The sequence below is a fragment of the Pangasianodon hypophthalmus genome, chromosome 29, assembly GCF_027358585.1.
Source record: "Pangasianodon hypophthalmus isolate fPanHyp1 chromosome 29, fPanHyp1.pri, whole genome shotgun sequence".
In the NCBI taxonomy this organism is placed as follows: domain Eukaryota; kingdom Metazoa; phylum Chordata; class Actinopteri; order Siluriformes; family Pangasiidae; genus Pangasianodon; species Pangasianodon hypophthalmus.
Genome location: NC_069738.1, coordinates 8,452,743 through 8,741,100, shown reverse-complemented (window position 1 = coordinate 8,741,100; position 288,358 = coordinate 8,452,743). Strand labels below are relative to the sequence as shown.

At 37.5% G+C, this 288,358-nt stretch overlaps 2 protein-coding genes across 2 annotated transcripts; both read right to left on the bottom strand.

The window, feature by feature from the left end:
* Positions 1-114,447: 114,447 nt before the first annotated feature.
* nxph1 (neurexophilin 1) lies at positions 114,448-153,170 on the bottom strand. The gene is made up of 2 exons (XM_026942338.3): positions 152,607-153,170; positions 114,448-117,708 (listed from the first exon to the last, which is right to left on the bottom strand). The coding sequence occupies exons 1-2, from the start codon at positions 152,658-152,660 to the stop codon at positions 116,944-116,946; spliced, it is 819 nt and encodes a 272-aa protein (XP_026798139.1). The 5' UTR covers positions 152,661-153,170; the 3' UTR covers positions 114,448-116,943.
* A 9,000-nt stretch (positions 153,171-162,170) lies between these two features.
* Positions 162,171-264,489, bottom strand: thsd7aa (thrombospondin, type I, domain containing 7Aa). The gene is made up of 28 exons (XM_026942292.3): positions 263,995-264,489; positions 225,475-226,600; positions 222,046-222,294; positions 217,281-217,462; positions 211,736-211,891; positions 208,503-208,706; positions 203,700-203,894; positions 200,149-200,401; positions 196,530-196,645; positions 194,302-194,434; positions 194,091-194,194; positions 190,953-191,147; positions 189,751-190,017; positions 186,354-186,532; positions 186,146-186,151; positions 185,914-186,047; positions 185,657-185,810; positions 184,239-184,380; positions 184,010-184,125; positions 183,806-183,923; positions 180,075-180,220; positions 178,924-179,098; positions 173,733-173,906; positions 173,256-173,351; positions 170,987-171,069; positions 168,345-168,558; positions 166,919-167,006; positions 162,171-165,087 (listed from the first exon to the last, which is right to left on the bottom strand). Exons 1-28 carry the CDS (start codon positions 264,110-264,112, stop codon positions 165,000-165,002), a joined length of 5,211 nt encoding a protein of 1,736 aa, XP_026798093.3. The 5' UTR covers positions 264,113-264,489; the 3' UTR covers positions 162,171-164,999.
* Positions 264,490-288,358: the final 23,869 nt, after the last annotated feature.

The window sequence follows — 288,358 nt, the reverse complement described above, 5'->3', positions numbered from 1 at the left end:
AGAGTCTGGCTGTGTGTGCTTGTGTGATTAATTGGCATTCATCTGCTAAAATGTGTAGACTCACACAACCCCAGTTCATGCTGCTTGATATGTGTGTGTGTGTGTGTGTGTGTTTAAGACCATATGGGTTGGCTTGCAATTGAGTGTTAAGTTCTGAATCCTATGTTTTGTGTTAAACAGACATGTAAGCAGTATAATGAGGAATGTAATCTTGTTAATCTTCTCTTCTCAGATTTGTAGTAGGTGAGTTAATTAACAGACTGCATGGATTTGCTCTATAGGGAACTACAGGAAGGAATGGGTGAATTGCTTACACATGGCAGTCTATATGCTAATGTGTCAGCAATGCAGTTTATTATACTGTATATAAAATTGGAAAAATCTGTGCTCAGGACTAGCAGATTTAGTTTCTGGGCCATTAGTTTTTTTTATTTAAAGTTGGCAGACAAGTTCTGGCAGACAAGTAGTTCCAACTCATTGACTTGCAAACAAAAGTTAATGTTTAAACACTGCTATATACCAAACATGGTGGTGTGACTCAAATCGATGCTGTAATTATAGCATGTGCTACATGGTGTGAATCCCACCACCTGCTGCACTACACACATCAACTGACGTGTGTCCTGGTTGTTGGAAGAATGTTTTTTACTAACATTGGCCAAGAAACACTGACCAAGCAAAATAGCAAACCAAGATCAGAAAACCAAGCAAAATAAAGTCTAGCGCTAATGCTGCATTCGACTTACCTTGGAAGTGGGGAGTCAGAATGACGTCACTTTTGGCCTTGTGCATTCATGCTTCGTGCATTCAAGCTACAATGCTGGAAAAAAAACATGCAAGCCTCCATGTTTGTCTTTTGCGAACTGTATAGTCAGTGTTATAGATTTAATAAACTAATATATCTGTTTGTTGATTGATCTAAAGCAAATACTTGTATATACAGTATAACTCATTTAAAGGTAAGAAGTGCTACTTTGATTACTGTTCATGCCGTGAGCAGCCATGTTGATTTGGCATCACTTGCTGAACTTGGGGTTACCATCTTGAGTTCGCAAATAGGAATTCTGAGTTGAGGGAACGTCTTCTTTGTTTTTTCTTAGTTGGAGGTATGAGCTTTAATCGAATTCAGTATAACTCTTGTGCTTGTACAGCATGGATTTATCTCTTGGTTGAACATTTTAAGAAAATAAAGATGCCAGGCATATTTTTCTTTTACATGTGATGCGAGGGCAGTACACCACAGCTCATAGCCAAAACCTTGAGGTTTGAGGTTGCTAGATTAGAAACTTTGTAAGGAGAGGATAATGAACATGTTCATATCCCTTAGTTTGTGATAAATCACTTAGCTAACTAGCTCACCATACATATACATAGTTCATATATGCATAGCTACCACTTAACGTGTGCTGCTTATGCTTTAGGTATGTGTAATATGTGTACCATAGTCATCAATTTTTTATATATATATTTAAGATTTTTCTGCTTTTGTCGCTGTGAGGTAAACAACACAGCTTCAATCCTCAGTGTGTCCATTCGTACAGCAGCCTCCAGAAACTCAGATATTGACTTTAAACCTTCTTGGAGCCTCCAAGCTGGCACTAGCACTGGCACCTGCCCAATCACACGGCTGGCAGAAGGCTGTAAGCTGCACGTTGTCACAGGACATAGGAGGGTTTAGATGCATTGTGTTGGGTTTGTGTGATGACAGCACAGGCTCTGAATCCTCAAGTTGGCGGCGCGGCAAAGCTTGGCAAGGACGAAAGCCATGCTGGACCTGATCCTCACACAAATTCAACACTGCACACCAGCGCCAGACTGAGAAAAGTCAAACTACATCTCTATGTGTGTATGGAAGCATGTGTCAGAAACCAGATTTAACCCTTATGTTCTTTTCTTATTAAAATGATCCGTTTTAAACGTGTAGGAATAGTAAATATGACCTTCCCAACATAAAGATTTATGTGCTTGAATACAGTTCTCTAATGAATGTGAAAAATTATTTTTGAAAGGTACATTTATATTAGAGAGATCATCTTTAGATCACTGGGACAATGTGGAATAAAAGTGGTAAAAATATGTTTTGCGATTTTAGTCACTTTTATTCATCTCTGATTTGCATTCTCATCTGTGTACATCCCCAATCATGTGAAGAGAATTTGACCATACATGTGGTTTTTAGACATGTTATATTGACATATGTTATATTATATTGTTATGTTTGACATCTGGTTTCATTTTACAGATGTAGTTTTGTTACACAAATAATAATTTTTTACATGATCAAATATTTTTTCTCATGATGCCACATCACTTTCCTTGAGTTTCAGTGCATAACTTTAAAATGCACCTTTACATGTTTATCAATTATTCACATAATTACATGTGAAACACTGTTATTCGCATGTGAAATGTAAGTGATCTTTCCATAATTGGAGTGCCAGTTAGGCCTAAATATGCTTTTTATTGCTAATAATTGAGATAGATAAAGATAAAACATGTTTGGTATTAATGTACAGTATAGTATATCATTAGATTGTACATGTAAAGGTAACCCTTTACATTAAGGTTCTTTAAACTAATATTATATTTAAAAAAATTGGTATGGATGAGACAATGAGCATGGACGAGACAATGAGCTTAGATCCATGAGATTGACTGTTACAGTTTTGAACCCTGATTTCAGGAAGTGGGACCCACTGGTGCATAAATATTTATTTAACCAACACTGACTCACAGCTGACTTTTATGGTTAAGGTTAAGATAGGTTGTCTTACAAATCCATTGAGATGAAATCTATGAACCATCCAAATCTTTACTCGATTGAAACTGGTGTGACATTTGAAAAAAGGAATTTTGAAAATTCTTCAGCTAAGAATAAGATTTCATATACTTTTAATAGATGTTAGCTGAGCAGCTAAATAAAGTAAGCTAGCTATAGTCCAGCTCAAGCTAGGAGAGGCAGTATTTGGCCACATTTTTCCCAACATCTGTTTGTAATTTAATGTTATTTATATTTACAAATTTTCAGTTGATATAGATGACACCACTGTTAAATGTTGCACAAATGTTTGTAGCAAAAATCTTGGTAGAATTTTTACAGCACGCTTATATTTGACCCCCATGTTAGGGTTTGTTAAAACTGCTTTTTATCAGCTCCACAACGTTGCCCAGCTTTCGACCCTTACTTACTCTGAAAATACTAAAACACTGGGTTCATGCATTCATAACCATGCTTAGATTACTGTAATTCCCTCTTCTTTGGCATGTCTAGTAAAACCCGAATTAGATTCCAACATATTCAAAATTCAGCTGCTTGTGAGTCTTCCTGGCTTCAATGTGCAGAGATCTTTTAGTGCCATAGCCCCAAAACTTTGGAATGCCATCCTCCAGAACCTCAGTGGCTGCACTTCCTTCTTCACTGTAAAACTTTCCTTTTCTCCCAACACTTGCCCTCCTTTCCTCCTAGTAGTCTGCTCCTCTTTCCATCACCATTGAGTGTTAACACCTTCTAACACCTCCTAAAGGCTTCACTGTTGGCTTCTACCTGAAAACTTTTCTGAATCCCAAACCTGATCTATTACGTCCTGTGTTTCATTCAATGATGATGAAATTATGTTCAGTATTTTAAAATAAACTCAGCTATAAAAAAAATGACGGCCTTAATGATGGATCATGTTTTGCTATGTAGTAACCAGAACATAAGAGTTTAAGGCGTCTATTTTTAAAGAAATTTGACCTACATAGCAACAGTAACCAAACACAAGTAGGGCTAGGGATGGGTCAATTCTTGCTTAAGTAACTCTGCTGAAGAAAACAGATTAAACACAATTCAAAGGGATTCGTAGAAATTTGAGGTTATGGGATCAAATTGGAAAATAGTCTTTGACAGTCTGCATACTGTTGTAATCTTGTCTCTGTCTCTGTCACTCTTGTTTTCGGTCTGTCTTTCTTGAGGGCGCAGCTCAAAATGCTATCCAGCACACCCACTGCGTAAATTAGCAAAACAGGAGTGGAAATGACCTCAAGTGCTTAAGATGGCCACTGCCACCCCTTGTGCAGAGAGAAACATGGAGAGACGGGGAAAAAACCCTCTGAGGGCATTCAAGCACTTTGCTGTGATTTATCTACACTCCTTCCTCCCTCCACTACTTCCCTCCAAATGCCTGCAGGTGGAGAAGAGATTTCAACCAAGCGCTTGTATTTGAATAATTCCTTCCACTAAAAGTCACAGGAATATTAAACTAAAAATCAGCAGAGATCAGAGAAAAGGGATTATAGCTGAGTGGTAATCATAGAGACTTTCTCTTGCTGCTGCTTTTTCGCCTCTCTCATGTACGTGAACTGAATCAGAATTGCCTTTCTACAGATGGCTTGCATGCGGCTAGTGGTATGTCGACCTTTTACTTGGGGACGTAAAGAAGGCATGTCTGTTTTAATAAAATAGACAGTACATTTTTGTATTTGAAAGAGGTTTATGACTTTTTGGTGTTTGTCACATTCCCTACATTTGTTATTCCCTAAAAGAAATGATGGTTTCCTCTGCATTTTGTTTCTATCAGTCTTGTTTATACTTCTAATAATTTAGTTAAAAATATGTTTTTTCAAAGATTGTTTTTGAATTTTTTTCAAAGAAAAATTGTATAATTGTGTTGCTTTAAAATCAAAAGAGATGGCCTGGATCAATGGCTCATGCATTGCAAGGCCTGTGTCACGTGATGAAGGCGAAGACGGATGCAAGTGCAGATTCAAGTTTAATAAAGACGAAAACAAACATAAAACAAGAGCAATGAACTGGTGGCAAAATACAAAGACTAAGAAACATAACCATGAGAAATGAAAGTGAGACAAAGAAAGACAAACGCAAGACAACCAGCGCAGTGCAAAACATGACTATGTATATATATATATATACATATATATATATATATATATATATATATATATATATATATATTGACTAGAGACTACGATTCCCATCAGCCACTGCACCAAGCCACCTGTCTGGTGTCTATATATATATATATATATATATATATATATATATATATATATATATATATATATATATCTGGAAGAATTACTAGTGCTAATTAACCAAAGATGTGAAACTGGTGAAACCAGACAGGTGGCTTGGTGCAGTGGCTGATGGGAATCGCAGTCTCTAGTCAATTCTGGCATATCCATGGCAGCCTGATGGAGTGAATCTTGAGTGAATTTGCAAGTACTCCCCTGTAGCCAGTTCTTGTAAAGTCACACAGAACACTAAAGACACATTTGACGAACATACTGTGCATGGTAGTAGGTTAATGCTAACCCTGTGAACTGGTTGTAGAAATCTAACTGGTATATGATAATCATTTAAAATAGCCCAGTCATCATTAGAAATCCACTTACTGATCATGTCAGTGTAAAACACTATGCTATAGTACCTCCAGTAGCCCAATTCTTTCTTGCCTGCAGTGGGAGGAAGTACTACCTATTGACCAAGTTTCATGTCTACATGTCTGGTCAATTAATTTTAGGGAAGAAGAAGAAAAAGAAGAAGATCCCCCCCAAAAAAAAAAAATCCTATCAAAAGCAATAGGTACCTTTGCTGCTTGGAATTAATGCAGTGATTATTCAACTGACCAGAAAGAAATATGAGATAGTTGTTGGAAGAATTAAGGGACACATGGCTAAGTCATCAGGGTTGGAGAAAGTGCTAATACTCAGGAGTGTTTCAAGCCCTAGTTGTAAAACATTTCAAACCAAAATGTTTCCAAAGAGTCATTTAAAATTTTGCGTATAAAGACAAACCACTGCTGTATTGACATACTACCTCCAGACCTCTTGTAGATGCAACATGGAGAGGTCAGAGTGATGTATACCTGTACACCGCAATGTACCTCATCCCAAATGCAGCAACTATAAACTGTGGCTAAATGGGACAATAATTTCTGTTCTTGTAGACAATACTCTTTGAGACCAGGATAATGGATACAGGCTTGTCTAAAGATCTGCCCTCCTGAGAAAATAGTTTCTGACTCTGGAGAGTAATATGGATCCATTTGCAGCTTTGCACATAACAAAAGGGAAAGCTCAGGGGGGATGAGCCAGACTCAGAGGAGAATAAATTGAGAATCTAACAGTAGGAAAACTTTGAGCAAGCTCAGAAGCAGGTTGGTCTCAGAGACAGGAGATAAACCTGGCTCTGGAAAAGGATCATACACTGAGGCAAACATGCGATCAGAGGCACTAAGAATAGTTACAGGATTAGAGAAAGGAAATGAGTTATAATGAGAAACAAGAGCACCACTGAGACATGCATGAACAAGATGTGTGAAAAGAAGTAAAGTCTAAGGACCTGATATAGTAAGCTGTTTGTGTTTCTGGTGTAATTAGACCACAGTCTGCTGGTGCAGGCTGTTTTTTATTCATTCACACAGATTTTTTTAATATTTTCTTAAAATACAAGGCTATTTTCGGACCACAGGGAAAGCTATTCAGGGAAACTATGCTCTTTAACACTACATGTCAGTTTGTTCTGCTTTTGTCAAGCAGATCTGGCAACCCTGCTCATAGCACATAGTATTTATACAGTGACTTGTAAGTGCAAAACACATTAACAAACCAAAAAACAGCAACAGCAAAACTGAAAACATAACAGCAAACAGCAAACCAAAACACAGCAACATTACCTCGAAATGGAAATGTGAGGTCTGACTGGCTACAGTGCGCATTAATCTGAGAGACCTCAGAAAATTGAGAGCTTTTATTCATTTTATTTGTGTATTTTCCTCAAAGGCGTTTATGTGATGTTATTTTAGATAGGCTGTCAACTTTGCGCAGTATTCATATGAGTATGTGAGCGCAGACAACCTGCCGAAAGGAAGCCAGGTTATTCGGAAGAAAGAATTACTCCTCACTCTAATAATAATAATAATAATAATAATAATAATAATAAGATAAGTAACTTCACATTAAATCATTTTCGCTCAGCTATCTCGAAAAAACATACTGAAAAAGTAATATACAGTAATATACTATGTTCGTTTATCCAAACATAAACGAACAAGTGATGTTCAGTAACGACCTTTCTGTTGTGTTTTTGGTTTTGCTGTTGTGTCTCTGGTTTGTTGATGTGTTTTGCATTTATGAGTCATCATACATACCGTATATCATGTAGCCTACATCAGTGTACTCATATCTAAAAAATATATATATAAAAAAAGAGATTAAACAGCAACTTGTGCCATTTCCATTTTTCCCAAATGCAGCAGTCAAACGCAAGCAAAACGGAAGAATTTTTTCTGTGTATTTTCAGCCCAAAACATGAATTTCAACTCAGAATACATTCCTTCATGTGAACTATTCCTGAGACAAGCAAGAAGCAAAGAGTAGAGGGCAGAGTTTGGGAAGACACAGTGGTAGAAACTAGGGTAGATGTACGAAGAGTAGGTACGATTTCATTAAACTGAAGTTGTAATTACATAAGGAAATTATTGTTTGCCATGCTTAAGAAGGAAGTATGGGGGTGTAATGAGTACTTTACAATTTTCTGCACTGCTCTCAATTAATTTGTTTTGATTCTTGTTGCATTCCCACAGGTCTGAGGCTCATTAGTGATGATTAATTGGCAAGGCTGGTGTGATTGGGGCAACTAGATTTTGTGAGGCTTCATTTTAGGTCGGTCCAGAGTGTACATATGAAATATATAGTATACAGTATGTAGATGGCTCTAAGTGTGCTTTGAGAACAGAGACAAAAAGCAACTAGGTCTTATGCAAGCATCAAAATAATTTAATTAGATTTCATAACAGTAGGTTTAAGGAATATCCATTTCATATAAGTCGGATCTGTATATATATATATATATATATATATATATATATTGCTATCATGAGACAGCTATAAATTTCGCAGTATCTCACCATTGACAAGCTAGCACGACATCTTCTGTAACCGTCTCTGTCTTATCCACTCTCTCTGATTTGCCAGAAATCCCTGTACATGAGCAACAATCACAAAAAGCTATCACAAAAAACACAATATCTACAAAGCATTCCCTGCTCCTCTACAAAATCTATTCACAGTGTGTGGGAAACACAGAGGAGAGGCGATTTTATTTGTTCTGTGGAGCAAACATGTGCATGCCTTTCTGATGCCGAGTTAAGTCGTGGAGGTTAATTGAAAAATGAGATAAACAGGGCCCCCTAAATGGCGAGGGGGAGATTGTGCCTGGCAGACACACACGCCGTTTACCACTGAAGCCGCTCCAGACTGCGGCACCCAGATAAAAACAACCCAGTTAATTGTCTTGCAGTTTCTTCCACTTAATTTCGGTTCAATTAAAAAAAGGCAAGGAACTGTCTCTGGCACTCATTAGTATTCACGCACCTCTATGGAAAAGTGACTTAAGCTGTGGGAAACCTTAGTAGATCAGGAAAGAATTCTTTTTTTGGCCAATCTCCTTTTCTTCTTTTGCCTCTCAGTGTTTCATTTCTGTTGTTCCATGTAATCTGCCAACAGATCAGTAGTTTCAGTAAATCAATATCCATTAATTTTACTTTGTTGCTCAAATTTTTGTTGATATTTTGATGGAAGCATGGTATATAAAATCAGAACCTGAAATGATTAGGCTGAGGCTTTTGAAACACTCTTTCATAACTAAATGAAGGTGACTGTTATTATTAATGGTGTTAAATTATAGCAAGAAAGAAAGAAAGAAAGAAAGAAAGAAAGAAGGTTTATATGTAGTGGTGAATTCAAAGAAGATTCCAAAAACAATGAAACAGGTCAGAAGCTTCAGTTATTGTTCACATCAAGCATCAGAATAGGGAAGAGAACAGCCAGACTGGTTGGAGCTGACAGGAAGGCTACGTTAACTCAAATATCCACTCTTTACAACCGTGGTGAGCAGAAAAGCATCTCAGAATGCACAGCACATTAAATCTTGACGTGGATGGGCTACAACAGCAAAAGAACAGGAATCTAAGGCTATAGTGGGCACAGGATCACCCAAACTCGACAGTTCAAGATCACATGATCAAGGTGATAAAATGAAATAATAGTAAATTAGCCTTTAGAAGCATGTTTTGATACTCATGTATCATTTTTTTTTTTTTATTTTATTTTATCATTTAAGCATTTGTCTACCATTTATTTTGACAGTTTTTGTTACTTCCAAAAATTCATCATATGGCCTGGTGACTGTAGCGTTGTCAGCAAAATGTGCAGACAATACAGCTGCCCTGCCTGATGCCCAGCATTCCCAGAACAATCTCTGGATCCATGGTGGATTGGGGACACAGCTATAGGCAACCAGAGACACTGGTGTCCCTCAAGTTCATTTGCAGTAGCCAAACTCTATATGTTTCCCCTTGAATAAAACCTTGTGATGTAGGCTTGATATATTAGTGAGGATTTCAAACTAATTAATATCCAGCTATCATACTTCTTGGATGAATGCTTCATGGAGGAGGGGTGGGAACCGGGCTAAATGCCATGACTCCCGCACGAATTTCAATTAGTTCAATCAGCTATGGTTTTCATAGTGCTGTCAATAACGTGCATACTTATGGGCTTATCTGTGTTTACTGTGCTATTTGTGATTCCATTTGCGATACCCAAAGGACATGTGCATAGTATAATCCTAGAACCAGAAAGTGCAGAAGTCAGCAGTTTGCATTGTTCTTCTACTACGCAGTGTCTCGCTCTTTGGGTGGGGTTAGTCCTGAGCCAAATATTAGCAATCCACTTTGTCTGCTTGTTTTTAAATCCATTATGAACCAAAAATAATGTCAGTTATTCATAATCAATGATATTATGGATGCCAGAAATAATTTTGTTTGAAAAGTTGCATGAGGTAATTTAAATGTTTATAATGAAACATTTGTGGTATGCTTATTGATTCTGGTACTTATTTGTTGGTCAATGGTGTATTTTTTATTCCCATGAGACAGTTACAATGGTTTTTAATAGAAGAAATATTTCTACTATTTCAAACATAAGCGATAATGGTCAGGTTTTGCTGTTAGCTCCTAAAACCTTTTTTTCCTCACTCTCCATTTTCCAGCAATGTTTGAATTCATATTAATGAAAAATCCTTTATTGAAATAGTGGAGATAGCAACCATTGGACTCAAAATTCCAGAATGCAATGCATGACACAGTTGAGCTGATTTTTGACAGAGACTCGTTTCAGCTAGTTAGTGATCTACGAGATGACAAGCACTATGACATCCAAATGAAAGTTGAAGCTTTGGAAGCTGATCTGTTTGAGCAGAGTGTACAGATGAGGAGGTAAGAGAGAGCTGGACAGACTAAAGGACTAAAGCGCCGCTGCATCATTCTTTTTACATAGAGATGATGCAAGGGCTAATTCTTAATGGCACCACTATCAGTAGGTAGTTGAATGGAATTGTGGGTTAGCTAAAGAGAAAATAGATTATTAAAGCAGTTTAAACAAAAAACTAACACAATTTGTTGATTAAAGCAGTTTAAACAAACAAACAAATAATCAAAAAATCTCAACTCAGAAATTAATTATAAAATAAATTGTTCAATTGAAGATCACATGTTCATCATAAACACTGATATGCAAGTGATTCATGGTGGATTTTCCCTTAACATTAGGATGAATGGCAGGGTTAGCTTATTCATTTGTCTAAAATCCAAAGTAATCAACGTTGTTCAGGGGTTAGAGCCACAGTTAGGTTACCTCAAGATCAGAGCCCTGAAATAAGGTGTACACATTAGGGTTAGCTAATGACAGATTTGTACAAATAATAAGTATTTCTGTATGAGGACAATCTGCACATTTCAAAGTATTTCCTAGCTGAGTATAGCAAAACTCTTGACACTAAGTGCATTGGTGCTAAACCCACTACCTTTCTTCAACAGATTTGAAAGGAGGTGTCATCCTCCCGCATGCTAGCAAAAAGTGTTTCAAACATCAGAGGAGCTTGCGATGCAGAATAAGGAGAGGCTTTAAACTTTCAAAGCATTTCTACAAAGAAAATTAAGTCTTACTTTGAGATTTTGTGTCTTCACTTTGAGACCTCCTGTCTCATGGGCAGCTAAGAGTGATTATGCTGTTTTGGGCTTATAATGAGCAGATATACATGCATAAAGCAGAGATCCATTAGCATTCCTACACATGGCTGCTAGTTCATGATTAATGTCTGGTAAGAAACATTGGTATTATGGATGGAGGCAGGTGTAGCAGGATCTTATCAGTTTTCAGGTGAGGTTACATGGAGCAAAGACTCACTGAAACATGGTGTCACAATGACAGCCATTACATGCAGATATAAGAGTCAAGAAGATGCCATTGTGATGTTTGTAATAATACAAGATGATATGGGTTTTCAGTAATGTGTAGCTCCATAAATCTAATCATAATACATTACATACACTATACACAGATACTGAGAAATGTAACTGCAAGAATTCATGGTAACACTTTAGTTGGAAAGTCTTTAGCTTGAGATATTCTACAAACCATCCATAGACTGTCATGAACCAGCCAATCAAATGAGTCTCAATAATATATCAAATAATGGTTATCGTTCAACATTTCATAAAATGTATCTGATGGTGAATCTACACTCTGGGCTAGAAAGAAATCAGCCTCAGCCTTGCTTCTTCATAGTATTCTGTGTAAATTTTTTATGGCCATTTGTAATGCTGTTGTGCTTCCTCAAAATTCCAAATAATCAGCCTTAAGACATTAAGACAGCAAATAATCTGATGTGGATGCCAGCAATGAAACTTTATTTTGACATCTTTTTATCTTTGAAAGACGGGGGGCTTAGCCCTGCTAGCCCATTTATAACAGCTACCCCTGAAATGTATTAATAAATTCAACATGAATTTGAAATTTTGATTGGACATGAGCAGTTAATACTGTAGAGATGATATTAAACATTATGAAATTTATACTGGACCATCCAAATGGAGTAGAAGAAAAAACAGACGCATTCATAGACTTTTGTGGTATTTACACATAATGTACTAAACATCATCAGCCATAAAATTTTGACATATTAGTCAATAGGCTGGTTATTAATACTCAGCTGACAGTTTTTTTTTAGAGTATCTGCAGTGGTCTATCCAATAAACTATTACCAAAAACCTCTGTCTTAATTCTTTTCTTCATATTCATTCCATACTTTATCCTGGTCAGGGTGGCAGTGGATATGAGCCTATCACAGGAACACTGGAAATAGGAATCCACTCGGGATGGGTTGCCAGGGTGGCCACACTTATTCACACCTGGGGGAATTTAGAGTCACCAATCCACCTCCTAGCATTAGAGATGGGAGGAAACTGAAGAACCTAGAGGAAACCAATGCCAAATTCTATTTCTATTTTTTAAATAACACAACTTAAAACATGGTGGTGTTCTTACTTATCAAAATAGTGCTAGTAATGTCCTCATGTAAAACTTTCAGATGAAAACATTTTAAACAATCTCAAGTCAATCATTAGATTTCACCTTTGCATACACACATCAGTGTCAGAGGTGGAGAAGGAGAGGGTGCGACAAAGAGGAAGCCAGTTTATAGAAAATAAACAGAGCTTACATACTCCCCAAAGGACAGACACACAATCTCATAAATGTCTACAGTATATGTTGTCATTCATATATAAGGGCTTAGTAGCGGGGCTTGTTTATTTATTTTGTCAAACAGAGCTCAGAGAACGCTCCACAGATTGTCAGTGCTCCTCATGCCTCCTCAAAGAGAGAGAGACAGGAGAGAGAGAGAGAGAGAGAGAGAGAGAGATTCAAATACTCTCTGAATTGGGCCCAAATATCCGAGGTTAATTTTGTGAGAAAGCTGCAGTGCCCAGATAAGACCGTCCCTGCAAATGAGTTCTGCCTGCCTGGATTACAGCTAAATTTATGCAGCTCTCCTTATCCTTCCACAAGCTCCTCTGAAGTGGCATAATTAACTTGTGCACATAAAATGTGCACATTTTCTGCTTGGTGGTAACCATTCCTCATTTCACCGCTTTGATTTTTCTGACCCTGTTCAAAAATGTACTTCTTATTTTCCTTTCTACACGAGTTTAAAGATTTAACAGGCAGATGATCATTTAACATATCCCGAGCACTGTTATGTTTGTTATCATGGCTAAGGCATATTTTTTTTATAAATATTGTATAAACAGATTGAGCTGAACCACCTGGCACTGTAACTGAACAGATTTCCTTCTGAGATTTTCTTACACTCCCCCCCAAACACACACACACACACACACACACACACACACACATACTTGTATTACTATCTTTCTGGGATTTATGATCTCCATTGAGCTTTGTATGATTGTGGCTAATTAATGTAACTAATCCCTTGCGTACATCTGGATCTTAACATCACTAACCAAAAGCAAAATTTTTAAACTTTTTTTTTTTTTTTTTGATATTTAAGGAAAGCTGCATTACCTGCAATTAATAGACTTCCTAACCAACCAAAAGATATTAATTAGTTATTATTAAATATTTGGAAAAAAATCTTCATGGGCACCAGAGAATTTCTCCACTGTGCAAACAATTTTGTTTGTTGCTATTGTCAGGACACTTTAGTCCCTACAAAGTCAATAAAACAGAGAACACATACACATACACACACACACAATTTGATGGCATGTGTAATGGCACCAGTGAGGTTGACTTTGAAGAGGAGTGTGAGAGTCATCCAGCACACTGGATGTTAAAAGCGTAAAATAATACTGATCTTCAAAGAAAACAGCTGAAAAACCGTAAGCTTCTCTCAATGATCTGCCTGACAATTACATTTTGTCCCCTATTAACACACTCCAAGCTGCCCTGTTTATCTGGCCTTGTTCCAAACGCCCTACAGAGAATACCACTAGCAGGCATTCTCCTCACTCTCTCCTTCCCTTCATAGCTCACACATATTTCAGTCACAGATTCATGCCAGTAGATATTAATTTATTGTCTCCTGCTGCAAAAGGCTTTACACATGCACATTACATATTTACAATGTGAATTATAAACTGAGGTTTGTCACCATTGCTTTTTTGCATCAGCTCAGGCATTGCCTTTTAATGACTTTTAATTTCAGCATTAAGATGAGTGACCAATGTGGTCTTGTGGTCCTCCATGTTGTAGAAAGACAGTGACAATGCTTCGTGTCTTTATGTTCTGGACCCTCAAGATGGTTTTCTTCAGAACCGTTGGAGTGGAGAAATTATACAAATCCTGATAGTACACGAAGAATAATGGGCAACTCTCAATGCTATACTGGGCAAAATATGGGCAAAACCATGCTTTACTGATAATGAGAATAACTCAAAATTCTGATATTGTTCTCTGTTGAAGATAAGAATTACTCAAAGTGCTGACATTGTTTTCTACTGAGGATGAGAATTGCACAAGCTAAAAACATGTGAGTACATGGGGTGGGATGAAGCAACATTCATGCTGTAAAATCTGGGGAAGTAGACAATCAGTTGAATAAATATTATAAAGTAATATTCTTCTAAATATTCTTATTGCTGCCCAGATGGTAGCCATATCATGCATTAAATGGAATTTAATGGAAGATGGCACCTCTTGAGACCTCTCGATCTAGTAGGGTAACCTATTTTTAAGCAGTGAAGTACCTTAATGGTCCTTTGTAAAGCCCACATACAGCTGGCAGTAAAATTCACATGGTAATAGGTTTGTTGCTATGCTTCAGGACCAATACTTATGGCAGAAAGCCTGGATTCAGACACACTGTAACTCCAGTCTTTAACACAGCCATTGGGTGCTAACTGACAGTGCATGCAATGCACCTATTCTTTGGTCCATAATGATGGCCAGCAGAAAAGCTGTCTTAAGCAAAAGCTATGTTACATCCACATCTTCCATTGTTTCATATTGCAAATTTCACAAACTAGCACCAAGTCCTCACCAGACACCTAGCACAGGGTGGTGCTGTCAGTCTACACTAATATGGGTGAAGCCCCTATGGAAAATGTTGCAGTCCTAGCGTGGATTTGATAATGTCAAGACTAATTTTTCCACCTTCCTTTGAGTCCCCCTACAAGGCTTGCTGGGAGGCATCGTTTATTTTTACTTCCTTTTTTGCAGGAAGAAGACCTAAGGGTATGCCTTGAAGGAGAAAAAGCATGCTCTTATCATGAATATTGACACATGCCTTTGCAATATGGCTGACAGACTCTTAGCATTCAACAGTCTGAGGTGGAGCATTCCCAGCATCTCTATTGCCTTGTGATTGCACTTCAGCAGTTAGTATAGTGTGCTTAGCATCCATGAATCTTATATTATCTGATATATCGACACTGTAATAATGTGATAGACAAGAGCCACTAAAGCCAGTTCAATGCTGGTGCTTTTGCTTCTGCCACTGCAGTCTGCCTGCATATTCTTTTATCAGTTAGCACCTTCAATGCATTTAATGCATTTAAGATCTCTTCAATAAAATTGCCTCATTGTCGAATTGCCCAGTCACTTGTTTGGGTAGATGTACTATGAAAGGGATTAGGCTTTCAATCAGTTTTGTTGGAGAATTCCAACTTTAGTTTTGGCAGGACAGCTTTAATAACAGCCTGCAGAAGACTCTTCTGCTTCTGAACTGTGCCAGGATATTAGGGGGCAGTCATGGCCTCGTGTTTAGAGTCTCGGATTTGTATGCCGAAGGTGAACTTGAAAGTCGTGGGTTTGAGTCTCAGGTCCGGCAGGGATTGTAGGTGGGGGGAGTGAATGACCAGCGCTTTCTCCCACCCTCAATACCACGACTGAGGTGAGACCCTTGAGCAAGGCACCGAACCCCCAACTGCTCCCCTGGCTGCCCACTGCTCCGGGTGTGTGTTCATGGTGTGTATGTGTGTTCACTACTGTGTGTGTGCACTTGGATGGGTTAAATGCAGAGCACAAATTCCGAGTATGGGTCACCATACTTGGCCACACGTCACTTCACTTTAAAGGACTCCCACCAAGGTGAGGCTCAAGCTCAAGAACCAGAGTCAGCCACTAAGACTAGCTGTCTCATCAGAATCTGTATCTGTATGCATGGCAGTTGTACTAAGCTCCTCCAAGTTCTGCACTTCATTATAAAGTCGCACTGTTGTTAACAACTTTAGCATTTGGCCCATGCATTTGGCCCCAGTCCCAACATCAGAATGATACTCTTGTCTTTGCCTGGGGCTAAGCAGCTGAGCCTTTTGCATGTTTCTGTTCCTGCCATGACAGTGCAGCAAAGAAGCTTACTTTTTTCTTCCTAGAGGGCTCTGCAGCCATACCTGCTGCTCACTTCCCACCCTATTGTCATAATACATTGTTAGAAGAGATTATGGTGGTGACTAACAAGCGGTATTCCTATATCTTGCAGTTAAAACAAGGTTCTGTAAGTTCTTGTCAAAGATGTTACAGTCCCAACAGACATTGATCCTATATATTATCCAATGCCACTGGGCCTAAAAGAACAAAGAGCTCCCCATCTGCATTTGGTTGTCTCTGTGCTCGTACTCTGACAATGACGATAAAGTTGGACCTAAACATCTGTCCTGCAGTACAAGCAAGAATTCGAGATAATCACAAATAATAAAATTATGATTTTGTAATATTATTAAAATAGTTGCTTTGCTTATGCAGGACCCACACTGTTAATGGCATCAACACACACTCCTTTGACAGTGCAGATTTAACAATGACAAAATTATTCTTAAGAAACAAAGCAGTAAAGTGCTATATCACTACGTTGGAACTTGCCTTATTTAAACACTTTCTAGATAAAGTTATTCATAGTCTTGTATTCAGCAACTGACAAGTGGTATGTGGCATGGGGCACCAGCTTACAGTCTGGCACACAAGTGATTGGATGATATGGGCATCATAATAGGCAGATATAACAATTTTATGTTTTGTCTTAGGACCTGATCTGTGGATAGGAGCAGTAAGCTTTCCTAACAACATTCAGTTGCCACAGTGCAACTGCTCTTTGGTCCAATCTAGAGATATTGTCCTGTTGTAACCTTGGGAGCTGGGAAGCAAATCACCAGAAACACGATGTCCTCATAATGCATTGGTCCTATAATGAGGAATACATTTTATGATTAATTGTATGGCCCTGGAAAACACCAGTCCTCTGTCAAGAGCCTAAACTGAGATAAGTATTGTTTTATACAGACCTGGGCTGCCAGGTCATCTTTGTTCATCTTTTCTGTTTCATGTCAAACTGTGAAACCATTTTTCCCAATATCAGACTGTATTTTGTTCAGACTGGCCACAAAGCAGCAAAACCAAGTGTCTTGTTTATTGTGTGATATGAGGCTCTAGTGGCACTTTATCCTATAATCAAGTACAGGACGATCCTGATGTGAATGTTAACAGAAGCTTAGAAAGAGCACAGTTTGTTTTAATGGCAAACCATCTTAATCTAATAAGCAAAAACTAATTATGTGGTTTTGTTATTTCCATTTAAAGCGAGGGGGTGAAGATAAATTGGTTCCACTGCATGATGCCATGTTTGATTGTTTTTTCAAAAGTGTTTCAGGAAATTGAGACTCTGGAGGAAAAGCCATTGTCAGTCTTCAACAGAAATAGTACTATACAAGAACACCTGAGATTCCCTGATGGGTTATATACTAATCAAGTATAAAAAAATAATAGAAAATAATTGAACATATGTAAGCAATATAGTACATATTATATATTACATTAATTAATTTACATATTAATTACATTTATACTGGGTATTTATTGTCTAAGTTGCAGCAGAAGAGGCACATACACCAAATCAACCATAATTCCACATATAAATAAATGTTTACTGCTGCTGTTGAATGAAGTCCATGCAGTTATATGTAACACCTGGATTCAAGTCCTTTCATTCAGAGTGTTCATAATTCCCATCCACAAGGAAGAGGTCAAAACACAAGCCGTCAGCCATTGCAGGTAAAAAAGGAAACAAACAAACAAAAAACAGCAAACTACCATAGGAAATACATTGCATTCAGATCATTCATGGATCATGTATATTCTATTGCTCTGAATGTATTTTCTGCTGTGTGCATGAGCACTTCCATTGTCTGAATATTACTTTGAGTTCAACAGCAGGCATTTTGTAAAATAAATAAAACAGATTACATTCCATTAATTATCCTCAAGATCTCATTGCATTCTCTAGATGCTGTTTGAAAAGTTTCAAGCACTTCAATCCTTTAACCACAACAATATGTTACAGAAAGAATTCTTAGGTTCTTGAAGAAGTGCACTGAGAGACTCGAGAATATAACAAGCCTCATGCTGTGCTCAAATAGAAATCAACATCACAGAAAGAGTAACGTTCTATATATGGAGATAAGACTGTTGCCGAGGAGGAATTCATTGCTAATATCAAATTCGACTTTAGAGTAGCATTTCCCACTTGATAAGATATATAACAAGGATAAAAAGCCTAAACTCAGTTAGGTTTATAAGAGGAATTTCCATAGTTAGTACCAACAAAACAGACTGAAAGTCAAAACCAGAAAATACAAGAAACAGGAAAAAAGAGACAAAGATAACTACGGCTTAGAATTCCATACATTCGCACACTTAGGACAACACAAATCAAAGGACTGCATATACACGTCATCACAACGCAACAAAACTAATCATTGGGTGCAGGCAAGAACAATGATTAGTGGGCATAGTCAGGGCTGAGCTGGAGCAGACGTGAGGGAAAACCAGGAAGCAGGAAACAGCAGGCTTCTATAGCAAACCAGTGGATCAGGATTCTTTCCAAATGTTCACCAGCAAAAATGAGAGTCTTTGCATCAGACAACCAGCTGAGAGAAATGTTCCACTGATTTAATGATTAATCATATCATCTGGGCCTTATTGTATCTTGTTTGCTCATTCAATGCACAAACCTGATGATAAAAGCTTAAAAATAAATCTTTCCCATTAGTCCAGTCCATGTGGGGAGAGGTCCAGCACATTTAGGTGATTTGACAGCTGAAAGACACCTATTAAACCTGCAAATAAAGCATGGACTCCAGCATTTTCAAGTTACAAGCAGTTTCAGTCACAGCAGTCATTTTCCTGGAGAGGTCTAAGATCTCTTGTTCTGTTACCTGTAGTGAATTGTTTGGATAAATGCTTCTCTTCTAAAGGAAGGAATTAATTGAACATTAAATGCATTAGATTTCTGAGAAATCCACTATGATGGTTTTAATTCCCTAAAATGCTACCACCATCAGCCAGTTTCAGCCATATTTCATTCTTTCAGGTCTATAAAAAGACGGCACAATATTTCAATAATTCTCCAGGCATTTACATGTGCCTATATATATATATATATATATATATATATATATATATATATATAGGCACATGTATATATATATATATATATATATATATATATATATATATATATAAATATATATATATATATATATATATATGTGTGTGTGTGTGTGTGTGTGTGTGTGTGTGTGTGTGTGCTGTCATAAAACTTTCAACCATGCCAAATTTGATGATTACTTTTGTAAGCCTTTTTTGTCTATAACCCGGATTACCATTATTTCACTCTATTTTCCTCTTTTTGTTGTATTGGTTCAGCCAAAACCATTGCAGATTGGATTTACACTATTCAGGTCAGAAATCTTCCATTGCTCCATCACTTGCTTTATGTTATTATTCTAAAAGAGACCTTCATTGCAGTACAGTGCTACAAATTCCATTTTCAGTCTTCAGTTTATTACATGATGCATCCAGATTAAATCCAGATTAACTGCATGGATTTGAACTTTTACAGTCACTAACAAGTGCTGTATTAAAAGCCGACTCAGTCCCTACTCAGTCCTTAGCTTTTCTTAGCTCTGACCGAAATCACAGCACTGATTGCAAGGACAGTGGATGTTTTTGATTGGCTGGTCTGTCTGATTAAGACACTTCATTAATGTAACTTCAATGGGCAATCAACAGGAGATAGCAGGAAATGAGGAGAGAATTGCACTGCTCTGGTTAGGTTTAATCAAAGTCCTCTCTCATGTGCATTAAGGGCACTGTGACTTAAAGTAAATGTGGAAAAAAACAATATTTCATGTTTTCAATCTGGCAAGGTCTTTCAATTTGAAGAAAGAGGGCAGTACATATAGAGGATATACTGTATGCCGATATGTATAGACAATATGCACTGAGTGGCTATTTTATTAGATACGGTTCTCAACTTAGCAGTAATGCTGATGTACCTAATACAGTCATATATACTACCATTACACTATGCCAGTGTCATTGCTTTGCTGTGGGCGAACCAGTGATGGTCCTACGGTGGGTAGAGGTTTACCTGATAAAAGGGTCAGTAAATCTGGCTTTACATACAGTATTTTTAATAGGATTAATAAAATGTGTATGAACTTACTGTATATTTCTATATGTGTAATCATTTAGTAATAATTAAACACCCAGGTCTTATTTATTAACTTAGGTTCTGATTCTTTTCTGTCAAAGATACATGATACAGTAAAGCCTGACATTGTAATTATCTTGATGTTTACAATTGTGAATTTCTCTATAAAGCTGTGGAAAACTGTATTACATCATCATAATTATTACCATTATGCTATGAATTATTGTTCTATCAAATTATAGTTCTGAAGCTCATGTGTGCTCTTATAGTTCTGAAGCTCAATGTGTGCAGTTCACATTAACTAAAATTGGGAGATCTCTTCTTTAATGCATTTTCTCCCCAAAATTTTTTTACATCTTTTTAAATATTCTTGTATGTTCTTACCAAAATATGACACAATTATACAATTATAATATATTAGTACATGTCTGAAGTAAATTATAACAGTGATTAAGTTTAATACATATATGTAACTGAGGAATAAGACATATTTATCCTAGTACTAAGGCCGGCTTTGAATTTAGAGTCCATAGTATATCTTTAATCAGTCCTGTATGTCTTAATAAATTAGATGCATAATAAGTATCTAAAAACATTCATTTGTTTTGCAAAAGGTTGAGTGCACTTTAAATACCAAATGCCAAATTAGAAAATAAAGTGCTTTGCTTGAGTCACTCTCATCTAGGAGCGGCATTTTCTATATCACCATAATTTTGATTCTCTTTGGGTTTATCTATCAGTCCCTATCAGCACCTCTCTCCCACTAGCCACAAAATACAGCAACAGCTTGTAGGTAATTGATCAGACAAGCCAACTGTAAAATATTCATTTTCTACTTCAGCGGCCAAATAAATCTCTAGGGACGGCTTGCAGGACTTTGCGGCAATATTGCTTATGCATAGGCAGGTTAGTGTAGCGCCTATTGTGCAGAAGCAGATAAGAAGGGGGCTGAGATGATGGTCAGTCAAGTAGGAACCCCTTACTCATATACACACATCTACCTCAATCCCTTCTCAAATGCGCTGCTTCGTTGTTGCATTCCGATCTGCACTGCATCCTCACACTAACACACTCCAAAAGCTCAGCATCAAAATAAAGCAGATGATGCAGAATGTAAAGGGGAAATGGTATCACACAATGATTTGTCCTTGATTTTGTTCTCTCTTGGTTTCTCTAATAAACATGAACAATCATTTGTAAAATCACATTTATATTAATTTTGAACCTTGTAAAAAGGATAACTAGATGAATTAGAAGTTATACCCCCAAGGAACCTAAACCCATAATTGCTTTCGAATTGGGTTTATGTTGGTCTTATAGTCAACAATATGATTAATTTGAAATTTTCAATGTCTACCTTTACTTCACAATAATTTCTCCCTTTTCATTTGAAGTGCACAGAGTCCTAATCTTGGTTAAGATTTATGTAAACTTTACCCTTACTAGTCACAATGATGATGTTATCAAAACTGTGCTTTGCGCAAAAGTTTTCTGTAAGTCTAAGCAGTTTAGTGAGTGAATGCAAACCTAGCAACCTAAGCTACTGTTATAATTCTATAACTTCTTAGGCTGGTAGATGTAGGGTTTGCTTGTGCTGCTCGAGTGCTGTAGCAGGCCAGGAGTCGTGGACAATGTCAATCAAGTATGCTACTTAAGGTAATAGTCACCACCCAGACAATTCAGTTCTGCTGGTGTTTTATCTTTTTTCATGTAAACTTTGCTGGTTCTATAATGTAACAGTCAAGTGTGGTCTTATTTGTTCATTAATCTTCAGTAACTGCTTCATCATGGTCAGGGTTATGGCAGATTCCGTAACAGGAACACTGGGCGATACACCCTGGATAGGAAGCCAGTCCATTGCAGGACACTATGCACACACATTCAGCTTAGTTCACCTGCTGACATGTTATCGGGACCAGGAAACCCAAAGGACACCCAACATGGTCCCCCTAGATCTGTGGAGCTTTGTGGTGGCAACGTGCCACTGTGCCACAATGCTGCCCTGAGAAGGTCACCCCACACTTGTCTATGCCTGGATACAGATTGCAGTGGCTTCTGGGGCATCTCCAGATGCCCTGAAGACAAATATGAGATACAATCTCTCCAGTGGGCTTCAGGGTCCCTGGCCCAGTAGGACATGCCTGAAACAGCTCAAGCAGGAGCCAACTAGGGGCCATTCTTGTAAGGAACCCGAACCACCTCTACTGGCTATGCTTGATTTGCAGGAGCAGTGACTCTATTCTACTTTGTTGTTTTGGAATTAACACCCAATATAGCGACCCAGTTACCCTGTACCCCTAAAGCATCTCAGACAACAAATGTTGAGGCACATGATCACAGGCTTTCAAATTCACAAAACATAGAGCTGTAACTTAGATTAGCATACTCACTTGAGCCCTCACAAAGCTGGTGAAGAGTAAAAAGCTGGTTCACAGAGCTTGTGCATGGTCTCATCTGCCACACACCAAACAGTTTCTCCATATTCTCCATGGCCTCTCTAAACTCCTTCCATGCTCAAGCTTTCACATTTGTTGCAACCACTTTGGTTGTCCTGTATTTCTCAATTGAATCAGGAAAGCCTCATGAGCATTTCTCAGAAGGCTTCTTTCTTCAACTTGACAGATTCCTCACCACTGGTGTCACTTAACATGTCCTAGGGTTACTGCCATATCAGGCACCAACAGACTTCCACCCACATCTTCTTGAAGCTACCCTTATGATTCAGGACTCTAAAATGATCCAGTCAAGCTCAATGTCCCCAAGGACAATTGGTATAAAGGTGAAGTACCAACTCTCAAATTCAGTTTCCATTGCAAGGTTCTATTCCATCTAAGACTATCTGTCACATACATACATCCCAAGTGGCATTGTACCTGAGCCCCACCCTTCAGATGTTGAGCCTACATTATGGCTCCACATCACTATTTCAGATTGAAATTACGGGGTTAGGTGGGTAACCCGATCACCAGATGCTCACCTGCAGACATCACCCACCATAGTCTGGCTCAAGGGGTGGGTCCTGGTGACCCTAATTGGGACAGGCTATATTTAGTCTTTTTGTAACTTTCATGGGGGTCTTTAGGATTGTTCTGACCTTCCCTTCTGAACTGTTCACCAAGTGTGGCACTACTGGGAACATTAAGCTCCCAGTGACATAGCCCTGAGTTTCTCCACAAGCCACTTCACCACAGCACCATCTCGATTCTCAAAGGTGGTGTTAAATGGTTAACAATGAGTAATGTAGCTCACCCTATTTCAATTGAATATATGTACAGTGTAATTTGTTGATATTTTGTAAGATTGTAATATTGTAAGAGTGTTCTAATATTAAATATTCACATATTTACACTTAAAACAACATAAAACAGCATACATGATCTTGCCCTCCTAACAGATGAAATGCTATTTTTATAGTATTATTTTTATTTTAACTAATGAACTGTCATTATATGATGCTGTTAAGGGAAGTCCAAGTGTTCTATAACCTGTCAATTACAATATTGCACATGTCCTAAATCCTAAACCAGTAGAATTACTGCATACCTACGGCATGCATCTTCTGGACATTCACGTCTGTCCTTCATGTCCTTCAACTTCTACTTATTAAAAAAATATGACCCAACTATCATCGATTTCTCCTCCTTAGACATGTCCAGCTGCACCAGAGTGTTTTTCATACACTCTGTGACATGGGGCAGAGTGGAATTAGAGCCGTGCTTCTATACATCAGTTACACTACATTCACTGCTGGCATTTCAATAAGAACTGGACATAAATCAGAGAACTTGCAGGGCTGCCTTGGCTGTGTGTGTCTGTGTGTGTGATTCAAAAGAGGATGGAGGCATCTCGCTATTCTGCACCGCTATGTTTGTAATTAAGCAATCAAAGCAATATGTGGAATGATTAATATTTAATAGCACCGACTTTTTTTTATACCCTGGGTAATTGAATACCTTATCTGTATTACGCAGATGCTTCATAAATGTAAAATATTAAATATCACCGATAGCTGCTCTTGAGAACCTCACTGAAGCATTCAGAAGTATAATTAAGTTTTGGAAGAAATAAACCAACTATTTCCTTCTTTTCCTCTTGTGTTTCTTTTTTATAGCACTTTATCTCAAATGAGGCTCTGACAACAAAATTGGCAATGCTCACTTAAAACAACTGAAGGGGAATATATTTAAATCCAATTCATTTTTACATTTCTATACACTCATACTTTTAGTTATTTTACTTATTTCTGTTTTTTTTTCTGAGATGATCAGATGTGCTTTATAAACATCAGTGCAAGTCCATGGCACGGGTTGATTAAACTAGGGATAATCTTCAGGCTGATCCGTTCAATTTTCTAATACTCAGGATGTAATCCGCTTGTACGCTGGTTGGGACTAAAAGCACTGGATTAGATCATCTATTGTTTTCTTCTTTTCTGTAGTCAGAGATATTAAAATATACAAAGCTGCATCTGGTGTAATTATTGTAATTATTGATGATGACCTGGTGACCTTTTTTAATGCTCTGCCTAATATGCTGTATTTACAGCATTCTGGATGCACTTGCTGGTTTGGAACTGATAGACTGATAGAACAATGATAGACTGATTACGTTGAAGTCTTGGACTTCTACTAGGAGTTACGGTGGCACATCAACAATCCTTTGACTTTCTATTCCTTTGTATGTTGCTCTTTTTGTATACTCAAGTGATGCAAGTGAGAGAAAACAAAATAGAAGAACATGTCTGGGCAGGCAGCCATATTCCCGTAACCCGAGGAAATCCGCTTCTCCGTGGCCTTTAGTAAGCTGCTAGCTCAGAAATGGCACCCCCTGTAGCTTTGAGAAGGACGTCCACCCACATGTCCTAATCTCAAAGGAAGTGTTTTCTTCCCCAAGGAAGCCTGACCAGCTAGTCCTTGGTTTTGTGGGAATCCCACTGATAGAGAAGGAGCACAGAGGATCAAAGAGAGCCTGTAGGCCTGTGATTATGGATGCCAGAGTTCAAAAACACTCACTCAAAGAGGCTGTATGGGATGAGACGCTTCATCAAACAAGTTCGAAACATCACAACTTCAAATCAGTTTTTATTTTTTCTCCTAGCCATATGCACACATAGACTGGCGCAAAATTTCATGAAGGGTTTCATGAAGGTGGTGTAACGTAAAAGAAAATAGACATGTTAGATAAGAACAATGAGCAAAAATTGCACACTAACAGCACAGAACAGCAAGGTTAACATCAGAATAGACTACACAGCAAGTGTGCAAAGACCAGGCAACAATTTTCCAACCTTCAACTATCCAGTTTTTGGTGAGTCTGTGCCCACTGTAGCCTCAGATTCTTGTTCTTGGCTGACAAGAGTGGAACCCGATGTGTTGAATCTGTCTCAAGATTCAACAAGATTCTCAAGATTCGACATCGAGTCGTGCATTCTGAGAAGCTTTTCTGCTCACCACGATTGTAGAATGGTTATTTGAGTTACTGTAGCCTTCCTTTCAGCTTGACCTATTCTGGCCATTCTCTTCTGACCTCTGTCATCAATAAGGCCTTTCCACCCAAAACTGCCTCTGACTGGATGGGTTTTTTTCAGCAGTTACTGAAATACTCAAACCACCCCAACTGGCACCAGCACCAATGCCATGGTTGAAGTCACTGAGATCACTGAGGTTTTTATCCCATTCTGATGTTTGATGTGACCATTAACTGAAGCTCTTGACCTGGATCTGCATGAACAAGCAGATGTACAGGTCTTCCTAAAAAAAAGTGATCGGTGAATATAGGCTACATTTATGCCACCAAAAAATTCATACTCACCTTCACACACTGCCTGATCTTCTGATACCCATCTGCTTTGTTCCTTCCTCTCGGCTCCACACCATAGGAGAAAGGCTTTTAGTGTGGTTGTCCCTAAACTGTGGAACACTCTCCATCTCCATCTCTGTGCTTGAACCTCCCTTACCCATTTTAATAGAACAACTAAAAGCCCATCTTTACCGCCTATCTTTTCCACTCACCTAATGACTCATATGCATCTGTCTTATAATACCCTCCACATTCTCATAGCACATCATGCCTTTTTATTCTTCTTTACTTTTTATTAGCATTTCTATTCCTCAAAATTATTATTATTATTATTATTATTATTATTATTACTTTGCTATGTACCGATATAGAAAGGCACTACGTACAGCATACGATTTTAAATCATCCAACATTCATCCACATTCATTTCACATTGTTTTTTGGGCATCAAATCTCTCTGCCATGAAGTGGACAGATGGGCACAAGTGCAGGTTTTCTGGTCTTATTAAAATCATTTAAAAATAAAAAATAAATAAATAATTACTAGACAAACTAAAGGATTAGGCAATACTCAGACATATGAGTGGACAAATGGTCACAAAACAAAACAACGAAACAAAGCAGATAAAGATTGAAATCATCACAGACACAATGAGCAAGACTTTGTAAAGTAAGTCTGAGTGTCTGGGGTATTTAAAGGAAGTAGTGTGATTGCTAATAAGTAAGTTTCTTTAGTAATCAGATGATTGTCAGTGGGGATAGGTGCTTGAGGATAGGTGCGGAGGTCATGTGATGATAGAGTGGGATGAGGATTATTTGCGTTATAGTCTACATCTTATCCTTGTTGCATATCTGAAGATTTATGTACTTTTATTCAAATATTTATTCACATATCTGTAGAGTGTGATTAAAAGTTCCATCACTCACACAGAAAGAAGAGAACAATATTATATTAAAACAAAAATCAATCAACTTTAATTTACTTTGGCTGCATGGCATTTTTATTACCATTGCAGAATGACAACATAGAATAACTTTAAATAAAAACATTAAATAATGTTGTTATCTGTTATTTCCCACATTGGCATGTTAGGTAGTTACTAAGCAGTTATGCCCCTTCATTATTTTAGTGTCTCTGTTTAACGTTATTCAGTTTGTGGCACAGCAATGTTAAGAGTAATTAACAACCAAAAGAAATGAGCTGATTGATTTTTCTCCGTTCATACCATTAGTTTCACCTTTTAAACATTCGTTTTCACTTCTTTCTTCTACAATCTTCCATTTATAAACTAGCAAAAAGATCTCATTCAAGCAGTAATTTGGAATTGCAGTGTGAATATAGCCAGTAATACATTATTTGAATAGTGCAATGTAGACACTCTACGAACCATGTGTGTAACCAACTGTCATGAAGCAATGAAGCAGCTCATCAACTGATTCTCAACATATTTGTCAAATATATGTCAAATATATGTCATACACACACACACACACACACACACATATATATATATATATATATATATATATATATATGTGTGTGTGTGTGTGTGTGTATGTGTGTGTGTGTGTGTGTGTGTGTCAAATGATATTTAACTGCCTTTCACAGTGTGTGGCAAAATGTATCAATAGAATCAACATGAAGGGAATTTGAAATTGTGATAGGACTAGTACTACTTCTAACAAAACAGTCATTCAGATCAACAGTCAGGGTAGTAAATAAGAATTTTGCTATTATCATTTCATAGCAAATGAAATGATAATCTTTTTATGAAATGATCATAGCTTTTGCGAAACTGACAAAGACAACTTAAAAACTAGAGAAACTGCACATTCCATCTAACAATATATCAAAGCTCAGAAAAATCTATTACAAATTAGCTTGGAATTCAATCTGTCACCTCAACATTAATGTCAAGGTATTGCTGTTGCTGACTCTGTGTTTTTTTCCTTTAACTGAAGAGTGAGAAAGTGAGAGAGAAAGAAAGAAATGTAATTAACCTCCTCTGCAGGGAGAATTCTATTACAAGCACCTATTCTGCCATGCAAAAGGTGTGACGCGCAGAGATGTCACAGGACATCAAGCAGAAAGCCAGGGCCTGTCTGCATTTTAAACCAAACTTCCAATTTTCACCCCTGTATCTTTCTTCATCCTCACCGAAGCTGGAAATTAATCGCACAATGAACGTCGGCACAGCAAGGGGGATGGTGTGGGAGAGAGAGAGAGAGAAAAAGGTAAAGTGCATATCGAAGGCTTTATGAAGTATTTGCCGGATGCAAATGAACTGCACATTTTGCTTATGCTGGAGAGGTTGCAAAAGGAGTGTGTGTGTATGTGTGTGTGTGTGTGTGTGTAAGAGAGAGAGTAAGAGAGAGAGAGATGGAAAGTGGTTTGTTCTTTACAGAACTGGAAGCTGTGATGCACTGGACTGACATTCAACCACGAAACAAGAAACGGAAAAAAAAAACCTTCCTGCGAAAATGTCACTGAGTCCTTCCTACTCCAGTAATCAATTTAGGCGCATTTCTCACTCATTACATGACAGGATGAAAAATTGTGCTCCATCCTTTGGCCGTTAAAAGGGAGCCCATTCTCTGTGAAAAGGCCGGCAGATGCAGCTTTTTCACAAGTTTCCTCTGAGAGGCCTCTCAGAGAGAAAGAAAGAGAGAGAGAGATGTGGTAGAAAGCAGCCCAAAATGGCAGGGGTTAATAAAGTCCATTTTTGTCATTGGAAATAACACACGAGTTAGAGGGATAATTACAGAAGGGGGCGTCAGTATCCCCCGGATTAAATTACACAGCACCCGGTCCCTCTCCTGCTGCTCGCCCGCCCCATGCAGCTCTGAGTGGCAGCTCCAATTTGTGCCAGCCTGAGGCCCGTGTGCCACGAGAGAACTAGCGTTAACGTCAGCGCTGAGCCAGGAGAAGTACAGGAAAGGGACAAGATAGAGATTTCTGCTTAAAAGGACAGATGTCTCATTCATCTTAGCACTTCACAAACAACTCATGAATAACTTTTAAAGATGGGATTCCGAGAACTTCTTTCAGAACGGTGACTGTATCATGTATCATTATGTCATGGTGTTAAAAAAAGTTTGTGTTTCTCCTTCTAAACCTGCTGTTCTCTTTACTACTAGCAAACTTTTTGATTTTATAGCAATACAAGTATTAACCAATACATAGGTGGACAAATCATATATTCATTAGCTAGCCCACAGGCACGTAAAAGCTCCAGTGTGCTGTCCCATGTTTTGGTTCCCTGAAACCTAAATGACTAAGATTAGTGGTAGCTGTAACTGTAATAAAATATGGAAAGCTAGATAGCTAGCTAGCTAATTAAGTGCATTCGTACAGACTAAGGGAAATTCAAATATATGACCATGTTTGCACTCTCAACAAAAAGTCAGCAAGTCGCTGGCTAATGAGATGTGTAGAGGGGTGTTCAATCCTCATATCATGCTTAGAAGATATTCGAGTCTAGCTAGCATCTTTATTTTTTCTCGCTATGTTGACTAGCTGACTAGCATATTGTCCAGCAGGAGAGTTACTGTATGTGACTGTTTTGCACTTAACTTTATTTTGCTCAGTTTTGTCAGTGATTCCACATTGTTCTTGTTTCTGAAGATTGCTTAACTCGCTAATGAATCTGCCGAGTAATAACCTAGTTTAAGTTTAAACATAGCTACATACCAAATGAAAACTTTTGTTTTGTGAAAGTAAATAAAGACAGTTTTTGGAGTTGGTTGCTGAAAATACTTGAATAAATAACTAACACCCCGGTCAAGAAATCTGCTTGTTCTAGAAACCTGGACTACTGATTAGTCCACCTCCGTAAAAATTATATTTTATCATCATTTTAGTGTTTAGTAATAAGAACAATTTTTGGAATCTGATACATAAAATTTGTAATTAAATACACAAAAAATATACAAAATAGAGATTTGGTTCATTTGACAGCCACTGTAATGCTTGAATGGTATGTGTGTGTGTGTGTTTTACTAAAATAAGTGGCTTGACTGGGTAGCATCTGCATACTTCGCCTGCTTCTATTTACATGGTTGTGCGAGCGGATGTGAATATAAAACGCATTAGACTGGCCCCCAGCTAGGAAATATACTAGGTGTCAGCTTACATTCTACTCGAGTTCGCATTGATTGGTTCTTACATTTCATTATGCTAAAAGTGGCTTTTTTACAGAAGAGAGGACACGCTTTGGAGACAGGACAGGCTGGAAACGCATCATCGGCCCAGTGGACCATAGAAGGCCAAAACACAAAGTGGCCACTGAGGACTGCTTGCTGCTCGCATCTTTTCAAATGCATTTTATTACAATGACACACACCAAATAAAATCCAGTGTGACACAAAGCTTGGGCCATTGAATTGTGATTGTGAATTGATGATTGTGATGTTGTTAATTGTTATCTGAAACACACTGTAACATGAGTTAGGAGAAGCAGAGCTAGGAGCCGTGTGCAAAAAGCATTTTAATACAGATTTCAGCAGTTGAGTTTCCAACATTGCAATCCAAAGTCAAGGTCAGTAAGCAGGCAAGGGTCAGAAACACAGTCAATAGTGCAAACAATGCCAAAGGATAATCCAAAGAGTAAATCAACAACACAGCAAGTAGAAGGTAAGGCAATCAGGAACAATCAAGGCTTGGAACTTACAAAGGCTAGGAATGGCAAGACTTCACAATGTGTCAATGCTAAAGAGCCCAAAGGCATCATAATGCAATTATATCAGTAGGAATTGTCATGACATATTCTTGTCTTGAACATGTTTGGGTTTCCTCCAGGTTCTCCAGTTTCCTCCCACCCTCCAAACATATGCCAGTAGGTGGATTGGTGACTCTGAATTGCCGCTAGGTGTGAATGAGTGTGTGCATGGTGCCTGGTGTCCTATCCAGGATGTATTCCTGCCTCACACCTGATGTTCCTGGGATACGCTCCGGATCCTGACTGATTACTGAATATGAATGAATGAATGAATATTTATAGTTGAACTACATTAAATAATGCAGAGCTGCCACCTAACAAGACCAAGTGAATTCATTGCTACTATAGAAACAACAATCTATTAAAAGCGAAGCATTAATGTAATTTACCTTGCAGCCGGATCTACTACTCAGAACACTGAGTAAATAAGCCTCGAGAATTTAACGATGCTGTGGTATAAAGCCTGATATTGATTAACTTGTATAGTCCTCTATACATTAACATCATTAATGGTTTCCTGAAACTTTTATCTTGCTTGTCAAAATGGTGTTAGTATTGGTATTTTTTCTTATAATGGAATGAAATAAAATCAGCTCTTGGAAGTGGACTCAGTCAGAGGAGTGCAGGTGTGGGTCAGAGGAGGAGGAAGTGGCATTAGTCACTCTAAGAGCCTCAGCTGCACACAGCCCTCTATTGGAATAGGAAGTAAATATCAGCAATTAGAAGCCTGGCAGCAGAACAGAGCTTGCATAAAAGCTCAGTATCTGTTATTACACCCACACTTACACACATCCACACAAGCATGCACACGCACAGCCATACGGAGATGTAAACATGTGCACATGCTTGTGCACACACACATATATGCATGTGCACAAACACACAAAGGTGAGGGACCGGGATTGTGGCTTTCCTCCTCCAGCACTTTGAGTGCTATTTTCCGCGGTTTTGTCCCTGTGCACCGAGGGCAAGGGAATTGCAAATTTTCTCCTGATTTTCCCTCACCGTTTCTGACATTTCCTATCTACGCTTTCCGGAAGGTCATAATTTGAAAGAAATCCGTCAATATGCTAAACACGCTGTGCCATTTCTCATGTCAAGCGATAAGCTCATGCCATATCATTTTATTTGCACCAAAGTATTCCCATAATACAATTGACACAATACATCAATTTCCACAAGTGAGATCACCGGGACACACGTCAAACAATAAATGATTCCTGTAGAACCCAAAACATAAAATGTGAGAATAGAATCATCTGCTTGTGAAACAACAGCAATTGGTGCTCATGTTGTTGACTTAAAAACATAAATAAATCACACTGTGGTGTACTGTATATAATTAAGAATATTGTATTATTTGGGTGAGAATTAAAAAAATTCAAATTCTTGCTCTAATCAGGTTATCTGCGTTTCCAATAAACTCAGACTCACCCAAATTACAAAACAGCTAAAACAACACATAACTTATTGGGAACAAGACAAAATTACAGAGTACGTAAGAAATAAAACACGACAGGGCATGCTTTTATAGGAAAACAGTCCATGATTGTCTAACAGCACACCATGTCATTATTTATTTCTCTTATACTGGACCACAGCGATTTGTAAACAAGTCAATTTTTCATTTATTAATAATGGGTGGCTTTTTAATTGTGTTTTTTTAAAAAAATTATTTATAGTTATATTTAATATCATGGAACATCTGCAACACATATCAGCCTGTCTTTATTGATCATTACAAAACACTGACACTGGAGACTCCTAAAGGTTATATAAACGTCTCCTTATAGGGACCTTAACCATATCAAATGATTATATGCTAATAACAATATCAACGTTTATCACAGCTGCTATTAAAATCAATCAATTCCTTCTTACCAAACACATTTGGGAATTCAACAGTGCTGTGGTATGAAGTTATATGACTGATTACTTGAGCATGGTGCCTGATAAAACATGAATTACTGATTATCAGTTTCATATTTGAAGGCTTTTTGCCTTGTCTTATATTAACCTAACCTTATTATATTGTCCTGGTGACCAGCATCATATCAGGCTGTAGCCTCAGTCCAACATCACCACATGTCCAAAATGGAGTGACCGTGTTCTTTATATGTACAGTGGCCAAAGAGAAGCACAGTTGAAGGCTATACAGTGTAAAGATTTGGGTTATAGTGATGAAATTGGATTTATCAGATGCCTACAATAACTGCCATAGTATTAGCCTTACAAACACCCATACAAAATACCCAGCAGCTGAAAATGGTCCTCATGGATTTATTTAAATTCTTCCAGGTAATGTATTCTGGAGCTGTTAGTTTCTCACATAATAACTTACCATGTTTGCAGTCCTCATCAAAATATCCTTGTAACAACCACAGCAATGCTATCGATCAGAGCAGAATATTATGCAAGTGCAAGGATCAATAGTGAATTACGTGAAACGAGGCCATTACCTTACTTGTGCTGGATATGTTGGATTCACTGGATATGTAATTGCATGGAGTGAGCTAAAATGTCACATCTAGTTTCAGTAAGAAGAGATAATCTGTTATCAATGCCTTATGGAGCAGGAGGGTGTGAGAATTAAAAAAAAAAAAAAACCTCAGTCAATACACACTTATCAGTAACCATTAAACTTAGAGCTGTACTATAAAAACAAAATGCTGGAACTGATTTTTTAGCATGTTTAAGAGGTCAAGAGCCATTTTAAGGCCATTGGGGAAGATCTTACAAGCTTATAAAGAGTAAATATAAAAACTCTTACTGTTTCACAATAATATATTCTACATTTCTCAGCATTTACTACAGGCATCTGAGGCTACAGTGAGCACAGGCTCACTGAAACTGGACAGCTGAAGATTGGAAACAGACCAGCTGATGTTTTTGTAACTGTAACTGTAACTGTCCAGTTTTGATTAACCTGTACCCACTGTAGCATTAGTTTCCTGTTCTTGCATGACAGGAGTGGGATCTGATATGGTTTTCTGCTGTTGTAGTCCATCCACCTCAAGGGCTACAATGTGTTGTGCATTCGGAGATGTTTTTCTGCTTACCACGGTTGTAAAGAGTGGTTATTTGAGTTACCATAGCCTTCCTGTCAGCTTGAACCAGTCTGGTCATTCTCCTCTGACCTCTTTCATCAACAAGCTGTTTCCACTCACAGAACTGCCACTCACTGGATGTTTTTTTGTACAATTCTGTATAAACTCTAGAGGCTGTTGTGCATAAAAATCCCAGGATATCAGCAGTTCCTGTAATACTCAAAGCAGCCTGTCTGATTATTGATCATGGATAATTGCATGCATTTTCAGGTGTTCAGGTTTCTAATAAAGTGGACCTTCAGTGTATGTACATATATTACCATATACTGCTCCTGTTATGTGTGCTGATATGAACTATGTCATTATATTTACCAGTGTCTACTTATATTTATCCACTATATTCACTTATATTTATCCACTAATTCCATATTATCTTATTTAACTTTTAATTAGATTTTTTTCTCTCAAAATGCCTCTACATCTGTGGCAAGATGAGTAGAAAAGAGAAAAAGAAAGCATGAAGGTAAAATGTATGTTATACTAAGATTAATACCAATCTTACAATTTTCACTAATGGAATTAGTAAATTAGTGAATGGAGTAACTTCCAGTCATGCTATTGAGTGGCATTTTTGTGGCCACTAATCAGCGATGGCTTCTGCTTCTACTCCATTCTGCCACACATCCTTATTCCAAATAATCTAATGCAATAGTTACTTTTTATGAGACTGCCCAGAGTAGCCACAGAAGGAGTTTGTGATTAAAGCGCCAACAACTAATCACAGTCTTTGCTGTTCATGCAACTTCCTATTAGTTCTCCGGTAATGTGAATTTGCAAAGCTTGTCATATGGCGACCACCAATTATCATAGTTGTGGTGGCAAAGATCAAAACAGTTATTTTCAGTTTCCAGAAGTTGATCACAGCCTGCTTCTTTTTAACTTTAATTAGTAAGTTAAGCAAATCTACATTTCCTTTAAATGAATTTGTTGAGGAGAAAAGGTAAAAGCTAGTCTTAGAGGAGTTGTGAGTTAATTAAACTTGGACGTTTGAGGATAATTTCTCAGTAGGTCCGGATATGTGCATTCTCTTTAACCCTATTTTTTTATATTACATTCTTTTTTACATGTCTGTCATATGCACAAATCTTATGACCGTTGTATTGTAAAGTGAGTAAAATAGTAATATTAAAACTCTGTTTGTTGTTTACTGGTGAACTTTCAATTGAATTAAATGGTTGCACAATTTCCAGTTAAAATTTATATTATATATAAAAAATAGGAAACATGGATGAAACAGCAATATTAACACTAATACAAAAGACACAAAAGAAGTAAAACATAGTTGATTAAAAGTATTGCAATATTACAACAACATTCGACACACCTGCTAGTACACCCAATAAGGTAGCTAGTATGTCTGTGTCAAACATGTCCTTTTATTTCTCAGTTGATTAATCAAGGCCAAGAAAGTACAAGAAAGGAAGACACATATTTAGAACTGATTTCATGTCGGAGCACCAATTTGCTGGTGTTGCCATTTTGGTTGCAAGCAAGCCATTTATTATTTTTCGTTTTACCCATTCGCATTCTGTTTTTGTGGTCATAAATGAATATGCTGCACTTACTGTGTGTCTTGTGTGATTTCATTCAATGCAGCATTTACATTTACTGTGCAGCACAGGCTATAACATTACATGGTTTCTGTTTATGGATAGAGAAACAAGGTAAGCTCAACGTACTATTCTTTTTTCTTCGCATAAAAACTTCACTCTTTTAAAATAAGCACTAGAAAAATAACCAAGCATGTTTGTTGTTGCCCTTCACTTTTGCGAATGAGAGAAATACAACTTCGCTAGCTAATCCAGATGAGGGATGAGCATTCTTACTAGCTATTTAGTCTTTGCTATTTACTTTTTTGTTTTTTTTCCCCTCATTTTTCTCCCCTCTGGTGATTTTTTCTTGTCCCAGTGAAGCCAACCATCTTTTCGAACTGCTGCTCATGCTGTGTCACAGGGCAGCGTAACACACTTGGAGAAAGGCCCTCTACCCTCTTCCACATACTTGGGCTCACATACACATACGATTGGCTAGTGTCCCTCTGATTGACGCATCTTCTTATATTGCATAATGATCTACAAGTACAATGGCAAAAAGTTTGAAGCTTAGATGGGGAAAAGGTTTGAAGAGTTGCCCAGGTCTCTGTATATATTGCGCTTTGTTTTTAAAAGTTCTTTATTAAGTCTTGCTCGTAGTCTTTCTCATCTTTCTGTCCTCTTAGTTTTTCATCTCAGTTTGTTCCTAGTCTTGAAATTTGTCTACCTGTTTCTAAACGATCAGGAATTTGCCAATGCTACCCATGTCATTTTAAATTAGCAAATATATTTTATTTTGATCAAATATAAATATAAATTAGGCATATAAATTATATGTATAGAACCACTTCCAATGATTTTGGGATCCACACGATTGGCTAGTGTCATTTTGATTGACAGGGGTGAGAGAGCATACCATCTTTCCCACCCACAAAGTATGGCCAGTTTTGCTCTCTTGGATTCATGGATGGCTGTGACATCTTCAGGAGATTCCAAGTTTGAATCTCGATGATGTCCGAGTTCTCAGTGGCCGGGAGTCAAGGGAGCAAAAATTTTAAGAAATGTTCAAGTATTGATTCTGCTCAGAGTGAACAGATTGATGTTTTATTGCATTTGTGAGCCCTCATTATAATGTCTTTACAAGGTCCTCATTATGTTTGCCCAGGGGTTTGCAACAAAAAGGTGAACTGTATAATGCACTTAATTAGAGCATGCAGCGAATAGTACTTAAAATAAAAGGCTGCAATCAGATTTTGTTTAAAGGAAAAGACATCTCTGTAAGATAGCAGGATCTCATTTAGCTAGTATGGAATTTGAGGGGTAATTGCATACCACCGTTATACTGTGTAGCAGTTTTTTGTCGTAACACTGTGTACGGCAGTAACAGACATAATATATAATATTACGATTGCAATGCATTATTAGCTGTATTATGGCACAATCCTGTATTGTATTATACTATGTTTACTACAGAGCTATAGATTTCTAAAAGAATGATTCGACTCTTCAGTTCTCCATTTCTATGACACTACTGTATACATATGCTCCTTAAGCTGCAAATCAGTCTTTAAGTGACTGACCTGCAGTGAGTGTGTTATTTGTGTGTGTTTTATTTACAGTACATGAGAAAGATAGAGCTCTCTCTTCAACAGCATCCATATCTGCTCCTCCTTTGGTTAAAAAATGCATTCAAATATTGCCTTTTAATGCTTTTTTCCCCATTCCTCTATGCACTGGTGCACACAAGATTAAGCATGCAGTGAATTTTTCCACAAATCCCAGGGTGGAGAGGTAAGATAAACACACTCCATTGAGTTTGCCATTGCAATTACCATATAGAGTTTTATATTAGAAAAAAAAAAACCTTTATTACATTATGGTGTCTTTGGAAAGTCCTCATTATGTTTTCAATGGCTTGCAAAAAGGTGAATTGTAGAGTATAACAGTAAAATGAGCTTTAAATGCTCAAATGCTTTAAATAAAGTTTGTCACCTTCCCAAGCATAATGGAACTGAAAAAGAAGGAAATTAAACAATTCCTGTTTTAATTTAGACAAATTTGCGCAAACATATACAATCATCAAATCTTCAAGAAGCTCTAAAACATAAGTGTAATTTTCATGCATTTATACTTTACATAGTGAGGCTTAATGTAATTTCCTTTAATTGCTTTGTAACCTTAATTATATTTTGTGATGTGTGAATAATTTGTGATAACCATGGAACTGTAGTTTGTTTTATTATCATGTGTGTTTGTCTTGCAGAGTTGAAATTTGCTGCCACTCCTCCAATTATCTGAGAAGATCTGAGCTAATTATAATATGCATAGAACCTCTTCCCGTGATTTGGGATCCATGTGATGTGCAGGTGTGAGTGCAATTGATTGAGTTAGCTATTACTAAAATCACCCTTTTTGTTTCACATTTACAAAGAACAATTATTTGTAACACTTTATTTTGTAAATCGGTATAATATACAGTAATTCCACTTTTAGTAAAAATGTAATGGGTCAGGTTCATCTGAACAGAACATACGGTACAAAACCCGAGAAGTGGCAAGTGGTAACTACTGTATATCTTGGATCACAATAGCAAAAAAAAAACTTAAAAAAAACTAAAAGACTAATTATCAAACTTTATCCTGTGTAATGTTCATAAAAAGTCTTTTAAAACTGCATAAATGTTCGACTCACGAAAATGGAATCTAGAAACTTGGTCTCTAAAATGTACCAGCCTAATGACATTGCTAATAGAAACACCAATAAAGGTGTCGCCTCATTTAAACTGTGCAGAAAAGTGGAAAATGGCTTAGAACACCTTAGTTGTTAGAAAAATAAGTAACAACTGTTCTAAACTTAGAGCTGAAAAATCATGCAGTAGCTGAGAGACACACAATCAAATCTGACAACACAAAACTAAACTCGAATACACACACCTTAACTAAACTGAACCTTAATGTCAGACACATTTCGAGTGAATTCTCGTGTACACACATCTGAGATTGCATGGGCATGACTATATACACTTGTATAAAACTACAAATTGTTCAGATGTAGTAGAAAAGGATTTAGGGTACCTTGTCTTACAACTTCATTCATGTGAAACCCAGTGAAAGCTAGTTACAACTCTTACAATTTCAGGATGTGCTCATCTTGTTTTGATTGACAGCAGCGAGACAAATATAAGAGCTACATGATCACATTTGGTAGAGATAAAGATCTGCAAAGCCAAAGGCAGTGAGCACTGGTGAGAAAAGCCAGACATGATCTCAAACGATGTGAGTGGAGCCAAAGGCCTGGGGCAGAGGACACATGTGTAACCTAAGCTGCCATGTCTTGCAGTAAGTGAACCAGTCTGATCCATGCTTAGATAAATCTACAGAAAAAAAATTGAGAAAGGCAACTTTGTCTTGAAAATTACAGAAGATAGAGAAATCTATGCAACAAGGAATCGTTACCATATTTTTAAGAGTCAATTAGGGTACAAATAGAGCTCAGATTGTGAAGAGTCAAGTGATATTGCTTATACTGTAAATATGTTCCAGTATTATGGCTATAAAGAAATGTATTCTAACATTTATAACAGCAATACTGATAGTCATACTCACAATGATTTCCTTTTTGTAAACAGCTGTAACATTTGCAAATGACTTCATCATAAAAATTTTCATAATGGATACATCACAGAACCCTGGAGAATTTTCGCTCACCACAGGGAGTCAGCGGAGAAACGAATCAAACAAGCTTGATGAGTCGGGTGAGAAATGGTCCAGTTCAACCTATTTGATGTCGATTAAACAGGAGATCAATTTCAATTGCTGTGTCAAGTGAGACCTCACAGGACGTGTGGAGAGATGAACAATGAATGTGTCAGAAAACCGCATCTCAGTCTTCCTGCTGTGCTTAGTGATGCATGGAAGAAAAAAATTATATTCAACAACAAGACATTGCTTTTCATTTTGTTCGGTTACAACATTTCAAAGTCTTTGCGGTTTTCCTTACCAAACTGCTGCTTAAGAAATACAGCCTAGTACCAAAAAGGATAGCTTGGGCAATACCATTTTGTTTCTATTTCAGTATTGAAATAAGGGAATACACATGGTCAGCAAAACACTCAGATAGACTGTAGCCCAAATGTGTGCCAGGAAAACATACCCCACACTACCAGTACCAGTCTGAAGTACCAAGTACCAGTACCATACCTGAGTTCTGACCCTGCCATGTGCATATCATAGCAGTGAAATGCTGCTTACTGGATAATTTTTTTTTTTTTTTTTGCACCATTCAGTATAAAACTGTTTTGTGTGAAAATTCCAGGAGATCAGCAATTCCTCTAATCTTGCACCAACAATCATGTCATGGTCAAAGCCACCAAGAGTACATTTTCTCACATTCTGATGTTTCATATGAACATTAACTGAAGCTCTAGACTTCTGGAGTATTATCTGCAGGATTTTATGCTTTGCACTACCGCGACACGATTGGCTGATTGGATCATTGCAGCATGAATCAGTAGGTGTTCCTAATAAAGTGGCCAGTGAGTGTATAAGTAGCACAGCATGAAAGTGAATTGATTTAAACTGATTATAAATAAAAACATAAAGAATTACAGAACAAACTGTCTTTATATGTCCCAAAGGGGAAAGAAGTGCTAATGTAATCATTTGTAATTTAGGAGCCAAAAAAAGAAAAAAGAAAAAAACTCACCCTTTACCATAAAATATATTAGTGTCAAATGTATTTGTGTGGCTTTATGTTTAGCTCCAATGTTATGTGAGATAATGATGCATACTATTTCCTATGTGAAAATATCACTGAGAAGTGCCTGAAAAACCAACCTGATTTTTATTGACATGAATAACACACCAGATGATGGCACCATTTTTCAAAAATCCTGCTCACTAACACTATAAACAGCCTGATTTTTCTCAAATTAATTAATACCTTGACAGAGCAATGACATGTGATTTGTGCTCAAGGACAAAACTGAGTAGAGTGACAGAATGTCACAGCAGTCTGAACTGCAAAAGGGCTCAATCTTAAGACTCACTTAACTGGAACTGGATGTAATGCAACACCATTACACTGAGAGATCAGGTCATAACTGTCAAAACACAGTTCAAAATAACATTCGGGCTTTTTCCCCTGTAAATGTTCACACAAATTCACAAATTCCTTTATACAACCTTCTCAGACAGGAACGGCTTAATCTCAAGTCAAAATAACATAACATTAAATTAAAATTTTTTAAAAAGCCCTAGGTTTTATATTCTGTTCAGGTGGAATTTTTTTTCCAATATGAAGCATTATCTGCTTGGAGTAACAATATTTGACCTGAGAGTATCTTTGACCATTCTTTTTAGGTATAATATGAAGGTACATCATGAACAGAGATTAAATCAGCTTCTCTTTAAAGATTACAGATTCAGGTGTCAGCACAAGTGGATACAATTTCAAATTCTGATGATGCCCACACTCTGATATCACATGTTTGCTCCACGCAGTCCAAACAATCAGCAATCAGACCACAGGGACTGTGCAATGTCAAGCAAAGGTCATCGTATCAGATATCTCCCTCCCATCCATCTCTTCTCCTTTCCTCTCTATGCCACAATGGGCTGTGACAGTGGAAGGGCAAGGTGGATTTCTCTCAATAATGAGGAGAACATGCAGGCAGTGTTAAACAGCCTCTAACGATTTTTTTTTTTTTTTTTTTTAGCTCAAGCGGGCAGGTGGTGGGCATCTGAACGCAAAGACTCTGTGATGCCTGCCCTCCCTCAAATCATTAATGAGTTTCTGTCAAGAGCCCTGCTCTGGGAAGAGTGAAGAAAGGATAGCTGTGTCAGGTTTTCCACCAGTGATGAATCCTACTTATCGAGAAGTTTATTTAGGAGTTGATTTTTATATCTTTTTTTTCCCCAGTAGGTCTATTTTAATGATATACATACATCAACAGAGTGAGTCAACAAATAGAGATATTAATGATAATAAAGCTTATGCAGTTTAGTTGTTTGGATTATTTACAGATTATATTGAGATGCTCACAGATTCTGAGCTCAGGTTACCATCTGTGTGGAGCTTTGCATGTTCTCATCATGTCCACATGGGTTTTCTTCTGGGTTCTCTGGTTTCTGCTCCTCCCAAATCATGCCAGTAGGTGGACTGAATATCCTAAATAATCCCTAGGTGTGAATGTGTGTGTGAAGCTGTGTGAATGGTGTCCCATGATGGAATAACCTCCCATCCAGGAGACATATTCCTGCTTCATACCCAGTGTTCTCAGGATAGGCTCCGGATCTGACCCTGACTAGATAGAGATAAATCAATGTTATACATAAAGTTTTCTTATGATTAGTTATTAATATTATGATTAAATATCATTAAATATTTATTATTCTGTTTAGTTACTAGTTATGAAGTTAAACATTCAGTACCATTAAATGCAATCGGAGTCATAATTTAAAAGTTTCAAAAACCTGAATCACTTTAAAATTAGACAAGAATTGGATTCATGAGCATACTAACCCTCTTGTACAGTGAAAATCACGGTAAAAGTGGCAACAAACTATAACAAACTATTTAACTGTTTAAAACTATAACGAACTGTAATCTCAACTACAGTTATATGAATTAGTTCTGAACATTGGTCATATGCCAAGACAGTCTTTCGTGGTAATATAGATGGTTCTGGATGTATGCGCAGACTGTCATCGCTCACAGTTGGTGGTACAGACAGCATGCGGAGGCAGGGGGCTATCTTCTGAAAGGCAAATTAGCCTGTCTACAGCTTTATCATGGAGATATTAATATAATCCACATTTCTCTTATGTAGAGTCGGTACTACACACCTACAGATGTGTCAAATCCTCTGAAATTTATTTTATTTTTATATGGGTTTTGCTCCCGGTCTGATTACATACATAACCAAACTACTTTATACAAGACAAATGCACTGATGGCTGGATCCACTTGAAGAGTGTGCTCATCTAGCCAATTATAGGCCATGATAAGAGAGACAGCATGCAAATGCAGGATTAAACCTTACCTCCTCATACCCTTGTCTAATTCTGGTGACCTCGTGTCAGTCGATGTGGTAAGAAGGTGGAGGTGGGGTACAGGAGGGCTAATTCAACTAAACACATGACTGGCAAGCAGGCCCCTGGAGCCCCGCAGTTCAAGGGAGCCATGCATAGGCTGCATAATTATATGTAGCCCCGAGAACTGACGTGTCAATCTTCATAGAGAGGGATGAGGAGTGTAGAAACGTTGCTCGGTGTAGGAATAAGCAGAAATGCAGGCTTCTCTCTTTCACACAGTTATATGGGTAAGTCCAATTTTGTGTGTGAATTTAAATATAATGTCCGTGTTAACATAACTAGGAGGTTGACCTACACATCAATCATTGTGTGTGTATGTGTGTGTGAGAGGCTGTGTTGAAACCACAGACAGCAGCATTCTGTGAACTGGCTAGAGGGCATTGAGTTCATCGAGGCTCCCTGCCTAGCGGCTGTCCAGGAAGAAAAATATAGGCTGCTCACCACGTCAAGAAAGATATTCTGTATCCACTGTAGAATTCAAACTTTTCACTTTTCACTAATAACTACTATATGCAAGAGAATATCGTTAATACACAGCCAGAAATCAAGTGGTCACCAATTCTCTGGAGATCTCGCTGAACCACTGGTTGTCACAATGAATGAAACGATGAGCCCCTCAACAGAGAAAGAAGAGAATGCAAAAACACAAGCCACATCTGCATCTGATTCCACACACACTTGCAATTCTCTGTTCATTTCATCCTTATAAGTAAATAAAAACCTGTCATTCATCATGCATTTTTAATTCATGTATTCTGCACCTAAGCTCATACTACACTGTGAAAAAAATAATAATAATAATGCAGAGAACATTGTGAGAGTGTGCAAAACTCCTCACAGATAGTCACCCAAATTCATAATCATACAGACTCCTCATGTGAAGTCACAGTCACGGTCATGAGGTGGCAACATTGCTATTGCTACTCAGCAAGGATTTCCATAGGGATTATTTTGTAATATGTATCCAAATGCATATCTTAGTGCGGTTGCTCATTTAGTAGATCATGCAGAGTACACATATGGTGAGAAACCATTTGTGCATTCATATCTGACAATGATGTATGAGTTTTCTAGTATGTTTGCAACTTATCAGCCTATAATGCTTATTAGCCAAGCATTATTAGCCTAGGCTGCTAAGAAATTCATTGGGGTTTCATAACATATCTTAATATCTACAATAAATTTTGAGGTAATCATATAATGTATCACTTAATCTGAAGTGATGCTAATCATACTGTGAGCATGACCTCCATTACTCCATATTTCTAGTCATTATTAAGCAGTTAGTATGATAACTATGTATGATAACTATGTGCTTTGCTTATAAAACTATATTACAGGGCAGAGACGTTATTGAGGTTATTTATCTAATTCTCACTCAGTGCTCCTGTTTTTGTTTTATTATATATGCATCCTAATCATAGAGAGGAATCTGACTAGAATCTCAACAACACTAAAATATGTAAGGTGTGTGTACTATAGGGCCAGGATTGAGGAAAACTGGCATTTCTTTTCAGACACAGCCATGAAATCTGGATTAGGAAACCCTCCAAGATGAGATATTTTAGATGTGATTTTTTATTGTTGTACACTGATTCCATTGGTTCCTCACAGCTCCAGGATCCTGAGCTTGGGTTATTTCCTGCGTGGAGTTTCTGTGTATGTATTCCCCATGTCACGATGGGTTCCCTCCTGCTTCTCCAGTTTCCTCCAAAAAAAAAATGTCGCTTGGTGGATTGAGTTCCCAGAACAGAATAGGCTCTGGATCCACCGCAAACAATTACCGATGTTTCCAGGTAAAAGATACACACTAAAATTACAAAAGGTGTACCCTTGGGAGTACCAACCCCAGCATCACCGAAAGGTCCAGTTTAGTACTGAGAGCTCTGAGAGTGATACACAATATCTTGCTATTTATTAGAACCTTTCATCAGTCACATTTTATAAAACTTGCAACACTTCTTTTCAAGTAGTGAAGTTCAAATGCAAGACCGAATATTAGTCAGTAGTATTAGTCATAAGAAAAGAGAGAAAAAGAGGAATGAACTTGGTCCCACAGGCTGTCTGAACACAGTCGGATGAGGCACGCTCGCTCTGCCTGCTGCTCCAGTGATTAGCTCCTCCATCTGGCATCACTGCATCTGGCCTGGCAGAGCAGGCACGCGGCCCGGAGCGGCCTCCGAGATGGAGCCCAGAGCTGGAAATCTTCCCTGTGTATTGGTTCTAACTGTGCATTGCTCATCAAAAACTAAGAAGTCAAGGAAAGGTGAGGTTTGCTTTGAGAATAGAAAATCAGGACAGATTTCAATATTTCACTTCATTTTTTAAATTAGCTTTCAAACACATTGCAATATCAAAGTGTGTTTAGTAGAAACAGTAGTTTTAGTAGTAGTCCTTCTTTCCTGAGCAATAATGATTACTAGATTATAAAATTTTCGCAGTGCTCACACTTTGACTTTCGAATTCTGATTGACTGGACACATATTTTGGAATTGCCTCCCATCCCTAATGTGCCGTGAGTTGCCCCACAAAGCCTGTAATTCACAGACACAGTCAATGGGTCAGATTTGATGGGGTCGGATTTTTCATACCACACGTCATTCGCTATCTCTGATACTAGACTGTACTTCATCACGATCCAAGTTTAGGAGTTTTAGTTTTGTTCCTGCTGGCCAGGTAAGGCATTTATGTTTTCTCAAATTAGGTGGCTATCTAGCAAATGATCACCAGCTAACCTATCCCTGTTGTGGAAAACGTATTGTTACAACTGTCTCAGCTGAGAACTCACAATATCTGGCTATTGGCTAACAGGGTGTGTTTGATGGCCTTTTGTGTATTTTTGCATTATAATCTCGGATATATCAAGCATGAGCAAGTCAGTCATGTCCTCTGCTCAGCCTTGGTGTGTGTAATTTTCATAGATTTGTGCTTTATCCTCTGCTCTGTTTAGCTCACTTGATAATTAGGCTGGCTAGTGACTAACAAGAGGTTTTGGCGTTTTTCCGTACTTTGTACATTACAAGATTGGTAAGTCTAGGTGAGATTGAGGTAATCCAGGCTTCTGTTTGCTTTTTGTGTGTATTTCATCCAGAGATCTTTCCTTTTATCCACTATACTTTTTGTTATCATGTTTCTATTAGCCAGCTAATGGCTAACTGTGAGTGTTTGTTGTTTCTCTGTATTGTATTCTTTTCAAATGGGCAAGTTAGCTGATAAAAACAATAAAATATAATGTAATACTGAGGGTCGACAATAATGGCAGCAGATAATCACAACCTCAGAGTCAGAAATATATTCTAATCAAACAACATTCCACCTTACTAAGTAGTGTACTAGTACACCAATGGCAACATTGCTATTTTGGCATCCTATTTTGTTTGGACTATGCTGTTTGAAACGAAGCCTTTTGTTTTTAATAAATGTTCATTTTTTTTTACCAAAGAGGGCAAAATTCCCACATCTCATATCCAGCAGCTTTGAAACAGAGAGGTCAATTTTGAACTGAGAAATTGTCATAGAAAATTGAAAAAAAATAATAATAATCATATTCAGGGAAAAATAAACTTAATATTGTGGCATATTAGTTTAATTACCCTGGTCAGGAATGCACTGTGCCTTATTATCACAAACTGAAACAAGAATAAATGATGAAATAAAAACACTTTTTGGTAGTGACCTTTTTTTTGGACTACTGTAACTACAGGGGTTTTCCAACAATGCCTCATACTTGTATATTTCTATCAATTTGTATGAAATGTTACAAAGATTAAGGTTAGGGTTAGGGTTAGAGGTGGGTTTAGCATTTTCCTTTTATATGAAATCAAACAAAATCCAACCACATCAAAGTGCTCGTTTGAGCTCATCTGAATTTCGCATGAAGCTGTTTTCTCATTATTTTAAACCATTATCTTCCATAATTTATATGCATGTTAATTGCCATTGACAAGCTAAGTAATGTAATTGATTACACAAACATCAAGCCCTTTTATGGCTAATGTAGCTTTTTGAGGCTCATCAACTTCACTAGTGGACTCTAGTACTCCTGTATTTTCCAGGTGGCATTTCTGTTTGGGGGAAGTGATGGCAGAAACTGATATATTTACCCTCTCAAAAACTAACATGACAAAATTCTCCACTATAGACCTCAAGGGAAATGTGAGTGACCTCACCATGTGCAGGACTCGGACAGCAATCAACCTCTGTGACAACAATTTCTATAAGAACTTTTAGCCTGCCATGGACTTCTGCTCTGGGATGGACATGGGAGCAGGCAATGTATCAGTACTGAGACTGTGCCATATTTTATTTTATGACATTTCTGGTTACATTTCTGAGCATTACTAGAAAAATGCTGAGTCATTGCCTTCAGTTTGGGACAAACGAAGTTATATTATATTTGAGTTAATTAGTTTAGAATATAATAGTTAATACAGTTCCCATATTCATTGCAGTTTATGTATGTATTATTTTCTAGGGTATTTGACTATGGTTGTTGGTGCCAGATGGGCTGGTTTGTGTATTTCAGAACCTGCTGATCTCCTGAGTTTACACAGAATGGTAAGAAAAACAAAAAAGCATCAGTTCTGTGGTCAGAAAGACCTTGTTGGTTAGAGAGGTCAGAGGAGCATGGCCAGAAACGTTCAAGCTGACAGGAACTATATGGGAACTCAAATAACTACTCTTTACAACCGTGGTGAGCAGAAAAGCATCTGGCTCCAAACATGTCCTAGTCAAAGTCACTGAGATCACATATTTTCCCCATTCTGATGTTTGATGAGAACTTTAACTTGACCTGTATCTGCATGATTTTATGCATTGTGTTGCTGCCACATGATTGGTTGATTGGATAATTGCATGAATGAGCAGGTGTACATGTGTTCCTATTAAAGTGTATATTCTTCTTTAATATGTATTAATATGTATTTGGTTAGATCTTCATTTCTTCCAGATCTACACCAGATCAAGTGCCAGTAGCACAAAAATAGATGATAAGTTCTGATAAAAAATTCTAAATAAATTCTGCCTCTCCTTACTTTTCACTGCAGAATTCTATTTGTCTGTGCATCTCTTGTCATTGGCTCTCTGTCTTACACACACACACACACACACACACACACACACACACACCCTGTTTCCTTTATCCAGCAGACACTCATGGGGGAAATAGCAGAAAAATGGCCAGTGAAGTTTGACCAATCATTAGCTTTGTCTGTCACTAGAAACCAACTTTCGGTTTACACGACACTGAATCTGCAAAAAGGCAAACTGCCCTGCCTCCTTTCCCCAGTACACACACCTAGTCATGTTGTCTCACATAAGGACCCACATATTTAGGGCTGTTGCATGTTAATTGTCACTACAATATTGGCTGTCTCTGATGAGAGCAAAAGGCTGCAACATAATGCATTCCATTTAGGAGTGCTTCAGGTGCATCAAAATCTAATAGTGCTACATTTGGTTTTGAATGGCAAATGGTGCTCTAATAAATAGATGTTTGTGTTGTGTGCTGTAAGGAGAGTACACACTCAGTGTTCTGACAAAGCACAAGCAGTCTGACAAATACACTATGATTTTCATTAAAATGAGAAAGCCCTATGTTTAACCAAGTCTTGTGGTTTTGTCACTCACATTTTCCTCAAGGTTTATAAACAGGAATTTTCTCATGTCAGTGATAGTGAAGATAAACACATCAGTCTTTTCTTTTACCTCCCCATACAGAAATGCAACATTTAATGTATCATAAGAGTCCTAAAAACAAACATTACTCAGTTTATTAGTGGTAATAATACATTCACTGTCTCCATTTGTAATGAGCGAAAGCATACAGACACAAACATACATTAAATGTATTCAGCTTCATTTCCTTACTTCACTTTACAATAGTCAAATATTGCATTTATGTTTTTAATTCAGTTTAGTTAAATTTTACACATATGGTTCTTTGTAGCAAGCTGATCTCACTAAATATTCACAGTGAGTCAAATGTATTCATACAAATGTATGTTTTTATTTTCAGGGTATAGTACAACTATCATTGACCTGGCTTCATGATATTTTATGCTTGTAGTCTTATTCATTATTTGGTTAACATTCAAAAGAACATCAGTTATTAAATATAGCCATGAGCAGTGAACTGTGGGGTCCAAGCACCCACTGTGAATAACGCCACAATGGACAGTTCTTACCAAGTTAAAATGAACAATAAAGTGACCTCAGCCCAAACTGTGCAGATGTCCTCAGAACCTTGTACTGAACATGCAGTTAAAGTTTCATGTAAATTCATGGAAATCGTCCTGAGCTACAGCTGTTTGAGTAAACCAAGCTCCGCCCCACTAGGATTGGTTGGCATGTGGTGGACATACTGTTGAGAAATTTCAACATGTAATGGAAAATTATGGATAATTATGGTTAATACTCAAAAAACTTGAAATAGAAGAATTAGTTACCAAAGTGTGATTTAAATGGAAATAATTAGATCTATAAGATAAACCACTGACCGATGTCAGAAATCAGTGGGAAATATTGATTGTGCTGGACAGGATGTCGAATATAAATGGTATATAACAATCCCAGTATGAGCACATGGCAGGTTTAGAGCACAGGTAAACATATAGGGTGTTTTCTGCACATGAGGCTTTTTCATGTTAAATATAGCTTAAATATTTCTGCAAGCAGTGTGGTCATGTCCATTTTCATTATTTAATATGGGATGGAACTAATGAAATATATGCATTCCAGAGTATATGAATGGCATAGAGATGAGTATAACCGTGGCATCGATAAAACATTCTAGATAGGGAAACATTCAGTTTAAGGGTTTTACATAGAACTTTTCCTATAGGGACAAGCGAAGGACTATAAGGCGACTTGCAATTGTAAAATTACCTTTTTCTAGATATGTGAATTAGCTGAACAGCTGATTTTTTTATTATTTTATTATTATTATTATTATTATTATTATTATTATTATTATTCTAGACCATCAAGAAATCATTTTATTGAATCCACATAAGATATGTAATGGCCTTCATTTGAACATGAAATCTTTTCTTTCTTCATCAAAGCTGCTTTTTTTAAGACAAGAAAAAGACAGATAGTTGCAAATTCATTTATTTGATCATTACAATTATAAAACGGTGAAGGACATTCATCCTTATTAAATTCTTATTTAAGTCTGAATGCATGAAGAAGTTTTCATTAACGCACCGAGGAGAGTTTTAATTCTAATCATAGCAACAACAATAAAGTATAGTAATCTGTAGTATTATAAAACTTGTGCAACAAAGAGAAAGGAATAATGAATTCCTTGTGTTGGACACAAAGAAACTACTTTAGTTTCCTTGTATCCTGAAGAGAAAAATTGCACCAGACTGCAACAGATTTAGAAACCCAAGATAGAGCGAACAAGACTATGGATTCCCCCCAATTCCCTTGAGATTTTCTCTCTCCTCCTGTCACTTGTTTCCACTACAGAACAGAGTGGCTAATCCAATCAGATGGTTCGATATGTCCTACCATATTGCACCTGTACCCCAGTGGATAAAGAGTGATCTTGTGGATTAAATAGGGCCAAAGAGAGCACGGAATGGGTGCAGCCAATTCAACAAGACGGTCTGTCTCATCCTGCAGACCTGAGCCCACTTTTCCCATGTCATTTAATGCACTTCCACACACACACCTGAACACTAAACAAGATGTCTGAGAATGAAAGTGGAAAAGACACACAGTTCGACCTGCTGTGGCTATGGGTACAATCTGTACGGAATGACAAAATGGACTCCACATTGACAAAATAGGTTTAGGTAAATGTGCATCTTACAAGTACTGGAATTCTACAGCCTACACCTAAAGGTGGACTGCTGAGCATCATTAGTGAAGCAATGTGTCTAGAAATATAGCTAATATGTCTACCAAAAGTACATACTGAATGAAAAATTACATTGTTTGAAGTGTTGAAAGGTATACAGTAATTAAAAGATATATCCTTATCTTTTCACTTTTTAAATTTTGATTACAACCTTACCTCATTATATTATATTATATTATATTATATTATATTATATTATATTATATTATATTATATTATATTATATTAATAAGAAAAACATACTCAGAATTTAAATAACAAACATATTTTGTAAATTTATTAAAGAGAAGAAAAAAATATCACATTTATATAAATATTCACTCAGTACTTTGTTAAAGTACCTTGGCAGTGTTTATAACCTTAAGTCTTCTTGGGTTTGCTGCTACAAGCTTGGCATACCCGGATTTGGGAATCTTCTCCCATTTCTCTCAAGTTCTCCAGAGAGGTTCAGTAAGGTTCAGGTCCAGGCTCTGGCTGGGCCACTTGAGTCCATTCAGAGACTTATCCCTGTGTTTTTCATGTCATTATTATGTTGGAAGGTGAAACTTCTACCCAATCTGAGGACCTGAGCACTGTTGAACAGGTTCAAAGATTCTCTTATCTTCTCCTGGATCACGACAAGCCTCCCAGGCTATGATGCTGAAAAATATTAACACAGCATGATGCTGCCATCACCACGCTTCATTGTAGGGATGGAATTAGTCATTTGATGGGCAGTGTCTGGGTTCCTGCTGATGTAACACCTGGCATTCAGACGAAAGAGTTTAATCTCATGGACCACAGAAACTAACTTCAGAAATCTGCAATCATGTCATTTTGGACTGTGATTTTTTGACTTACACAAGTTTGATTTGAAGAACCTGTGAGTGTCAAGTTCAAATGCAGCTGGAAGAAACATTAATTGTGACTCAGATGGACCTTAAATGCGTGACGGGGCATAGCAGTGTCCGGTTTTGGCATGTTGAAAAGGTGGTAAGCTTTGTGTTATCATACTTATTACTTTCAGCCAATAAGGACAAACATTTTACTTATTTATTTTACTGAAGCATGATGTAATCTTTTTGTGAAATATAATCTCACACCTTTTCCTAATAAAGAAAAATGTCATACATGAACTAGTGTACCTTACTGTACAATAAGGTACCACAGAACACACAAATACACCGAACCAAATCCCGCTTATCCACAACATCACTCATGTGTAACTCCACCAGTTTGCCAGACATAGTGTAGCAAAGCCCAGAGTGTAGGGACCTGAGTGTAAAAAAAGTACTGAGCACAGATGGTGAGTGTGGCTGCCAGTTCCATCACACTCACACCCACTGTTATGGCTGGGACAGGAGTGTAAGGCCTTCATGGATTTCTGCTGGGTTACTGCATGCTAAGACTCAAAAGCCACTGAATATGCCTGTGTTCCTGTATTAAAAGTTTTACGAATTTGAAGAAAATTCATGCGTACTTTGAAACAGGAGATTCCACTTGATGTGGTTTTTATCAACTCCTGTTATACAATATTTTGATAGATTTTGATGACACAAAACAAAACCACCAACCAAACACTTAGTCATGCAAAAAAAGAAAAGGAAAGTGTATTTCCACCTTTTATCACATCTGTATCAGTATGCTATTTTACAATATTTAGCACTTTTTGGGAATTCTGACATTTCCATACAGGATTTGCATCTAAATAAAAGCAGGTGGATGGAAACCCCATTACTGTGTCTATAAACCCGTTCGATTTGGAGTGCTGCCCGGCTGGGCCCTGGCAACTCCACCCTGAGGCCAGCGACTTTATTGGCTATTTTGAAAAGTGTGTTTGCAGCAATAGAAACGGTTGTGAATATCAAGATTCATTTAGGGTAAGCATGTTTACCCATGTAGGAACTCAGGGTGGGTGAAATGGCCATTACTGGAAGACATGAACAAACATAAAGTAGAAAAACAGCCAATTGGCCTGATATTGGGTAGATATTTTGGAAATTGTGAATAAAATAGTGAAAAATTTATTTGGGAGCATATCCAGAAGAGTACGAATAATTCTTAATCTCTATTTTGAAAACCGACTGATGACTCAGAATGAAAATATTAGCAGCAGGTTATTTTTGTGTTTTAATGTGTTGTGTATAAGAACTACTCTTTCTATAAAGTTCTCTTTGATTGTCTGAAGCATACAGCTGTACAAAACCCACCTTGTGGTCCTCTTGAATCTGCTTTTCAAGGACGTGCACAGTCAGTGTTCTGGGGTTTGCTGCATTGCTCACACCTCCATCTTTGCACCATGTAAGAAACCTTGAACATGAACATGAAAAGCTCTTCAAAGCACTTGATCTTCTATGGCTTCATATCGTTTCTGCATTGGACAGACTTTGCGCATTCCAGGGTTGGAAATTTGTAATCATGTAACATATAAAAGACTCTTTTCCCCGTTACTGTTTGTATTAATTTATGAAAAATAAGATGTTGTTCAAAGTAGTTTTATGTTCTGCAAAAATGCAGCATTAACCAACAAATTAACACCAAAAATATATTTCAATATAATCATATTTTATGTGTTTCAGGGTGGAGTTTTCCTTTAAACACAGTGTTGATCATTGGGAAGCACCTGAAATATATATACATATGACTCACTGGACCACAATTTATCAGCCCCTGCAAAAGATCTGTGTGGCTTCTTAAATTGGCTACACTGCTTTGAATAAGATTCTGCAGATACATCGACCTAATTTTATATATATATACATACAAATATATATCTCGGCGGTGGCTACATAGAGAATTAAAAGTTTGAGGTTTAATTTATTCAAAAAAAAAAAAAAAAACATTAATATCTTAGCAATAATCTTTGAAGAGACACCAAAGCACAGCATGCTCAATTGGATTTGTTTTGTTTAGTTTTGTAATATGCAATAATTATTACCAGAGTATCTGTAGGTTTTTAGTAAAAATCTGTTATTGTTGTTTGTGCAGACTGCACACATTTGAAAAGATTATACCTTCTATAAAACAACCAGTAGAAATAACACCATATAACAGTGTATAACGATAACACAATATAGAGTATATCCTGTGCAAATTAACATGTTGGTAAAGATTCCATTATTTGATGTGCTTTTTCTTCAGTATAAAGACACCCCAGGAAGTGCTTTGTCTTTTTTCCCATCTCCTGTTGAAACCAAAGTGAAACCAAGAATTGGCCAAGTCCAACATAGAACAATAAAATATGGACAACGTTTACAAGGACTCGTCAGAGAAGTGACACTTCGGGGGTTTTAGGTTATAGAGTTCCTAACACAGCTAAAGCCTGCATAGATGTTATGGTCATGTGACCTACTCAAGCATAATCTGCATGACCACAAGCCCTAGAACAAGTGTTTATAATAGTTTTAAAAAATCATGAGTACTAAAATGAGGTGTGTGTAGAATTCATGGAACCTTAATATGATGACCATGTATATATCATGAAGATTCTGTCATATGGTCTCATGGCTGAAACTTTCAAAGAATTTGCATGAGCTACCCCATATAAGAAGTTAGGAAGAGTATTGGTGTTAGAAATTACAATTTATATTATGTTTAAAACTTGTCTCCAAATGGACAATAGCTCATAATCAAAAGTGTTTTCTCTCTGGATCATTCCTGCACACAAAGCACAACAGGTGGTGTCACTAATGCCACTTGTACACAAGCTTCCAGCCATGCTAGTGATCTAGCTGGAAATAAGTTCATTGTTCTACTTGAATAGAAGACAAGCTCATTTCTGGACTCCCTAAAACAGGGGTCTTCAATCGTATCCACGAAGGATACTGCAGAAGTGTGACTGTAGGCTTTTGTTCCAGCCAAGCAGGAGCCACACCTTTTTCCACTTGTTTAATCAGTTCATCTTGGTCTCCAATCAACTATCAAGTGTGGCTCCAATTTTGCTGGGACAAAAGCCTGCAGCAACACCGGTTCTTTTTGGATAAGATTGAAGACCCCTGCCCTAAAATATGAACCAATCTGAGCTGTTCCATTAAAAGTGCTAATCTTTAAACGAACTTTAATTAAAGCAGTAATGGTGTGCAGCTTAAAGGAAGGAACATAGGCAAATTGGCTAATCTGTTTTAATTACCTGACTTGCAGATTATTAATTAATTGAACATTATACAATTCAGTTCATTTATTCAACACAACGACTGAATCAAATCTGCAGTCTTGAGAGAAGGGAGACATTGTGCAACTTGGAGGGGAGGGGAAGAAAGGAAATCTAATTTCATTTTTCACACCTGAATTCACAATATATCTGAATATACAAACAAACGCATTCATTGGCTCCTTCTCCGCAGAAGTTTCATCTCTGCATTTATCACATGGTTGACTCTGGCCATTCCATTTAAAATACATGCTATTTAAAACGCATTTAGAGATCACATCTGTTCAGCTGTCTGCTGCAGCAAGCTGATGATTGATTTAATTCAAAGCTGGAGTAGGACATGAAGGAACCACGGTAGGCATGTGTTCCAGATCACAGATGAAGCTCCAGGCAGCTCCGTGGGCCTTGTCCTCTTTGATTTGGCCCTTGTGAGATGACATTTGGAGTGCTGTACTGGTCTCGGTGAATACAACAGGTCACTCAGTCCAGCACAAATGACCTTTCCAACTATGAGCCCTCTAAGTGAATAAGGGTGAGATAACACAAATAGATAGCATACTGTACATATAGCAATACAAACAATATTCACAGACACCTAACGCTTTGTAATATAACTTGGGGATCCTTTTGATGTCGTATATGACACTGAAGAACTAGGCTAATGGTAACAAGATTAGTGCAAATGTGTTTATGCAAGGCTCCTTGCAATGGACCGGTGTCCCATCTGTCTGCTTCCTGCTCGGTGTTCCTGGGACACATCCTGGATCCAACACCACCCTGACCACGATAAAGTGGTTACTGAAAATGAATGAATGAATTAACCTTGTATGCTAGTGATACAACCTAATTTTCAAGCTACATTAGCTGCTGTTTATTAATATTGCTGTAAATTAGCTGCTGTTGTTAGCTGTTACACAAGCTGGTCAGAATTTTTATCTTTTGTTACAGTATGCCGTTCACTTGGCCTGGTACATGCTAAGCATTTGTCCTTAGAGTATACTTTCAAATTGAGGATGCTAGTAAGAACATTTTAGCTAGTCTGAGGTTTTCTCCATAAATATTTACTTTACTACTTTGGACTTTTTACTTTACTACTTTGGAGATGCTGTTGCATGTTGATTTTTATTCAAAAATAATATCAGCAAGCCAAAAAGATATACTGGAGGTATTTAGGTTTCCGGGTTTAAATGACAAGCTACTATGAAAAGACTTACAGTACTGACAATCACTAAAATTACTTTATTCACCATATTTTATATTGATTTTATGTTATTTAGCTATGTTCTGTAATGATCACTTAGTAACAAATGTTTTGGTTCTGGACCTGTACAGGCCATTAGAGTAAATAATAAGTATTACAATAAAATACAGTGCATTTAGAATAATAGTTGAATTAATGCTACTGTAAAATAACACAAAGGGCATTTTCTTGAATCATTATGACAGCCTTTTGCATTAAATAGAGTTGTAGCTTCTCTTTTTTATATAGTTGCTATCTGGCCACTTACTACCAATTTACTGTATACTGCTGTTAAAAAAGCAGCGAAAACAGTGTAACAAAGTCGGGGAAATGGCATAACCTTTACATTACTGAGGTCTGCATTTCCTACTAAATTGGCCACTCGGATGAGAAGCCAGAGTCAACAAGAAGCCAGCTATCACACTGTTAGAGGTGCAGAGCTCATTTTCTGAATGGAATACATTGTCCAGTTATCTACAAACCTTTAGCAGTTCAGATTTGTCTTTTTTTGAGGGGCAGTGTGGCTAGAAAAAGTCAAAGTCACTTCCCGAAACATATTAAGTCACTCCTGAAATTTGCTAGAAGCCATGTGGAAAAACGAGAACCCCATTCAAAGCTAAATTTGGTATAAACAAAATACAGCAGAAATGCAAAATTCATACTGATACACCCAACAAGTTGAATGTTGTAAATAGGAAAAGAAGATATTTCATATATTATACAAGTCTCAAGTATTAGGTTTCTATAACTATATCTTTCTATATTCATAAATGTTTTGAAATGTTTAAAGGGAGGTAAAATGCTTCAATGCAATCATTTTTCTGTTTTAACAGGAACATAATGTGCAATAAATGCAAATAAAAATGCCAAAGACAATGTTTTTACATTACTATTTAAATAAATAATTAAATAAAAAAATTTAAAAAATAAAAATAAAAATAAAATGGGGGCCATGGTGGCTTAGTGGTTAGCACGTTTGCGTCACACCTCCGGGGTTGGGGGCTGAAATCCCACCGTGGCCCTGTGTGCAGTTGTGCCCTGTGATGGGTTGGCACCCCGTCCAGGCTGTCCCCTGCCCTGTGCCCTGAGTTCCCTGGGATAGGCTCCAGGCTCCCTGCAACCCTGTGTAGGATAAGCAGTACAGAAAATGGATGGATGTAAAAAAAAAAAAAAGAATCTCCGTGGGAAGTGTATGGTGTTCTGCATAATAGTATTGATGACATACAGTATAAGCATGCTTGAGTAATAACCTGTGCATGAAAAAAAGAAACGAATCATAATTAAAATGCACAATTACATGTTCACATTTCCTTTGGGGCACTTTGTTTTACCTTGACATTTTCCTCTCTAGCAGAATATTTATGAACTATTTTATTTGTTATACACACAGCAAACACTGGCAGTATAGTAAGTTTTTAATATTGTTATTTTCACCTTAAATTTAAGCCCCAGAATACACCAAAATACAGATTTTAGTCTGCGGGAATTTTGATGACTGGCTGATCATTTAAACCAGCGCTGAAATGCATATTAGCGAGCATAAATGCATGTAGCCTATCTCTGTAATCAGCACTTCCTACACCCCACCTCCATACATTACATCATGACACATGTTTTGTGACTGCTGAAGTCATTTTTAAGGTACTGAAGAATGTGATCTTTTGCATAAAAAGACTGGAAAGAAGGGACACCACAGGAAGTTGTTGTCAAGTGCTGATTATTAACCATGATATAGCATCAGCATTTAAAAACAAATATGAAATAAAATGAAGATAATTAAAATGTTCATTACACAATCCTGATACTAGATACATGAAATGACCAGGTGCTAATATGCGTCACTGGTTTTAGCATTCTCTCTTTTCTTTGACTTCTGCTTGGACTGTAGTTTTCATCTATTTTGAGCTATTATGTAAATTTTGCACAAGACCTCACTAGCAATGCTATTGAAAAGTCGAAGGAAACAATGGAATGTGTGTTAGTCTCTATCTGTATCGCTGGCTTTTTTTTTATGTCTTCTTGTTCCTCTTCAGAATGTTCACATAACAGTAGCAGAAGGAGACACAATGATGTGCATTGACTTTTGCTTATTTTTCAGAAATTTGATTTTGTGAAACATTTAGAAGGAAACAAGCCTATTGGGGATCAACAAATGTCTATTAAATTGTCTACACACAGCTATCAGTGTTCTTCATTCTCCAAAAGCAATGGTTAGTCATATGCTAAATGGCAGTATCTGCATGTGGGGCAGCAAGTGATACACTATATGGCAAAAGATACACCTATATGTGCTTTTTGAACATCCCATTCCAGATTTATTCCCCCTTTACTGTTATAATAACCTCCTCTCTTCTGGGAAGGTTTTCCACTAGATTTTGGAGCGTGGCTGTGGGGATTTATATTCATTCAGCTACAAGAGCATTAGTGAGGTCAGGCACTGATGTTGGTGAGGAGGCCTGGGGTCGGTGTTCCAGTTCATCCCAAAGGTGTTCATTGGGGTTGAGTTCAGGGCTCTGTGCAGGACACTCAGGTTCTTCCACCCCAACCTTAACACACCATGTCTTCATGGAGCTCACTTTGTGCACAGGGGCGTTGTCATGCCAGAACAGGTTTGGGCCTCTTAGTTCCAGTGAAGGGAAATTATAATGCTACAAAGACATTCTATACAATTGTGTGCTTCTAACTTTGTGGCAACAGTCTGGGGAAGAACCACATATGGGTGTGAAGGTCAGGTGTCCACAAACTTATAGTGTGTCTTAGACTTCTGATGTCTAAGTCATAGAGTTATCATTCAAAGGGAAGAAAAAGTGGAAGAACCTGTGGGAGAAATGCCCATGGTATAATCCATCACAACACGTAATGATTAATGTTGGGAAAAATATAATTATAATTATAATACACTTGTAGAAAAATGAAAATTGAAAAGAGCACAAGAGCCTCCTGTTATTGGTGTTTGTATAGAGGATTGCTTCAGCGCCTTTCTTCTCCTAACAGCATTGAAGGAATATATTATATGGGAGATGATGCAATTCATGCATATATGCAGTGATTATTATGTGTTTGGATGATTTGATGTGTGGAAGGGAATGATTCAGAATGATATATTTTTAACAGCAAGGTGAAATAACATCTAGTTTAGATCAGAGCTGTAGATTTATTCATTTGTATTAATTGTATTACATAGATTTAATGGACAGATGGAAATGTAATTCAAAATAATTTCACTATAATAATCAATGATACATATACAGTATGTATATATTACATATATGGATATATGCATATTATTTTGCATTTCTGCTTTTAAAATTTTGTCTAATCATATTTACATAGTATATTTCACTGAAAAACATTTTACTTATGCCTGATCTTGTGTAATATTATAGTCTCTGTGGTATTCCTGTATGTTCTGCACCTAACATTCCTTAAATTCTGCAAATAATTAAATGCATTCGACTGCCTAAAATGACTTTCCTTTTTTCCAGTCATGTCTAGCTTTGAACTTGTTTTCATTCGGGCCCTTATCACCTTAAAGCCAGCAGTGTTACAGCTTCTGTGGGTTCAGACAATGCCCTGAAGCGGTGTCCTCGACCGCCAAAAACAAGATTACTATGCCAGCCGTTACATTGCTCCAATCACAAAAAATAAATTAGTGTCCACTGTGGGGAATAGCCCACTTCTGAGTGAAATGAACATGGACATGGAACTGAATCTAATGGTAGAGCTACATGGGAATAGCTTAATAAAGTACTTAAAACAACAGACATGTTGTATATTCTCATACAGTTATGGTGACCTATAAGTGCAGATCAAACAAACTAAACCAAAAGCAACTCAGAGTATACAACTACAAAACCAAAGACACAACAGCAAAGCCAAAGACACAACTGCAAAACTAGAGAAACTACAACAAAACCAAAAATACCACAACACCAAATATACCAAATATACTACAAAAACAAAAACACAAATCAAAGACATAACAACAAAACCAAAAACACAACAACAAAACTAAAAACAAACCAACAAACCCAAAAACAACAAACAGCAAAACCAAAAAACACCACAACCAAAGCAAAAACAGAACAATGACAACTGCGAAAGAACAGAAAAACATCATTCTCAAAACAGAAAGTGCTTGTTGCTTATTCCGAGAGGCCGAGGAAGACAGAAAACTGGATGAAGAGTAGGAGGAAATATGAGCTTAAATAAATCTACTGATTCCTTCGTTGATTTCATATGATGTTATTTTATATATGCATTAATATCAGCATATGAACAATGAAAATCGTCCTAAAGGAAGATGGGCTATTCAGAAGAAATAATTACTCATCACTATATTGATATGCAGTATATATGCAAAGTGACTTTACATTAAATCATTATAAAAAGTGCAATTCTTCTTCCTTGTGTGCTAGTCATACTGTATGTCCAATCAGCAACGAGCATGCGATGTTGAATAAGGACTTACCCTTTCGCTTTTGAGTTAATGTTGATGTGTTTCTGAATTTGCTGTTGTGTTTTTGGTTTGTTAATGTGTTTCACACATAAGGGCCAACGTATAACATAAACTGCAGTGTTGACACTGACTTTGGGATATTTGGATACAGAACTTTTAATTAGAATTTACTCACTACAACAATCACACACTGCAGTGAGTATTGCTGTCAAATTCGATGAAAATACTGAGCACTGGTGAAAACTTATCGGTATGAAAATGCATTATTTGGTTCAAGGGAAGGTTTTGGGTGAATGCAAGGAAAGAGCAGAATCTAGACATGAAAAAAAAAACAGGTTTGCAATTTCTCCAAAACTGTGCGGAAAACAAACAATTACATTCATGAGTGCCTTTATTTGCTCCATGATTGAGCAGTGCAGGCAGACAGAAGAAAGCAGGCTAATTAACTTGCGCTTGAAAACCTTTATTCTTAGCGTGCTGTCACATTGATGGATGGCTGATTAAAGTCAATGAGATGGCTATCAGTACATAACGGCAAAACCAGTGGAAAGATTTTGTACTTGAGAATACCACACTGCTCCTCTAATGTGGGCCTGCAATACCATGGTCCATCTACTCAGACCGGTGATATCATATGCTGCTGAAGTGAAGAAACATGATGAATAGATGGCTGGTGAAAAGAGGGAAAGGAAGGACAGCCAGCACGTAATGCCAGCCGCGGCTCTAAATTGCCTGTTTCTGCCATCGTTTGATGAGATTTCTCATTAGAGGCCTATACAGAACACAGCTCTGGAAATATTACAGGATTAATTAAAATGATAGGAATGGGGAGATTCAGCTGTCAGTGGAGAGAGCGAGAGCTGTTCCAGGGTAATCATTGTTCTGATCAGAGGGCCATTGTATTCGTATGAAAGCAAGTACTGACAGCGGCCAGTGGCTCGCATGTGTTTATCTTCAATCCCGGGCCTGTTGCGGGCTATATATTTTTTTTTCCCAGGCTCTTCGTTGATTAAGCATTCAGCCTGTTCATACCGGTTAGGTTCAAAGGCTTCATTTAGTTGCCAGCACTTTGAGCGCTCATCAGAGCATGTTTTCAGACATCACTCCAGTCCTCCTCTTTCGTGGTTCAGCAGCAGATTTGTCTCTACATATTCCAGGAACACACATGTAGGTCTGGTCTTCTAAGATAGCAAGTGTTCAAAAATGCAGACTTCTACTGAGCTACTTTAAAAAAAATCCTCCTGTCACAAGAAAGAATGTACATGGCAGTACAAACAAAACGAAAAGAACCAATTGATTGGGTTTGTATGATTTGTATGCAGTGTTCTTTGTTACACACAAACGATATCATATCAAATCTCCAAACATGTGGAAAATTCTGCCCACTCAGCTCACTCAACTGTGTTAGGATAACAGACAGGAAATTATTGTTTTTATCTATGTTAATTCAAGATCATTATTTTTAATTGGTTCTGTCACAAAATCTGAACATCATGTTTTATCTCTTACTGTAGTCTTTGGAAAACACTCATCAGCTCAGTCATGGCATTACTCAATCCTTTTACTGACTGTATACATTGATGTATACATTAGTCTGTTTTCATTAAACCGATAAAGCCTCACATTTTGTTATTTATTTTTATTTAACCTTTATTTAACCCAGGTAGTCACGTTGAGACAAAAATTACTTTTTTAAGCAAACCATGGCCAAGAAGGCAGCACGATCTCTGCTGCAGACAGCTTTCAGACACAGAACATAAGAAATAACACTTAAACACTTCATAAAACAATTAAAAACAGGCATGTTCATACTGAAACACATCCCTTTTATAAAAAGCTTAAAATATCATAATGAAGTGAATTTCACTCCTTTTAGATATTTCTGCAGGTCATTTTTTAAAACCAAATTCAGATCTCAAAGATAGAACATCAAAATAAATAACCATAAATGTGTAAATTGTATGTCATGCTTTTTTGTTCGCAAGAGCACAGATGGATAGGATGGAAGATAGATAGGATCTGTCTTCACTCTGAAATCAGAGGACAATCAGGCATTTGATAAAGATCACAATGATGAGTACTGCTTCTGGCGTTTGTTTTTTGAACCTTAAAACTGAAAAATAAACAGAATCCGGTGATTTCAAATCTGTTTTTGAAGATTGCATGTACAAAATGCACAAACTTGTCAGAAATTGACAAGTCAAAATGTCAAAATAAAATGAAATAACCGTATAATAAAATAAAATATAAATAAATTTGTAATGTAAATCACCATGACCCTGACCAGGACAAAGCGTTTACTGATGGATGAATGAAAGCAGTAAATGAATCACAGCATGCCTTTGGGATCCCAGTTCTGATGCAAACCTTTACCCAACACATTGAGCAAAATGAAGAATTGTTAAAGCCAAGACAAATGTAGATGAACCTGGAAGCAACCTGATACCTGAGGTGACAGCAAAACAAAAAAGAGAATCATTTAAAACTTGCATGTTGTCTTCACTGTTCTGACCATTTTCTTCTTTCCTGCAGTCTACAGCTATAAATAAAGGCAGCATTTTTTGGTCAGGACAATAAAAACCTCCCTCCATCTGTTCAATCACAAGAGAGATTTAACAGATTATAATTGCATTATTGGCGCCTGCTGCTCTCCACCATCGACCCACTCCAGAGACTGAGGTAAATCCCTGATACTGACTCATGAACACAAGTCAAATGCAATGACACTATCCACCAAAACTGCATTATTATTCATTTGGTATAAACCATGAAACAGTTCTCTGCGGGTCTCATCCATATCACTCATGTTGTCCATCAGGAAATTTTTTGGCAACTTGCAAAGAACAGGAAAAGGTGAATGTTTGTGCTGAGGAAAAAGAAACTATCCCATAAGGTTTTGAGCTACATGTGCAAGCAGCACAGATTCTCCAGAGCCCAGAGGACTTTTCCTTAATCCTCTCACATTCTGCCGCTCATCTAAAGAGAGGAAGAGAGAGAGAGAGAGAGAGAGAGAGAGAGAGAGAGAGAGAGAGATTGTTTTGCAAGCTGAAGTAGGCCCGCAGGTAAAGTGGAGCATTTTAAAAATCTCTCCCTCCAGTCTAAACACAGAACAAAATATCTTACAGGAAAGTATTTATCTTTATGTCCCTTTGAACTATTTATCTAACATGTCCTAAATGTTTACTGCTCTTACCTATTTTATGAAGCTGCCTTTAATCCGTACTGCAGACATCTAAACAAATAATTAGATTCCATATCTCTGATCTATTTATTTAACAATAACTACACTTATGTAGTTACACGTATGTAGTTACACTTATGTAGGAGGGCAGTCGTGGCCTAATGGTTCGAGAGTCAGACTTGTAACCCGAAGGTGACCCTGAAGGTCGTGGGCTCGAGTCTCAGGTCCGGCAGGGATTGTAGGTGGGGGGAGTGAATGACCAGCGCTCTCTCCCACCCTCAATACCATGACTGAGGTGAGACCCTTGAGCAAGGCACCGAACCCCCAACTGCGCCCCAGGTGCCGCAGCAAAACAGGCTGCCCACTGCTCCGGGTGTGTATTCACGGTGTGTGTGTGTTCACTACTGTGTGTGTGCACTTGGATGGGTTAAATGCAGAGCACAAATTCTAAGTATGGATCACCATACTTGGCTACACGTCACTTCACTTCACTTCACTTGATTGTATCTATCACATATTCACTCACTCGTCACTTTAATAGGAACACCTGTACCCTTGCTAATTCATGCAGTTATTTTACTCAATCAGCCAATCATGTGGCAGCAGTGCAATGCATACAATCATGCAGATACAGATCAAGAGCTTCAGTTAATGCTCATATCAAACATCAGAATGGGGAAAATGTGATCTCAGGGCTTTGATCATGGCATGATTTGAGTATTTGAGAAATCTGATCTCAGGGGATTTTCAAACAAAACAGTCTCTAGAGTTCACACAGAATGATATGAAAACAAAAAACATCCATTAAGCAGCAGTTCTGTGGGCAGAAACACCTTGTTGATGTGAGAGATCAGAGGAGAATGACCAGACTAGTTAGTGCTGACAGGAAGGAAATGGTAAACCAAACAACCACTCTTTACAACCGTGGCGAGCAGAAAAGCATCTCAAAATGCACAACACATCTTAAAGTGGATTATTTTTGTATGGCTACAACATGTCCATTTGAGCACTTAATAAATAATTGAGAAAAATTTCTACAATATATAATGAGACAACAAATTAAAATAATATTAATATAAAATGCTAAATATTTTATTTACTATTTTATTATATCATTTCTAATCTGTATTATAGAAATCTCTTGTAGGCTTATAGGCTTTGCAGCTTGAAGTACACTTATTAGCAAGTACTTAATTACACTTTATTCCTACATTACATATATAACATGCATCCTAAATATTATGCCAAGGAATCTTACTAAAGGACTTCTTTTTTGGTCACATGTATATCTCTGGAAATGTTTTTAATCTGAGACACAGCTGACCACTTTGTGATTCATACTGACTCATATGATTCATTCATTCATTAAAAAGAAAAAGTCTACCCATGAAACAAAATCTAATGTTCAGATCTCCTTTGAGCCATTGATCTAACTACACTTCTTTCTTTAACTGCAATTAGTCAACAAAAGGAATGACTTCAGCCACATTTATTACTAATGTTAACCATTTTACAGTACATCACCCACTCACAATCTGATCTTCCATACACTACACAGAAAGAAATGCATACACACACTGTAATATCGAGTGCTTCCAGGTCTCCACTGGAGGAATTGCTATTAAAGTTACAACTGTCCAAATCAGTGTGTAATTGTACTCAAAGCTAGAGAGGTTTTTACAGCACTGTAGGGATGCTGGCTTGGCTTTGTTGTTGTTTCACAGCATTGTGTCTCTGAAAACAGCCGAGTGTTAAATTAATTTCACCCAATGATCTGACACAATAAAGAAAATTCCAAATTGAATGTCTTGTAGGTTATTTTTTCTCTGTGAGAATTGGACATGTGTGTGTGTGTGTGTGTGCAAATACGGCAGGACAGGCAGGGAGTAGCTGTGAGTAATTGTTTTGCTCAGTAGCAGAAGCCCATCCTGGCCCTTTGGAGATAAGGTGCACTAAATCTGCTTGGATGTCCTGGGAGAGGCAGTGGCTGGAGGAAAGCAAACACAGAGCCACATCAGCCTCTTTAAGATGAGCAAACTTGAAAAGTCCTTTCTTTTTATTAAAGGCGAGAGAGAACCCTATTATCTTTGCTCTCGGCTGTGCCACTGGCCTTAACACAGAGAAGTGCCGGGCATTCATCAGGGCTGAAAAAGCACTTGTGAGCATGAGAGAGTGAAAGAGACTGAGAGAGACTCATGCTGTACCATTAGACAAATGTCTAAATAATGCCATAAATAAACCACAACTTAGACTTGACTATTATGAAATCTTTCATTAAAAATATATTAAAACTTATGTGTCCGGTTACCAAGTGGTGCAACAGAAAAACAATCGCCCTCTCGTCTGGAGATTGCAAGCTCAAATCATGATGATGTCCATGCTGTCTGAGTAGGAGGGATGGTATTACTCTCTCCCCTGTCAATCACAGCAACGCTAGCCAATTGTGGGCATCTATGAGCTCATATAAGCATAAGAAGGTGGATAGTGCTTTCCTGCCTGTGATGCGGCATGAGCAGCAGTTTGAAATGATACAGTTTGTTGGCTTCAGGTGTCTCAGAGGAAGCACATGCTAGCTTTCACCTTCCTCATCTGGTAGCTGATGTAGGATAGGAGAGCTGGCTGGTGGGAAGACCAAATTGGGGAGAATTTTTTGTTTTTTTAAATTACATTTCAAAGATTCATACCTTTGAGTCACTACCATCAGTAGTGAAATAAAATGCATTTTGTACAGTGAAATTAAATGTATTTCTAGACATCTTGAATAAAATACTGCTGTTGTTTATTTTATTGAGTTGTACACGCACTAGAGATGCAATCCAGATATCGGAGTCTGTCACCACCACTATCATCATGATCAGTAAAGTTATAGTGAGAATGCAATGACTGTTTATGTTTACAGAAAGCGATAGAAATAACCATAGAGAAATTCAGAAACCGAACGATACAATCAATAAACATTGCTTCTAACATTCTCCATCCCAAATAAAAAGCTGTTGAGAGCAGAGGTAAATTACTAGATAGCAAGTGAGAGAAGGGCAGAGTCTTGATAAAATATTTCCCTTTGATATCAGGCCTTTCCCACCTGCTAGCGATGATTGGACAAAGATGTGCAAGAGATATCAGAGGTGACTGGCAGAAGTGAGAAAGACTGTGTTTGTAGGGACACTCACAATCTGAGTGCAATACAAATGCAGCAAACTCATGGTTACAGCAATTACCTCTACTCAAGGCAAATGGAGCATGGAAGATTTAATCATTTTATTAATATTAAATATGAATACCGCTGATTCCATTTACAGACCTCTGTCTCCATTACAATTACTGTAAGACACGAGAGCCAGAGGCGCTCATATGTATGAAAGCATTTCCAGTAGTCTAAGTCATGATCACAGACAAACAGTAACTCAAGACAGTCACAGCCCTACAGAGATTTCTCCTAGAATACCAAATTCAGCCCATAAAAGCACTGGACATTAGCTGATAAGTTGAATTAGGTGTGTAAGATGGAAAGAATAAGCAAACCCAAAGCCAGAATAAAAACTGTATAACACCAGTGAATAAATACACCAACATGAGCGCTATATAGGTCATAGCTATTTTACCAATGTTTAGAGAGGACCTTATGCCCATTTTACACTTATATTTACACCTTGAAAGTTAAATGCAATGTAGTTTACACCCAGGCATAAGCCCTGTTGGTGCAATCAAAATATCTGAAGCTTGCAAACTAGAAAGCTGAGAAATGGAGTATAAACACGTTGAAGATTTCACAATAGAAAAGTCAAATAAAGGCATATGCATACAGTTTAAATAACGTGACTAAATCACAAGGAATGGGTGCAATAATCAGTGAGCACTGGTAATGATGAGGAAGAAAACAAAAAGAAGAGAGTGCTATGACAACTATCTTGTACATACAGCATAAGACAATACTCCCGCTAAGGAAAACAGACAAACTGTTGTCAGCCATACGAAAAATTTGCTAATGTACAGCAGAGAAATAGTCATTAATGCTCCTAGCACTAGGGTCTATGAATTATTCTCATTCTTGTAGCTTTAGATATCGCAGGCTGTAATCAGACAAAGGCAGAGGCCAGTGAGAGGTCAATGAGAACTATCCTACCATAAAACTCTATAAAAAATGCTTTATGTTTTGCAGTGGGTTGCTGCCCCCGAACATGTTCTGAAAGAATGAACAGCCCGTGATGACTGGGGCCATTTGCTCTCGCTCTTACTCACACCAGTGGACTTATTTACTGCCCAGCATGGGCTGCCTTCAAGACAATAAGTATCTGCTAGAGAAAAAGAGAGAGAGAGAGAGAGAGAAAAAAACACTGGCTCCGAGAGAGGTCATGCCCAAAGATTTGGTCAAGCACATCGTCTATTTATATACTTTACAACAAGACCATGACATTCCAATGCAAGTTTTAATGACATTCCAATGCAGAACGTTAATAACTTGATATCAGAATTGAGAACAACAGTTTCTGTCAGCAGACACTTGTAAGAATAAGCCTAAATGTTTATGTATGTTTGTTGCAGTAGTCATGTGGTTGTCATGCAGCCCTATGAAGATTACTCTTAAATAAAGTGTTACCCAAATACCACAGTATTTGGAAACTTAGAGAATCCAGCTACTCATTTTGCAACAATTAAATGATCATGTTTCTGATCCTATCAACAATCACAGATGATAATATAGACAATATAAACAGACAGTGGCTCTTGTATGCCAATGGGGGCATTTTGCTGGCATGGTTGGAGTCCTGTTATAGGGAAATCACTGCAAATCAATACAAAGTTCTCTGACTGATCACCTTTTTCCTATGATGAAACATTTCTATCCTGAGGGGAGTGGTCTTTTCAAGGGTGACCCATCCCCATGTAAATATGCTATGGCAATTCCAGTCCCCATATTGAACCCAAGTAAACACGTACAACAGTACTCTCCACCACCACCAAAACGTCAGCTGGTGTTCCATCCCTCCAATATAGACACTTGTAGAATTGTCATGGCAGCTCGTGGTGACCCAACAAACCTCTACAGTACCTGAATGTGACACATACTGTACGCCCATCCATGGTCCATTGTGTCATCTTTTGTATTTGTCTTCCAAATTCCAAATATTTGAATGTAATTACATTAAATTATTATTTATTTAAATAAGTAGTCATTGGTTCACTTGAATATGAAAAATATATAACATTGGCTTGACCATCACCTAATGATAGTCAAAGTACATATATCCAAATATCTAATAATAATAAAGAAGATATGAGTAAAATTGTCCCCACTTAGTCAGGATGTCTATCTTATGTTCTAATCAGGTTTCATGGCTAAAACAGTCAGTTCTACAGTGACCAGCTATGGTAAACCAAGATCATTATTTTTAATTGGCTTGTAAAATGAATAATTTTAGGACATCATTTTTTTTAATGTCGTGTTGTCTTTTGGGGACACCTCGTGAGCTCAGACATGGATTTACTCAACAACTCTCTTGACCTCTACATTAACCTTCCCACACTGTAGAACAGAGAGCCAAACACAGAACAAAATACAGATTTTTTTTTAAACAGAAAGTGACAAATGGAGATGAACCTGGCAGCATACATAGGCAAGAGGCTGACAAAAGAGTGGTGCCTCTGAATCACTGAATGATCAACCCCGATTTGGCAGCAGGCCTTTTATCCACGATGTGAAAACCTAATCAGGCAGCCTGATTGCTGCGAGTGGCCTTTTGTGGTTTTTAATCCAATGAGTGTTTTAAGGAGTACATAATTGAAATTCTGTCCAGGACAGCCACAATTTACAGCTGTGGGGATAATGAGGAGTCATCTGGCCTCCACTGTGTATGTGTGTGTGTGTGTGTGTGTGTGCGTGTGTGCGCGCACGTGCATGTGTGTGACTATCTTCACGTGCCGAATGATGAGTCTCTGATTGGCATAGCACAAAGCAAGTATTTTGACAATATGAGCCTCAGTGAAAGCCAAATCGGTTTCTTTATTTAGACTCAGCCACTGTTTCAAGCTGGACAAGGGCCTGTTAATGATGTCATTGTTATGCTAATTGGACATTCCATGTATCTTTATAAGCAAGACCTATAAAGTACTGCGGGTGCTTTATTTAATCAGCTTCAAGAGCTAATTTGTGCATACACATTGTCTTTGCATGATAACATCTTGACTGAGCACTGAATTCAGGAAATAGGTCATCCAAACAGCAAAAAAAACTGACTACCATACATGTGACTGATCAAAATGTTTGGAGTATCAATGGATAACCCTGGTTTTCACAACCAATGAGATCAGACAATTGAAACTGGACAACTCCTTCTGCTACAGGCAGCACTGAACATCCATTAAATGCGCCCACGGCAGCTGGGGAAAGCCAGTGTCAAAGCTCATTTGCAATATGAATTACTATACAGAGACTTCTATCTTCATGTTGCTATCTTCTATGATAGCTACCTTGACAGTATTGTTAAAATATGGGCCAAGATTGTCATCGTTCAAATAGGGGCTGTGCAGTTGGGTGTCTCACTGTGGAATGAGAATAGAGCAAGCTTAATAGAGAGTCACCTGGAAGTGAACTTGCAGTCATGCCAAAAAGTGCTGATGCTGCAGAACTTCACTTAAATGTACAGAGGCTTTGTGTGCCAGACACACACATACACACCACACACACACACACACACACACACCCAAGAACAGTCTAATGGAATGCCATAGCAAGATGTTACATTGGCAAAGAATGAAAGCAGTCCCTACTTTTAGATGTCTGTCATAACCATGAGTTAAATTCTAACATTCTATGAGCATTTAATTCCCTGACTTATTTTGCTGGTGCATGTTTATAGCTATGATACCTCTCAATCTGTCAATTTTCACAATCGTGCAAGTTTTCAATTCTTCTCACTGTTTTACAGTGTAATAGCTTATACATGTAGCACAATTACGACATTACCAAGGGAATTCAGGGGCATGGGCTGAATTTGGTTGGCGTTGGAACAGCAAGAAAGAAAATACAGACTTGACACTGTATTCCACAGTAGAATGACTTGTTTAATGATTGATTTGATCACTACAGTGGTTACGACTCACCGCGCTAACAAAACTCAATGCTGCTGCATTCCAACTTGTGATCCCAGAACTAAACATCAAAACAAAAATAAAAAACTCTGTTCTGTATCTTCTACAACCTTTCTCTCCATTTCAACAGAAATTAATCTCCAGCCACTCCAAACCATTTCCAAAGCAATTATTACAAATATAACAAATAATACAACTTAAATAATTAATTATATTGCTTACATATATACTCCCTAACCTGACAAGAAATGTCATCATTTCCTACATTCCTAATGTATGGGCTTGCTCAATGGATGTGGCAAGTCATGAATTTGAAATTCAACAGAAAATAGTTGATCTGCTGTGGCCACTGTGCATGAGATCTCAAAAAAAAAAACAAACAAAAAAAAACAATCCAGCATGAAGCTAGCTGGTTATGGCAATGATCTGTGTCATTTATCAAAACTAAATTACCTGTTTTGTTCGTGTGACAGTTGAGGCAATGATTATAATACTTTAGTGAGCATTCCTGAGACCAGTCCTTGACAACTGTAGCTGATTTGTATTGCCATGTATGCAGTTAGGCAGCATATGGCATTGGAGTGTTGACAACAAATGGAGGCCATGAATAACCAATTCCATTAAATGCTGAAAACTTGGAGGGTATTGGAAATGCCTACGGCCATCGTCTGGAACTGGACTTTTCTCCTTGTCTCTGAATAGTATTCGAATCTGCCATTTTTTGGCAGTGGGATCAATAGTGCTGAACTCTTGTGTCCCTGCCAGACTGTCTAGATTGTCTTCAAATCAAGGTTGTGGGTGCGAATACTTGATTGCGACCACTTTGAGATGGCAGTAATCCATGCAAAATCAATGTGCACCCTCATTTTTATGGACCAACACCACCAGAGCTGACTATGGACTATTGACTCTTCTGTTCTTCTATGCTCCAAGATTTTTCCACATCTTGTTGCAGCAAAGCCTGTGTAGCTGAAGATGTGCAGTAGAGTCATAATTTAATAGCCTGAACATCCTGTATTAATGCAACGAAAGATGAAGCTGTAAAAAAAACTCTTTAAAAAGGCTCTAAATGCTCAATTCATTCATGTATGGTTAAGCTTGTGGAAGACTTGGTATGGGGTCAATTTATTGTGTTCCAACAGCTAAAGAGCATTCCTCATTTGGGTGGACTGTGAGGGAGAACACTTTTCGTAAGGGGCACCCACCACAAAAGAAAACTGCCTGTAGGGTGGGGTTGAGTATCCCTATTAGTTCTTGTCAGTGGCCAGTGCAGAGATTGAGGGTGACTGTGGTTTAAAAACTGCCACATAAGAAGTGGAACAGACAACGTCTATTTAATTGCTAGTAACAGAGATGGTAACCACCATTTCAGACAGGGGAGGGATCATGACAGGGGAAGCAGAGATGGCCATACACTGCAGTGGGACAAGACGTTGCCTGGGACAGAAAGGCACTGTGGTGTCATATAGTTGAAAATGAGGAATAGACAAAGTGATTGTGTTCCATGACAAAACCTGATCCAAAAATCAAGGGAAGACTTGAGGTACACACAATTTGAAATATGTAGGACAGGATAACATGGCCAATAACAAATAATCCAGCCTTACAAATGTCCAGTCACAGAGGAAGCCAGGACTTATGCCTTACTAAGGCATTAAGAAGCCAGGGTTGGGATGCTTTTCTGGCATTCCTATGTGATGAGGGAAATGCCAGAACCCTTGTCTAACAAAGCACGGGGTATGCCTGAGAGTGTAAGTCATATAAATGGGGCAGACACCTGACATTTGATCCTCAGTACGAGCTAGTAGTTTCTCTGATCTTGTGTTACGGGGGGGTGGGGGGGGGGGGGGGTGGGGGGGGATTTGTCATGTCATAGAAAAGCATACCTGGAATGGGGAAGTGTCATCTGCGGGATAATCGCCAAACATGGCTGCCTCCATTATCCAGGTGATTTTCACCATCCCTGGTAGTTGTGAAGGGTGAAATAGAATGCTGGTTATGAAAGTAAATGTGGTTCTATGAACACTATAACCACCAGGGTTCCTGGTCATTTGGACCAATTTTACTGACATAGAAGGACTCAGCATTCGGTCATATATACAGAACACGGTATCCAGGTGATTCTATCCTCCCCTGGTGGTTATCCTTTGTTCTAAGAACCACATAGTATTTAACTAGTGCTGAACAATATATAGTAGGATATAATGGTAATGACAGTAATGAGATGATATACTGTGTCATACTGCTTTAATGAGAAATGCTTTAATTTCCAAATATAATATCCTTCTGTCAGGTCATTTGTTAACTGCTGTGAATGTACAGTATGTTTGCTCATTAAAGCAAAATGTTTAATAACAAATATGTGTCCTTGAGCAGATCACACGGAATCAACCACTAATGTGAATTAGATTGTTTCTATGCACTTTCATTTGTCAGCGCAAAAGGCTTGGAATATCAATGGAGAAACTTTCAACTCTTTCAGAGAGATGTCCAAATTACGCCATCTGATTTGGTTTGTCATTTACACCAAGAACTGTAGCACTGAAACCACAATTTTTTCATAATTATACTTTCTCAAAAACATGAAGAGATTGTGAAAACATTTGTGAAATGCCCTTGGTTTGTGAAATTGCCCTTAGTGATTTATGAAATATGCTTTATTTGCAGATTGCTAGAAAATAAACCTTCACATGATTGAGTGTGAGTAAGTTCAAATGCCACCCTGACATTTTTTTCTCACTGGACATTTGAGGTTAGACTCACAAAACCTGTTCTTACTTTAGAAACTTCCAAAGAGGCAGTCTATTCTGCAGAAAATCACTCTCAGGAGCAGAAAAAGAGAGCTTGGGGTGTTAATTTCATGGGGTAAGCCTTAAATTGAGCTCAATAATTTCTTCTCAACTACATTACAGAAAGGTCTCAATATCCGCAGGTGAGAGAGTCTAGCCTCCCCCTCCCTGTGGGTGGACCAATCCGGCCTGAGGATGATACCAATCACATCAGCTGAACACACACACACACACACACACACACACACACACACAAAATTGACTCAGTTATAGCTGAGTCTGCTGACCACTCACAACTGGACTTACACACTGAAAATGTGGCATCCATCCCCGGGGACAAGATAGCAGATTCAGACAAGCTAGTTTTCCAATTTTTTTATATATATATCCTAGAGTAAATATCAAAAAATCTGTAAGGTTGTGAATGAGAAAAAGAAAGAAAGCAAAAAGATGTATTCTTCTCTGTAAGAGTGAATATAAACAAATATACACACATGCCTGCAATGTGTCGTATCAGCTCTGTCAGCTCTCACCTATTATTAGCCAGGGATTATTGTGTATGGAATATTTACATTATTCATTTATTCATAGAAATGCATTCTATAAAAATGGACAAGAAAAACTGCATGTTCTTTTTAGAAAGAAGAGCTTTTTTGTGTAAAACTTCTGAATTAGGTAAACAACCTTTATCATTTATTGTAGCAACTGGTCACATTGATTATCTTGGCATCAACACTATATAAAAAGCTTCACCCTGGAACACTCTTGCTCTTCATTCATGACCATGCATTATCTGAGTTTAGCATAAGGTAAACATACCATACCAGTGGAAAATCCATACTTATGGGAGTATGCTAGTACATCGCAGAACACCAAGTACCCATATATTCACACCTAGGGCAGTTCAGCATAGTCAATCCACCTAATGCCATCTTTTAGGGAGTTGGGAGTAAACTGAAGAACCCGGAGGAAACCCACAAAGACAAAGACAACATGCCCAGAACCTGCACACAGACAGTAACCCAAGCTTAGGATTGAACCAGGGACCCTGGAGCAGTGAATTGGCAATGCTGCTCTCTGCACCAGTGTGCCGCCTGGTGACTGACGGTAACATCTAAAAATTCAAATGTAATGCTAATCTTACATCCAGAGGAATATGTGAAAAGTTAACACCCTAGTAGCAATGGGCTGCAATAGTTTGGCTAGTAAAACAATGAGGAGCCACACTTATTGCCTGCACGTTAATGATTGAAGAAAATTCTTGGAAATGAGAAAAAATCATATAACACCAATACGAACGCTTGGCTATATGCTAAATATAAGTGGCAAACCAGGAGAATACATGAGATACAAGGTCTGAGAAATCAAACTGGTTCAGATACAGACAGAGCAACAAATCCTAATACCACAATCACATTAATAATAACAGTAATAACATTTAGGAGTAGTAAACTTTACGTACAGACTAGAGCACAATCTGATATGGGACAGTTGTAGGGTATTATTCCCTGATATGAGAAAGCAAATGGTGGATAAAGAGGAACTAAGACCCAGAAAAGACTCCGTGACCTTGTTGTGGATTTTATCCTAATCTATCTGGATGATTGTGCTTCCTGTGGAAGGAGAGGAAAATGAAGTTTATGAACAATGACAAAGCAAGTGACAGTGGACCAGTCGGTATAATCGCTAGTCAGTTGAGTTGCTATGAGGCAGTTCTTCAGATCAGTAGAGGACCAGCAAGAGGATGCAGATTTTATTTTGGCTTGGATATAACACATTTACACCCCTTGTAATTGTTTTACTGGGATTTGTGTGAAGAAAAGCTTACTATTTGGCGTAGATCACCACATTTTAAATAGAAGATTTATAGAGCCCATGCTGATTGTTGTTGCTAATCCTCTTAAGCTAAGTAGTTTCTTATGGAATTTTCAAATTTAACTGAACTGTAATGTTTCCTTTTTTCTTATTTAAATATTTCAGTAATTGTGGTTTCAGTTAATGCCATTTTGGCATCATATCTGACAGATGGAGGGAGGATGACCTTTGGCCATCACTTGAAATGCCAAACTGAGCATTTTTGTCAGAGCTTGGAGGAAACAGGATAAAAGAAAAGGCTGAAAAGATTTATGTTTGGACTTAGTTAATGAATTGTTCGATATATATGATGGTATTTTGATCAGTAACTCTACCACTGTTTGTACAGTGTGCCCAATATGCATACTTACTTTCCCAAATATTAATCAGGTGGCAGTTGAACTATGGTTAATTCTGTAAGATACATGTTATTGAACATTAATGAATTTGTTAAGCCCCTTAAAAAGAAAGAAGTCCTAATCTGTATCAAATTTTGCCAAGTAACACAGGCTTTATATAAGAAAACCATCTGGTAAAATTACTGACACCGCCGAATAATATTCAAAGTAAATGCACACAAATAACAATTTTTTTTACTTAAGAAATGCTGTTGGTGCTCTTGACAATAAATCGATAGATTTAAAGTAAATAGATGTTGATCTGCACAAGACATTTATATAAAACAAATATTTCAAAATTTGCATGTTGAAATGAAAATGTAAAGAGTAAAAATTTTTTTTTCTTAATTATGTAAGAATACAAGTTTTCAACTACAATAATTATTATGTAGGAGTTTAATTAGTCAAGTATATTCCACCCCTGCTGTTGGATGGTGGCAGTGGGTTAAAAAAAAAAGTCTAAATTCACAAGCATCACTACCATTTTTTTTATAGATTACCCTTTGGTATTCTCATGCTTATGAATCTGAGGTCTGAGATATTCAATGATATTGATGGAGTAGAAGTTTACATAGATGACATATTGGTGTTTGGCAAGAGCAGAGGAATTGGATTAAATGATGAGAAATGTCTTCACAATAAAACCACCTAGAACATTGCATTGTTGCAAATGGCATCCTCACAGATGAAAAAGTTTGGTCCTTTGAAAATTACATTTTTCTAGTTACCTGCATGTAAGTAAGTCACTTCAATCTTCACACACACACACACACACGCACACACACACACACACACACCCTGATAAACAGCATGGATCTGAATCCACTAAAATACCAGAGACCTCTGAGGATGATGACTTTGCGGCAAAAGTGTTCCTTTAATGGTGTTCTCTTTGCTGAATTTTTTGTAGTGTTTGTATGGTGATATTTTGTACTATTTTTAAAAATCAGTAAAAAAAAAAAAAGGTGACGCAAACAACAGAAGCTTTACACTCATTTCCAACATTTACAGAACCATCAGTAGCATAATTCATGTTTATCTGCAAGTAATGATCTCAACTTTTTATAGTAACAATTATACAACTTTCTGATTAGAATTTAAAGGCATCTCAAGGTCACGAATTAAAACAAAGCCATGAAATACCTAAAAAAAAAAAACAGCACAAAGCACTGCTTAAAACTAAAGTGAAGAGTTTTTTGCTTCCATGCAAATTCCTCAAGGGATATCAATTCTAATAAAACTTTCTCATCTAAACCTCATTTGAAAAGGTAGCGATGAGTTCCCTACATTGTAATTTAGACAGAAATTGCCATCAACATAGCCTGTCTGTAAAAAAAAAAAAAAATGGTGTAGTTTGTTTCACATCCATTAGCAAATGTGCTGTTTTTTCATCATTATTATCATTATTAATTCCTCATGTTGGTTTCCTGCATCCTAATTAATTTGATTTTGTTTTGTCCCACTACGGAAGCCTCTGGAAATTAATGATGTGGAACCGCAATGTTGTGGCGCCACTGATGGGGCTCGTCTTCGTGGGCTGAAATTTCCGTCATTAGCCAAAACGGCTGGTGACTGGGAAGTTGGCGCTGGCGGTGTGGGGCTCCGTGCCGGGGGCTACGTTCTGTCTTCATAATTGATTAGACCACCAGAGAGTCGCAAAAGTGATAATGATAACCATAAAAAAACGTTTATTTGCATTTTTATGATTCATATTCGAGCAGAAGTGTTTTTCCGACTCCATCAACATCTATATCGCTCCAGTCATGAAGACATCTCTTGGAAATAAATATGCATAACTGCAATGATACTCAGAGCAGTGAAAGTTCATAAAGCCTTGAAGTTATCTTTTAAAAATGTTTTAGAGATCTGAACTGGGTATTGTTATTTTGGCTAATACAGAAGAATGCACAGATGACAGAAAGTGCATGTGCCTGTATACGTGTGTGTGTGTGTGTGTGTGTGTGTGTGTGATTCTACAACACTCAAGAAATGAGTCCCTGAAAGTGTGTCATATTTTTTGCACTTTAATAAGAGGCTATAGTATAGTCCCATCTGAGGTATTTGCAAGTTAATAAGGGACTCCAAAGGCTTTTCACAGTCCAATCTCTCCGCCTTTATTCTGCACACAGAGGGGATATTGGGAGATTTCCTCACCTTATAATGTGCTTCACTTGTTTTATTTGATGTGACATCAGCTCGTATCCCCCCGTCACAATTCGATTCCCCCCACTTATATTTGTGCATTCCATTTTATATTTCGGCACTGGCACACTATCTTTCTGCTTAATAAACAATGAGACTTTTTATCTCACCGTCTGTCAGGCAGAATTTTACTTGCTTCTTCCAATGGTTATGCATACAATTTCACAGAATGGATGTTCTTCATACTTCAGTACTGCAATATTGTAGGCAATTGATTGCACCAATGTTCTTTATTCATTAGCAGATGTATTGCTTTTAAATATTTTGAGACCTACAGTGCTTTGAATAAGTATTCACCCATCCTGAACTTTTCCATATTTTGCATTGCTACAACCTGGAACTGAAATGGACTTAATTGGGATCATTTGTCATGAACCTAGACAAAATAGCCCGCAGTACTGAAATGTTGGGAAAACTCAATACAGTTTGCAAAAAATTTACAAATGAAAGTTGTGATTCACTGTCATTACTGGTGTGATCATGGATCATTATCATAATTATTTGAATGGAGTTCATGTGAGTGTGATTAAAGTGTCACATGATCTCAATTTAAATACACCTGTTTCTTGTTAGAGATCATACCTAAACATACAGTAGGATGAAGACCCAAACTTGGTACTTGAAAATGGTCATACACACTGAAGAATGTAGTTTATGGTCTTCAGTGTAGCTTAAATTAAATCAAAATCCTGTGATGTCAATAAGTCATGAAATAAAACGTATGACAGTTTATCTAAAGCAGAGGATGCAAACATGCGTGCACACACACACACACACACACACACACCTAGACACTCTCTCTCTATCTCTCTCTCTCTCACACACACACAGCTAGACACTCTCTCTCTCACTTTCTCTCTCTCTCACATACACACACACGCACACACACACCCCTAGACACTCTCTCTCTCTATCTCTCTCTCTCACACACACACACAGAGCTAGACACTCTCTCTCTCTATCTCTCTCTCACACACACAAACAGCTAGACACTCTCTCTCTCACTTTCTCTCTCTCTCACATACACACACACGCACACACACCCCTAGACACTCTCTCTCTCTATCTCTCTCTCTCACACACACACACAGAGCTAGACACTCTCTCTCTCTATCTCTCTCTCACACACACACACAGCTAGACACTCTCTCTCTCACTTTCTCTCTCTCTCACATACACACACACGCACACACACCCCTAGACACTCTCTCTCTCTATCTCTCTCTCTCACACACACACAGAGCTAGACACTCTCTCTCTCTATCTCTCTCTCACACACACACACAGCTAGACACTCTCTCTCTCACTTTCTCTCTCTCTCACATACACACACACGCACACACACACCCCTAGACACTCTCTCTCTCTATCTCTCTCTCTCACACACACACAGAGCTAGACACTCTCTCTCTCTATCTCTCTCTCACACACACACACAGCTAGACACTCTCTCTCTCACTTTCTCTCTCTCTCACATACACACACACGCACACACACACCCCTAGACACTCTCTCTCTCTATCTCTCTCTCTCACACACACACACAGAGCTAGACACTCTCTCTCTCTATCTCTCTCTCTCACACACACACAGCTAGACACTCTCTCTCTCACTTTCTCTCTCTCTCACATACACACACACACGCACACACACACCCCTAGACACTCTCTCTCTCTATCTCTCTCTCTCTCACACACACACACCCCTAGACACTCTCTCTCTCTATCTCTCTCTCACACACACACACAGAGCTAGACACTCTCTCTCTCTATCTCTCTCTCACACACACACACAGCTAGACACTCTCTCTCACTTTCTCTCTCTCTCACACACACATACACACACAAACACCTGTACTCTCTCTCTCTCTCTCTCCTTCACACACATACATACACATTCAGGTTTCAGACAGAGAGCAGACCTCTTGAATGCCGGTCCTGAACTTTAATGGTGAACATTGACGGATGGGCATCATTTAATGGGATGTACCAGCGTACAGTGTGTGTGACCCAGCTGTCAGCTACTAAACCAATTAGAGAAGGAGAATTAATCTGGAGCATAGAGCACAAGTTATAGGTGAGGTCGAAAAAAAATTCAATACACAACCTCCCACAGGGAAACTCAACTTATTAAGTCACATCAAACTCCTAGCATTAAGGGGGGGGGGGGGGGGTTTATAGGGATATGGAGCTACCAAGAAAGAACGAAAGAAAGAAAGAACGAAAGAAAGAAAGAAAGAAAGAAAGAATGGATGAGGGGTTAGGAAGTGAGGAGGCAGACAGACGCAAATGAGTTATAGAGAGTGAGAGAGCTAGCCTTGGAAAGATTGACAGAGAGAGACAGACAGACGTTGGAGAGAGAGAGAGAGAGAGAGAGAGACAGAAAAAAGAGAAAAAAAAAGTAGAAACAATGATCTCACTCACAAGGGTGAATTAAGCTCTTCTCTTAAATAGCTGCAGTGATAAGTGTGAGGTATGTAAGCGTGTGTGTGTGTGTGTGTGTGTGTGTGTGTGTGTGTGTGGTAGAGCTTCTCACTCTATAAGTCATGTATCCCCATGTCCAATTTATTACATACATCTACTTTCTATGTGTTCCATATCCTGCTAACATTTACAAGTAACATTTACAAATATAGCTGAAGCATATACACATATAGCTGTGTGGACATTTTATTAGAGAGTAACCCACAGACTATTTATCAAATGCGAGCGAAGGCGATGTATATCCTGCACGGCACGGGGATATTTGAGGTGATCTTCGCCGCTGTAATATGGTTTTGCGTGAGAGAGGAAGCAGATGTGCAGCATGAGTTGTGGCACTGCTGTTCTCTTATACTCGGTACATTTGTCACTCCTACAACTCTGCAGCCCAGTGGATTAGATGTTTGGCTTGGATCATTAAGTTTGGCTCAAACCCTGACAGGGCAGACAAGCGTTTCATCCTCGTCAAAAGCACAGAGTGAGGGAGAGGGAGAGACGGAGAGAACGTACAGAGGAGATACAAACCCTGTGCTCTGAAACTGTTTATAGCTCTGAAATTCTATATAGCACTTAACTAGCTTAATAACAACAAAAATACACCAAAGTGTATCAGCAACCTCACATCAGTGGCCACTTGCAGCACAAGAGACATAATAGGGATTTTTTTCCACTTCTTTGCTTAAATAAAGCTGCCTAATGCTAATTTTTTGGGCCACGGTCTCCCAACATCATCTTGGACATTGAGGAGTCGTTCATATCACCGTAGTAATCATGCCTTATTGTAAAAATTGCACAAACAACTATTTCAATACATTCACTAGTCATCACTGTAGGGTTTGTTGATTAGTCAGGGGGTTGTGAGGCAGAGAGTGAAGAAAGCAGCTAAATGCACTTTTTTTTCAATTTGTACATACTTTATTTTCACCTAAATGACACCAGTTCTACATTTTGTATATGAGTACACTGGGAAAGGTCGCTCAAGTTTTTTTTTTTTCCTTTAATGGAACAATATCAGTTTCATATCATTGTGTATGAAGCGTAGAGACGGCACTGGACTTGGGTCTAAAATTATAGTGTATTAAAAAAAAAAAAAACCTGTAGCTTTGTGAATTCCATTCTTTCTGGACTGGAGGCTTGAGTTGAACATCGTGGCTCAATTCCTGGATCATTATCAGCTTGGAAAAACTTCTCAGACGCTGCTGTAGACATACGCTGCATTCGGCTTACCTTGCAAGTGGAACTTGGAAGTACATCACTTTTGACCTCTGTGCATTCGAGTTACATAGTGGGGAAAAAACAAGTTATTTTTTTATTTATTTTTTTTTAGCAACAAACTAGCTATTTAACTGTGAGGATTGATGGATATTTACCTCCTCAGATCAGTGAACTGTATAGTCAATATTATAGATTTAACAAGCGAATACGTCTGTATGTTCATTGATCTAAAGCAAATACTTGTATATAATACAGCATAATTCATTTAAAAGAGTGCTACTTTGTTTACTTTTCATGCTGTTAAGAGCCATGTTGATTTGAGTTCACTTGCTGAACTTGGGGTTGATGAGACTATCTGTAGTTGACAAGCATTTTAGCTGAATACAGTAATAACATCCTCCATCCAAGGAAAGTTGCTCATTTAAGCTATAAGAAGGGCTCTGTTGATGGGCATGAGCTTCCATGCTGCACACACTCAGTTCCAGAATCAACTATTTCAGCACAGTTACTGCACTGATTTATTTATTTTTGCTGTTTACAGTGTAGCCTAAAACACTGAATCTCCTAGGATTGAAGGATTGAAGTAGTCAACTTTTTTTTTTAATTATTGGTTGACTAGGAAAAATGAATAGTCCTGATATCCCTAATAAAGATAGTAGCTGTGTGGTTCATATAACTTTTTTTTTTACTTAAACCCCACACCTGCATTGGTAAACTTTAGGTAAGTTTGTCATCGTCCTCTGGCTACATTCCTCTGACTATAATATGTGAAATAGCAGTAGTATTAGCAGTAGTAATGACAGAACACATGACATAAATAGGTATTTTGTGTAGTAATATGTATGTAGCTTACCAGCTGTTAGTGTTACATATGTTTTCATGCACTTGTGCAGTGTCGATTGTAGTTATACCTTCAAGGAGAAGTAAGGAAAAAGGTTGCTCTCAGAGGACTTATGTTTCTAACTGTGTAGAGCAGGGAAGCATAGAGAGAGAGAGAGAGAGAGAGAGAGAGAGAGAGAGAGAGAGAGAGAGAGAGAGGGGGGTGGGGGGGGGGGGGGGGGCAGGGGCATCAGTGGCAATTAATGCAAGTGGTGTCTCAGACAAGGAGGCTAATGAGTTTTAATATACATGCAGGTGAGGGAGAGGCAAGGCTCCAGAGCCCTTAATGAACCCATGACAGCCTAATTAGCTGCAATTTACAATTCCTGGGTTCTAATCAGAGGCGATGAAATGCTGCCACAAATCTTTGTATGAATGAGTCTTTTTAAACGCTCCAATCTGTTGCCTTGTACTTGATTGATAATTGCGTGTTTTCTTTCATTTTTTTCTATCTCTATCTAAATGTCTTTCCATTCCGTCGCTTGCATTGTGGAGGCGAATGCCCGGAGAAGGCCATGAAATGATGGAGGATGTGTGGATATCTCAGACCTAGATGTATATTTTGAAAAGTTACAGAGGATTTAGCCCTTTTGAGTGTGTGAAAGATGTGTTGACAGGTGATCATTAAAATAACAGTAAAGGAAGTTGAAAAAGTTTTGTCTTTCAAATGGTTTCCAGTTTGAGTACTAACATAAGCTTTAAGCATTTAGAGTTATATAAGCACTGTATTACATGATTTAAGGAAACAGTAATGTAAAATGCTCCATCAGTCCAAACTCAAGGAGCATTGGCATTATTCATGCGCTCTGGCATTCAGAGACAGACAGTGAGACAGGTATGTGTTGACCCGAGGGCCTGGGAGCCACCATTCACACACACCACACCGAGCAAACACACGACCTTAAACACTCGCATCATCTTGCTATTTCCACAGGCGCACACACAAGATCCGAACACTCTGGATAACATCTGCTAAGACTCACTGGAATATCTTTTGGCATTCAGTTTGCATTTCCCTGTTGAATTTCAGGAGGTTTCTTTAAACCAATATTTGGGAGTATCAATACAGCATGTCTCCAGATAAAAAAGGTTAACTAAAATAGCTCCAGGCTTCTCAGTATGCACTTGTGTGTGCTTCATTTTCATTTTGATCCTACATCTGTTATGATTTTTGTTGCTAACTTATTGGTCTTGGCTTACAGGAAAGGCACAACCTTCATATGTGAATAAGTGCATCGTTTACATGTGAAATGTACATGTCATCTTTAGACTCATCATGTTATGTTTCACACATTCACACGTAGTTTTTATTTTTCACATGATTTTTTTTAACAAATGATTCATTTTTTATTATTATTATTATTTTTTTTTTTTACAAATGATTCATTTATTTTCGTGTGATTTTTTAAAATTAATTATTAATTTATTTTCATAAATAATAATTTATTTTTTATTTTTTTACAAACAATTAATTTTATTTTATTTTATTAATTCATGCTGACTAGATTTTTTAATTCATGTATTTTCACATTTTTATGCATAATTCCATTATTTTCACTTGACATTTACAATTGATTCATTTATTATCACGTGATTTTTCTCACATGGTTCAGTAACATGCACTTACTGTGATTTTATGTGACTAAGTTTAGTATCAGAAGCATCCCAAGGTTTATTAAACACACACACACACACATTATCCAGTTTTTAATAGTAGACAATGTTTAATAGTAGAGAACATTTAACAGTACATGTGCATATATATCTCAGCATTTTCCATATAACATTATAATTCTGATACTAGTTTGTAATTAATTGATTCACAATCTTTACATGCAGGACACACACTTCTGCTGCTCTCTGTACCGATCTGGTTCCCTTCGAGCGTGAAATTGCTCTTCAGTGTGCTCTGTAACCTCTAAAGCGGACCTGTTGTCCAGCTGAGCAGATTTGCTCTTTAGGCAGCTGCTGCAGCCTGTGGAAGATTACTTCTGAGTTTAAATGGAAGTACGACAGGGAATCATACACGCATACGAAAATTGTGTGCATGCTTTAAAGTCACATTGTTATGGGGAAACTCAAGTCCGTCCTCATCAGTCATCTATTTTCCAGTTCCTCCAAATATTCCTACTAATTTGCAGGTATATATTTGCTGGTAGCTCAAATTGATGAGAGGTACAATTTGTGATTTGAGACTGTGCTTTGAAGAGCAGGACATGGACACTAACAAGGCCATGATCAAAGCCTAAAGGACAGCCATGCGGTTGATGGAAATGAACCAGACAGACACATGCCAGACACTATAAGTAGGCCTAGAGCTTTAAATTAAAACATCCGGTAATTCTGGCATGGATACACATGAAAGACATAAATCTAAGTAAAGCAAACATTTAACAATGTTTAACTAACTTTTCTAGTTAGAAAGCATTGATTGCTTAGTGTTCATTCTGAAATGTAATGATTCCACATCAATTTAAGGACCATTAAACCAAAAACCCACTTGCCTTTTTCATGACTATCCTTTCATCCAAAGTTTGTTCTAACACCCTGATTAGTTGTAAGTTACCGATCTTAACAAGCCAAAAAAAAAAAAGAAAGGCTGCAACTTATTGAACTTGACCAATTGGATGAATAAATCCCAAGCAATATAAAAAAAACTCCATAAAAAAGTAATAAAATTCAAAACAGCTGAGCATTTTCAAATTTGAATTTAATAGGACATGAAGCTACAAAAAAATACAAAATATTTCAGACATTGAAACTGTATTTAAAAAATCCCACAAACCATAATACTTAAGTGCAAACGCATGATCAAATGACCATTGAGTTCCATAACTAGTCAAAAGGACACAACTTAACTTTCTAAAACTTCCTGTTACAATCCATACCATACTCATTCTCAAATCACATAACATTTTACCTTAGCTAATCACAGAAAAAATAATACTGAACTAACTTAATTGCAGTGTGAAGATGTTCAATTTGTGGTCAATATAACTTGGATTGAAAGTTTCATTTGACTTGCCTGATTTTTTTTTTATGCATTAGCATATGTTTATGTACATTTACAGTATGTGTACTCTATCTGGCCAAAGGTTTGTAGACACCTGACCTTCACACCCTTATATGGTTCTTCCTCACACTGTTGCCATAAAGCAACAGTATACAATTGTATAGGATGTTTTTGTATGCTGTAGCATTACAATTACCCTTCACTGGAATTAAGAGGCCCAAACCTGTTCCAGCATGACAACTCCCCTGTGCACAAAGCGAGCTCCATGAAGACATGGTTTGCCAAGGTTGGAGTGGACGAACTTGAGTGTCCTGCACAGAGCCCTGACCTCAACCCCACTAAACACCTTTGGGAAGAACTGAAACACCAAATGCACATCAGACCTCCTCACCTGACATCAGTACCTGACCTCACTAATGCTCTTGTGACTGAATGAACACAAATCCCCACAGCCACGCTCCAAAATCTAGTGGAAAGACTTGGACCCTATTATAACAGCAAAAAGAGAATAAATCTGGAATGGGATGTTCAAAAAGAACATATGCATGTGATGGTCAGGTGTCCACAACTTTTTGTCCATATATTTAGTTTTGTATTTAGTTTACACTATAAGCTCATCTGAGTATCTGAGTATGGTATGGATTGTAAAAGGAAGCTTGAAGTTATTGTTTAACTGGACTAATTTATGGAGTATTTGTGATCAAGAAAGCTGAATGATCATGTGATGCTGCTGTGGGATTTTGTCATTCACTGACAATGGTCTAATCAACTGAAAAATGTGTATGTTTGTACCTTCATATCCAATTCAGTTCTGCTACTTGCAGTGTTGGCTATTTTGGATTTTATTCAGTTTTGGAGAACGAGGATTTTTTTAGTTATCAATCTGAAACCCAACAGAGAAAATTCTGCATTGTGCAAGACTCTCATCACTTCTTTCATGAACAAGTTTGTCTACAACACAGATCAGCTTCCACACTATGTAGTATACAGATTGATGAAGTAGCTTCTACATAGCTGAGTTAACTCTTAGTGTAATGGAAACCTTCACCCTGAAACACATTAAATATGTATATACTGAAGTATTTGTGATATGTTTAGTGGTTCTGGTGCTAATTTATTGGTTGGTGCTGTATTTTCAGTTATTCCTGTGAAAAGTTAGCAGTTGTCTGCCATGCTGGCATCACATTGCTAGTGCACTTACAATGGAGTTTAATAGGAGAAAAGAAAAATTCAACAAGATCAAAAACATAAGGCATAACTTAGCTCCTAAAAACAAAGAGCAAGAGCTTCATTTCTCATTCACCAATTTCCAGCAATGTCATATTAATGAGAAATCCAGTGTAGAAGTAGTTAAGATGTTAACGCAAACATTCACCTCAATGTTTCAGAATGCACTGCAGCTATATGATGCATTTGTGCTGAGGTATGGCAGAGAATCAGCTCGGCTAGTTAGCAATCAATAAGCATGTTTGGTGTTGATGATGGTATTAGCATGTTGAAGATTTTAAAGCTGATCGGTGTGATAGACAAACATGTCCATGAAATCAAATCAGAATATCATTAGCAGTTCAATGGTGGACGCCACTGACAGTAATTCAGGGTGGATTTTTCCTTTAAAATTTACTTGCCTGAAGTAATTATAGAGTTTATGATTTACTTTTACTGTGTTAAATTAAACAGCAGCAGTGTTGAAGAAATAATGTCAGCAATGTAATTGTTTCAAATTAGCAGCTACAGTATTGACTCAGCACTCATACAGCAAATAAAGTGTACTAAATTAACACACACAGTGTTTAAGTGACATCTTCAGTGTTGACTTTAAGGATTGAAGAGACATAGATTGTAGTACATGTCAATAATATCATTTATGTGAATTAAATTAGACCGAATGAAGAGAGAGAGAGAGAGAGAGAGAGAGAGAGAGAGAGTTGCATGTAGTTGTGTATACAAATAAAATTCTATTGAATTGACTGAACTGAATTATTGTCCGTGGTAATTATCCATAGACTACAGATGTTTTAGCTTTTCTGTCTTTCAAATTACTGCCACTAAATATGTGTCTTCACTCCAGTCAGCCATTGTGCAGCAGTATAATAGCAGTCTCACATAATCATCCATTTATCTGTCCATCTGTCTGTCTGGGTCTCCGACTGAGATTCTCGTTAGAGCGATACCTCAAGAACGAGTGGCTGAATGTTTGTAAATTCCATTTATGTGTAATTATCCTTGTAACCAACAGATGAACTGATTAGAATGGAATTGGAATTGATCCAAACAGGGTCAAGGTCACAGCAAGGTCAAATCTCTGAAATGGTTTTTCTTCAACAGCTTCCATCGTGTTTTCAGTAATTGTTAAGGGTATTTCTGGCATACTAATTTGTAATAAGAAGCACTAAACTTGGTAGTGATAGAGGCAGAGTTCTACTTGTTTTATTCATTTCTTTTATTTTTCTGTCATCTGGCATTGTAATTTGGCATTACAAATACATGTAAACTTTATATCTGTTAAAACAAGGTTCTTTGATCATTTAAAGGCCAATGGCATTTCTGAATTATGTCACAAGGCAGTAGTGGACTCAACTGCAGGTACAACAGCAGCTTTATTACAGACACTGGTAAACAATTCCAAAACACGAAACAAAAGAGGAGTCAGCAAACAATGTAGACTAGGCAAGACTACAGCAAAAACATGAAACGAGACAAGATTGGGAACCAGGTAGACGATACACAATGAAAAGGCTTGATAACAACTGGAGAGAAACACTGAATGTATACTTCACATAGCAAGTGTGGTTTGGAAGTCCTTATATACTGCGAGTTGTAATTGAGAACAGGTGTGTGTGTGTGTGTGTGTGTGTGTGTGTGTGTGTGTGAGAGAGATCAGTAAGAAGGTGAACCTGAACGTGACAGTCTCTGCTGGTGCTGGGAGTTGTAGTCCAATGCCGCCATGTTTGTAGGCAGTGTTGTATTCTGGGTAGTGTAGTTGGACGCTGTTTCCGGGTGTTGACATGACAAATTACAGTACGTGTTACTCTTGTATCAACAATATGAAAAATGTATTTATTCATAATCTGAATAGTCACAAAAAGTTGATCCATGTACCTAGTTTTAAACTGGACAAAAAAATGGTTTTATCCAGTTTGCTCCAATATTGCTGAGATGCTGAGATGTTCTTTAAATATGCATATGGAAATGTAAAAAGTGTGAAAGTCCATGTGTGAAAATTAATGATAATAATAAGAGAAATCTGAAAAATTAAATCATATCCACTATATCTGAAAATACATCAGACAAGTAAATGTGAAAATAAATGATTCATGAGGAAAAATAAATTAGAAATAAAAAAATAATAAGAATGTGATAGTTTGTTTTGAGAGGACAGTGTTTGTATTTTTATATTCAGTAATATTTACGACTTACTATTTACACAGGGATTTAAATGCCCCACTGCTAATGTTTTATTTCCCTTTTGTCTTTATATCCTCATGCTGAAATCATCATCTTAAATATTAATCACCTTAAATGTTCAAGTAGCCTTTATCACTTTGATCAATTAATAAAAAAATGCTCTTTATTAGACATAAAAAATCTCTAGGTTTATTAAATACACACACAGTGGAGTGTTTATTGATCAGGCTAGCTGTTCCGCTAACCAAAACCTGGTGCTCAAGCCAGAAATATATTAGAATTTTGGATTTCAGTTATAAGCAGTCATTTTTCCCCCCAACTGTTTCAGTTCATATCACCTCACAATACTCAGCACAGATAATTACTGAGGTCTCCAACAGTTCAGACATTTAATATCATTTCATAGGTTTTCATCATTGACCTAGGTCTACCTTAAACCTAATCTCATCACAGAGATTAAACACAGCTATTAGAATCAAATCCACTCGTGTATGCTCCAGGATAATCTCGAGTTTCATCAGTGTGGGAGTTTTCTATTGTCATCCAGCTCTCAATGGGATTTCAGACCTTTAATAAGGGTATGAGAGGCTCGTTCCACCTGGTTCAGAGGAGATGAGATTAATGCAAATCTATTCCATTAGGGCTTTAATAAGTCAATCTTAGCCATATTTATACAAGGAATTGAGAAATAAAGGTCAGGGATTAGTGCAGAAACATTGAGAAGGTCAAAGCTGGGAACACACCAAATGAAACTAGAAGCGAAACTGGAATGACATACTGACAAAATGTAGAATCAAAACTAAATAAAAATGTATCCTTTTTTGCAAAAGAAAATTGTCGAATGTCATGTTTTTTTCTTTTTAAATAAAAAAAGCCTCTTCACCAATATTATTAGTGATATAATATTCTTGAAATATTTTTGAGTCTGCAGACCCCAAACAGAAACCTGATCACCTATTCTAATTTTATATTACAGTTTGCCTGTACATTCATCAGTGACCTCAGAGACCATAATGCAGAGCTGGATACGGTTGCCATAGCAACAATAACCCAGCCCGAGACTTTTGCTCAGCTTTAAAACATTTAACTCCAAATATTCCAAATTCAGCACTTTTTTATCTATATAAAATATTAGTTCTATATTAGTCAAATATTAATTAATTAATTAATATTATGTGTTTTCTCAAGTTATTTACAGTTACAGCTCTAACAAGAATGTCTGCAATTTGTCTGCTGTTTGTTTTGTTTAATAATTGTGTATACTCTGCTTTTTTGTGTTGATTTTTGTTGTTGTTTTGTTTTGTTTTTTCTAGCAAATATCAGTAAACCATAATGTGTGTTAATGATCAGATTTATATGTTTCAAATTTTTGGAAAATAATTAGAAAACAAGTAGAACTCGATGCCAGTGGCATCAACTGGGATGTCCCCACCACCAAACACTAGTTGACCTTGCTGTGACCTTGACCTTGTTTGGCTCAATTCCAATATCTAATCAGTTCATCTGCTGGTTAGAAAGAAAGAAAGAAAGAAAGAAAGAAAAAGGATTTAGAAATGAAGAGAATTGGTGTATTATTTCTCAAAGCTAATCTTTATTTATGACAATATCTATAATAATACAACACCATTTTAAACCATTGGAAGAATAATTATATTTAGGAAACCAAAAAGCATGTTTAAATATATGTTTCTTTAAAAATGTGTTGTATGAGGTTGCTTTTAAATATTGCTATACATTTTACAGTGCTAGCTCTAATTGTGACTAGCATGAAATGTATAGAGATGTTGAGTTTTGGTATTGGGCAGGGTTTTATTGCCATCATCAGTTAGAGTCTGGTCTGTTTGTGGCCTGATTCTGCAGAGAGATGTAAGTGTCTATGATTTTGAGTACAGTGAGCAGTCATTCTTCATCGCTCAATGTCTACGCTCTCAGTAATCAGAGCTCTCTTCTCAGCTAGTAAACTGAAGCTAGGTTCACATTACCAGGTTGAAGTGACACAAATCCAATCTAATCCAATTTTATACCTTAAAGGGCTGTATGGACATAAAAATCTGATCTTATGATCTTACAAATCATACTGGAGCCACTGTTGGCCCTAGATCAGGTACATATCTGGTGGCCATGATGGGAATTCATGTAGCTATTTCCCAATGGCGGTGTTGGTAACACAACAAAACAACAATGAACAGAAGCAAGAACAATGACTATATTCAGAAAAAAGATGGGGAAATTGGTGATATTTGGGGAATTGTGAAACAATTGGCCAAATACTGGATGTGTAGGGCATTTCAGAGGGCACGGGCGGTCAAAGTAAAGACAGATATGGGTCTTTTGCGATTACAAATGTAAACAGTCAAGATAGAGAGATTCAGTCTGAGAGGAAAAAATGGAATAGTGTGAATACGTTTGTAATGTGGACATAGCCTGTGATTCCAGTCTACCTCCATTTGGCCAAAGCTCTTGTTTTTTAGGTTGCAGCTCCCATCTAATTAGTGGAAGTGGGTGAATACTACAAATATGCAGAACTACAGTGTATTATAAATTGTTATGTAGTAATCTTATGCAAGTGTGACATACCTGCTACCTACTAGCTATTAGCCAGGTGGCTCTTCCAAGTTTCTTTTCAACAGGTTCTACAAAGGGCGAAGGAAAAAATTCACCCTTTGCTTGGCTAATTGTTAGTCAAATTGCTTGCTTTTTTCTACCTGTTTCTACAAAGGCTAGGGAAAAAACACCTTGTGTTCAAACTTGGTATAAACATGATATTTGTCAGTAAACACTTTACGAGAGGGAAATAATTTGGTGGAGGGAGAAGAAGGTTAAAGTTGTAAAATTGTATTTCTTGATGCATTATGCTTTTGACTCTTCACCCTTCATGGCTTCTGCACTAAAGTGAGTTGCTTGTTTATGTCCTAAAACAGACATTTACAGTGATCACTTCACACATGTTTACTTTTTTCTTGTCCTACATCCATTTTACACAGTGTTCATGTGTGGCTTAACATCTTTTCCCAGGATTCCCAGGCCTGCCAGCATATGATTAAGGAGACGAGGCCTAAATTGCCTAGCAGTCCTCTCTCCATGAAGGGCGCGGTGAACACGGCGCATACACACACTGCCATGATGTCAGACTTGTAATGTAATTACAAACCCATCTGTCTCTCATTGCTTGACAAGCACAAAATGTCCAATTATGGTTTCATTTAAATTCTAATTAGTTCGGCCCAATTTCACAGGCTCTGGAGTGTGTGTGTGTGTGTGTGTGTAGGGGTTGCTGGGGTGGTACTGGTTGTGCTAGTGGTCGGATGATACACATACAATGTAGTGCTGGAGGACCACAAAGCTTTGCACAGCTTCACTGATGGATCCTGCTTGGGGTTGACTTGAAGTGAGTCCAGGTGACTAGATCTGTGACACTTCTTTAATAATTCGTCAGTTTTAATGGATAATGGATGTTCAAACAGCAAGTGTGTTTCATATCATGTCATGGTTATGGTCTGAGGTGTGAATTGGTGTAAAGATGTTAGGATGGCATCTCCCTTTTCCAATTCCTGAATTTTTTGGGCTTTTGTAGTCTTTTGTATGGTTTTTTGAGATGTACTTGGGCTGGAAATTTTTCTTTTACTTTTGCTCTTAGGTTTTTTTATAGTGACACATGCCTCACAAGTTTACAAAAATGGTTACAACATATCATTAGCATCTTACAAGAACAGTTATAATGAATTATGAATGTGGACTTCATAGAAACACTCTCTTGTCAAGTTAAAATATCTTGAATATAGGCAAATTCAATATTAATAATATTTTTAGCTATTAGTCTCTTTATTAGATTAACAGTTTTTTTAACGAAACACTACTGTTTTGCTGGAAAATTGTTCACAAAGCTATATATTGTGATACATTTCGTGTATCGTAGAAAATCATGATATGATGTTTTAGTCATATTGCCCCCCCACTTACAAATTTAAAATTGTCTTATTCTATTAGCAGATAATTTTACTTATTTTAAGTGTTTATTTCTTGAAAGAAGCAAACTTATCTGCCAATAAAATAAGACAATTTTAAGCTTGTCATTAGTAAATATGTCTAGAAATAGAACATATGTCTAGAAAACTTAATGGTCTTATTATTTGTTTATTATTTGGATCTAATATTTGTTATATGATAGGTTAGGTTAGGTTCAACTTTATTGTCTTTGTCAGAGTACGAGTACAGAGACAACAAAATGCAGTAATAATCACATAATGAGAAATATTCCATAATTTTTTCTTTATTCAAGATATCACTTGCTAAGATATCATTTTTTTGCAATGAAGTGTTTTCTTAAGTCACTCTATAACTGAATCATAAATGAAACAGAGTGCTATAATTGTGTTTTTTTCATTTGTTTGTTTATTCTTGTTTTCACATATGTGTGTGTTCGGATGCAAATTAGAGCTCATAATCAAGTAAATATTGTCATCATTGGAACACCAGGGAAGCTCCTTAATAGATAATAGCTGTTGATTTCTTTCTTCCCCTCTTCTCTCTCTTTCTTTTTGTCTAGTTGATCACGTGTTGCTAAAAAGAGAGTAGTGGAAGTGCTGCGTGCACGTAGGCCTCACACACTGTTTGGGCCATGATTAGTCCCTAATCAGGCAAGAACAAACTGATTATTAGCTTGAAGCCACTTGATGGTCTTCAGGGAACCTGCTGTCTCTGTCTCCCTCTCTTTCTATCTCTCTCCCTCTATCCCATTCCCTCTCTTCTCTTTCGATCACTCTGTCTCTTCTCCTGTCACCTCCTCTTAATCATTGGAGCAACATTCTCTCCTGATTGCACCCTGAGTCTGATTGCTGCAGTCTGCCATCTGCACTGACTCACAAATGTCACTTCCAAACTCGCTTTACCTCAAACTCATCTGTTTCCTCATCGCTAACTAGTTCTACAGTGTCATATTTGAAGTTAAAACAAAAAAGGACTTTTATTTGTGTTTATTAAATGTCATGTTATGTTCAGGAATTAGAAATAGATTGGCCTAGATCATATCTTTTAATTTTACAGCACTACAATTGTAAAGTTATTTCAAAATACCTTTTATTTCATTTATACTACAGCACTGTTCTGTTCTGGAATCTGATTGGTCAGTAGGGGGTTAATTCACTGGTTATAACAGCAGGTCTGGCAATAGTGCCGGCTATAATTCAAATGACACATTTATATTAACCTTCATTAATCCATATTAATCATTGATATGGCGTAGTTTTCTGTAAGGGGACATTAATTTAACACTTTTGGAAAGAGTCTCTGGTGTCAGTACGTTTTGGTCCACAGAAGAATCTTCAGGATAGAGGACTTTGTGCTTTCTAGTTTCTTGGTAACATGACAAGTTGTGTTTTTTTTTTTTTTTCAGTGGAACAACAGGAACTAAGTTGTCTCCTGGAACAGTTAATGTAACTATAAACAGATAAAAAACACAACAATGTTGCTCATTAAAAAAATTAATACTTGTAAATGTAATCATTGGTTGTAATCATTGCTGTGGTGTTAGATGAATAAAACACTTCAGGGTGTGCTGTTATTGAAAAATAATCAGCTTCAGGGTGGGAAAAATAGCTTTGTTTAATGTCAGGCTGCATCATACCACCACATTGTTGATTATTTTCTAATAACAGCACATTTGAAGTGTTTTATTAGTTAAAGCCTCTAAAAATCCTTCAGCTGCTTGGGAATTGTCCTGAGACCAGGGGTGTGTGTGTGTGTGTGTGTGTGTGTGTGTGTTTGTATGCATGCAGGCACGTAAGAGGTGAGAATGATGAGAATTTAAATAAAATCGCCTTCTCTTTTCACATGATTATTTTATTCCACCTGGTTATGTTTAGGTCAAAACACAGTTAATATGATTGAAAGTCAAAATAAAAATGACAAATACAAAATCTTGTTTGATGCAGAGAAAATGAGCTAAGCACAAGTGTTTATGTCATGAACTAAACAGTTAAAATCTGTTTAATTCTCAAGAATTAATAAGTAGAAAAGAGCAGGAAAGGAAGAAAACGCTTTATTCTTAGCTCCACAGTGTGACCTATGAATGCAGCCTGAGTGTGTGTAGATGATCTACAACACAGAGCTGGAGTTGTACAAAGGCAGAGGTCGTGCAGTAGGTGAGAGAGAAGATGGATCTGCGGCCATCGATCCACTCTGCATCAGAGGCTGTATTTTGCTGAGTGCCTTACAGTACGGTTGCATGTCTTACGCAGTGCCCAGTGATTTATCAAGCCTTCGCAGGCTGCCAGTTGCTGTGGTGATTAATTACGTGCAGTGGCCATGCAGCGCACATGAAAGTGCACGGTGTGACACGAGCAAGCGATGCATGCACACAAAGGAGAATTTATCACAGGCAAATTACAGCAGGGTGCAAATGTCCAATATCAAGGGCTGCATCACGTAAGAAAAATGAGAAAGTTAATATCTTAAACACAATTACATCCTTGTTCACAAATGCATTAATAGTAATGCAGTACCAGTTTGCGACATGTTTTCTGTGTACCATTTGGGGATTCCATGATTGCGTGTTTTTTGGCTTGTGTAAAAATGAAACATTAAAACCATTAAACCATCTCAACATTAACAATTTTTACAAGTTTTTACAAGGCTTCATTTTGCTCTTAATTGAGCAACAGGATTAAGTTTGGTTTTTTTTCCACTGAATAAATGAATACAAACTAGCTGGTTAACTAAGGACATGAGGACATTAGGAACATTCTTATGATTTACTTAAAAGTTTTTTTTATTATTAATGATTTATTTCAATCTATAATTTGTGTAACAAATTTGTGTTTTCAAATCAAAGTGATCTCATCAGTCAATATCACAGCATCTTTGAAAATAAATAAGAGAAAATAGAATGACAGAATGTAATTTTCTTCTTCCCGTGATCTTCAGGAAATTCAGATAATGCAACTTTCTGAATTTGTGGCTTGTGAATAATTATTCCAAATATTTCATAGGAGTGAATGTGGTCAGGTGACAGGGTTGAGTGAATTTTGTGGAAGTAAAACATTTCATTACCTATAATGGATATAATGCATTTGTGGAAAAGGATGTTTCAGGCATAAGATGTTAAGATTCAGACATTAATGCAAAAATAAGATTTTTGTAGTATTTTAATAATTATATTTCAAGGTAAAGTGCAGATATAGTGGGCTGGGATGATTGATAGTGGATGGTAGTGGACTCTTAGAATGCTATTTTCTAAGAGTTGCAGAGGTTTTACTAATGGTTTATGTGTTATTTAACTGAAAAAGAACGAGAAGATAACAAAAACAGTTACTATGGAAATAATGCAAAGAATGCAAGAGGCTATAAAACTAGAAGACTAGAATTTGGAGATTAAAGGACACAAGACAAACAGACAGCTACATGTACATATATGCTCACAAGACACAAGGTAAGAACAATAAATATAGAAAAATGTAGCGCGGAAAAAAGTAATCGTGTGCACAGAGTATTTAGATATGTTTGAATTTGTCAAACATTTGTCTAACAGCTAAAAAATGGTTTGTCTAATGTTCTCAATCATTTAAATTGCTTCTTGTACTAGTTTTTCATAACACATCGTATTGTTATTTCATAATACTTTTTCACATCTGATGAAATAAAAACAGCACAAGGCAAAAGTTGTTTACTTTTAATCAGAAATCATTTGACTATTTTATTGAGATGTTTGACTATTTATGTACTGAAAGAGTCAGAGATCCAGACTAAAAGCTAAACCCCAGATCATTAAAATCTGCCCCATAGGAGGAGGCTCAACACTCATCTTTTTCTAATTAAAGAGGTGGATCAAGAAAATGAAATCTCATTCTTGTAAAGGTTAAATTTCACTCTTTGTTTGGCGATGAGATGAGAGGAGAGAGTAGATCCCAAAGTGCTCTTTCATTACTGAGCAGCCTGATCCACAAACGAGTCGAGTCGCAAAGTTTAATCAGAATGATTTTCCCCAAGCTAATATTCTCACTCATAATGTAATAATACCTGGATTATCATCTGAGAGATATGATCCAACCAGCTATGCTTATCTGAGTTTTGATATCACTATATATATATATATATATATATATATATATATATATATATACTACTATTGTTCATTCATATAATTTGTTATATAAAATGTATGAGGATATGTGAATCATATATGGTATAAACCAAATTAAAACAGATGATAAACACTGAAGGACTTAGTAAATAACTCTTTCAAGAAAGTTACAAAAAAAAGCACAAAATGTTCAGCATTTATTCCATCAAACATGTTTAAACCGATTAGTGTAAAAAGTAACAAATATGTATTCACAATGTTTGAATCACTGGATATTTGGATAGTTCAACATAGACACTCCATCTACAGACATCTATAAACTGTATGCAACCTGTACATTGACTGTGATTATTCAGCATATTAAGTAATTCTAAACAACATGTCAAAAGTTTATGGATGATTATGTTTAGTAGATATTATACATGCTCACCTGACAGACGGTGGTCCTGATGCAGACCCGGGTATTTCAGCAGATCGAATTGAGCGCTTGAAAAATGCTATAGAACAACCGATCAACATGCGTATGAAAACTGTCCTTACTTCAGGAAATGCTTTTGTGTAAATTATTTACCTCAAGGTACAGTATCACACTGAGAAAGGAACAAGTTTTCATAGATTTATTTCACCTACCCTGTCTGGTCTGATTAGCAAACAAACAACATGGCTTGTTCACAAAAAGTTAAAATCAAAAACCAAATTTTTAAAGATGATTGGACAGAGAAGTTTGCATTTATTCTCCTCTTCAAGTTCACAACAGACTGTTCAGAATGCATGGTTAAAAGTGACAACATGAAGAACTACTGTGAAACAAATTATAACCACTTATTTCAACTTTTATCACTTTTCAGGCTTGTTAGTTGTTTATCTGGATATTTATAAGCAAGGAATAATTAACTTGCACTTACAGCAAGCGATGTGCCTTCTGATTAGCCACAGAACTGGATAAATATCCTAATATATAAAATATAACATTCAAACAAACTTAATGAAAAAGGTGAAGACTAACAAAGACAAAATGTGCCAGGATAACAACTACTGTAACAATGCAGCACATACTATGCTAACAAATAGCATTTAGTTTAACAGAAGTTTCAGGTCAAGGACTATGCTATTGCATAATGAATGAACAGTAGTTTTTTTGATCAGGTATGAAATGGTATCTTATTGTTTAAGAGTCAGCGCTAGTGATTGCAAGATTGTGAGCTCACATTTTAGCACTGCTAAATAGCCACTGTTGGCCTCTTGAACTTGTCCCTTGATCTCTACCTACTCAGCTATTGGATTTACTACAAACCCCTATATAAAGTGAACTAAAGGCTGAATAGTTTCACTTATATCTCTCGGTTCTGATTCAGAATGCACCCCTGTATTTCTGCAGCCTGTTTCTGACTCGTCCATTGGGAAACAAAAAGATCTGAAGATTGTAGAAAGAAAAAGGGCAAGAGAGTGAGAGTGGAAGGAATAGAAAGAGATCTAAAGATTAGAATAAAAAGAGGGAGGGCTCACACACTCTCCAGAATGCCTCCCATGGTGAGGTCTCTGTGTGTAACCAGATTATTGACAGACCCTGATGCTAATAATTTCAGACATTTGCATCTGGAAAACAGATGACTCAGCACAACTGCCTCCTTGTGGATGCACTGGGTGTTTTCTTTGTGCTAAGTTGCATCTCTCTCTTTCTCTTGGAGAGGCTGGAGTACTTTCATAGAGCTTTTGGGCCACTCTGTCATGTAGGTCTTTTAAATACTTAAGTGTTTAAATGAGACCACAGGTTTTCAGTAGGGTTCAGTCTCTAGACTGAGATAGACATTGTTGAATGAACTTAACAACCTGGCAAGGGCAACAAGGTTTTGGGTTAAAATATCTTGACAACCCAAGGGGGCCAAGCACTAAAGGTGCATAAGCACCCTACTGTTATTGTATGTTTTCTTCTTCTTCTTCTTCTTCCACAATGGGAGTCTATAGCAGCCCATAGAACTCTCTGTACACTTTTTATGACATTTGATAGTCTCAGCTACCTAGATAGTATTTCCGATGTACGCCCCTCAAGAGCTCTAGCACCACTAACAGGGCAAATTTGGACATATGTTTGCAAGAATAACTCTGCAACCCAATGTCATAGAAATGTGACTCTTTTGTCTGATTCTTTGGGTAATGCTGAGTAATGCTCAACAGATACCATGATGTTAATTTCCGCAGCATCAGATTTTCCACCAAATTTAGATCACAGCATTGTGAAACCAACCCAAACCAAACTTGGTTCCATGATTTTTTTGATAGTGAGGATGGTTTATTCATAACTTGCAAAACATATTTGACAGCAAAAGTGGCTAACCGGAAGTGAGGGCATATCTTTTTAGCAGTGTGACGTTTTCAGACCTAACTTCGTATATCATGAGTGGAGAAGTAGGACCTAAGAGACTAATTTCACTTCTACTGGATGGTATAATTCACAAATTAGTAAAACTGCTTATACTGTAACCTTTGTACTGCTCAATATCAAATCATGATTCATTTTTCTGTTCCTTGGAAGATGCCCAGTGTTCATAATGTACCAATTTTGTGATTTGCCAAAGTCGGCCAAGTTGAGTTGTACCAAAACTTTTTTTTTTTTTTATTGTTTTTTTTTTTTTTTTTTTGCTTCTTCACTAGGAAACTGTATCTAATTTTTGTGAAATTTTAACTTTTTTCATTGTCAGACTATGCTGAAAAAAAATACAGAGTTTTTTTATTTTCAACACAAACAGCCTGTAATGTGTGAAAAAACTGATCGCTAAGTCTCCAAACAGGAAGCGATTCTGTATCTCAATAACTGCTTGACATATTGCCATCAAATTTAATTCATCTCCTCGGGAACAAGCACTGATAGTCCCAATAGCTTCTGGTATTCCTCCATCACTAAGGCATGATGCCAGAAAGTGTTGACTGTTGTTGCTGTATATTATTATTTCATTGAAAAATATATTTTTTAAAAAGGTAAACTCTCACAAAATATTTAGTCTGAAATTCATGTGATAACTGCAGTCATTCTACTGGATATTTATGGATCTTTTGAAGATGACCTTCTTTTTAAAAAACAATATACCAGGCACAAATCTGCATTTTTTTGACAAATTACTAAAGGCTTAGAGCGACATTCTGAGTCTGACATTTAATTTCATTCTTTGTCAAATTGGGAAACTGTAATCACATACTATAATGTACCAAAATTGATTATATTTAGTTGTATGTTTTCAACATTATTTTCACCTCAATATGAAAAAACTCTATTAATGTATGTCCTCAAACCAATCCTATGAACTCATATAAATATTTCACGAAATTATAAATAACCCAGTATGGTGAAAGGGATTATTTTTTACTAGACTGGTTGACATTAAATCTGTGCGAACACTGTTTCTCACTTCATTACTTTGAGAATTAAGTCATTGAATCGTCAGTGTCAGCCTATTAATGGAGATGCATTTACTTTGGCTGAAAATTCCCCATCATTTGATTAATTGTATTTGCGCTGCTCGGAGAGGAAATGAGGCACAGGAAGTGGGCTTATGAAGGGAGGGCCCCGGAGCATGCTGGGCTCTTAGAGATGTCAGTCGACCCTAGGCAGAGGCAGATCAGCCTGGTGCATTCGTTCAAGACACACCAGAGATTAAAACGCATTAGGCTCTAAGTAGTTGAAGAGTTCTTGCTGCAGGCAGTCCTTGCTCAATTTCTGTGCATAATTAACGCATATTGAAAAGTTCACACTGTAATGGGTTGCCTGAGAACAAAGCAAATAATGCACGCTTTGTGTAAACAGATTATAATTGCATTCTATCAAAAATAAAAAAATATATAAAAGCCAAAAGAACCTTGACCCTGTACTTCTGAAAAGCTTAAAGCTTACCAAAATTGAGTCACAATTTGAACAGAGTGTGAAAAATCTGATGAATGTTTTTCAGTTATGGCTGACAGCAAAAGCCACCTAAGAGATGTTGAGTATTCTGGTTTTCATTTATAATGGTCCAATAGTCCAATCACAAACTTTGAACCCAGAACAAAGAGTCTGGAGTTTAAAAAAAAAAAGGGAGAACAAAAAAGTGTTGAAAAATGGTGACTGTAAATACACATTCTGTATGTACGGAAGCCCTGAACTGCAAATTGCAAAAAAACTATATTGAAAAATTAATATTGCTAGTTCGTTATTTTGACTTAATATCTCATTATTCAAAATAATATAAATAACTTGTTTCAAAACAGTATGTAACTATAAGATCTCATTATTTCAAGATAGTATGTCATTATTTTCATTTAATATACTGTATAACATCCCACAATCTATTCATAAGATTAAGGTTAGCTTGATAATTACTCAAAATAACAATGTATGAACTAGAAATTGACTTATTAATTAATTTCATTAAATAAACTCATTTATAAATAATGAGAGAAACAGAAACAATGACATAATACACTATATGGCCAAAAGTTTGTGGACACCTAACCATCACACTCATATGTGTTGGTTGAACATCCCATTCCAGATTAATTCTCCCTTTGCTGTTATAAAAGCTCCACTCTTCTGGGAAGGCTTTCCATTAGATTTTGGAGTGTGGTTGTGGGGATGTGCTCATTCTGTCACAGGAGCATTAGTGAAGTCAGGTACTGATGTTGGGCAAGGAGGCCTGGTGTCCACAAAATTTTGGCCATATAATCTATCTTGATATAGTAAGTAAATAAGTCAAAATAATGAGAGAACTCAAAATATCGATATACTATCTTGAAATAATGAGTTTAGTCAAAATAATGAGTAAGTTTAACTAATGACAGCCTGTCAAACTTTTTTCACAACTTGTAGTGTCCATATACTTACTACATGTATGTCTGATAATGAAGCAACAAAATTGATTAGTGTTAAATAGATCCTCTGCCCATTTTGTTTTTAGTTTAAGGAATTATTAATAGATCTACCTGGTCAAGACTTAAATGGTCAAACCTCAATGTGTGTTGTTTCTCCTTCCTCTCCTGGAGTAGTCATTTTCTCTAATTGGGCAGTTGTGGCTTGAGTATCAAGCTACTGATTGGACACTTAGTCGTTCAAATCCCAGCACTGTTGGGCTTCTGAGCAAAGGTCCTAACCCTCAGCTGCTCCTGGGATGCCCATACCATGACTGACCCTGCACTCTGACTCTAGCGTCCTTCAAACCAGAGATATGCAAAGAAAAGCATTCTTTCATTCTATACACACGTGTATATGTATAATGCTAATGAAAGCTGTACTTCTAATTGCCATTCAATCATTCTCCAGTCAAATGCAACTTTTCTTAGTCCTGTTTCTAGCTCATTTTTCTGCTCTGAAACCATGTTCCCTAAATCCCAGTTCCACATCAGATTTGGAGGAGTAGCAGGCTTCACTACTTCAGGCAAAATGCCATGAAGTGTGTAGGCTTGTGCTAATTGAATTTTCTCACCAATGTTTATAGACTGCAGTCACTCAAGCCTGTGTGTATAAGTATATTCTATATGTTTGTCTGATGATGATAACGTCTTCCATGCAATCATTTATAGGGGATGTTAGAGAAGCCTTTCAGTGATAATCCACTTTTTAGGAACGAGTCTGCTTATCTATGCAAATTATTAATGCATACACTCATTCAGTGAGATTAGCACTATCCAGTGCTTTAAGGATCGAGTCTCTGTTTTTTTGTTTTTTTTTTGCATACTCCATATGCTAATTATGTTTCAGCTTATTATTAGAATTCAAAGAGATAGCATCAGAGATTACTGTGCTTCAGCTAGTTAAACTTAATCGAATGAATCCCATCAATTAACATTAGTTTACAGTATAAAAAGCCAATTTTACTTCTGATGGTTCTATAGTTTAGGGTACTGATTATTTTTATTATTATTATTATTATTATTATTATTAATAGAAATGTTGGCAATAAGTACAGATAGCAAACTGCATATAATGAGTAGATTATATGATTTGAAGATTTTTTTTTTTTTTTGTATTTTTGAGTAATTTTTTTTATTGTCTTAAAAATACATATATACAGCTCACATCAGGAACCTCATCCTGACTATATCTGACTTTAATGGTGCTGTTTTCCTGTCAATTGCATTCATTTTCCAGAGATGTGAATTTCCAGCAGACCGCCCTATAACCAGAGACTCCAAGAAAAGTTAATGAACCTTCGTAATTACAACTGCTTTAAACCACAAAGCCGACTCGCTGCACTGATATTACACGTAGTCGTCTCTTTCCAATGAGACTGCTTGGAGAAAAGCAAAGGAGATAAAATGCTTTCATTATGCAAACGCGTCTCCTTTGGGCGCAAATAGGTAGAAAGGCATTATATCGTTATACGCTGAAAAATGAGGAGCTAATGTCATTAGGTTGCTGAGAATGGAGAAACATTTTAATAGACTAATGTTCTCACTCCTGCATCTCATTGGATTTTAATGTCTATCAGCAGCTGCAATAATGCAATCTGCCCCTGAAGTAAAATCACTGCTATTTGCAACATCAAAACAGGAACAAATGCCATAAGTCTGGTTCATAATCATGCACAAGCGTGTATCTTTATTTTAGCAATTTTAATGGCATTCACAGGAAATCATCGAAAAACTTAACAGTTATTGAAATGATCCCACAAGCTCAAATGGATTTTCCTCACAATCTACTATAGTCTGATTAAACTATAGTGTAAAGAGTATAGCTCTGTGTGTGAAGTTTGATAAATTGTGTATTTCTGATGAGTTCAGAGATGCTCTAACGAGAAAAGCACTGTGGAAATCCTCAGTCGTGATTGTAATCTCATTTCACCAACTTACTGATTATGAAAGCTCGATCTCTCTCTGTCACAGTAATCCAGCTGAGTGTTTCTAGATGAGGGGATCGATCACTTCTTGCTGTCTAAGAGATAAATGTCTCTAGATTGTCACCTTTTTGCTTGCTTGATCCAATCCAGGAAATATTGTATGGCAGTATGTAGCCTTACAGGGTTACAGAATCCTTTTTTTCTTTAGAATACATGCTTTACTTCCTTTTAGCTGCTTTTTTGTAATATTCTCTCTTAGTATTGACTTTTCTTTGGCGCATGATAGAGGAAAGCACACACACACACAGAGAGAGAGAGAGTAAAAAAGAGAGTGAGAGAAGCTTTGACAGGATGTCATAGTACAGTGTGTCAGCTCAGCGGCTGCTCCCCTTTGACGCTAATTACAGGTGACAGGGCTAAGTACAAGGCTTTACACATGATAACGATGACTCCGGAGTAAGTTCTTCATGGCACACACACACACACACACACCCCACCCCCCCTTTCAGCCATGCTGACAGCAGCCATTATGCATTCTGGGATTTTGTCAGGAGTTTGCCACTATAGCTGGTCATACAGAGAAAAACGCAAGAAGCCTGCACTTGAGGAACAGTCAGGGGCAAGAGGATATTCCCCTAAGGGAGGGTTCTCTAAAGAAATATTACTCTGTAGCATGAATGACTGTTCAAAAATGGTACCTAAAAAGAAGCACTATAGAGAAAATCTAGTCAATTAAATTCATTATTCAAATCAAACAATTTTGTAGTCTGCATTGGCTAATTTATATCACAGCTCTGTTGAATTCTCAAATCTGATTGGTCAGAAGGTATTGATTAATTCAAATGACAGGTTTACATTAATGATCTTATTATTATTTATTAAGTTATTGTCTTATTTATTATTATTATTGTTGTTGTTGTTGTTTCTATAGTAACAACTCACTTATAGAGACTTGTAAAGTGGACACTCCACACAAACGAAATGTAATAATAAACAGATTAAATGTGCTGGTGATTAACAAAGATTAATGACTAATGAAATGACTAAGGAATCGTCAATGTCAGCTTTTTGTAACAATCAGAAATGAAGCTATTTCTTTATGTTTTATGGCACCAGACAGTCTGGATGCAAGTAGTGTTACAGCAGTCTAAAAGCAGCACAGGTACCTGCAGAGTAAAATAGACTTTAAACTTTACAGGGCTTCTTAATGATTGGTCTCTAGCTGCAGTCCATTGGCTGACTGAGATTTCTAAGTGCTCATGTTAAGTTGTTTGTAATAGTGGCAATTTGCGCAAGGTCGTCATCTTTTATTTTATAGCAGCTCTGTGTTAGGGCTCTATAATGGATGATGTCCACACTGCAATCAGTTTGATTTAAAATTGGATTCCCAAGAGCATAAAATGTACTAAAGACTCAGACTTAAACTGGTTTAAAAATGTGGCTATGAAAGGCACATGTGCAGAGGCATGTTTAGGGAGGAGCTGCAGAAATAGGAACTAGGAAGTCAGGAAACCATGAAGCTGGAACTATGAAGTAAGACAGGAGGTAACCAGAAGCCCTTTGTGACAGGACAGATGGTTTGGTGTTTATGGGATTGAATTGGACTTTACCATGCCAAAGTATGAAATAGAAAATGATGGGATGTGATGTAACAGGAAAATAGTCAAAGACTAGCTGAAGTGAGGTGACCTGACATGATGTGAAGTTGATTAATGTTCCTATAACAGCATGCATATGTTTTATTTCATTATACTGCAACAATCTGCCAAGGCTACATTTATTTATTTATTTATTTATTTATTTATTTATTTATCTATCTATCTATCTATCTGTCTATCTGTTTATCAATAATATGGTAATATACTCTTAGCAATATGTAGTCTCATAAAAAAATAAAGTTCTACACTATCAGAAAGTTACAGTACAACATGCAATTACTGTAAACAAATATTACAACATGATTGCTGTAAATTTTGCTTACATTAACTACCTGACAACTCTGCAGCCAATATTTATTTTACTTTTATTTACAGCGTATTTCCTGTCCTCTCTCTCTCTCTCTCTCTCTCTCTCTCTATATATATATATATATATATATATATATATATATATATATACATGTATATATATATATATATATATATATATATATATATATATATATATATATATATATATATATATAAATACAAAAAACATCATTATTTAGCCATATTCACTATATAGTCCAGCCAGGTATTGTGTAGTCACTAGCTACATAATTTTGACACTAAATATTGTGATAGAATAAAGAACTTAATGTGTACATTTGACAAACAAGTGACCGTGCTTTCCCACATAGAGTAGATTGCAACATAGTGCACTAAATAGTGAAAAGTGTGTGTTTCCATTAGAATCCTGGATAATGAGAATACGCATAAGTATTTCACCAAAGGGAACTGGTGGTCATACTGTTCCTGGTCACATAAAGTGGAAATTTGATTTACGATTCGATTTACCACATGCATATTTAAAGCAGCCGTTGATGGTGCACAGCTTCTATGAACATGATTCATGACTCCATCTCGTGGGTGGGATGAACGAGCAACCCTTGATGAGGAGTACCTGGTGTTGCCTCTGTGATGAGCCTGTCATGGCAGGGGTACCGAGAACATCTTTTCATTCAGCACTTGATAAATATAAGACTGCATGGTCACGCTATGCTACATTCAGTCTATCCCTTCACTCTTTGCTTATGGATGAAGGTGTTATTTCCAGATTGATTTTTGTGCCGAGCTTCCATTAGATCTATTTCCATATAGCTCCATCCTTTACCTTCTGCTCAATCTGTAGTAAATGTTATCTGTGCTTCGAATATCTTAGGCAATCCAGGCTTGGAAATCTTGGTTAGCTGTCCATTTGTTTTCCATGCTGTGTGAGCAAAAAAAAGGTCGGTATAGAGTTCAGGAACAAATTTGATGCAATGCAACTCACATTTATTCATAATGGGTAAGAAATCAACAGGCAAACATGAACCCAGTAATATCAGCCAAAAAAAACCCTGATATTATAATGAAAGTAAGATACTAAACCAAGGAACAGTGCAAAATCTGAATTGCAGAAAATCAGGAAGTAGCATAAAAAAGCCACAGCAGGTTAATAATGGCATACAGATGCAACAGTTCACATGGGGCCATATTTAGTTGAGTTAAGCATGCACATTAAGCATTTAATACCAAAATTATGCACAAAAGTATTCAGACCTCATGTCAGAGTTATGTTGGCTTATAACAGGGGCATGTCTTTGTTACGTGCAATTCTGAGCTTAGACTTACAATATAATCCCATTTTCTTGCACAATATCGGCTCAACTGAGGATCAGTATTGCGTCCAGGGACACTGCCTGACAGTTTAAGGTAACCACAATATCTTACACAGCCATTTAAGGATAAACACTAAGTACATTAATATGACACTATAAATTAATTAATATTATCGTCCCATAAGGTTCAGAATATTTTTTCCCCACAGAGGAGATATTGCTTATCTTGAGGAGTGAATTTGTTTTATTGATAAACAAAAAAAACCTTTTGATTAAAAATGTGCTGTAGGCGTAGTTGCTGAAAGTTTGGTCAGCGTATCCTTCAAATTGTGAGCACATTTTCATTATAGACAATTGCATTGAATAAACAAAAATAAATAAAAATAAAATAAAATAAAAATAAAAATTATTTTAAAAATCCAGGCACATACAATGCATGATCTTGATTTAGTATCTTGTGGTACATTAAACCGAATGTCGGCATTGGCTATAAAAATATATGTGTGTGCTGGATCAAGTGTTAATTTATAATAATGAGGCTGGGTGTCATATTGTTAAATCAAATTTGCAGTGATTGTGATCATTACAACTAGGACTAGTCCTGCAGCTAAATATTGGCCATAAACCAGACTCCTATTAGATCTTTATTCCAATACTTGTCATCTTCATTCATATAATCCATCTTTATCTTCATTTATCAGCTCTTTTGTATCTCTAATTTTTATATTAAGAAAAAAAAAATGCTATTTCCATCTTTAGTCCTCATTTTCTATCCCCTGGTTTAGTTTCACCTGTCTTCAACAAGTGCTTGTGTTTATGGGTAGTGGGCTAGATGCTATTGAAAACCAACATCTCAGCCATTTACAGAAGTGTGAACTATATGCAGATGATTTGCTTAATCTGAATGGCACAAGCAAATAATCAAGTGATGAGCAGAACATTTTGCAATATAAATGCATGCATCTTATCAACTCCATAAGTAAAACTAATGAAATCTAAGCCATAAGACATTGTGCATGTGTATTTTATCATTCCTATTCCTCAGTCAAAATGGAGAACTACACTATAGTCGTAAAAATCTGCGTCCAGAATTACAGTTGAGGGAATGGTGAACCAACACTATTTGCATTTATAGGGTTTGCACAACACCTGGCTCTAATAAGCCACTTACGCTGTCCCATTCTTTTGTTTTTATTTGCGTATGATGGAGAAATTAGTTCCCGTCCATCAAACGCAATGGAGCTGTCACAACCAATGAAGTACTCCATTTGTTTGTGGACATACTCTGCACCAATACTGAAACGGGGACCAAGGTGGACCCACAAATCAATATACATTGGACACAGTCTAGTTCCCACCTCACTAGTTGGTTTGAGTGGTGTTTGCAAAATCCACCAGAGAGAAAAAAATCGAAGCAGGGGAAAAAAGTTACATTGTATTCTACATTATAATGCAGAGGAAAGATTTAAAGCATGATTATATATGTTTGCCAATAGCTCAGTTCCACAACGTCCAATATTTATCAGAATAAATTCAACCAGTGTCTATGCACTGCACTGGTGTCTCTTGCTACCTTTAAACTGCTGACTTAAAACACTGAGCTTCTATCACCTCTGTGAGAGTTTTTTTCTTCTCCCAGTCAAAAGACATCTAATTGCTAATCTATAATCCTTTTAATATGCTCCTGCCTTTTTTCGATTGATCCTCTGCCAAGCGGAACAGCATGGCCGCAGGCTACATTAATCCTATTACAGCTGGGTTTGGAATGGTGCTGTGCAAACCTAAACATCTCTTTTACACCCACCATGTGTTCACGCTATGTAATATACGTATGTCTTAATGGAATCTTGTTGTTTAGAAATGATGACCCTGACAAAAAGCTTGCTTTTTTTTTCCACACAGAAGACAATGTTTTTAAGCATGTATGATAGCATTCTCTCTATCTATCTCTCTTTCTGTTTAATCCAGTATTTGTTTAAAATACATGCTGTGTTATTGTATGAACCATGAACTGTCCTCTTGCTCTTGTGAAATTGAGTCATTTAATGCACAGGTCAGGACACTTTTAAGGTCGTGTTGCCCCAAGAGGTGGTCTATTAATAATGAAATTGTAACCCAATATTTTCCTTTGTGTTCTCAGGTCCAATCAATATGTTATATATTTTCATTTAAACAGGTCAGATATGATGTTGTACCAATATCTGATTAGACTTTCAGTAGGTTTCTGAATCAATGTAAAACTTGCAGCCTGAGGTAATTCAAGCTTTCTGTTAAATAAAATGCTGAGAGAATTAAGAAGTTTGAAAAATACATTAAAATTTGGGATCGGAGTAGGTCCGTAGCACAATTCAGAAATACTGTTTACTTCCTTATACAGTAGCTAGGTACCAATGTAACATGTTTGCTACAAAGTGATCTTTACCTCTAACCAGTCAAGCAAAGCTAATAAAACTTCAGAATCAAGTAAATTGTATATCATTTATATTTCTTAAACAACATAATTACAGTAGTATATAACTCAAAGATTTATATTCATTACAGAAAGTGTAAAAGAGGTAATATCGGCTATCGGACACTGGAAGATGACAATAATTAATACGGTATTAACACTGAGTGGATTATATGGCACATCAAGGTATAATGTATTACAGAGCAAAAAGCACAGTGTCAAAAATATATGAACAAAGTAATATACAACAACAACAGTAACAGCACAGTGCTGTACAACAACAATAACAATGACACAGTGTTATACAACAACAGTGTTATACAAAACATCAACATAGTGTTGTACAACAACAACAATGTTAACAACAGCAGTGTAATACAAAACAACAACACAGTGACAACAACAATGTTAACAACTGCAGTGTGATACAAAACAACAGGATAGTTTTGTACAACAACACAGTGTTATACAACAACATCAACAACAGCAGTGTTATACAAAACAACAACACAATGTTTTACAACAATAACAACAACAACAGCACAGTGTTTACAACAATAACAACAACAACAACATAAACAACAACAGCACAGTGTTAAATAACAACAACAACAACAACATAAACAACAACAGCACAGTGTTATCCAACTTTACAGTAAGAGCCACAAATAAGCATATACATTACTGTGCAAAAGTCTTAGGCACATGTAAAGAAATGCAGTAAAGCAGAGATGCCTTCAAAAATAATGAAATTAAATGTTTGTACAAAATATTAAGAGAAGTAAACAGCACTAAAATAAACAGTATCAATATTTGATGTTTCACCCCTTTAGCTTTAAAATTGCATTAGTAGTTTCAGGCATGCATGGAGCACTTTTAAAAGGAAATTAGCTGGTAAGTTTTACCGAGCATCTTGGAGAATCTGCCACAGTTCTTCTACCTGATATAGCCTTAATTATATATATATATATATATATATATATATATATATATATATATATATATATATATATATATATATATATATGTATATGTTTTATTACATTATGATTTACCTTAATAATGGATAGGATTACTCATTTTAGTGATTCCAGTCATTTAAAATACTATATATATATATATATATATATATATATATATATATATATATATATATATATATATATATATATATAGTAATGTAATATAATAATGTAATAAAACATTTATATCAGGACCAATATTCGTATAAATCAATTAAAAGCTGAAACTTATGATGGACATCATCAAGGTGTGGGGTTAATTCATTACTCAACAATTGCATAGCCTAAACTAGTATACTAATTAAAAGGAAGTATATTCTATCATGTATGAACTCCCAGTATGGGCAAATTCACATGTAACCTCTAATAATTAATAATTTTGAAGAGGTCATAATTTTAAAAGGATAACAACACCTCTATGAAAAGTATAGAGTTTAGAAGCCCTCAAGGTCTCCCCGGGGAGCCTTAAGTTATTAAATATGAGTGTAACCTTTACCCACATGTATTTTCTTTCTCTCTCTCTCTCCTCAAGCAATTTATTTTAAATGGATTTTTGGAGGATGCAGAGGAGAGAGAGAGTGATCCTGATTTGTGTAGAAGTTTAATTGTTTTAAGTTACAACAATAGCCTATGGGACTGAATTCATAATGTGTAACCAGGCCAGCATACACTGATAAACCATAACATTAAAACCACTGACAGGTGAAGTGAATAACATTGATTATCTCATTACAGTGGCACCTTTTGGCCACCTATTAGGCAGCAAGTGAACAGTCAGTTCTCCAAGTTGACGTGTTGGAAGCAGGAAAAATGGCCAAGTGTAAGGATCTGAGTGACTCTCACAAGGGCCAAATTGTGATGGCTAGATGACTGGGTCAGAGCATTTCAAAAATGGCAGGTCTTGTGGGGTGTTCCTGGTAAGCAGTGGTTACTACCCACCAAAAGTGATCCAAGGAAGGACAACTTGTCAACCCGGGGACTGGGTCATGGGTGCCCAAGGCTACTTGATGCGAGTGGGGAGTGAAGGCTAGTCTGTCTGGTCTGATTCAACAGAAGAGCTACTATAGCAAAAATTGCTGAAAGAGTTTAATGCTGGCTATGATAGAAAGGTATCAGAACACATAGTGCATCGCAGCTTGCTGCTTATAGGACTGCATAGCCACAGACCGGTCAGAGTTCCTATGCGGATCCCTATCTACCACTGAAAGCACCTACAATGGGCACGTGAGCATCAGAACTGGACCATGGCACAATGGAGGAAGGTGGCCTGGTCTGATGAATTATGTTTTCTTTTATATCATATGGACGGCTGGGTGCGTGTGCACTGCTTACCTGGGGAAGAGATGGCACCAGGATGCACTATGGGAAGAATTCATACTGGCATTCATGTGGACGTTACTTTGACACGTACCACTTACCTAAATATAAGGTATTCCCTAATGGCAGTGGCCTCTTTCAGCAGGATAATGTGCCCTGCCACACTGCAAATATTGTTCAGGAATGGTTTGAGGAACATGACAAAGAGTTAAAGGTGTTTGCTTGGCCTCCAAATTCCCCCTGTCTCAATCCGATCGAGCATCTGTGGGATGCGCTGGACAAACAAATCCGATCCATGGAGGCCCCACCTCGTAACTTGCAGGACTTAAAGGATCTGCTGCTAACTTCTTGGTGCCAGATACGACAGCACACCTTCAGAGGTCTTGTGAAGTCCATGCCTCAACAGGTCAGAGCTGTTTTGGTGGCACAAGGGGGACCTACACAATATTAGGTAGGTGGTTTTAATGTTATGGCTGATATATATATTATGTATAATATATAGGCATATGTTGTAAAGATTAGCAAATAAGCTATAAAAAATATTTTGTTGTATTAGCATGGTCTAACATTGACCATATTACTTTTTCTTTGAATATCTGTTGGAAGGTGTCCAAAACTTTGAAAGAGATGAAATGTTAACATACAGTTTATACCCATCTATATTTTATCTTTTTTTAAGCACTCCTGAGGTTTTACAAATTTATAATCTATGGATAGTTTATCTACAGTTCCAGGGTCCTCAATTTCATCCTGAACTCAGGTTTCTGTATGTGAGTAGTTTTGCATGTTCGCCCCCTGTCTGAGTAGGTTTCCTCCAGGTTCTCCAGTTTCCTCTCACCTCCTAAAAACATGTTGGTAGGTGGAATGGCAACTATAAATCACCCTTAAGCATGAATGTGTGCGTGCATGTCCCTTGTAATAGTCTGGCATCCCATCCAGCATGTGACCAGCTCCGTTATCCAGCGTTCCAGGATAAAACGGTTACTGAAGATGATGATGATGTATCTATGTTGACAAAATACTCCCGTATAGTCTACATAACATTTACTTTTATAAAGTTAATTCTTTAGAGCCAGCATAGTTCCTGTCGGTTTACCTAGCCCTCACTATGTAGTTGCATATGCACGCTTTCCTGTGTGTTTAGTGCATTGTGTTTCAGTTGTTCTTGTCCTACAATATGTGTGCTGGTTTGGTATTTGCATAATACTGTTTTGTACACGCATTTACAAGGACAAAGGAATGAACGCTGTAAATGCATATTAATGAATGAGGTTTCTGTTTGTCCCCTGAGCGTCATATTTGACCACCTGCTTGCTCAAGCAAGAAAGTAAAAACTTCCCACTCAGGTGAATTTTTTGTAGTATCCCATGGGATGCCAATCATGATATGCATACCGGTAATCTTACCCAGACACACTGGCAAAAACAAACAAAAAAAATGAATAGTGCACCTCCTATTTGTGTTTGTATTTGTATCTGTTTAGAACACATTATCTGTTCATTCATGAACCATGACTAATTCATATTCAGTTGCTACTGAAAGGCTATATTCCAGTCATAGTAAGACACAACATAACATTCCTACTAGCATTTATTGACTTCTCAGTTAAAGGTGCCAAATCTTTTGGAGGGCTGTTAAGTCATGAAATAAAATCAGAATTAGATTTTGGCTATCAGATGCCTCCAACAACTGAGTATATGACCAAATAGACTGGAAAGGCTGGAGAAAAAATGATGCATTATGCCTAAAATGAGATTCTGATGCAAGATGTCTAATGTTGCGTGCTCACTTGCTCACTGGAGGAGAAAGAGCTTTATCTAGAGTGCAGGGAGAAAACTGTAATGGATGTGCTTTAGTAAAGGTTACTGTTCCTTCATCGAGCACGCCTGAGCAGCTCCCTCACCCTCCTGTGCAAAAATCAAGGGAAATGTTACATCTGAATAAGCTGCTCACAGTTCATATTAATGACTCTGAATGCGATTTGAATGCCTGCTTTGAATAGGTGGAAGGTAAGAGAAGTGATTAAGGTACAAACTTTGTCACAGGAGATCAAATGCATAAACGTAGAGATTTCCCAAGCTGAAAAAGGTCACTTATCAGATCTGAAAGGAAGAGAAACTTCAAATGTGTACAGTGCATTACAAAATGAATCAGACTTGCTCATTATGTCCTGAAACACACCTCCTTAGCCACTTAAAATTCAGATAGGCAACTGTGGAAAGCTTTCAGGAAAAGGATGAGCAGCCATTTTGAGGGAAACCATAATGGCATACCGGTGCCATTGAGAAGATCCAGGGGTGATTAATGAAAACTAATTTTTCATGGCAATTAAAATGATTAAAGCCGGAGGGCCTTTTTTCACCATTGCTCCGGATTGCTCGAGGAACAAGGCGGTAACAAAGCCGAGAAGCAAAATTGCATTAGTAGTGGAGGAGAACTGTATTAAAATGCAAATGTACAGCTGTTAATAGTTCTTCAAAAACCAATAATCCCCCACAGTCAGTCATGTGTCAGAATGGTTAATGGAAAAACATCCCAGAGGCACGCAGGGTCCTTTTTCCATTCTGCTTTTGATTAAAACAGAAATTCTGTGGTAAAAGTAGGGGCGTTGAGTTGGGATGGGATTGGCAGGGATGCTTCAACTCTGGGTCCATGCACCAAAACCCATTGCTGAGTAAGCCGCACATTTTTGAGCTCTCTCTCTCTCTCTTTCTCTGTCCATCCCAAGATAGACATGCTGAGCTAACAAGGGCAAAGCTACTGCTAAATTTGATCTAGTATTATTAAGGACATTCATTATAGTAGTGTTTAGCAGGTAATATTTATTGAGTAATATTTGAATTAAATGCATATGCTAGCCAGCTTCATAAATAAAGAAGAAACAGGCTTGGGCAAGGGAAGTGTCAGGCAGCGAAGTAAATTGAATAAATATTCGACTTGCTCAGTCTGTCACTTAATTATGATTCTGCTGCAGGGTATGTTTCAGAGAGCGAAATGTTCTGACCCAGCAGAGGGGAGAAATGCGGTTTTCTCCGACGCATTCACGGGAGGGGGGCTGTTGATGGACCAAGCAAATGTATTAAATGCATCATCATTTCTTTTTTTATTATTATTTTTATTCTTTTTCTGTGAAACTCTCAGAAATGATTTATATTCATGGCTGTGTATAATGAGGTTTGATGGTACTGATGAGATTATTCCTAAGCGATCATGGTTCATGAAAAAGCTTAACAGCCTAAGCCTGCTAAACTGATTTGCATATACTGTACCAGGCAGGATAGGACAATAGGTGAATACTGATAGCAATCAATGAGCCTTATGGCCTTGAGTTAACTATTGTATAATTAACGTGATATATATGGCATGAGAAGTGGAAGTAATGTTTACTCTCTGTACATAGTGTATATTATCAACTTGCGTAATTATACGTAACTCTACATTCCTATGGCTAATTAAAAAGTGAGCAACTGAAATGAGAAATCCTGCAAGGCCCCCTCTGAACGGCAAAACCTGGCATCCTTTTTAATTACTGATAAGTCGTGAGCCAGCTAGGCACTGTTCATGCCTCCCACCGGATGCTCTAATCACTTTAAAGGGGACTGTTGATATTAAGCGCCAAGTCTGAGGACATCTGAGCTCTCTGAGCAGACACTATTAGACCCCTGCTCTCAGTCTCTAACTTTTGCAATCCTGTTCAGTTGCTGAGAAAAAGGTAGTGTTCTCTTCTGCACAGCTAATTAAACACATTCAATACAACATTCTGTGAATTGACTCTTACACAGATACATTTCTAAACCATCTCTTTATTTTACTTTGCCATTAAGATCCTATGAAACTTAAAAGGACTCCAAAAAAAATCAACTGATAAAACTTTCAGTATTTTATTCGTATATACACATCTCCGCCCCCAGTTTGCCCTGAAAGTAACCATGATCATACAGATGGTAAGTACTTATATATATTTTAGACAGCTTTTACAGCCGCTGTACAAGAGCATGAAATTTACATCTACATCAGCAACATCATTTTCTTTGCCCAAGAAACCAGGAACAGATATGGGACGTGGCATAGAGAGAAATGAGGGAAAGGATGAAGGGAGGAGGATCTCCAGATATTAGATGAGAGCATATACAGAAGCGGCTCCATCGGGATTGACTATGTACAATACAAACCATTCATACAAATTAAGCTCTAAGATATAGAATTCAATACATTACTGTGTATTATAATGGCAATGAGCGAGCTGTCCAACCACGGCTGGATCATATTGACACTACAGGAGACAGTGTGGGCTGTATCATCCAGGATTATTACAGTAATAGGACAAAGGCTGAGGAACAACTGTTGTTAATCAGGCTCTCACATTTCTGCTTCTTTTATTTTAACATAGAAAACATGCCCCGAGTCAAGGCATCTCCAACAAAAGCCATTATTTTGTCCATAAACATACCAACAGATCTTGGGGTCATTCTTACAGTAGATCTCAAGACCGCATTCACCAGAGCTCAGGGATTCTCGTGTACCTTACGCAGACTGATGGATGAGGGAAATTTCTCTTTGTTTCTGTATGAAGAATTCACTTCAAATTTCTCTTCTGCACATCTGTTCTGGTGAACTGTTGGTAAAATATACTGTCTTAACGTCCACACATTGTTAAATGATTTAAGAAAAACAAATTAAATAAAATACTCTTGTTACATTCAAGATATTCAAGAAATTAACATTTGTACTGAAAGATATAGAAATAAAAACGACATGTGGGATGAAAATATTATTTTCCTTTGATAGTTTAAATAAATAAATACATAAATAAATAAATAAATAAATAAATAAATAAGATACACCTGGCAAATATCAACTGGCAGAAATTTCTACCCCTAAAATTGCAATCAGACATAGTAATCTATTCAACATTTCATTAATAAAACCAACAAAAACAATAACAATTACAAATAAGCTATTCTAAATTAAGAACCAGACTGACACTTTAAACCATCAGAATTACATTTTTAAAGTATGTGTGCAAAAAAAAAAAAATGGAATCCATCTGAAATATTGAATTAGTTCTGGGTCACATGTTTGGAAGGTACAAGAAACACATATTTGTTGTGGTTGGGGAGAGAGAGTCCCATCTTTGCCTGTGTCCTTCGCATCAGTGGCATCCATCAGCCCGAGGGGAAGTAGGGAGTGTCGCTGTGGTAATTATAGTCCGGGCAGACTTTCTGCACCAGCTTGTAGTCGGTGCTGTAGAAGGAGATGTAGATGCAGATGACTTTGAAGGGCTTTGAGCAGAGCCAGGAGACATGGCTCTGCGTCTGCTCCTGGAAGCACGTCTTGGATGGGTCGTAGTTGCACAGCGTGTGCTTGGAGCCCTTCTCAACTTTCTCATACTCGATGCGGCAGTTGAAGGACTTGGAGTCCTTGGCGTCAATGACTGATTGCTGCGCTGTCACATCAAACTCCACTATCTTGGTCGGCGGCACTAGGCTGACGGATACATTGCCCTGGCCTGTTGAGTTGTGGCGGAAATAAACACTGAAGGTACCATTGCCGTGGTCGACAATCTTGCCAGTGATGAGAAGGTTGAGCTTGACTGTCTTGATGTTAGAGTGGAAGTCTCCCCAGCCGAACATCTTCTTGAATTTTCCTGTCTTGACCATGGGCCGCCGTTTGGCCCTGGGCCTCGAGTCCTGGAGATCGGTGGCATTCCTCAGCCAGTCCCATAAGTCCCATTCTGAATAGGGCTCCGGCGTGTCATAGCGAAGATCCAGGGCCGTGGCGTTCTCCTTCCCATTCAGAGTCTGTGACAGCAGACGACTGATGGACAAGTCCTTGGTGCTTTCTGTCCATATGTGCTTTAATGTCGATTTGGGGCTCCCTGACTTAAGTAGCTCTGACTTCCCCGGGATGGAACCATGAACACTTGAAACCTATGATGACAACAACAAAAAAAAAAGATATGAATGACTGAGCTGGCTAAACTTCAGTAGCACCTTGGCAAACAACATTAAACAACTAAGCATTCAATATAGCATTGCAATGCCAGGAGAAATTTGAGAAGATATTAATCTTCAGTTCCAACTGCAATTCTTACTCAAGCATTGAGACCTTCCACCAAAAAGATAGAACAAATGGATTCAAAGAGAAAAAGAGATAATCGATCCTTGCTGCAAGGTTCAGTTTGGGAGAGTATTAGCTGACAGGAGTCGTCTGGGAAATAGAACAGGGGGCGCTAGGAATGAGAAAAAGAACCCAGCGATCAAAGTTGGAGTAGCATTGTTCTATACCTCCTCCTCCTCCTCATCACCGAACCTCTCCTTCTGTATTGCTATGCAATGCTGGGGATATCGCGAAGCCTGGCCTGATAATGCTAGCACCCATTCAGTGAGTAAAGAGCAGACTATTAACCAGCAAGTGCTCCTTGAATTGATGATTGATGAACCCCCGCATTCTCTCCATTTAGTGGCAGTGAGTGGAATTAGGTTCATACGGAGCATGGTGGAGTGCTGTGACATTGATTGCCCGATTTCTACTGTAAGACGTGACAGCAGATCTGTCTTTCCAAGCTTTTTACATCTTGTGCGCTAAACCCCCCTCCCCCACCCCTCCAGGATCAATAGTTAGAAAATAAGGTTTTAGAATTGCCTCACAGCATGTGTCAGCATTAAACCTAGTTTAAAGCATTGCATTACGTGGACAAATGTAGCTCACCTAAAAAAACTAGAGGCAATCAATACATGACCTTAAGACTGCTTTGACTTGCAAATTTCAAATTAATTACTCTTTTAAAAAAAAGGTTGCTGTATAAAGCGCAGGTTCAAAAATTCGACTTAAATGCGATTTGTGAACAATGTTAGAACTTCATGCTTAGCTGATTAATTTTTTTTTTTTTTATCTTAATCTTACCACTTGAACAGAGATTACCCAAGAGGCTCTTTTAAAGAAAATTTTAAATCAACACATGCTGATTAAAAGCTGCTGAATGTGAGTTAAATATTTTTTAAAAAAGAAAAAAGCAATGAAGATCAATTACTTCTCAAATTATTCTTCATTTCACCTGGAATAATGGGCCAGGGCCTTGCCCTGTGTTAAAACATTCTAATGATGTGTGTTTTATTGCCAGCAAGTACATGCTTGGAAAGGATGATTAAAGACTCGAATCAATTATTTATGGCTAATAACTGCAGGAAAAATACGCATTCACCGACTGAGCAACTTTGAAAGATCAATTTTGCATACAGTTCACTACAGATCGCATTGATGAATGAACCTTTACAAAGACGAAGCAGTGTGTGCACCAGAGCCTACTTTATTATAAATGTCAAGAGAGCAGAAATGTGTAGAATGAGTCTGCTTTTTCGGTGCTTTATTTTCTGCACCATTGTCACCGATATCTCTTTAATTCAAAAAGATGGCTAAGGGAAAAAAAGGTTCATGTTAATAATGGCTGTTTAATGGTGTTATTGATCCAGTGAACATGCTTGGAGTATGTGTTGCAGCTACAGTAGTGTCCAAACATCATGCCAATAACAGCTGATCATTTATCACCAAGTCATTTGTTAAACTACATTTATCAAACAAGATTCCACTATTCATCATTAACCTGCTGCAGTCTGCGATGTCACACGTGATCACGTTAGGGATGGATGTTATTATAAAAATATCACATCATAATTCTCAAAGACATTTCTATGATATATGACATGTATCATGATATATAGGTTTGCTAACAATTTCCCAGGTATACAGTTGTATTGAATAAAAAATGGTTTGATACTGTCTACAGTATCAACAAAAATAAGTCATTTTTATTTTTTTCTATTTAGAAAGAACATTTTTATTTATAAAAATGAAAAAATAAACTGTTTGATACTTTGATGTCCACAAAATTCATATTGAAAATAAAACTGTTTGATACTTTATCTACAAAAATGTTTTTTATTGATAAAATATAGAACAAAAATAATTTTTTTATATAAAAAAATCTGTAAAATTAACATTTTACAATTTACAATTACATTTTATTCAGGATTGCTTTCAAAAATATAAAAACTTAAAAATTTAATAAACTGATAACACAATATCTCTGAAAAGTGTACTGTGACATAATTATAACGATATCGATATTATATTGTCATATTGCCCAGCCCTAGATCATGACTTACAATAATAATTTCGGAAGTATTTAGTCTAGAGACTTTAGATTGTCTCTTGCCACAGACAGCCAAAGCTTTATCCAGACAAAATATATTTTTAACAATATAAAAGCACTGTGTGTATTTTATTTATTTGCTGGTCAATTTTCAAGTTAGTCATAGGTAGACACAACAAGCCCCCAGTTTGCAAACAAGACCTTTTGACCAATTATACTTTTTGTTGCTCAGTTTGTACACCAGGCAGAAATCTGGTCATTCAGCAACAGGTTTGTGTGCCTCTCCAAAATTTGCTAACCATGGATGGGTCAAATTTCTGTCTCAATAGTAGTAATGGGACATTTGGATATTTTGTTTCTTTTTTTTTATTTAGCTTTTAATACAGTCCCACTACTGAAATATCTGCACACATCTATATAAACCTATTTATGAAAAATGGGCATTTACCTCTAAGAATTAATACATAAGCACCAATAAAAAGGGGGAAAAAAAGATTGTTTACTGTTTGGTAGGAATGAGTCTGCCAAAAAGCTACAATAATTGAATCATTATCAGGTGCTATTTGTTACGAGACAATAATTAACACTTTGGGTCAAGAGCATCCATGTGTTACGATTTAAATTAAATAAAAAAGACATTACTGAGATCTGAAAATATGAAGCAGATGGTGTGTGAAAAAGATATTAATATATATTTCACTTTCATATAATTATTTCTCCAACACCTATAAATAGATTGGTCTCAGCTTGATAGAGTTGAGTAATTATTTGAATAATATCCATCACCTGGGTAAAATATTGCATTAGTTCTTGATAAATGATGACTCGGTCTTGGACTCGGACTTTTGGACCCTACTGTATATTAATGCGAGCTTCCCTGTGTCCACATGGCTGCGTGCCAGCGGGTCTGATGGTGCTTCGTGCTACCAGCTGCAGCGCTCACCTGAGGGGACAGGGCATCTGGTAAACACGGGTATGGGAGACCGCTGGCACTGACAGGCAGCCAGATGCAAACAGCTGGACTCCCCCGGGCACTGCATGCTGCCAGGTCAGCAAGAGCAGAATGTGGATACCTCTAAGGTTTCTTAATGGTTCATACACTGGGCTCTTGCTACAATTGTGAAACTTTTTTTTCCCCCCAGAAATTCACTCTTAAGGCAAATAGAATCACGTGCACAACTCTTATTCATCACAATATAGAGAGAGCTCATAAGAAATCATAGTAACACAGTAACACATTTTAGGAAGGCCATCACTATAATGATCTAATAATACTTCCATAACATGTTATAATACATTTGTAAGGTTCTGTGGTAACACTTTCTATGAAGGTTGTATGTACAATGAAGTATCAATTCATTCATAACCTGTAATAATGCATTCATTAGGCATTATATACAGCAATATAATTATTTGCAAAAAGACATTGCTGTTTATAGTAATGTTTATAATGCATTTATAAATGGTTAAAAAATGCATTATGAGCAGTGTTTATAAGACATTATTTCGCCATTACCAAATAAATTCTGCTCTGGTTTATTAGTGCTTTATTTTTAGTCATAGACACAAGTAAAAGTTAAAAAAAAAGTTAAAGTAAAAGAAAACATCTCATGATACACAAGTGGGCTCAGAGTCTTTGGTATTAATGATATAATGGGTTATGAACACTACTTATGATGGAGGGGTTATGTTTGGTTTACAAATGGTGTCATAAGAGAAATTCTCCTCTTGTTTATAATAGTTATTTTTACAAATTAATATTATGAAAATTACACTAACTATGAAAACAGATTTTGTGTGCTGCTTTTTTTTTAAAATGTTACTGTTAGTTAATGGTACTACATTCAAAACATGCACTACAGTAGGACTTGGACAAAATTCTCTGCCCAGCGACCACTGCTAGTTCCTCAGCAACTTCGAGTAACCCTGACTCGATGGAACAACAGAAGTCAAGATAATGAATGTGAAAATATGAAAATAATGTAAAATATTTAGAGAATATGGATTCACTAGCATGATGGTAAATAACAATGAGAAACCAAAAGGCTTGGAGAAAAAATGTCCATTTGGAGTTGTGTGCTCCCTTTTCATAATGCCTCCTGTTAATAATTCATAGTAAATAATAAAGATAGATACAAAGTGTAATGCAGTTCCACAAATAATTATAACATTGTGTATAATGCTTTATATGCCATTGTAGGTATGACAGAAAGTGTCACTTATATGTTTATTACACTTACAATATGTTTTTTTTCAGATCTTTAAGCAGGATATTCAGCTGAGTTTAAGTTTTTTATGTTTAATTTTCTTCACTAATTGAATTGCCATTAACAGCATAATGTTCAAACTAGCGTGCCAATTTAATTCAGTCCAACAGGAATTACTGAATCAAATTATTTCATAGTATAAAAGTTAGTATTTCTAGCACTCATTTGCAGAACACTTAACTTACCATGTAACAATGGCATTTAAAATATTATTGGATTTAAGAGGGTTAATCTCTAATTACTTTGAAAAAATTAGTTTACATCACACTCTTATTTGTGTCGTTGAAGAAGTGTACCCTTTGACTTGTCCATCACTTTGTTTTTAATCAGAAATTAAAAGATACTAGCGCTGCACTGAAGCAGAGCACGATTCCTGCAATAATTAAAGTTACTGAATTAAATAGAATAATTACAGAAGCTAATTTTGAAAACACAATTATGCCACTGCTACGTGTTTGTGTTTCCATCTAAGTGCAAATTTGCACTAATCAAGGTATTAATATGCATCAATAAGTAAATTAGAGATCTAGCTGGCATTTAAGCTGCCGTGTGCTTGTTATTGACTTCATGTCAGCAGCTTTTTTGGTCATTTAAAGCATAATGTTCGCATGTTTCTTCAAAAGAGCTGAACTTCAAAAGACGATATTGAAGTGTAGAAGGATGGTATTTAAAGCAGTTCTCTTGAATTGGTGGTTTTTTTCCAAGATATATTCGACATGCATTGTTCTTATTATATATTCAACAGAGCCAGAATATGAAAAAGAAAAGACCAAAGGTCTGCTAATAATGGGAATATTGAGAATTGAGAATAATGGGCATAGAAATGAGAACACCTTGAATGTGCTATGCAACCTTGAATGTGCTGACATTTATTCATCTTTACACATGAGAAAGCTGAAATACACAGCGTAGTTCAGATAAAGCATCTGTATCTAAAAGAATTCAAGCACCTGTGTCCATTTTGCATTTGAACTTAAGAAGAGGAGATAAACCAGCCAACCTTTAAAAAAAGAAAGAAAAAAAAACTCCACATGCTGCTGTTAGTCTGAGATACTGAAAATAAAAAGGAAAGGCAAAAATGAAGATGGATTCTGGTAGATCCTCTGCTGCTAACAAAGCACTGCCTCCAGTGTGTGTCGGTTAGCAGGAGTGCAATGGCGTGGAGCAGTGGCCAATTAACAGTGAAGCTCTGAGCTTTGGGATGCAAGGGGCCCAATGGAGGAGCTGGACAGCTGCTAAGCAGCGCTGTAATATCATGCCGTGTCTATGCACTAGAACTGACTAATGGCCTTGCAAGGAGGCTGTTAGACGCACCATTAAAGCAGACTCTTTGGTCCAGAGCGCATGTGTGTATGTGTGTGTGAGTGCAAAAATGACCACAGGCCTCTCTGCGACAAAATATAGGTGGAAAAATGTGCCCATAAATGTAAATCCTCCACCTCGAGTCAGACCACTAATGAATCTTTTTTAATGTGAACACCTTTTCTGCTTTTTTACAGCATGGGCTTTCATCCTGTGCATATGAAATAAGGGACAATTCTTTTCATTCATTTCTTTTTTCCTATAATCCTCATTGTTACTGGGTACTTCAGTATTCAGGGAAGATACTAAGCTCTTTTCAAGTTTTTTTTTTTTTTTAATTTTCATTTTATCTCCATTCCCTTTTATATAAAAGGCCCTCTTTTTTTCAACCCTAGGACAAGTACACAATTTCATCATGTCACAGCTTCTATGCCTTGTAATCATTTTAATGAGATGTAAAGAATATGATGTAAAGCTAAATAAATGTAGTTCGGTGTATCTGAATACAGATTTTTTTTTTCTTCTGTGAAGTCAAACCCTCAGCCGAGGTATTTCACTGGGCAGAAATCACAAGACTAATCCATTCTGAGGCACCATAAATCAAAACGGACTTCCCTTTGTCAGCATCGCAGATGGCCCGATCGCCCCAATTAAGAGGCGAGGAGGCGAAAGAGGCGAGCGCATACGCAGCAAGAGGGAAAGACAGAAACAGAGAGAAGGATAGTGGGGCACCTGTTCTTGTTCGGCTGTCATATTCGACCCTTTTGCAGATCAGCCGCTCTTCCTCTGAGCCACTCCGGGCTCAAATTAATGATGGCAAACAAAGACTCCTCTCCTCTCAGCTATTTGTAGCTGCCTTCGCTTCACTTCTTACCCTCTGAACTAATCTGCAGCGTCACACTTAATGAGATTTTTAGGATGGAATAATAAACTGGAGCTGTGCTGCTCTTCTCCAAATGAGCGCTTTCTCTTTTATATCCAGACCTGAATCCCTTAGGTATCATGACACTGGCTATACATGCAGCACAAAAAGGTAGACACAGGCTTGTCTTTCTGACTAGCAGGGTGATTTCTGTTGTTGTTGCTGTTGTATAATTTTCCCATTTATACATTTAACCCAAGAATGATGGTGAAACTCACTGATACAGTCGCAAAAAAAAGAAATGTGGAATAAACGGAGAAAAAAACCCAGCACATTATGAACACCACTTGCTTTCTATTTAACTGATATCAACCATGCACTGATTGTTCCTTTACACAAAACCTAATGTAAAGAGAATGTTATTTAAAGGCCAGTATGACTACATTATATTTATTTTTATATGTCTGTGGGTGATGAGACAAAAATATCATATTATGGATACCTGAAGAGAATTCTATGATACATGATATTTCTCACAATATATATGACTGCTAATGCAAAACGAAAACAAACAAAAATTGAATAATTCATATAAATTCTAATAATAAGTAAAAACAAATGTTAACCAATTAAAAAAATTTTGTGCAAAATATCAGATCAGCTGCTTTCAGTCAGAACCTGCAAGTGTGTAACACCACAACTTATCATGATATCGATATTATATCATCACAATGTCCAGCCCTAGTTTGTGCCTGGATGTGTGTGTTTCTACACACACACACACACAAAAAAAAAGATGGTAACAAGTAAAGACAGAAACATTTTCTATGAAGCCCATATTCATAAATCATTATGTGCTTATAATTCTTTGTAATTTGGTAATTATTCCTTGTAAGCATTTTATAAACTCTAATAACACCTCATAGAACTGTAATGTGTTATAAATCATTCCTTCATCTTATAATCATAAGTATAATCATAAGGAACTATTCATTATAACACCATCTGCTGTACTGTACAACATTTAGAACTAATTATAACCTGTCATTAATTATAAAGCAACTGTAATATTTATTAACTATTTAAATGCATTCTAAACATCGAAAATGTCATCAAAAAAGTTAAGTAGGTGCTACATATGTGCGTCTTTACCATTTTTGGATGTTTTAGAACAAAACACCTATATATTTTTTTTTTATGTGCCTATTATTTTTGACTTTATACTTTTCAAACTTTTTTAAATTAATCACATGACAAAAATAAAGTTAACAGTGCCATAGAACTTATAATGAGGAATAATTTAACCTACTAATTTTACTATGACATTTTACATGTTTATAACATTTTTAGTTGTTACAAAATATTACAATTGTGTTATATTTATTAGGAGGTCATAATTAGTTATAAAGGTTGCACAGTACACCACGTGACATTATAAGGAACAGGGACACTGTGTGTGTTACAGTATGAATAAGTAGAGATGACACAATACCACAATTTCTTGTCTGATACCGATACTGAAACTGAAACCCTGAATATAAGCTGATATTGATACTCATCTGATGTCTTTTTCTTTAAAACTACTAAGCTTTAAAATGATTCAGTAAAAAAATATATAGCTAAAAACACGACTTGCACAAAACCACAGCTTTTTTATTCAGTCAAACTCTTTCACACAATAATCACATTCCAAATATAATAAATATTTTTTAAAAAACTGCTCAAATCCATCATTTCCAATTGATTCCAATCATTTCCAATTGATACAGTCATCAAATACATTTTTTTCTCTCAAATCATTCACCATTTCTTTGCTGATATCAACCCAATATTGATCCTGAGTATCAGATTGGTGCTGTCTCTAATTATAACTATAAAAATGCTTACAAGGAGCTTAAACAGAATTATAAGCACATAATGGGTTATGAATATGGGCTTCATAGAATTTGGTGTCTTAACAGGCATAATACATCCACAATATACATGTATATAATCTGAATTAAAATATATATGGTGGGAAAAAAATCCTCTAGATAATGTCAGCCTTGTTTAGTGGAAGACTTGTGTGTTTTCAGAAAAGGTCCAAAAGTCAGGTGAAGAGCGGAGCTCTCTTTGGGGAAGCTGCGCATTCTGATGCACGCACCGCGCTCCAAATCAAATTAAGCCTGTAATCCAATAAACTGCCATTTCTGCTGTGAGTGACCCCACAGGACCTCATTTCAAATCCATGACAAGCTTTAATCAATATGATTTAGTGGTTGAGGACACAAATAACTCGGCTGGGGAGAAAAAGAGCGACGGAGTGGCACGTTGAGAATCCGTTTTATAGAGGGCCTGTGGTTTGTTACAGTGCTGCATTGATTTGTGGACATAATGTGACACTGCCAGTGGAGAGGAGAGAAAGAGAGGGGGAGAAAGAGAAAGAGGAAAAAAATGAGGGAATGTAGAGATAAAAGCTGCTATCATGTAAACCCCTTAAGACACATTTAACTGAACATCAGTGATCAATATGCTCATTTCCATTACAGGATACAGTACTGTAACAGATCTACTCCTTCCTCTGTTCACTTATCCACCTAAATGCATTCTGGTTTCATTTCGTTCTTTCTTCTCTTTGTAAACCTGCAGCAATCTACAACCGATATTGACCTTATTGGTTCGTGTAAACCTAACAACCAAAACAACCCTCAATATTTGAGCAAGATTCGTATAATTTTGCGTTTCCAGCTTGCAGGATTAAATGTGAAATGAAGAGCAAATACAGGCCTGTGAATTCAAGCTCAATGTGATTCCCTGCTAGAGTTTATTCCAGAGGCACTCATTTGTGTTTGGGACTGAGGAGTGAGAAAGTGCGTTACAAGCACAAACAGCATTCTCAGAAAACAGGGAACAATCCTTTTACCCTTTAAAAGAAGATGGAACAAGTGGAAAACACATTAAACAGGGATTTGCAGGGGAAAAAAACAGCAAGGGTGCTCTAAAAATAATTGCATGAGCTACAAAAGCACTCATGAACACAATAGCATGAACACAAATGTCACACAGGGCCTCTTTCAAAATGGGAGGGGAAAAAAAAACTACTAAATGAAATTTAAGCAATGAAACCTGAGATGCTCAACCTTATCACTTCCCTCCAATTACACTTTGCTAAATTGCTTTCCATTCAAGGCATGCAGCATGTCTAAACTACTTTAAACACACCACTCATGGGGTTTCTGGGGTTCCTGAGTAGTTCAATGACCAGGATCAAGCCTTAATGTATACAGGATATCTTGTTTATGTAGAGAGCTAAACCACAGTATTGGATATATAAAAAATACAGTATCATATTCATAAAAAATCTCAGTTTAAGCGAGTTCTGAGCCGAATCCTGAAGCTTGTCACCTAATGCAATTTCCTGCTGAAAGCCTGTTGACTCCAGCTGTGAAACACACACACACACACACACACACTTCAGGTTTACTGCAGGCCGTATTTGTGCTGCTGTTCAAAGAGTGCGTGCTAAATCGGCACAATTTGCCAAGGTCCACCAGGGACAAGCTCTACTTACTGAAAAGCAGCAGTACAAAGTGAAAACAACCTGCAGAACTTTGACAATACTGTTATTTTTTTTAATTAATTAAATGAATTCAGATTTATTACAAATATCCTTTTTTAAATATATGCAAACAGCTGATAAATTAAAGGGAAAAAAACTGTGGTTCTGTTATGCTATACTGTGTATCATCCCAAACATAATTATTCTGAACACCTTTAACTATAATGAAATGTTTCTATCCTGAAGGGAGTGGTCTTTTCCAGGATAACTCCGCCCCTAACCACAGGTCACAAGGACTCAAGAAATTGTGTGAAGAGTATAAAAATGATGTAAATCATATGCTATGGCTTTCACAGTCATCAGTCCTCAACCTAATTGAATACTCATGTGAGATTTTAGCCAGTGCTCTCCACCACCATCATCATCAAAACATTCACTGAGGGAATATCTTTTGGAAGAAGAACACAATCAAAATGTGCACATTTAAATAACTGTACAACTGAAAAATAACATAATGAAGGCACGAAAAGAGAAGAACACACATTAGGATTTCATGACTGCAACTTTTTACATATTTTGGTACATTATAATTTAAAAAAAATAAAAGAATAATTATTTTTGTGACTGGTCCAGTCACTTCTCATGCAACTCTTAACAGCAGATACAGCACATACAGGTTACTTTCTGTTACATAGAATGTGCTGTATTATTTTATAGGTTGACGAGCAGTTCATGTGGGTAAAACTAATTAATTTGCAGTGATAGTAAATTAATGTGATTTTCACAACAAGGACCCTTCCCACTTCCTGTACGTGAAAGGCCGTCTTAATATATTCTATATATTCTGTATTAGACTACATTAGACACTGTTTTTTTTAAAGTGTCTGCCTTCTATTAATATTAGTCTAAACTGTCTTTTATTGCCTCTTGCTTTTATGCTACGTTATACTGCATTTGGCAGCAAAAGGAAAAATACATTCTGTTAGGCCCCATTTTCTCTTCCCTGGGTTTTTTCCAGGCTTAAAGGAAAGTTTTTGCCTTTAAAGGCAGTGGTCTAGACACAGCTGAAAAGCTCACATCCTGAGGGTTCTACACAAAAATCTGAAAAACTCTGGCAACTGAGCGAGATTTGATAATCCGAATGGGACACGCAGATGTTCAAGTCAAGCATGTGCGTAAGTCAACTCTGAATACACAGAACTTTCCCTTGTTACTGTTTATGTAAGTTTTGAACTTATGTTGCCACATTTAAATACTGTATATGAAGTCAGTATTATATAGTCAGAGTTTGTATATAAGTATCTAACAGATTTGTCAAACTTTGAACCCTTCATTTCAGTTCATTCGTCTGTATACACAATAGTTTTATATAAAAAAAAAAAATCTCTCTTTGCTACGCATCCTCTACAATGCATTTATCTTTCAAAATGATGCCAAATATATCTGGCTCTGATTTCACAAGAGTGACATACGGAGCTGACGCGCCTCCGGGCTACACACAGACCTGTCCCTGTATCTGATGGCCCAGCAGGGGTCAGAGCCTGAAAAACACAGCCTGAAGGAGTTCCGAAGTCACACGACTGTGTTTCTCATCCATGTGCTGAGATACTATCGCTGCTTTTTCTATAAATGCTGGGATGATGTAGTGTGTTTAATCATCTCAAACAGCCTCTTTTGTACTGAATGCAGCTCTACAGCAGCGGGCTCTGCTTGTATAGTAACATAATTAAAAATCAGACGTTGTTTCTTTTTTTTTTTTTCATTTTAACAAGAGAATATTTGCAAATGTGAGTGACAGGAAGTGAATGAACTGCAAATGCAGTGAAAAAGGCAAAGTTACAAGCTCAGTAATATAAAAATTAATTTCATTTTGAAGAAAAAGGAGCTTTCAAACCTATTCTGCATGCTTATTTTTCTTTCTGCAGAGACTGAGTGTGACAGTTTACTGGTGTAATGGTATGCCATGATGAGATAATTTAAAAAAAAAAAGCAGAAAAAGGCTTAAATAAGAGAAGATGCTATTTCTACATTGCTCTGATAAACTAATAATAAACCACTGCAGTGTCATTTAATGTAAAGTAGATTTAAAGGGTTTTTAATTTTTATTAGGGTTTATAATTTTCATCTTCAGGTACTTTCTAGGTCTCATTTCTGTACTGTCTCACTGTTGCAGATGGGTCGTATCCAATTTCACGGACTTATTACACCTTAAGGAATGAGATGACCTGAAAGAGAGCAGAATACAGATATTGATCTGAATCAATATGAATGGAGCCATAATCATAAATATACACACATGAGCACCTATATTCTCACTGAAGATGTGTTCATAAAGATGTCAGTGGATTTGATGAAAGGAAATTAGTCAGAGATCTGAGTATTATTCTTTAACCACTACTGCGCAACCGATTTGTGACAAGACAGGGCATGAGTTTCCCATAATGCAACTGGGTCCCTGAGACTCAGCTTACTGGGCTGGAACAGTCAGAGACGTGTGTATCATTGGAAAATAGCCACAATGAGTGTGTGTGTGTGTGTGTGTGTGCACTGAATGTAAGAAAGTCTGAGATGCTTATGTCATTACAATATTCAGAGCGTGTGTGTATGAGTATGTATATATGTAACTAAGTCAGAGATGCTTATGTCCAACACCAAGTGTGTGTGTGTGTGTGTGTGTGTGTGTGTGTGTGTGTGGGTAAATGTATATACATATGTAAGTAAGGCAGAGTGGAGTTCACATGCTAGATTTCCTCATAAACACTTTCAGCCCTCTCTCTTTCTCTCACGCACACACACACACACACACACACACACACAGCTTTCAGCTATCACACCTGTGCATGCTGTGTCAGTTCCCAGTCTCATTCCGCTGAGAGGAAACACCAGGCTCCACACACATATTAACTTCATAAACACCACTGTAAGAGAATTTAACACATATTCCTCATCCTCTTTCTAAGGAACAGTCGAGAATAGGGAATCTGGGCTTTCTGATTTTCATTAATTGAGGATCAACAGATTATAGAGAATTAGCTTCATCTTCATCTTTACTACACAATGGCCATTTTTAATACTGTTACTCCCAGTATTGTCTAATATTAAGTTAGTTAATAAAATCCCATTAATGATATGACAGTGTTTGTTCTGTTCTTTCAAATAGCTGATGTAAAAAAATGTGCAATCAAATTAATCCAAATATATTACCTGCATTCAAACACATGCACATACACAAACACACACACACACACACACACACACACACACACACACACATACACACATGCATTCAGTGAGAAAAAGAAAAGGAGGTAACTTGAAATATCTTATTCTTAGATTATAAAGTCCATGTGAATCAAGAAGGTGATGGAGGCCAAAATTTGAGATTTAAAACAACTAACTAATTAACTAACAGCTTTTTTTAATTATAACTAACGTTATCTATTATTTTATTTATTGAATTGTTTGGTTATTATTTCACACATTACAAATAAATAAATAAATAACATTTTAAATAAATAAGTAGAGACATATTTAATTATTTATTTAATGTAATGGATTATTTGTTTATATATTTGTTTGTTTGTTTATCACATTTTATAAATATATATTTTTGCTAGAAATATTTAACTATTAATTTATCATGATGGGTAATGGATGGATGGGTGTGTGGATGGATGATTTGTTTGTTTATTTGTTTGTTTGTGAATCTGGACTTTTTTCAATCAAGGATCTGTTTGTATTCAACAGATTACAGAGAATTAGCTTCATCTCCATCTTTACATCTTTATCAATTACCCAGTGGCCATTTTTTTTATAACTGAAGGACTGTTTGAGTAACTCCATACCTGTTACATGTTAACAAATGATCCCATAATAACAACTAGCATAAAAAGCCATATTTACCCTATCATGTATCTATCATGATTTTGCATTCACACTGATTATAAAATCTTTCTCCTGATACTGCTGAGGTGCTCCCAGTCCATCTCCTAACACACTCTCAGGGTGTTATTTAACACACAATGTGTATATTTGTGTCAAGTATGGATTATAAAACTAATGTTATCTCCCCTTTACCCACCGCTCTGATCATGGAGTGTTACTCAGTGAGATGCACTGTCCCATTGCTCTAATGCACCTTCTACACACTAATAGCACATCAAAGTACGTCCTGCAGTGGCACAAGCACCACTTCCCTTTTCCTTCTCACTACTGCCACACTGTTTTCATTTACTAAAAGACATTAGAGCTTTCACTTCCATGCTACTAGAATGGAATGAGTCGTAAACAACGGAGGATGATATTGCAGTACTGAAAAAATGCTTAGTCTTTATAAACAATTCAGAAGGATTGAAACTGCATGTATGTAAAGACACGTATACTGTAAGAATGCATACATATACCGTACGTGTACACATTATAGAATCATAAATGCACTGAATTAAGTCAATAGAATGACATTTAATACTTTAAATTAAATTAAATTAAAAAAGTAAAAAAAAAAACAGCTGTGTATTTAGTGAAATATCTTACTCTCAGCATGTCATTCACGCAGATGAAACAAACGAACAAAGAAACAAACAAATATTACAGGGAGTATGTCTCCCAGCTTTATTCTCCCATTTAGCCCCTTTAGCCTTCCAAAACCCTGAAATACCTTCAAGTGTGGACGATTATAATATTGCTTATATTATTAATAACTGAGGTAAAGGTTGGATCCTACAAGACCTTTAATAGAGAGAGTAAAAAAAAAGAGGCAGAGAAAGAAAAAGTTCATCAGCAATGTTTTTAAAGCCAACGCCTGCAGCCAGCAACCAAATCATATGAAATATCAGAACATAAATTAGAATTAGTCATTTGAATACTTCCTTAAAATGGAAATGTGTCCATTGAAAGCATGGCGTATTGTTTATTAGGGCTGTCAGTAATAAATCAGAACCCAGTGGGAGACTTGTACCATGTAGAAAACTGCTGCTGTAGAAAAGAAATTGAAAAGTGCCAAGTTAAATGATGAGATCTGTGAATCTGCATGTCTACACCAGTATGATCTTAGGTAAAGCAAAGCCACGGACTTCAGTCCAGTGAACGTGACATGAGTCTGATCATTTCTGCTGTCATTAGAGCTGTGTTGTGACAGGCCAGAGAGATTGCAGTGAGCCTTCAGCATTATACAAACAGAGAGAGAGGGACATCAGATCACTCAGATTTCTTCTGACAGCCATTTCCGTAAACTAAAATTAAATTCATTTATTTGATCATGGTGATGCCTGGATATATTCTGTGGAGACAGGAAGACATTGGCGAGCAGTCTATGTTCCAATAATTAGTTTTTATGTTCACGGTTCAATACAAATGATATATTTTACACTCTTGACAGAGAGTATAAATAAACTGTTGCATTATACCAGTAGTAACACTGTAGAAATACCTTTGTCATTCAAATATATTAATAAACGAATCAATAGAAACAATTAGTCTTTTTTTAACCGATCAGCCAATTAAGAAATATATCTGAAAGCCACGAGGATCAAGAAGCATAGAATATATATATATATATATACATACACACACACACAGACACACACACACACACACATATATATATATATATATATATATATATATATATATATATATATAATATAGTAATATATATATTACTTATTTTTAACACAATATGTCATTGATAGAGTTTAAAACATTTAACATATTTCCATTATACTACTAAATTATCTTTGATTAATTGAAGCTTAGAAATTCATAAGAATTATACACAGCACACTAAAAGCCCTTGGAGAATTACACACTGCATTTAAAAACACTCTAAATAAAACAGAGCCAAATGTTTAGTATTTTAACCTTGTTAACAAAATGCCTTTGTATATGTTTAAGATAAACTTAAAATACCAAATTACATCATTAAAATACTTAAAAATATTATTTTGTGCATTAGTATGTTAATCCATTCAACACCTCATGCCTGAGACATGCTTTTCCATGAGTCATTCATTATAGGTTATGAAAAATGTGTGTATGTATTAGTTGATATTCACTCAACTCTGTCACCTGAACACATTTACCCCTATGAAACATTTGGAATATTCCATAAGTCACAAGTTTGACATTTCCTGAAGATCATGGGAAGAAGAAAAATAAGTTCCCTCATTTTTTTGTCTTTATTTTCAGTGATGTGATACTGACTCTGTTGTGATACTTTTTTTTATGTTCTTATGCCATTAGAATGAATTTTGTGTATTTGTTCATTCCATGTAAAAAACCTCAAGAGCAAAATTCAGCCATTAACATAAAAGAAACCTTATAGAAAATGAGATTGTTGCCTTAGGTTAACATATTTGCATATATTTTTAGATTCACTGTTGAAAAATTATTTTGAAAAATAATAACAAGTTGAACTTTTAAGAGTTACAAGGGTGCAACAATCATGGAATCACCACACACTTCACTTCACGCGCGGTGGGTTTCGGCGCTCTGCCTCTGGAGACTTTGTGAACGCTCGCAGTGTGAGGCGGAGAGCCCGGTGCTATGCGCCAGACTAATGTGTTAAGTAATGGCTTTTGAGAGCTGACAGATTGGCAGTGTTAAGGCCGCACTGGGAGAACCGAGCGCATCTATCACAATGCCACACTGCTCGCTACTCCCATCATCCGCCATCCATCTGATAAATTCTCACAAAAGCGCACACAGGAACACACAACCTCTAATTAAAAGAGGGACCTCAGGGAGCTTTTCTAGGGAATGGCAGGGGAACTTTATTCCTTCAACCTCGTTAAAGGAGTTAAATTCAATTTTCTTCTAGTGTAGGAGGGGGTTCGGGTACAGCACAGACTGCATATAGACATTAACTGAATCATTGTCTCATTTTTATGTATGTAATGAGGCAGTTAAAGGAGTTTCTCTTTGCTTTCACTACTGGCAAATGTCGTCTGATTTTACCAGTTGGGTTACATTAATTAAAAAGGTTGTTATTTCATAATAAACCCATTTAAATAACTGAAAGTACCATCTTTTGAGAATCTCAATCTATTACCTATTATTCAAACTTAGAAGTATTGAAGTGACCTGCACTATGACTGTGTGTTCAGTGAGCTATCAATGATCCATCAATACAATAAAGCAGGAAGCTATTTAGCAAATCTGTGATGTTGTGTATTTTCTTAAGGAACGTATCCCAGCCCTCATCTAAAAATGATATATAGCTAGAATTTTACCCTTATTTTGACAGAGCAAATAATAATAATAATAATAATAATAATAATAATAATAATATAATTGTTTACTGCTACTAAAATTTTATTTAAGCAACAGCAAGGCAGCTCAAATAGACTAAATTTGGAATAAGAAAATTAATTTTTCCCCTGATGTTAATTTAAAACAAAGCAGGCATGCCGTATTGAATTTTTAGCCATTGCCAAACAAATTTCTTTTGTCATTCTCAGAGAAAAAAAACTATAGAAAACTTTCCACAGATTGGTCTGGGAGGTTTTTGTGGTTGAGTCAATATACACCTCCAGTCACTGGCTACATCCCACACTGCATACCATTGCAATAAGAATTACCATAGGGGGCTTACTCATCTACCACACTACTTAGTACTGCAAATTGCGACACAGGCTTTAAATCACCAGCACTTACTGAAAACTATTCACTTCCATAGGCATTGTGGCATTGCTGGCTGTGTGCACGTGTAGTACTGAAGACCAAAATTGTGCTTAAAACACCACAGCGGCTAATACTGCTGGTATTATACTCCATCAGGTCTCATGTACAATGTGTTTAGCATTCAGATGGTTCTAAATATAGGATAATTTTCCCTGCAATACTGGTGTGCATGCACTCACATCCACCCACGAAGCTGGTGTATATGATTCCATATAAACTACAAAAACTGCCGATTCTAGACTGAAGTCTGACTGAAGTACATTTATTACTCCTTAATTGCACAACTCTTAGAATCTTTCTTGTTACTAAAATAAAATCACAAGCTTTCTAGCTAGAACCCTTAGAAAATTAATGAAATACATTGTACTTATGGACATAAAATATCAACTTTGTTAAAAGAGGAAACGGTGGTTTATTGTGGTTGTGGATAGGCTTGTGAGATCATGTGCAATATAACATTGATTAAATATAGCATCACTTGTGGCTTTGGGGGGGTTTAGGCTAAACCAGCAAGGTATTGCTGCAGCGATGCTGATTAGAGGGAATAGAACGGGACGTGACCAGATATGTGTATCATGTGTTGTGTACATGTTACATCAGTACAGCAAAAATATTAGAAGCAACAAGTCAGCTACTAATCACTAGCTTTAGCATTTAGTCCATTTAGTCAGTGTTTTTTTAATTAACTACCCATTAACAAGGCCGGTAATGCTTGCAAAGCTGAATCTGGACTGTAAATATATCCAACAAGTTATTAGCTGTAACTAAACTCGTTAAAAAAGTTTTATAAAATTGCATAATCTATGCATGCATGTGCTTGTTCTTGAACAGCAGCAGAGAAACACACTGTTTCAGTTTTGTAATTTAAGTCCCCATTAATGTTTTGTGAGCGAAGACATTACACGCGTGGAATGCTAGCACAGATTAGGAAAGCTAAGACGCATCAGAGAAAGAGGTTTTGTTGCCCGGCTCAAAAACATCACAACAGAGGCTATTATACAACTCACAACAGAGAAACCAGGCTATTATACAACTCACAACAGAGGCAACAGAGGCTATTATACGACTACAAAATAAGCTGAATGGAAACACGTATTACAAAATACAACACAATTAATTTTTGTCAATCTTAAAGCTGTAGACACCACGTTAGATGGAATATCAGCAATTCCTGATACGTCTTAAGGCTAGGTGTGGAGGTACTCACTATATCACCAAAATAAACATGCAAATTCCAAACATACTTCTTTATTATTTCTATTCAGACATTGGCCAACAGCCCTATAAAGTCTAACGCTACTTAGCGCTGTATACAAGCTATTACGCAAGCCCTTACTTTAGCCAGTCTAGCTATCCTAAAATGAAGGGTCCACTACTGAACTCACTGCTCTGTTGGTACTCGGCCATTGATTTAATTTTCATTTTTCTTTTTTTCTTTAGATACTCAACAAAATTAAAAAGGGAAGGCAGTGAACATCTGATTTATCTTAATATCATGCACTTCTCTTTTTATTTGAAAACTCATGCCAGTCAGTTCAAGACTAGTCTTGATGAGGCAGAAAAATATCTATGAATGTAATAAACTCAGCAAGGTCACTCTTCTCCATGGGTTTTTTTGGTCAAGATATAATCGTCATCCTAACACACACACAAACACACACACACACACAGAGAGAGAGAGAGAGAGAGAGAGAGAGAGACCAAAAGTTATGTTATTATTATTATTATTATTATTATCATTATTATTATTATTATTATTTTATCCTTTAGAATCCCAGATTAAATGGATCTCTATGGGTATCATTCTCTTTTTCTCTTTCAGGCTAGTTCATCTGAGACGTGCTCTCACAGCATGGGAATAATGCATTAGCTTGTTATGAGAAGAAATTCAGATATAATATAAATTTTCTCCACAGGAAACTAAAGCACTACAAAATGACCATCAGCTATCAAATGTCACTGCATGTTACTTTGATGAACAGTGGGGCTTCATGCAAAATCATTACTGGAAAATGGTAACGCTGAAAATCGTACAGTACTAAGATTTTTATTCCTCCGTGCTGGGATGAGCACAGGACAGTCTTTATGATCAGCAGTTCTTAGGTACAAATCTACAGTATCCAGGTAAGATCCAGGTCCACTGCAACAAGCATGAAACTTTTTTGGGAATTGTAAATATTTAGGCTATTCATGTGGGACCACAACAGCCGAAGGTGAGTCACGAATCCAGAAAGCTCCAAGCAGAAGTGCATTACAGAACTTCTTTATGAGAGGGCAGTGTTTAGTGGAGCGTTGCTGTGATAATGTGACACCGTTTTGGTTTTGGAGTACTGAGAGTGTTAGGGTGTTATCAAACTTGGTTCAGATACATGAGTCCCAAACCCAGGACCGATTTTGGGGTTGTTTTGTTGACCAGGCTCACACTTTCACATACTGTGGATCAATTGTGCAGTTCCATATGTCACATTGTGTGCACGCAGGTTTGCAACATGATAAGCATTAAGTACATCTGTTGGCACTGCTCAAGTGTCAAAGAACAGCACTTTTTTTTGGATGTATGTCATATCATTGTGCAGGAGTACTCTAAACTGACTAGCTGATCTCGTATAAAAAGTCTGGCATGAGGTGCATTTTTCATGTTGCTGCCAGTGCAAGCACGCACACCACAAAGGTGAACTAAGTACAGCGCTCCAGTGCGACGAAAGTCTGGTTTTATATATTAATAACCATAATAACCATTTCCCCAGCATCATAAAAGTAGAAACAGGAAGTATCTTTAAACATAAACAATCTTTATCTATGTTTTGAAGTTTAACACAAGAGCTTATTCACTATTTACAAAAATATATAACTAATTGACAGCATTTTCTCCCAGTATTATAGAAAACAGACTTCATTTAGATTAATAAGTCTGTAAACACGCCACAGAGAGTGGAGTCATGCACACACACACAAACATGCATGCACACACACACACACACGTGCATGCACACGCACACACACGCACACATGCATGCACACGCACACACTGTTCGTCAAAGCACAATCATTAACAATTATTTATTAACAAATATTTATTAACAGTTGAATTGAATTTTTCTCACAGTAGTATCACATGCACTCATAAAATGAAAGTTAAAAAAAGTTAACTTAATTTCCATGTAAGCTGTGTTTTATTGCTAGTTTATTATGCTTCATTAAAATTATTTTGCATACTGCTTCCTTACAAAGAATTTAATATTAAACAGGCATTCAGACATCATGCATGATTTAATTTGCTATTGTTTGCTCTATTTGCTATTGTTTTGCATTTCAAATATTTTCCATTATTTAAATATTTTCTAAATTCTCTACCGTGGTATTTTTTTCAGTAACAGTAGCACCTGTTCCTAAAGTAAGCTTTAAAAGTCCAATCCTGGAACTGAGTTTATTTCATTAGTTATCAGAAAGTAATTCAAGAATTAACTATGAGCTTGATTTCAGAAGCTGAAATATATGTGAAATAGTTACTTGCATATCCTATGTTGTCGTTTAGTTGTTCTGGTTTGTTGTTTCTTAATGTCTAATACCTGATATATGTATATGTATTATTCAATTCAAAAGTTGACTTACTAGAAAGTTACTACTGATTTAAACAGCAATACCAATGCACTCAGTGATTAATGTTAAATTTCACACAAAATGAACAGAACTGATATGTTATGTCCTATAGACTGCACTTCTTTAACACTAATTGGAGTTATATGAACATGCACTTGAGTGAAAATAGTGGTTCATTTTAATCTTCACTGAAATTAACAATGCATATTCAACTTATGAGCTGTTCCATGTATTAGGAAACTTGTGTGCATAATCAGTCAAATAAGCAGTCTATGTACATGGACGTTATTTTAAAGCTCATGATGTTCGTTCATTAAAATCTGACAGTAGGCATTATGAAGATGAAAACTGCATAGATTATTTAAAAAAAGACACTTAACCAAATGAGTGTAATTAGCTTACTATAATGTGTAAATCGCAAAAATGCACTACAGTAATTACCTTTATTTAGTAGGAGTGTAACTATACACACTATTCAATATGATACAGTGGAGTCTCTATACAACACACTTTTCAATACAGAAAAATAAGCATTGCCTGCATGTGCCTTAGGGTTTTTTTTCCTAGGTTTTTTCAATTTATTAAAATGTTCAAAAGTATATCGCCTAACAACGTTTTTTTTTTTTTTAAACCGCTCTGGCCTCTCCTGATTCGAGATAAAGAGAGAGCTCCTTTTTCAGTTTGATTAAGTTTTTATTACAACTAACCTAATATAAATCATATTTTATGATGAATACCCTACTTCATTATGCAGTCTGTTGAATGTATTTTTCGTGAGTCTCATCTCAAACAATACAATACAATAGGCTGTACGCCGCTATTGTTTAGGTGTTTTTATTGCTTCTGCTTTTTGAATTTCACACACATCCACACTGGCACACGTGTTTAGTCTTAGGGAAAAATTGGAAGTAAAGGGGGATTTCAGAGAGAGAGAGAGAGAGAGAGAGAGAGAGAGAGAGAGGTGAGAGTCAAGGGAAGCCATTCTGTTCCAAAAGCATGATTGACATCAGTCTCCACAAATTTAAAGCCTCAGTCAAGAGGGTGAAACTTATCTTGACAATGACTGGCAACTGTCAATCAAAGTCCTAAATACTCTGTGCTGGCATGAAGGAAGAAATTCTAGAAATCAATGAGAAATCTTCCAGGCTCAGCCATGAAATGCAATACTGACATCCAAGTAACTAGCAGGGATAAGAATTCTGATTGGACCATTAACAGTCATGTGTTTGCATGCAATTTTGTCCCAATTATCCAACAGAATGTAAAAGAATGTAAAAAAAAAAAAAAAACTGGAGGACTGGAAGTATGATTAATTTCAATATAAGTTCACTCTTTGACTAAAACAGAAACAAGTCCAAGTCTCTCATGAACTAAACACTTAAAGGGTAATTGGAGTTAAGTGGAGATGTAGCTGAAGCATGCTCTCTAGAATCAACATTAGCCAATAAAGATTGGCAAATCTCTTTCAAGCAATGTGGTACTTACTTTAAATATTAAATCGTAGGCCTGAGTTCAACATAATAACAACTGATGCATTAACTCAAAGCCATTTCTTTCAATTTTGAAGGACTATAGCAAATTACTTTTCATTCCAAATAGTTAAGTTATGATGCTATTGTGCTGTTCTTCTTTGTAATAAGCTCCTATGTATGCAGGAAGGCTTCAGTTATCGATGTTTACCAGAGTTATAGCTAGCTGTTTCTGTTGCAAGCATCAATAGCTGTAATTATCTAACATTGCAGAAGATATCATTTATCAAAATGGTTCAACCAAAACTACTGACATATCTGGCTAAGGGATATAACTGTATCAGTCTAATTATTTTACGTAAAATTGGACAATATCTTGTTTACTACTTGACATATCTGGGTTTAATATAGCTAACTCGGCATTCAGTCTTCACTAGCAAGAAAATCAGTTTGAAGATTTACACTTGTTTTATTTCCCCTATTTCTACCATTAGACTGTTTTTTTGCAGTATAGTATTGCAGATGCCCTGGTGATGCTGGATTAGCAGATGATTTCACCATGAGAGCTACAACAACGTGTCTACAAGAAGACTGACAGGAAGCACGTGAAAAAAACAATCACAGAGTTTGTCCCCGACCTCAGTTTTCCACAGTCATATGACACACTGGCATTGATGAAATTACAAACACTCCTGTTATCATGGGTAATTCAAAATCTCACTACCCCTACATCCCCTTCAGTGGGAGAATACCTAAGTAGACAGTATTTGCTTAGGAAGGGCAGCATTTGTTTTCCTGAGATAAAGGCTGCCTTGTGTGAGATAAGTCAGTGTTTCTGTGAGCTACTGACTCTTCCTGCTCTGCAGAGAGGAATACACAAAGACCTTACAAAAGCCCATTAACAGAATACAGAAGACAAATGTTCGAGCATTTGCAGTTTTGTACATTTTGGTTTCACAAACTCTCCACAAAACTAACCCTTAATTAATTTTTAATCAAAAAATGTAAAACATTCCGCTTGCCCCTTTGGGCAAATTCTTGAAGGCTCTTTGTAAAACTCTACAACAGATTGTTTTCATATCAGCAAGGTTTCCCAGTAGAAACTTTTTAGTAACAAAGAACCCTTGAATACTGAAAAGACCCTTACGTGTAGCAGAAATAGCATAACAATGATCCTACACTAGGTATTTTGTTTGCTGTCATTTTTGTAGGTTACTATATATGCAAAAGGAGTTCACTAACATGATACGCTATTTTTCTATAGAACGTTTTGCGGCAGCCAGTTTTAGACCTCCTCAGATGAAATGTGTGAATTTATTATCCCCTTTTGGCCTTGTATTGTGCACAGGTTGCGTATGAATCAGCAATGAATGTTCATTTTCATGCATCATATTATGTATCGTTTTCAATCAGTTTCTACCTGATATTAAAAGTATGTTATACCTACCTATAATAACGAGTAACGTTAACAATTGTTACAAAACAGCAGTGAGCACCAAAATAACAAATCTATGTAGGGCTAGTTAGATCACCAACTTTAGGTTTATTTGCATTAATTAGCTGGTAAATCCTAACTAATGAGCTAGTATAGCAATATGTTCATTTTCGTTATAGCATGTTTGTTTATGGTTCACAAAACAGTAGCAAGCTACAAACCAATGACATAAAATAAAGCTGTTGTTGGTTGATAGGTTTATTTTTGTTAGCGAATTAGCAAACTAGCATTAGGTACATATTGGGTGTGTTGATATTCGTGTCCGTGTGATAAGACAGAAATCAGAGCTTCATTTATTGTATGTACTCTAGTGTGTGTTTCATGTGCCTCATGTCTCATGTGGTCTGCAGCTCCAAGTATGCACTCCAAGGTTCCCCAACCTATAAAACAAGTCTATATAGTCCATAATTTGCCCTTATATAGACAAACCCCAAGTCTACTTACAAGCTATATATAATATAAACTATATGCAAGTGTTCCAGAAGCTTCTTTCAACTCCTTCTTCTATGTATAAGATTCAGAGAAACTATGTCTAGATAGACAATTAATGGGCCTCATTTATCATTCTTTTGAACTAAAAATTCCCACCAGGTTTACAAAAGCTCAGTAACACAAACTTTCTTCACACTTGCATGGATATGTTGTTAAATATGAATCACTCTTAAATTACCATCATGTTCATTGCACATTTACAATTAATGATACCTACAAAACTCCATAAAAGGCAAAGCACACAGCAGAAAACAACAAAATGACGATTAAAGGGAGAAAGAGCGCCTCCTGAACACGGTGTGCACTAAATGCGCTACATCTTCCAGTAATGCAGCTCAGCCATTGCAGTGCATCAGGAACAGTAGACATACACTATTTGTCCTTTTATACGGTGACATTTCTTTTGTCCTAATTGAATAGCTAGGGTTAGTTGTCTTCATTTACAGATTTGTTTTGGATATTTTTTCTATCAAGTCATTACAATTTTTATTAAATTTGTGTGGGCAATTGAAATATATACATGATTTATAGTTGATAATGTGTCCTATATATAAAATTGCTGGAACTTATTACAAAACTGAATGCAATCCTATCAATTAGGATTCACATTAGTGAGTCTATTAATGTGTAAATTTATACAACAGGGTACAAACCTTTTTACAAACTACCAATACTACACTTCTTGTGTAAATGCTCTTGCAACCAATTTTGCAAATACATTTCTTTGTATCCAGTTTGATAAATGAGACTCATTATTCTTCCAAACTATAGTGTATGGGTTGCACCGAATCCCTTGACTCTCTGATGGTCGCCATTGGTTGAACTTGGAAATTTACAACTGACGTAACCTGGAAATATGTTCTATGCCTGACTTTGTCCCTACAACATTTTAAGAGTTTGGTACATTGAACATCTAATATGTAAAAGCTTCTATTAAAACTTCTATTAAAACAAATAAAATCATAATTTGGGGCTGTAAAGTGAGGCTCTATACCAGCTGTATCTGCCATTTTAATAGCCAATTTAATCAGCTCGTGGGATTTTTCCATCTATTGGCTCCCAGTGAAACATTATGTCAGTGATGGAAACAACAAAATTAAAAATAGTATTAATCATTCTGTGATTGCAGGAGGTGGTTAATAAGCTGTCACGGTTTTAAACTTTGGTAATGGAAGCATCTTTGTCCCCAGCACTTTTTACAGCTAAAGTCCATCTTATCTCTAGGATACATCAAACATTTTCTGTTCATGCTCTTCTCAAGGATTAATGAGAAAGTGGACATAAACCTCACCATGGTTTACCTCACCACGGTTTACCATGGTCATTATTAATAATGTCTGCTTTTCAGATCAGGACTTTGGCTCTAAGTTACAGTTCCAGCTTAGTTTTGTATCTTCATTAAGATGAGACATAAATATTCATTGCCAGTGCTGTGTGATTATCTCTGCAGTCCCAGTCAAACTTTCAACTCACTTTCCAGTTGGAAATGTATAACCCTTAAGCTAATCAAACATGCTTGAGTTAAATATGTACTGAAGAATTTCAATATTGATTCGGCCCCACTCTCTCTCTCTCTCTCACCATCTTGAAGGCTACATTCACATTAGAAGCCTTATTGCTCAGTTTTAAGATTTTATCTTTCTTCCTTCATGGTTCAAAGTGACCTACTATCTTCCATTTATAAGAACAGGCCTCTTTTGTGAAATATACCACATGCATACATTTCGAAGTTGATAACATCCCTTACATAAACCACATGCGTCATGACCACAAACACAACATAACGTCATATTTGCAAGACAATCCATCACTGCAGTTGCAATAAAATAAACAAATTATCAGTAGGAACCTTGATCATAAAGATTATTTGACCTGAAGGTCAGCCGATATCTAATTAACTGTTCATGAGTTGCACATAAGGTGAAGAGGGGCCACATGTATAGCTATTGTTGTTTTGTACTGCACATTATGGGCCATATTCAGAGCTGAGTCATTTATATATCATTGTATTAGTCTTCTTTTTTGTCTTTTTAAATCATGCCATGTTTTGTTACACTATATTAAAATTGACATCAAAGAAATAAACGTATTTCCTTCTTTAGGCCGCATTTTCGGGTTTAAAGGTTTGTCAAGTGCCTGTGCTTGTGTTTAAATGTGGTGATCTAGACATTATTGAAAAACGCTATCTCGGACACTTCTACTCAAGAAAAATCTGGCACCCTCACAGGCATGAACTACAGCCAGGAGATTTGCATAATCTGAATGGGGAAGTCCAGTGACCACTGACAGTACCTGCATAACCCAACTCTGAATACCAATAACTTTCCCCACATAAATATTGACATAATTTTAAGCTTATTTCATGAACCCAGTAAGTCTAATCATGTGTAGGGAAAAAGCACAAATGTTTCATCTGAAGTGGGCTACGTTTAAAATAATTTTTTGAAAAAAGAGGTGAAATTATTTATTACATATCGATCTTATTGAAATAGATTAGTGGTAGGGGTGGGCATGGTTTAATTACGTTGGTGCAGAATGTTTGATACTTTGATAAGCTTGTGACAGAACTTTGATATACATCATATAGAAGGTGCTGCAATATGTGTGCAAATGTTTTTTTGTGTGTGTTAAAAAGGATATGTGTAGGCTAGGATATCTTGGGTGGGGGGGATTGTATGAATCCTTTACTCGAGTAGTAAAAGAATAGGCTAGGACAAGGGTCTTATTACAGTACATTCCAGAAGTAAAACTACTGTCCTAATAACAATAAAAAAATACTTGTGCTTTTTTTTTTAAAGAAAAATTTAAATATCTCCTGTTCTTACACACTTGGACAAACTTGGCATAGAAAATGAATCTTGTTCAGCCTGAATAAATGACAGCAGACATTTGTCCAAACATGGAGTAATCCATCACTGCTGTTGTCTGACTGATGTTTACGGCTCTGATATTTCGCTCTCATCTCTCCCGTTCCAGCCTCTTACACACACAAAGGGAAGCTTCGAGTCTCAGCAGTGTCTCTGGTACTGAGCGAGCTTGTGCTGATGTTCAGTTTTCCACAACAACAACAATGACAATATTGTGTTGAAAGTTACAATATATTATAGAATTGATTATATGACATGCTTCTTATTCATGATATAAAGACTGCTCTTTTCTCATGTCCTTCCTTCCTTCCTTTTTTTTTTTAAACAAGTCAGTATCCTGACGCGAACCGAAGGAGTGCTGCTATATATAGCGAGGATGGAAAAATTTGCCCATCGAGAGCTAGTCTGGGGCGGTGTGGAGTGTGATCCCCCACATCCTCCGCTGTTCACTGGTTCAAGTGCACTCATACCTCTGACCTGTGAGTGCGATTGAAATTCAGGAGAAGAGTCGAGCGGAGACTGCGGTCATTAATCAACCCGGACTTGTCTTGCCTCCGTGCCATGAAGCGTCCTGGATTTCTCCCTCTATTTATCTGTGTGTCTGTGTGTGTAGGTGTGTGTATGTGTGTGTGTGTGTGTGTGTGGTGATATTGATAGGATTGATATGAAGGAAGCACAAAAGTCAGACTCTGGTGTGTTAAACCAGGTAGAATGCTACTTTCTTCAGAGAAGAAAATGAGAATAGTCAATTTAAGAAATAATTCTTAATGCAACAGCCAATTATAATAATGTGTTTGTCCCAATATATGCATATGATGCAATATTTGCACATCTTCTGAGAAGCAAAGCAATAACGGATTCAAATATGTTTAAAATTCAAAAAACTGGTGATGCATGAGTCTTGCTGGGAAGTTCTCGTATCCACCATACAGCACTGACCTTACAACTTCAAGTTATTACACCAGATTCAGCACAATGGCCTTTTTCTTCAAAAAGGACAAAGAACTCTTCAATGCCAAACTGAAATTTCTTCAAGCATGGAATTGAAATAAATGGTGGAACGATGAAGAAGAGTGAATGAATTAATGACTGATATGCCAGATTGGTTTTATGAAACAATGTTTCAGAAGTTATTGAATGTCCCATCTATAATGACACAGCATAAATGAAGAACAATAAAAGCTTAAAATGACAGCCTAGTACACATCACTCATCACTAGTTCTTAAAGCTGAATAAAGTTTAAAGGAGTTAGCGTTTTAGAGAGCAGTGTGTGTAGGTGTCATGCTGGAGAGGTGGACGTGCACTGGTTTACTGACTGTTCAACATTACATCAGTGTCCTCTCACACACATCTGCATTGGTGTGTAAACTCTTTTTCTGTAGTTGATCCTAAAGCTATGTCTAACTTTAGCCTTAACACTAAGTCTAGACTGTATTTATTAATTACACACACACACACACACACATACATAATTCACATCTTTTACTTTTACTTTTTAATTAGTTCTGTGACCCTTCAACTAATTCTAGGGTCAGCATAACTATTTCTAGGGTCGACATCTAAACTATTTAATCTTAAACCTAAACTCTAAACCTAATCTTAATCCCTAACCTAAATCAGATTCTAAATCTAAACTTAGAGCTTTAATTTTCAGACACACACTCATTCATATGGATGATTGCATCCATTTCACATGTGACCATCACAAGTTTTTACAAGTTTTTCCACATGATTATGTAAAATGTGATCACACGTGTGAAAACGTGTGAATGTGCATTTCAGTATGCTATGCCTTGTAACTGACCTCAAGTAAATGTGACATCATGTAAATGATATGTGATCATGTGAAAAAGCATTGTAAGAAAATCAGATGTGAAAAATGAAACCACATGGCCTATATGTCAAAGTACTTGTGGGGATAATCATCTGAAAAAAGGGAAAATAAATGAATCATTTAAAAAATGTGAGAATAGATGAATCATTTGAAAAAATCCTGTGAAAATAAATGACTCATTTGTTTAAAAAAATCACGTGAAAATAGAAGAATTGTGTAAAAATTGCAAGTGAGTATAAATGACTCGTTAAAAATTGGAAAATAAGTGATTCCTTTGAAAATATAATGTGACAATAAATGGGTCATTTGACAAAATAACATGAAAATAGCTGAATCATATGAAAAAATCTATCTCAAAAAATCAAACACAGTTAGTATACACTGAGTTGCCTGATTATTAATAGATCATGTAGGCGTAAGTAAAATCTGGCAACTCAGTGTACAAATCATTAGCATTCCACACTTGTATGTATGTCACCGATCTGTTGTAGTTATGCTTGGCCTGAGTTAGACGACTGTTAAAGCTCTTTCAGTGCTACTTTGATGATGAGACAGCACCGCTGATGATGTCATTACTTTCACTGGAGGTGCGTTAACATCATGCAAATGTCCTTAAACTCAATACAGACCTCAGATCAATGGACTGTGGAATGAAGATAGTATGTGTGTGTGTGTGTGTGTGTTTGTGTGTGTGTGTATGTGTGCTCTCCAGTGTTTGAAGACAGCTTATGTCATTCTACACAGAGATTAAACATGCCTCTGCTCTTCCTTCTTCCGCCATCTTACTTGAACACACTCCTCCCTGCATCTCTGTGTCAATTCAGAGCTTAATGTCAATCAGGCTTAATGTGTGTGTGTTTGTGTGTGTGAGAGAGTGAGAGAGAGAGAGAGAGACATAAATATGAAATTCGCTGGAGGATACAAAGTCTGAAAAATACAGACTAATATTGACAACTTGCTGGTTCTGTCTTCATCATTTTGGGATAGAAATATTAAAAAGGAAAGAGTTCAGAGAGTGAAAATAAGAAAATGGACATACTGATAGTCTATAGCATATACAGTTCATACATTATCTACTAAACATCCACAACCATAAACTGCTGTCATTGTTTAGAATTAGTTGATAGGCTGGTTGATGATAGATGGTGTGTTGACTGTTTGAGTGTAGAGGTGTGCAATATGAATAAAATATCATATCACGATTCTTGAAGGCATTTCTACGATACACGATACGCATCACAATATATACTGTACTGTAGGTTTGCTCACATACTATCAGCAAAAAAGTTACAAATAATAATGCATTTGTTTATTACTATGAATAGACAGATTTATAATAAATGTATTTGTAGTTTTTGGATTTAAAAGAATGACATTAATTACAGGACAAATAAATAAATAAATAAACATAATATGCAAACTAAAATATTTCTTCAACTGAGCTCACATTAAACTCTAATGTACAAATGATATATGAATGACAAACATACGTTTAAAAATCTTTATTTCCCTCACAAATTTTCTTGGTTTTAATTTTTCATTTAAAAAATGAGAATTATTTTTCCCACTGTCATTGACGTTGACTGCTGGCTGTTTGCACATTTACTGCCAAACTAATTGCTGGCTTTTGATATTTTATTGCTGGCTTTCTAACTTTATATTAAGTTTAGGACTAAAGATTTCTATTAGCATCATGAGTCAGTCCTTTGATATTTCTCAGCATTAAAGACTTAATAGAAGTAGCTGTATAAATACTGCTGGCTGTAATTAATATACTCTTCCCTAGAGAGTGATTTGTCGTTTCTTCTTAACCCCAGCAGTGTGAGTTCTGTGAGGAAGTGTGTGATGACGGAGAAGTGCTTGAACTTTCTGAAGCACGCGACAGGTTTAATGGACAAAAGGCTGAGCGGTTTTACTTGAACAAGTCATTTCACACCTGCTTGGCCTCGCATTAGGCTCGAGTGGGTTAGCGCACAGCTCAGCCGCCGAGTTTCCGATAGAGGCTTAAGTGGAGTGGAACTAGTCAGCTAAGCGGCACCTCCAAACACCCGCAGCGCTCCGAGGAGCACGAAGCACGACTCTAGGATTTTCACTTTTCCTGGGGTAAGTAATGCAGTGTGACTCTGTCGACATGCTGTGCTCGTGTCTGGACAGATTTTATGATGCTGTTTGTGATCATGTGACCGTGTCTCGTGCCTGCTCCGTCTTGTAGGCTTCTTCAACTGATATTAATGCTGAGTTCTGATTTACAGTATTCAAAACCTGTTCAACTAAAGCTCAATCCTCTTAGCTATAAATGGAATTTCAGTGCTGTCAGATTGTCTTAATGACTTCATGTAGTTGTGTGCAGTGTGTGTCTGTGTGTGTGTGTGTGTGTGCGTGTGTGTGTGTGTGTGTGCATGTGTGTGAACATGACTCTAGATACAAGCTATGATGTAATGCACCCCCCTTTTGCTCCAAATGCCACCTTTACATTGTAGCCTGTATGCGCAACCACACACACACACACAAACACACAATGTGGAAAATGTATATATACACATACACACACATAACTCCAACATATTGCTGAATTGCATGCATTATTTCAAAGGAACCATATTTGTATCCCGTTATTCCTTCTATTCCCGCAAACATGAATTCAAACCAACAAGATTGGAGTCCAATCTTTATAAATCTGACACTTACGGTGTGTTTGGAAAAACATGCCTGTGTATTGTATGGGGCAGGGATGCTCCAGGATTCAGGGTGTGTTAATTAGTTTCTGCAGTAAAACCACTGTGGCGCGTTTATTTCCAACAATGGTGTCTGACTATGAATGGAGGAGCCCATGAAATCAATGAACGATTTAAAGGCTATGCCAGAGAACATGCACTCGTCTTCATTAGGCTATTAAATAAATTGGTACATCAACACTGTCAGCTGTCTGCGAAATGATGTTGATTGATATATATGTGTGTGTGTATATATATATATATATATATATATATATATATATATATATATACGTATGTGTATGTATATATATATGTGTCTGTGTGTGTCTGTGTGTGTGTGTGTGTGTGTATAGATAGATAGATAGACAGGAAACAACAGTGTAAATGATGAGACTTATTTACAGGGTTAGGTGTAAACTGGAGGGAAAAGAAGAAAGGAAAAGAAGAGAGGTGAGCGGCGCGGGGTTTTAACGGAGCTGTCCGTGGTGCTGAAATCCGCCTCTCGGAACTCGGAAATCTGTGTGTCTTTACCTCTAAATGCACATCTTTAATATATAATTTTAAGCATATTTTCTACATTTCTATATTTTCTCTATTTCGTACTCATTAATCAAAATATGTTCCTAATCAAAATATGGATGTAATTCATTTTTTTCCCTTTTTGTCTGCTTCATGTTACTAGAGTCAAATAAAACCTGAAAATCTGTAAACACACAAACACGTCTAAAGAGCAGCTAGTATTCTATAAAATTACACTTCTGGAAAACTGTATACAATTTAGAAGCATTTAGCAGAATACGGAAATAAAAAGTTTCTATTTTATTTAAGCTTTTATTTCTCTCCAAGAAAGAAAGAAAGAAAGAAAGAAAGAAATTTCCTCCATTATTGTTATTATTATTATTATTATTATTATTATTATTATATATATTTTTTTTTAGATTCCATTAAATGATTCATTTTACCATGTAAAAAATCCCTGAAATCTCCACTCCTGCAACCCAACACATTGTTAAAACAGGAAGTTTATATGATTATCCCTTTTCTTTTATCTCTGGACATAAAATGAGAGAAATTCCGCGAGATCCTGTAAACAGGAGCAGTTCTATAATAATAAAGCAGACCTCTGGCATGTGGTTCCCTCTCATTAGGCCACTTCAGCATGTTTTATGGAGTGAATCAAATGAACAGTTCAGTGCATTATTAACAAACAATGCTCAGGTTTATTGTAAGTTTGGGTAAAATGACTTTGCACGCTTCTTCTACTTGGACTAAAAGTGTGAATGCAGGCCTGCAGCACGCGCAACGTGTTCAGAAAAGCTCGTGCACTGCATGCCAAGCAACTTTTCCGAAACCAAAGTGTGTGTATGTGTGTGTGTGTGTGTGTGTGTGTGTGTGTGTGTGTGTGTGTAAAAGTGCACAGAACATAATGGGAAAGTTTGTTCATTTGGTCACACGTTGAATATTTTGAGAGTGGAAAGTGTGCGCGCGCGCGCGTGTGTGCATTTAAAATATCATCTCACGTCAAATATCAGCATTAAATAACATTCGAGATAAATCATTATGAATGAACCAGCCTTTGTTTAAGAAAAAAAGAGGAATCAATGCAATAAAATCATAAAGCAGCAATATCGCTCGTGTGAAAGATGAAAACTTTGGACAAGGATGGATGAAGCACATTAGAAATGTTCCTCTTTTTTCAAATTTGTATCACTTTTAAATGTGTTATAATTAACTGTGTGAAGTTTGTGTATTTGCTGTGATTCATGCAGATAATAAATCACCGAAACACTCGGCAGGCCCAAGACATGCAGCACACTGATGAGTTTCCGTTTATTGTGGCGCCCCCTTGTGGCTAAACACCGGATTCTCACACTGTTAACACTTAAGATCAGGGCACTGTAGCCTGCAAAGTCGGAATAATAATAATAATAATAATAATAATAATAATAATGACGATGATGATGTTGATATTGATTATTGATGATGATGATGATGATGATGATGATGAGAAGGGTAGCAGTTTCTGTATTCCAGTATTCTGGAAAAGTCGTTCAGGCTGCAATAAAAAGTTGTTTTAATGTGTTGTTTCAAAAGCGCTCAAATTCTGCATGATGATTTGTGTATGATGATTTGTGTATGATTATTTGTGCATGATGGTTTGTGTATGATGATTTGTGTATGATTATTTGTGCATGATTATTTGTGCATGATGGTTTGTGCATGATTATTTGTGCATGATGGTTTGTGTATGATGATTTGTGTATGATTATTTGTGCATGATTATTTGTGCATGATGGTTTGTGCATGATTATTTGTGCATGATTATTTGTGCATGATGATTTAAGGAAACACATCATAAAAGTATAAAAGTAGAAACTACAAAATCTCTCCTCTTGCATTTAGATGAAGTTGAGTTTCCTCTCAGAGGAAAAACAAAGTCTCGGTAATAAAGAGATACCGTTGGAGGGAGATAAAGCGAGATAAAGAGGAAGAGAGAGGGGAAGAGAGATAGATAGAGAGAGTGAGAGAGAGAGAAAGGAGCACTTCCTTACCAGCCACAGCGCCGGTGTGAGGAGAAAGACGGCGCACCAGCACGCAGCCCTCATCCTCCTTCCCGATCTCAAACTTCCGCTAATTTCCCTTCGGCCTTTCTTCGTCTCCGAGGAACATAGATCCACCCGGTATCCGCGTTACACACCGGTTAAGACGCAGACGCCATGATGGACCCCATAACCACGCGGGAAAGACGGGTGAACAGTTGGCGGCGTGGAGGGCGCGTGCGGCAGAGGAACGCTTACACGGGCGTTAATCCGGACGGATGGTGAAGCGCGCTCATATTTATGTGCGCACTGGAGAGTGAAGGTCTCGGTATGGAGGAGTTACCTCTGTGCGCGCGCGTGTGTGTGTGTGTGTGTGTGTGAGTGCGTGTGTGTGAGCGCGTGTGAGCGAGACAGTGAAGTCGAGGTGCTCGTACAGCGACACGGCGCGCGCTCCACACCTCTCTCTGAAGCTTTTTTGCGCGCTAGTCAGCGCGAGGCTTTTATATCGCGCGCTCTGGCACGCGCTCCCTCCCACCGGAAACTCAGCGTGTCACTGCACTTTCTAACACTTCCATTCCTGCCTCCTGAGAACTTTTTTTAATGTGTGAAATAAAACACAAAACAATAAGCCAACAAAAATATATATACAGGCTACTTTCATGTTACACGGATAGAATAACTGTTACCAAACAAGGTAAACGCGTCACCAGGGGTGGGGGTGGGGATTGATGGAGGGGGCGTGTCTAAGCGACCATGGTAACGGCTCTCACCCGGAAGGACGCTGCTAACATTTTAGCATATTTCTCACTTTCTCTCCATTTATTGTCTACTTGGATCTGTTTTTCTTACGTCATCTATTACTCTTTCATTCCGTCTTTTTTCCTTTCTTCCTCTCTTTCTTTTTTTTCTCAATTATATTGGTTTAATGTAGAGGAGTGTCTTTCTCTTTTTAACATAAAATACTTTTCCTCACATGAGCAAATCACATGTATTACATCTGTAACAGTTTCTTCCAATCATCTTCAGTAACTGCTTTATATAGTCAGAGTCACAGTGGATCTGGAGCTAGTCCTGGGAGCACTGTGTGTGTGAGGCAGGAATACACCCTGGACAGGACACCATTCCATCCCACACACGCGCACACACACACACACACACACACACACACACACACACACCTGGGGCAATTTATGTAGCATAGACAATTTACCTACTGGCAAAAACAAACATGGAGGAAATCATGAGGAAATAACGAGAACATGCACAGGACCTCCACAAAGACAGGATCAGGATTAAACCGGGGAACCTGAAGCTGTGAGGTGACAATGCTATGTAACAGTTTAATATACTACTAAAATAAAAAAAGAATGTTTGAGCTCCAGTGAAACTTAATCTGACTACCTTAAACATTCAGGTTTGGACCAAAATTGGTAAATTCATTCAATTCAATTCAGTTTTACTGGTATAGTGATTTTATCAACAGACACTGTCACAAAGCAGCTTTTTACTGAAATCCAGATGTAGATTTAGATCCCTAAAAGCTGAGAGTGGCAAGGAAAAACTCCCTGAGAAAACATGAGGAAGAATCCTTGAGAGGAGCCAGGATCAAAAGGAACCCTCTTCTGGGTGACGCCACCAGATGAGATTATAAATCATTCCACTCCTACAGTGTATACTGTAAAGACAAATAGTACTTAGTGTCTTGAAAGGATGTTCAGGAAGAGCATATTATGAATACGAGTCCTGGGATGAGCACAGGACGGTCTGTATGATTAGAAAGGATGCCATGAGCATACAGTCTTTACTGCTCTTATGCTAATTAACAATATTCAGACATATCGCCTATAGCAAAGTATAAATAATTTGGATGTTTTATGCTTTACGTTCCCGAAATATACAATTAAACAATAACCTGTCAGTTCAGAACATAATGAAAAGTTCAGCATATGCTGAGTCTGTGTTCTTGTTGCGCCGTGATAGATCTCTGTTCCCCTGACAAGCTCAGTTGTTAAGAAGGAGAAAAGTACGAGCGAGCAGAGAGGTCAGGAGAAAAGACACCACAGGTCTGCCTTCATAAATCTGCAGTGCTCTTGTTGCTACTGCATCGCCACGGCCCAAGCGTGTCACTATAACTCAGGTGGTGGGCTGATGGGATACGGTTGTGAATGGCTCCGGTAGCCTTCGAAGTCCCAGCATGGAGCGATAGGGCCTGCAGGGATTAATCACACCTGCCCAGATTCACCGCTCAAGCCTGGGATTCATGTAAACTGACCACTTTTTGCTGGAGGATACAGCCTGGATCCAATGCATATGCTGTCATGTCATGATTTCACTTAAACCAAGCAGTTTAGAGGGGAAAAAAATACTGTACAGGAAATCTAATATATATATTAGTGCAAGGTTTTATCCAAACTAAAACTAAGGAGTACAGGTAGTCACACAACATTAAGCAATGAAACAGTAAATAGAAAAAGACGCACACATCAAGTATGTATTTTGCATTCTGTCCTTAGGGTACTCTTCCTTTTTATTCCTAGTTGTATTCTGAAACTTATCTCTTCTAAATAATAACCCATGAGCTGATATTTTACCAGAAAGAAGTAGAAATAATTAAAAAAAAAAAGCTCTAAGAGTTTTCATGCCACATTCTATCATGTTTTAGAGTAGCTTAAAATACAACGATGCTGCAAAACGGTGTATCTTCGTAATATCATTTTGTATTACTTTATGCAAACGTGCGCTTTAATTTTATATTACTTGTTATAGAAATCTCAAGGCGAAATAATAATGCTTGGCACTGAGAAAGAATGTTGCCTGTGTGTGGCTCCATGAGAGGACACCTGCATGCAAAATGACTTCTTTTCTTTTTTTTTCTCTTCCTCTTTTTTTCTGCCTCTTTTCTAAGGCACAGTCTGCCTGATACTCCACCACAAAGTGCACAGTGCGTGGTACTAATCATGAGGTCAAGTGGGTCTAATCCACCACGCTGTACCTTTGGCCCACACTCACGCACATTCGCTTCTACTCACACCATCTAATCTGCGACAAAAGCACAGGAGATTACAGGGTGCAGACTTCCACTTCCTAATAGCTCTGTAGAAGAGAAGTGACAGATAAAGACGACCGGGGCAGCTGAGCGGTGCGCTGGCATGACGCTGCTCAGCTGTCATGGCTCGATGCCCAATTGTTTAGGCAGATGTTGACCAAGTAGGGGAGTAAACTCCGCAGGCACCATGACTGCATAGCGGCAAGGTTTTCAATTAGACCCATCCTGGGCTGTGTGTCAGGCAGGAATACGACATTGAAACACACAGACACAAAACGGTAAAGAATAAAGAGAAACGTCTGAAAGGTCAGATTGAGCAGCGTGTGTGAAAGACATTCGCAGAGAGGGGCCAGGTTTTGGCGTGAGCCGGTGGCTACTGGCAGTGCGGCTCATCTGGGTGTGAAAGCGGCCCCTGAAGGCACTGACAAATGTGGGTGCCGAGAAGCGGTCGCAGGATGCAGCTGGCGTGTATCAAGTGCTTCCACATGGCAATTAGACTGATGGCAAGACTCAGAGACACTGCCTGGGTGATAAGTGCTCAACAATGTCCAGAGCATCTGCAGCACCAAGCACCATGGAGCTCAGAACATGACGAGTTACTGCTGCATGTAGCTCATGTGAATGTCAGAATGTTCTCGCTTGCTTTTATGCATTTGAGTCTCTGTAGTTAATGTATTTTACGAAAGCTTTTAGAGAGATTTATGTAATGGGTCAGGAAAAGGTCTTCGATGATATTTTTTTTTAAATGTACCATCCAGGAAGACCCCTGAAGTGCATTGCACACTTGGCCACACTTAATGACCTATAATAATACATTTACATCTGAGTGCAAAAAGTTAGTTTCTGAATTTATCCTGTGAGAAGTGGCTATATCATGTTAGAAGACATCTAAAACATCAATCTTACCAAGGAAGAACATATAAGTATATAATCATTAATTATAAGCAAATTTATGTATTATTTGTCATTATAAAATTATTAAATGAGATGAATTATTTTTAAGCATTCATTTACAGAAATAATTTACAAATATATACCTACAGAATATGACAATAAGACAATTTTCGGCTTGAATTTAGCCTAGAAATAGGCTTAATAATCATTTATTTCCTTAAAGATAATCTTATAATGAGGAATAGTAAACAGATTTGCTTGTATTTGACATTTTCATTTGCTCAGATTGCAATTATTTGTAATGAAGGCAAAAAAATATAATTTATAACTACATAAAAGTAATACAAAGCAACATACTGTAATATAGTCTGAAAAGAACCAAAAGAAATAATTCAGAGCCACCTCAGCACCACGCACTCCAGATCTTATTTAAATGAGGCAGTGAATGATTTCTGAACTATAACACATATAACGAGATGAACTAGCAGCTCGGGTGAGTCTGTGCCCACTGTAGCATCAGATTCCTGTTCCTGGCTGACAGAAATGGACCCTGGTGTGGTCTTTTGCTGTTGTAGCCCATCCGCCTCAAGATTCAACATGTGCATTCGGAGATGCTTTTCTGCTCACCACAGTTGTAAAGAGTAGTTATTTGAATTATTGTAGACTTCCTGTTAGCTTGGACCATTCTGATCATTCTCCTTTGACCTCTCTCATCGAAAAGGCATTTCCACCTGAAGAACTGCTGCTCTCTGGATGTTTTTTTGTTTTTTGCATCATTCTGTCTAAACTCTAGAGACTGTTGTGTGTGAAAATCCCACCAGATCAGCAGTTTAGGAAATACACAACCCAGCCCATCTAGTACCAACAACCACACCATGGTCACAGTCACTGAGATCACATTTTCCCCATTCTGACGTTTGATGTGAACATTAACCGAAGGGCCGTGGTAGTGTTTAAGGTTCTATGCAATATGTATGCTTTGTCATAAGCCAGCTAACTCTCTCACTTCATATGTGTTTCCTGATGTATACTCTTTCATTAAGCCTATTTCTTTTTTAAAACTCTCCATTTTTATATTTAGGTGGTGGAGCCATTATTAGCTTTTAGCTTTTTTTTTTTTTTTTCGTCCATCCACTTCATAGGTCCTCTAAGTGCACAGGCCAACAGCTTTGAAGTGCACTCTCATCAGCCATGTATGCAAACTGAAAAAAATGCGGGAAAAAAGCACTTGCCCCAATTATTTTAAATTAAAGACACCTTCCTGGTGCTGTTGCGCAAATCCCATGATCCTATGTGACTTGACTGAGAACTAATTCTTTGAAATTTTGTAAAGGTACCGGATAGAAAGGAACTAAACGCGCAGTCTAAAAACTGTCCAATCCAATATTATGGCTTACGGAGTGTCGTGGTATCTGCTTCTCATTTTAAATATGGATGAAACTAAATGACATAACCTTATAGCACAGTGCAAATATTATTTTATATTATAGCTAAGGGGGTTTATAGAAAATTGATCAACACCATCTGACCAATCATAATCGAGAATTCCATAACACTGTGTATAATTATCTGTAGCATACAGCTTAACATTATTGGTGTAATAGTTATAACTTTGCTTCTCAGAGTAGCTGTATATTTTTATTATTTTACTCTTTTGCAAGACAAAGACTTTTTTATCTTTCTTGATCCATGGGCATCATGTCCTTTACAAATCAGACCTCATCTGTAGATGCAGAAGTCTCTCCAAGAGCACTCATCTTAATAGTCCAATAGAGACTGAGCCTAATTTTTTTTAAAGATGATCCATTTTAAGTGATTCCCCGCTCTCACTATCGCCGAACCCAATCCGCAGCCGATCTGATAGTCCGGAAACACATCCACTTTCCTGTACCTGAGATCTTCTTGGCTTAATTAAATTTTCCTTCATCTTGATAGCTCAGAGGTTGGGACATTGTCAGTCACTTGATGTGACCTTGCATTGGGACTTAATTGATTAGGTCAGTTTCTGAGACTTCCTATCCTTCACTGTGGAATTCAATTGGAATGAGGGCCAAGAGACATGATTGTGATAATTACTGATTAAATAATGAGGACTGAAGATTCCCAGAGGCTTGAGGCCGTGATTATAATCATAGGACTATTGTTGCCCAGTTGATTAAGACCAGATTTGGCTTAACTAACTGGAGGACACCCAGTTGCCTTCAAGTTGAATTGAAGTATATTTTAGATTGGATGAGTTATCAGTCTACATTTAACACTTTGGCTGACCTCTAACCAAACTCGAGCTGTTAACAAGGAATTGATGATTTAATACATATTTCAATCTATTATGTTTATCTGAATTTATTTCTTTTAAGTAGACAGTTATATACAATAAAACTAACTGAATGTATTTTAACAAATATGTTCTATAAAATATCAAGACATGGCATGAGTATGAAAAACATTATTATTATTATTGTTATTGTTATTGTTATTTCTAATAAGCGTTATACAGCCTCACTGCTGAATTCCAGATTCTGATTGGTCAGAAGGTGTTAATGTTTAATTTTCTGTAACAGCTGTAATTAAAATGAAAGATTTATATTAATCCGCTCCACATAATCTAAGCCTAATAATAAATGGATAAAAATGCATTGTAATTTAACAAAGAAAAATATATAAACATTGCTATGGTGAAGCTTTCTGTAAGTACACATTTATTTAACCGTTATGGAAGGAGTCTCCTGTGTCACTTTGTAACGGTCGTTAAGTTGGGGACCATGGGAAAGACAGGGGACTTTGTGCTTTCTGGTTACTCTGTAAAATGACAGGCTGCAGTTTTGGTCTTATTTCAAGACAATATCTTCAAAAGAGAGAAAAAGAAAGGTTGGTGTGGGAATTCATGTTATAGGGAACCAAATAAAAGAAAGGGCTACAGTGAATGAAACAGGTAATCCGAGCAAGGATAAATCAACAATTATAATATAAAACAAACTAAATGGAAAAAAAAAAATGCAAGGTTATCAACCTGCATCACTTACTTCAATGACACCAGTCATCTTTATGGTCATTGTGCTCTTGTTAGAAGAGAAGAAGAGCTTGATGTTTTGCTATAATACGTTCTTTTGAGAAGTGTTTGTAGTGTCTTGATACTGTTAGTGCATTCAGGTCATGAGATGACCTGATGTGCTGTGTTTTGTTTTTATACAGAGAAAGGTGCTGTATTATACAATTTGCACAAGTACACTTATTAATGATTAATGCTTTTTTGAAATTGTTAAAAAAAAAAATACACTTAGATGCATTACTGTTTCTAATTTAATATGAAACAACAATTAAAAAAAAAAAAAAAAAAAAAAAAAAAACCCTGATCATCACTTGTAATCTGTCTGCTGTCCTGAGCTCTAGTCACTGTCTTGTGCTGCCATCTAGTGGACTTCACAGTAAATGCATCATCTGCATTGATCTGATTCATGGAACAATTGACATAACCATAATTTTGACGTAAATTATTAAATCTCACAGTGAGAGGCATTGTTCAGAAGTGATATTCTGAATTATAATTTGGACAATTAAAATGATATATTACTTATTGTTATTATTGTAGATTATTACTCCAAAACACTATTGAGTGCATTCTTATCTGCAACAGACTCACTTTGCTTGAACGCCTTCTATATACTATGTAATATATCCATGAAGGTCTCAAGATGTAGTGTTTTAAGGTGCCTTATAGACTTATAGATGAGGTCAGAGATGATAGATTGCCTGAAAAAACAGAAAATTTCATCTGAAAGCTGAACTCCTGTTTCACCTAAACAATCCTGTACAGTGACTGTAACACTACTGCTGTTGACTCAATCTGTTTTTCAATCTCATTGTCCATCACGTATGAATCAAATCCCTTGGTATTTAAACACTTCCACCAGGAACAAGACCTCACCCCTCACCTAAAAGGGAGAGAACCATGGCCACAGAGATGCTAAAGTGGCCTACAAAATAACTAGATTTAATGTAAATGATAAATGTAAATTCCTTCCATTATATGATCATAAAACCTTGCAGGAATTTGAGGGAATCCATTGACATTAACCATGTAAACCTCCATCTTATTATTCAGTTATTTATCTTAGAGTATTAATCAGTAACTAGTATGAACTATTTAGTAACTACAGTGAAACTAATAGGAACGGTTTATAAGTTATAAGTTAGTAACATACTGTAAGTCTGAACCCATCTATGTATCCTGGGCATTTAAACGTTTATTTGCAATATTATGAGAAAAAAGTCATAATGTCTAATATTATGAGAAAAAAGCTGCAATATTTTTAGAAAAAAATGTCTCACAAAATTTTGAGAATAAAGTTTTATTATTTTGAAAAGTAATACGACAAAATGGGACATATCAGAGCAGCGTTCATGTGTTAAAATAAGGGATGATAAAGATTTGGTGAAATTATTGCCTCTTTTGTTAAAGAAGAAATCGCAGGCAGTGTTTACCTTCAAAGCTATCAATGGCTTGTTTTTCCCTATCAGACATTAATAATCAGACATTATGACTTTTTTCTTTATATATTTATGACTTTATCCATGAAATATTACGACTTCTCGAAATCTGGTCGTTTTATTTTTTTTAAACTGTTCAGGGGCATGAACTGTGCGGCATGTTTTTCTTTTTTTTGTATTTTTAGTTCTCAGAAAGCATAATAGCAATATATATCTTCTAAAGTTAACTAGTTAAAATCTACTTTACATTTAAATTGAATAAATCGGTGTGAAAAGTGGTTGTTTGATTTACATGTTACATGCTAGGGCTTCATCCTTGGTAAATTAGCAAACCAAGACACCTATACTAGCTACGTATTCTCACCAGAGGCACCAGCAATCTCTGCTACTTGCATCCATGCTTTATTTTTCTTCATAATGTCTCTATACACATTTAATGAGAGGTTGTATATGACAGAATAAGATAAGACCACAGTTTATTGGGTATCAAACACTAAGTGGGAACTAAATGCAGGTTGTGAGTGGGGAACTGAAAAAGGTCAGACCATATACGCCATAAGATTGGTCTGAGGAATTAATACTTAATTTGCATAGAATTGAGAAAATGAATCACTTTTCTGTTGTCATTGAAATCACAGCTCCATGTTGTGCACATACACAGGAAGTGGTCACCTATTGTGTTGTCACTTGCTAGTGTGAACGTAGTTTTAACGTGTTGTATATTGACATTTCATTCTGTGGTAATACTGTATGTGGACATTAATGCCATCTAATGGGCAATACAGAATGGCATGGGGTATAAAATAGGGAAAAGCAAATATTAGAGTTCAGTTTCTTCCCATGTTAAGTTGAATAAAGCAGTCCAGTTAATTGTATTCTGAACCATGTTACTTCCTTGAAGATTTAGTAAATAATATCATCCAAGATATTACCTAAGTCATTAAATTTAAGGCACTTTTGCCCCAGTGAATAGTGTACAATCCTGTCCCACAGCGCCACCTGCCATCACCGGATAGAGGATAACTGAAGGGTTTTTTAACTATTTAATTTACATTTATCTTGTACATGTTATGAGCAGATAGAAATCTGAATTGTAATGAGTGTAAGAACAGTGACAAATCGTAGCCATTTCTTTTTTTTCTGTTGTTTATTATCAGCAATTCATCAGATACATATAAACAACTTGTAGGAAAAGGACAAAGCTGAGCAACGGTTTTCACATAGTAAATCTGCATCGGCCCAGAGAAGATCAGTAGCTATTGACTCACTCTCATTCTCTCATTCTCTCATTTTCTCTCTCTCTCACTCTCTCTCATACACACGCATGCCACACACACACACACACACCAACACACAGGAGTTGTGCATTTAAAAAAGAAATCAACATATTTATATATTATACAGAAAATTCAGAAAATACTTAAATAAAATCATTATGCATGTATTTACAGGAAAAAAAATAAAAAAGTAAACATTCCTTTCAGTTGCTGTTGTTAAACTGTGAATGATATGCCACTAGAAACCAACAGTTCTCACACCTGCTTTATGTATTAGAGCTTATCACATTAATACTGCCTTTGATTATGTTGCAAACATGGAAATCTTTCTTTAAATATGGTGACAAATTAAAATTTGCATTCACAATGATGCTGAGAAAATGTGAAAGTGGTGAACCATCAGTACTGTAGAGAAAGTATATGGTCCCACACTACTACTATTTTTAACACACGCTCTTCAGCTTCATCCTGCCGTTTCCGTTCATCACCAGAACTGTTTTAATACTTCATTAGCTCAAGTGAAGTCTTCAAGTGAAGTGCAAAATTAACTCAGAAGGCATTGCAATTTGATGTAATTTCCTTTTTTTAAATGGTCAACAAATGTTACATCAAACTGCTTATAAACAGAAACACCAAATACTTTCAAAATCTTTCAAAATATATACATGGTGTCCCAAAAGTCTCCATACATAGGGGAAATTAACACTTTTTTTGTGAAGTGCAATTACATGCATAACACCAGATGTGTTAACACAAGTTCGTTATGAGCTGTAGAGACTACTCCGTGTGTGTTTACAAAGAAATGTCAATCATGTAGAGGATGTTTTTTTGTAAATAAAGTTACATTTTGCTAAAAAGTATTAATTTCCCTTGTGTATGGAGACTTTTGGGACACCCTGTAAAATTTGATTCATCACATTCAAATTGTGTTATACTGTATGTGTTATATGTAACCAAATACTTCATTCTACTACCTAGCTCACACAGTACCTAGCTAGAAAGCTAGCCAGTTTTCAAACTGGTTTGCTAGCAAGCTAACATGATACCTAGCTACTGTACATAGTTCACCGACTATGACACATAGTTCAGAAGAACAATTCCTTCAAATGCAATTGAAATCCTCCCCAAGTGTTGCAAGTTGCACTTCCAAATCATTACGGGAATGTCTACACACTGTGGTAAAAACAATATTAAAACATATGGCTAATCAAGACTAACAATCTGTCATAAACAGTGTGTGGGGTTTAAATTTATCCCCAATTTATCTTAACACAGTGAGAAAATACTGTTTTAGGTTTGAGGCCTGTGGCTTTGGATTTTGGGATTGTTATAAAGCTTAAAAGTTATTTACATTAACCATTTCTAAGAGACTGAAAAGATTTATAGGTTTAGGTCAAGACATAACTGAAAATCCAATGGAGGCAGATGTTAGGGCCGTAGAAAGTAGATCATTTTTAGCTTGCTAGCTGCTCCTGGGGGAAGTACAAAAAAAGTCTGCAATGTTGGATAGCACTTAATGTTCAAATTAAGTGACATACAAACACACCAATATTTATGGAAAATTACTGTAAGCTAAGAATGGTCAGTTCATAAATTAACATTAAATTGGTTTATTAGTGAAGCAGGTAAACATTAAATAATGAGCTCATGCATTGCTTAGCCTGTAGGAGTACTACTGAAATGGCAGTTTTCAGTTTTCAGATTATGACATATAAAAAATCATGTCGTGCCTCATCTCACTTTTCATTGGTTGCCCCATCTCAAGAAGAAGTTTGAGTAAGTAACCCTCCCATGAGCACTTTACATAAAATATTAAAACCACATGACCTTCTTTCCAAACATTTGAAAGCCTCCAGATTGTGATAATGGAGCCCTTTAAATCAGACAAGCAAAACTGAATGAAATGATAAACATTTCACTGAACTGAGAGAAAAATAAAATCCTATTATATGGCGCACAAAGTCAGTCAGGAAAAAGAACATTTAGCAGACTTCAGCTGTACAAGGGGTAATGGCAACCACATTTTTTACATTTGTATCCCGTCTTATCACAAACAAGAGTTAAAGTAAACAGAGTTCATTCTGCAAAAAGGGCTAGTTTTTACACCTCTAGCACAAGACTGTACATTGTTTGTATTGAGAGAGGCAGTTTTCTATGGCAAGGTTCTAAGTAATCATGCTGCACTAATATAGTGCAAAACAGGACCTGAATAGGGAGAGGGAGAGAAGCAGGCCAGGGTTTGTGTAGGGGGCGCTAGCAGGCCTGTAAAACCAGAGTACCAACCTAGAATCCCATGCCACGATAGTGAAGAAGTGTAAAGACAGAATATTGTGAGATCAATTATATGAGTAATCCAGACAACACAGCCTGAGGAAGAAACGGTTATCCTTGTGCTTTCTCAACAAAATGCCTCAGCTCACAAGCGCCCTCTCCAACAGATTTCCTTTCCCCAAAGACAAGCCCGTGTTACAGGACAGCAGAAAGGCGAAGGCAGACCTTCCGTAAGAAGATACGAGTTTGTGAAAGGCTCCAGTGAAAGTTGAAAATTCGAAACGTAAAAAACAGGGAAGGGAAACAAACCTGGGCTAATTATAAATAGGGGTCCAGTCTGAGGTTCCATAATATCATAGAAAAAAGGAGACGCATAATCCGTAAAGTCCGTAATTAGGCAGCTGCGGAGCTGGGGGTGTTTGCAGGAGGCTACATGTCAGCGTCGCCATCGTAAGCCAGCGTCAGAGGCTTCAGTCTGTTGTTCATCTGTCTTCTCTGGGGCTTCTTTGGCTTTTTGCTGACAGGGAAACATAAACGTGCAAGGATTTTAGGGATCAGCAAATTCTGCAGCATGAAATATTTACATCTTTAGAGCCCAAGACTCAAGATGCTGCTTGTATATAAAAAAAATACTTACTGAAGATACTAAAGTATGATAATATGTACTCATATAAACTTAATGTAAGTGTAAGACCAGAACATTACTAACTAAGCAAACCAATAAACACTGTAAATATAGTAGTTGCCTTCTGATATTTTCCAGACATATTCTGTTAGACTTCATGCACATTTCTATATTGACCGCCATGCTGTTAATAAAAGGCTGATCATCATGCAATGGATCTAATATACAAATAATATAGCTGCTCATTCTTCTATAATACAGAACAGTAGATATGTTTGCTGTTGTGAGCTGTTATGAGCTGTATGTACTGTATTATTCTGTGTATTATTCCCATTAACTAGATTATGTAAATGAAGCAAAAAAAAAAAAAAAGAAAGCTCATTTGCTGTCAATTGTGCTGCCATTATATCCACAAAATAAAAGGGCTGATATAGGGATACAGGAAGGCATGAGGCAGCGTGTACAGTAATATTGCACTCAGAGCGATCTTACCTTAGCGAGTACTTTGACAAAAAATAATGCAGAAAGGTAAATATATATGACATTATAACCAAGCTACACAATAATCATAGCTCACAAATACTGTAGCTACTGTAGGTGAAGATTAGTTAAAAAAAATCCACTTATTTTATATGAATGTATCTTATAATCACCATAAAAGATGGTGAAATAATAAAACAAGGAAAAGAGGAATCTATGAAAGTGATAAGGAGGATGGTGAAGAGTAGTTCTGAGATTTGTCCAGCAGAGGACAATGTTGACCAAAAGAATTCAACTCATGGCAGTATCACACCAGTATTGTTTATCATGCCCTTCACAGCTGGATTTTGACTTTTTTTTTATTGTACTTTAAGTGAAATATTCAAATATTTCATCAGCTCAAGCTTGTTAGACTTAATATACAGTATGTGGAACTTTTTACAGTAAAATATTGTGTTAAAGTATTAAAGGAAAAATTCTTGAATTGTGAGGGAACAACTGTTTAGAGCTGCTTTAATGTAAGTGATAAGCGCAACTATATTGTTTTGTAGACATTCCACAACATTATATGTAACTATAAATGGAAAAAAGTTCTTTAATAAATAAAAATATTGTAATCTTTGGAATAATTTCTTTGGTATATGATGATACAATGAATAAAACATGTGCTGTTATTGGAAAATAATCAAATTTGGGGAGGTAACAGTAATTCTGCTTCAAGTTGTGCCACATCACACCCTGTCACTGATTATTTTCCTGTAACAGAACACTCTGTTGTGTTTTACTCCATTCCTAACTAATTTGTGCTCTCTTCATGTTGGAAAATCCACTCCAGCCCTTGTGTCTATCATTTCTTTATGCTATAAGTGCCTACTTATTTGACCTAGACGATAGTCACAAATGTGTTGTGTCATTGAATGGATTTTTAGATGTCTAATGCTTGAATGCTTGAAGGGTAGAAATGATTTATTTAGCAGAGTGTCTGATAACCATGAAAAACAGAATGAAAAGTAAACAGAAGGAAAAATGCACTAATACTAGTAGTTACATCTAATTTAAATTAATATAATAAAGTCATATGTTGTATTTCACATTCATTAAGACAAAATAATTGAATGTGTATCTTGGTGAGTCCGTAATGTATGGAACTGATATGATGTAATGGAAGGTTGTTCTAAAAAAAAAGAGCTTTCATGAGAGCAAGTGAAAGCATTGTCTTGCCACGAATGTTAAAAGTTCTTACCAGGCTAAATAAGACATGGAGACGATGAAGACCAGCAGGACAAAAGCTCCAGCGGCCACGCCGTACACCCAGGTCTTCAGCGTGCCGTCTGTAAAGAATAATCAGCACAGACAAATCAACACCAGCTGCTTCACAACCTGATGATCAAAACCTGCCTGTGGGCATCGGATACTACCTGCTGAAATCAACTGGCTTTTCAGATATTTATACAACACCCTGCCACAAACATGGATAAAATATCAACAGCCAACACTAATGAGAGAATCCTTTGTTCCCTTCAAGGTTTCTTCCTCAGGAGTTTTTCCAAAGTGGAGTCCAGAGAACCCCAGAGGTTTGTGAAGAGTAGCCAGGGGGTCTGGGGTCTGTGATTTTTTTTCTATTATTATTTAAATCTCTACTCACAAGTATCAGAGCTATTACATACTGTATTTTATTGAGTGCTTACACTTTCATAAATCTTTCATTCATTCATCGATCTTCAGTAACTGCTTTAGCTTTTACATGCAGTATCCTAGACACATGTTTAGGATGTTAATGTCACATTTATACCTCCATGTGGTGGACCAAATATCCATTCAGTACTCTAATATACAAATGCGGCAGAATGTACATACTGTATATCTGAACTCACATCCATAAAAACACACCTCTTCCAAAAGCACAAAAAACATTATCTGGAATATGTATACAGTGCATGTGTATATTAATTTTTATTTATATAGACAATGTCAGAAAGCAGCTTTACAGAAATCTGGATATAGATTTAGATCCCTAAACAGAAAACTCCTTGAGACAACATGAAGAAACCTTGAGAGGAACCAGACTTAGAAGGAATCCATGGGCTCCTAAGAGGCACAACAGTAAAGCATTCACCCTATCGTTGGGAGATTGTGAGTTTGATTGTGTGTGACGATGCCAAAGGGAGCAAAGAGAGCAAAACTGGCATTCCTCTGGGTGGGAGGGATGACATGTTCTCTCCATATGTCAGTCTCAGCAACACTAGCCAATCATGGGTGTCTATGAGCTCATGAATGTGGAAGAGGGCGGATTCTTCAAGTGTGTTATGCTCTTCTGTGAGAATGAGTAGCAGTTCAAAAACATGTGCAGGATGGTTTCACGTGTCTCGGAGGAAGCATGTGTTTGCCTGGTAGCTGTTGTGTGAAAGGGGAGACTGGCTAGTGGATGAGAAACAGCAAAATCTGGGTGATACTGGATTTTGGGATTTTAAAACCATTACAGTATACAGGTGTATAAGGGTAAAGACAAACAGTACTATGAGTGTTGAAAGGATGTAAATGTCTATATAGATATTTCACAGAATGTATACTGTTTCATTGTCAGTAATCATTGTATAGATCATCATCATTCATTCCTAGTTAGTGAACAAAGCAGAAAGATTAAGCTTTGCTGCAAGGTTATAGCCTACCAGGTCCGAATGGCTGCAGGTACCAGGTTCGTCCAGAGCGCCCGGGCAGGTTGGCACTGGCCTGTGTGGGGCTCATGGCCCTGATGGTCTTCACATCGGCTTTGCTGTCTCCTGCAGTGGGAATTTCTAGTACAGGGATCAAGGTGCACTGGTCCAACACTCCATCTGACGTCATCACTTCAGTGTAGCCCTCCTCGCACCCACACACTCCAGCCTGCAGGGGGCAGAAAGACACCAGTGACACACAGAACCCCACAAATAATACTGTATATTCAACCAGCAGGCCACACTTAATTTAAACATAGACTATTTTTAAATTAAAAGCCTTTTAATTAGTGGAAATATCATATCTACTGGACAAGCGAATTACATAATAATAGATTATACAAGTATGGTACCAAAATTCCACAGTCTTGCTTCAGTTCAATGCTATTTTTATTTAAATTATTCATTACTAATATGATAATGCCCAATCAAGCTGTGCTGTTTGTCTACCTCCTTGTGCTAATACACATCAATGTCTCAACAATTACATATTTTATTTATTAAAGAATGACACATCATACTTTTTAACCAATTTGAGTTATTCTTGTGAATATCACAAGAACAAAACAAGTTACATCCAGTTATCACTTATGGGTCACATGACCTTTTTGATATAGATTCCCTTGACCATGTATCAGTTTAGGGACATAATTCATGACTATCACTTCTAGCATTTTCTCACATTATACACAATATCCGATTTCCCATGCCAAACTGAATGTATTTAGTCATTCATTCTGTGATGTATTTTCCCCAGCAGTTCATTATACTGCATGTCATCTCACTCTGTAACTGAGAATGATTTTAAGAAGCAATAATGGTGATGTCACTTAGGATTCTACCATGCCGTGTTGGTATTTCTCAATATCTCTAGAAAAAAATAGAGACTAATATGATAGTTAGTGCTGTAGAATGTTGGATGTGTGTGAGTGTAAGTTTGGGAGTGTGTGTGGGTGTTTGGATGAGATAAATCTCAGCATGTGTTCTCCAGCTGATATGTATGAGTCTGCTTGCACTGCACTCCTCTATGTCTAAATGCTTATGTGCTTATGTGTGCAAATGTGTGTGTGTTTTGTGGCATTCCACAAAACCCACTGATTTCCAATGTGTATTCTCCTCGCTGTGCTTGCAGTTCGCCGGTAGTCTCCTATTCCCTCAGCAATCTCAGGAGGATAATCACTCCCAGTGCAAACACAGAGCTCAGACCAATACACACATCACAGAACGGACTGGAATCTCCAAAGCAGCAGACAAAATGAGCAGAGGCTATAAGCTGGTCAATACCCACAGAGGAAATGAGTGATGCTTAGCAGGGGATGCTTAACACACTGATTCAGGTTCTCATCAGCTATATGTACTGGTGCACTGCTTACATGATAGAAATACACACCAGGCATTTCCTGTAGAATGCATCTATGCACAATCTTCAAACACATCACATATTGGATGTTGCAAAAAGCAGTTCGAGATATTTCAGATTCCTTATTTAAATGACTCACATGGGTATGAGTACTCACACCCATAGACCCTAGGCTCTAGTATTTCAACCACGGCCACCTCTATTTATAAAAAGAATGCATGACATTTCTCTAACAATATTACGTCAGTGCATAGAAGTATGATGGTGAATATAAAGCATGTTAGTTTATATTAAATATGTAAGGAATAAAACAAGAGAGGGTGTGTGTTTACAGGAAAATAATTAATGGGGTAGTGTGGAAGCACATCAAGCAGAGTGACTTTTACCACACTGAAATTGATTACTTTCCTATAACAGCACATCCTGAAGTGTTTTATTCCTCTTATACCACAGCAATTTGCCAATACTTGCAACTGACAAGTCATGACATGTCTAATCCTGTCGTACAGAAAAAATGTTCAGTGCAACTTATTTGCAGCACCTTCAATATGTTGAATATCAGCGTTCTGGCACAAGGATATGTTATATAACAGTGTATCAAACTTTCTGTCACATGCTCTGTACCTTCTGCACCAATGTATTTTAATCAAACTAACCTCTTCCACTATGCTATTTCAATAAGATCTGTATATATCTGTATATACCTCTTTTTTTAAACCCACTTCACAAATTTTTCACAACATGATTAGATTTACTGTGCTCATGAAACGGCTTCTCTTCTTTGCAAACACAATCGGGCTTGTAAGTCACATGGTAACGTGGTACGGTAATGCAGGGATTTTCAAAATGTCTCTGTATTCTCAGTATCCTAAAGAATTTACACGCTAAAACTATCCGTATGGTAATATACAGCGTTACCATGAATGCAAACGTTTTGTGCGTGTGTGTGTGTGTGTGTGTGTGTGTGTGAGAGAGAGACTGGGATAGACATGTCTGTGCATACACATACAGCCATCAGCATCCACAGGAACAGAAGCATTGAAATATATTGCCCTAGACTTTGCAATTTTTCCGATGTTGCACCTTGATGATTTGTTTGGCCTTGTGTCTTGGGATTCATTTGTGTTCATGTACTGGGAATGCATACATGATGCAGGGGCTAAACCCTGCACATACACACACACACCTACACACACCTACACACCACACACACACCACATTGCACACACACACTAACCTCAGTGCAGTATGAGCGGTATTTGTCGCAGGCTGGGTCACATGACCTGTCAGACACGGGTTCGCTTGTCACCAGGCATCCACCTACAGGGTAAGCGGTCACATTTCAGTCAGTATTGCATACAGGGTCGAGAAATAACACACACACACACACACACACACAATTACAAATATGTCCCAGATTTTGGGACTGCTCCTTATTTCGATGGATTAGTTTGTTATGCTGGAGGCACCAGAATCTCAGTGAAGTGTCTCTCTCTCTCTCTCTCACACACACACACACATACACTCTCTCTCTCTTTCTCTCTCTCTCTCTATCTCTCCCCCCTCCACTAACACAACTGTTTTAAGATATTAGCACTCTTGCTAAAGCATTGCCTCATATTAACTGCATGGTTCAGACCTCGAGGCTCGCACATACATTACCATTAATTCATCACTTGGCTGACTGCATGAATATAGACGCAGGCAGAATAAATAAAAAGAAGCTGAGCTCCTGCAGTCAGTCCCAGGTGAACAGCCGCTTTTGAACAGAGGAACTGCAAGCAATTAAAAATGAATCTCACTACAGGATGCTGAGGAATCACTTCACAGTCAAGGAGAGAATAAGAGGAATATGCACCTCCTTCTCTCTCGATATATAAGCCATAGCCTGAGGGAAAATCCAATGGGAGTACACTGAAATGGACAGTCAGAGGGCATTGTGGGGATTTCTTTTTTTTTCTCTGCATTCTGCAATAAGAGCGGGAAAAAAGAACTTCATCCAGCTCTTGGACCTTCTCCATGACAAGTGCTGGGTTTTATCCAAGATTGGAAGCGTGTACAGTAGCTTCAGCCAATTCAGAAACCGTTTACACCTGAAATGTCCTAAGAGAGCTCTCTCCTCTACACTCCCTGTGATGTTTTTTATTACTGAAGCATTAGGAATGAGCTATAGTGGTGTTAGGAGGTGTATGATCATGGCCTCTGAAGAACCAAAAAAAATAAATAAATCAAAATTGCAGGGGTCTGCAAAACAAGTGTTCACCTATTCCAGGCTTTTTGATGAATATTCATAAAGCCCTGCATTTTAGGACAGCACATGAGTATTCAGGAGAATGTGTGTATGTGTGCGTGTGTGTGTATGTGTGTGTGTGTGTGTGGTTTGAGAAGAAGAAGGTGGGGTGTTTGCTGGAAGCTCTGGTACAACGATCTGTCAAAGTGGTCAGGCCTCTGCACTGCCATCTGGAAAGAGTTCTGTTGGGAATAAATGACTGAAAAACTAGTGTTTGTGAATTTCTTGGAACTGGAAAATGTTAATGATGGATTAAATACTTACATGTACACAAAACTGTACCAAAAGAATATATGTAAACTTAAAATTGGCAATTTTTATTTCTGTCTCCTAAGACTACAATTTTTTGAAGAGGCTCTAAAACTGAAATGCCTTAGTATTTAAAACCATTGGCCATAGCAAAGCAAAAAATATAACACTAAAAATGTTAGAAATAAACAAAATGTATCAGCAAGATATTTAGGATATTTAGTTTTTTTTTTTTTTTGGTGCCTAGCTCCTACAAATTAGCGGGTTGTTATTATAAATAACTAAGTCATTATTTATTATTTACAAAAATTGTTTAATTAAACAGCCAGGAAATTAAAATAAAATGTCCAATGAGTGATTAATTCTTAAAGTAATTGATATAATAGGTTAAAAAAAATCCCAGAAGTTCTGTGGATGGTTAAGGGTCTTTAATTGGTTTTACCTGGAACCATGTATTATTATTATTATTATTATTATTATTATTATTGTTGTTGTTGTTGTTGTTGTTGTTTTATATATTACTTTTAATTTCCTATTAAAAGCTTAGTAATGCATCTATACATACACACTCACACCCCCAGTGACACAAGGAGTGTGATATGAAGTGGGATTAAAACGTGTGTGTCATGGATTAAAAGCTTAAAGCTTATACAGAGACAGGGAGAAAGTAATCACACTCTACTGCCCTCCAATAGTCTCGTGACAGCTCCTAATGCCAACTTATCTCACAACCTTGTCCTGCTAAACACACTCACACAGTGAGAAATGTATTCCAGCCTGCACCATAAAACCAGTGCAATATCTTGTGAAGATACCCATAAATCTGACTCTGGTTGGTTGAATGTTCTATATAATTCCAAATACTGCATCTAAAACCATGCATTATTATTTAATATACTACACTTAGAGAAGCCTGTCTGTTTGTCACTGATATGAAAAGTGTGTGTGAGACTTGGCAGGGACGCACCTGTGACATTTAAGCCATCCGAGCGTTGACACCATACTAGGCGAGAAGATCCTCGCCATGGACCAGTCATCCATTTATACTCATAACACCGACCCTCTGATGGAGGAACGAGAGTGATTAATGGACGGTACACTGACCCAGGCCATATCTTTAGATTTTATACCAATACAGTTTTTCTCATAATACTACATAAATATATTGTATCTCAATTATTATCACGCTAAACAAAATCTCACTGATTAGTGATTTCATACTTCGCTGTGTGGACATGTAATTTAAATGTGATGTTTTAAAATGAATTTTATGTCTATCACAACAGCTGAGTCAAACAGGTGATAAAAATCATTCTTAGTACTGTACTAATTTAATTTGGAATAATTTTGACCTAAACTTTCTGACTCAGTTGCTTAAATATATGCCAGTTTCTATGTGTAGTGTGTTTTCAAGGTTCACTTGTTCTGAACGCCGCTACTTCACCTGTGCATGGTTGGCTCTCCCACTCTTGCTCTGGACACTGTTCAAGGTTCTCCGGTTCTTCAGCGAGCGCAGTTCGAGATCGCACCTGTACCGAACCAAGGCCGAGATCGTCTCCACCTACACAGCTCTGCTGACAAGGACTCCACGCTGTCCAGTCTGTCAAATAACACTCACCTGCCAAACACACATTTCACAGTTATTTATGTGAAAATTTTCAAGGTCAATTTGCAACATTTGTTAGTAATAATTGAAGGCATCTGTACATGAGGTTATATGTTTTTTATGTTTTTATGAATTTTTATGTCTTTTTCACTCATTCGAGGAGCTTCTTCAGGTCTAATGTTACAATTAAAATATACAATATACTGTAACTAATCGTTTAGGCATGTAAACCTCAGGCGTCCACACAATATGACATGATATGATTTTAAAGGGAACAATTTAAAATTTGACAGTAAATTTGCAACAATACAATATGATATGATTTAGAAGCCTCCGATCCATAATCAAAATAATCAATAATAATCTATATTTGTTGTCTCAATTCATTTCAATCATTCCCTTTTTTAAATCGATGCAAATTGTCCAATCCTTATGTAATTTTTTTTAACTTAATCATGACAATAATTAATAGTAGCATTCTTAATAGGACAAAAAGACTTGAAGCCACTCAGATGAGTGGAGAAACATCTTCAAGATCTTTTGTGTGTTCCTTACTACTGGCACAAATTCTAAGAGCCATATTCAGAGCTGGTGATCTAAGCTGGGAAACTCTGGGAAAGTTACTCGTGTTCAGAGTTGGTTTACACACACATACTTAAATTTATTTTCTGAGCTGCTCATTCAGATGATTAAAATGACCTGTGTTTAGTTCATGTCTCCGAGGTTGTCAGAATCTTCTTGAATAGAGGTGTCTGAGACATCATTTTTAAATACCATCTACAGCACACACACTTGCCTTTCAGCCTCAAAAAAACAAGAGGAACTGCTCCTCACTCTATCACATATTGTACAAGAATATCTGGCTTAAGTCCAAGGTCAGGATCATGCAGAACTGAGAAACATCTCTGTCAAATAATTTTTATTTGTTCACTGAATTTTATTTTCTCAAATCTGAAACTAATGCAATGGCCACATTTTTGAAATGGTAAAGCAGGCTACTGCAGGCTGCTGCTACAGATAGTCCTAGTTTTTGCCTGTCTAAATGAAATGGGCTAATCAGTTCGATTTGAGAAAAGTGAGCTGCTGCAGCTCATCAATACTTTTACCCAATACAATTAAATAAAACTGAAAGTTCTACATTTTCTTGTAAGTGAGGTCTCCATAGATCGTTTTTGTGAAGAATTTATTTTCCCAAATTCACTCTCCCTCTCTCTCTCTCCCTCTCTCTCTCTCTGTTACTAAGAATATCTCTGGTGTCTATCATACATTCCAGCAATTTAGTGAATCACCCACATAGTGAAAGCTCACAGGCCACTTGTTTCTTCTGCCACATGGATGGGGGAAGCTTGACAGACAAATTCTGCTGACAGTGTAAACAGACTCTAGTTCGTAAGCGTTATTACACTGGTCCATGTATAACAGATTGCATCATGCTTGGTGGGGAAAAAAGCAAACTGAGGCTGTATATTGTAAAAAAAAAAAAAAAAAATAGGTGACAAGTGTAGTGTACGTTGGTGCATTAATGAAAAGTAAATTACAGCAATCTTGATGTATTTCAAAATTAATGATGAGAATCAAATCAAAGCAGACTGCAGACTGTGCTTCGTGAAAATATCAAGAGTGTGGAGTAGTGAAGTGAGCGTGCAGAGAAACTGACGGCTGTGAGAGCACTCAGACACACACTTGCCAGGGTCTACACTTTGCTCACGAGACAAGGTGGAATTCTTGGCACCTTGCTGCAATTCAAAATGTTCCATGATGTCCCTGATTGCCAAATACTAAGAAGGATACTTATTTTGTTATCAGTATGGTATCGATATCACTATCAACAAGTACCAAAAACACTCTACTCATATTTGGTTTAAAAAAATGGTATCAGTGCATCTCTAATTTTAATATATGTGGTTATAACGTATTCTTGAATAATCAGTATAATTTTTGGTAATGATAAGCCAGGTGATATTTGACTCAGACACTAATGTAGACATTATATACAGGGTTGCCAGGTCTCTGCAAAATTTCCAGCCCAACAAAAATATGAAACTAGCCCAAAAAGTTTAGGAATTGCAATGTTAATGCATTTCTTTTTCTCAGATTTTGCAGGGTAAAAAAGTTCACCATGGTGAAAACGCATTTCTGATTTAACCCTGCAATACCCCTTTCCCTCACTATCTTTGCAATGTATTTTATAGCGGAAATGGTATCATAGATACACTGCCTACCATAAGACATGCTTTTTCCACCCACACCATTCGTGACTGGGTTAAATTTGGTGTAAAAATGAAACCTTGGCAACCCTGACTCTACACAGTAAATAGTACCAGTGGCTGTATTGTGTGAGCATCAGACCACACCTCCTCTCATTGGTGAGTCAAATATCATGGACAAAGTGACACCAGTACCTTTACAAATTAAAGATCTGCTATTACATACATATTAAAGTCACTGTTTACATTGGAGTACATTTCTATTCGTGGAACGTGACTGGAATATCACAATGTATTTCCAGTACCACTTTCCACCTGCATACAGTGCTGGATTTCATCATGTGGATGGAATATGAAATCAGAATGTATTCATTAGCATAAACTAGGTCAGACTGTCCTACTGTAATGAATACCTCGGAATATTAATTCGTCATGAAGCAGACTTTCAGAAATCCATAATCTCAATCACAATATGTCACACTAGCAGGCTGAGAATACTAGAGCACTGAGATGATGTTTTTTATAGTCTAGCATGTATCAGTGGGTGTTTGTGCATGTGCATAATATTGTCAGGTACCTCTCATTACCGTGTGTGTGTGTGTGTGTGTGTGTGTGTCCTACACAAGGACAGCTGTCACACACATTTGCATTAGGATTCAGACAGTAAGTGGAGCATGAGATGGGATTTTCAGGGGGCAAACAGTCCATGACTCCCTATCAATGGCGTACATGAGCATATGTGTTTGAGAGGTCAGCAAGAGAATTAGGGTTTGGAAACTATATGGTCAAATTTCACAGAAGGAACAGGAAGCTCCATATCAAATAAATCCATACAGTGTTGTGCAGAGACATCATCAACTTTGCATCTAATTGGCAACACACCATTAATATTCACTTTCCTTTGTCTCTGGCACAGACACACATGAATGTTTATGAATTATTACAGTCATATTCTGTGCTGCAAAAACAGAAAAAATCTGTGTCAAAGCTCTTTTTCAGCTGCACAGAACATGTCAAAACACTGAGCTAAATGTGTCATTCACACACTCTGACTGTGCCTGAAAATTTACTGAAGAATGTACTGCAGCCTGGTACCTGGCAAAAGAACAGATATGAACTGAGTTGCCAGTTTATTAGCTACAGAGAGACAAGGTGGCACGGCGAGCTCGATCCTGAGCTCAGGTTACTGTCAATGCAGAGTTAACGCATGTCCTCTCCATGTCTGTGTGGTGTTCCTCCTGGTTCGCTGTTTTCCTCCGAAAAACCTGCTGGTATGTGGATTAGGTACGGGAAATTGCACCTAGGAGTGTGCAATTGTGTGTATCCTGCTATGGACCGGCATCCCATCTAGGGTGTATTCTCACCTCATGCCCAGTGTGACTGGGATATGCTCTAGATCCACTGCAACAATATAATATAATATAATATGATATGATATGATATGATATGATATGATATGATAGTGGCCTACTGGATAGAGAGTCGGACGTACAACCCAAAGGTGAACCTGAAGGTCGTGGGTTCTAGTCTCGGGTCCGGCAGGGATTGTAGGTGGGGGGAGTGAATGACCAGCTCTCTCTCCCACCCTCAATACCACGACTGAGGTGAGACTACTGTGTGTGTGCACTTGGATGGGTTAAATGCAGAGCACAAATTCCGAGTATGGGTCACCATACTTGGCGACAAGTCACTTCACTTCACTTCACTTCACTGTAATATAATATAATATAATATAATATAATATAATATAATATAATATAATATAATATAATATAATATAATATAATATAATATAATATAATATAATATAATCTATGGTAATAACAGTGGATGTAGTCAAAATTAAACGTAATACTTAACGTAATAAAGTTTCCTGAGAAGCAGGACACATTAGACAAAAGTGGTTCTGAGGCTGGGGAAAGTAAAGCCTTTTCTTTCAAGCCTGTTTCATCTACAGCCTCAGAAGCACAATTAACTTGCCACTTTATTAGACACAGAGTCACGTGGGTGTTCCACTAAATTAAGGTTTACACTGACCTGGTTACAACATGATTAAAAATAGAATTTGCTTACAAACTGAATATTTGCAGCATACAAATACCCCACAATAGATACAACATAATAAAACCCTACGCAATAAGATGCTAACAAGAATAAACCTGGTTTTGGTGAAGCTCTCACTAGAGCCCCCAGAACTCATGATGCTATAAATAAAACACACTGCTTTGGGGCTGGGTCAGGATCGGGATGATGGTAGGATCCTCTAGGGAAATCTACTTCACAGAACTGAAACATTTAGCCACCATCCCTCATAAATATGCTAAATTAGTAATAAGACGGACTGAGAAGCACAAACAGTCTATGACAAGGATTCAACTTTCAAGAATATCAACATTACCTCACGTGTGAATACAGTATGAAGAAAAAACTTTGTATTTCTATAATTACATTGTAATCACACTTACTATAATAGACTCATAGCTAGGTAGCTAGCACGTAGTGTTTATATGGACAATGTGAAGGCATAGTGACTGCGAAAATGGCAAAACTGCAAAGAATATCAATATTTTCTTGAAATGTGTGGGTAAATTACTAAGAGAAAACTTTATATGACTAAAATCACACACAGTATAGTGTAGTCATCTTGTAAATGCTCCAAATACAGCTAGACATGCATCCACTAGCTAAACTGAACCACTTCTAACTTAACTCATGAATATCCTTAAAATTTTGAAAAAAATAAATGCAAAAATAAATAAAGTTTCTATATATATGTACAGTAGCCTTAAAATATTGAGAGAGAGAGAGAGAGATTGTGTTACCTGGGCATGGCAACGTGCATGCCTCTTCCAGAATGATCTGTGTGTCTCCATCCACGGTCTGCTCCAGATCTCCACATAGTTCCTCGTCCACCAAACTTCCACCATTACTCCCAGAGCTGTCAGACACGAAGCAGGACACGTTCCTGAAGCGAAGTCCCTCTCCACACCGAGCACCCTGCGTACACACGTACACACACCACAACCATTAGCCATGACTCACTTTATCCACATTTTAGTTTCACTGCACTGCAGTCCTGAAGTCATGTTTATTGATGGCATGGCAATAAAAACTGACTTCGCCTGACTGGACTTTGGCAAACAAAAAATGTTCTTTGTTTTGATGAGAAGAAGTAAAGCCTCATAGCAATGCACAAGGTGTTCTCAGACTGCAGCCAAGGACCACTTTAACTTTCCACAGACTCCCTCAGATTTATTTTGAAAATATTTTATTTCTGAAATTTCTACCAAGAGAACACATCAGATCCAAGTTGATTATTATAGGCTACTTGTTTTTGAGTCATTGATGTTTGGATTAAACCCATATAATAGCCTTAATAATGGTGGGCTGTGATTTCCACATCTAACAAAAATTTTAACAGCTATGGTTCACAGACCTCACTTTGAGAACCACTGATATAGGGCACAAATACCCAGTCGTCTAATAACTATAAAACTCAGTGGGGATTTGTTTATTTGATTTTCTTTTTTCCCCATATTTGCTCAAAATCTTTGCACATATAAGGTTGTAGCCAAGGCAGTGCATGAACATTTGAGCCTTTGGAGTCAAGCTGTGGAGAACAAAGGAAAGAGGTAATATTTCCTCAGAGTCTGCACTGTGACAGGGGCATGTGGCACCACTCAGAGTTGGCAGACAATAGAGGAGAGAAAGAAAAAGGGACACGAGAGAGAGACAGAGAGAGAGAGAGGGAGAGAGGGAAAGAGATAGCAGCGAGCTGTGTCATCTCCCTGTTGTCTTTAATTACACCCCACAATAGGCTCAGCAATCCAGACACCTGATGAGCAGAGAAATGCAAAAGAGCACAAGAGAAAGAACGAGGCCTGAGCCAGACAGGATCTAAACAAAAGAATTAAAGAGCTGTTATGCAACAAACAATTCATAAATATTCATAAATTATGTGATGTAGCCTGACCTCAACTTTACACGGAGACCATGCGCTGTATCTCCAGCTGTAGCAGGGTTTAACAGGGCATGGCTTCCACTGCTCCATCTGAGAGGGACAAGGACGGCCATCACCCTGAGATGCCTGGATCACAGTCCTCTGCCTCCATAACTTTCCTACAAGACAATGAAAGAACTCCAACTGTCAAATACTGACTCACAAAAATAAGCTCACCAATGATCCAGGTAATAGACAATACACAGAGAAAAGTATATTAAATTGAAATATGAAATTGAGGCTTTAAAAGTCTTTCAAAGAAATTCATGACCTTTGGGTCTCATTTAAATACAGTCATCTAACAAAACATTGGTTCTGACAGTAGTTCAGTAGTATATGTGGGTTTATATTAATGTGCCCACTCTAATACATAATCATTTCAATGATTACAACTCATTCACAGTGAAGATTAATAATAAACAGATTAAAAACATGGTGTTACTTAAGAAAGAAAAGCATATAATCATTGATGATTATTATATCATATTATTATTGATTGGTGAATCTTTCTGTAAGGTACTGTTCATTTCATGTTTATGCAAGGAGTCTCCAGTGTCATCGCTTTGTAACTGTCAGTAAGTTTCCTGCCATGAGAAAGCTGCACTTTTTTATGACAGGGAAAAAAGAGAGGCTGGCGATAACATAAGTGATAGCATGAACTAACTTGACTCATGGAAGTTCCACAACATTAAATATAACTATAAATGGTTAAATGTATGAAGTGTCATTCATTTCTAAATTAAAAAATTTAATCATTGGCAAGTTCGTGTGGTATAAGATGAATAAAACACTTTGGGATGTGCTGTTATTGGAAAATAACCAACTTTGGGGTGGCAACAGTAACTCTGCTTCACCATGGGCTGCACCACGCCCACTCATCATTATTTATTTTTACCTATAACAGCACTCTGTCATGTTTTATTCCTTAAATAGACAGTTGGCCAATTAATGTACTTATCACAAATATATGCAATGATCTCCTCTTGTGAGCTCTTTTTGAAGATTTACCATCTAGCATTTGTAGTCCTTATAAAAAAAATCCTTTTACTGTAAAGAACATAGTTCATATTACACACTCTATCATATGCTATAACTTGATACCAAACCCTATAATGATGTGTGTCCTGAACCAGACTAATATGGCACTCTCTTACACATAACTCACTCAGTGGAGCCATTTCCCGGCTTAATTCCAGTGCCTGGAACTGCGTTGATTAGACATCATTACTGTTAAGCAATCTGACTGTAACATAAGGGAAAAAGAGGAAGACATGAGCATAATTTCTTATCCCAATTGTATCCCACTGGTTAAGAGTGGCACCCATGGGACACTTGCAATTAAGCGGCAGGGATTTGTTGTTGTCTTGGGGGAATATACTAGATTTTCCGCCTATTAGAGCAATTTCGTCACATGGTAGGCTGTATCTTTGCACAAGCTGCCAAATACTGTAAAATTGAGCAGTAAAAGTGCCATTTGTATAATGGTGCTATAACTTAATCTTAAAGTTTTGCTGGGATTAGAGATCAGTACCAGGACATAGTTTTCATAGTACTTCAGTGTGCTGAGCTCAGAGTACACACGACTTCTATTCAGCTTGAAAATAGAGTCATTTACAGTATGGTAAGACTGCTAAGGGGTGAGTACTTCCTAATGTTTGCATTCAAATGTCACCTGGTCCAGCACACCCAATTAGTCTGCTCTGCAGCAGCCTTGACCTCTGACTACCTCATGCTTATAATATCGCATTAACAATGGGCCATTGAATAAAATTCTCTGCGCTCTAGCACACAAGGAACCTCACTTATATTATCTTCGGAGTTGTTTTTAATGAGTCTGATTGCACATAGCCGTAAGGGGGCACAATGTGATGCTCCTTAATGTTGAAGATGATCAAACGGGTCCCGCACCAGTGCACTGCCCTCCAGCTAGTCTTAGCATTTGTCTGTTCATCTTCTCCACAGGCTTTCATCATAATAATGTCACTGCAGAGAGGCTTATCTTTAACATTTTGGGTTAGCATTGCAGCAAAATAAGCAAGGAATGAAAATAGTCAACATTGAGGTAGTGTGATGATTATTTTCCAATAACAGTTAGTTGTGAAGTGTTTCATTCCTCAAATTACAATTTTGTAATATATTAAAGAATGACATGTAGTTTTAACCATTTATAGTTACATTCAATATTATGGAACATCTCCAAAACAAGTTATTTCCTGTTATCACTTACATTATAGCAGCTATAAACACCTCACTACCTACTCTTTCTCTCTCTCTCTCTCTCTTGCTTGAAGACTTTCCTGTGGTGGAAAACCTACTGACAGTTACAAAACACTGACACTGGAGACTCCTTCCACACATGCTGACTTGTTCGCTATAGAAAAAATAACATTAGAAGAAGCTCATTAATGTAAACCCGTGGTTTGAATTAGTGCTAACTGTCAGGGCTGCTGTTATAGAAAACCTCCTGACCAATCAGAATCCGTCTTTGTGCTGTAGTGAGTGTGCACTAGATCCAGTGCTCTGGCGCATTGTGTGTTCGTCAGTAGCCTCGGTGCCATGCAATTCAGCAGCAAACATCAGGGCTACTCTCTGCTGGGATACTGGGCAGAGAATTCAGCACCAGCTGTCACTATGTAGCACTTGGTTTAGGAATGTTCACAAAATAATTTGTCTGATGATTTATTCACCACACTGCGTCTGGCCTTCTGATTTAGTTTTGATAACAGAACAAATCACACATGTTTTTCATGCATTAGTCTCTGATTCCAGCCATAACCGTCTTTGCATAACATGAGCTCCCCACCCCCTGTCTGTGGGCAGATTAATGGTTCCACAATAGCTCAGGTCAGTGCATGTGTTTCACAGAGGCAGTGTTTAATCTGGCTGCTGGTTCTCCAGCCTCCTGTAGTGAAATGATTCCTCAGGTACAAATATAATAGAGCCTCAGACAATCTTCTGAACTGATGGAATTACACACACATTATCCTTCTCGTGTGCTTTTAACATATAACATAATCACCTACTCTGATTTCAGTCATTATACTGATGACATTATTCTGAAACACTGGTTTTAAACAAAATTCATCCTTTCATTCATCTTCAGTAATCTCTTTATATTGGTCAGGTTTGCAGTGGATTTGGAGCCTCTCCCAAGAGCAACTGGAGTGAGGCAGGAACGAATACACCCTTGATGGGATGCCACAACGTGCACACACACAGACACACACACACATACATACTCATTCACACCTAGAGGCAATTTATAGTTGCCAGTACACCTACTGGTATCTTTTTGGGAAGTGGGAGGAAACCCCACCAGTTTTGACAGGAAAGCCAAAATCGTTTTCCTATTTTTTACAGAGTTCTTAAAAAGCAGTTAAATGAATCCTAGCTGCCACATTTTATACCATCTCATCATCATTCTCTAATATTTTAGTGTTTATTTTATGGCATATTATTATTAATATTTTAGGCACATCATTGTATATGTAAGCCTAATACTCGCTAAGACTATAAAATCAGTTTGGTGTACCTATTAACTTTAAGCATTTGTCGTTTTTTGTCTTCTGGGGAACCCGTAAAAGTTCTACAACAGAGGGTTCCCCTTCCAAAGATGTCCTGAGTAGAGCCCTTTAGGAAGCAAAAACCTTTAACCAGACAAAGAGCCCTTGAGGAACTTTCTGTTGCAAGTCTAGTTGTTTTACCTGCAAGGCCACAGGTATGAGAGCACTCAGACCAGGAGGACCAATCAGACATCTGACAATTGATGGGACATTCAACCACACAAGAAGCATTCATCTGCCACTTCTTTTCAAGATTAAGCTGAAACACAAGAGATTTGATTTCACGAAAGGTTCACATGATAGTTCACAAAATAGCACAACATATTCAAAAGAATAGTGCTATACCTCTTCACAGAATTTAAGGTCTACAGATTTGCCATCGCTGCGCACACAGTCCAACATGCGTGTTTTGATGCCACTCCCACACACTGCTCGCTCACTCAGCTGGCATGTACTCCAGTCTACAAAATTAACATTGTTCATTTTATTTCAGCAAGCAGGATGGTAAGCTTCACCAACTAGGATTTCTCTGATTTTACTGAAATTACATTGAAAAAGATATACTGGCAAATACCTGTGATGTTGAAGGAATAGTGAAAGCAGTTGGTATTGAGAGTGCAAGGCTCTTTCTCAGTTGTAGGAGGACACTGTTTTGATTCACCAGGCTGACGGATGGGGATGGCAGTCCTTTCTCGGGTGTTATTCACATTGCATGGCTAAAACAAACAGAACTCTTGGTAACACTTGAAGGACATATACACTCACTGGGCACTTTAACAGGAACACCCGTACACCTGCTCATTAACGCAATTATCACTCATGGGTCGGCATGTCGTGCATTTTGAGATGCTTTTCAGCTCACCTCGGTTGTAAAGAGTGGTTATTGATTAGGTTATTTGATTATTAGTGAAGTTTCTGTATCCTTCCTGTCAGTTCATACCAACCTGGCCAGTTTCCTCTGATCTCTCTTATCAACAAGTCATTTCCACCCACAGATGTGAATGTTTTTTGTTTTTTGCACCATTATGTGAAAACACTAGAGACTGTTGTACATGACATGTCTAGAGTATGTTGTGCATGAAAAGGTCTATTATGCACTATGAAATGTTAACATAATGCATAAATAGTGTTTATAACACATTATAATGCTAATAGCAAAGAAACACTGAAAGTTTGAAAACTCTGTCATGCATTATTTATTATCCTATGTCTACTAATAACTAAAGTATAATTAACATTTTAGTATTCAGTCTTATAAGTTGTAGCAAATACAAAATTTCAGGGGAAAAAAAACATTAAAAAAACAACACGTCAGTCTGCAATCTGAGTTTCTTTGACATTGGTGAAAAGCACCGCTTTAAGCACTGCCAAAACCTTCTAAGAAAACTAATTCTGTAGTAATGTCACGAGATTCAATTGGAGGGTTTGACTCTCTGCCATTTCTCCCATAGGGAGACTTACTGCATGTTAATTAGTGTCCTTTACAACTCTGTGGCAGACTGCTCAAGGAGCTCACATTTGATGTGCTAGAATAAGCCTCTTCCATTTTGCCTACTTTTAAACCAAATGTCCCACAGAAAATTAATTAAGCAGTGAAAATCCAAGCACCCAAGCAGAAGTTTGACTATGCCTGGCTTCTCCTATGTTCCCAAAACATAGTCTGTATGTGAGTGCTGCTGGATCGCTGATGATTCCGAATGGCATGACTTTAAATTCGTACGATTCAAGCCTGGAGAACAAGCTGTGCTGCATAACCTTCTTGATGGCAGAATAGAAAATTGGGGGAAGGCAAGTCAAAGCGACCTACTGACCATTGTGCATTGTCCAAGTAAAGGCACTGAGGTTAAAAAAAGCTCCAGTGATTTAAACAATGTGAGGCTTGGGCTGATATAAAAGAAATGTCTGGTGGGAAAATAGAAAGCTGTGATGCCAATATGGTGGCAATAGCATGAAATAAAGTTGGTCCATAAACTTATTAATTAATTGTCTCACCAGTGGGCATCGACTCCAGGTGCTCCAATCGGACAGGACACAGTCCTCTGGGCAAGGCAGCTTGCTCTCTCTGGCTCCGAGAGGCATCTCCTCTGGGTCACACAGATAATCCTCCACTGGATCTGAAGGCCCATCAATTGTATTCTGCATACACCTTGAAAGAAATATTTGACATATTTCTATATAGGGAAAAACCAAACAGAATTTGGTTTTTGGATAGATTCAACATGCAAAGTGAAAGAATTATTACATCATACCTAACTTTCCTGGTCTGCACTCCCTCCCCACAGTTCTCCTTCAAGTCAACATTGCTGACTTTCCAGACACTCCAAGGTTCAGCTACCCAAACATACTGACCACAATCACTCTGGCATGGTACTACCTCATAAACCTGTTACGATATCACAAAACACCACAGCATCTTAAAAACCATACATTATATGAATCATGACTAACCTCAAAAAAAAAACACTGGTTATAAATGCTCACCTGAGCCTGTGGTGTAATCCCCAAGATCAGAAAAGGAAGAAATTGAGAGAAAAATGGAAGGAAATGTTAATAAGCATTCAAGAGAAGTATTCTGTTTGGTCTTGTGATTAAATATTTATTGTTTCCTGCTAAGGCAATTAATCATTAAAACAGACCAGGGACCCCTGGTGCTGAACAGACACATGTGACTTCAGAGTTCCCAGCTCACCTGATTAACATGGTCAAGTTTGGGGCATGGCCTTCCGCCATTGTATGGCTTCTCTCTGAGCCATTTGGAGCGCACTTTGACCCCACTTCCACACGACTTGCTGCACCGTGACCAGTTTGACCATTCACTGAGTTTGCAATCGGATGGACATGGAATAATGCACGCTTCTTCAATATATCCTGTGGTCAAACAAGAAAATAACAGAATATTTGTTTCGGTAGATCTAACTGAAATAGCTAATAGCTATAGCTAGTGTAGCTATTAAGTTAATCAAATGGACTGCTGGCTAATTTACTTTTTTTCTGTTTTTGCTTTATGGTGAGAAAAGCTGCAGGGTAGGGTGTCTGAATTAATGTTGTTTCCATTAATTGATGCAAAATATATTTCAGTGTAACTGATGGTCAGTGTATGCAATGTTCTTTAAATATTACACACAAAACACATTTTTTTAGAAAAACCTCAGCATTTGATATTTCCGGACATTCAGAAAGGATGTAGAACATTTTGGTAATTAATTAATTAATAGACAGACAGATAGACAGACAGACAGACAGACAGATAGATAGATAGATAGATAGATAGATAGATTAGCCATTATAATATGTGCATTTTATGTTATTTTCAACAACCAGATCGTTTGCTACTGAATTTCAGGCAAACATGAAATGTTGAGCAGCTTTACTGCCATCACAAGCTATTTATCTCACCATCTGTTTAAAAATCACACTTGGAAATATGTTTTTTTCTGAGGTAGAAATCATTTAACACTCATTATCACCACAGGTAACATGATTAAAAATTTTGAATGCACTGTCTGAACTCAGGTGTTTCCCAATGTTATGGTAACATTCACACTAAATTCTGCTCCACACATGTGCATAACATTGAACTGGATTACATGTAACATGCATATAGATGGAGGTATTATACAGCCTGCCCAGTTTAAGATACATGTAAACAGTTCATTAGGAATCCGCAGTCAGAATGAATTCATATGGATATCTTTGCATGTAAACATAACCATTGCCATGTCTGGAAGGTTCCTTGCTTCTAGGAAAGAGTGGAAAAATTAAGCATGAGAAAGACATAGTAAAACCTCAGCGTTTGATCTTTCTCTCTGCTTCTCAACATCATCAGTCTTATCTGGTCTAGAAAGAAATAAGAAATAAGAGCAGATCCTGCTATTGCTCATGGGAAATGTCTTAAGCATGTTAGTAACCATGGTGATAGTTTCAGATAAGGTTAACATTGCAGGCAGGGATGGTTAGATCTCCATGCATGTCTTGCTCAAACAATTATCTTCAATCTTATAAATAATATACACCTACATATCACAGATACTGTAATTCCCTTGCCTTCCAGATTTCATATATTCTTTAAACAACATCCGTATAAAGTACAATGTAAGTAAACACAATATAAGTAAGTTCTTTCAAAGGCTAAAATGATATAATCCACCTTCTGTAAATGATTCAGTAGCCTGCCTAAAGGTTTTCTTTTATAGTTTTAAAAGGCTGACAATCTCAACCCCCCGCTAACTGCCTCAGGCAGCACATCAGTCCAGCACACAAAAACGCTTCATAAAGTGAAGACTGTAGGCTCAAACTGGAGTAATACTGTAGATACATGATGGAGTAATAGAGAAGGAGAGCTATTTCCATCAGCATGGCTTCAGGTTAAGGATTCTGAGCTGATCAGCACATCATAAGCTTTAAGGTAGGATCTGGATGAGAAGACAGAAATCAAACCTGACTGTGAATCATAAAATAAGGAGCCTTAACATCACTGAGATCTTGTATACGCCCAAAACCCCTCAGATTTTTTCCATCATTGCTTTGCTCTGAGGCAGCACATGATATAATTCCGGAAATAACGATCTCCAGTTCCAGGAGGATTTTTTTTCCGTTCCCTAGCAAAATGCTAATTTGGCTCTGTCGGAGGCGCCTTGACAGATTTGGGCTGTGAATGATGCAATGGGCTCTCACTCTCCACATTGATTCGCTTCTATTGAATTTCCCATCAGTGGATGCTAAGTGTGCACAATGAGGTGAGTGTTTTCCTGTCTGCAGTTGAGATGTGCCAAATGAAGGGAATTGATTATGGAGAACACACACACAATGGCCTTGTATCTCCTTTGTTTCAAAAAAAAAATAACTGGAAAAAACTACAACACCCAGAATTTTGAGGAATGCCCAGTATTTAATGTATGTTAACACTTTACTTAAGCATAGTGTTCATAGGACTACTTGAAACCTACATAAGTTATTCATAGCTCCTGAAATATTGTAAACCTACATGAATATTTATAAAGGCTTATTCCAGCATGCATCAGCTGTCATTTAATGAAACCTTAATGTGAAACATTACAACATTTTGGTTACATAATGTTGGGTTATGCCACTTTCCAAGCTGACATATGTTATAACATCATAGCAACTGACTTTGGCAGATGTGTCAAACATTAAAAACAAATTTTTCTACCAGATGTGCACTGAACCGCAAAGTCAGTTGTTATAATTTCACGATGTTATAAGTCATCAGTATGTGTGGCATCAGTATTGAAGAAAGCAGTCTTTCTGTCAGCTGACACTGGTTTATATCAATTGTCAAGAAAGGTTTGTCGTGTGACCCCATAAACACTACCCTTAAGTGTTGCCACATATACTTCACTGGGATTATATGTCATGAATATACACAAAATAACCTATGATATTAAATTGGGGAAAATCAATATACTGTATATTTTGCAGTATTCTTTTCAAATTACAACATAAAAGATAAATATTTTCCCCCTTGGGTGTGAAACTCTTAAACTAGTTCCAGTGCTCGACCCACAGGTTCCCAACCTTGGTCCTGGATGACCCCTGTCCTGGACAGATTTTAAAGTTTTCCCTCCAGGGAAAACCAACATTGCTCGGTGCCCTTAGAACACCATACCTTCAGTGAAGCATGGTGGCAGTAGCATCATATTGAGAGATACTCTTTGCCTCTTGGTTGCTTCTCTGATTAATGCCCTTATCCAGTCACTGACTTTTGGTGTACAGACTCCTCTAGGTAGAACTGCAAATGTGCCGTATTCTTTCCATTTTTTAAAATTATTTTAATAATGTGCTCTACAGGATGTTCCAAGTTTGTGATTTTTTATATAGAATCTCTTTTTGATCATTTTCCATTCAACTAATTGTGTGAATTTTTTATTGGCAAATAATTGATTTTTTCCCCACTTCCATATTATGAGACATTTTGTGTAAACTTTTGAAATATCATCCTAATTAAGTCCGTTTCTGTTCCAGGTTGTAACACTACAAATGTGAAAAAGTTAAAGGGGGATAAATACATATACAAGACACTATGTCTGCTTGTTTTGTGTGTAGTGAACATAGCTTTAGTGTCGCACCATGACTGTTGCACCGGGATGTCTCCACAAGGCGGTTATCCTGGTCGTAGCACACCATGGCCTGGTAGCGATAGCCCTGGCCACACTCCTTAATATCGCCTTGAACCTTCATGCCCAGGATACCCTCCACTCGGCCTCCCTCAGGCAAGATGCAGTCGGACCAGTTACCCACAGGCTGGGCATTGTACTTATTGCAGGGGCAGTATTGGGTCTCGCTTAGAGGATACAGCTGAGTGTTCTTGCAGTGGTCTCGCTTCTTACTCTTACCTTAGGGCACAAGAAGCAAACACACATACAAAACATCTTAAAGCTCTGTCGCTAAAGGACTTCAAATGGACTGAAGGTACAGATCATTGCTGTGGATTGAAGGTAGAGAGAAGTAAATTCACATGGAAATGAAAACATGAAGCTATGTAGGTTCAGCTACGTTGCTTGACTTTCACCTTCCACAAAAAAGTGCTGAGAATTGACCTTTGATGGCAGACTGCAGCCTCCAACATCAAAAAACATCCTTTTAGATCTGCTGACTGTGAATAAACAGATTTTGACAGCCAAAACCAAAGGCACATGAGCTAATCCTGTGTAATCCTGCTGCAAATTTGTGCTGTTCAAGGGAAACTTGAAGGACATATGCAACTAGTAAACAGATTACACTGACCTCTTCTCAGGTATGCAATAAGCACTTTAAATAGACATTTAGTGACAGCTGTTACAATTTGATAAACTACCTTTGGAGAATGATCAAAAACATGGGCTAAAGTTCTTCATTTTGTAAGATCTTGAATAATGATAATTGATATGATTAGAAGAAATGATATTTGGAAATTAAGTCATAAGATACCACCTCTATCCCCACCTTAACTCTAACCTTAAACGTAGTAATTATACAGATTGAGTCTTACAAGTATTTATGAATTTGCAAGTGTAATACAGTACCATTTTGATTTTTTTCAGCATAAAGTTAAAAAAGTTGTAGCGGCTTTCACTTTACGTGCATATGGCCACACACATACACAGCAAGAGAGAGGAGCTCATAAAATAGACCTCTGACTTACTAGATTTTAAGATTATGCCTTGGAGCCCTCATGCATATCTTGACTTGTTCAAGGGAGTATGGAGTTGTCCAAGGAATTGCAGTTCGGCCATGTGAGAAAAATGTCTTGCAATTTGTTCACAAAGCTTACAAAATCTACCATACTCACCTACGAGTGCCCTTCTACGCGTCCTCACTCCCACACAATCAGCTGCACAGGATGAGAACTTGGACCATGCGGTCAGCTGGCAGTCATCTTGGCATGGAAGTTGGCAGGGTTGGGTGAGAGAGGGCATGGGACCAGCCAGCTTCAGACAGGCCGAGATGTCCACCTGTCCACCGTCCTGCTTCTTGCAGGACACAGCTTGAAAGAGAATGAGAAAAAGAGAATGAGAAAAAACTTAATCTATTCACCAAATTATGTGTCTTTATTATTCCATTTACACTGGGAAACAATGAAACAGCCTCACTGACAGATATGGAATAAAACTGACCAAGAGATGGCTCAGCACCTGTGTAGTGTAATGGTTTTTGACTAGTTGAATAGATCCACATGAGAGAGTGAAAGGCCCTGAATTGGATTGCCACTCCAGCCGTGTCTGCGTTTGCCAGGATTCTATTACAGGTAATGAGGCCTAATGGAGAGAGACCTTCTAAAAGTCTGCCTTATGATCCAATCTGGAGTATCTATTGCCTATTTTCTTTATGCTGCTAATAGAAGTCTGAGAAGAATGTCCAGATAGCCTCTTAAACTTCATGCTCTAGTTTGCCGCTTTCCGTTTATTACCGCTGAAGTGTTCTCACTTATGCACTATTCAGTTCCTTTATAGTCTTTCACAAGCACTTTAACTCTTAGTACTTTTATAACTACATTAATTAAGGAAAAGGGCTCTTCCTAAGCTGAAGTAAGCTTAGTGGAGTGAATCTGCTACTGTTACTGTATCTGTCCCTATGTATCTTTTGTGCAATATGATAATAATACAGTCCACTAGCAAGAAGTGATATTTTGATCAGCTATCAGAAAGGAATAAAATTATGTTAAATTAAATGTGTTCCATCATTTTTTAAATTGTGTGTTAAGAATGGATGTTAACATTTGGAATTTGAAAGGAAATTCACTCACCAGCCACTTTAGTAGGAACACCTGTTGATCTGGTATTTTCACACACAACAGTCTCTGGAGTTTACACTAAATACTGCAAAAAAAAACCCTGAAACATCTAGTGAATGGCCGCTCTGTGAGTTGATGAGAGGTCAGAGGAGAATGACTAGACTGGTTTGAGCTGAAGGCTAAGGTAACTCAAATAACCACTCTTTACAAGCAGGCTGAACAGAAAGCATCTCAGAAATTACAACACATTAAATATTGAGGAGGGCAGAAGACCACATCAGGTTCTGAGGCTACAGAAGGCACAGACTCACTGAAACAGTCACTGAAACAGATGATTAGAAAAAGACCAGGCAACATTTTTACAATCTTCAACAGTCAGTGTTGGTGAGGCTGTGCCCAACCTCAGAGTGGATACGAGTGAAACCTGATCCACTGGTCTTTTGCTATTGTAGGACATCTGCCACAAGGTTTGACCTGTTGTACATTCTGAGATGCTTTTCTGCTCACCACGGTTGAAGAGAGTGGTTATTTGAGTTACCAGAACCAGTCTGGCCATTCTTCTCTACCACTCTCATACAGTGTTTCATAGGGTGTCTTAACAAGGTGTTTTTGCCTGCAGTACTGCTTCACACTGGACGTTTTTGTTTTTCGCACCATTGTGTGTGAAAATGCTAGCAGTTTTTGAAATATTTAAACCAGCCCATCTGGCACCAACAACCATGGCATGATCAAAGTCTCTGAGATCACATTTTTGATGTTTTATGTGAATATTAACTGAAGCTCTTGACCTTTACCTGCATGATTTTGTGCATTGCACTCCTGCAAAATGATACGCTGATTGGATAATTAAACGAATATGCAGGGGTACAGAGGTTCCTATTAAAGTGTCTGGTGAGTGTATGTGTCATCAAAACAACTTTAAATGAAGCAAGGCGTGTGTTAACAGGATATTCAGATACATTACAGTGCTTATATACTATGTAAATATATATCCAAATTTAATTCAGTTCTTAGAATTTGACTTTTATGCCCTTCTGTATTAAGAGATAATCAAACAGTCTTGTCTCAAACACATCAAATCTGCAATCCTGAGTTTGAAAATGCAGGTTGGTGGTCTCACTGCTCTACCATATGGTGAGTGGGTTTGTGTTTGATTTGTGTTTTGAAGTCCAAAGCCTACGGCTGAGCTTTTGACCACATTTGAGAAGTTTCTTAACCTCTTGCACTGCAGCGTCTTTTAGTTCCTGTGGCACTTACACAGAGATTAATGTTGCATGCAGAATAGCCCAAGGTAGCGCTTTGATGCTAACTAACTCTCCCTCAGTCTCCAATGCTCGAAACACCACCATTCCCCGCAGAGGCATGAGCTCATTTGCACATCCTAAACACACAAGCACATCTCGCAAGCTGGTTAGAGTTTAGACTCTGCATCCAGATTAGGTTTTATTGAACCGTTTTCAGCCAGCTTGCTGTCTTAATTGTCCAAAGTAACTACATTCACTTTGATGAGACCTGCCAGATTGTTAAAACACTTTTCAACCAAGTAACAAAATCATAATGTCAAATGGTTATGAATGGTATTAGTGTGTTTTGAGATGGGGCATACCATTTCTAGAAGCTATAAGTGACAAGCAGCATTAAAACAGTTCCTATATCAGAAAAATGAACCTACAACCTTTGTTTTGTTTTGGCTCATGCTTCCAAAGTTCTCAAATGTAAAGGGTTAGAGCTGGAGTAAATGAAATCGATTAGGTCAGCGAGATGCTAAAGTTACGTCTACAGGAAGCATGTATCTTATTTCACATTTTCATTCTAGTGAAATTCTTTTTTTTTTTTTGCCAGACAAATGTTTTTTGCCTACGGACAGACTTCTCCTTGAGGATGGATTAAAGATTAGAGCATAAAATACACAGCATCCAGAATAATGATGACCATAAAACCCATTATCATGTTTTTTTAGTGTATTCACTGACAGCTTAACATTTTCAAAGACATTAAATGATATTTATACCGATGCCATGTTTAAGACTTTAAATCTGGTTCAAGGGATTGATTGAGTAAGTTATCCTCCATAGGAAAGTTAAAAAAAGATAAAAAATTATGTAGCATATTTAATGCAGTGTGCTCCAACTGTAAATATGTTTCCAGAGTCTAAAGAATTCTACAGTTGGGGTAATGGTACTGTGTTCTGTCTACCTCTGGCTTGCAATCCTGGTCCACATGTCTCCTGAGCCCCAGGACTGTCCTGTCGAATGGACCACGGCACCAACTGACACCGCCGCCATTTATGCGTTTTCCACCTTAAAATCAGCACATTTCAATCATTCAGATAAGATCACCCTGGAGACTTTTTCCCCATTTCTGTATATACACAATACATTAGACTGACATAAATTTTGGTTTTCACCTGAAGCCAGGGCAAACAGAAGGCGCCTCACACTCCTTTTCTTGGTAAAGCACTTCTGGGCAGTCCTGGCCCCCATTTGCAGGCAGCTGAATGATTATTCGTTTCCTGAACTGCTTCCTCTTAGTAGTGCCACCTTGAGAAGAAGAGAAACAAGTGGCAAATTCAGAATCACTAGGATCCAATACCTAAGAAACAGGGTTTTGAGGCCAGAATGCGCTACAGTTTTGGTAAACCTGGTAATTATTTGATTAATTTAAATTGTTTAAGCAAAGAAATGACAAAGTTCTGATGAAATCTAATCCATAAGGAAAGTAGTTTGTCATGCCTGTTGTTAACTATTGCAGGAATTTAATTTTTTTATAAGTATTAGGATAAATGCAGAGAGACATAAAGGTATAGAAATAATTGTTGTACTTCATGAATTAATTAGATGAAGCATAAGGAAGATGCAATTTTTGGTGCACCTTCAAGAATATGTAAGCTAGTGCAAGGAATAACAGATATCACTTGTAATATCTGTTGTATTTATTTATTATTATTACATGTTTGTCACACAGTATGCAAAATTGTGCCATGCATAGAGTTTTGGCATTACAATAAATTCTGCGTCTGATTTTCATTGTTTCGTATCTAGATTTCTTTTTGTGCAGTTAAGGCCTCACCAGTGCAGTGTTATGTTCAGACAGACAGCTGGTTAACTAGACAGGCCGTTTTGTAGCATTTATTTTCAGCATTTGATTTTCAGTGAAAAGTGTGAAATGGATGTGAATAACTTGTTTTGTTTGTCTTTGTCTCTGTAACCAGAGATTTGTCAGATTAGTACTGGGTTGACATGAAACCAAGTTATTTTAAGTAAAAAAAAAAAAAAGACGAAGAAGAAGAGACAGCAAAACTGTTAAATTGATGGCTCTGCTATTGTGCCTTTGTGAAGCCTTGGATGCATTTCTACAGAAATCTCTTGGTGGTTCCACGAATGTGCCCCACTGATATTACATTTACAAATATGTATGTAAAGTAAAAGTAAAAGACATTTTAAACACAGGAAAAGTGTTTCACAACAACCTATATATGTGTTTCAGATAAATAACTTAAATCATTAACAAACCTCTACAGCACTTAGAAATTAACATATTTACCTGTAATATGAAAAATATACATTTTAGTCCCCCAACATTCAATCAACCCTGTCAACTGAACATTTTCACCTCTATGAAGAACAGTATGTGGAACCACAAATCACATGTTCCACAGGAATTTGCATGATATTGCATGATAATCATGTTCTGTCGTTTTTTTCTTTATTTTCAATGATGTTGCGATATTGACTGATGGGGTCACTTGCCTGAAATGGGTTCACATATTTTTGAATGGCTAAATGCACATTTTCTTATATTCTTTCTAATGTTTTCTAATATTTCCTCATTTTAAGATTATGACTGTAAATATGCTGTGCACATGATGACCCACTTTTGTTTATAGTCATGGCTCAGAGAAATTCCTCAATGAAGAAAATCATCATAAAATCCAATAAACTCTGCCACACGGTTTTCATAAAAGAATAAAACTTTTGGAAGTTAAATCTAGATTCAGGCACAGACTCAGACAGCCGCTTCCACTATATCATCAGGGTTGACAAAAGGCATAAAAATAAACATCAGCACTTCATATCAAAATGTCAAATATTTTCATCTGCATCTCCCACTTGGAATGGAAAAAAAGACATGAGAGGTTCGCAGAGATGAATACATTGAAAAGATCTTGAAATGCGCAGTGTCAATATTTCACAAATCACTCTTTGGAATGACGAGTGCGCATGAGATGAACGTTAACAAGCGTCTGGAATCCTTTAGTAGCTGAAATCAGCTTCCACTTTGCCTATTAGAGCAGTTGTTCTAATTCCATGCATAGACTGAGTTGCCAGGCAACAATCTCTTTTTATAGACGTGATAGTCTATCACTGTGTGAACAACATGCTGCTTTACATGTTTTGTGAACACACAGATAGTAGCTAATTATCAGTTTGTTCACAGAAACCCCCCTTTCACCCCTCGCCCCATAACACTACAGCCTTTTTTTGATAGCATCTGTCCTGGAATATAACCTCAAAAAGAAATAAAACATTCTACACTGTAGTAATGCAAGATTAGCTTGAACTATAGTTACTGTACATGTTATGGCTGATTTTAATATACACGTAAGTCCCTTTGATTTTGAAAGTAAGGACATACCTCCTTGACAGGTTGATGGACAAGGGCTCCAGTCACTGTATGGAGTAACAATGCAGTCTCTTTTGCATGGCAGTAGACATGGTCTCACTGTCTCTGGACGCAGGCTCTCGGGACACCTAGACACCAAGAAACACACACAGGATGCTGATGATGTTCCTGACAAAGGTCACCAGGACAGAGACAACACAGGATATATACGGATTATGTTTTATTTACTCAGAGATCTACATTCACATTTTTGTTAATATTATTTACCTGCAGTACCGCAAAGATAGGCAGGAGGTCTGATATATATAATTAAATAGATATGTATTTGTATCAAAATGCTGTATCAAACCACAGACATTTTTTCGATTTTGTGACATCATATGAACTCACATTCTACTCTCTATAACTAGAAATTATCTGTAAGTACAAAAGATTTATCAAAGGTATCAGTTTTTGTTTGGGAACTGTTCAATATAAGAGATAGCAATGTGTCTGCTCCCTTATATCCAGCATGATGCAAAAACTATTACTATTGTTACTGACAAACAATACAATTTACATGCAAGAAAAGCGATTGATAAAATATTTTTTATATTTGATCTTTGCACTTTATCCAGCACATCCTATTTTTTGCCTGTTAACATAGAAATAGCTGGCAAAGACAGAAAGAATGAAGCTTAGCAGAGGTGAAAAACTTTGTATCTACTATTGAGAGTTGTAGGAAGTGACTACAATACCCCTACAATAATCTTCAGGCATGGGCAGGATTTCTTTTATTTGAGTTGGTATATACTGTATTTGTATATACAGTATTTTTTTAGCTAAATGTCTTTGCATCAAACCGTAGAAAATGTTTTGATCATCAGTCATCATATATTATTGCTCATTATTGTAGCTCGATAAATTACATGTTAAGCTCAAGCTAACACATGGGAGAAAAAAAATATAACAGCGGATGAACATTTGTGGTACAGTAATACTTTAGAGCCAAAATACACTGGATAAGTCATGGAGCTTTGATGATTTAGTGCAGACCACCACTGTGGGCTCTGAAGGATACCTAGAATTAGGTATTGTCCAAAAGAAACGTGTGTGTGCATATATATATATATATATATATATATATATATATATATATATATATATATATATATATATGTGTGTGTGTGTGTGTGTGTGTCTTGTAGGTAAAGCCTAGGACGAGAATAACATGAAAAAGAAAGTGGAGCTCATTTCCATAGCCAGCATGAGGTAAGTGTGGCAGCTCCCTGTTTCACAGCTGGTGACGCCGATCATCCTGCTGTTAAGCTGAATAAATAAATAGGTTTTTTTTTCTTCCTTACAGCAGACAGCTCAAGGGTGGCGAACAGACCCAGGTGCTTAAAATGGAGCATTACATAAAATATCTGATAGATATATAGACTAACCTGGTGGCCCTGGTTCATCAAAGTTAGGTACATTTAGGTACATTATGATAAATCTGATCATAAAAAGAGCATACACTGTATGTATGTACACTGTAATTTTCCTCAGTCATCAATTTCATCTTTGCATATCTGTACGATGAAAGTCACATCTGTTCAGAGTACATGAAAGATTAACTGCTGCTCATACTGCATCACAGGTTCAGTGTATCACACTTGGAGGAAAGTGCCGTCTACCCTCTTCAGCATATATAAGCTTATAGACGCCCGTGATTGGCTGGTGTAGCTGTGATCAACAGGTGAGCAACTATAATACTCCTCCCACCCAGAGCGCATTGCCAGTTTTGCTCAGATTTAGCTCACAGCTATCGATGGCTGTTGCATTGCCTGGATTCGAACTCGCAATCTCCTGGCGATATGGTGAACATTTTTCTGTTGCACCACTCAGGAATGTGTAGAAGATTTTTAGGATAGACAGAAATTTGGTGCTGAATTGGTCAGAGTAATACAATCAGCAAAGTTCTCACACCAAGCAAATTAGGTCTCTGTTTATTTACTTCTTATGTCACCTCTAGGAGCTCTGTTTAAGATACAATATTCTTTCAGGATAAGAAACGTTTGCTCACTGTGCCTTTTGTTTATAGTCTCTTTCAAATTCTAATCCTGGATGACCTGACCTAGAAGGGGAATTGCTGACCAAATATTGTCTTATCTCATCCTTTAGTAAAACAGTACATGTCTGGTCCACATTTGGTCAATGGTAACATAGGCACTTGAAAGTATGCTCATGGGTATTAAATGGTCCAGCTCCTCTCCTGTATATCTCCTACTTCTACTGTGTGGTACTATACACACTATTGCCATCTGTCTCAGATATAAGTTACCTACACTCTAATCTTGCTTCTGTCTGTTCATTCAACTGATCTTGTAAGTTTTTCCACAGTCAATTTTTCTTTGTATTATACAAAAACCTGTCTAACAGATTTCTTCCCTATGCCCTCAGTTGTTCTTTTTAGGAAATAGTCAGATAAATGAATGCCCAGAGAGAATACTGCTAGACATGTTTAAATCTACCTCTGACATTCTATTATACAGCGTATCTCTAAACTAAACTGCTGAGCTAGCATCTATATCTGTGGTCATATTAAATTGCCTGCACTTTTTTTTCTAAGCAATCGCTGCCACTGAGGCTACTTCTAGGTTCCAGTGTGGGTGGAAGCCATACTGTTATGTTCAATTAATGAAATTAATGTGATAATAACAACTACGAGTAATTATGCAGCCTCAATATATTTGCAATATACTGTATTCAGTTACTGTTAGATGTTTATTTAAAGGTTTGTCATGTTTTTATTTATTATTGTCTTTCTTTTTATTTTATTTTTAAATGACTCTTTTTCTTACATCGTATTGCAGTTAAAAATAAAGGCACCCCTACACAAAAAATCTGGCAACCCTGGGAGCATGTAAGTAACTTTAATAATCTGAATGCTCCACCCAGAAAAGCAACTTAAGAACCTGCTGACTGAAAATGGAGAACTTTCCCATCTTGGAGAAGTAGAGAAATATTGACACATCTTTTGATCCTATGTTCTGGAGGACAGCACCAAAACAAATCATTAGAGTCTGCACTGTTTAGAGAGACCAATTACTAGGACTATATGACTTGAGTCTGATCTTGGACATTGGCATTTGTACTTGGAATTGTATTGGGCATTGATCTCGCTAAATATCATCTTTGTCTCAACCGAGAGTTTGTAAAATTATTGTTTGTATTGTTTTTTTCTTTGATTAGAAGAAATTACTTCTTCTAGAAAACAGAGCTTAGTCATCGGCACAATGCACAATACGAATGAAGCAAACCAGTTGAAATAATAGCTTAGACTCAGCCTCACTTTCATTTGAACTCATCCTTGACTTGGCCTAGACCCTCATAAATACAGTGGCGGTCAGGACTACGGCCCTAACAATTACAGTACATTTTTGATGATTAAAATCTATTAGAATTAGCTACTACTATGCAATATTTGCACAGCAGCCATATCAAGGATAGTAAAGAACACTTTATATTAACCAAGTTATTAATAGCACATTTTTGTTTTAAATGAAGCCAACGAATCTCTATTAAATATCTGTTAAAGTTGTCTAATAATCCAAAAATCAAGAAAAGAACAGAAAAAAATCAGCACATCAGAACTTGCTCTTACTTCTTGGGAGGCACTTGGCCCACGTTGACGCGTACACAGATGACCTTGCGGGTCTGCATGCCCACAGAGCAGGAAGCTTCAGTGCCAGTGGTTCCAGCTCCACTGCGGGTGAGTGAGCCGTTGGCAGCAGGAACAGATGTATCCTCTATGCACTGGCCCCAGGTACCCGTCTGCCAGTGGTACACGGTGCAGGGGTGCTCATTACAGCTGCGCACCTCCTGCAGAGCGCTGCTGTTAGGGCACTGAACCCCACCTAACAAACACATCAAGAGTGCAAGTGCATTACAATTTAAATAGCTTTGTATATTTATTAATACTTTTTATCTAGTAATAGGGCAAAAGAAATAACAGGAATAGCACATTTCAGATCTTAATTAAAACAATAGCAGATGGTAGTCATTAAGAGGCTATGACAATTAACGCTATTAGGATCATCATGTATGTGTCAGCATATACTTTTTTAATGATGTGCAAATGATGTGTGAACGGGATGCATGACTTGACAGTGGCTTGAATACTTGACAAGCAGTTACTTATAATAATATGAGATTTTTTTTTAATTAGATATAAACAATTTTTAGCCACTTTTGGACCCTACCATAGACTGTGTAATGTGTAAAGGCACAAATGCCATAGGTAGTGTATGGATTTTAATGGGTACTTTAATTATCATCCTGATACCCAATTTAAAAACTAAATTCACAATTTACACCAATGATTAGGAATAGTAGGATTATAATATCTGTGCCGCTGTCATAGCAGAATACAAAGCATGTTCCTTCATACGAGATAATGTGACTGATGACTCATATTCTGCTGCAATGATGCCACCAGATCTTTTTAACCGTGAGCTTTATTGAAAGGCACTTTTAATGAGCTCAGACCCAACTGGGTTAAAATAGCACCAAGCTGATTATTTCACTGAGTCTTAGCAGAAAAACAACCCTACAATTTTGCTCAGGGCATTAACTTATGGTAAGTGTCATACCAGAATTATCTGCTACTTTTTTCTTTATCCAGTTTTCTTCAAGACAATAAGAGTGTAAAATCCTAGCGCGTGGATCTAATGACTCAAATCTGAAATATAAAGCCTTTTTAAATTCTCTTAGCTTCAGCCCAGTGAACATTTTTCAGCGGTTATGACGCCAGGCAGGATTAGCACTTGTGTCTTTTCCCTTGATGGATTTTATGTGTGATTGGGCTGACAATTGAGAAAATAAGTTCGCCAGAGCAAGATACAGAGAGAAAATGGACTCCAGGAAGGACCCAGATGGACCACGGGTGACCCCTGACTGCTATTGGTGGTTATTAGTCTCCCAGTCAAAGCACCCCCACTGATAGGTCAGCCATTAGCCCTGCAGTAAGCACTGACCGCAACACAATCAATGGTGGAGTGGGGAAAAGAATGGATGAACTGCACGTTAAGAGGTACTTGTTCTTCAGGAGCTACTGGAAATACTGAATAATTGACTTATCTTCGTAGTGCAGGATAATGTCCTTTTGCAGGTTGTTTATAAAGAGGTTATCGACCATTATCACATCACTCATGAGGTGTGTTAAAATCTCCTGTCAAGACATGTTAGGAATCCTACGCATCATGACCACAGAGTGAAAGGAAAGCTCTTCTTTACAGCTACGAATCACTACCTTTGAAGCAGCTCAGAGCTTTAAAAAATTACACTCTCACTTAAGGATTAGCAATGCTCTCCATTATTTACTCACCTGCTTATTTGGTTGAATGCTAATCCTTTATGTCATAACAAAAGTGTGTACTTTATAGCTCTGAATAATTACTCAACCGTATGCTTCATTCCATTCATTCCAAAAAAAAAAAAAAAAAAAAAGGTGCCGCTTTCTACTCTTTTGCTGTTGAGCTACAGGGACATTGTCATAAGCTTCATGCTAACACACAGCTCTTCATCCTGCCTCAAAGAGCCAGATGGCTCAACTTCACAATTTCACACTGCAGTCAGTTCACAACTGGGTTGTCAGACACTTGTCGTCTATTTTACATGCCGTGTGCCAAATCGTTTGAAGAGTAATCAAGCACACAATACAGCATGCAACACAATTTTTAGAAAACACCTCACGATGCAGGTGTAACCACACATCCACGCTAAATCCATAATTCATAAAGGAGCTCCCCTTCATGCTTGTATTAAATATGCTCCTCCTGTCTGTGACATGTTCTGGTCTGCCAGAGACAGTCTAGTGGAGACACTTGCACAGCCATTAGCTGTGATATGAAATGAAGCTAGGTTGATTTGCTCCCAGACACCAGTGTGAGCCCTACTCGCTCGAATAGCATATTTATGGAAATGGAATCCTGGACAGTGAGTGGCAGCTCAGAGGGACAGGGTTTCACCCAGAGGCACTCACTTCACCGTCACTCCATTACGAATCACTCGTTGCCCCAGTCTGGGCCACATGAGGCTTGAATCGCTTAACACTCCAGGATACTCATTACCTCAGCTGGCTGGGGTTTTTGTATGGCTGCTAGAATGATATACTGCTAACCAAGCAAAGTGGGGGATGGTAGCGCTGCAAGATTTTCAGACATCTACACATGTCTATTTAGACATGTGTATGGTTATAAATCTATGTCAGTGAAGAAAAATAACATACGCAGGTTTCTAGAATACAAGGTGTTGATGATACTAAAATTATAATAATGCTGATAATAATAATAATAATAAATCAATGCAAACGTTTGCATCACAAATGGTTTCTGGATGATAAAATACATCTATCTATCTATCTATCTATCTATCTATCCATCTCTCTCTCTTTCTTTTTTAACAGAAAAAGAGCTTGAACTGAATCAAAACCAAGAAAAAAAATCCATAAACATGTCCACCAGTAAATCATTACATACATAAATACATACATACATACATACATAAATGTTATTTTAAATAAACTAAAAGTTATTAAATAAATCATTTATTTATTTATTTATTTATTTAGGTATGTACTGATAGATATTATTTTATTTGGAATTCTCCATCCTCCACACAATGTGACTAGAACATAATCTCTGTAATATACAGAAGGGTGCCAAATGATCTGTTATGCTGTAGCAGGCATTTTCTTGACATGGTTTGTGTCCACTTGTCCCCTTAGAGGGAAGGGTCACTGCAAATCAATAGGGAATATTTCTCTCCTGATAGGCGTGGTCTCTTCCAGGATGTCCTCGCCCCCATCCACAGGGTACAAGGGCTCACTGATGAGGATGAAAATGATATAAATCATATGCTGTGACCTTCATATTTGCCAGATCTCAACCCAAATGAACACCTATTGGAGATTTTGGAGTGACATGTTAAACAGGGCTTTCCACCTCCATCATCAAAACACCAGTTGAGGCAATATCTTTTATAAGAACAGTGTTCATCACTCTGGTACAGTTCGATAGACTTATAGAATTTCTGCCAATGAGCACTGAAGCTATTTTGGTGGCTTGTGGTGGCCCAACACCCAAACACAAGATAAAGGTTAAACAGCGAGAAAGAAAATAAACAAAGAGCAGAATGACTCAAGGTGACACCCACCGTCTCCTGAGTTGTAGGCCAATATGGAGCGTGATCTCGTCTGCTTGCCCTCTGTGTTTTTTCCAGAGCAGGTGTGTGAGCAGAGTGACCATGATGTCCAGGGGCTGAGCACACAATCCTTCGGACATGGCACATCACATAGCGCAGGCATGGGTAGGATGGCATCGCGACACATTTGCCTGTCCACAAATTCACCTGAGCAAACAACCACAAGGCCATGATTATGGAACTAAAGAAAAGCATATTCACACCAAGGAATATCTGATAGAGTGTTAAAATGTGACATTAATATTACACAGTATAAAGATGTATGTTTCTTCTTATTGAATTATCTCTCTATGCAGAAAGATACATTCTTTCACAAGGATAGCTCATATGCAAAGGGTACGTTCTTACATAAAATCTGCATATTAATGAAATCTACTGTCCACAGACACATCCACAGACACACACACACAGAATCCAACATCCCTCATGCGTATATTTCATTATCGTGTAGCCTTGAGCAGTGGAAAAGTCCAAAAGTACATGGTTTAGGTTCAGCTGAAGTTCATGCATACATGAATTTTACATTATCTAATTCCTCATGTTGGACTGCTGCCAGTTGGATGAGGAAGATGTTCACGCTGGAGAGCTCACGATCCCAAGCTGTGTGAAAACATGAATGAATAAAGCTTTTGAAGGCAACTTAAGCACCCACCTTGCCTTTGACCTACACTGAATTAGCTCTTAACATAGCTGAACTTCAGACTTATATAGTGATCAAACAGGGAGAAAGGCCTGTGATGCCCATTTCATTGGCTAATAAAATTTTCATCTTGATCTAATGTTTTTATTTTCTTTTACAGGTTTATAACAAGCTGCACCAGTTGACTTCAGGTCAACTGGTGCAGCTTGTTATAAAATAATATGATCGGTGGTGAAATCAGCTCAAATATGTAACAGTTAGAGGTCATCACAGAGCTTATTTTGGGAACTACCCCCACTGTGGCTCTACAATGGCCCCTCTATCGATTTGTGACACTCCACCCTGCTTTTCTTCACCCTGGATCACTAAAAAAGCCCAAAGTGGCAGAAAAGCCAGTGAGTCAGATGACACACCAGGACCCTGTGGGACATAACAGATCCATTCTCATCAGCAGCAGGGAACAGGGATCGATAAAAAGCCCAGGAGGCAAGAAAGGAATGAGGGGATAGAGGAAAGAGGAGCATGGGAGACAGTTAGCTCTCGTCACATCTCATATACAGATACATGTCCATGTGGAATCTTTCCATGTCAGGAAAAAAATCATTACACCTTCTGTTTGACATTGATGATTTTCTTAAGGGCAGGTTTTTTTTTTGTGTGAGCAGACACACACACTTCAGTATGCGTATTCAGAATAGAATCTGTGTTGTCTAGATTCGAGCTTAATTTAAGGTGGAGAGAGCTTTAATTTCATTTTTAAGTCTGATTCAAGACAGAGGACAGAACACCACGCCTACCACCTCATCCTCAGCAAAGACAAAGACAGAGGTGACCTTGAGCAAATCATATTATTTCTCACTGAAGCAGAGTACCAGGACTTAAACAAGTCAATAAAAATACAGCAGGTTCATGGGGTGGGGAGCAAGAACAGTGGAAAGAAAAAAGCACAAGGAAAAATCCACCCTGTGTGACTTTCATATCAATTTTTATATTCAATAGGGATAGAGGCAAAAGATTTATTTTGTGGTTTAAATTACATTTTTGGTTGATACTACTTTCAATAGACAATAGAAATTAGTCTATTTTCATATTAATGATTGCATACATTACCCACAATGTCATTCAACTGCCTGATGATAGTGATGCCAGTGGTAATTTATCTCTAACAAAAGACAGCAATGCAGCAGTGTTTTAGTCCTTTAATCTGTCCAACTCTCTCATCTTTACACTCTGCTCAAACAAATTCGTTTCCAAAGCTTCAACTTTCATGCTAATATCGCCCTCAGTTCCATCGTGTTTGTCATCTCATAGATCGTAACCAAGCAGAGTCTCTGCTGTAACTCAGAGCAACTCTGTTGTGTAGCTGCATTGCATTGCATGTGTGTTTTTTTTTATGAAAATCTAAAAAGATTTTTGACAATTTGTATCCCTCATAGATTACATCATTCTTCACTTACTTACTGTATTTAATGTGTGATATTGTGCAATATACATTATATTATATGTTCAGTATATCTGGATATGGAAGAATCTATTATTATTTTTTACACAGAAAAAGCACTAGTCTAATATGCTGGTATAAAGAAAAAACAGCTCAAGCAACATGCAGTAGGAGTGTAAACCTCAGCCTATTGCATGATACAATACAATTCTTAAGGCAACAATTCAATATTTGATGATATTGCTGAATCTGCAAAGTTATAATACGATTTCAATTCAGAAGGCAACAACTGGATATTTGGTGATGCCACTGAATTTGTTACAATACAATACAAATTAATATCCTCTGGTCGCCATGTGGCCAACTTTGTTCAGAATATGGAGTAGGTCTACCTCTAATTCACAGATGATGATGATGATGATGTAGAGAAGGACTATTGTAACTATCAGAGTTATGGGCAAATCACCTTGCTAGCCTTTTTACACATCAGTTTAAAATATGAAATACACACCAGTTGTCTGCCCTTTTTTGGCAATAATCAATTTATAAATAAATATAAATTACAATTGGTAATTGATTCATGATAAATAATAACCAATAATTACATTTTAAATCTATGCTTCGATACAAATCATCTGATTTTTTTCACCCCTAACACACACAGTAAGCATAACAACACTCTTACCAGACCTAGCTATTGTCGCCTTACTAGCTAGTCTAGTTTGCGGTGAGCAGGTTGTTTGTCTTCACTGTAGATTTGGAAGCAAAGCTAAAAAAAGCAAAAAAATGTATGCAGCCATATTTAAAATAAAACTGGTGAACATCCCAAAAATTGAAATGTTGTTATTTTTAATTATATTCCTATGTTAGAATGTTGGCAATTAAATATTTTTTATTAGAAGATTCGTAAATCTTGTAATATGCATTCATTAACAAGACAGATTTTTCATTAGCACTTTCAACTTTGGAAGCTCTGCTGTTACCAAAAAAACAAAATGCATTTTAAAAGCAACCACATTCTGCTCGCTTTATGGCCACATCCCATAAGTTTAAAACATAAGCTGGTGGTCGAAAAAAAAATCACCAAATATGAAAGCACCCTTAACAGGAAGTAGAACACTTTCTGGTGGTGCAAAATGGGGACAGTAATTATGAGATGCACTACACTGCAGGAGACACACACATCTGTGTCTTTCTCTTTCTCTCCCTCCCCCGGGTGCTCATTAGCCGTGAGGATGCCGAAGTCCAATTTCCTGGTAATTGCCATGTCCACCCAGCAAAATTCACTTACACACAGAGTGAAATGTGTAAATGCAAAGTACATTTACAACGTGCTTGCTTATAATTCACTCATTAATGCACCTCTAACTCAATAAGGCTTTTTTTTTTACCATAAAATGACACAGACAAAGGCTTCACAGAGCTTGCATTTGTATTCTCCCAGTGTGATAATCATATTTTTCCTCATATTCACCCTAATCTAAGGTTCATTCATTCTGATATATCACAATAAATTAATTTTTTGCAACACACTTATATCCTCCTGCCCATGGCTGTCCTGAATCAAATGTGTTGATTGTTGAAATATTCAATCAGCTTTGCTCTCTTCTGCTGTTATACAAAATTAATTAGATTGGACAAATTAGAATTGCAATTAAACTGCAGTAAAGTTCCTCCATCCCTCCCACTGGTCCCTCATCAAGTCTACCAAAGCATCCATCCTTTGAAATCGCATTAAATATGCATTAGAGCAACGTCTGGGTGTCTGACTTCCCAGAGATGCACTTAAAGTCATGTCTGCTGAGCACTGGGAATGTATTTTGTGACCTATTGGACAAGCCATATTTTCATGCTTCGTGTTGTGTAGGTAGAAATAGTTTTTTGAATTAATGTAGAAATTTATTGTTAACAACCTTTAGAAGAATGATCCCGGTATCCACTGCTGTTTAGGATCCCAGTATCCATTCTTTGTACATGTATATGTTGAAGCATGAATGTTTATTGTAGGTATGTGTGCAAAGGTTAGAAGTGACATCTTTGTTTTATGTGGCAATTCTTTGTATGAGCCTCTCTTTGTCCTTGAATGACTGCAAGCATTTCGTCACCAGTACAGGTTGATCTCTATCAACATGGCTAACATGCTGACAGGAAGGGTTATGAATTAAAGCTTTCATTATGTATGAATCTGTTCTCTATTATTATTTTTATTGTACATTTTGGTAAAGCATGTGTTCCTTTTATTTCACACGTTGGTTGTATAGTTCATTCAATTTTGTACTCATTCAGCCTGATAATGACCAAATGCTAGCCAACAGCTCGTTTAGAACAGAAAGCAGCCTGTAATAACACTGGGTTTATGGTGATAAAAGCCATCAATCATTCTCCTCACTTCTCTGAATCCCCTCTTTGGCCAATTAAACAACAGAAGACTACTACCAGCCCATATAAAGACAGCAATTACAAAAATAGGCAGCAGACCAGAACAGGGACCCTGCGGAGAGAGTTCAAGAGCACTTTGAGCTGAACGATTTGGGTTCGTCACAATAGTTTGCCAGCTAGAGCATAAGCAAACCATGAAGGATTTTCACTAGCTATATCCAAAATGCCTGGAACATCGTTCTCCATTAAATATTTTGTCCTTCACAACTCTCATGTTCAACTCTAAAAGACTTACCATCGCTGTTGACACACTGCACTTGGGGGTCCTGTGTTCCAGGTCCACACTCTTTGTCATTGTCAGGAATGCATTCCTCCAGCTTCAGCAGCAGCCAGTCGTAGCAGCTGGGCTCCTCACAGGGTATGGCCTCTGTCAAGTGAGGGCAGCTTCCCGTCCCACCTGTGGGCTCGTTTAACACCTTCCTCTTTCTCAGTTTGAAACCTAAAAGCCATAAACACAGGCACATGCAGAAGAATTAGTAATTAAGGACACAAGGCCATATTTAGAGTGAGTGATTGAAGTTCAAAACTTCTGCTATAAGGAGAGGAGAGAAGAGAGGAGAGAACTCAAAGCTACATACAGCTGCAGGAAAGGATCAAAAGTATACTTAACCACATTTAAAAAAAAAAGAAAGAAGAAGCCATGCCCATTCATTCACACAAAGCATAGTACACACTCTTTTTCCCCCCATTTTCCCTCTCTATGATTGAAACAGGAGAGAACATATGCCATCCCTTCCTCCCATAGAGCATGGACGGATGGATGGCAATGGCATTGTCAGGATCCAAAACTCACAATCTGCTGATGATAGAGCAAATGCTTTTCTGTCGTGCCACACAAGAGTGACTACTACTGCTCATGACACTTTATTGTAATCATAAAGTATCGGCAGAGAAGATTGTGGAAATTCCAGGAAAAATCCCTACTCATTATTCAAGCTTCCGTCCAAAGGGACTAGTACATTTAGCGTTCCATCATAAAAAATAGGCTTTGAATTAGAGCTTTAAGTACCAAGAGATGGTCCAAGGTCACCTACATGGTCCCCCAGCCCCCCATCTCTGCAGGCTCCTAATTTAATTCTTACTACTGTTTCAGCTTGATAAGAGGATCCACAGGGGGTCATAGGGGGCCTGCAGGGCTGAAACGGTCACAGTGTCTCTCCCTGATTATTTCTGCAAAGGCGACATCCAGTTGCACTTGTCTATCATTTATTTATTTATTTATTTATTTATTTATTTTTCATTTCTTTCCAAGTCTTTGCATAGTTCTGCAATTTCCTGTGCATCCTTTGTACAGTAATGCATGCAAATTTGGGGTTACATCCTTTCCACTCTTGCAGATAAGCAACTGATCCCTTGGCGATAAATAATGGTAATTCAATTCGGTTCTCTCCATCTGCCTTTTTTAGCCACACAAGCTCACTATGCTGGGGGGAAAAAGGAATATTGGAGGAAACCGTGCCACACGCTGCTAATCAGATCTAAACAGCATGATGGTGTTTGTGTGTATGTGTGTGGGTGTAAGACATCACTCTGATTCCAAGTAAAGGATCAGGGATTCTTTGAGAATCCGTATACACTAATATTCACCAGGATTTAATGAGCACTGAGGGTCAAGATCCTGCAAAAATCTCACCGGGTCACATGGTTCCCAACATCAAATCTATCATAAACCATGAAGTATCCATTTAGGTATATTTGATGGACGATTCAAGATCATCTCTGGCATCAAGAAAAACATTAAATGCTCAGGCGGCTGATCCAAAAGCTTATGTGTGTTTACTGAGGTAAGACCACAGTCTGCCAACATGTGCGTGAAACATAAAAAAGACAAAGTACCCCACGTGTCTACTTTAGCCCACAGCTTCCTGCATAATGAACTCAGCCCTGAGCACTGGAGCATGCTGGCAGCCGTATGTTCTACACAGAACACAGAGTGGGTGTTGAAGAAGCAGAACAAGCTACATGAACGATGAGAGAATTTATCATTAAGATCCATGAGAAGAGAACTTCCTTTCGTTCTATCAGTTCGAGTCGCTTCATTAGGGAAGAGTAAATATACATTAAATATTGCACACAGGTCACCAGCCTCTCTGTCAGAGCCAACAAAAAGATGCAAATTGCTTTCTTCACTTTTCCAATTATCAGGCTCTGTCCTCCATAAAGGATTTACAAAAGAGGAAACCCCATTTACTGTTTCTGTTTGGAGCCATTCAACCATCTGTCTAGCACTTCTTTTGATGTCAGTCCTTTATTTTTTTCCCTCTGTCTCCTTCCCCACTAAAGGAGCTCATAAGCTTTTGTGGAAATGCATTATCCTTTCTAGCAGCAGTAGATAAGCTCACAGGGCATGGATGGAGAGATGGAGAGATGATGCACTCTGAGTTCAGAGGTGGAGGGTTTTATCACACACAAGGTGTTAAATGCTGAGACAGTAAGGAACAAACCCCTGCCTCTGCTACTAAGAACGAGGTGAATTTCATCATACATCTACAGACTGTCCTGAACCAACCTCTCAGCTGATTATCAACAGATATTTATCAATTTTTCAACAACGTGTAATAGATTTAATAATTTAGAGCACACATTTCAAATTAAATGTCTATAGCAAATATAAATAGAGAGAATGTTCATTTTTATAGCTGATATTCTACAGATTGTTGTCAATGTGTGTGTGTGTGTGTGTGTGTGTGTGTATGTGTGTGTGTTTGAATTGAATGGAAACAATTTCAAAAACAAATTAAGCAACCTGGAAAACAATGACATTTTTCAATTTTATTCAAGGATTTCTGAAACCATTTCAAAATGTTGTCTTGTACTAGCTTTAAATAATAGATTCTTGTATAATATTTATCAACTCTATGGAATATTGTATTGGTTTTTAATTATAGCATAGTGCTGTTGAATTGTCCAGTCTGATTGGTCAGATGGTGTTGATTAATTTTCTATAACAGCAGCTCTGACAATAGCGCAGGCTGTACTGTGCTCGTTCTACTTCATTATTGTTTCTATAGTAACGGCTAATTCACAGGGACACTCCAGAATAATCTGAGGTTAATAATAAATGGATTAATAAATGTGTTGTTAACAAACAAAACAACATCCAATCATGGTTTGACATGAAGTTTTCTGTAAGGAAATGTTTAAAATTTTTGGAAGGAGTCTCCAGTGTCATTGCTTTGTCAGTAAGTAAGTTTCAGGACAATGGAGTTTGCACTTTCCTGTTTCTCTGTAACAAGTCAAACTGTGTGTGTTTTTTTTTTCAACTTCATGAAAAAAAGAGAGGCCGGTAAGAAAATGCCTATTTATAGCTCTTACAATGTAATGGTATCCTATAACAGCATGCCTCATTGTGGTTTAATGGTTCTTAGTAGTTAGAAAGAGTAACAAAGAACTTCAGCTTTGACAGCAGAGTTTGTGGTACAGAATGTTGCTGTAAAGAGTGAATCATGTTGTAAGTATAATATTCACCTTTCTTGGAGCTCTGATCCTGACAGTTTTCAAAGGTACAGGGTCCCCAGGCACTCCACGAAGAAACCTCACACTCCACTGGACATGGGATGTGACACACCTGAGTGGTGTTGGGTGGGATTCCCAAACACAGATCACTGTTCACGGGCCGGGACGCTGTGAAGAAACACAACACACATATAAAAATGTGATTATAGAGCAAATTACTAACTACTCATTTTGTCAGTTAGAGATTTGTGCATTAATTTAATACTTGCTAGGAGGCATAATAATGAAGGCTCTGCATGTAAGAGACTGAAATAAATGCTATTATGGATTTGCAACAACTAAGAAATAAAGCAAGCCCGAACACATTAAAAGCTCATGCTTAAATTCTGAAAGTTTTGTTACAATAAAAATGACTCTCACTACTTCATGATCTATTCAAATTAAAGGCATAAAACATATGAAAAATATAATATACATAGTTGAGAGACTTTTTTTTTTTTGTCTGCAACCATTCCCCTTTTTCACAACCAACCAAGGTGGTCTCATATTTGCAAACAATTTTGCAACAAATCACACACTCATGTCATTTGAAAACACACAGAGATAATAGTTAGCATTGTATATTTTCTTGTTCCTATGAGTCGATCCTGAACTCGAGTCCCTCTTTGCACCCAGTGTTCCCATGATTGGCTGCAGATCCATTGTGACCCTGACCAGAATAAAGAGGTTACTTGAAGAAGATGAAGAATGAATGAAGGCTGAATGAATGAATGTTCTTGTTGGTATATGTTTTTAGTTGCATTTATATCATTACATGGTAATGTTAATAATCACATTTTGACGCTATCTTTGAAATTGTATGATTATTCTAGATTTGGAACATGTTTAAACACTGCATACTGTAACTATAAATGATTTCTCATTATTCTGTATGTGTACACTCCAAATATTCTTTGTGTGTGTGTGTGTGTGTGTGTGTGTGTGCACGTACATGTACAGAAATCAGTAGGTGACTTTCACCAAGGTCAAAGCACTGATGGATTGCCCTGTGACAGATCTACACTTCATTCACATGCAAATTGCTGTGTGTGGTCAAAAGGTGTGTGATTTGATGGAGCTGTTTCTTAAAATGATTATGTGTGTGTGTGTGTGTGTGTGTGTGTGTGTGTGTGTGTGTCATTGCGTTTATACTGTGGGGTGCTTAGTATGTGCGACATATCCTTATCGTATCATTTTAAAATTTACAAACAGTAGTGACGAATAGTGACACAGTGATAATTTCTATATCCGTGTTCAAGCAGGTCACTGAGCATGTAGCCTTTTCCTTGTTGAAATGCCATTGCAATTTAACTTGCTGAATTGAGCTGGAAGGGCAAAACAAAGATATGTAGTACCCTTGAGAGTGTGCAGAGCATTATTAGCTTGATTTTGAGACAAAGAAGCTCTTCAAAACAAATGACGTCATTTTATTTAGCATAACCTCATTCTGTTTAGGTGCTCACAGCTGTATGTCATTCCAATGGACAAAAGCTTGTCTCTGGTCGTATCTCTTTCCAAAAGTGTCCCTCCTCACCTCCCCATTAACCCAGTCTGATTAATGACACTCTCCTTGCAGTCTGACCTTGTTCAGGTGGCACATCATTCACACAGAGGCCAGATGGTTCACACTTTGCTCACTCAAGAGTTCCCCAGTCTAATTAGGGCGCCGATATGCCATCGGTACCTTTGCCCATGCGCCAGCCACCAGCTCCCTTTGCTCTGCATCATCAATAACTCCACCTAGGCACAAAAAAGATCTGCATGGCAGAGCTGTAACAAAGCCATCACGCTGAACCCTTGACAGGGAGCCACTTCGATTATAAACAGGATGAAAACATAGCCAGGGTGGAAGGAATGAACATCAGGAGCACCGTTGCTCAAAATTAGTACCCCCTTCTACACCCTGGTTCCTAGTGAATGGTGTGCGTTAATAGATGAGAAATGGCAGCCCCCCTACTGAGGGAGAGGAAATCAAGCAGAGCTTGATGAGACGCAAGCAGAGCAGGAAGCTGGATGGGGATTCTGCTTTCATTGGCACGGAAAAATGCCGCAAGCTGCTTTTGAAATGTAAAATGTGGAAGCACAGTTTTTGGCATTCATAACCAGGGCTCAGGAAGCCAGCCACAATATCCAAATGATTGAAGCAGGATTTGGGTTCCAAACAAAGCTCTCGTATTTCTATGGTAATGACACATATGGGAACCACAACAACCCATTTTACCGAGCGCACTGTGTATGCTAAAGACTGGTGGTGGATTTAGCTGCCGTTCCCCAAGGGCAAGTGAGCAGATTAAATTTGCACAAAACATACCATGCTTGTTTTAATGCAGTGCTGTTTTATGTAACTGTCTCATATTAATATTAAGATCTCTGAATAATTCAATATACCAGTCACATTGTCAGTTGTACCAATGCCTTCCTGTTAACCTAAAAATTCCCAGGGGGCTTAAAGCAATAATTTGGTCAAAATTAAATTTTCATTCTCAGGGTTATGACCTAGTCTAGAGACAGCACATAAAAGCAGAATGTAGACAGCAAGGGTAAGGTATAAGATAATTGGAATGCAGTATACAGGACTGCTAAGGTACACAAGAGACAGAGTTTCAATGTTAAAGTATATATTAAAAGATTCTGATTAACATGAAACATCGTTGGCTCTCGAGTGGAGTACGGAAAAATGATTTGTGGGAGATTACCAGGTCCAATCCCAAAGATGCCATAGATAGAGTTCGTTTGCAATCGGGCCGAGACCATCTTGTTCAGGTGGTCTCGGACCAATTATATTGGTGCAGATCCTAGCAAGATTTCTGTGTTCATACAGTATATGTCTAAACGAACCAAACCAAGGGCGAAAACACAACAGGTTCTGAAATAAACGCTCCAAACGAGCCAAGTGTGAAAACACCCTTAGACAAAATTTCCTTTCAGTGGTTCTACACTGTTAAAGCTTCTTAGCTTCCTAACATTGTTCTGCTCAGGAACCTTTCTCATAGGAGAATTTGTTGTAGGGCTCTACATCGCACCTTTAAATGGCAAGCAAAAAACTTCTTCTCTAGGAGTGTACCTTGTTTTCTTCTTTTACTTCTTTTCTAAGAGTGTAACCTTCCCTGAGGTAGTCAATTTACTCAATCAATTTAGGCAAGAAATGTGAAACGTTTGGTGTCCAAAGTTTGTGAAATTTTACCAAATTCAATTCTTCAAGATACAGTAGATGCTACTCCTGTGTTTATCTATAGGTCATACTTTTGTTCATTTTTTACAGTTAACACAACATACAATGTTTACACAACACTAATTTGGCACCTATTAGCTTTCCTCGATGGTTAGCTTTAGCAGTGTAGCACCAGTACAAATCTAAACAGGCTGATCAGCCACATTTGCGGTAAAGGAAAAATATGTACAGTAAGCTTCATATTTGGTGGAACCAGTGAGCAACACGACTTTCTATCTGTCTGAGTGTGAATGTGTGACAGAGAAAGAACTTAAACATGCAATAGTCTGAATCCACTATCTTTTTACTAGTAGAATATCCCCTCTCTCTCACACACATTTTTTTTTACTGTCTGTCACTGTCCCATTGCATCAGAAAGCCAAGATTGTCACATCATCATGCCTTTAGGACCAAGAAAATGACAGCCTTTCAACAATAGCAGTGTGTGGTCTCACGGACTAAAGAGGTGTAACCAGACCATTTTGTCCATTTAAATTGATGTCTTTTATCCTCTCTGGATTCACTTCGACTGTCTGTTTGGGAGCAGATGTGGCTATTGGAAGTTCTGCATGAGGTCACCAGTTCAACACGTAGAGCAGATGGCAGGGGACTTCCTCTGTCAACGTGTGGAAGAGTACGGGCACGATACCAGCTTTAGTGCCCAGCATGGGGTTACCAACATCTTTCCAGACATGTCACATCACACTAATGAATGTGGGTAGGTTTTTTTCAACACCTTAACCTCCCATGAGACAGTTTTTGATTGTCTTGTATGAAATGTGGTTTTATTGTGTATTAGGTAAAAGAGGGCATTTTAAAAAATGACTACATGGAGCTGAAATACAGGTGGGATGAATACCACTCTCCTCTGCTGCACCTGTTATTTTATTTAATTTTAATTAAACTTTTTCATCTGATACTTGAGCCCAAGGTTCACTGCCAGATTTTGTATCCCAGCATGTCCCAGCACACCAACAGCCCTGCACTCAGCACATGCCCAGCAATCCAGCTCACCAGAATACTAACAACTGAAGCTCATTCTCAGACAATCAAGGCCACTATACAACCCAAGTCTTGCACCATCCATGTGCTGTTGCTCCACCATTTTCTTAGTCATTCAAATTCAATACAAAGTCAGTGACTCCAAGTTTGTTTCTTGCCAATGTTTGATATATTCCCTGATATTCTGAAGTATACTGAAATTCATGTCAGTTTCCTCTCGGCTATGTGTTTGCTTTTCTGGATAGATGTTTGAGTGTATATGATTAATTCTTCTTATGTCTTTGTGTATATTCTCATCACAGACTAGTGTTATGCTGGTTAAGGCCTTTTCTTTTTACATTCATTCATTCATTCATCAAGCTGAAATGGTCATAACAGACTTCTCTACAACCCCGACCACAGATTCCAGCTCCTCTCGGGAGATTCTCAGACATTCTCAAGCAAAATATAATCTCTCCAATGGGATCTAGTTCCTGGATCTCCATCAGGTGAGACTTCTCTGATACCACTCTACTGGACATCATCCAGAGGGCATCCTTGTAACTTGCCGGATTGCTCGAGTAGCCTGGTTACTACGCACTAGCCTGCAGATACCACCCCCAGGCCTGGCTCCAGGGGTTGGGTCCTAACACTAATCCAGGCAGGGTACACTTATTCTTTATTGTACCTTTCATGAGGGCCTTTGGGACCACTCTTTGTCAGACCTCTCCCTTCAGATCTGTTCACCAAGGGTGGCCCTACTGGGACCATTAAGGACCCAGCGATATAGACATAGAGGTTTGCTGAAGTACACATGCCCCATCACCATAACAAGGTTTTGGTCCACAAAGGGCCTGTCTTGTTTCAACTGCATACAACTCCACACTATTACAATATTAAAACAGTATTGTAGTAAATGCCTTAAGTAATGTTGAAGTAAGTGCTGTAATATGCATTTAAGAACTTCAAACACTTTCTTAACATCTACCCAGAATCAGATGTTATCTAGAACTCGCTTTATGACTTAAATTGGAGTCTGATCTGATCTCATTTCAAACAGCATGTCTTAGGATGTCTCAAGAGATTGTCTCTATCTTGATCTGTATCTATATACAGATACAGATCAAGATAGAGACAGATAACCAGGCAGCAAGCATTCAACATCCAGCTATGATCCGTACACACACACACACACACACACACACAAAGACTAACATAAGAGAGTACCCTTAATCATGTTGGGCATGTTATTATATCTAAGATACGTTTAATTCCATATAGAGCCGTTCAGCTTGTTTTAGGCAAGCAGGTAAGCCTGAACATTACCTTCTTTGCTCTTGAGGGAGCTGAGATTGGATGGTGAGTCAGAGGAAACTTGAACGCAGTACACTTCCCTGCTCTGGATCCCTCCTCCACATAATCCTGTCTGATTTCCCCTTCTACGGTCCTGTTGGCTGAGGAGTACATCCACCCTACATTCACTCCATTCTGTAGTCTTCCAGGTATATCTGCAGGGAGCAATAGAGGAAGCAGACTAGATTAAAATGAAATTAAAAAAAAATAGGAAATTGTGATATTTCAAACTTCATGTAAATGTGAAAGATTACATATTATTTAGGTGTGTCAATAATTTTGATTATTGAGACAGGGGAGAAAAAAATACTTTCTAATATGATGTTCCTGAGACCCTGACAATCCTCTAATGGTAATTCACAGTCAGCGCTATACGGGGTGATGGGTCAGAATTTTCCCTTACAGAAAAATCACAAATGATTATGTTTCTTACACATGATTATGTGATTAATGTGAAAAACTTGTGTCATGTTATGCCCCGAAATTGCATCATGTATAATCTGTGATAAATAAAACCACATGTTCTACATGCAAAAGTGTAACGTGAAAAAATCACCTGTGAATATAAATAAATCATGTGTAAAATAAATGAATCATAAGAAAAAAAAAATCATGTGAATCATAAATAAATTAAGTGAAAAATTAAAATACATTTAATGGATCATGTGTAAAAAATGAGGTGAAAATAAATTAATAATTCATAATAAAAATCATATATAAAACACATGAATCATGTGGAAAATTATGTGTAAAAAAATGTGAAAATAAATTAATCATATTTAATAAAAATGATGTAAATTTAAAAAAAATTGTAAAATAATCCCATAAATAAACAAATCATATTTAATAAAAATGACGTAAAATAAATAAATCATGTGTAAAATAATCACATGTAAATAAATGAATATGTTATAAAAATTTATTTGTAAAATAAATGAAGCGTGTAAAGTATGTAAAATTGTCATGTGTAAATTTCACATGATTTTTTTGCAAGTCATTTAAAAATAGATTTTAAAAATGTACTGCTATAAAATAAAAAGTTGATAACCTGGATCAGTGGGAAAGTCGTTGCTAGTGAGCAGAACATGAGGTTTAATACTGCAATAATTACTCCTGTGTGTTGTAAAATTAATGAAGTGTAGAAAGTTGTAACTTTCTTACTACCATGCATTGCATTTCTCTTATATAAAATATAGATATAAGGGTAAATTCTCTAATGATACCGTGATTAGACCAGTTCTGGGCTTAGCCAGTCAGTGGGGCTAAGACCTTTTGATTTATCACATTGACTCAGCATGACTCCAGCACAAACAAATTAGAGCTATATCTTCCACAGAGACAGAATCAGAGAGCTGCTCTGCTCATTTAATAGGGAAATTTTATTGTGCACTCTCTGATACTTTATGGTTGGATGGGCTGCATGTATTTTTCATGAAAACCATTTGTAAACTTCTGTGGAGAATCGCCTAAGGTGCCAGAAACGCTGTTAGATTACTGGACAGATTAAATACAATACATGCAGTACAAACTATACCAGATTCAATCAATTCATTAGCATCTAGGTTACAGTATACGGCAGATTTATAGTTCTCATCTTGACTATTGGTGCAATATCTGTTAATAAAGAGACCATGGTCAGTCATTAGCGGAGGTGAATTCAGTTGCCATTCCAAGACCATCATATAAACTGCTGACCTTTTTGTAACAATGTTCAGTACACATGACCAGAAGAGGCCATGGTGGAAGTGTGTAAGAGAGAATGACAGTGCTGTAATTACATTATATGGAGTGATCCCTTCTGACATTCCAGCCATAAAGCTCCGGAACAAAAAGATAGATGAGAAAAGACAGCACCATGTTCACCACCACGTCTGAAGTTGTCTTCCTTGGTGTAACAGTTTGCCAACATGCAATATTTAATACCTTATTTTATTGAGCTTGATATTTATTTATATTAAAATAAATACTTCAGTGACAACACCTTGTTGTAGTGCTAGCTAATAGCTTATTGAACAGCAAACTCTGAAACTATCATTATTAAACTTTATTGGTTTTAAAAATTCAGTTAATTTCATGATTCTCTCAGCTGTGTAAATTTTGTGTACTGAGAAGATTTTGGTCATGTCAGCCTGGTATCTTTGACCTTTCATCAGAACTAAAGATTATACCACCATAGTTCATCTCCTTCCCTTCCTTGTTTCCACCTTCCTTATTTGCGTGTTTCCTGATTGGTTGCTTTCTACTGACTATGTTCAGCTGTTAGTCATTAGGTTGTGTATTATACCCTTTCTGTTATTAGGTTTTGTGTATTGAGTCTGTCCTTCTCTGTTTATCTTATTTATAAGATTATTACTCATACCTCGCATCCATTACTGGGCCAGTCTGTCTTTAATTGGCCCATACAAAGATGTTATTGGTCTATTTTTGGTCTGTCCTGGTCCACCTTTGTTTAGCTCCTAAAGTCAAAAATGGTCTAATACGCTACATGGCCAAAAGTATTTGGACACCTGACCATCACACCCATATGTGGTTTTCCACAAACTGTTGCCTTTGTATTTGTAAAGGATATCTTTGTATGCTGTAGCATTACAGTTTCCTTCCACTGGAACTAAGAAGCCCAAACCTGTTCCAGCATGTCAGTGCCCCTGTGCACAAAGCCAGGCCCATGAAGACAGGGTTTTCCTAGGTTGGAGTGGAACAACTTTGGGGTCCTGCACAGAGCTTTGACCTCAACCCCACAGAACACCTTTGGGATGAACCGGAACAACAACTACACCCCAGGTCTCCTAACCTGTCATCACTGCCTGACCTCTCTAATGCTCTTCTGGTTGAATGGGCTCCAAAATCTAGTGGAAAGCCTTACCAGAAGAGTGGAGGTTATTATAACAATAAAGGGGGTAAATCTGGAAAGGGATGTTCAAAAAACACATGTGGATGTGATGGACAGGTGCCGACAAACATTTGTCCATATAGTGTATCTCTCAACTTTAGCTTCTTGTTACATGAAAAAATAAAAGTAATTTCCAACTGTGCCTTGACTAATGGAACAAATGAAAACTACATACATTGCCTTGCACTGGAAGCATGCACCTCCTTGAACTTTGCCACAATTTGTACTGTTACAACTTGTAACTAAAATAGACTTAATTGGGATTTTATATCATAGTGCATAATATTGACATGGCAGGGGTGGGAGGGGGATCCAGGAGTTCAATCAGAGTGTGGACTTAAAAAAATATCCCAAACATCTAGTAGAGTAGCTTTCCATTTTAAAAAATGGAATGAATATGGCACAATCATGACTCTGCATAAAGAAGGTCATCCAACAACAGTCTGTGACTGGTGAAGGGTAAATCTAAAGGAGCTGGAGTAATCCAGATTGGAGAAGCTTTTCACAGGACAACTTTACCCCAGACACAATTTGGAGACCAGGCAAACATCTGATGAGACCAAAGTGGAAGTTTTTGGCACTATGTTTGGCAGAAAACCAACACTGTTCATCACACAGAGTAGACCATCCCCACAGTGAAGCATAATGGTGGTAGCATCGTGTTGACCGTTACCATTGGCTGCTTTGCGTAAGTCAACAGAGCATTGTTTTTTAGATGCCAGGTGGAAAGAAGTTGCTGACCGCCATATTACCTGACTACAAATTTAAACTGCTTGTCCTAAGCATCCAGGCTAGTGATTTTGTCCACCCCAATACACACATGCTTTCCTTTCTTTTTGCTTTTTGGCTAATGGGAACTAAGCTATTTTGCATACAGAGTAATTGCAGTCAGTTCTACATGTTGTAGATGTTTTGCTCACATTGTTGGCATGTGTGTTGACTGGTTAATGGTACGGAGATTGTTTGGAAGGCTAATAATACTGGTAGGCCTATACTTAAACATGATTGTCTATTCACATTTTTTAGGGCTTGTCCATCAGTTGCTTTCTGGCAATACCACTGAACCCAAGACAAATGCGACAGGCTACTTGTGCAGTCCTAAATGAAATATCCCACTATGGTCATTAGGTGAGATGTAAGCTTTGAATCATGCTGCGCTCAGTGACAGTATTGAAAGTGAGCAATTCTCTGCAGAGCTGGATAAGTGTGAGAAACAGTATTAAAATCACCACGGGGTTACAGGAGGACAGTCCTCATGCCTACATGGCACAACTCATTCGGAGTTCGGACCAGCTGGGGCTAATTCTGAGTGACACACACTTCTCTCCCAGAGAGACAGTGAGTGATAGAGCATGGACTGGCCCATCTGTGGTGGAGATCAGATTAGACACCACATCGCCTGTCCTCTCTGACACTCCCCATTCATCACCTCCCCCTTCCATATTGGCAGCATGCCAGCACGCCGGTCCTGCCTCCCCTCCCAAACCCTTCCATCAGCTCCCCCGTCTGTGTTTTTCCTCACACACAATCTGCAAAAAAATCCCCCCAAACAGATGACAGGCATGAAGAGAGGCTTATTATTTCTCTCCCCACTGTTAACACCAGGCCAAACTGCTGTTAGCTGTTACTACAGCACCAAACACACACCTCAGCATGCCATTACATCAATAATCCTACTGGGAGGACAATGTGTTTATGGTGTAACTGCAATAGTTGACTTAAATCAATGTCAATTTCAAAAGAAATGCTTAAAATTGCTGAGGAGTATCGGCTAGCTAAAGAAACCCACATACAGATACATGGCAGGTGCTTTTATGCTGAAGAAATGAGAAAGCCTGCATTACTTACGCCACACATGGTGGAACTCCATCCCCCTGAGGAGAACATGGCTCAGACTCTTCCAGAGTGGGACACTCGGCTCCTCCACCCACGTTGAACTGCTGAACGTGGCGAGTGCGTGTGCGCTGACCCTTAGGCCCGTTCAGGTCATAGCATTCTTTTGAGCAGGATGACCATTCAGACCACTCGGTCACTTCACAGTCTTTGGTGATGACACAAGCCTGGTATGTGCCTGGAAGGGTTTCCTGATCACACAGACTGCAGAAGAAGAGAAGAACACAGCGGTTACCACTTGATGAAATTTTCCAGCTGTGTTCTCTACTTAGCAGGCTATACCTCTTTGACACATGAGCTCTTCTGATTGAATAACACTATAATTGTACAGTTGACTTTAAAATATCCAATATATCTTATTATCAATTGTATTATTAGCAGTATAAACATGTGATCATGTGATCTTCATTGGCATCCAAGATTTATTTTGTAATGAAAATTTGAGTTACTTTTTTGTTACTAAGAAAAGTGATGCAGCTGCACTTTAGTCCTTTAGTCTGTCCAGGTCTCTTATCTCCTCTTCTGTACTCTCTGCTCAGACAGATCAGGCTCCAAAGCTTTAACTTTCACAAGAAGCCCAAAGTTGGCTCATAGACTGCTAACTAGGTGAGGCAAATCTCTGTAAAACTGCTGTATACAGTATAGCTTTGTTCCCCCTGTGTACTTTTTGTTTACAATGTCATGTGCCTTTGTTTTTTTTTTTTTTTCTTGTCTCCACCCCTGTGGTCTCATAGGTCTGTTACCTAATGTATGCACCTGTTCTCAGTTTAGTCTTTAATTAGTTTGTTTATTTCTACCCTGTTCCTTCTTCTTTATGTGAAGTCAATTGTTTTGTGCATTATTGAGCCTTGTTTTCCGGTTTATATTTCCATGTTCTGTGTCTGATCTCTTGACCCTAATATATTCTACCATTTATGATTATGGATATTCCTCTCATGACCCAGCCTGTGCTTTGATCTATGCTACAGATTACAATTACGATTACTGGATTTGCCCCAATGAAACAAAAACTGCGTTTACACACCTGAGTCTCTCTACTATATGTTATATAATCACTGATCCTTATCAAACCTATGATGATAGTTCACAGAGGTTTCAGACACACAAAATCATAATGCTGCTTATACTCCGACCCAAATTCGTGACAGGATTTTTTTCTTGCTCAGGTTTTCTTTTTGTAAGGGAAGTTAGATATGCATCAGCCTATGACTTTCATGAATTTTAATTAACAGATATCAAACCTAATTTTCCACAGAATGATTAAAACTGTGTTCCTCTCAGCAGGCCCTAAGAGAATCATGGGCGGCAGAATTTCACTTCCCGCTGTGTTTTAATTATCCGGTTCAAATTTTGGGGTTTGTTGATTTGAAATTTTCAAAGCCCCACGCATTTACAGTTTACTTTTACTTGTACACTCTCTCTTTTTCTTTTTCTCTCTCTTATTTGACTCATACAACAGTTCCACCAAAGTTAGACAACATACTATTGCAGATACACGCAAGTTTCTAATCACAATAAGATAAATGGAAGAGCAGATGAATTTCAGTTAGACTATGAGGATCTTTACTCATAAAGCATTACTGATCATGAATATTACTCATTCATTTTCATTCAGTCAAGTCGGTCATTCCTGATCAGGGTTTTTCCAGGAGCCTATCCTGGAATCGCTGGGCATGAAGTGGCTTACACCCTGGATTGGACACCAGTTCATCACAGGGCACAATCTACAAACACTTTCACAACTAGAGACAATGTAGAGTAGCCAATCCACCTCCAGGCCTATATTAGGAGGTGGGAGGAAACCAGAGAACCTGGAGAGACAATAAACCAAGCTCAGGATCAAAGTGAGGACCCTGGAGCTGTGAGGCAACACTACTTACAATGATGTGAATCATTATTCATAACAGTCAAGACATTAAGAATAACCTTTCACAGCGTTTGAGGTTTTTTTCTGAAGATAAAATGTGTTTCCTTGAATTAATGTTTTTAGCTTAATTTCAAAATGGAATTTTTCAAGCAAGTACAGTAATCAAAATATTTTGCAGTAGAGATGTATACGTTTTCACAACTCTAAAAGAAAATAAGGTGCAAGAAATGTATTCAGTGATAAATAAATCAATCTGACCATATTCTTACTATGGAGGAAGAATGAAGAAATAAAAAGAGAAAGGAACATGCAAAATATTTCAGATCAGAGAAGAAAAACAACCCATTAATCAATATTAGTAGCCAGAAGGAACTAAAACCTACTTTACAACTTTCCATGAACCGTTTTGTGCTACTTAAAAACCAGCCAGAAAAAATACAGAACTGATAAAACTTAAACATGAATTAAGAACATTTTTATTAATACACTGTACAAGAAATTATTGGACACTTAAAAGTCTAATAAGTTGTTCCGCTGGGGGAGCCCTTAAAGGTTTTATGTAGAACCCTACAGTGTCTGGACATCAGAAAGGGGTTCCAGGTAGAACCATTTTGGTAAGCTAGGAAGCCCTAATTGTCCAATGAACCCTTAAAAAAACTTAAATAAACCTTTTTTCTAAGAGTAATCAAAGAGTAAATAACTACTGTATGATAAATAAATCATAACATTATATTATTATTACAGAATTCTGTATTATATAATAATAGTAATAAAATTATAATAAATAACTACTTAATCTTTCATACCATCATGTAGAGAATTACTGTAACCACCCAAAAGCTGATTATTTTCCAATAACAGCACATCCTGTAGTGTTGTCTTCCTCTTACACCACAGCAATTTGCCAATGATTGAATGATCAGTTTATTCAGGAATTATAGTTTTTATCCAGTTATAGTTAAATTTAATGTTGTAGAACACCTGCAAAACAAGTTAGTTCCTGTTATCACTTACATCATAACAGCTATAAACTGCCTCTATTTTTCTCTCTTTGACATTAATAAGAATAAAAAATTGCATTTTGTCATTTTGTCTGTCCTGAAGGCTTTCCCATGTTGAAAAAAAACTTAAGGAACAGCCTTTCCTCTGACTGTTTCAAAGCACTGACACGGGAGACTCCTTCCATAAATGATAAATAAAAAAGTACACATGTATGGTGTACTTCAGAAAAAATAACTTATTACTCTAGAAATGGTATTAGAACAAAATTCCTTAATGCCATTAACATAAACTCGTGATTTTCCTTGCAACCAGACTACTGTCAGAGATGCTGTTAAAGAAAATTAACACCTTTTGACCAATCAGAATCAAGAATAACAACAGCGCTAAGTTAGCTGGTGTGATGTGCACATACAGTATTTGCAAGATTTGTTGAACCATTTTAGACAGGCATAATCTAAGAGATATAAAATGAGTCCACAGCTGGTTTGCCTTGAAAAATCTTGAGTAAGACTAACCTCAGTACTGCTGTGGTCCCATTCTTGTGCACACATGTCACCTCCCTGGTTTGATAACCCACTTGCAGGTCCCAGAACTTTCCACCCTGTCGGTTCAGCCTGTTCCTTGTCCTCTTCTTCTTGATAAGTTCTCGAGTCTCTGGGTCCTTCACCCGGACTCTGTCCCTTACCCGCTCCCCTTTAGCTTTTTTCAGCTCCTTGTTCTTACGCCTTTTGGCTTGTCGTTCTTGCCTTGCTTGATTCCTGTCTTTCTGATTTGGCCTGTCAGGACGATTTTGTTTGTCCTTGCGATTTGGTCTGTCTGGACGTTTTGGTCTGTCTGGGCGATTTGGTCTGTCTGGACGATTTGGCTGGTCCTTACGTTTGGGTCGATCTGGGCGATTTGGCCGGTCCTTACGTTTGGGTCTGTCAGGTCTTCCTGGTCTTTTGGGTCGGTCAGGTCTTTCTGGTCTTTTGGGTTGATCAGGTTGTTCAGGCTGGGCTTCTTCCACTTGCCTGGCCTGGCGTGAAGGGGGCATGGTGCAGTCCCCCCAGAAACCTACCCTGAGGCTGTACATACTCTCTTCACCCTCACATTCTTCTTCATGACAGGTTTGGAACTCGGTAAGATTGGGGCAAGCTGAGCCCCCAAAGAGAGGTGGAGCCAGGACGGATCGGACTCGGTTCTGCAAGCCTATACCACATGTCTTAGAGCATAAGCTCCATGGAGAAAACTCAGAGACAACGCAATCCTGTGGGCATGGGATGAGACAGGCCTGCTCCAGCCTTGGCTTGGGCTCAAAGTATTCACAGATGGCGTCATCTGCGGGTGCACTGTTGCTCTTCTGGACGCAGGCCACCTCACGGGTCTGGATGCCTTCCTCGCCTCGTGTGCACACCGCTGGCCGTGTTACTGCAGGGTTGCGCAGGGAGACAGGAACACACTGGTTCCATGCCCCCAGCTGCCAGTCATACAGCTCCTTGTGCCAGTCACAGACGCGGAAACAGGTCTGTTGGTTATCAGGCCGCTCGCTCTGTGGACAGTTGGTATGAAGAGTAGTCCAGCCCTCAGAGTGGGCACACCACACCGCTCTGCTCTGACTCCCACCTGGACCACACTCGCTGCCCATACACCTGCCCCAGGGCCCTGTGAGAAAGAGCAATATAAGCTGAAATTATGAAAAGTTTAGTGTACAGTCCTAATATCTTTACAGTTTTGTTATTCTTTAGCATCTATATACATAACAAGCCTTAGAAATGCCATTTAACACTATTTTTCATGACAACATAACATGCTGGGACATTACATGATTTATCATTACTCATTTTACTGACTCACATACAACAGTAAGGTACTTCGATGTATTCAAATTATACAAATTATATATGAAGAGACAACAATTTTGTACAGCATTTGAATGGATGAGTCTCTCCTGATTTACAGTAAGCTCCAATAACCTGAATGCTCTTCATTTAAAGAGTTCAATTAACGCTATTGATATGCATGCACTCAAGACAACATACCCACTAGGAACCAAACACACGATCTAACATCAGATAGAATGATCATTTCCTTAAATCAATATTCCACTATTCGCAGGAATGCTATAAAGCACTCAGAGGGAGGTAAGTGTATCAGGGATGATGGACAGTAAATGATTGCCACTGCTGATGGTTTTGGCAGAAAAAAGCTGCATACGCAGAGCAAAGTGAGTAGTGACCAAAAGAGATAGACTGCTTCAGTGACATAGTTGCTTCAGGAAAGTGGGTCAGTGTAAGCTAAAAAAAAAATAGGCCTTTTTCTTAGTCTACCATTCTATCCAGCTTTCTCAAAAAATCACCTCCCCCCTTTCTGGTGCCACAGGGTCTGCAGTCACATTATGTCTGCTGGGTGCATCTGGATTCTGCTTTGAAACAGCTTTTGCAGCTTCAAAGAAAAATCTATTCTGATACTACTGACAATATACCAGCAATTTATTTTTCAGTTTTACAGCATAGTTTCAACATGACTGATTCTCTTTGATGATGGTGTCTTGCCAAGTGCTGGTTATAAAGCCTTTTCTTAAAAATAAAACATCAGTGTAGTTGAGTGGCCTTTGGATGACTCCATGAGACTCCTAACTCAGTACTCATGTACCTACACCATAAAGTGCCTGGGCTGGAGAGTGATTTACCAAGGACCACGGAGGACAGGAGCTCTTTGAAGGCTTGCTTTATGGCCCTACTCGATAAAGGTGAGGCAAGGAAATAAAAATGTCAGCAGAAGAAGCAATGGACAGAATTAGCCTGCAGCTGAAGCCACAGCCGCATGGTCGATAAAGATCAATAGTAACCTCAAGAACCTGGACCAAATGGTAGAGACAGGGCAGGAACATCCACAATCGCCCATATACACTGCTTTATCACTGAGATAAGAAGAAAAATGAGAAAAAAAATAAGCTGGAAGGCATATGTCTCATACTTGATTTCTATTTTTCTCTCCAACAAACTAGACATATGCTGCTGACTACAATAATAGTGTGGCCACCCATTTCCATCTATCTCATTCCCAAAGTAGTTTGCTACATGGTCATTCTGAGAAATTAAGATTTTATTCTTGAGGACAGACATAGAGTTAGAGAGTGAAAGAGGTAAGCACTCTTGGCAAGGCAAAAGTTGATCATCTCAATCAGTTCCCCATCATGGGAGCTGTGTGATGTTTTTGTGTTGTAACACATTAGTTTTTTCCCCCTCAGGAGAGCTGTATCCTTTTCACTTTGAGCCCTAGCAGGTGCCAAGGGTAATTTATGAGGGTGTCACAGGGTGTCATGGTTATCCACAGGCCACAGGACACCAGGGAAGTGAGCACTATAATCAGATGCTGAATTGGGTAGCGCACCTGCCATCCATTGCCAAGAGATGCCAAGAGGGAGGGAAAAACGAGAATGAGAGAGTAGTTAAGGCTGGAGGTGATTCATTCATTGCCTTTTCCCAGTAGTGGCATTGTTGGATTATTAAAAAATTAGTACGAGAGAGAAGAGAATATGACATGACAGAACTGACCAAAGTGCAAAATTCCTTTCACAAAAAGTATATTTTCACATTTTAACCAAAGTCAGCAAAAGAAGAGTAACAAGAGAGTGTAATCACATTCACTATAGGCCATATAACAAATAACACCCCCTCCACCTCCACAACTGCCAAACGTACGTCTCAGAGGTTGCCAAATTTTTCTTGTTTAGAGCCTTTGGGACTGGAGTTTTTAAGTCATGTCTAGACCTGACCTCCCTTTCAATCAGGCACTTGTCTTTACCACTTAAACAAACCTGATGGATAGAAAATGGACAGATAAAGCAGACATTCATTTTCCCTTTTCTCTCAAATGCGATATGATATAGCGTAAAATCAAGAAACAATAAAAATACAGCATTGACTAAAATATACTGTACTGTATTATCAGTAATTTATTTAACAATGGCCAAGTAGGTCAAAATTTCCACCACTAACATCAAATCACAAACTTTTTATAAGCAAGAACTGTGAAAGTGATTTGAAAGAAAAGCTGATAAATAATGTAAAAATAAAGTGATGTTTGGTTACAACTTTGACTAAAATGCCAATGTATATGCAAAGAATAAACTATCCAAGCGAAGTGAAATTCTTAAAATTGTTTCTTTTTTGGTTCAGGGCATCTTTAAGCAGATATGAATTTACTTAGCTTGTGAAAATATTGTTGTAAAATCTACTGTTTTCAAGTTGAGTTTTTGAGCTTTATTTTCCCCACCATGGACCTTGGATTGTATTTTTGGATATTTGCTACCAGTAAAATGTTTCCTGAAAGTGCATCCTGTCTTTTTGTGCCAATGGTAACAATGTATGTTTGCTGACGGATTTACAACCCTGTGTTAATGAAATAAGCATCACTTATTTATTCAGTATTATTAGTTTTTTTTGTCCAGTGATGGCCTGCCATTTGCACACCTGTATAAGCTATATGATTTTCATACCCAGAGCAAAAACCTCAAAAATAGCTCTCGAGAGTATTTTGTGTAATCCTACTATTAATCCAGTAACTAACAATCATTCAGAAGTCACCATTTTCAATTCTCTTTCAATTTCTTTGAACACAGTGCTTTTCTGTCTCCCATATAAACAGCAAGTCAATTACAATCTCCACCATGTATTCTGTTTAATCATCCAATGCACTTCAAAGGCCTGTGTAAATTGGAAGAAAGGTCATCAGTTGAGGATGGTAAGTAATTACCAAGAGTTGTGCCAGCCTGTGTCTTATTCACAGATAAGATTTTTTTCATCTGCTTAGCAGCTATCAGAAACCAGCCTCCCACTGCTGACAGCCACAGGGTCAGAGATTTCCGTAGTGTATTGTTCCTGCATGCCAGGAAAAAAGATCTGTGCAAAATCATTTCCAAATTGGTAATGAGATTTCTTTCCCTCTGCATCCGCTCTTCTCTGTCCATGTCCGAGTGAATGTGCATGATAGGAAGAGCCACACAGATTTAGGAGCTTATGGCACATGGTTCATAGGTGTTACAAGGCTCCCACATGGGAAGACCTGGCTGGCATGTCTGAATATCTGTCATCTGTACACCTGAAAAATAAGCATCCTACAGGGCTGTATCACACTAGTCTTCCCCTGCCAAAAGTCTCCCTACAGTCTGTTCTACTTATCATAGTGTGTCTTTTTTCAGTCCCATTGTGAAGAGCAGTAAAAATCTTTTCATGGTTAACATTTTCACAGACAGACATGGAGGCTGCTTTTCATTTGGCAATGGCTTTGTATAATTTCTTTCAGGAAGCTGCTGCTAAAACAGACAGCATGAGCCAGAGAGCAAAATGAAACCATTCAAGTACAAGGCCAAGTCGTCTGACCAGCGATATCTAGATATACCATCCATCATCGTCTCATCCTCATCTCAAATGAGAAGGCAAGTCTTTCATAAAACAAATCGGCTTTCCTATTTTAAGAGTACACACCACACGCTGAGGTTAGCATGCAGTGCTTTCTGGCTCATACGAAGTGACCCATGCTGCACTGATTTTCAGCCATGGAGATCAAACAGCTTGGGGGTAATGATAGAGATCTGAGGGTTTCTTTTCTGGAGCCCCCTGTAGGTATCCTTCACAGAAGCAGAAAGGTAAAAAACCTCCACAGAAATGCCTCTTCAAAGCACTTTTTCTGATTCCTTTGTGGTTGGCCAAATTTTCTTGTCAGCATGCAGTGAACGAGGCATATTGGAGAGGTAAGTAAGGAAGTGAAGGATTGATCTGCCACTATCTTCCACATGGAGTTCCACAGAAACAGAGATTTGTCAGTGTTCTTTTTTGTTAAGGAGGACATCATAATTCTCATGAACAAGAAATGTGCTGCAATCTCAGATTTACATTTATCTTTACTAAGCAGAGGGGTTTCATCCCTTTTGCGAAGGGGCATTATATGCCTCATTTGGGATGTCGTGCAACATCAAAAAAGGCTCATGCTCCCCAACACACAGTGCATTCCTTGCAGGCATTCTTTTCAGCCTCATTAAACTACAGGGGTGGATAAGGCACAGACATCTTTATGTGCTGGGACTTAAAAGCGATGTAGAATCCAATCTGATCAAATGGCTAAGCAGTTGAAAGTTACAGGCTTTCCTCATGGGCTCAGACATAGTTCTATGACAGCCCTTAGATCTGATCTGACAACTTTCTAGCCCTAGCACATAATCTGAACCACTGATTTACCGACTGTCCATTATAAGGGGCCATTTAAAGACAACCTGAACTTAAAACTTACCAGTTTTATCTCATTAGTTTGTGTCAATATTCATCCTTGTTCTCACAATTCATTAGTACCCCAGCCCTACATTAACAATAGCAAGAGACAAGTCACTGGTACTTTGTTTCTTGTTTGCATGTAGCATTACTGTTGTTAATTTTTATGTTCCTAAGAGAAATGGTAGTAGCCAAACTGCAAATGCTCCTAACTAGATACTACAAATTCAGTAATGCATATTTAATGAGAGGTCATAAATGACAGGATAAGAAGAAACCATGGTTCTAAGTTTTTTCTTTTAATTTTGTGCATCAAACAGTAAATCGGAACTAATTACAGGACCGAAATAAAATTGTGAGTGCAGAACTGAAGAAACGTCAGACTACGCGCTCCATAACATTGGTCTGAGGAATCATTCAAGCCAATCGTTTGTCACTTTATTGTGGCATACCTTGTCCACCTAGAATTTAGAAAATCTCAATTCAGATGTCGCTTGTCGCAGCTCTGTTTCACACATGTACATAGAAAATTTATATTAACAAAACATAGGAGTAAACTTCCTTAAACTTCCTGCTTATTATTTAGCTATTTATCTTAAAGCATATTATTCAGTAACTGCTATAAAATAATTTAGTAACTACAATGAAACTAAACAGGAAAGGTATTGTAGACATGAACATGGGAACTGCTAGTACTGACCAATCAATAGATCCTGAAACAGTTAAAGTTTTTATTAAATTTTTGTAATGGTCAATCAAAATGCCAGAACATTTTCCTATCTCTCATATCTTGTGTTTTTTTCACCTCATCACCATGCAGGAGTAGGCAGACAGGCAGACATCTAAGCCAACACAGGTTATATTTAGTGTTATGATTCACTGAATTTGACATTTGAAAAGAACAAAACAGCATTTCTTAGCATTTTGGATTGATTTGGTGCATTAAAATAGCGAAACGATATGAAAGTATTCATACTGGGAGCTCAAAGTCTATTACACTTCAACACACAAACAAATGTACACCTACTCTAATGCAGCACCCTTGGGGAAATGATTTTAGGAGCATTACAAATCAGACTAACAATTTCAACAACTCAAAAGTGAGAAAAAATGTGTAAGTACTCAGCAAGTATCCAGAAAGGCTTTGCAGTTCAAACAGACCAGCTACAGCAGCAAGGGACTAAGAGAGCTAAAATGATCTAATTTTGCAATCTATCTTTTGAACAAATTAATGGTAGGAATCGGTCTGTCCTTGTGTTTTGTCTTTGTGAGTAAGATAACCAAAGGAGTCACTAAAAAGGGCAATAACAATCACTAAATGCATGAGTTCACAGATGCCAACAATTAGCTACTATAATTTTGACTAGAGGAAAGAATGCTGTCCTTCCAACCCAAAGAGCATGGCCACTTATGGTCTTTGATTTTTAGCCACTGACAACTATGGCTTTGTCGGGTTTCAAATTCAATTTAGTTTATAGCGCTCTTAACACTAAGCATTGTAACAAACCAGAAAGCCAGATGTAGATTTATATTTAGATCCTTAATGAATAAGCCAGAGGCAACAGTTTCAAGGAAAAACATCCTGACATGACATGAGGAAGAAAGCTTGAGAGGAACCAGACTCAAAAGGGAACCCATCCTTTTATGAGTGACACTGGTTAGTTGGATTATTAATCATTACTCTTCTACAACTGTATACTGTAAAGTCAAACAGTACTAAGTGTGTTGAAAGATGTTCAGTATGAGCATATTGTGAATATGAGTCCTGGGATGATCACAGGTCAGTCTTTATGATTACACCAGGTACAAATCTGCAGTATCCAGCTGAGACTTTCCACTCGAGTACAATCCACTGAAGCAATGCTAACAACATTTTTTCAATGAAACTGAATGTGAAGCCATGCTTCTTGTTCTGTCCTAAAGCAATTACATGTGTTCAGAAAATGCACACATGTTCACAAAAATATGAACAGACAAAAGTGATTCTATTCCTTCAAACCGCTAACTAGTTTTTCAGCCAAAAGAGAAACAGAGGACTGAATTTTGCCTGAAGTCTGTGCACTGCTGTTATTAGAAGAAGACAGCACTGCACTGTACAAACACAGAGAGAAAGAGAGAGAGAGAGAAAAAGAGGGAGAAAACAGACCTTCGCCAAAACATGGAGGGGAGTGACGAGGCACCCAGTGACAGCTTGAGCCACTCGCGCACAAAGCACAAAGCACATGCTGTTTAGCCCTAGCTTTGTGAAGACAGACACACAAAATCCTTTGTCCTTTATTCTTCCCTCACCAATTTTAGAAATGTTCTTTCTTCGCTTCGAACTGTAGCTCTCTTGCTACCCTGTGTGCATACAAATCTTCGGCTGCTGAGTCTCCATTTATTCTGACACAGAAGAATAAATCAAGTCTAATCGCAGCACTATTAACACTATAGCCAAAGACTAATTAGGAAGAAAGGGAGGGTGGAGGATATAAAAGAGCCAACACAGCTCCAAGGACAAAACAGTCCAAACATGCAATCACAGGCAATCTTTTGGCACTCTGCCAAGGTTCCGCCTGCTGCTGTCTTTGAGCTGCTGTGTTGATCGCATGTAGCAGGTTCACCACTCATTCAATTAAGCAACAATTTCTTGATCTTTAAGTTTACTCAGAGAGTTAAACTGAATGGAGATGTGGCGCACCTGCAGTATGTAGTGAAAACAGAGTTTTAGACACCTCCACACACTGGGTCAAGTTTAGCTTCAACTCTGGCATGTGTGCACTATACTCAGGGGCAGCTTGTATAAATGGGTGGCCTGCCTTTCTAAGACATGCATATAAGATTTCATTTTTGGCATCTACACAGATTGTTTACTCTTATCAAATGTCTACATCTGCCTTTTATTATTATTATTATGCCATCTATGAGAGGTTCTGATATAATCCACTGCTCAATTCTATAGTTTTATCATTGAGCTATTGATAGCCCACCCATCTAATATCACAACCAGCCATCATTGACTAAACTTATGGCTTCAGGGATGGACTGATGATCAGTCATAAAGGATGGGTCACAGTAGGAGTCACAGTCAACAATGCAGCACGCCTCGAGACATCTGAACAAACTCCTCGGTTATATATATATCATCCTAGCAGGGAGGCAAACAAATGCAGACATAAAGAAAGAGGGAGGGAATGAGGAGTGAAGCTGATACTTGCAGGGAATCTGCCCTTTGGAAAAAAAATGAGACATTAGTCAGAGAAGGAAGCAGGGGGCGGAAGAGCTGACATCATGATGATGTGTATGAGTGTGTGTTTTTTTGTGTGTAAGAAAGAAATTCAGACAAAACAGTTTTGTCACTTGAAGTGACACATCTCACATCTCTTAATGGGAGTTCTTGCTGTCTTGATGATGCGCTGGCAATACTGTAACGAAATAAAGCTTAGAGGATCGAACAGAGCAAAAGAAAGAGAGACACAGCATGGGGTCTGTCGGTTCAGTGGTCTGCATGGTGCACAAACAGCGGGTTTACAGGCTCCATGCTGCTGTTCTGATTAACATCCCGTTCACATCACTCCAGCATATGCTTTGATCTACTGCGACCGGTGTCTTTTCTCCTCTACCACGTTCTACAGACGGTGTTGTGATTTGTCTCATATGTTGCAGCATTAAAATAGAATCAATCCAAGAATGTGAAAAAAGACTAATTATACTTAAACACTGCATGGAGTCACTGAAATCTGCGGTAAACAAAATGATTAAGTGTTTCCCTTAACTCTCTTAACTTTTATGCCTGTGTGGCTTTATGATTATAATGATTGAGTGTCTTAAGGGTGTTTATCTGGCTACATGACACCTACATACAAACAACTAACAGAAACATAAATTAACATGTACAAAGCTCACTCAATAAACATAACACTATACTGAATTACATGTGAATATCATATTGACTAGCTCAGGGCACTTTTGGCATGTTTGAGTCAAATAATAGTGAATTCATTCATTCATTCATTCATTTATCTTCAGTAACAACTTTATCCCGGTCAGGGTTGGTGGATCTGGAGCCTATCCCAGGAACACTAGGCAGGAATATACACTGCATGGAACACCAGTCCATCACATGGCAACATGCACTCACACATTAACAACTAGGAGCAATTTAGTGTTACCAACCCAGGCATGGTTTTGAGATGTGGGAGTAAATCAGAGAACATGGAGAAAACCCACACGGACATAGAAACTCAACTCAAACAGTAACCCGAGCTCAGGATTGAACCAGAGAATCTGGAGCTCTGAGGAAGTAATGCAGCCAAGTGAAAAAAAATGCTCTCTTCTGAGCTCTGTGTGGAACGTTGATGCTGTATAACACTGTTACATAGTGAAGGTTTCAACACTGACATTTAAACTGTAATAACACAATTATGTTTATAATTATATATGTATGTATGTTCAGTGAGTTTTCTAATTCTATTTGTAATATTTTTATACTTATGGCAAAGTCATGACAGAGTTATTGGTTAATTGATTGATTGAGTGAGTGAGTGAGTGAGTGAGTGATTGATGAGTAGATTCCACAATTTGAATCATCCATAAAAAAGTCAATTATTAGCAAATCCTTAATACCCTCTTGGCATTAGCATGGATGCTATTTAAGCACATTCTGTGTATTTGCTAATTCTATGCTAACTGCTAGTTTTAACCCTATTACTTTCAATCCTATACATCATTTCAGTGCAAAACACAGCCATTGAAAAAGGTTTTTAAAAGGTTAATTTTTAAAAGTTACAAGAGCTTTGACATACCAGAAGTACACTGAGCTACAAAGTCATTTGTTATGAATTTCTAGTGTAAGTTAGCCTGGAAAATGTAATAACACAACACAAAGTCAACAAAATCTCAAACATCTATGTCAGTTTCCATGGGGGTTATGTCAGCAGTCATCAGAAGTGACAAAAGCTGTAATTATAACTTCTGATACCTTTTTTAAATAAGGCTTTAAATATATTTCTGTAGGTTTAATTAATTTGTCAAGAAGGTCTTATGCATGTACCCTGTAGCCCTATGATATGGTAGTCATATGGTATATTAGCGTATATTACTGGTAGTTAATTAACTTTTATGGAACAGCAAGCAATTTGCATAACACATCAGGTTTCAGACTAGAAGTAAAAGAGCCGTGTAGTATAATCATGTGGTGGGAGAGAAAGCCACTTTATCAAGTCTAAACTGAAATCCCTGAAAAGCCCTGGCTGTAGCTAAACCTCAAATAACAAAACTGTCTGGCACACTGTGCATTGTGTAGTCCTCAGCTCTTTATCTCTCTTGGTTTCTCCATCCTTTTTAGGAGGAAGCACACTGTCTTTGTGTAATGCTGAATTTAAAGCTAGTGTAGGAGAGCCTGTCCATCAGCACATCTTTCTTTAAAAGATCACGCTTAGAGCTATAAACCCCCTCTTAGCTCAGAGACATAGCAAAAAAAAAAAAACAGGATGGCCCTGAGTTTGTAAAGCCTTAAATGATCATTTGGATTGTCCAGCAAACGGTCTATAGATTGACAACAACCTGTCCTGGGACTGTCATCAACCAGCCTATCAACTAATGCTGACTGAACAACATGTCAGCAGTTTATGGTTGTTGATGTTTCGGAGATAATCTATACACACTCTATAGACTATCACATTTTGTAGACCTTCACTTTATTACGATGCTCAGGTTTATGACTGCTGATGTTTAGTAGATAATCTATAGACTTTCACAATTTCAAATTCTGTCCATGTTGACTCTATTGAAACATTGAAAGATAGATAAGCATTATTTGTCATGTTGATAATCACTTAATATGCTGCTTTAATGATGGTCTATATACAGTATGCGTCTGTAGCATATATATTTGAATCTGTAGTGACAGAACAACCAGAATATTTGTGGCTACCAAGCATGATCAGACAGTTGACAGGATAGAGGTAAACATATTTAATAAAACTATTAGAAAGTCTAGCAAATTATTTAATTTGTTAGATTATTTTATTATTTTATTTTTGCATTAATTATTTATTACATTTAGCAAAACGTACCATACTTTTAAAAGAAATGAGAGTACAAGATATGATTTGATATAAAGCATTCATTAGAATCAATTTTTTTTTCTTTTTCAAACTTTTCCAAAAGGTTTTCCTTTTTTTTCTTATAAATCTTCTCAAGGAACTAGTGCCAGAAGAAGAAAGAAGAAAAAGATGAAGATCTTGGAAGCACTGAATCCAGTGGTAATGATAATGACAGCCATGATGGGACTAATGATGCTGATGATGGTGGTCCTGGTGATGATGATAATGATGATGCTGATGATGATGATGATGATAGGGCTGTTGATGTTGATAATAATGATTACGTCATTTGTGCCATTAAACCAATTACATCCAACTGGCAACAAAAGCATGTACATGACATAAATCCTAATCTTAAACACATTGAAGCATCAGAACTGAACTCAGCAGCTGAATCCAAAACAATCCATATATGAGCAATCCACAGATGATTCTGAGAGAACGGGAGGACCTAAAAAGAGAGCTGCCAGTGTTTGATGATTTGAACAGATTAAGGCGGATTTACATAAATGACGAAAGTGGAATGGTTAAACAGCATGCTAAGCAACATGTTCAGAGCTCCACATGATCTGCTGTATTTCGCCAGCAAGAAGCAGGGAGCCATTATGGCAGCTCAGAGAGCCAAGCAAGAAAGATATGAGCCAGGTTTGAATGCTGGCAGTCACAAGCATTAAAATCAGTGAGAGAGGTTAAACAAGAAGATCAAAGTGGTTCCAAAATAAATGGATACTGTAGATAAATAGCAACTTGTACTTTAAAAAAATCAGCATTTTATCTGAACAGTATACTCTTTTGCATTGACAAATAAGTTATTTAAAGGCATGCATGGTATAACTTTCATAATCAGCGGCTCATATACAAAAGAAACAGCAAGCATTGTTTTAATGTCCAAATCCATACTCTGTTTGTACTATGAGGTCAATATCTGTCCAGTGAATAGTGATATCCTTTCTCCCAATATCATTAAATGTAATACTGACTCACACATGGTACAGAATAGTATGCTGAAATGTCTGCAACTCCCTGATAGAACCATTTGCAATATGGTAGCAGTTCTGACTAATGGCTGAAACAACCCAATAGACATGGTCCATGAGTGCTAGATTTATCAAACTCTTACCACAAGCATAAAACGGGAGCCAAATACTGCATCTGCTGCTAGTGGCTATGATTCAGTATGTATAAGATCACAGGCACGGGCACAACCAGAAAATAGAGTCCACATGTTCGTGATTTTCACAGACTGAGATATTACCCAAAGCCTGACTGTTACTCTACAACAAATGGAGATCAAATGATGGAATCCTGAAAATCCAGTTAAGCAACAAACTCTGATTTCTATGCTGTTTAATAACCCAATACCAGTGGGGAAAATGGAATTAGTCATGCTTGAAGGGAGGATCTCATGTGAGAATAAAAAAAAATTGTGAAAGAAAACACATCCTCTTCCTAACAACCTTGAAATGACCCATTACCGTCCTACCAAGCATTGTGTGGTGCATGTCCGTTAAAATACATATATGGCAGGGCACTAATTCTTAAAAATGAGTATGTTTGGTTAAGATGGTTTTAGATTTACCAGTGATAAAAGTGATTGCTTGCCTGATTTCATTTATTTTAGCCCCTGTATCACTTATTGGTCGCCAGTGTAAACACTCTGTCTGCATTCTGTCTGTCAGTATGATGTTGTGTGTATGTGTGTGTGGATACATTACTGTGTCTCTACCGCTGCTGTGATAAATCAAGAGGGAATTTTTGGATAAAACCCTCTGTGGAAAGCTATTTCATAGCAGCATCATGCCACACTGGTCTTTTAATATAAATGGAACTGTTTCCATAATATCGGTAATATAATATATAATAATGTTATATATCCCTCACAGTTATCCACATTTATCAGGCAGAAATTCCCATCAGATTTACAAAAGTCTTGGTAATGCAAATTACCAAGTGCGTTCATAGCACAGCTGATTTACATTTAGCTACGCACAAAAAAACTCGATAAAAGGCAAAGCTCACAGAGCTGAAAATGACAAGTAATCAGTAAAAGAGCACTCATTAAGTGTGGCATGTGCTAAATCTTCCAGTAATGCAGCTTAGCCATTGCAGCATGTCACTACCATAGACACACATTCACTCTTCCTGCTTTTATATGGTGCTATTTCTTTTGTCCTAATCGAATAGTTTAGGACAAGACATATAGCACTAGTATTATTTGGACATGTGAGTCTGCTTATAAGAAATAACAGTAGTATTATCTGAGTCTACTTATAACTAAATTTATACAAATTCAGGAACTCTCTTAGGATACAGAATTTGTACTTCCTCAGTGGATTTTCATGAATACTGTATTTCATGTGAAAATGCTCCTGAATACCATTTACAAATAAATTCATTTGCTTTAAGCTTGATAAATGAGGCTCATTCTTATCATAATTTAGCAACGGATGTAACATAGACTCAGGCCATCCTATAAGTTTATAGAAATATAAGCAATAATTATCTGATGCCCAGGTAAAAGGTAATCTTTCTGGTTAAAATGACCTGAAAAAGATTTGTATAATATAAAGGCAATTTTATAAAAATTACTTTTACTGTTCATTACAAAGATTGCGCCAAACACAAAGCATCATATTAGGTAATTCATTTTTAGTAATGCACCACCTTTTCCAAGAAAAATCAATGATATTTTGAACATAACAAGGTTTGAATAGAACAGCAAGGTTAAGTGGATATGAAGCGTTCTGAAACATAAACACATTGAATCAAGAAGACACTCGAGTTAACGATTTTGATTGCTGGCCACATTGGTTAAGAGAAGCAATCAGTTAAGAGTGTACTTACCACACCACTCATGAAAATCTACTGCAAATTCAGTCACCTTGATTTCAAATCATTCTGTCTGTCAATCATCCACATGGTACTTTGCTGAAGTGGGTGAATGTCTGCATTAATGTGGGTCTTTGTGCCTGTTTAAGCTGGGTTTCTATTTATTTTTAATGCACATATAAAATCCACACAAAAAGTCCCATAACAGAGATATGTCTACAGGCTTTTGCCTTTCACTGATATATGGCTGATTGGAAGTGATATACCAGTTTAGCTTCTGATGTTTCCATTAGGTTATGATTACAGAAAGAGGAACTATGCCTTCTGGGTCGACTTCCATCAAAGCATGCCACCGAGTGATATGTTAGTCATGTTAGAGATAGTGTGAATGATGATAAGCTCAAGCTGCTTACATTTCTTTGTTAAATTTTGCCTATTCCAGAGTACTGCAGGATAATGCTATTTTATGACTAGACCAGGGAACAAGAGCCTTATATACAGTACACTGGTGTTTATAATGACTATGGGTATTATTCAGAGTTGAGTCATGTGCTCATACTGCACATATAAATATAGTCTCAAAGACTGAATTCCATTCAAGGACATAAAAAGTCTATAAACAGTTAATAGAATGTACTGGATCAAGTGCTATTTTATAAGCTACTGAATAATGAATGTGGACATCATATTGTTAAACCAAATTTACAGTGATTACTCTGATAATTACAACTAGGACTATTCATGCAGCAATACTATACGGGCAATAAACTAGAATAAATTAAAATCTTATTTCAATGCTTTCCATCTTCTCATTCATATATCATCATATTAGCCTTTTTTATTCGTTTAATTTTAAATTGTCTCTTGTATTTATGTTACATTATCATTACAGTTAACAGCAGAGAAAACAATGATTTGATTATTCAGTCTGCATTTTCTATCCCCTAATTTTTTTTCACAGGTGCCTGTGTTTAAAGCTGGTGGTCAAGACATTATTGAAAAACCTCCATCTTGGACCTCCATCTCAAGAAAAATTGTGTCGCATCACTCACACATAACATTAATCATCTGAATGAGGCACAGAGAAAATAAATATAAGCACCTGCATAAGCAGACTCTGAAAACAATGAACATTCTCCATGTAAATGTAGTAAATGTATCTAGTGAACTTACTTGAAAGTCACTAAGTTTGACAACTACAACCCTATCTGCATAGTAACAAATATAGAAACTACGTTGGAAAGTATAGACCAAGGCAATTCAAAACTAAAGTAAATTAACAATTTCACTGTTTTTTTCCAAATATTTCATCATTACTACACTTCCATTAACTTTCAAACACCCATATCATCAGTATTAAGAAAGGCAAATATTATCCCTCATAATTCCTTATTTATCATTTACAAAATGACACATTAAAACAATATCTGAATTCTAATTGATGTGCCATTAAGGTGATATCTCCAAAATAATGATCTAGTATGACTCCCCTCATTGCCTCAATCCTCAAAAGACATCCAACTCAACCCCAGCACTTAACATTTAGCTTGAGGCATAACAGGCTGCATACTCCCTTAACAGTTTGTTTATGTGAACCCAGTCCCTCAGATTTACACACTCGTATACAATTATAGCGCTCTGTCCCCAGACACAGCTGGTTTAAAAGCTGCAGTGCTCACACAAGGTCACTCTCATGACCAGGCTCGCTACAATACCGATTTAAAGTTGTGAGAAATCCACAGGGATCCTCTACTACACAATGCAAAAAAAACCACTCAGTCCTATTCTCTTATTTCTATAAAGAAAGAGAAATCAAGTTATGTTAATAGGCTGTTTAGACAGAATGAGCTAAATACAGGAAGAAATAGATGACTCGATGAATAAATGTTTTCTACATAAATGGTGAAAAATTCTGTTATGGTTATGTAGAGGTCAGACTAATTAAAATTCTTTTTATTATCCATTTCCCAACACGGAGTCATGTCCCTGATCAACTGCTGGGATTTTAGTGCAAATGAAATATGTAGAGTTATCTACGGCATCCTTTCATATACTTACATACACACACACAAAGGCAGTGCCCTGCAGCAATGTTAGAGTGGTACTCGATATCAGGGCAGTGTGTCAGCGAGACTCTGAGCTGAAAAAGCGCACACACACCACCACATAAAATCAATCCCACAAGCCCAGCGCTAAGTGTACCAGCCATTTTCCTGCCTTCAAATCATTTTTTTCTTTCTTAAAGAAACACACCAAACCGTCTTCTGTTTGTGAGGGATGAAATTTGGTTTGAGAGGGACAAATGTATAATCACATAGTGTACAATAAGTGGGTACTTTGGGTAGTTTGCTACCACTTTGCTACCACTGAGCCACTTTCTACATGCATTACCATTGTATGATTCCTCATCGGGGGTTCCAAACTAATGGTGTAAAGCAATGACACTATCTGTATCTGTTTAGTGCATCAAATATCCATGTCTGTATCTGTATTCAGTTTTAAATTTGAAGTAGGTGTGGCCTAAAACAGATTTAAAAAAAAAAAAATAGAAATATGAACCCTACCACTATGCCCAGGGAACACTGGGAAACGCTGGAAAAACAACACAGAGATAGAAATGCCAGCCCTCTCACCATGGGTTGTGAATTCTGGCTTTGACAGCTCCTCAACCTCAGCTACATCACTCACGTTCAACTAAACTCACGTTCAACTACATCTCAACTAAAGATGTGCACGTAACAGTATTCTTTTAATCCCGCTCACACAATTATTATTTTTTGTTTCTAACTATCTGTGATATTTCCTATCTTGTAGCTTAATTTAAACCACCATGACCCGGATCAGGCAGTTACTAAGGATGCTGTAAGTACATTGCTCAGCACCACACATTTACAGTATATTAATGAATTTTTGTTTCTTCCCCAAGTTTCATATCTGACTACTCCTATTCATATCTGTTTGGAACACATGATCTGTTGATTCTGAATAATGTATTCTTGTGATTCTTGTATTCTAATGATGTATTAGTTACATCATTAATTCATGCTTACGTTCCCTTCTATTGTAACTGCATACCTTTTCTGTTATTTCACTGTGGCTACTCAATAATTCATAGTAATTACTGAATAATATGTGTAAAGATATCTAACTGAATCATGTGCTACGATTTAGTAGGTTAATTTTGATTCTAAATGTACCTAAATGATAAAGCTAGAAAGCAGAGGTCCACCAAGCATGCCTAGCAATGGTAAGTGCACTGAGGTGCTCATATTTCACGAGCACAGTGTTAATATTACGCATCGATGATGCTTTCCCATAGCACTGGCAGATTTGTAAACAGGGAGGGCACCTTGAACTATTGAGCTATAAAATGACAAGGCATCAATTTCCAGAGGACTGGAGGGAGCATCGCTCTTCCAGTGTAATCAGCTCATGTTCCACTCAATGACTTGCTGAATTATTCAATACACAGTGAAGTAATTCTCAAGAGTGGACAGTTAAAAGGGTATGAAAATGTTACAATGGCCGACGTCAGTATGTAAGATGAAGTTTAATTGCTCAGAGTCCTCCATTAAGTTAAAGATTATTAATCAAATGTAAGATAAGGTTTGTGGAGTGTGTGTAAAGGGAAAGAGCCTAGCCACTGGGCTACATTGTGAACACTGTGCCATATTTTAGCACCTCAGATGGAGTGAACCAGTCACCTTGCTCCGGCATGCCTGCTGGGCACTATTTTATTCACTGCCAAGTGAGGGACTGTGGGGGATAGTCACACACACACACACACACACACACAAATTACATTGTTAATAGTTGTTTTTAAAACTACACATTCTAGAGTGTACAATCTGAGTGCATTTGCATAATGATTGTGTGTATCCTGTTTGTGTGTGTGTGTACGGTACTGAGAACAGAGCCATGGTCACTAGGGATTCCCTCCTGCCTCCACATGTCCTCCCGCTAGCCATGCTAATGGTTCTAAACACAGCAGATGGGAGAATTTTGGTAGCTAGGGAGTGTGTGCATGTGCATGTGCATGAGCGTGTGTGCATGTGTAGGTGGAGGAACGTGTGAAAAAAGGGGAGGGCACGTGTTCATATATGTGTGATGGAGGAGGGTAGAGTGCATGTGTATAACGAGGGTGTTGATTAGGACAGCACTGACTCGTGGGAGAATTTCAAACCTGTGTGAGAGTTTATAGTTTTAGTAAGAACTATATTTATTTCATTATTTAATGAAAGTAACAACCAAATTTTACAATCTTGTTTAAAAGATTGTAACTTTTATTTAGCTTTGCAGAAATCCAGATGTATACTGTAAAGTCAACCAGTACTAAGTGTGTTGAAAGGATGTTCAGTATGAGAATACTGTGAATAAGAGTGTTGGGATGAGCACAGGAAAGTCTTCCTGATTACAGGAAGTCTTTCTGATTACTGGTGTCCCATCCAGGATGTATTCCCACTTCGAACCAGTGTTAAGGGTAACCAGGTTAAAGTGGTCAAAGAGGAATGAATGAATGAATGAATACACATCTGCTCCTTCTACAGTGTTAATTATTGTCAATCTACTATGTTGACACCTGCTATTGATGCACTTAGTGCTGCATTCACTCCTGCTTTCAGTAAATAAGAACAAACTGCTCTCCTGTTTGTGTATCGCACACATGAACACTGCTTCATAATAAGCTGTGGCATCTTCCATTGACATCAAAAAATCTTTTGATAGATTTCCTGCCACGTTCATTATTCCTCATGTGCACAGCATATACAAGTCTTCAAATGCCACGTGCCACTGGCTGCTGTATATTAATAGAGGAAATTAGCATAGGTCTTTATTGAAATATTCATGGGCACAGTAGCAGCAGCTTTAATGATGCTGCTGCATTAGCAGGCTTTGAGGAGCATGTGTGGTGCTGCTCACTGTGGCTTCTGGCAACATGGCGCAGAGCTAGATGAAAAAAAGGCCAAAATATGACAGCGTTTTAGCTTTATGCCTGAAATAACTTGGGAAAGTCATCCTGATATACTTATGAATATGAAATAAAATGTTTCCTCATTAGTGAGGCTACACCCCAAAATAGTCTAAGGGAGGATTTTGCCTTTTTTAAAGCAGTGCTTGGATTAGCAAGCGGGCTATTAGCTAGCAGATTTGCACTCCCACTTGCTTCACTGATGATGTTCTTCTACATTTCCCCTCCTGAAACATTTTTAGTGTGGGATTGCATTACACCTCAAGCCAAAGAAGTGGTTTATGTTCCCTAATGATCCATATCATTAAAAATGAGTGAAAACAGCTTTTCATCTTTTACTTTTTTTTTTTGTGGATGGAGCATGCAATTAAGTACTTCCGTTGTGTAGATAGTTACAAATTGAACCAACCCTAAAAATCTTTTTCATTTTTATGGATGAAATATAGCAATCATCATCAAACAGATAAAAAGCTCAAATGTTAAAACATCAAAAATAAAAACATCAGTTATAAATCAGCAGGTTTAACTGCATTTACCAAAAGGCAGTTTTCTGTGCAGTAAATAAAACAGCAGTAACAGATGTTTTCCTATTCTGCTAAAGTCTCCCAATAAACAGATAGCACATCAGCTCTCTACATCAGGAGCATGAGCAGGAAAAATCAATACAGAGACATTTATTACCAAGTGTGTCTTTGAATAGAAATGGCATACATTGTGACAAGTCGACTATGACTTTCCACCTAACAGTAAGATTCTGACTACACTGATCTTCACTCATGGCCAAGAATATTGCTTTCTATTATCACTAGACAGGCAAACAGCAGTATCCAAAACGAAATATCATCTTTGCCACAGAGGTCCTTTGACATTATCGGAGTGAAATGACAAGTCTGTCCTCGGAAAATGGCAAAAGAAAACATCTGAATGGGCTAGGGGAGTCACAAAATAACCAACATTAATATTTAATATCAAGGTATCACTTCACAGTGCAGACAGGAGAAATGGTTTCTGTAGCTTCAAGTCATGATGATACTCTGACCTTATCAGAATCGACGGAAGTCCCACAAGACTCCCTTGAGTCCCACAAGACTCCCACAAAAGGGATTCAAGGAGAACAAAGTCATGTACATCACCTTTCAGGACCAAGTCCCTTTTCTGGGGAAAAATAAACTGTCATAAATAAAAAGAATTAACCCATCATAGATTTGATGTCTAGAATTCATGTCATAGTGGTATTACTACAATATCAGCCATTTTATTATTTTCTTTGTATGTTAATTGTTAGTTAGTTAGTTAGGAAAGTAGGTAAGTAGGTAGGTAAGTAGGTAAGTAGGGAGGTGGGTACGTAGGTAAGTAGGTAAGTATGTAGGTGGGTAGGTACATAGGTAGGTAGATACATAGGTAGGTAGGTAGGTAGTTATTAGCTTGATTGGTTGCAGCCATACCACTCTGAGAATGGCCGAAATTGTCTAACATAACATTAGATAGAGAACTTCTTAATTATCATTAAATAGTGTTCATGCAGTGTAGTCTCAGTGGTTGATGACTGTGTGTGTTTTCACAATGTACTATGAGCATATGTGTTTTTTTTGTTTGTTTGTTTGTTTTTTAAATATATAGTGCTAGCTGTAAGAAGATTCATATATATCATTTTAATATGAAATTAAAAATAGCATTTAGGATTCACTTTTAATTAAAAAAAGAACACTCTTAGAGAAATAGGATCTGTCTAGCACTCTTTGGTTTGTCCTTCTGGGTAAAATTATTAAGCACCTATTTTGATTCTTACAGCTGAGGGTTTACTTTTCCAAATGAGCCCAAGTAGAACCCTTTAAGAAAGCTTGAAGAACCCACAGGAAACCCTTCTTTGTACTTCCATGTAAGAGTGCTGACATACTGAAAAGGGTAATTTCATTAACCTTCACAAAATATTTTATTATCCCATCAGGCTCTACTGAGAATGAGCAAACCATTGTGAAAAACTAACTTCTCCATGAGGTACACTTGCTATCTCTTTGTTCAGCATCTCCATCCTTTTTTTTTTTTTGAAAAAAATTGAAGAGGAAAAAAATATTTTCAATTAACGTTGAGGGCACAGATAGAGCACTTGTGTGTGAACATGTTAAGAAGGTGTTAATTGGGTGATAATTAATTTGCATTTGTGGTCGTTTCACAACAGCGTGGGACTTTCAGGACAGAAGTGTAGCCTCCCGAGACCTGAACCTTGCTGCTGTGTGTGTTGTTAATTTCGGCTTGATATCTGTATCTAGTAGCATGATGAGTATGGGAAGTGAGCAATGTGTTAGAATAGAGAGCAGCTTGTGAGGAGATCTAATTAGTCTAGACTACGAAGAGCAGAGCAGTGGTTCTGAGGCCTGGACCTTGAATATCTCTGGAAAGAAGGAGCTGCAAATTAGCTGATTTAGTTGGATCAGGTGTGTTAGAGTGAAGAAAACAATAAAATAGGCTGTGAAGGGCAGGAGGACTCCAGGACCGGGGTTGGAATCCTGTTTTCTACAGAATATATCCAGTGAGTCAGTTCCATAAGGAACCACAAGGTTTCCTTTGGGTTCTACATTTTCCTCCCACCTCCCAAAAACATTGTAGCGAGGGTGTGGTTTATCAGTGTTTTGTGAATGGAGTCTTAGAGAAAGGAGTGGGTGATTTAATGAATGAGCATTCACCTGTGTGTAATTACCAATGCTCTATTTTTACCCTGTGTGTCTTGCCGTGAATGCAGAGCCAAAAGAAACAGTAGTGCGGTGCTATTTCCTGTGACAGCGTTCTGCTGAGCATGTGCATGTGTGCGAGACTGTGGTCTTTTGAATTTATTTTGTTTACTGGAAGAATATTTCAGATCAGAAGGCCATGCTAAGAGACCTGCCTCTTGAAGCAACAACTCTCTCAACCCCATCACAATGCTACAATATATACGTGAATTTCCTACTCTAAATTGCCCCTAATCATAAATGTGTGTGCATGGTGGCCTGTGATGAACCAGCGTCCCTTCCGGGGTGTATTCCCGACTCACACCAGCACTCACAGGATAGGATCCACAGCCACGATACCCTGGATACCCTGACCAGGATAAAGTGGTTACCAAATATGAATAAATGAATAAAGTGTGGCACAGTGTGGCACAGTGGGTAGTTTTGTTGGAGTTTTGCATGTTCTTATTATGTCCTTGCGGGTTTCTTCTGGGTACTCTAGTTTCCTCCCACCTCCCAAAAAACATGATGTAGGTGGAATGGCTATATTAAACTGCCCTGTGTGTGAATGAGTATGTGAATGTGTGTGTGTGTGTGTGTGTATGGTGCCTTGCAAAAGTCTAACAGGTACTTTTTGTCCTATTATACAACAACATCTGCAACAACACCAAGTGCTAAACCTGCTTCACCACAGGGCCTTTAACAACCCTGTAAACTGTTTATTTAGTGATGATGGGACTTTATTTTACTAAACCTCAAACCACATTCAGGTTTTTATCTTTACAGGGAGAAATCTAATTGTCCTAGTGGACTGAAATTACCCATGATGCAATAAATGCTCCTCAGAGACAGTGGTCACAGGCAGAGGGGTCTGGTGGTGAAGGGAGAGTTGAGAGCTGTCTTCAGTTTCAGCCAGAAAGAGATTCTCTCTCTCTCTCTCTCTCCCTCTCTGTCTCTCACACACACATACGCACATTTCACGTTCCAGCATGTTTTATTCAGACAATAAATTCAAGCAATAAATATGTGGCATGCTCTTTATGGGTTATTCAAAGGGGTCTTAACGTTTTTTACCATTTCTTATAGGGAAACATTATTATACTATTGAATATTTCTACATTGACTCTTTAAAAGTTCCCTTACAGAAAAGTCACTGAACTTATATTCACTTATATACACGTTATATTTCAAGTATTACTCACATAATCACATGTGATTCTTCTGTAAACCCAGAGGGACAACTGACGAACCCTTATTAAAAGCTCTAAATTTCCCATTTTTAAGATGTAGTACTTCTTTTTAATAATTCTTGCAATTTCTTGAGCTTTTTATGTGTAGTTTATGTGATATAATTGTTTAAATCAGGAAAAGCAGCTCTGTTTCTGTTACATTCTGTTTGCATTGCTGGCATATTCTTTGTTTTCTGAGCAGCCAAGATTTTTTGCGCTAGTCAGATGATGCTGACTGAGTGTGTATGCTGCAGGTGTTTTATTAGTCAACGTGCTTCGCTGTGCTTTGGTGTCTTTTTAGGGCTAAATAAAATTGCACTTCATGAATTGGTTTGAGCCTCTTTTTCTGTTTAGCAGTGTTGATAGGAGCATGAATCCACAGTTTATTTCTCTTTGATATCTCTATTCACGATCTCACACTGCGACAGTCATTACACGGCTCTGTGCTGTACACATTTGACACGCATTATGTATTCAACTCATCCTGCGTTTTCAATAGCTCTTCACTAAGCAAAATGAAGGGCTGCAAGCGTCAATGGGCTCTATCGAGACGAATGCATCACATATTGCTCCCTCGAGCACAGGACGTCGCCTGAATGAATGATTAACAATAAAAGTGATGGCCAGACACTGGGAAATCAACATAAATGCTGCTGCCATTGTGTTGAATAATGTTGTCGGGAAGTCCTTTCAACTGACGCTGAATTTGTTTCGCGCACTGTAGTCCCTAGCAGTGCATATCAAGCAGGCTCGGGTCCGACAAACCCTGCCATCTCCGTTTCTCTGTTTGCTTCTTCATGCTGCCTGATATGCCTTGCTTACACACAGCAATGCTGCACTCATCTTGAAAACAGATACAGCAGGGTTACGTTCGTCATGATAACACTAAATCATTTCTTGACAGCAGCTGCATAGTCCTCAGAGCAAAACAAGCTCTCTTTTTTGGCCAACAAAATCAATACATATTCCTGAGGGAAGAATATCACCAGAGTGCACACAAGCTCTCTATAAAAGCCATGCATACTTCCTATGACCTTTCTGAGGAAAGCCACCTGGGTACTCACAAAAGAAGAGGAAAAACCAGGGAAACTATGCATAATATAAGCACATTGTTATTAGTGATGTACATGACTGGCCTTTGTTTCTAAACATGGAGCTGGTATTGAGCATTCATATAGAAGTTTAGGCAGGACATATCAGTGAAGATAAAGCATCAGTTACATTTCACTTCGATTTAAGTGAATTAAATTTATAATATAGAAAAGCAGAATTTAAACCAGGAGATGACATAAAACTTGTTTATGCTACAGCACAACTGAATTCTCACTTCTGATTGGTCAGAAAGTGTTGATTAATTTTCTGTAAAAGCAGCTCTGATCATATTGCCGACTGACATGAGTGGAACCCGATGTGGTCTTCTGCTGTTGTAGTATATCCACCTCAATGTTAGACATGGTACGCAAACCAGTCTGGCCATTCTCCTCAAACTTCTCTAATCAACCCAGGATTTCTGCCTGCAGAACCGCCGCTCACTGGATGTTTTTTGTTTTCGCACCATTCTGTGTAAACTGTAGAGACTGTGTTTTGTGCAGAGTTCCCAGGAGACCAACAGTTTCTTATATACTCAAACTAGCCCATGTTGCACCACCAACCATGCCACAGTCAAAGGCACTGAGATCACATTTTTCCCCATTGTGTTGTTCGATATGAACTTCACGTGAAGCTCTTGATCTGTATCTGCCTGATTCTATGCATTGTGCTGCTGCCAAAAGTTGGAATAAATTGGATAATTGCATGAATGTGAAAGTGTACAGGTGTTTCTGTACAACTGGATAGATAGATAGATAGATAGATAGCTTCTCCTTTGGTCTCACTCCCCTTTCTTCCCTTTATGCTTTCGCTTATTGCATTGTGTTAATAAGGCTGCACTCATCAGAGGAGGAGCTCTCTGCCACAAATGAGCGACTGAATGGTGAATGGTGAGATGCAACCAACTAATTGCCTCTGTGCAATTTGTTCCACATTTGTTGTGATTACATTTGATTCAAATGGGCTTCTGGTCGCTGCTGCTTGCATGATTGCTTTTCTCCCTCATTGGGAAGCATTTATTTTATAGTCCCCTAGGTTTGTGGTATTAACTGGGTAAGTGGGTGGTACAAATTCCAAAGTACTGTGGATTTTGTCATTTCTATGTGGGGTAAAAGATGGTAAACATCAGTCAGTTCCTGAAACTGTCTAAGCAATGAGTGTTACACATTATAACTACAGACTGTTCTATATAGTACAATATGTACCTAAAAAACAACAACATTTGGACTGTAAGGAATGTATATATAAAACACTATTTATTACACAATTACAACACTTTTTTTTTTGCTTACAGGAAGAGAAGTTATATCTCCTCAGCACATTGACTTATTAACACCACATTTGATACAGATGTATGGTATATAACTTTGAGGTAGCGAACCAATTTTGATGCTGTAACATTAAAATAATTGTTTCTCTGGATCTGCTTGTCTGATTGACTTGAAATTTTGCATGCTACATCAACATGCTAATCTGTAATGGAATTGCCATGGGCGACTTAATTAGTTGTACAACATGGCTGCCATCAGCCAATTAGGCATATATAATAGGGTTAGCATCGGCCAATCAAACAAACAAATCTTGATATGGCCATGTAGCTACACTCTGGCTAAATATAATCCAATTTGGATCATAATATACATCACATAATATGCAATATTATGCAATATCCTCCTACAAATATTATCTCATCTTTAAGAACATCTTTTGCTCATCTCATCTTTTGCTCAAAGCATCTTCAGACTTTGCCACAGAGATTATAGACGAATAATGGATTCTCAAAACTGTTCAACAACGACAGACCAACAAATATATGATCGCAAAGATACCAAACAGGAAGTAGGGCCTTATTTACATACCAAATTTGAGACATGGTACATGACTTTAAGGTAGCCTACCAATTTGGCAAATGCATTTAAGTAGAGGTGCTATAACATTCAAATAACTGCTTGACTGATGAAATGATTGAACTGCTTTGTAAATGCTTGAATGATCAAAGTAACATTTTGTACGCTACATACATCTGGCTATAAATGGCTTCCCCGCGCTTACTTGATTGAAAAACCACCTTTGACAATCAGCTTTCAACAGGCATTTGGCAGGGTTTGCATTACCTAACCTTCGAGGCATTTGAGAATGAGTTAGAATGAGTTACATAAAACTTATGAGCCTGTAAAATGAAGTGTTCTGGCTTGATGGTAACAGTTTTGGCCCACAAGCAGAATAGGCATTTTGAAAGTGTCCTTTGTGAGCATGTGAACTTCATGTAGCTGTGGCCCTCAATGGCTCTGTTAATATGAATGGCACTTGAAAGGCTGTGTTATTGTGGCTTGCCATACACTGCAACTAAGGCATTATGATTTAGACTGTAGTTGTGCCTAGCACGTCTTCTAAGTCTTTCAATGGATCCCATATTCCAGCTGGCGTACTCTCTCTCTCTCTCTCTCTCTCTCTCTCTCCCACTCTCCGAGCCACCCCACCCAACACACACATTAATTGCATGCTAACTACTACTCAGTAATATCCAGGAAGGGCTTGAAATTTCTAGCTTCCTCTGCTAATTTCCTGGGGAAAATGAATGCTGCATGCATTACTCATCACTTACATACTGAGAGTCTCAGAGTTCATGAAAATAAGTATGAAATAGCAACAAAAATGCAACAAAATTCACAAATATAGTATATTCCCTCTGAGATCTCTACAATCTCAACAATAGTTCCATCTAACACCCAGTTTAGAAGCTGATTCTTTAGTCAATTTATTTGTAGCAACCTAAAACACTGCAACAGTTATTATTAGAGAGGGTTCCAAGTAGAAATACCTTTAACTATTTAAAGAACCTGTGAGAACCTTTTTTTTTTAAGAATATGCTGAGAGTTGGGTGTCAATCACTACATTCTGTTTTACACCAAAAGGGAATTCAACAATTGCCCTTTAGCTCACAACATAAGAGAGACTCGTGCATATCATGTTTATGTGCGATTAGCCCATCAAGTAGCTAACAAATTACAGCTATTTGAGAGCATGGTGTGTTGCACGGTGACATTTCATTTAACGTTCCCTGCTGTGAGCGATCAACTAGGCAGTATAATTTTACTGTGCAAAGTGCAAGCTGTATGAGTGCAACAGACAGGCGTATGGTTGACCTTACTCCCTCATATTGCATTTTATTACTGAACACACCACTGGGAGGCTGGGGCAATGACGAGTCTGTCTGAACGCCTGCAAATTAAGACTCAGAGACACAACACTGCAATTTGTCAAACTAGCTACTCTCAGAAAATTCATTTTGCGCTAGAACCATCTCAACCTTAACGAAACACACCAGTGCATCTGTAGCATATGTGCAATTACAGTACCACTGACGAATTTCCACCTGCTTCCCTCTACGTCTTACAAATGTCAAAGCTTCAGCTCCGAGCCATGTTATTATGATTCACTTGTTCCAGCTTTCTATTGTTTCCAGTTCCTGGTATTTCATAATTATCCTTCAAAAGTTCAGAGGCTTTGACCTGACCCTTCCTGTTCTTTGATATGATTATGGATCTGACTACCTTAAGCATGTATGCCTGTTCTCTAACCACTACTATAGACTATTACTATTTATTATTAGCTATTACTATTACTGTTACCATTTAACAACTTGTGTAGACAATATCTGCAGGACAATGGACATATAATTGTCTGGTCCAGCACACTGTGCAGGTCCTAATAGCTGAGGACATACAGTGGGGTCCAAAAGTCTGAGATCACTAGTGAAAATGTTTCTATTTTGAATTTTTCTTGAATTCAATACAAAATGTGTCATTACAAATTATATTATCAGCAATAACTTGATTGAAAAGTAGAATCTTTCCAGAATTTTTGAACTTTTGTACAAAGGAGTTAACATGGTCAATATCACAAATTTGCTTAAATTTAAATTGTGACCTAGTGTGACCTAGTGACCCCAAGAATATTTGGGTTTTTTTTTATTAATTATAAAACTTTCAATTTATTTTCAGTTTTAGATCAAAAAAGTGGTCTCATATTTGGAACCCACTGTAAGCTATAAGGATGATAGAGGAGGAGTGGGAAAGAGTGATGTGGAACAGAGACTAAGGATTGTCCATGAAACCCTTCCCTAGGACCCTTGGTGAGATCAAAATTCAAATGAAAAAGATGATTTAAATGAAGGTCATTTTCACTGAACCGCATGGTCATATATGTAGATTCTAACTCTACTCCATCATCCTTCCATTACAGGCAAATATTGTCAGAAAGCAATTATGATTTTAATTAGATGAAGGTGTGTAGATTTGTGAATTGTGAGTTTATGTGGTATGTGAAAAGGTATTTTATATTGCACGGTCATATGAGATCCAGATCATAAACCTTTGTCATGATAACTTGAGCATCAATCAAGAATTGCATTGATGTATGTGATATATAATGCCAGATTATGATTGGCACTGACATTTAGATGTGTGTGTGTGTTCAGTTGTGGGGGGGTTGGGACTAATATCAGCTGTCAGTTCTTCCTTCTCTTCCCTTGTTGTTGTGTATCTAGTGTGAGGGTGTCATAGTATGCTAAGAAGTGCAGGATATACTGCTGTGCAAAGCAACAACAGTTCTCTGAATTAGCGTGAAATCCTCCTACACATGGCATTAGGAACCCACAATGCTCATTTTGCATAAATTTTACAGCAAATATGCCTGGAAGCCCAGATTTCTCTTCTATCATAAGTCTCTGCATAGACTCCTGTCACTCCGTATATGCACAGAAGCAAAGATGTAAATTGGTGATGTCATATAATGCCTCCATAAATTCGTGCGAAGGTTTGTAACAGTTCACATTATAGATTGTAAGGAATAAAACATATCATCCCAAAGTGTTTTATTTATCTTCTGCTACAGCAACTTTCCAATGATTACAATTTTTTTGTTTATTAATGAATGATACATTATCCATTTATAGTTACGTTGAATGTTGTGGAATGTTGTGGAGAACAGGCAGTGCTAGTTATCAATTACTTTAGCTATAATCACTCGTTCCCTCAGCACCCTCTTTTTTTCTCTCTCTAAGACAAAAATGAACAGCTTGTCATGTGAACAAGAAACCAGAAAGCAAAAAAGTCCTGAAGTCACTCCCATGTTGGAAAATATTCTGACTGGGATGCTTGAGCCTTCCATGAATGTCCTTACAAAAAAGCTGTCATATCAGTTCTTACACATTTTTCTTTGTCAAATAACAACACGCATTAGCCTTAGATTATTGTGGAATGTCCTTCATTCCGGTACCTGTGAATGAGTTGTTACTGTAGAAGCTATAAAGTAGTAGCAAGAGTGCATAATAATGATAATAATAATAATAATAATAATAATAATAATAATAACCACCTGTGGTTTGAATTAAAGCTGGCACTATTTTCAGAGCTCCTATTATACAAAATGAATCAACTTCTTCTGACCAGGCAGATTTCAGAATTTCAGACCAGTACTGTAAATATATAAAATCTATATAGTCATTGAAAGCACATATTTATATCACAAATATAGCATTAAACATTTATAGATCATAAAACTCCACACTTCTGAATGAAAAGCATTGCAATAGCAGAGTTGGTGCTGGGTAATGGGGCATTGAGGGAAGGTGGAGCTTTACTTCATGGTTGTTTTCTTGGGAACAATGGTTGATCGCTCATCTTAGCTGAGATAAATTGAGTGACTATTGTATCTCACTCACAGTAAACCCAGCAGACCTGGCTATGAAAAATGATATGGATAAAATATCCTCCTTACATTTTTCTTCTCTGTAACTCCACCTGACAGCACTAGTGAATAGTTTCTACCATGCTTAGCCATGAGGAAGTGCCATTAAAATGTTACCGATGCAGACATTTAACAGCCTTTTAAGAAGAACTCCCAATTTGATGCGCGATTCTCCTCGATTAATTGCATTTTATTTGTTTGTGTACTGCTTCTTGAGCATAGAGCTTACTGATCTTTAATTGATTACAATTCTGATATCTGTACAGTTAATGAAAAAAGCACAGCTGCTTGTTAAAGGCGAGAATTTACTGTGGAAGTGTTTACACTGTAGGAGCAGGAAGTGTTGCGTGGGTAGATGTGTAAATGGCTTGCAGTGTGAGCAAGTGTATTGATGTGTTTATGTTGAAAGAAGCTGCTGTAACATATTAGACAGAATTTTTTTTTAAAAATCCTTTATTGAATAAAAAAGATCTAGCATGCTTGTAGATAATTTCTCATCTTAACACATGCTACAGTATGTTCACATGACTTTGATTTGGATTATTATGAGGATAATAATTCAGAATTAAACATTAAACTATTCTAGTTCTAGTTGTATTATAGGTCTAGTTTTATTAAACTACTGTGAAGGGAAGCCACCACTTTAAGGGTTCCAGAGGGGAAAATTCATATAATGCTATAGAGTGTTAGATCTTCTGATTGTGCTCATTCATGTATATGGGACTCCCTGTGTCTTGACTAAATATGAGTTCTCTGGAGGTTATCAGATGAATCAGTAAAATTCTACAATTCAAAATAAAAAAAATAATAATTTAAAAATGAAATCAGGCATTTCTTAATTGGTGCTAAAATGTGTGTGGTGCAAGTTTCTTTTTAATGTCATCACACACACACACACACACACACAGACACACACACACACACACACAAATACTGCATCTGGCTTATTTTAATTGAGCAAAATAACTAATCTTGTCTGTTTTGTGTGTTTGCCTTAATGAATATACAATTTGGGCCATTTCTAACTTAAAGTGCAAAACGCAATACAAATAGATTTATTTAGCACCTGCAGTGAGATTTACTAATGGAGAATGGAGTGTGTGTGTGTGCAAATAAAAACCACTGAAAGACAGAAGCCCATTTTCACCAGTTGAAGAGAAAATTATTCCATTTACTATGTTTTAATAATGAGAAATTAAAATGAATGAATCACACATTTGCTATAACATCTCAAAATAATCAAAGAATACAACTCTGTTGCCTGTGAAAAGGCTTTCTTCACATATTCTTAATGAAATCATGTCAACACTTTTACTTGCATTCATGCTGTTTAATGCATGTTTTCTTTTTACACATCTCACCACTTTTAATGAGTGTTATACTCACAAATATGTACATGTGGTAGGTTTGCATTTTATTCTTCCTGAGATCTGAACCAATGGCTATACTGAGAACAAATAGTACAAAAAAACATATTCAACTATTGTTATATATTATGCTATATAAATATTGTTATTGTATGTATGTATTTTAATATATTAGATACAAATTGTTAAATTACAGACAGTGATACTTTACAGGACACCAGCATGGGTGTATTACAGGTAAAATTTGCACAAACATTGACTGGGTCTAGACGTCTATGGATCCAGGCTTAGCTTTCTCCCTGAGTCTGCCTGTTAGCCGATTAGCCAGACTTCGATTAGGCTAAGGGATCCATGCATACATCTTATTTCCTCCATTTCACTGGTACAAAGTATATCCAGGTCTGTGAAGATAAGGAGGCACCACAGCTGTTGTAATATAAGACATATGGAACCTGAACAAGAAATAATCCTTCATTCATTCATCTCCAGTATCTAGTTTAAATATGGTTTGTTTGTTGACTCTAAATTGCCTCTTGGTTTGATTGTGTGAATTTTGTGCATGATGGCTGTGATGTATTTTACTATATTTGTGTATTCCTGCCTCACACCCAGTGTTTCCAGGATCGTCTATGTTCATATATTTGTAATTCGCCTTTATTATTAGCTGCACATTATTTTAATCATGAAGGTTGTACATCAATGGCCCATAAACACATTATTTTAGGAATGCCTTCATATGTTTATACATATCACATATCATGTGGTACAGTTTATATACAGTATTATTCTAAGAATAATATTCCATGAATACTGAGAAGCTCTCTTTGTCCTATTACCATCTGAGTGTGTGATTATGTGGAAGTACTGTTTACAGATGTGTTTCACAGCTTCAGGGTATCATTTTAGCTTGCATTATTTCATCAACTGTGTGTTGTCTGTGCTAAAGGCTGCAGGTGGTTTGCTGTGAGCAATAAGGCAATGAAACCCACTAATATGTTTAGTGGACAAATTGATGCAGAAATTTACACCCACCCCCACTGAAATTAAATAAATAATCATGCACTTCTTCATACATCCATTTCCTTTACTACACTGTTTCCCATTAATGGCTGCAAAGAGCAGAGCTCAGCTGGTGCATCGTGCACCCTACCTGCTATTTATAAACCCCTTCACAGATCTCAGGAACCAATAAAGCATGGTGCTGCACCATTCAGCCCCTCAGAGAAAGAAAGTGCATGTGTGTGTGTGTGTGTGTGTAAAAGAGAGCTTGAGCATGAAAGTGAAAGATGTGCAACCCTCTACACCACCTCCACTGTCTTATAATAACCACAAAGTGCATGTGTACATATTCTATGTTAGGGTATTAATATGCCTGCTTTTCTTTACAGTCTGAGGGCATAGTTTAAGGGAGGGTGATGAAGCGGGGCTGGAATTTCTTAATGTGTTGATTTTATGCAGTTCTGATCAATCAATGAAATCTCAGTAAGGGGTAAGATGCAGGAAAGGGGTTACAGTCAACTAGTCAACTAATACATTTACTAGGCACTGCTGTGAGGTGATGACGACAAGTAAGGGCGGTGGAAAAAAAAGGGAGTCAGATGGTAAAGAAATGCAGACAGATGGTAAAGAATGCAGGCTAAATGCACTTTGTTAGTCTGTACATATTTCAGTCTAGATGAAGCCAGTTCTACAGTCAACTGCACATTCTGTAAGACTACACTGAAAAAAAAATCAGCTTTTCTATTTTTTTATTTTTTGCTTTAATGGAAGATTAGCACTTTCTTATCACTTTGTATGAAATTTGTAGCCTGTGTTTGGCTATTAATTGACGTGCACTTTGACACATGATTTACTGTCCAACTAGTCCAAATGAATGGTCATGTAACCCTTACTGCGGGAACATAAAGAAGATAACAAGGAAGGAGGAAGAGACATTAGTCTAGTTACTGGTGTCATTGGCCTGGTGTGAGAAATAAAATAAAAGCACTGTGGGGTTAACTCCAGGGCCCGGTCGGTGGGTCCACATTCCTCACTCTGATAACTGCTTACACTTCCTGGTAGTCTCACTGTTGTTACTGAATAATTCATAGGTTCATTTGTTATCTATCACAGGGGTCATGGAAGACTGCGGTTCAGCAAAGTACTTATAAAAACTGCCCATAGTTCTGTGACTCTTGTTTTTAAAACATGAACCATTCTGGCTTCTGTAGCAGATCCTCTATTGAGGCCAATCACATGCATTTACAGAGACATTAGGTCAGAAAGGGAAGGGTTTCCAGGAACTTTCAGCTTCATTTTTCATGTTAATTACTCTCTGTAGTCTGGTTAGTGACATGGCTTGTTATTAAAAAAAAAAAAGACTTAAACAGAATGTTTAAAGAAAAATGGACAAAAACGTATGAATTTATTTTTCCAAGCAGACATTCCATCTGTTTAGTCCATGGCACTAGTTAAATGTGTCAATGTGACAAAACTTAAAATTGTTTACAGTCATAAACCAATTATTAATGGTTAAACATTTAAAGCTAACTGCTGCCACCATTCAGTTATGTTAGTTGTTTATCCAGACCTTTGTAGGCAAAATTTTTTGTAACTGGACAACTTTTAGTTGAATACCCCTGGTATTCCTGTCTTAGATATTCTTTAGTGAGATTACGTTACCTTTCCAATTAATCCTACAAGAAATAAGAGTGTGAACTTGAGTCAAATGATGTATACAGGCTGCAGAAATGCTTTCATGATTTGGAAGCAAAATCAGAGCTCAAACACCTCTTCTCTTCTATCAGCTCGTTCACATGCAACACACACACACACACACACACACGATGAGTCATGAAGACACACAGATACACACACTTTCCAATAACAGCTCATTCTTAGCAAACTAATGAGGCACTCACTCAAAAAGTGTGAGTGTATATAAAAAAGGGATAAGGGTAAGTGGAAGAAATCACACTGTCAGTCCGTCCTTTGTCATCCTTTTCAGTTGTTCTGAATACAGAATCCATTCGCTCTTCACGAAAAGAGGAGGACAAAGAAGGGAATAGGCAAATGCAGATGTGATGGAGCAGATGGCAGTATCTCCACGCAGCAAGGAGAACCAGTGAATAAAGCTATTAAAAATACAGTTACACAGAAATAAGAAAAGTAATAAACAAGACTGAGAAGGGCTTATATGAGGTGTTACACCTTGAGCAAGCTGTATTTGTACACCAAACTGCTTGGAACAGCTGGAGGGAGCCAGAGTGAACCACAACAATCTGGCTCGTGATGAATCTAGAGGAAAACTCATCTAATTTCATCATTTCACTCACTGCCTCCACCACACAATCAGACCTGCAGGCTGTGCATCCTACCCACACGATAAAGCTCGGCTACGCTCCATATGCTTTCCACTAATCTTGGCATTTTCTTCTCTGGCTCAAAGTGGTTTGCAAAACAGACACTGCAGCACAGATACTTTGCAGCCAAGCCAAATTGCTTGAATTAAGTGCTTGACCTGCTACCCACCAACGCTCAGCCCCACTTGCTTGTACCCCTGTGACCTCCAGAGCCTCCTCCATGGGTCAAAGGTCAATATGACACAAAAAAAATGCCTGATGGGGAGTAGGAAGACGTTAAAGGGATTAAACAAAGGATAAGCATCCATGGATGGAGCAAGCCAGGCCCACTTGCACAGTAAGAATGAAAGTGAAGGGCTGGATGGGCGGAGCAGATGGGGGAAGGGTGTTGCTGAGGTCGACAAGTATACAGGCCATGACTGAACACAATGCAGACTGACGATCCGGTCCAGCCCTGTCCATTAAGATCAGCATGTGTAAGTGTATGTGTGTGATCAAGCATGCATGTGCTAGACATTTCACTCACCTTGGATGCAAGGATGGCCCAGAGGGATCTTGAAAATTATCAGTAATTACACATTAAGAAATAATCCTGAAGGTTTACAACAGCCAAATATACTTTCTTTTATTATATAAGCACATAGCTCCAGGTCCTAAACTGAAGACTCCTAGTAATATTTAAGGAATACAGCTAAGGAATAGATGGGAATGAATTGAATTTCTTAATTAATCCCCTAATCCATGATTATTTTCCTATAACAGCACATCCTAAAGTGTTTTACGGCAATGATTCAGATTTTTAAATTTATAAATGAATACATTTAAAGTTGTGGAACATCCCAGAAACAAGTTATTTCCTGTTATCTCTTATAGCACATTACAAAGACTTGGTCCCTCACCAGCCTCTCTATTTTTCCCCCTTTCTCCCTGAAAAAAAACCATAGCTTGTCATGTTATTGAGAAACTGTGAAGCACAAAGTCACCTGTCCTGAAGACTAAGGATTACAAAGCCCTGGAAATGGAGACTTCTTCCATAAATGCTAAACATCTCCTTACCGAAATCTTCACCATATCAATGATTAGATGTTTTTCTTTTTAAAATCTGTTTATTATTAGCCTTGGAGTATGTGATCTTGTATCTTGTATCCACCTTGCAAGTTCCTCTGGATGAGTAGTTATTATAGAAACAATAACATATTAGAGCAAGCACACTGATAAAAACCTTGCAGCCAGCACTATTGTCAGAGCTGCTGTTACAGAACAGAACAGAACAGTTACAGAAACTTCATTAACACCTTCTGACCAATCAGATTTGAGAATTCAAGAATGCTGTTGTATAATTAGTGGTGACAATTCAATAAAGTGTCAGTAAAGTATTACATGCAGTGAATTGTACAATGTAGAAAAGTCACGCAACAGCTCTTGACAGCTCTGTTTTCATATATAAATAATTAGACTTAATTAATGTAGGAAAAAACACTTTCTTCTAGTTCAAAGCATTGAAGATGAAGATGCCTGTTTTCTCTCATCATGCACACACACAAAGCAAGCTACCTCCAGAGTGATACATGGGAATTCTCTCACAGCCAATCACATCAGTCCTAAGCACATTGGTGAACAGAAGCCCCAGCAGTGCACCATATAACATATGTTATATGGTTATCCATCATAGGCACAAAATTTATTGCACCTTCATCATAAACCTGATTTGGTCTCACTTCAATTGACAATAGGGTTTTTTTAAGACAAGAGGTGCTCTGAGATGCTTGGGAATGTTTCGCAAGGACATAGGGGCCGAAAGAAATAATGAAAGAAAAGAAAGCCACGTGCTGGGAAGGATGTGTGTGTGTGTGTGTGTGTGTGTGTGTGTGTGTGTGTGTGTGTGTGTGCGCGTGTGTGTGAATAAACCCAGGGTTGGACTGTATGTAGGTTATGCCGTCTCATCACTGCTTAATCTCCTGCATTCAGTTAAAAAGATAGAGTACTTTCATATCACGGTGCTGATCTCTCCAGCTGCTGTATTTAACAATGAAATCAGCTGCATGCAGTGTTCAAATAATGAAAGATCATCTGAACACGATATATCTGTCATGTCAATACCATAGAATGCCATAGTATTTGTCACGAGACAAATATATATATATATATATATATATATATATATATATATATATATATATATATATATATATAAATGAAAGCCAAACTCTATAACTAGTTATGGAATCTGCCACATTGTCTCATTGATCATGTCCAGAAGGATTGAAACAGACTCCTTCGCATTGATCCAACCCCATCTGGCTCTGGCCATGAAGCAACGGGGATCCTCCATTGATCCTGCAGCCTCATCCGGCCATAAGGTGATGCATTGATCACTTTACACTGGACACGGGAGGTCCTGCTTCTTCTAAGCCATTGATTAGCAGCTTCTCCACTCTCTCTACTATGAGACAACGGGCAAATGACCCATTGATCCCCCAGGTTTATCGGAGGAGGCACACCAGTTCGTTCTAGCCAGCCCCATGAATCCACCTCAGACCCTAAAGTCTGTCCGGTGCCTTCCCCCCACCATGAGGATGTGGTGTTATCACAAATCAACTGCAAGAAGAGTGGAAAGGGGGAGAGGGGAGAGAAAGGGAGGGCTAGAGGGAGAGAAAGGCACCACCCAAAACAGACGGTGTCGTTCCCTGTCTACATCTGTCCATGTGCAGATAAAGAGATGCTGCAAACGGGACACTTAAGAACAACACTTCTGACTTTTTTCAATATCTGACAAGTGAGTAAAACTTACTGACAATCCATGTGTAGCCAAAAAACAAAACTGATGCATCCGCACCACTACAGCCCACCATCATAATCAAGCAGTGATGCTTTTTTCACATCTCTTTAATTAATCACTCTTCTTTCCCTCATATTCTACATGCACTAATATGATAGCATATTGATTCAGGTTTCAGTTTCTCTTAGACAGACAGTAAGTGTGCCTCACATTTCCTGGAGAACAGCAGGAGATCTAATTATATTCTCTAAGTGAGATAGAGGGTCTCGTACCTACAGGACTTCCATTAACCTCCACACTCACGTTTGATAAATGATTTCATCAAATACTTCACTTCCGTTCACTTTAACAGTGAGGGCTATACACTTACTTGCAGTAAGTGCCATATTTCTTTTTTAGTACCAGTTTAACTTGTACCTAACATGCCCATTAGTCTGAATCTCCTCCTCACTTTTAGGTAGCTTTAATTAAAAGCAGTGCTGTGCAATTATCACTTTCACAAAAATCATAAACACTTTAGGATAAAGCAAAGGAAAGTGAGTTTAATTCCTCATCAAGCAACTCAATACACAAACATAAGTGGGATGATGGGATGTGGGAAACTGACAGATGTTCCCAGGAGAAAGGAAATAGCTGTACCTGTTTGCCAGATGTAGGTAGGTTTGTGGTTGGCGATGGTCTGTGTCTGCACTTCCAACAGTGCCATGGAGAGCAGAGCCGCCCTGAGGAGCCAGGCAGCTGGCAGTGCCAGCCTCATGGCTTCAGTCCGGCCACTTAGATCCACGGCTGACAGAGTCCACTGCACACACGCTCACACTCACAAACACTAGAGACAAGCAGATGAACAGAGGGTGTAACGTGTGCCTGCTATTGTCTCTCACTCTTGCTTGTACACACGCGATTCCTCCAGGAAAAGAATAATCCACTGGGCTGTCTCTGCTCCTCTTGTTCCTTCTCTTGCTTTCTCTTTCAGTCTCTTTCCCTGCTTTATGAAGGTGAATATAGGAAAAAAGGGAAAAAGTGAGAGAAACAATAGGTCCCTCAGCTCAGGCTGCTGCTGGTGCGGCTACTGCGTCCTGCCTACACTGCACTAATGCAGCACCTCCCACTCTCTCTCTTTCTTTCTCTCTCTCTCTCTCTCTCCCTCTCTCCCTTACCACCCTCCTCCCTGCCTCTCTTCTCACCTGCTATCTCTCCTTCACATTGCCTCACTACTTCACATCTTTGTACCTCGCTCTTTCTTTCTTTAACATATTCACTCGTCACCTTCTCTCTCTCTCTCTCTCTCTCTCTCTATCTATCTAGCTCTCTCTCTGAGGATGTCCTACAAACAAGCTTTACACATGCAAGAGAAGTGTGTGTGTGTGTGCCTGTCTGTTTGTCTGTCTAGCTTAAAGGAGAGTCAGAGCTAGAGAAAGTACCAAGCACTAGCTACAACAAATAAAAGCAGAGGAGGCGTTAAACTCTCTCGACACTGAGAAATGGAAGGCAAAGACAGCAAAAACAGCAAGCCAAGATGAATAAAAACCCCAATAAATAATTGACGAAAATACTCTCCAAATTTGACCTTGATATGAGCCGTTGACTAAAAGGTGAGTTATGAGATTCTGTCTATGCAATCATTACAGAGACAGCACCTAAGGCATCTTTCCGCAAATTCAATTCAGAATAGGAACATGTGCTACATCAACATGTCAGCACATACAACCCGACACCACTCATGCGAGATCAATGGGAACTGCTGATTTTTAATATTTAGTATATTAGTATACTGCTGGGTTAGGGCTAAACTGCTCACAAACACTGACTGATTCCAGCATTAGACATACACAGATCCAAATATATTCATATGTAAGCAATAAAACACTTGGGGGTGCTGTTATAGGAAAATAATCAACAATGAGGTGCTGTGAAGGGGAGATACTGTTACAACCCTGACATTGATTAATTTCCAGTAATGGGAGCTTTTTTTTCCCTCTGATATAGCACAGCTGTTTGCCAATGGTAACAAATTGCCATTTATCTATGAATGCCGCATCATATTTTTTATCCATTTATTGTTACATATAATGTTATGGAAAATCTGCAAGACAAGTTTTTTCTTTACAGCAGCTATAAAGAGTCATTCCCTCGCCAGCCTTTTGTTTTTCTCTCAATAAGGCAAAAAAACAAACTATGTCATGTTACTGAGAAACCTGAAAGTACAAAGGCCTCAGACCTGAAGACTTTCCAGTGATGGGAAACTTTGGAATGAGCACATTAATATAAACCTTAGGTTTGAATTATAGAGGTTACAGAAAATTAATTAACACCATCTGACCAATAAGGTTCAAGAATTCAACAGCACTGTGAAATAAGAATATTTAATATATTAATTATAAATATCTCTCTCTCACAGACATGCACAAACCAGTGGATACCCACTGTGCCCTCCTTCTTCCTCTAAAGGCCAGACGCCTGCTAATGTCCATTTCAGTCATTTCACACCGATTAGGATAATAAAGGAAATCGCTCACCCCCTACTGCCCACGACACAGAGAGCAAACCCTGGAACAAATTTGCCAAACTGCAGCACCAACAGACGGCAAGCACTCCAAGTGTCACCAACCCAATACACACGCATACACAGAGAGAGAGAGAGAGAGAGAGAGAGAGAGAATAGATGCCCACCCCTGAAGTAGAAAAGCAAATTTCTGATTTTCTGATTGTGTCATGTCAGTTGTCAGGGGAAACAGGTTAATAGACATTTTACACTTAATTAACTTTAACAAACCTTGTGCACACATTCATGTGAAATGTTGTATTAAAATATCAATATCTCTGCACATGCCGGAAGCCCATGAGGGTCAGTTTGGAATGGCAATGGGCCAGGAACAGAACATTTGGATGGCATCCAGGAACGCTTCTGGTGCAGACAACATGGCACTGCAGCTGGTGGATTTGTCATAGTAAGTGTTGCGCATCCACACATAGTATGCTCCATATGTGTGTTTGTGTTTGTGAGAAAGAGTATAAGGCTGGAGCAACTGTGTATGGTATGGTGTACAGATATAAAGGTACTCTGCCTGCTAGCAAAAAGCTGGGTTGTATATTATGCATGCATTTATATGACAGCGCAGTTGAATTCTCAAATCTGATTGGTCAGAAGGTGGTGATTAATATTCTTTAACAGCAGCTCTGACAGAAGTACCAACTGTAATTCAGACTACAGGTTTATATTAATGTGCTCTTTCTAAAATGTTATTGTTTCTATAGTAACAACTCATTCACACCGACTTGTAAGGTGGATGTGCCACATAATCTAAATCTAAAAATAAATACATTATAAAACATGTTTTATTTAACTGTAACTATGAGGAGAACTCAGCAGGTGAGTGTGGATCTATGTGCAGAGAACATTATTCAAACTCCACCTACAAAACGGGTAGAGTCTAGAGACTTAGACCAAGCCAGGAAACCAGACTAGAAACATGGCAGTACTAACACTTGAGAACTCTAGGTGTAATGTTAATACTTCACAAAGACTAAGGAACACAAAAGGGTATAAAATGCCAAACCAATTTTAGATAGAACACAAAGCACCTGAATATAATTAGACATACTATAAAAAAAAAATCAATGACTTTTTTTTTTCACCAGGGTTTTGTTTACAATTATTTTGTATTTGTCTCCAAAATAAATTTTTTTTTCCTGGTGGAAAAAAAACACAATCTCAGTGTATGTCACACCAGAACAAGAGCCATGCACTGGAGAATAGAATATGTTACTTTAACAAAGAAAAACATATAACCAACAGTATACATTAACATTTATGAAAGGAACCTCCAGTGTCAGTGATTTTTGTAATGGTCAGTAAATTTATTGCCATGAGAAAGTCTTCTAGACAGTTTCTCTGTAACATGATTGATATAACATGATGCTGCTTTTTTGTCTTACTGACTTCAACCCAGAGAAAAAGAGAGGCTAGTAAGGGGAGGACTGTTTATCGCTGCTATAACATACAGTAAGTGTTAATGAAATGTAACTATAAACAAATTCTATGAAATTTGTTTTCAAAATTTGTTACTTCTAAAAAATTAAATGTAATTATAAACAAATAAAAACTACAATGTCACAGCACCCTGACATTGATTATTTTCCTACCACATAATGTGGTATTCCTTATTTGTTCCATTAGATTCCAAGCACATTCCATCTCAGCCAATAAAATGCATAAACATACTGTATGACCACATACCCACTTCTTTCACACATGTATGCATCAGTGAGATCAGTGAGAGATCCAATTGGTCACTGCTGCTGCAGAAATAGTGAACATCAGCAAAATAAAAGAAAGGAGGTTGGCGAGACAAAAGCAGCTATTTAGAAAAAACAAAGAAATGCTTTATAAGGAACAACGCTCCAACAACAAAGAAAGCATAGACAATGGACATATGAGGAAGAGTACAGAGAGGAAGAGGGACAAATCAATGGGAAAAACAATGGTCTTTTTCCAAAAATGCAGTAGCAGATGCACACAGCACTGCTGCCTGATTACTGTGCATGCCTAATTCATACAGAGGTAGAAAAACACATTTATCCCACTGTCACACATGTTCTCTCTGCAAGCTTTGAGAAATGAGCCGAGCAATGGCATGGGCGGCAAAGCAATTCCACAAAGCTCTCTCACAATAAGACACACACTGAATGATGAAAGGCAGCTCCAATGTACAGGATGTGTGTAAGCGTGTGTGTCAGGGTGTGTTTGCATTTTGATGAAACAATTAACAGCCTGATTAACACCATGTCATGTCTTGGAGATAAATTACCCCACTGTCATGCTACGTAGTTAACACAACATAATCATTAGAAAAAATGAAGATCTAACATGAAGCTGACAGAAATTATCAGCGTAAGGCACAAAAACACACACTATCTCTGTGGGACTTTTCACTAAGTGGTAGATCTGGGGGTGAGTGTGGAACCTGTGTAAATTCGACCACTGGAATGCCGTCAAAATGTAGCATATAAAGAAAGCAGAATTTAGCTCACTCCATAGCACTCCAGAGTTTAGCTTTTTATCTCATTTAACACATCTAATTCAACTCTTCAGTAAATTACCAAACTCTTTCTCAGAGGGAAAACACATCACATGTCCAAAAACACCTATGCACAATGTAATACAATTGATATAGCGATTTTATAAATTATTTATGAAGCCTCACAGCTCCACGGTCCCTGATTCAATCTTCAGGTTATTGTCCATGTGGGGTTTTCTTTGAGTTCTCCAGTTTCCTCCAACCACCAGAGAAAATGCTGTTAGGTGTAGTGGCTACTCTGAACCTTGGCACTCCATCCAGGTATCCAGGTATCCAAATATTCCCACCTTGCACCAAGTGTTCTCTCTATAGGCTCCAGATTCACCATGACCCTGACCAGGATAAACTAGTAACTGAAGTTCATGAATGAATGTCCCCTTAAGAAACCTCTGGGTTCTCTGGTTTCCTCCAACCAGCCAAGAACATGCCAGTAGGTTTGACTACTCTAAATTACCTCCGGGTGCAATGAGTGTGTACACACTCAAAAATGAATGAATGAATAAAAGCAGAGGCAGCACACTAGTGTGGCAGGTAGTATTGGTGCCTATAGCTCCAGGTTTTGAGGTTCTCATGTTCTTCCCATTCACCCTTGAGTTTTCTCAAGGCTCTCCTGTTTCCTAAAACCACCCAACTGACCAATTGCCATGGACTGGCCTCCCATCCAGGGTGTATTCCTGCCACAGGATCCACCATAACAATGACCAGGATAAATGGGTTACTGCAGGTAGACAAATGGACAAATGTCTAAATCTGTGACCCTCCAGCACCTGAGTCTGACTGAGGGCTGATAATGTCAGTTATCTGTATCAGTTACTGTCATTATGCGCATGTACTTGTTTCAGACCTACTCCAGGTAAAATTCAAATTCAATTCAATTTTACTGTTTATTATTATTATTATTATACAATTTTATTATTCAATGTATATCATTTTAATATTGTCACAAAGCAACTTCACAGAAATCCAGATGCTGATTTAGATTCCTAATGAACAAGCCAGAAGCGACAGTAGCAAAGAAAAACAACTTAAGATAGTATGAGCAAGAAACCTTGAAAAGAAACAGACAGCAGGAATGCATGTAGAGAATACAGAGCATGCACTGATATTTGAATTAGATGGGAATAAGCCAATAAACCAATGACATCCACACTAAATTTGAAATATGTTGTTTGAAAACATGTGTACACCCATATAAAATGTGGTAAATGCCTTCAAACAGCCCCATCTTGTTGTGATCATATCCATATCTAAGTAGACCTGACAGGCTGGTCATGCCCCAGTTTGTTTTGAAGGAAGCATTGAAGGAATTGCTCATTTTCCAAAACAGAACATCTGGGAGGAGGGGGATGGAAAAATCAACCAATCAAACAGTAGGGGTATGTCCAGCCATGCTGATCCAATTTAAATATGCAAATGTTCACAGAGTTGCAGGGGGGAGACAATGGGGGAGAACAAAAAGGAGAGCACCCTAAAGCAATTGAACATTTAGCATTGTTTAGCCTTCAATTAAGGATTTATTTACACTTCACAATGAGGTGTGAGGCAAGAACAGCGCCAAAAGGCAAGATCTGATGAAGGAACAAAAACCAGCCAGTCTAAACTCATGTGCGTTTGGTATAGGCATGTAGCAGTGCTTGGGAAACAAAGTCTCAATCAGCAAGCAAAAGCAATAGCAAATTAAAATGGGTCCAGCTGGAGCTCCTCCAAATGTCTTTCCCTAATGCCTGACTAATACCCCGATAGCCTCAAAACAAAAAAAAAAGAACAAAAAAAAGAAAAAGAAAAAAAAAGCTGCTTGTACTGTCACAACGGATTTTCTGCATGACTATGGTACCAGAGAGCTAAAGAAATTGGACATCTCTTATTTCTTTCCATGACTATTGCTGAGGTGTGTAAATCCACATGCATACCAGCTGTTGTTTACCCCCAAAATCTGCCCATTCAGAAGCAATTCACCCCGATCCATAAGCTGGAAATAGGTCACCAATAATGGATTTGAACCTTCCCATAAATGCTAATCTAAGCAGCTCGAATTTGTCAAAGCAAATCAAGCTTGAAATGAGTTCAGCCAGGCACACTCCTCCCCAAACCCTAAACCTGATCCTGACTGAGCCCACCACGCTGCTATTGTCTTCTGCCAGCACGTAATCAAACAGGGAACAAAGGCTTCATGGGAAACCTCCTTCTTTAGACACCCAGCGAACCCTACTTCACACAGAACTGTAAGGAGGGGGCAGTGGGGGGAAAAAATTCAAAGAGGATTTCAAAGAGGTTTACCATCCACTCCTCTTCAGGAAGCATAAGGACCAGCCTAAAGGGAACCACAACAAATAAAAGGAAGCTTCTGTTTTTATTTATTCCACGGGGCTGTTGCATTTTTGAATCTGATTGGTTAGGAGGTGTTGATTAATTTTCTATAACAGCAGCTCTAACAGCAGTGTTTGTTATAATTCAAGTCAAGGGTTTATATTAATGTGCTTGTTCTGTTATTTTTTCTGTAGCAACAAGGACTTCAAAAACCATGTTTAAAAACATCTTTAACAAGATAAATTTGTGTAATCATTGATATGGTAAAATGTTCTGTATTTATGGAAGGAGTCTCCAGTGTCCAGTGTCCAGTGTGTTTTCTGCCAGAGTCTTCAGGACAGAGGGCTTTGCACTTTCTGGATTCTCGTAACATGACAAGCTATGAGGGAACAACTATTTAAAGCTATTATAACATAAACAATTTGAGGAAATAATTTGTCTTGCAGATGTTCCATATCATTAAATGTAACTGTAAATGGAAAGTATTATTCATTAATAAATTAAAAAAATGTAACATTTGGCAAATTGCTGTGGTGCAAGAGGAGTAAAACACTTTTGGACATGCTGTTAATGGAAAATAATCAACTTCAGTGTGATAGCACATCACAAAACATCATCATTGATTATTTTCCTGTAACAGAACCTCCTGTCATGTTTTATTCCTGCCCCACTCTTCCGTATATTAAATGGGTACGTTCCACACAATGAGCGCCTATTCATTGCAAAATAAGATCCCACCCCTCCCCCAGTGAAACTGAGCAATTCAATTTTCCATGGAGTTATCAGGCACCAAAAGTAATTGTCAATTATACACCAGGTCTATTTCAAACAGCTCTGACAGGATGGATGTACAAAAGGCAGAGGCAGAGGCAGAGGTGAGTTCCTTTGCAGACAAGGAAGTAATTGAAAATGACCCCCACTGTTTGCATCCATCCTTAAACACAACAGGCCTAAACACTGATGCAAAGAGTGTACTTGCATGCTCAATCGATTCATTCTTTAATGACCTTGTCTACATGATGCAGTGCAGCAGTGCAGTGGACCAGCTCCACGCCTGGAAGAGCAGGTGGGACACCATGGTCCTTCTCTCAGGTGAAGGCATCACGCAGTGGCTGTCAGAATGGGGCCCTGCATTGGTCGTCACTGGAGATGGAACATCTGGTGCAGTTTCCCTCCATAGCTCTAATCTAATTTATACACACATACAACAATTAACTGAAGGTGACTCTTATAAAGATGCTCTGGACTTCTGTTGTATTGCTCATTATTATAATAAAGTTTTGAATTGGGTCCAATTTGAATTTTGTCCTATAACCTATCCCAGGAACATTCAGAGCAAAGCACTCTGAATGGAATGCCAGTCCATTACAGGGCACCATGCACACACACATTCACAGACTCATTCACTCCTAGCGTGTCCTATGGGGACGGTCACTGATTCAAATACTGAACAAATGCCACACTCAGAGGTAGACACAACTGTCATGATTCCTGTATCATCCCCATGATGGAGGTAGCTTGATGCTCTAGTGTGTATTCTGTCTGAGTCATTCAGGTCAGCCTCACTCAGCCGTGTTTAATGGAGTTGGCTGTAAGCTACTAGAATACTAGACATGACAAGACAGGACCAATCAGACAGGATGTGTATTGGGGTTTCCATGACACAGTTCAGTAATAACAAAAGCCAACTGCCTGATGAAAAGATTAAGATGTCCTTCACATATAGACAATGAACATGACTTGTGTATCTGCACAGGATATAACACAAGGCCATTCATAGACAAAGATTTTACTTTTTCACTACATCTAGGATTCTATTTTCACACAAGCGTAACTTATGGCATGTTTTTCCCCCATTCTCGTTCAGTTGCTGTTGTAGTCAGGAATGAACATATCTGCACTTTTAGTCAAATACATGTCCCATTTCTTACAACCCAGTTTTGTGGATGTACATTATTAATATCACCACCTTCAACATAAATAGGCTACTTCACTTCAGTAGTAACTAAATATAACCAAATAAATTTCCTCTGTAAAAAATACCCACCCAGTTTTATAATTATGCTGCTTGTGACCAGATTATCACTTAAAAATACCATAACCTGTCGCACACAAACGCTGTGATCTTCCACCTTCTTTCTGATTTTGAGTCGACTATCGCAAAACAAATATTTTCATTTGGCATGTAGGCTATGTTTAAAGTTAATGTGCCTCACTGTAGTTCAGCAGTCATGTGTTATGAATGGATTTTAGGTGAATGGTGCAAGCTGAATCGCATAAAAAGGATAAACCAACATGAAGACCAGAGAGCTATCTATGGGAGAAAAGCAAGCCATTTTGAAGCTGACGAAAGAGGGGAAAACGATCAGAGTCATTGCAAAAGCATAGCAAAAACAAAAGAATTGGCCTTGCCATTCCAATATTTTCTGGCGGGACTGTAGATGAATTCAACATGAAGCAAAATTACATATACTATATGAGTGAAAATTTTTGTTTTGCGGAAATCAGTGAATAGTGAAGCTACATGCAGGTACGTGGAAACAAAACCGAATAAAATAATCTGGCAAAAAGCCATCATATAATTCTCCTGCTAGCAACACATGCACGTAGCATTTTGTGGTTAAACATACTGAAATAAACTTGACTTGAGGTAACGTTCACCAACAACTTGCTCACTTTTTGTTGATGGCACAAACACAATGTGTTGTATGACCATATACTTCTTTTCCTTAGCATGTAACTACCTAACTAGCTTGCCTAACATTTTTATTATATTATATTAGTTACCACTTTTAGCCTAATCAGTTAGGCTTCTAGGCAACCAAAACATAGGAGAGGGCAGCCCACTGGAGCTTTACTTGCCTGGTGGGCTAGCTAATGACATTATCATTTGTCCACTTCTGAGGTTCTTTATTTGCATAAGCCACTGAGTAAACTGTAGAACAGAATTATATTATCCAGGTTGGACCATGTACGTACATCCAATATCTTATCACACATTTCTACCCACTGTATCTGACTGATTGATTTAATTTTGATTTGATTTAATTCCACAAACAGCTAGCCAGAACAGTGGCTGTCTTCCTGCTCCTGTGGCTTTGTGCACACCTCAGTGCTTTTGCGCCGACCTCTGACTCCTAATTCAATTCCCTCACTCCAAATTAATACAATTAGAAAGATGGTTTGCAGCTAAACACGTCGGCGCTGCATCCGGTCAACCAATCCCCTGTGGAATTCAGACTGTGCTGACTGTGAATGGCCAGGAGCACAAATCAACAACTGAGCTCTTGTGATTGATATGGATCAATGCAAGATGAGGGGAGTGGAGGAGAAAGTAAGGAGAAGGGAGTGGAGGAGGTCAACACTATGGATGTCAGTTTTGTTTTTGGATCATTGGAAAAATTTAAACTGAGCTCTAGACTAGCAATTTCAACACATTAACATTCTGTCCAAAAAATGTGAAAAAAACAACAACTTGTATTTCAGTATTCCATACTAAAGAATGGTTAAGCCTGGAGAATAACAAAACCACTATAGCACTGCATTTCTGAAGTATTTATAACCTCAGCTGCACTGTTGATGTCTTTGCTGTCTTCGCTCTGGCTTCAGCATGTAAAGTTGACAAGTTTTGCATGACAGCAGGTGAAAGGCCAAGCTCATGAATTATTGTATAACTTAGCAATACCAGCTGGAGCTTCTTCCTGCCTCAGTTATGTCATACTAAAGGTGAAAAAAAGAAAAAAGCTCCCTTTTACAGGAGTTTTTCGCTTGGCCTCCTGAAGAAGACCCAACTGAAATATGTTTGTTTTTGTCTTTATCCTGGCATGATCCTAACAGCCAGACATGCTCATGGCACTAGTAGACAGTAACCAAGGACGAATCCATACTCATAAAATAACAGTGAACTGCATCGAAAAATGTCAAACTAGGAAATGGAAACACTAGCTTAGAAATACTGAACTTAAAGCAAGACAAGGTGAAAACATTGTGATGCAGTGTTTCAGTGGTTCAGTGGTTTAAAACTTGCACCATATGACCTAAAACCTTTGGGCTCAAACCCTTGAAGGTGCCTTGAGCAAGAGCCTTAACCTGCAATTGCTACTGGAGAATCCAAGAGGCTGACCATGTTCTCTGACCCCATACTTCCTTCTGTGTGTGAGAAGAGGTACTGGGATTTGCCAAGAGAAAATCTGAACAATAAAGATTCTATATAAATCAAGAGTCCACCCACACATTGCAAAGTCATGGTGCTATGTGATTTTGGTGGGAATGGTAATGGTAGCTAGTTAAACTGATAGTTTGCAAGACACATTAAGAAATATCAAAGGAAAAATGTGGTTACATAATGCTGTATTGTACAAAACAAGAAGAAAAGAGCCTACCCTCTTGTTTTGTACTGGGTCATGCTTCCAAGAGGTAATGTTCACTTACAGTCCCCCCAAAAGTATTGGAACTGCAAGGCCAATTCTTTTGTTTTTTGCTGTACACTGAAGACATTTGGATTTGAGATCAATAGATGAATATGGGATGATAGATCAGAATTTCAGCTTTCCTTTTGATATGATATTTACATGTAGATGTTTTAAACAACTTGGCACAACATGGCACCTTTTGTTTGAACTGATCTATTTTTCACGTGATCAGAAATATTGGAACATGTGACTCACAGTGTCACATGGTGTGCTTTGTTAGATTGATTGTTTTAAATAATTAATAGCTCTGGATGTCGACTCTTGGTTTGAGCCCTGGGTTTCACCTGTGAAGACTGCATTTGTTGTTAAAAAGGATAAACCAACATGAAGACCAGAGAGCTATCTATGGGAGAAAAGCAAGCCATATTGAAGCTGAGAAAAGAGGGGAAAACGATCAGAGTCATTGCAAAAGCATAGCAAAAACAAAAGAATTGGTCTTGCCATTCCAATATTTTCTGGCGGGACTGTAGATGAATTCAACATGAAGCAAAATTACACACTACCAGATGCGAATGTCTCTTCTGCATCCCTGCTTTTTCAGCAGGCAAATTTATTTGCATTCAGTATGACCATTGCTTAATGGATTTTTCCAGAACTGAAGGACCAGTAAAGAAACCTGGCGTGAAAAACCAAGAGTGGAGCCACCTGTTCTGGAACCTCAGTGACATCAATTGTTTCCTCCAAAGTGCTTTGCAATTTAATGAGGTTGTCATACATATGGTATAATCGTATAAATGGACTAACAGGTCTAAGTTTTCATAAAGATTTCACAATAGTAATGCTGAGTTACTGATAGGAACTAGGTATATCCATCCCATTCAATATCATCATCAGCCATCACTGGTGCAAGTACATTAATTTTACTTTTTTTTCACAAAATGCCTTGCCAATCTCCATTTGTCAAGGACAAAAAATGATTAAATCTCTGTACTGCAATCTGACAAATTCTCCTTAAATCAGACAAACTTGACTTTCTGTTTCAGGTTCAACTAAAGTGCAGGAATGCCTGAATCTGGCACAGTGTAGTCTGCACATTAGAAGCAAGACATGAAAAACAGCTGAAAATATGCAGTCTTTATTAGCAACCATGCTTGTAACTGAGTGATCAAATGCAAAATATAAAAGTGTAGTTATGAATATTTGTAGTGCTTTGCATAATGGAAATGTGAGAGCAAGGTATTTGAAACTGAGAGTAAAGCTCAAGATTAATTGACCTGCATGTATAATCAGGCGTGTGGGAGTGTAAATGTTTATATATTAGCCATAACAAGAGCGTGGTTTGGGTTTTCATCTTTCTCACTCTGGAACGATGCTGCTACCCCTCCCCCTATTTTTTATGCCTCATCCTCCCTCTCTTCAAGCCCCCACGACCCCCAGAATCTTTCCTGGGTCTGCCAATGAGGGAGCATCAGCATTATTCCTTCCTAGATACAGTGTGTTTCAGCTCGGGAGTGTTTCAGCTCATCCCTACACCCACTGAGACAAACACCAATAAAATTATTATTGCTTATTGCAGTCTTGCTAAAGAGCCTGATATGATGCTCTCTAATTCTCAAACTGCCTTGCAATTCCAGACTTCATGACTGGGGAGATTATCCTCTTGCACACGTACACACATATACATAGATGAAGTGAAATATTCACAGAGCTGCCAACATTGCTAACAAGAAAATCCTACCAGACAGAAAGAAAAAAAACAAATTTTACCACAAAAACCTTAGCATATGTCAGTAGACATGTCAGGAGAAACTCTTTGCTGACAGCATAAATGATAAAAACATGTAGTGCTTTTTAGACACAGTTTATATCAATATCTGCTTGCTTAGACATAAGAATATGCAAGGCAGGAAATGATTAATATTTAGAGCCTTCATATATATGAGTGCCATAGAGGTTAAGTGCTATGAAGCACAATTACACAATGTGGAAAAATTATTTTCTGCTTTATTGACTTTTTTTTAGGCAATTAAAATATATTCAGTGAGATAATTAGCATAACATTCCATCAAATTGGTATCTAATTTTTCTAATAATAGATCTTTCTCTGACTTACATAATTGACTTTATCTTATTACTAAAGGAACTACAAGGAAATAACATTGTTGCCCAAACACAAACACAGTGGTTAGTGAAATACTATTTAAGTGAACATGAATTATTGTGTTTTCTAGATATTGATAAATGTTAATAATATACTGTATAAAGTCATCAAAGATGTATTTACAATAGACCACATTATTAGTACTTATTATTAGACTAATACTTATAATAATAATAATAATAATAATTACAGTCAAGGCTTAATTAAAGCAGAAATCAGAGAGATATTCATTGTATAAATTAAAAAAAAAAAGGAGTTTAAAGGCTAATATGAATTTTCTATTTTGTCCTTGGAGATTGTGATATAAGATCATTTATGACTCTTTCAAATCAAACACATAGAATCAAACCAAGTCCAACTTTAATTTTAATCCTATACAGCAGCATCAGAGAAAATTTAGGTTTGTTTGTTTCTTTGTTTCTCTGTTTCTTTTCTCTTGATAGCCTACAGATCCACTGCAACCCTGTCCAGGATAAAGCAGTTACTGAAGATGAAGAAGGTGTTGAATAATTTTCTGTAACAGCACTGGCAATAGTGCTAGCTGTAATTCAAATAACAGTGTTATATTAATGTGATAATTCAAATATATTATCATTTCTATAGTAACTCATAAACTGATATTTGTATGGCTGGTGCTCCATATAATCCAAGGCTAATAATAAACAGATTAAAAACTGTGTTCTTATTTAACAAAAAATATATATAATCGTTAATTTGATCATTTTTCTATGAAAGCACATCTTGTTGCATTTTATTCCTGACTTGTCTGTCTATCACTGACCATAATACACCACAGACATTATTCTGGATCACATAACTTCACATCACATACATTATTGTGTCAACTCAAAGCCCAGTGTATAGAGGCTGAGTGAATGTGGTGTGGACTCTGTGAAGTAGCCACTTTGTGTCAGAGATGTTGTAGAAGGACGGAGTTCCTGCATTGTGATCCATGTACACCCCTATTCTGGTGGGAAATGTGTCTTCAAGTTCAGCCTTTATGTCATTGTGCCAGAAAGATAGAGAGAAGAGGGATCATTACAGACTCCAGGACTGATCGTTGTGTCCAAACTTACAACCCTTACCCTTACCTTTTCTGCTGATCCCTTTATATGAGACTGATACTGACACACATGATCCATATTCCCACTCCACCTCCCAGTAACAAAGTCTATACATACTGTCCTTGCTCAACACCTGCCTGTAGTGGTCAAATCTATCTGGATGATCAGGGTATCGCAGCACTCTAAAACAGTCTTTCAGGGCTCTCCTTATGCAGACTGAGCTTATGATGTTCCGTGTTGGGAGTCAGATAAAAGACTTCTAAAAGAAGAGAAACTGACAACTTAGAATGTTAGGTATAATTCAGGAAATATATATATCTATGACAAGAGTGTGGCAGAGAAAGGAATAGAGAAAGATACTGTATACAGAAGGAGGAGAAAGTAATTATGTGAACTATCAGATGAACCGAAAAATACAAAAGAAAAATACATTATTTTATTCATAGCAATTTAGAAATATTTCCTCCTGTTTTGGCTTATCATCTTACAAATTTTTGCTGCCTACCATAAATGGAAGGCTGCCATTAACTGAAATCAACCAATGAACCGAAGTGTGTGTGGGTGTGTTTGATACATACGTTTCAGGAAACCTTTTCTGTGATTTGGTGAAATCATCTGAACTGCCACAGCTGTGGAGAGAGACGAAATAGAAATGAAGACAAAATGTGTCAATGTATCACAAGTGCTCATCAAGAGACAGAAACTGATTAAACTGGTATAATTGCTTTGTTCAATTATTTTGTTCAGTTAGGCATTAATAATATTAAACTCCCATAAACATCATAAATAATTTCTATATAGGAGATCTTCTCTTTACCATGCCACTAACTGAGAAAAGGTTTCCCTTATTGTGTTTCCCAGTAGGACAGCTCTTCTTACCAAGTCAGGGGATTTTGTTGAATTCTTGCTCAGAGAATTCCTCGAGTTGCTTTTTCGGATCCGAGAGAGATTTCCTCACTCAACCAAATGAGGGAGGTTGACTGACAGTGATGCTGGGTGAGTTCTCACATCCAGAAAAGTCACAGAGAAACTGGAAACTCTACAGAGGAGGAGAAAGGTTTATGAAAGGAATGAATGATATACGATCAAATTACTGTAATTTGATTACTATAAAGATCAAATGACTAACTTGGGATCTCAGTGTCATTTATTGTTGTTTAATGAGCATTTTAGAAGAAAAAACAGAGAATTTGTGAGGAACACGTCTGGATACTCTACTTCTGCTTCTGCACTTGTGACACATCTTTTGCTCTTAAACCACTGATGCTTGCCTACAAAGCCGAAAATGGACCAGCACCCACTTATCTCAAAGCACTTATCACACCTCGCACGGCAGCACACTTCCTCCGATCCTCTAGCACTGCTCGACTGGTCCCACCATCTCTCCGCGTACAAGGAAGGCATGCATCGAGACTCTTCTCTGTTCTGGCACCAAGGTGGTGGAATGAACTTCCCCTAGATGTCTGAACAGCTGAGTCACTGGCAGTCTTCAAACGACATCTAAAGACTTACCTCATCATAAAGTACTTAAATTAGCACTTACACAAAAAAAAAAAAAAAAAAAAAAAACTCCCCAACAGAGTTTTGGACTGATGGTATTCCTAGTTTGTGACCTAGTGAGCCAATATCAGAATGTATTTTTGATAGACTTCAAAGCATTATTGTAAGTCGCTCTAGATAAGGGCATCTGCCAAATGCCATAAATGTAAATGTAATGTAAATGCTCTTGTGGATGGTCCCGTGTGGATATCCTAAAGATTTGCCCTCGCCAAAAACAGTTTATGCCCAGGTTTCACCCTTGCTTCAGTTAATAGTCTCACCTTTATACTGTAGGTAAGAACTGCTGCTGTAATCATAAAGACTGCGCTGTGTTCATCCTAGGACTCTTTCACAATATGCTCCTACTCAACACCACACTTCTGCTCTTGCACTCTTCAACACTCTTCTACACCTGCATACTGTAATGATTTATAATCCCACTATCTGGTATCACCCAGAAGAAGATGAATTCCTTTTTGTGTCTGGTTCCTCTCAAGGTTTCTTTGCCACTGTCGCCTCTGGTTTGCTCATTAAAGATCTAAATTGATTCTCTGCAGAAATCCAGATTTCTGCAAAGCTAATTTGTGACAACATCTATTATTAAAAGCACTACACAAATAAAATTGAATCAGACAGTGATTGTTATTTGGAGGAAATGGATATGATCTTGTGTGTGTGTGTGTGTGTGTGTGTGTGTGTGTGTGTGTGTGTGAAAGCTCCTCCAGCTCAGTAACTCTCCTCTTAAGATCAGCAGTCTCCTGCTTCAGTTTCTGCAGGAGTTGTTCAGTTCAGCCTTGTCCTGAGCTCTGATCGGCTCTGTTACCTGCAAGCTCTTTTTCTCCAAGGAGCTGGTGTGTCAGTAAAGATGATCTCATTGTCCTCCACTGCTGCCTGAGCACAGTGCTGTAGGACACACACATAAGGTTCATTTAAAGTTCAACTATCATTTCCTGTCTTACTGTGACCTTAGATGACTCGTTGTTCACATTGTGCATGTTGGTGGGAACAGCTCTATTCCTGCTCACTGCTCACCTTAGCAGTGTGCGCAGCCTGTTTAAGTTCCTGCACCTTCTTCTGCTTCTTCTGGATTTTCCGCTGGAATTTCACTTGTTCCCACTTTAACTCACTCTGTAGTAAAAAATGCTTTTTAAAAGTATGATATTTGTGGGGGGAATATTAATGGTAGCTGAAGAGTCAAAGTTAAGTGTAAGTTTAGTTGTGTTTTAGAGAGCTGTGATTGTGCTGCTCTGTATAATTCTTGTCTATCAGGTGCCTATACTGAGCTTGTTATTCATTACTAGACAAGGATACCTAATTGACTGGCAACTCAGAGTATACCATATGTCTATTCCTACCAGAACATCATCTGATGAACTACACCTGTTTCAGCTATTAGCTAGCTAGAAACAGCAGGGCAAAGTTTTGTGAACTCTACTTAATAATAAATCCCCCATTTTTGGTTTACCAAAAAAACAGCCCAAAGTAGTGGGCAGAAATGGGTATAGGTCTGAGGACACTGACATTACTGCAAACTGCATGTTACAATTTGAATTAAATATATATTGGGGGGAGGGGTATGTAAAGATATTTAGATATATTTAAATTTTTATTTAATATAATTTACATTTCATATATACTGTAGATTTTTTTAAAATCAGTAAATAAATTTGGTATTTTTACCCTAAACCTTATAAAATCTCTTGTTAATTATTATATACTTTTAAAGGACCTATTTGATTTAGCTTATTGATCAAAGTGTAATACTTTTTCGGTTTTGCATTTTATTTATTTTTTTTTAAGAAACAAGCTGAAACCCCTGAAACCCCTTGTCCTAATCTGTGACCACATGACAGGCAACATCTGCAGATGTGACCTGTCAAACTGGATTGCGATATTTTATAACAAAATTTGTGCCGTCACTGAAGAAGTGTATTGCTTTTATATACATGTCTTTTATATTACATGTCTACAAGTCATTTCTAAAGTTTGACAATCCTGGACTGTGAAACGCATACCACATTTTGATAGCCCAGGCTGACTTAGGCTGTCTAGCTTGCTGACAATGAAGCCTACATTAGTTAGCTACAGTAAGTAGCTAATAGATGAATAGCTACTTATTGGTTAATCTTAGTGATTGGTTTTAACAAATATATGTTGATATCTAATCTTACCATTTAACCTGTGGCTCTTGCCAAGGCAAATTATTGTTTGTCTTTTATAATTAAATAATTTTACACAGGAAAGGGGATAAGCATGTGTACAGTGGAAGCATTATTTATATAATGTATACAAGGGGTTAAGGTTGTCTAATAAGCCTTTTAATCATTAATTCAATTCAATTAATTCTTCTGCACTCACTTTTTCCTAGTCAGAGTGATGGTGGATCTGGGGCCTACCAGGAACACTGAGCATGAGATAGCAATGCACTCTAGGTGGGATCCACTTACCGACATAATTTTGAAAGGTGGGAGGAAACTGGAGAACCCAGAGGAAACTCACATGGACACAGAGAGAACACGAGAAACTCCACATACAGATAGTAACTCGAGCTCAGGATTGAACCAGGAAACTAAAGCTGTGAGGCAGCAATGGTACCCAGTGCACCACTATGCTGCCCATGAGACATTTTCAGCGAATTACTTTTTTGTAGCAATTTATTACCCACTACATTCAAAAGTTTATGGCCTCCAGAGTATGTTTTGGGTGGTTAATACTCTAGATAATGTATAATCTATCAACATAGTAAAAAGCTTTTGTTGAGCTGATAGTGGAAACAGTATTTGGTGTTGGACTTAGTGTTTTAGATATTATCGTGTTACATAAGCCATATATAAGTGGTGAGGCAGCCATACCCATGCAATCCATATTGGAGTTCAGGTTACACTTGTCTGATGCTGAGGTTATGCTTCCTGGAAGAATGTCATTCGTCAAGCTCATGGACCAATGCGATCGATACCTGAGTCTTTCAGAACCATGTTAGTATATTAGTTCAATGTTGCTGGCATACTCAACTATAATGGATAAAGATTAATGCAAAGGAAAGTGAGGACAGTGAGTCAGAACTTCAACTACAGCCTGGTCGAAATATTCTGCCTGTTTTACATTCAAAATTCATATACATGCAACACATTAAAAATGGAGCCTCCTGTTTGAATATAGCTTTTGACATGCCCTTGTCAATATTCTGTTACAAGTTGGAATTTGTGCTATTTTCTATGCTGAAAAATCTCGCTACTAGATGCCAGAACACAGGCTGAGCTGGTCAATCATCGTCTGGTAGATCATCTTTCTTATTTTCCATCTTTCTGACTTGAATAAACTAATCAATACATATTTCTATTATATTATTATTACTGTATTATAAACCACTTGTACTGTTTTCTTAAAAACCAGTTGTACCTGTATTGTAGCATAATAATTAAGAAACTACCTTTTTTTGATTTCTAGCAGCACTTACCAGCTGGTAAGGATGGTCTCGCAGTTTGACTGCTACACAAGCTCTGCCTGTGTTTAGCTGGTAGCTGGTCAGTCCAACCTGTATTCTACAGCAAGGTACTATTTCCCACAAGGCAAAGTGTATGTATTGGGGTGCAGGTTTCTAAATTGCATCACACTTGACCTTGACTGAAAACACAACCAAGTGAATTCTTTACCAATTTATATGGTCTTGTTTTGAAATATGTACAGGCATATTAGTTTGCTAGCGTGTGAATTAGCTAACTTGCTACCTAGCTAGCCATGTAGGGTAGTAAAGTTACACAATAAAGTTACTTTAATATTGTAAGGTTCTATCTGGGTGAAGTACTGTTTTGAGATATGGGACTTATATCACAGGTTTTGACATTCCAGCAAGTATAACTCTAAATTAACGAAATATGCAGTACATGTTCAATTCAGCAAGGCTTACACTTTAAGGTTACTTTACACATGATAATGTTTTGACTTCCATTATCAAAATTCTGAGACTATTAGAAAATACATTTTTCACCAGTGGCCAAACAGTGGCTACAGTTGTATAATCTTCTATTTGGCGGTGTCTTATTGAGCAATCACTTAATCTCATAAATTAACTAATAAATGGTAATGAAAGATATATTGAGCCTATTAGGACCACATTATGATCATAAATGTTTTTCAACAAGTTATTTTCTGAATGTATTCTCTAGGATTTCAAATAAAATATATTTTTGGTTACACCTGACAGTTCATTTTATTAAGCATATTGCATGTACCTAGCTAATGTCACTAATATCTAAGGTTAATCTTAGTGCCTGATGTTATCCACCATATTAGCTTTCCGCTGCACTGAAGACTTTCTAATGTGACAGAATGTTTTTGCATTGTGAGTACAGTAGACCAGTATTGTACAAAATGTTACATAGAACGTTATAATATTGAAGTCATGATGTGTTGATGAAGTTGCTGGTACAGAAAAATCCCAGTTTGCTACATTCATTCGTTCATTTACTCATCATATGGAACCTCTTCATCCTGGTCATGGTCATGATGGAGCCAGAGACTGTCCCAGGAACACTGGGTGCAAGGTGGGAGAATCACCCCGGATTAGACACAACACACTCGTTCACACTTATAGGCAATTTAGAGTCACCAATCCACCAAATGGCATGTATCTGAGAGATGGGAGGAAACTATAGAACCTGGAAGAAACCCAGATGGACACAGGGGGAACATGCAAAACTCCGCACAGACATTAACCTGAGCTCAGGATCAAGGACCCTGGAGCTGTGAGGTGGCAACAGTGCATTGCCACTCCAGTTGGCTTCATAAAAACCAAAGATTTTTGGCTCCATAAAAACACTTTGTATTGGGCCACCACACTACGCTGATGTTGATTATTTTCCTATATCAGCATGCCCCCAAGTGTTTTATTCCTTACTTATTTTCCTAAATACAAATTTATTCTGTGTCTGTTGAACTGTGCATTGCCATCCCAATTGGCTTCATAAAAAATTTGTTTGTATTTGTTGTTGCTAATGTTATGTCATCACAATTTCCTGCTATTTAGTAAATGAAGCAACAATTGTGCTCACTTAAATCCTTCAAGGGGTAATCAAAAAAAGAACTCAGCAAGGGTGCATTAAAATGAGTTTTAATCAGGATTAGATAATTAAACATACAATATGAAAGCAAAGCTCCATGAAACAACCAAGGAAAAACAAAACTAAAGTGATTTCTAAAGCATCAGCATATTAAAAATGTAGAGAGTAAAGGATCACATAACTGCATTTTTTGCCCTCAGGCGTTCAGCCCACATGTTCCACAGCAGTGCTCCCAGCAGCTTGTTTGCCGTCCTGCGGTTCAGGAAGAGGTGAACTCACTCATGCTCTCGCGTATCAATGTCAATCTCATGTTTGCCAAGTGTGACAGCATCTCTACTTAGAGGTAAAGGAATACCACTGAGTCAAACACACACTCATACTCTGCAAGCTCACTTCTTTGATCTACTTAGGATAAAGATTTTACTGTAGAAGTCAAAAAAGCGTATTCCCCAAGAAAACATGCTTCAGGGGATAGAGTTTAAGAGAGGGAAGTAGCACTCAATCTGGCCATGTTCCGGCAGCTGGGTTAATGGGAAGCACTTGTTTCTGCACGCTGTACGCACAGGTAATTGATGTGCTCAGCCTGCCGGATCAGAACACATTTCACACTCTAAACAGCCGGGAGAGAGAAACACACACCCGCACACCCACCAGAAGGAGAGCCAATTAGTTAGAGCTGGGTGCTGTGAGTTTCAAGAGAGATGGAGAACTAAAATAGTGTAAAAGATCAGACATGGCAGTCAGAATTTCTATATAAAAAAGTGGAATTTATATTCAGCTCAGTGTGGGGTGTTGAGGAAGAAATAGCCAAAGTAAGTTATACTCTTTTTTCTTTTTTTCTTTTTTTTAGCACTGAAAGAGTTCAGTGGAGCTTTTTGATGTAACATTTATGATCTGTGTGTCGCAGTCTGAAATGTGGGTCAGGCCACCAGTATTCTGCACAGCAACCAAAATCATCCAGAGTAGAGCAGGCAACATACACACTCACACACACACACACACAGACACACACAAATCCAAGATGAAAGATAAATTCACTCAAACACATACACAAGAAGACATAATCACATGAGCATATATTCATGACACTAAAAAAACTTACACACACACATACACACAAGCGCGCATACAAATTCAAAGATGAACCCAGATAAGCTTTCCCTCAAACATACACGCAAATACACACACACGTTCACTAGCACAGGATAAAACACAAGATGAACACAGTCTGACCACAAAAAATTATAGATGATCCCACATAAGCATTCACTCATATAAACACATACACAAAAATCACATGGGCATACACCCATGACACAAAAAAACAGACATGAACACATACACACAAGCATATACAAATACATATGCATGCGTATTTTCTTGCATAAAAATACATATACACAAATTCAGACTCACACTCACAAATACATATTATTCACATTATATGTACTGTACATGTATACATTATTAACATGTACTCAAACCAGCACAAGAACATACAAAGACACACACATACACATAAACACAAATTACCACAAAACACACATATAGTCCCATACCCACAAAAAATGTGAAAAGTACATACAAGTACTTTTTGTACATGTACATACCTGAAAGAACACACACAAAAAAATGCAAGAACCTAGACAGACATACACACATAAACACAAATTACCAGACACCAAAAACACACACACCATGACCACAAAAACACAAACATGAAAGTACACATATACACATAGTGGCACATTGCTGGAGATATAGTTGTGTCCAAATGTCTGAGACCACATTCACATTAAAAATCTGGGATTTTTTTCAGTTAAAACTGGAAATAAACAGAAAGTTTAAGAATTTGGAATTTTTTAATACAAGTAAAGGAAATATTCAATGTCTGCACTATTTCTAGGTCACAATTCAAATTTAAGCAAATTTGTGATTTTTTTTTAGTTTTATCTCTTCTATTGAAGTACACTCCAGAAAGAAATTCTGAAATTCATGTAAATATTTCTTAAAATTTTACTTTTCACTCACATTATTGCTAATAATATAATTTCTAATGAAAAAATATGTATTAAATTAGAAAATGTCAGAATTTTCACTACTGGTCTCAGAAATAGCTGTAAGGTTAGGCTGAAAGTGATGAAACATGAAAGATTATTATTCATATATGAACTACAACATACATTTCTGAATTTTTTTTCCTATACTGAAATGTGATAAAATGGTAGCAGACATGCAAACAATTAGCAGCCACTCTTTCTTATATAAGGGTTATGGCCATATGGTGACAGATGGTTCAGAGGTGAAAAGTCATGCTGCATTCACAGACCAGCATGAAATTGAGGCTACTCTGATAAAGAGACTAATGCTATCACTCCACTCAGCCACTCCACCACTCCACCACAGCTGTCCTTATTTGAATAAACAGTTTAGCCAAAAATCTAATTTCACGCCATTGTCTTTTTAACCCTAAATGCTGTCAATTGTCCAAAACAGCCAAGGCTAATTTATGCCTGCATTTTGTTTCTATACTTTTGCACTTGAGCTACTAATATTGCTAACAAATAAAGGAAACTCATAGCTACCAGATTATGCACACACTTACTTAAAGGTGTACATTATAAATTATTTGGAAGATAATATGTTTCCAGTACTGATGAATTCTCAACTCTGATTGGTCAGAAGGGATCGTTCTAATACGTTATGGTTCTATACGTTATCAGTAACAAATCATTTACAGAAACTTGAATAATCTAAGGCTAATAATAAAATGGATTTAAAATATGTGTTGTTATTCAACAAAGAAAAAATATATAATCATTGATATGGCAAAGTTTTCTCACAATACTCTTTGTATTGGGCCACCACACCATCTCAATGTTGATTGTAGGAAAATAATCAACACTTTTATCGGGGTGATGTGGTGGCCCAATACAAAGAGTTACTGTTTTATTTCTTACTTATTTTCCTAAATACAAATTTATTCTGTGTCTGTTGAAATGCTATGACTAAGCCAAATAATGTATTTTGAAGCAAGTAATTTAAGCGTTTGGTTTGCATGATGATAAACTGGAGACTATAAGTGTCCTTTACAGTTTTAGCGACAGTAGCCTCATAGCCCCAGCGCAAAATTATAGAAGCAAACATGGCTTGGATGAATGCATTTGGAGTAAGGTAGGAAATCATTTTTGGCCAAAATATTCCTTTAAAACATGACAAACACTGTATATATTACATAACACATACACAATAAATTCTCTCCCTACAAACATATATTGCCAAATTATTCAACAACCAACAGGAAAGCAAAAAATTCATGCTTTCCCGAGGCATACACACACAAACACACACACACAGCTTTGGGGCAAAGACACACAATATT

Bases quoted from the DNA above. Each gene is read 5' to 3' on its own strand.
- nxph1 (XM_026942338.3), bottom strand. From the start codon at position 152,660: ATGAGGGCTGCGTGCTGGTGCGCCGTCTTTCTCCTCACACCGGCGCTG. The intron at 117,709-152,606 runs GTAAGGAAGTGC...TTGTCATCATAG, and splicing joins TCACACCGGCGCTGTGGCTG to GTTTCAAGTGTTCATGGTTC.
- thsd7aa (XM_026942292.3), bottom strand. From the start codon at position 264,112: ATGAGGCTGGCACTGCCAGCTGCCTGGCTCCTCAGGGCGGCTCTGCTC. The intron at 194,195-194,301 runs GTGAAAACCAAA...GCTGATTTTAAG, and splicing joins TCTGTTTGCCCTGGCTTCAG to GTGGAAAACGCATAAATGGC. The intron at 184,126-184,238 runs GTATTTGCCAGT...TTAATTTTGTAG, and splicing joins CTATTCCTTCAACATCACAG to ACTGGAGTACATGCCAGCTG.